At 39.1% G+C, this 287,864-nt stretch overlaps 6 protein-coding genes across 13 annotated transcripts; 3 read left to right on the top strand and 3 right to left on the bottom strand.

Annotated features, from left to right (window-relative positions):
* The first annotated feature begins 75,564 nt into the window (after nt 1-75,564).
* Nucleotides 75,565-107,705, top strand: hmbox1b (homeobox containing 1 b). 3 transcript variants are annotated; one of them, XM_042503276.2, is made up of 10 exons: nt 75,565-75,775; nt 79,362-80,030; nt 87,073-87,158; nt 89,507-89,617; nt 94,551-94,704; nt 94,965-95,047; nt 95,697-95,792; nt 97,890-97,984; nt 99,221-99,304; nt 100,948-107,705. In XM_042503276.2, the coding sequence occupies exons 2-10, from the start codon at nt 79,366-79,368 to the stop codon at nt 101,089-101,091; spliced, it is 1,518 nt and encodes a 505-aa protein (XP_042359210.1). In that variant the 5' UTR covers nt 75,565-75,775; nt 79,362-79,365; the 3' UTR covers nt 101,092-107,705. The 3 variants fall into 3 exon arrangements, with proteins under 3 accessions (XP_042359210.1, XP_042359211.1, XP_042359209.1); XM_042503277.2 differs by having other exon boundaries at nt 75,566-75,775; nt 79,359-80,030; nt 97,893-97,984; XM_042503275.2 differs by having other exon boundaries at nt 75,566-75,775; nt 79,359-80,030.
* Nucleotides 107,706-109,939: 2,234 nt separating this feature from the next.
* Nucleotides 109,940-168,196, bottom strand: LOC121955276 (kinesin-like protein KIF13B). 4 transcript variants are annotated; one of them, XM_042503146.2, is made up of 42 exons: nt 168,076-168,196; nt 167,853-167,944; nt 166,346-166,428; nt 164,214-164,307; nt 154,923-154,935; nt 153,856-153,916; nt 152,865-152,957; nt 150,925-151,105; nt 149,603-149,690; nt 149,358-149,492; nt 148,515-148,627; nt 147,983-148,094; nt 145,780-145,992; nt 144,958-145,068; nt 143,314-143,448; nt 142,561-142,691; nt 142,325-142,411; nt 141,920-142,110; nt 140,219-140,459; nt 139,961-140,123; nt 138,701-138,847; nt 137,483-137,632; nt 136,393-136,521; nt 135,072-135,245; nt 134,186-134,343; nt 131,822-131,954; nt 130,737-130,883; nt 130,510-130,539; nt 130,187-130,286; nt 128,426-128,552; nt 126,406-126,461; nt 126,181-126,299; nt 125,850-126,026; nt 124,409-124,501; nt 121,581-121,733; nt 121,084-121,161; nt 119,934-119,990; nt 118,244-118,337; nt 117,818-117,927; nt 114,069-114,134; nt 112,043-113,426; nt 109,940-111,438 (listed from the first exon to the last, which is right to left on the bottom strand). In XM_042503146.2, exons 3-42 carry the CDS (start codon nt 166,413-166,415, stop codon nt 111,188-111,190), a joined length of 6,165 nt encoding a protein of 2,054 aa, XP_042359080.2. In that variant the 5' UTR covers nt 166,416-166,428; nt 167,853-167,944; nt 168,076-168,196; the 3' UTR covers nt 109,940-111,187. The 4 variants fall into 4 exon arrangements, with proteins under 4 accessions (XP_042359080.2, XP_042359081.2, XP_042359082.2 ...); XM_042503147.2 differs by having other exon boundaries at nt 117,818-117,900; XM_042503148.2 differs by lacking the exon at nt 119,934-119,990.
* A 748-nt stretch (nt 168,197-168,944) lies between these two features.
* On the top strand, nt 168,945-198,674 carry elp3 (elongator acetyltransferase complex subunit 3). Its single transcript, XM_042504030.2, has 15 exons — nt 168,945-169,108; nt 169,462-169,561; nt 170,882-171,020; nt 171,893-171,963; nt 173,148-173,211; nt 173,522-173,590; nt 175,095-175,249; nt 182,590-182,751; nt 182,923-183,049; nt 191,144-191,337; nt 192,238-192,328; nt 193,572-193,637; nt 194,732-194,959; nt 195,203-195,284; nt 197,348-198,674. Exons 1-15 carry the CDS (start codon nt 169,087-169,089, stop codon nt 197,437-197,439), a joined length of 1,662 nt encoding a protein of 553 aa, XP_042359964.1. The 5' UTR covers nt 168,945-169,086; the 3' UTR covers nt 197,440-198,674.
* Nucleotides 198,675-205,597: 6,923 nt separating this feature from the next.
* LOC121955484 (serine/threonine-protein kinase pdik1l-B) lies at nt 205,598-218,865 on the bottom strand. 2 transcript variants are annotated; one of them, XM_042503462.2, is made up of 4 exons: nt 218,696-218,865; nt 216,836-217,595; nt 214,013-214,238; nt 205,598-208,839 (listed from the first exon to the last, which is right to left on the bottom strand). In XM_042503462.2, the coding sequence occupies exons 2-4, from the start codon at nt 217,562-217,564 to the stop codon at nt 208,595-208,597; spliced, it is 1,200 nt and encodes a 399-aa protein (XP_042359396.1). In that variant the 5' UTR covers nt 217,565-217,595; nt 218,696-218,865; the 3' UTR covers nt 205,598-208,594. The 2 variants fall into 2 exon arrangements, with proteins under 2 accessions (XP_042359396.1, XP_042359397.1); XM_042503463.2 differs by having other exon boundaries at nt 216,836-217,592.
* Nucleotides 218,866-232,567: 13,702 nt separating this feature from the next.
* On the top strand, nt 232,568-261,486 carry pnocb (prepronociceptin b). The gene is made up of 3 exons (XM_042504106.2): nt 232,568-232,696; nt 251,512-251,763; nt 260,558-261,486. Exons 2-3 carry the CDS (start codon nt 251,626-251,628, stop codon nt 261,209-261,211), a joined length of 792 nt encoding a protein of 263 aa, XP_042360040.1. The 5' UTR covers nt 232,568-232,696; nt 251,512-251,625; the 3' UTR covers nt 261,212-261,486.
* A 4,817-nt stretch (nt 261,487-266,303) lies between these two features.
* On the bottom strand, nt 266,304-287,013 carry znf395b (zinc finger protein 395b). Of its 2 annotated transcripts, none has more exons than XM_088089541.1 (10): nt 286,805-287,013; nt 282,163-282,341; nt 280,216-280,406; nt 280,014-280,126; nt 276,769-276,968; nt 275,850-275,950; nt 274,741-275,032; nt 271,330-271,425; nt 269,210-269,316; nt 266,304-267,151 (listed from the first exon to the last, which is right to left on the bottom strand). In XM_088089541.1, exons 2-10 carry the CDS (start codon nt 282,292-282,294, stop codon nt 267,040-267,042), a joined length of 1,344 nt encoding a protein of 447 aa, XP_087945667.1. In that variant the 5' UTR covers nt 282,295-282,341; nt 286,805-287,013; the 3' UTR covers nt 266,304-267,039. The 2 variants fall into 2 exon arrangements, with proteins under 2 accessions (XP_087945667.1, XP_087945666.1); XM_088089540.1 differs by having other exon boundaries at nt 274,741-275,035; nt 286,805-287,010.
* Between the last annotated feature and the right edge of the window lie 851 nt (nt 287,014-287,864).

Genomic DNA, 287,864 nt, shown 5'->3' with positions numbered 1-287,864 from the left:
GTTTGGGTTCAGCTAACCAGAGCTGAGGTCTGCCCGCATGGAGCGAAAGAAGGAACCACATCAAAGGCTGCACTGTACCAGGAAGGACGGAGGCCCCGGTGAAAGCCCAGCGGCCCCTGAGATGATTGCACACAACTCATCAAAGTGACAGGTTTAGCGGACAACAAAAAAAAAGGGGGGGTTAAAGAGGGAGGCAGAGAAGCATAGAGGAGGACAAGATGTTTCTAAACCATTCAAGGTTTTGGCATGACATGTCAAAAATAATGTTTAATGTGTCCTGGAATCATTTTTCCAAAGCTAATTCCAAATATGGGGGGTTTAGAATAATTCCATTTCATTGTGGATTTGTTAACTGAGGCAAATGTGGCACACAGAGCAGACATGCAACCCAAACAGCAAATTGCTTTTCTCTTTATGCCCGACATCAAGAGGAGGGAATAAAACCTCAACCAGCTGCAGAGAAGGAGAAATCAGGGAGGGGAAAAAAATCTCTTCACAAAAGGCGTCTTCCGTCCTGTACTTTTCAACATGATCCAACTCGCTGTGTGATTTGAAAGCACATTAACAATGATCTAATAGCAGAGCGCTAAGATGCTGGATCGTAATGTGCCGCGACACATGCGCAGGAAGGCAGCAGGTAATCCTAGAAGCCCTCGGAGAACTGCAGCTCCCCCTGCATGTGATAACGTCTGGCTAACGAGGAAGACGAGGAAGGTAAAAAAAGAAGTGAAAGTGTGCAAAAAAGATGGAATCAATAGTGCCGGAGCATCTGTGGATAACTGAGTGGAGAAAGAGAGAAAGAAAAAGGTGTGACTGTAATGAGTGACTGAATGAGAGGTTTAGGGAGAGGCACCCAGGCGCTCTCAGGCAGCGCCGCTTACATTGCGCTCTGGCTTCTGGAAGTCTGAGATGCGGAAACCGGGGAAACTTTATCCCTTCGACACCTTGGCAGTGAGGACGGACATCTCCCACCCGATCAGCACTGAGCCCCCTGACGTCTGCTCACAAGGACCCAAAGGGAGGCTGCAGCATGGCAAAAGCCCCAATGAGAGCCAAAGTCTAAGTTACCATGGATTCAAATCTACAGATAGGAAGGCCTTTAGTGTGATGAGTGAGTGATATTCAACTTACAGCCTGCAGCCAAGTCTGGCCCCTGATTGGGTCCTACCAAACCATTTTCTAATTCACAATAAAAATAAAGTAATTCACATTGGGAATTGTTTTTGTACTTTTAGTTTACATAAGGTACCAGAGTGCATAAAACAGCATCATAATAGAGCTTGTTTATCAAAAAAAGTGTCAGTGCAGGATCCCCAACACCCCCAACAGAGGTCCTAGCTAAGACACTAATGTCCTAAAATCCTAGAGACCTCCTAAATTCATAGAAACGTCCTAAAATCCAAGAGACATCCTAAAATCTTAGAAATATCCAAAAATCCTTGAAATATCCAAATATCCGAGAAATGTATTACATCCTAGAAATGTCCCAGAAATGTCCTAAAATCCTAGATTTTTTCTTAAAATCTTAGAATTGATTTAAAAACCCAAAGAATGTCCTAAAATCCTAAAAAAAAAAAAAAATCTTAAAATACTGGAACATTTAAAAAATCCTAGAAATGTGCTCAAATCCTAAAAATGTTTTAAAATACTAAAAAATGGGCTTAAATCATAGAAACATCTTAAAATCCCAGTGTGTGTCCAAAAGTCTCCTAAATCCTAAGAGAAAAATACTAGAAATGTCCTAAAATCCCCAAAATCCTAGAAATATGGTAAAAACCTTGAAACGTCTTAAAATCCTAGAAATGTCAGACATATCCTAAAATCTTAGAAACTTCCTTAAATTCTAGAAATGTCCTAAAATCCTAGAGATGTCCTAAAATCCTAGAAATGTCCTGAAATCCTGGAAAGGTCTTAAAATCCTTGAAACTTCTTAAAATCCTAGAAATGTCCCAAAATCCTAGAACGACTTGAATTCTGAATGCGATCTAAGATAATAAAACATTCTTTATTCCTAGAAATATCCTAAATCCCTATAAAAGACTTAAAATCCTAAAAATGCTCTAACAACCTAGAAATGTCCAAAAATCTTAGATCCTGTAAATGTTCCAAGACCCTAGTAACAATCTTAAATCCTACAAATATCCTAAAATCGTAGAAAGGTCTCAAAATCCTAGAAACTTCATAAGGTCCAAGAAATGTCCTTCAACTGTAGAAAAGTCTTAAATCCTATGAACTTTCTAAAATCCTAGAAATGTCCTAAAGTCTTTGAAATGTCCTAAAATCCAAGAACAGTGGTAAGGTACTAGAAATGTCCTAAAATCCTAGAAATATCCAAAGATACAACAAATGTCCTAAAATACTAGTAACATGTATGGGGCTGCTGTGACTGGCCCCTGGCCTCCTGTCATTGTGTAAAAGTGGCCCCCAAGCAAAGCAAGGTTTGTACCCCTGCTCTATATAGTTCTCTGCTGCTCTGCTGTTAACTGTAATCTGATGGAAAATCTATGTATTATATTTAAAGTGCATGACGAAAGCACTCACGAGGAGCCATATGTCTCACACATGTACACATGTTTTAGTTTGTTGTTGTTTTCTTTGTAATGTTTCCAAGTAAAGCAGCCACCGTGGGCCGCTCTGTAGCTGTGTGTGTGTCTGTGTGTGTGTGTGTGTGTGTGTGTGTGTGTGTGTGTGTGTGTGTGTGTATTCTTCTTCACATGAAGATGTACTGTGAAGACTGCATATGTAGAACTGTTTTTATGTTTAGACTTTAACATTAACATTAGCATGCCTGTGGTTTGTTTGGTGTATATTATCATGATGTTAAGTTGATTTTCGGCAGACATTGTGTTTCTGCAAACCACAACATTTCTACAAACCGTAAGTATCCCATCCGTGTGTCTAAAGTGACAGTATATGAGCTGACTTGTCAGGAGGTGGAGAGGGAGGCCGATGTTGTGACACCTTGGCGAGACAGCTACCGAGCTTCAGACCGCTGTTTAAGACCAACAAACAACAAAACTGGTCTTGTTTTAGCAACCCCAATTACTGTTTCCAGCTGCATTTTTGCCACCAAATGTGGGTGTTTTTTAGCAACCCGGAAGTTTTTCAATCAGAAATGGTGCCATGAAAAGCCTTTGTTTTCTACCAAGGTATCACAGCCATTTTCAGCCGGGTACCAAAAACAGGTACTTTGAGCCAAAACAGGATCTCTTCTTTGCGAGGAAGCAAGTGTTTTTTGCCTACGTTAACCACAGTGATGTTGGATATATCCCAGTATAGTATATATAGTAGCAGATGGGACTTAGGTAGCTTTTCTAGGTGCTCAAAAAAGCTTGAATTGAGCAGAGAAGCCATGTTGTGGCTGAGCAGAGACATGCTGTGTCCAGTGCTCTGTCTACTTCTTATCATTTCCTTTAACACACAAATGAAGAAAAAAGAAAATGACAGACACAAAAGTGGGAAAAATACAGAAAGAAGTGAAAGCAGTTGGCTGGAGCTAGAAGAGATTGGCAGAGCGGTTTAGTTGCACTTCCAGTCAACATTCTTCTCCGAGGTGTTGACTGGCGGCTCAAAGGTGTGAATGACATCACATGCACATGTGTCTGATTCTCAATGACTGGCAGGTGCAAAACCCAAAGACGATGATACTTGTTGATTTGAGGATGATGAAATGATTTCAATGCGCTGCGATTTGAAAATCATTCGAGAGAATAAACTACAGCAGAGCCAGAATGCTGTCCCTCACATCACTCAGCCGGTTTACACAGAACTGAAATGATCTGATTCAAAAGAAATCAACCAAAACATCCCAAACGCACTGCATCCCCCGACAGAGGTCTCAACTATGCCCCTAATGTCCTAATTTCATAGAAATGTTCTAAAATCCTAGCAACATCCTTAAGTCCTAGAAATGTCCTAAATAAAATAATAAAATCCTATAAATGCCCTCAAATCCTATAAATATCCTTAATTCCTAGAAAAGTTCTGAAATCTTTGAAATGACCAAAAATCCTAAAAATGTCTTAAAATCCTAGAAAGGTCCTAAAATCTTAGAAACATCCGATAAGTGTAGAAACACCCTAAATCTTAGAAACGTCTTAAAATCCTAGAGACATGCTACGATCCTAAAAATGTCCTGAAGTCATAGAAACTTAATCCTAAACTTAAACTTAATCCTACTTAAATCCTAGAGATATCATAAAATGCTAGAAAAGTTTTCTAAAATCTAGAAATGTCCTACAATCCTTGAAATATCTTAAAATCCTACGAATGTCCTGCAATCTGAGAAACATCCTAAAATCCAGGAGACGTCCTGCAATTCTAGAAAATGTCCAGAAATCTGAGGAACATCTTGAAGTCTGAGAAATGTCTCAAAATTCCTGGAAACGTGCTTGAATCTGAGAAACATCCTCAAATCCCAGAAACTTATGTGGGGCTGCTGTGACTGACCCCTGGCCTCCTGTCATTTCACAAAAGTGGCCCCCAAATAAAGCAAGTCGAGTACCCCTGACTTAGACTGTCTCTTGACTGTCCTCTCCTTATTGGCGAAGATGGAAAGCGCTTTAGTTGTGAAAAGTGGATCAGCATCTCTTGATTTGATTTGATTTGATGTAAGATAGATGAAAACAGATTCTCTATAAATTTTGCCTCGGCATTATTATTTATCTCACCATGTACCAAAGACCGAACAGTCCCATCAGGTTTTTGAACTGCAGGCAGAGTCAGTCCAGGCCAGCTGCAGTGATCTGGCACAGGAACAAGACAATGTTTAAAAATGAGAAACAGAGGCCTGTTGTTTTATCACATTAAAATATGCACACTTCTGGCACAAAGCTCAGCTCGGCCGTCTAATTAGGGCTGTTTTTGCTGAGGAGTTCTCATGGTGTTGGGGACTTTGGAGCGGTCTTTGTCGTTCCTCCACAAAGATTAGCCTGTCTTTCTTCCCCCCTCCTCTCCTGCTTTCCCTCTTCAGTTTCTTCAAGTGCCCGAGCAACTTTCTCATCTGGGAGAAGACACAGTTCCACCAAAACTCTTCTCTCTGTTGTCCCTCTGGGGGACAGGGGAGGAGAGGGTGGGACGGACCCAGAGAGAAGAAAGTAAAGAGGGGAGAGTGGTGGTATGCAAATGCAGGGCTCTTATCACATAGAAGAGAGGAGGCAGCAACAGAAGAGTCCAGCAAACAGGCAGAGTCTGCAGAGCTGCAAGCACAGAGCCCGCAGAGATCTTCATTTGTTTGAACAGTCCTGGTTTGATCTGGGACACAATCGGGGCAACAGGGAAGTTATGCAGAATGGAAAGACGGAGAGTCAGGAGGAGGGACGGATGAGAGGCAGATGGACGGAGAGACAGACGACTCACACAAAGGCCTGTTTAGGAGGAATTTGAGGACAGATGTTTGTGTGTGAATTAATAAGAGGAGAGTTCCTCTTTGAGGAGACCGGAGTTAGCGTTTGCTCAGAAGGACAGTGACAGCCTTTGAGGGACAGCACAAACACACACAAAGCCAGAGGGACCCCCCCCACCCCAACCCCTGACCACTCCACAAACACTGTGTGTGAGTGTGTGTTGCCAAACCCCTGGTAAGGGGACAGCCATATTTTCTGTATTTCTGTAATTACGTCCATTGCTTATTGCCTACCTTACTGCCTCAGCTTGCTTCGTGAGGCCAGAGCCCCATACATGTTTCTGGGAATTTAGGACATTTCTCGGATTTTAGTGCGTTTCTATAATTTGAGGATGTTTCTAGGATTTTAAGATATTTCTAGGATTTTAGGACATTTCTAAGATTTTAGGACATGTTAAAGGTTTTAGGGTATTTCTTGGATTTTAAAATTCTCTATGATTTAAGGATCTTTCTAGGATTTTAAGAGATTTCTGGGGATTTTAGGAGGTTTATAGAATATTACTTAGGGCATTTTTAATCTAAAATTTATCTTGAATATGTTTAAAAAATATATACAAATACAATAAGGATATAATATAGTTATACACAAACATATCCAAAAAGGAGTGGGAGGAAGTAAAAATGTATTAAATCCCAGAACTCCTCCATCAGTAATTAAAAAATAAAATGCTTCCATGTCATACAAAAATGACATTTCTACACAATATTCTATGTGCAACACATTTACACTGTTATTTAGAAAAAGAAAAAAGAGCAGATGCCCATGTATCTACAACAAATCATATCTTTATACATTTTTAAAAATTGTTTCATGTTTGAGCATTGCTTTAATTTTGTTTTTTAATCTATCATGTAATTTAACACCACAAATTGAAATACAAAAACCTTTCTTCGTTGGGCGTACCCTGTGAATTTTAAAGTTAGAAAGTCAGAATATAACCCCCATCTCGATCACAGAAAAACCTTTGAATAGTAGTTGGCTATGAATTATATTTGGCCCTTAACATTATTTGTGCTGTTCGTAGTTCCACAATATCCATTCATTTGATTAATCTTATGAGACACAGGACTTTATAAATAATGTGTTTTTCTGTGTAATCAATCAAGCATTAGACTATCTGGGATTTTAGGAGATTTCTATGATTATTGGACATTAGTGTCTTAGATAAGACCTCCATCGGGGGTGTGGGGGATCCTCTACTAGCACTTTTTTGATAAACAAGCTCTATTTGATGCTGTTTTATGCACTCTGGTACCTTATGTATACTAAAAGGACAAAAACAATTCCCAATGTGAATCACTTTATTTTTACTGTGAATCAGAAAATGGTTGGGGGGGTCCACCCAGCACCCTACTGGGGGCCAGATTTGGCTCCCTGGCCTTAAGTTGAGTATCACTGCTTTATACTATGTGAATTCACTGCACATTTTTTAGCATGGCCACCTAAAAGAAAAATTTAAAAAGAGCAGCTCATGTTTACAAATATTAACTGAACTATCCTTGGTTATGGAAATAACATACTGATAATCTTTATTTAGGTGGTGTTCCCCTTTAAGAAAAAATCTGTGAATTCTTACATCTGAGGGGCTGGAACTAAGAATACATTTACAATTTTTGCTTAATAAAGATGATTAATTGTCATATTGACTGATTATTCCATATATGAGATATATTTGAAAAGCACATTGAAATGTGTTATTTGGTAGTTATCATAAATGTACAGTGTACTCTATACATAAATAGCATCCCTACACCTTTAACCCTTAACTTGTCCTATGGAATTAGAAATGTTTAGAAATGTTAAGTGGATCTGAATGAAAATAACATTGAAGGCGCTTTATGGCAGCAAACAAAGGCTGGAGCACATAAAGTCTGACAATAAAAAGGTAAAGCAGAAATGGGCTAACATGGCTCTGAAGAAAAACTGTGATAAAAGTTGAAAGATTGCATCTGTGTGTCAAATTTCTCCCAGGGGCCTCTGAGGGTGGAGGGCTGGATGGCCTCAGGGAGGAAAGAGGGAAAAAAATCATGACATTTTTTGTGTGGTTGAAAATGTTGGAGGAGGTGTGAGATCACATCCTGCTGTCATAAAGCTTTTGGCGTTCTGAGATAGAGGTGGAGATGTGGGGAAGGACCAAATAAAGGAGAGTTTAAGGCAGAGATACTCAACTTACTGCCAAAAACCTGGCCCCTGATAGGGTGCTGGGTAGACCCCTAACTATTTGTTAATGTATTCTAAAAATAAAGTGATTGACACTGGGAATTGTTTTTGTACTTTTAGTATCCATAAGGTGCCAGAGTGCATAAAACAGCATCAAAATAGAGCTTGTTTGTCGAAAAAGTGCCAGTGGAGGATCACTCACACCCCCAACAGAGGTTCTTGCTAAGACCCTAATGTCCTAAAATCCTAGAAATGTCCTAACATACTCGAAGCATTCTAAAATCCTAGTAATATCCTGAAATCCTAGAAACATCCCACAATCTAAGAATAGTCCTAAAATCTTACAAATGGCAGAAAATCCTAGAAATGTGTTAAAATCCTATAAAAGTCCAAAAATCCTAGAAACATGGTAAAAACCTTGAAACGTCTTAAAATCCTAGAAATGTCACAGAATCCTAGAAAAGTCCTAAATCCTAGACATATCCTAAAATCTGAGACACTTCCTTAAATTCTAGAAATGTCCTAAAATCCTAGAAACACTTTAGATCGTAAGAAAGTTTTAAAATCCTACAAATGTCCTAAAACCCAAAAAACGTCCTGAAATCCTGGAAAGGTCTTAAAATCCTTGAAACATTCTTAAATCCTAGAACTTCCTAAGGTCCAAGAAATGTCCTTCAACTGTAGAAAAGTCTTAAATCCTATGAACTTTCTAAAATCCTGGAAACGTCCCAAAGTCTTTGAAATGTTCTAAAATCCAAGAAATGTGGTAAGATCCTAGAAATGTTCTAAGATTCTACAAAGATCTTATAATCCTAGAAACATTCCAAGATCTCAGAAATGTCCGAAAAATCTTAGAGATGTCCCAAAATCCTAGAAACACCTTAGATCGTAAGAAAGTTTCAAAATCTTACAAATGTCCTAAAACCCAAAAAACTTCCTGAAATCCTGGAAAGGTCTTAAAATCCTAGAAATGTCCCAAAATCCTAGAACGACTAGAATTCTGAATGCGATCTAAGATCCTAAAACATTCTTAAATCCTACAAACATCCTAAAATCCTACAAAGGTCTCAAAATCCTAGAAACTTCCTAAGGTCCAAGAAATGTCCTTCAACTGTAGAAAAGTCTTAAATCCTATGAACTTTCTAAAATCCTGGAAACGTCCCAAAGTCTTTGAAATGTTCTAAAATCCAAGAAATGTGGTAAGGTACTAGAAATGTAATAAAATCCTAAAAATGTTCTAAGATTCTACAAAGATCTTATAATCTTAGAAACATTCCAAGATCTCAGAAATGTCCTAAAATCCTAGAAATGCCCTAAAATCTTAGAAACATATATGGGGCTGCTGCGACTGGCCCATGGCTCCCTGTCATTTTGCAAATGTGGCCCCCAAGCAAAGCAAGTTGTGTATCCCTGGTGTATGGGAACAAGCTGTGAGAAGGATGGAGGGGGCGTCAGGGTGAGAGGGACGCCTGAGGACAAGAGAGGCGTAGATGGGGAGGAGATAAAACTCTCCTTCTCTCACAGTACTAACTGCAGGAATAAAAGAACGACTGAAGCTGAGTGTTGCTGAAGTGTCACCACAGTCAGCAGCTGGAATGCAGACGAGGCCAGCGCGGACACTTCTCCTTGACTTCCAGGCCACTTCAAAGCTCTGTCTCCATCGCCATCATCGTCGGCTCTTCCAGGATCTGCACGCTGGCAACCTTATCGCAGACACATGAGCTTTATATACGAGCTCAGCCGCACAGGGTGTCCATCACATGCTCTTTTCCTCTGTTTAGCGTGAGACTGTTTTCCATCAAGTGTTCAGATCTTATCCACTGTAGAGCTTTATAAAACCTACACAGTGTTATTTGTGTCTGACCACAATATCACTCAGGGTCACCGCAAAACACATTGACAATACTGACTGTTTTGTTTTGTTCTGGGATCTTATTCAGCCCAGCTGTAACCGCCACAGTGACTCAAGGACCTGCAGGATACAGGCGAGAGTTATTACTACTACAGTGTCACTACAAGAGCTCACACTGTCGGTCACGACTGTCTCTGAATGTCAAATCACAAACAGCACAAACAGAGCTGTTTTTGTTCGCTCTGTATCAGGAATACTCTACTTGCTTTGCATGGGGGCTACTTCTGCAAAATGACAAAAGGTCAGAGGCCAGTCAGCAACCCCATACAAGTTTTTAGGATTTTAAGACATTTCTAGGATTTCAGAACGTTTCTAGGATTTTGGGACATTTTTAGAACTTTAGGGCATATTTAGGAGTTCAGGATATTTCTGGACATTTGTAGAACTTTAGAGCATATCTAAGAATTTAGGACATTTGTAGGATTTTAAGAAGTTTCATGGATTTTAGGACATTTCAAGGATTTTAGGACATTAGGGTCTTAGCTAGGACCTGTGTTGGTGGTGTGGGGGATCCCGCATTGGCGTTTTTTTTTTTTCATAAACAAGCTTGATTCTATGTTGGTTTTTGCATTCTGGCACCTTATGTATACTAAAAGTACAAAAATAATTCCCAGTGTGAGTCACTTTATCTTTATTGTGAATTAGAAATGGTTGAGGGGCCAGCTGGTACTCTAACAGGGGCCAGATTGCTTGTATTATTGCTCCATACTGTATTTTCTACTGCATGTACCAGAAGAATTTCTCTAACAATATCAGGCCACTGCTAGCTTCTTTGATTAAAACAAACCAGCATGCAATATCTGTTAACTGCAGAGCAATATCGCAAAGACTGTCTGTGACCCTGTCAGACCCTGGAAATCCAACAAGCCATCTACATGGTGCTGCAGTTTAATAGCATTCTGTTGCTCTGAAAATAGATGTGAAGGTATTATTGAGTACTCACAAGTTACCATCTGATCTGTTATTGCCTCTCTTCTCTCAACTGGAAACGTATTTGTCTCCTTATCATTCTGCGTCCCCTCACATCCCCTGTGGACGACGGACAAAGAAAAATGTTTCCTGCCCCACTTGAGTTTGGCACACTCTGTCCTATAATGCAATTTGTTGTGCTACACAGAGGATACTTTAATTTTTATGGCCTCGTGCCTCTCAGAGAGCACTGGGCACAGCGCTCTGCTGTGAGAACATCGCCCTTGGCACATCACCACAGTGCCTGAAACAAAGCTGCCTGTGCCAAGGCAAATGGAGTGACCTCATCCTGTGTCATCTCACTGAAGGACAAGTGGGCTCTGGGAGGGCCCTCTGGGGGCCGGGGTGGGGGGGTACAGAGCCGTGTAGGAGAAGGCTGCTCCAAAGAGTAGCTGCCTGTTAGATAGTTGATGGTTTTATGCAGCATCTTGTTACGCTATTGTTTCCCTTTGGCCAACTCTTCCTGCTAATGTAACACTGTCCTTTAGGGATGTAACGATGCATCACGAGGCGGTTAAAAATTGATAAAAAGTATGTGCAATTCAAATCGGTGAAATGAAAAATAACCTGCCTAGCAGAGGGCATAACCTTAACATGCCTTTTGATTGCTAAACGTGCTACGTCAATACGTGTTCAACGTCCTAAGTCATGTCCGAGACCTCGCCAACGTAAACAAGACAAAGCAAAGGCCCCACAACAGGCGATATTGAAATAGAAGATGCTCCCTCCAGTTTCAAATCAGAAATGTGTCAGCATCTGAGCTTCCTAAAGTCAGAAAGAACTAAAGGCGAGAAGATAACAGAAAAAACAGTCAGCAATTATTGCAAGAGGATGTCGAACTACACAAATAGTAAAACGAACATGATGCAGCATTAGGAGTTAAGGTCAGCCTCGCCTACGCACATTCCTCCGTAACTACGACAACACAGCCAAACCACACTGACAAGCTGTAACCCCGCTCGCCCAAACAATTACTAGAGCCAAAGACAGAGCCCAACATATCAGCCACGAGTGGGAAACGACCAGCTTAATTCTTCAGACTCACCATCTCTGCTTTCCCCTCGAGCAGCAGAAAATCTTTCCACAACAGCCACCTCTGTTTTTTTAAAATAATTTTCAGTAAAGTTTAGGTACTTTTAACTGCTTTATTGCAAATTTTTGAGTTATTTCTCTTTCATTTCTCATTGCCTTAATCCACGTTTGCGAAAGAAATCAAGTCGCAGTTCAAAGGGTCAAACTGAAATGATGCAGAAGTTCAGAAATACTTCAATAAAGAGAAAGTAAGGGAGAAAACAAGCAGGTAATAGGGAGTATATGAGGCATATATGAATGTAACATACCGTGTGTGTGTGTGTGTGTGTGTGTGTGTACACGTATGCGTGTGTTGGGGGTGGTAAGAGGCGAGCACAGGGCAGTTGGAGCCCGTCCTGCTCCCTGCGGAGAGGTGTGCGCCAGCGAGACGGGAACCAGGGCCTCTGCAGCTGCTCTCCTCCACACACACATGCGCACGCACACACGCATGCATGCACGCACGCACGCACGCACACACACACACGCACACACACACTTGTAAGTCCAACACAATGTTCATTTCATATCTCTCACTGTCTCGTCTCTCACTTTAAATTGTCTCTCTCTCCATCTATGATAACAAGATGAAACAAATGATGGACTGAGTTACAGGTTGATTCATTATGAGACAAAAGAAAAGACTGAAAACTTGTCCTTTCTTTCCCTACCTAAGCCAAGCGGTGCACTGTTTAACCCCTTGAAACCTGAGCAAAATGGCTTGATTTGTGTCAAAAACAGGCAATGAAAAATGAATGAAGAAATGACCCAAAAATGATTAAGAAGCAATTAAGAAGTAAAAGAAAATGACCTGAAAATTTGAGGTGGAAAAAAAAGTCAAAAAGAAGAAACTGACATTGAAAAAGTGCCTGAAAATGTATTTATGTTTTAATTTGTAACATTTTTAAATATGTAATTATGATCATCATAAGTATAGTTTTAACTTTTTCATATTTCCTTAGACATTTTCCCCCGCTTCTTCAAAATCATTTAATAAATCTAGTAATTTTTTTGCAATTTGTGGAACATTTATTGTCCAGTTGCTCATAATCTTTTTCCTGTGTTCTTCAAAGAAATCATACCAAGGAGCTCGGGGTTCAAAGGTTTTAATACTTGTGAAAGGTGTCTAAAAGCAGCACAGGAAAAGTCATGTCGCTCCAGGCTTTAAAGGGTTAAAATGCTGGCACCCAGGGGTAAAGGTTATTTTTTTATTGCTAACATGCATTGATCAAAGCTGAATCCACATTTTCATATCTCTTCAGTAAACCAGCAGCCTCCAGTCTCCTTTCTCATGTAAACTCCTCCACCTGCAAAACTCCATATATTTGTAGCACATTTTACAGATGCAAACACACTGTTTCAAACGGATAGTTGAAGCTGAACTGCTCCAGAGGATAGTCACAGACAGAAAAACAAGAGAATATTTTAGCAGACAGGTGAGAGACGTGATGTCACCCGAGGACACTGTAGCAGAGCAGATGCTGGCTGGCCAGACGGCCTGAGCCGAGGCTGAGGAGCAGCTGAAGGATGCTCTCTGAGGTCATGCTTCACATTCATGATCATTTAACTGTGAATGGTAAAAATAAGCACGCTGGAATCCAGTCTCATTACTGCAACACACGGCAGGGACTGAATACAAAACAAGCCTGCGATGCATTTAGAGTCCAGACGCTGCCCACGGTGAAGCAGGGGAGAGAGGAAAAAAGGAGAAACTGACTTCAGAGCAGAACGTGGAGAATTCGTCCTGACTATCGGGGTAGCACTGTGGACCATCTCTCACTTAGCTCTGCCTCTCACACACTGGAAAAGCTAGTTCTTGTGCTCAAATGTGTGTGTGCGCACCTTTTTCTGTGCATGTGTATGTGTGTGTCGGGTCAGGTGTTGAGTGTCAAAGGGAGTACCAGCAGAGCGTAATAGAGACGTGGTGGGAAAGCAGCAGGTCTGACACCGCTGGGCTCGATGATAAATGTGTGCTTTGACAAATGGACCCATAGAAATAATCCCATATAAGTACTCCTGTCTCTCTCTCTCTCACACACACACACACACACACACACACACACACACACACACACACACACACACACACACACACACACACACTTACAGTGGGCTCTTACACAGTGGAAAATATGTGTGTGTATGCATTTGTGTTAAGTAGAAAAAGAAGAGATAGAAGATAGAGGCATATAGTTAGGACCGGCACAGGCTTGCCTTGAACCAGCCCCTAGTTGGGCTGATGAAGTCTGCCAGTGGACTTTCTTTCTTTCTCTCTCTCTCTTTCTCTCTTTCTCTCTCTCTCTCTCTCTCTCTCTCTCTCTCTCTTTCTCTCTCTCTCTATTAGCAAACATTAATGTGCTATTAATGCAAGTCAGTAACTCTGCTTCTTCCCCAGAGCCTATATGCTATACTAAGGGCTGGCTCAGATGCCTTGAACCAGCCCCTAGTTAGACTGATATAGGCCTTGTCTGCCAGGGGACTTCCTATGACACATTAAGCTCCTCTCTCCTTCTCTGTCTGCAACTGATGATCTGCTGATGTTTCTTGTTACTTTGCAATTTTAATTTCATTTAATACATTTAAGACGTGCAAACATCCATGTCCCATTGATGCATGTCACTAACTCTTCTTCCCCAGAGCCTTTGTGCTTTAGTTTGTTAGACTGATACAGGGCTAGTCTAATGGGGAACTTCTTTTGAGCTCACAATGAGCTCCTTTCTCCTTCTCTCTCCATTTGGAATCATTCATGTCCTATTACATTTCACTAACTCGGCCCTTTTCTCCAGAGCGTTTATGCTCCTTTGTCTCGTAGTTTTCTCGGATCGTGGCTGCGCCTGGATTGTGGGTTGTGGTTGAGCTAATGCCATGGTCTCCCCCGATGCAGACTACTGCTGCCATTATTATAAGTCACACTTCTGCTATTATAATACACCAAAAAATATTATTGCCACATACACTACCATATATATATATATATATAAAATATCATATTGAATATGAGAGAATATGTAAGTGGCTCATTCCTAACCCTTACTGTCTGCAATCTTTCTGTTCATCAAAGATGCCATCTTTAAAAATAAACACACTGAAACAATATCAGCGCCCCTTTCTCCTCCTGACAGCTTGTCCACTTCACACAACATCCGACTCCTCTGCGCCCACTGAGCCTCGACAACCAAAAACAAACTCTACATCAAACAGAAAACCGATACAGTACCACCAGGGCCTACAGGTGTCTGTGTGTGTACAGGTGTGAGTGACGCAGCGAGCATGGCTGAGGCTGTGTGATAATGTGCGGGCATGTACAGATGTGAGTCTGTGTAACATCCCTCAGCCCGGTCCGTCCCTGCCAATACTTGCAGAGCAGACATAAATGTGGATACATGAGGGTATATTGGCCCCCGCCGGGCATGGACACGCATACTCATTGGACCCAGAGTCTGGTTGCAATTTTTCTTTTCTCTCTTCTGTGAGAAAACAACTTGTTATTATTATGACTCAAATGGTGGGTACAGATTCTTGGCAGCAGGAAGCGGGGCGGCAAAGAGGAACAGTAATGCTCAAAAAATGAAAATAAGTGGAAAGTTGTCCAGTTTCTTTTCGCCAATGCTGACTTTATTAGCTGTCTGTATATGTCCATAAATATTTATAAACAGTGTAAAATTGCTATAAAAGCAGACGACGGGGAAAAAAACTCCACACCCTGAAAATGACGAGGCCCCAGTCTTGGTCTGGCATTCATCTCACAGTCATTAAAAATGAGGGGGAAATTATTAGTGACAGGCTTATGGAATTACATCATGCTTTGGGTCACTGGGCCTCCCCCATAAGGAATAATAATGGGAGGAGCAGGGGTACACAATGATATCTGGAACATAGGGACCAGTGCTGATCCTCCAAGTCTTGGATCGACTGTGTAGAACTGAGATTATGGCAATTTGCAGGCAAAATCAGGTCCTACATTGGGCTGCAATCACCACAGTGTGGGCAGAACAACACACTCATAGCCCTTTTTCATCTACATGGAACGGATTCTGTTCTGGTTCATGTACCTAATTTTGAATCATTCAGAGCATTTCAACCAGAAATAAGTAAGAGAGAAGTCAGAATAGGCTTCGACAGTATCAAGGTCTTACAGTATGCCAGAGTATTTAGAAATCCTGGAGGTATGTTTTCAATACCGTCATAAATACAGGTTATCATCTTTCTATAAAACTCGTGTATAGTGCACAGCATGCACCACCAGAGCTTAGTCTCTGGTCTCTACAGGTGCAACAGGCAGCTGAGCTGAAAGACATCATAACACCTATTGGTAGAGGGAGAAGTTACAGGACTGTCAACTTAGGCGGCTACATTATGGCCTTAAAATAAAATTTCCATTTTTTTCACACCAAACCTGATTAACGACTTTAATTGATTTTTTTCCTTCTTTAAAACAAACTACAATTGACAAAGAAATTACTCAAAACAAATTATGCTTTGGATTTTAGCAATAAAAATTAAAGGCAAGCTGATATATATATCGTTATATGTTATATATATAGTAAACTGAATTTACCTGTTGGGGTTGAATTGCAAGCTGCAAACTTGTCTTTAACTCTGAAGGCTGCAGTAATTTCACAAAACATATTTACATGAATTCATGTGTATCATATCTTTAGCAATACGCAACGCAACTGTATCAGTAACAGCTTTTAGTATGTCTGCATCACCTGTACTCGTCTATATTAGTTACATCGAGGGTTTAGAGAACAGCAGAACTTCTTCTACAGCTGCCAACAGCCACCTTCACTCCAAGTTAGAAATCAAAGCAAGGCAGTTGGGCTGGGGCACCAGGCCTCCAAATCACAAAATCCACTCCTGATTACAACTAAACAGCTGGATGAGAGGTCTGCCACTGCGCTGCTCTCAGTCTGCTCTGATAGATCTAAAGATCAGCTGTGTGATCAGCCAGCTGTGATCAGGCAGGTGTGATGTTTGGTTTTATTAGGCCCACTTTTTGTCAGTCTTTGAAAATAGTAAAATTAATCATTTGGGATCAGTTACTTTGGTTCGGACAGGAATGTATTGCTCAAGCTGCGCTCTACTATCCAAATGCGAGCACACACCTGACTCACGGTCTGTATTCAGGCACGTTTCCGAAAAACAAAATAGCAATTCTGATGCATTTTCAGTATTTACTCTCTCACCAACTGCTATTGGATGTTCAATCAAATGTCCCTCTTTCGTTTACTGGGGCGGTCCTGCGCAAACCTTGCTTACGTCTAGGCCTGGCGGGGGGTCTCTAGTCTCGTTAACATTGTAGGGAAAGACTGCAGATTTGCAGCGGGTCGCTGTCCTGTCATATAGGACACAGCGGGAAAATGCTTCCATTACTGACGGCTGCTTTTTAGCGGCTGTTTGTGGGCTGACGCTGTCTTGTGCATCTCAGAGTGAGACACATTGTCCCCCTCAGCTGCTGCCTCTGTTTGACATGTTGAAACAAAGTGGTTATTTCAAACATGTTTTTTCCATCTAAATTGGTGAATTAAGGATTTATTTGGACCAAACCGGAGCTGATGATTGTTGGAACAGTGGACTTACTAACTAGATCACTAGCATGAGTAACCAAGATGGTTTCCGTTAATATTTCATTATTAGTTGGTCCATGCTTGTTTTATGGGTTAAAACAAATATCTTTTAGAACAGAACAAAAGTTTGGTAAGGTAAACATGTAATTATTTATTTCTGCTGTGCACTGTGCAATGCCTTCTATTGATGAAACTTCCTTGATTAAAATAGTCCAATCAAAACTGGAGAAAACTCAGGCTGGTTTGCTAGATAGCACCGAGGTTCTGAGAATCCTGAATGGGACTGGTACAGGAATCACAGCTAATTTGGTGGAAAAGAGGTGTCGGTGCAGCACTGTCTGCTATTCGATTTGTCCTTATACATAAGAGCTCTGGGAGTATATTTCTGGTTTACCGGTTGTTTAAATTATGTCCATATTATGATAAATAAAGAGAATGTGACCCTGACGGGAATAAACTCCAGGAGGACTGGACAGCAACACATCCTCTGAATCTGATCTCTGAACGCTCAACCCTTTGCCAACAGTGTTGTTCCTGATGTTTTCCTCATTGTTCAGCTTCAGCTTCATTCACATGGTGCCAAAAACATTATACTTATTCATATGGTAACTGCAGATTTCCATTCATGCTAAATTGCAGTCAGCGGGGAGGAATGATTCTCATATGTTTTGGCCTGATTTATCATGTACTGATTCAAAAAAAGAACAATAAGGAAAGCACCTGGTCGGTACCTGAAGGACCACTCAAGTCAGCATTTGCACTCAGGACTGTTTTGACAGTTTTTTGGAAATACAACACATTCAAAATGAAAAATGTGTTGGAGCACTTACTTTTATTTTCCAGTGTGGCTTTTTCTGAGTTATTACTTCAATTACACATGCTGTATTATATTTTCATGCGAATATTAGGATACCACATTGACCTTGGACTTCTTGGACATAAAATGTCAGCACTTCATCATATCCTGCTCGAAATCTGTGTGGAATTTCAGTGTATTTATTCTTGACTTACAGCCAAAACTATGTTTTGTGAGAGTACTGACCTTTGATTATTTGGCCAACAAATTCTAATCAGTTCACTCTAAAGTCCAAGTGGACGTTTCTGCTAAATTTGAAGAAATTATCTAAAGTCGTACTTGAGATATCGCATTCACATGAATGAGACAAATACAAGGTCAAAGTAACCTTGACCTTTGACCACCAAACTCTAATCAGTTCATTCTTGAGTCCAAGGAAGCGTTTGTGCTGAATTTGAAGTAATTCCTTTAAAGGTGTTCATGAGATATCGCATTCACAAGAATGAGACAAATAAGATCACAGTGACCTTGACCTTTGACCACCAAAATCTAATCAGTTCATTCTTGAGTATGAGTGAACTTTTGTGCCAAATTTGAAGTAATTCCCTCAAGGTGTTTGTGAGATATCGCACTCACAAGAGTGAGATGGATGCAATGTTACAGCAACTTTGACATTTGACCACCAAAATATAATTCATTCATTCTTGAGTCGAATTAAACGAATTTGAGAAATTCTCACAGGGCGTTCTTGAGATATCACATTCACAAGAATGAGATTATGGACCTACATACAGATGGATAGGACGCCTGGTGGCTCAGTGGATAGAGCGGTGCCCCGTGTGCAGAGGTTGTGTCCTGCTGCAGCGGCCGCGCGTTCGAATCCGGCCTCTGCCCTTTGCTGCATGTCTCCCCCTTTCCCTCTCCCCCTTTCACACTTACCCTGTCCTGTAAATTTAAGGCAATAAACCCCACCCCACCCCCCCAAACAGATGGATGGATGGACAACCCTGAAAAAAAAATGCCTCCAGCCATGACTATCACTGGCACGGAGGAATAAAATTTTTTTTTAAAAATTAGAAATGTATATCCTCGCATAAGAAGCCAGTTTTCTGTTTCATTATCACCCCCTACTTCTGAGAAGAGAGGACTCACCACTCCTGCTGATGTAAAAGGAACGGTTACACTCCATAGATGTGTTTGCATCTGTTGGCATATTTCCACCTCTGCCTAAAATGTGCACGCACAGAAATATGAACCATACAAAAGCATCAGACTACATGTTTCCATCAAAGAGAGTTCAAACCGCAGAGTTTAAGTGGTTTCTCATAAACATGCAGTTTTCTGGCAGGCACCGGGCCAATCCCCGCCAGCCCTTCACCCCCTGCAGTTTCACACCATATCTGACATATTAGTGTCTCATTACGGATCTCCACCAAAACTCATCTCAAAGGGCCAATTAACCGAACAGAGTCAGAGCGTGCCAACAAGCTCATGTCCTTGATTTGTTTCCTTTGTAAATCCTATTGATTCACAAGCCGTGTTTTCTCATTAGCTAAGAATATGTGTGTATCACATCAAGCTTTGCCTTTCTTTCTACTGCAGATGGTGAGGCAAAGTCTTCTTGGAGGCTCAACAGCCAAAATTATGTAGCAACTGAGCCTGCCCAACATTTCTCTCTATGACCATGAGGAATGTTTAACTGCCTAATTATCACTCAAACCCCACATGTGTGGAAGCACCTGCTTCTAATACACTCTTTTAGTCATTTCAGCAGGTGTTTCCTTCACTGTATATTACACGACATTGTGTGCCATTATAGCGGATGGATTTCTGCTTCATCTCCTACAGCTGCAGAAATAATACTGAAACACTGCCGCCGAAAGACGTGTGCAGAGACACAGTCTGCGTTCTGCTGGAAATCCTACAGTGAGCAGCAGGTCCTGTTCACCATGATAGACTACAGCAGGGACCCTCAACGTGCTCTGCTTGGGGGCCAATTTTACAAATGACAAGAGGCCAGGGGCCACTCGCAGCAGCCATATGCATTTCTAGGATTTTAGGATGTTTCTCAGACATTTCCAGGATTTTAGGACATTAATTGGACTTAAAAACATCTCTAGCAATTTACTACATTTCTAGGATTTTACATATCTAGGATTTTATGACATTTCTCAGAATTTAGGATGTTTTAGGAATTATATCCTCCACTGGCACTTTTTTGATAAACAAACTCTATTTTGATGCTGTTTTATGCACTCTGGCACCTTATGTATACTAATAGTACAAAAGCAATTCCCACTGTGAATCACTTTAATTTTTTTTGGAATTAGAAAATGATTGGGACGTCAGAGGTTTGGTAGGCGTCAGATTTGGTCAACGGGCTGTAAGTCAAGTGTCACTGTAATATTACATTCAATTTGAGGTAATCAAAAGCACAATGCAATCCTCAGTCCCAAAACATTTTGTTCTTAAAGTACTGGGTTAGCACTGACTTTCAACCAAAAGTAAATCAGCAGTTTTATGTGTAAACAAACTTGTCTTGCTTTCACCAACTCCCCCAGTCTTGGCTTCAGCACTCCTTACGTGTCAGAACACAGAACCGGTCTTTATGGTGTAATATAACCACAAACTCAGGAAATGTATTACTCCAAAATAACCAGAGGCTCCATCTTAATTTCCCTGCAGCCCATCTTTAGGCCCCGGCTGACACCAGCCGTGCCTGCAGGGTTTGCATGAGCTCTGGTCAAACTCTCTTTCTCCTCTGAGCTGGCCATTGTTGTGGGGGATGATAAATATTTACTCTTCCCAGCTTGGCAGGGAAATGAATGAGAGGGGAGAGGGACCCATTGTGACAGAGGGGTCAGAGACGCTGACAAGCCAGCAGGGTCCTTCCCTCCCCACTGGCACCCAAAAACCCCAATACACGGACAGACAGTGCCAGGGATGGCTGGAGCTGGCACGACTCTGTGTGTGTGTGTGTGTGTGTGTGTGTGTGTGTGTGTGTGTGTGTGTGTGTGTGTGTGTGTGTGTGTGTGTGTGTGTGTGTGTGTGTGTGTTATGGAGGATCAGAAAGACAATCAGATGGTGAAGAAGACGACCGCAGAAAGAGACAGAGAGAGGACTGAGGGAGGAGAAGGTTTCCCTTTGAGAGCTGTTTACATGACAGACCACCAGCGGAACTCATCAGACAATAGCGCACAGAGGATCCACAACAGCAGACAATGCTGACTCAAAGAAAAGAGGCACTGGTGTTATGAATACACACGTCCCTCCAGGCTTCATCTCTCCACTTAGCCGCTGCTCCGCAGGAGAAACCCAATAGTCATTTTTCTGTGGCAGAACAGAACAGGGCTTCCCAGGGCCAGCCAAACTTCAGTTTTCTATGTCAAAGCAACAGCATTTGTTTAGTTACACTTCTTTACCAAATAAAGGAAAACAAATAGCTGCTGGTAGTGGTCTGTGGGGAATCCAGTCAGAAAGAACAGGAGAAATCCTGGCACACACGCATTACACAGTCAAGACTGTATACATGTTTATGAGCACTACAAGGTGCACCAACAGCGACACACCAAAACATATTCCCATTCACCAGCAAGATACTCAACCCGCTCTGCTTTGCTTTTGCAAAATGACAGGAGGCCAGGGGCCAGTCACAGCTGCTCTGTACACGTGTCTAGGATTTTAGGATCTTTCTGAGATTTTAGGACATTTCTTGGACATTGGGCTGTTGCAAGGACTTAATGTCATTTCTAAGATTTCAGGACATTTCTAGGATTTTAGGATGTTTCTAGGATTTTTAGTAATGTGAAGGATTTCAGAACATTTTGAGGATTTTAGGACATTTCTAGGACTTTAGTATGTTGCTAAGACATAAGGACATTTCTTAGATTTTAGGATGTTTCTAGGATTTTTAGTAATGTGGAGGATTTCAGAACATTTTGAGGATTTTAGGACATTTCTAGGACTTTAGGATGTTGTTAAGACATAAGGACATGGTTAACGGTGGTACGGTATGTTTGTGGAAACATGTCGAACATGCTTATGCATATTAGGTGACATCACCAAGACGGGCCCGGCTTCAAGTACTTACTCAAAGTAATTGAGCCTCGTTACGGTGTACTTTACCAAACCTGACCTCTGTGAATCGTTACACCCATACTAAAAGTACAAAAACAATTCACAATGTCAATCACTTTATTTTTTTGTTAATTAAAAAATGGTTCGGGTGCCATTGGCCACCCAATCAGGTCCCAGATTTGGCCCTCAGGCCATAACTTGAGTATCACTGCACACAGGCCTCAGCTTTAGGGTCAAACTTCTGGTCCTCAATGGGACCCCCCTGTCTGACCTCACTGTCCCCAACACAGCCAAGAAAGTTCCCTGGAGTCCTCCATGAGAACTTGGTGAAAAGAAACAGACTTAATTCATCCTCAGCAGAAAAAAAGTCCATGTTTGGATATCTGTTACTGAGAAAATAACCTTTCATGTCCACGCTCGCACATAGAGCGGGTCAGCCACGTGTCACACACAGATGTACACGCTGGCTTCCTACTACTGTGATGGAGGCCAGTGGAGCTCAAACAAAACCTCAGCACATACAACAATAAACAGAGCTCACATTTGCATTGATCTGCAGCCGTGTGCCTGTGCCTCTCCTTCTTCATTTATCACTTCCTCTCTTGTTGCCTGCTATAAGATCTGCTTCCTGTCTGGAAACAGCGGGAAATGAACAGAGCGTGAGTGAATTCAAATGTTTCTGTGGCCGTGGGCTGAACTATACATGAGAGTGCTAACACACAAACGGTGGATCAACGAGAGAAGACTGTGCAGCAGCTACTGAGACTGTGGGCAGGATGCTCGTTATCTGGAGAAAGCACAGCAAATGAGAAAACATGCTCTTTATCGAGATAAACTGTAGATTTTTGTTGAATTTGTCAAATTTATTTTTCACTGTACGATTCATTTTTTGTAAGAATATTGCTTATATATTATTTTGCAACTTTTTTTGTGTGTACGTACATTTTTGTTTTTGCTGATATCTGTAAAACCGGAAGATGACACACGGTTTGTATTGTGACAATGTCCTGTAATTCCATGTGGAATGGGCCAGACTGGCATCACCGAAATAAAAAACTAACAAACTAAATAACTATTTATTTGGTTTACGTCATCTCGTAACCCTTTGCGTCCTTCCGCATGGCCGAAGGGGCGTCCAGACAAAGTACGGCACAGAGAAAAAGGACAGTCTCATTTAATGAGTGGTAGTGGCGGTAGTGCGAGCACATGAGGTGTGTGTTTTCCATCTGCAGAGCTCTGATCACAACTATTTAGTCACATTTTGTGACCTTGGAGCACCAGAGCAACTTGGAAACATTTGCAATATCTGAAGTGGACAGAAGTGTTAGTTTGTTTCCAGCTCACAGTGGATGAATCCTCAAACTGCAGTTACAGTTTAACTTTCTGCTAACATCCAACTGTGACCAGAAGCTTCAAGTCCACAATTAAAACATCAACACTTCTGGCTCAAGATAAACCAGGTCCTTCAAAATAAAGGCACCATGGTTTAGGATTTGATTACTTAGAACAATGTTTTATTTAACTTTACTTTACTTTATAACAGTACTTTTTAAAACTTTATACTTTATTTAACATTATAAGAGTATTTTATTAAACTTAATTATAACAGTGGTTTATTTAACTTTATTTAATGGCAGTGGCTACTTTCTTTGTAACTGTAGTTTATTTAATAATTTTGTATGTTAGTAGTTTACAGTAGGTAAAAGGAGTAAAAGGAGAATTCAAAATATTGAGATACATATTGTGTTTTGAGATATAGCCTAAAAATATCATGATATAATTTTAATGCTATATTGTAGAAGCAATGGCCACAAGCCGAAACATATCGGTCTAATAAAGTTATTGTTTAAACTACGAGTGTTGCTGGAGCTCTCTGAACTCTTAAAAGTCACATTGTCCAGCTCTGATTTCAACAAGTCAAAAATCTCAGGAAAAGCAAGTCTGAGAATATTAAAAGCATGTGTTATTGATCACTAAACAGGAATCTTTTTTAAATGTTCCAAAATGTTTCAACATTAGCAGATTTTCATCACATTTAATGTCCCTTGATATTAATATGTAGTTTCACTAAGCAAGGTTCATCGTAAATTAAACTGGACGTATTTCCAGTAAAATTATATTTTGGCTGGAGAGCCGCCTCCATCTGAGCTTATGCACTGATGTCATTTCACTACACCTGTGTCTGGTTATACCGAGGAGTGGTGTTTTCTTAACGCCTCCCTATCACATCCAAACACAACCGATTATTAAAATCAACAAATCATAAAACTTTAATGAAGACATCATCCCGAGCAGTCGCAGCTGACGCGTCTAATGAAGCACAAAACACGAGACTGTCTGCCAACATGAACTTATTGGACATGAAACGGCTGCCAGAGGCGTCTTCACACAGACGCACTGTAGTGTAGACAAACATGCCGGGACCCTTCATTAGGCTAATAAAGCCTGCTGGATGACCTGAGGCCTTGGATGATGGAGCAGCAGTCATTTACAACTCTCCATGATCAAAGTCCACCAGGCTGTGTTTGGTGTGTGTGCTGGAGAGGAAGGCACAATGAGCTGGCAGCCCAAACGTACAGTCAGCCCAGTAATCAAAGGTTCCCATGCGGCAGACAGTCAACACAGCTGCTCACAGAGAGAGGGCAGGATCAGCTGCTGTGCACTGGCACACTCGTTTGAGTCAGCAGGCTCAGAAACATCAGGAACAATTACAGAATCCTTTAGAAAGGCTTTCGAGTTTTCTCCAGCCACCTTCATTTGTTTTTTATTAATTAATCATTTGATATGTGTTATGTATATGTGAAATATTTACCCAGTCCAATGATGGACTCTTGAGAATGGTTTGGTGACAGACTGATTCTGTATCCAGGGGAAATTCAAGTTACAGAGGAGGTTCGGTTCAATTCAACTCAATTCATAAAGCCCATTAAAGTCGTTTAGACGACATTCTAAACATTCCAAAAATTGTAAAGGGAAAGAAAAAATGCCAAAAAAATGTCAAGAAATAAATTGCCATTTTGTGTGTGTTCAAGTTATTTGACATGCCTCCCCCTTTTTGCAACCCCCAGCAAGAAATCTGTAAAATGTGCAAGAAAATAACCTAAAAAAAAGGGAAGAGATAGATAGCTATTTCAACAAAAAATCCATATATTTATATATATTTATTAGTTCATTAGACATTTTTTCTTAGCTTTTTTTAACAAATGGTCCTCAATTCAATTCAGTTCAATTCCATTTTATTTATAAAGCCCATTATCAGAAATCACAGTTTGCCTCAGAGGGCTTTACAGCGTATGACATCCCTCTGTCCTTAGACCCTCACATCGCCTTAAGAAAAACTCCCCAAAAAAACTCTGTGTAACGGGAGGAAAAAAATGGAGGAAACTTCAGGAAGAGCGACTGAGGAGGGATCCCTCTTCCAGGACGGACAAACGTGCAATAGATGTCATAAATAACAATTATATAATGTCAAAAAAGAAAGAGAAAAAAAGGGGAAGAGAGTGGGGAAGAGAGATGGAGAGAGGGGGAGATATGCTCAGCAATAACGGTAACAATAGCATGTTACATTACAATAGTGATCGGTGTAAAATTACTAAATGCACTGTATATGTGTTCCCACTGCATATTATAGTGGAGGCAGGGTGCCTCGCCTGAAATAAAACCACCCATCTCAGATTGAAGAAAATGATTGCATTGACCTTCACAATCAATGCAAAGGAGCACAGACGCTACATCAGCATGTATAACATGTGAGTGAGGCAGTGCGGGTCTTATTAACCCTAAAATTGTGCAAATTGAAATTGCAAATATAAAATGATGGAAACACGTCAATTTTGAAAAAAACTCCCATTTATTACAAAAAAGTTTTTACACTTGCAGGAGGATTTATCTCAGGCCAATATGCACCACATAAGGAGGTTATAATAAAGAACCCCAGCAATGAGTCCTAAAGCCCGGAAATGAGTTAGCATTTCAGCTCCTCTGGTTCCCTCGTCTTACAGTCAGTGGGTTTTTTGAATGTGTTTTTGGTTAGAGGCCTGAAATAAGGTCTGTGGTTAACACAAGCTGTAGATACTTTACAGCCTCATAGTGGTGGCGATGCGACCCTAGTGTCTAGCCTAACGTTAGCGATTTATCTGGCTATCGCGTTTCAGCTTTAAAAAAATCCTGAAAGTGGTGGTCATTTGTGGAGATTATTTCGCTGAACAAAACGTGTAAGTATCGTAAATGTTTGTTTACCATTGAGCTTTTTTTCTGTAATGACCAAAGATCCAGCGGAAAAATCCCATAGGCTTTTTGGTGAGGGAACCAGGACAGCGTTAGCTTGAGGGTTGGCCTACAGACAAGCATCTTCCCTGTGGAAATCCATAACACGTAAGTGAGGCATTTCAACAATCAACTGCTGTAACCTAACCAATAACGGACACACAAAACATTAGGCTGATTGATCCAGTAGTTGAACAGATACACACACTCCATCCAAACACATGACCAGAGGAAAGATCCCCGCCAGGTTCACGCTTGGCAAAGATAAAAAAGGAATGGCTAAAAGCAACAATGAGCATGTAGGGTCCAACCACTTCATGATTCAGTGTGATTCATGAGGAGCATTTTGCACTCCACTGAGGCACGTTAATTCCACTGATTCTTACTAAAATCTGTATAATTTGTTAATCACGTTTATTTTTAGCTCTTTTACCAACTACCTCAAATGACTTTCCTCACGGAGCTGCCACGTTATTCACTGTAATTTTGGTCTACTTGATTATGACCGTAATTTCCTGTAGGAAATGATGACAGTTAAAAGGGAGAACACATGCAGAGGAAACGCTGATTTAAGATGCACCAAGAGTCCAAACACAGCCAAAGAGCGCCGAGTGAATCGGCACCAAAAAATTAAAGAATTAACTATTATTATTAGCAGATTTCCACTTCGTGGCCTGGCTTAAACAGCGTTAGCCCTGGACTAATGTCCGTGTTTACTTCCTCTCAGGCTCTGAAAAGCTTTTCAAAGGCTGTGGCGTCTATCAAAGGGAGAGTCTGAGCAGCTGCAGGAGGTCAGGCCAGCAGGAGGAGCCGGGCTGGGCAGCGCTGAAGCCTCCAGTCCAGCAGAATCAACACCAGACGCTGTCCAGGTTACAAAGCAGCCACAGCTGCTCCTTTAGCTGCTCTCCAAATTCAGCGATGATTACGCACACACACACGCACACACTGATCACACACAGTCATAAATGAATCCAGTCACGCACACATTACGCAAAAATACTTTATACATGTGCATGTTTGTACGCATGACAAGGTACACCAACAGTAACAAGCGTACTCCCATTTAGGGATTTTAGGGCATATTTGGGATTTTAGGATGTTTCTAGGATTTTAGGACATTTCTATGATTTTAGGACATTTCTAGGATTTCAGAACTTTTCTAGGAATTTAAGTTGTTAATAGGATTACAAGACATATCTAGGATTTAAGGACATTTCCAGGATTTGAAGACGTTTCTAGGATTTTTGGGATGTTCCTGGCATTTCATGACATTTCTAGGATTTCAGAACTTTTCTAGGATTTCAGAACTTTTCTAGGATTTCAGAACTTTTCTAGGAATTTAAAACATTTCTATGATTACAGGATATATCTAAGATTTTAGGACATTTCTTTGATTTCCAACATTAGTGGGATTTTAGGACATTTCTGGTGTTTGAATTGTATGTAGTTTTTTAGGATGCATTTAGGATTTCAGGACATTTGTTAGATTTTAGGACATTAGAGACTTAGCTAGGACCTCTATTGGGGGGTGCGGGAGATCCTCAAATGGCACTTTTTGATGCTGTTTCATGCACTCTGCGCACCTTATGTATACTAGAAGTACAAAAACAATTCCCAGTGTGAATCTCTTTATTTTCATGTTGAGTATCACTATGATACACTGACTGAATACATCTATTCTGTCCATAGCTGCGCGTGCACACACACACACACACACACACACACACACACACACACACACACACACACACACACACACACACACACACACACACACACACACACACACATACATACATCCAGGAGTGTTCCCTACATGTTAACATGACAAGGCAGCCAATGTGAAGGAATGGGGGAGGACAGACTGGCGTCCTGCTGGAACCAGCTGAGCCTCTGAACAGAGAGAGCTGTTGGCTGACTGACACGGCCCTGAAAGGCTTTCAGCGGGTCAGCTCGCAGCCAAGCACAAAGACAGATTGAGTGAGTGTGAGAGAGAAATGTGTCTTTGTGTGTTTGTGCGTGCGTGTGTGCCTGTGATTACCTGTGCATGCAAGGCTGCTCTGCAGTCTGACTTTAGATTTATACTTCAACAAAAGTCATGTGCTGGACGAGGTAAAGGGACATGGCTCACCCTGAACTGTTGATAGTGTTTTTCTTGGTGGGGATAATTTGTGAACAGTCATACACATCAAACACGGCTATAATCACAAATCATCCAACAAGCGTGTCTGGAGAGTAAAAACAACATTCACACATCTGAGCTGGCGTTGGAACATCCACAACATATCATCATTAAAACACGGTTGAGAGATCCGTGTTTCCTGATACAACTATTACTTCCTGGAATGAGACTCCACATAAAGGTCTGTGAGGGCAGTGTGAGCTGTGAGCCGTGGGTAAACAGCTTTACCTCGCTCACTGACCCAGTTGTAGCGAGGTGAAGAACAAACATCCTCACCTTTTAGCGAAGGCTTGTCTGGACTCGCAACACAGAGGCAGAGGAGAAAGGAAGAGGACCAGGAACGGCTGCCTCACTGCTCACGTCCTAACTCTCTAACTTTCTGCCATGTTTTCGTGATTCGGCTGCTAGTGATCAAGGGCCGCTGAATAAGGGACATGTATACTTCGGTCCCTAAGTTAGTCTGCACAGTTCAGAGCAAGGGGAGGGATGGTTTAAAGTTGGTTTAGGATAAATTCTTCCTTTAGACAGAAAAAAAATGAAACTCAAAGTGAAAAAATGTCACTTTTTGGAGGACAACAGGCTTGCCCAATATCACTGTATAATGGTATACCAGGGTATTTAGAAATCCTGAAGGTACGCTTTTAATTCCTTTGAAAAATACAGGCAATCCTGTCTATTAATCCTTTGTAACTTGAGCAAATTGGCTTCATCTCTTTTTAAAACACAGGAAGGCAAAGAACAACTTAAGAATAAATCACCCAAAAAGTAACAAAACAATAAGACAAATTTGTTTTTAAAAAGTACAAGAAAACTACCTGGAAAGTAGCAAGTTACAGGACTGTAAACAGCCAGCAGCCAGCAGGCAGGAAGAGACTGTGGGGAATAATGGCATGTTTTCTACATCTAACCTGGTGAATTGAGGTTTTATTTCGATCAAACCAGACCTGGTGATTGTTGGAACAGTGGACTTACTAACTAGATTACTAGCAAGAGTAACCACGATGGTTTGGATGAGTTTCATTTTGTTTCTGTTGGATTTTTTTCTTAACATTTGGTGGGTTTCTATTGTGTATTTATTAGTCCAAGTGAGTGTGAGAGTGTGTCTGGGGTGGGGGCACCCACTGTGCTGACACCTTGTGACCCAGAGGTGCATCAGTGAGGAAGAGACCACGAACTTCATGGCTTCATTGTCAGGTGAGAGAGAGACTATGCGCTTCAGGAGGGAGAGATGGCAGTTTCAGCGCATCAGGTGCGAGAGAGACACCGCGTGCCACGGAGCTTCAGTGTAAGATGAGAGAGAGCCTGGTGTGCCCCCAACAACTTGTTAGTGGTTGTGACACCTTATGGTTTGTAAAGTTGAAAAAAAGTTTACACAATATAATAATCTGTGTCCAGTGTTTTGAATGATTCTGTTAAATTTTGTTGTGTGTCTGAAATGGTATGTGTCCTCATTCTAGAAGATACTGAATTTCTCCTGCTCTGTGCTGCAGGACAGAGCTCCACTGGGGGTGAGCTGTGGGGGGTCTCACGTGTTTGCGCTCTCGTGCTGCTCAAAGACACACTGAAATGGCTCAACTCGGTCAATAAACCCATTTATATAGGACGTTTGTAAAATCATCATTCCTGTCACTGTGTGTTTGTGTGTGTGTGTGTGTGTGTGTGTGTGTGTGTGTGTGTGTGTGTGTGTGTGTGTGTGTGTGACCGGCCCAGCGTCACAAATACTGAAATGACATTTAATCTCTGACAAAAAAAAGGAAATATCTCAGTTGAAAACCAAACCAAACCAAAACCAAACCAAATACATACCCAAATAACTAAAACCCAAATATCTGCATATTTGGGTCCAGCCCTACTGTTTATTAGCACTTGTGTCGTATTTGTGCCTCAGTTAAACAGTCGTACACAGTCCTGTAGAACCTCTATCTGTGGAAATGTTTCTACAGTCTTTGCATGCTCAAAACACAGCGTGATGCCTTGTAATCAAGAGGTATTGCTAACAGTGCCTGACCTGGCTAGAACAGGGATTGCTAACAACATCTTAGTTTTTCATCTTGTACTGAACACAGTAAACTGGTGTGACATCAGTTACAACTCTGACCTCTGAGGAAAGTGGAACTCAGCATTTCTCCTTTCAACAGCCTTCAGGAGAGCATCAGAAATGACTCTACATGGTCATTATCAGTATCAAGATCAAGACCAACACATATTTATTTATCCCAAAAGGGATAAACAGTTTACAGTCAACCAATGCACAAAACAGTAAAGACAGTATAAAAAACACACAATCAACAGCAGCATTCAAACATAGCCATGTTGGTGCGACAGATCAGCAGATGGACAACCCTAACATAGCAGCAACAACACACAGATCACTACATGGGCAAAAATGCCCAGCCATAAAGCAACCCTAAACATACAGCCACAAGAATAAAATAAATTCATAAACCATGCTGCTCCCCAGATTTACCGCACTGACCCTTATGACCATTAGTTAGGCCTACTGCTGTCAGCAGCATTTAAAAGTCTGATGGCGGAAGGAATAAAAGAATTTGAATATCTGTTAGTTTTCCTTAGAGGGGCAAGAAAGCGCCGTCCAGAGGGCATCGAAGACAATTCACAAGAAAGAACATGGTCAGACTGACTAATAATTCCCTTTCTGGACAACTCCACAAAAAAATCATCTGTCAATGCTCAGTCAAAGCCAGTGTCAGTGGTGACTATTTGCAGGATGTGGATTACATGAACAAAAGTACTGTTTAAAGAGGAAAGAGATACAGTGTGATGTGTATGAAGAAATAAAACACAAGTCTTACCTGTTGGGTGAAAAAGGACCATGCTCTGCATCTGTTCATGCAGTCAGACAGCCAAACTTCTCACAGAGACAGGTGAACCTGTAAAGGGACACAAAGACATAACTGAATCACAATGAGAAAACAAGCCTGGGCTTAAAAAAATATTCCACTGGAGTAAAAGATCAGCAGCATTCCAGTGAGTATGAAGAAAACAGAACTTCTACAATGGATGAAACTGTGCTTAAAATAGGTTTAATATAATTGCTAATTTTCCATGAAAATCCATGAAACAAGCAGTTCTAAACGTTCCAGCTCCAGAGAGCAGCCTGCAAAAGAAGTGATGGAGGAGGTTAAATCCAACCTATTTCCTAAAATCCTACCAATGTCCTGAAATCCTACCAATGTCCTAAAATCCTACAAATGTCCTAAAATCCTACAAATGTCCTAGCATTCAAGAAACATCCTAAAATCCTACAAATGTCCTGAAATTCTAGAAACATCCTAAAATCCTAGAAATTCCATAAATTCTAGAAATTCCACAAATCCTATAAAGTCCTTACAAATCCTAGAAAATGTCCTAAAATCCCAAAAACATCCTTAAATCCCAGAAATATCCTGAAATTTTAGAAACGTGCTAAAATCCTAGAAATGTCCTAAATCCGACAAACATGTTAAACTCCAGGAAACGTCTTAAAATCCTAGACATGTCCGTAAATCCTAAAAATGTCCTAAACTCCAAGAAACACTTTCAAATCCTAGAAATGTCCTAAAAGTGTTCTAAAAATCCTAGAAACGCCTAGACATTCTAGAATGCCCTAAAATTCCACAAATGACATAAAATCCTTGAAACATGTATGGGGCTGCTGTAACTGGCCCCTCGCCCCCTGTAACTTTGCAAAAGTGGCCCCAAAGCAACTCAAGTTGAGTATCCCTGCTCTATTTAAACACGCAACCCTCCAGTTGAGAGGTCACAGCCCCGCCGGGTCCCCTCAGTCCATTAATCAGGTCTGAAGAGGTCACTGCACGGTGAAGGTTACGCACTGTGACACAACAGTCGCAGGAGAGGCTACAGGTGATGCTTTGACACGTGAGGAGAAGAGGAGATGTTTGCTAAGAGGTGAAAGAACAAGGAGACAATGTGACTCTGCCTGCCACTCCAGTCCAGGAAGGTCCAGGTAGCCCAGGAACAAGGTTTTTATATGTCCTTGAGTGTGCCAAACAGCTCAACAGAAAAGAAGGCCGTTCAAACCCAACATATGGTTCACATCACCAATTAACAAGGTGTGTGTCGATAGGGAGAAGATGAAGAGAGTGGCAGCCGCAAAGGGAGTTTAAATATGGACAGATGAGGAGGGGGGGGACTATAGGCCAATTTAGACTAACAACCTCAGGTCACAGGGACCATTTCACCCAACATAACATGGCTCTGAGTTCCTCCCCGACTCTGTGTCTGACACAGTGGACGTTTGGACAAATCAATTATTCAAACTAGACAAATAAGTTATTTGCAAATGTTACTGAGGGCCTTGGGAGAAAGAACCGCTCAAATTCTTAAATGTTTGCCCACTAACATATAAAAAGCAAGAATGTAACACTATGGTAAAATAACTTTTTAATCAAGGACATGTCCCAAGTTTTTTCTTCCTTCAGATAGGACTTTCATTTTCATGATTATCAAGCATTCCCGATGTATTCACTGGCAAGGACATGCTAATGCAGTGATACTCAACTTGAGGCCCATGGGCCAAATCTGGCCCCCTAGGGTGCTGGGTGGCCCTCTAACCATATTTCAATAAAAATAAAGTGATTCATAGTAGGAATGTTTTTGTACTTTTAGTATACATAAGGTGCCAGAGTGCAAAAAACAGCATCAAAATAGAGCTTGATGATTAAAGAAAAGTGTCAGTGGAGGATCCCCCACACCGCCTGACAGAGGTCCTAGCTAAGACCCTAATGTCCTAAAACCCTAGAAACATCCTAACATCCTAGAACTGTGTTAAAATCCTAGAAAGATCCTAAAATCGTAGAAAAGTCCTAACATTCTAGAAATGTCCAAACATCCTAGAAAGGTCCAAAATTTAAGAAATGTCCTAAAATCATAGAACATCTTAAGATCCTAGAAACATCCTAAGATCCTAGAAACGTCCTTAGATCCTAGAATCATTAGAAATTCTAGAAACATCCTAAAATCTTTGAAATATCCTTAAATCATAGAATCATGCTAAATTTCCAGAAACATCCTAAAAATGTGCTGAAATCCTAAAAATATCCTAAAATCCTAGATATGTCCTAAAATCATAAACATCTTAAAATCCTAGAAACATCCTTAGATCCTAGAATCATGCATAAATTCTAAAATCCTAAAAATGTCCTAAAATCCTAGATATGTCCTAAAAACCTACAATCTTGCTAAAATCCTTGAAATGTGCTAAAATTCCAGAAAGTCTCTAAAATTTTACTAAAATTCTATGAACATCCTAAAACCCTGCAAACATCCTAAAATCTAAGAAATTTCTTTAAATCCTAGAAACAACCAAAAATTCTAGAATCACCCTAAAATGTCCTCATATGCTAAAAAATGTGCAAAAATCCTAGAAATGTGCAAAAATCCTAGAAATGCCCTAAAACCCTAGAAATGCCCCAAAATTCTAAAAAACAAAAACAAAAAAACAAAACACCTCAATTCCTAGAAACATGCATGGGGTTGCTGCGACTGGCCCCTGGCTTTCTGTCTGTTTTGTAATGCATGTGCATGTGGCCCCCAAGCAAAGCGAGCTGAGTATCCCTGGGCTACAGGCTTCAGAAGCTCAAGTGTTATGCATCCTGGTTCATGTGGACCGCCAGCACGGCTCCACGAGCAGGAGAACTCTTTTTCAGTCAAAATGTAGATTGGTGATGTAGATTCTCTCCTTTGTCTTCTTCAGTGTGTCTTGCAACCAACATGTGACAGCAGTGTGTTCAAGTGGAAAGGCCCGGGCCTCATAATGATTTAGCTCCAGGAAGACCCAGATTGACCCTAATTAATTCGCATACAACCATCTCGCAGACAATTCCCATCTACCCTGGGTCAGTGGAAGGTCCGGGCCAGGCATGTGCGCACCAATTAATCCAATGGCTCGAGTCACAGTCTGCTCTCATTTCCAAAAGAGTCAATCACATTCTGGGGATTCATGAGCAGAGTTCTCCTCCACAACGCAGATGAGACAGAGCTTTGGAAATAACACTATTCCAGGGAGGGGTCGGGGGGCTTTGGTTTCACAAGAACAGGCTAAAAGGAACTACTCCCTGAATTCCTACCTTTCCACGATTCTGAAAAAGTTCCCTTTGAGCCTGTGAAGACACAAACAATCTGTTGATTCAGTGGCAGAATCCTTTCCCCTAAGCCGCTATTTGCTTTAGCAGCGATGACACAAGGGGAGGAATTTGAGCAATGCCTGTGTATCGGAGACTCATTTCCTCTGAGCGAGAGCCGTCTCCAGACAGACAAGATAGCAGCAAAGTCTGCTTTAGTCCTGCACCTCTGGCTCTAGCTCACTGTCCTGCAGACCTGTTGTCTCAAGTTCATATTGAGGCAAATTTTACAAATCATAACTCCTCTGAAACAACCATTTATACTCCTTAGCAGTTCTTTTTCATTACTAAATAACAACTTTTGTTTTTTATTTTTAAAAATAATTAATTCAGGGGCGCCTGGTGACTCAGTGGATAGAGTGGCCCCCATGTACTCCTTGCCGCAGCGGCCGCGGGTTTGAATCCGGCCTCAGCCTTTTGCTGCTCTCTCCCTTTCACGCTCACGCGGTCCTGTCAGTTAAAGGCAATAAAAGCCCCCAAAAATTCATCTTTAAAAAAATAAATAAATAAATAATTCAGAATAGAATTAGAACTGAGTACTGTGAAACTTCAAACATAACCCTTGTCCCAATTAGTCTCTTTTTCTAGTCCAGTGTGGCGAGACATTTTGATAAATAAAGAGGCTCGGTCTGGTTACCATGCTGTTCATTTTTATACAAGGTCTTTAGATGTATGAAACCAGGTTGTTGGCTACCTGCTGGAGATAACCTTAGTTAGCTGAGTTTCGATCACATGTGCAATATGTATATATATTAAATCTTTTGCTACACACATCGTTAGCTTCTCTGCAATTTAGTCATTCAGTTAATTTTACTGAAAGTGTGAACACCGAAAAAGACATTATTACCGGCACAGTAAAGAAAGAAAGACGCAGAAAATAGATTATTTTTCTGTTTTGCAAAACGTCAGTGACACCAGCGGCCATATTCAAATGAATCCCTGGGGCCAGAGTCAAATTTAATGCTGCTGACTAAGGCTAAGTGTAGATTATGCGTCATGCCTCCACTATCAATATACACATGGGGCTCTTATCACAACTCTATCAACACCTACGATATTTGATGTAACATCACATGCTATCATAGAGTGCATTTAGTAATTTTACATCTATCTCTATTGTTATATGATATGCTACTGTTATTGTTATTGCTGTGCTTCTCTTCCGTTCTCTCTGTCTCTTTCCTCTTTGTCATTACTGTAATATAATTGTTATTTACGACATCTATTGCACGTCTATCCGTCCTGGAAAGGGATCCCTCCTCAGTCGCTCTTCCTGAGGTTTCTACCATTTTTTCCTCCTGTTACAGGTTTCTTTTGGGGAGTTTTTCCCTAGACGATGTGAGGGTCTTAAGGGCAGAGGGATGTCGTATGCTGTAAAACCCTCTGAGGCAAAATGTGTTTTGTGATAATGAGCTTTATAAATAAAACTGAACTGAATTGAATTGAATTGAATTGAATTGAATTGAATTGAATTGAATTGAATTGAAATGAATTGAATTGAAATGAATTGAATTGAGGACAATTTGTTAAAAAAAAGCTAAGAAAAAATGTCTAGTGAACTAATAAATATATATAAATATATATTTGGATTTTTTGTTGATATAGCCATCTATCTCTTCCCTTTTTTCAGGTTATTTTCTTGCACATTTTACAGATTTCTGGGGGTTGCAAAAAGGGGGAGGTATGTCAAATAACTTGAACATACACAAAATGGCAATTTATTTCTTTAAATTTTTTGGCATTTTTTCTTTCCCTTTACAATTTTTGGAATGTTTAGAATGTTGTCTAAACCCAGCAGGCCAGCGGGTCACATAAAATTTACACCATTTATCACAGTCAGATATTGCACCAACAGAAATTGTTCTTGGATTTTCAAACTTCTGACAGTCCATGAACACATCATGTGCTGTTATACAGGTTTGTGGAAGAAAATCCCATGAATTTTCCAAAACTTTCAGGGTATATTTAGTTTTCGAAAACTTTTCCAGGGCCTGGGAATTGCTCTTTTTGCAAATTCCATGACTTTTCAAGGTTTTTCATGACCATACAAACCCTGCAAGTAGCAAACATGTCACGGCACGAAGCATTCATGCAGGAAACACTTTGAAACAATATTTTCCAGTGACCTCAGGAGACTCAACATGGATGAAAGCACATCTCTCATCACTTGTTTGTTTTGTCTGAATAATCAGCGGCAGTCAATCATTGGCTATAAAGACAATAAATTCATGTGAAGACACCAACTATCTCTAATCCCAGCGCTCTTTTATTATTGAGTGTTGTATTTTGGAGAAATGACTAACTGCCTATAGGATTCCAAAGGGCTTACTGTCTCATTCTGCACCAATGGAAGTCTCTCCTAATTGTAAGGGATCAAAGTAGCCTCATAACTGCGCTGCTTTCAAGTAGAAAATGAAAAGCGTGAAAAGCCAGAACACGCTCTCCCCACGATGGGATCAACTCAAACTCAAGCAGCCTTGAGAAAACTTCGCTTGCTCAATTGGGGATCAATGCCAAGAATTATTGTGGCGCTTTGCCATCTGTGCTCGTTCTTTCTCGCCCTCCTCGATGTTTTCCACAGATAGCACTATGATATGTCATGAATTTACATGCCGGTAAAATGCTGTGTGTAGTTTAACCCTTTAAAACCTGAGCATATTGGCTTGATTTGTTTCCAAAACATTGGAAGAACACAATAAGCAAATTAAGACAAAATGACTCAAAAATTAGAGAGAAATCAGTAAAAAGTAAAATAAAATGACCTGAAAATTAGTTTAAAAGAATAAAAATAAAAACGTAAAACAAGAATAAGGCAAACAAGACTTGGTGAAAGGTACTTTAAATCATATACTGTAACATAATTTTAAATATGTTTTTATCACATCACTAGAATTTTTTCCCTAGCTTTTCTGACAATGCTGGTAAAATGCTGTGTCTAATTTCACCTCAGCAAATTGGCTCGATCTCTTTATAAACATGGGAAGAAAGTAAGGAGCAACAAAAGAAGAAATGATCCTAAAATCAGCAATTAATATTAAAAAGTACAATAAAATTCCCTGAAAATTTGTTAAAAAAAAAAAACACAAAAAAGAGAGTTACAAAAAAAAGAACAAGGCAAACAAGACTTGGTGAAAGGTACTTTAAAATTACATAATTCTGTAATATAATTTTAACTATACAATATCATCATCAGAATTATGAGTATATTTTTTCTCTAGCTGTTTTCTTTTATCCCCAGAAATTTTCCCTAGACATTTTCCCCTCGCTTTTTTAAAAAGCGCTTAAAAGTGCTGGTAAAAAGTAAGTAACATAATTTGAATATGTAATCATAACTATAAATATAGTTTTTCCCCTAGCTTTTAACTCTTTTCTCTACAAACATTTTCTATATATTCTTCTCTAGCTATTAAAAAAAATATTTTCTAAATCTACTAATTTCTTTCAATTTGCAGGACAATTGCTGATTGCCTTTTTTCCATATTTTTGAAAGAAATCACACCAATTTGCTCAGAGTTCAAAGGTTTAAATACTTGTGAAAGGCATTTGAAAGCAGCACAAGAAAATTGATGTCCCTCCAGGATTCAAAGGGTTAAAGAGCATTGAAGGATGCTCTTTTTCTCATGTGCTTTAAAGTCGATGAAAAAAAAAAAGGAAGGAAAGAAAGAAATGGAACGGGCTGTGCAAGCAGATTAGCAATCTTTGTACTTCATGGATGCCAGCCAAGAAACATCTACCCGCTCCTGTCTCCACTTGTGTCTTTTTTCAGCTGTTCGATTTAATGCCAGATATGTAAATTGCTTCTGAAAGTCACACAGGAGCTCATACGGGACCGCTTGGTTTTTAAGAGCCAAAAGAAAAAAAGACAAAGCCGTATCAGATGACACGGGGATATCAACATGGGAGATCTCCAGTGATGAAAGCAGTGGTGCATTGAGAGAGTCGCGAAAGGCAACAAGCAAGGCTCAAACAGGCTACAGTAATGTGGACTAAACAAATTAAATGATCACAGGATGAGGTAGTTGGGGTTAAAGGGGATGAATGAACTCTGGAATTAAGGCAGCCTTCAGCTTTAATCCCATTACAAAGTGTAGGAGCTGCCTGACTGAACCTAACTTTACAAGCTTTATGAATACTTTGACCAAAGTGTTAGGGGTTAAAAAACACATGAATACCCACATGCACAGGCAAGTGCACATCCACCCACACACACACCTGTCACCCCATTCTTTTGTGGCTGGATCACTCACTGCGGTGCTGCTGAAACATCAGAGACAGAGACGAGCAAGTTGGTAGAAGCAGCATTTCAGGGATCACAAAGGAGCTGGTTCTGTAGAAAGTGGGCAGCAGGTCTGCCTCAGGTTTAACCCTTTGAAACCCGCAGTGACATCACTTTTTTGTGGTACTTTCAGACGCCTTTCACAAGTATTTAAATCTTTGAACGCTGTTAAAATTGGTTGATTTCTTTTAAAACATGAGAAACAAAAAAGGCATGAGCAATAAGTTCTTTTGCTCGGTTTATTACAACAGTACGCTCTGCGCTCCGACAGTGTGGTGCAATGCATTACTGCACATAGGGCTGGGCGATAAAATGATAACAGTAAATATTTCAATATAATTTCCCTTGATAGTGATGTCATAAATGTTCCATGAGTCCTTCATATAATTAAATCACCCATATGTCCATAGAAGGGGCGGTAATGCAACCTGCAGCATCACCACTTTATTTGTGCTGCTTTTAGATGCCTTTAACAGGTATTTAAACCTTTAAACCCTGAGCGAATTAGTTGGTTTCTTCTTCCCTAACCCTAAAAAAAAAAAAGAGAGAAAACTGGCAATGAGCAACTTGGTGAGAATTTTTCCACAAACTGCAACTTATTAGAAAACTATTTTTTTAAAGCTATGTAAAAATGTGTAGGGAAAAATTATATGCATAGTTATCATGATTACATTTTCAAATTTATGTTACAAAATTATTATAATTTTAACCCCTTTTTATATATTTTTTTAAACTTATTTTCTGGTAATTTTCTTACAACTATTGAAATACATTTTTTATAGCAAATTTTTTCTCAATTTCTTGCTGATTTCTTCTCTCATTGCTCATTGACCTCTTCCCACGTTTTTGAAAGAAATCAAGCCTATTTGCTGAGGTTCCAAAGTGTTCAGCCACAAGAAATGTGCCATTCGATATTATCATTAAATCAATTATTAACGTGAAAACTATTTGCAGTTCACTCTAAAGCGCCTTACCTAAATCAGTTTTTAGACAGCAGTATTTTCTCAGTGATCACAGATTCTGTAAAGTTATAGTGTCTCAACACCTGAGGACAATCAGTCAAGGAGATTTGTCCTTTGTTTATATTTCTGGTTTTCCAGTGAGATGACGAATGGGCGTCAGAGTGGGCCGGAGCACAGACAGCAGCCTTGCAGCTGTTCCTGTGTGCCTTAGTTCCATCACTGTTTGTGTTCCCAGGAGAGGCGGACAAAGCGCTTCCAGGTCGCCCACTAACCTGCCTTCTCATTACCAAAGGTCATCCTGCTGGAACACAACGCTGACCTCTATGGCCAAAGGTTACTCAGTGAGGAGGAGGATGGGGGAGAGGAGGGGGGATTAAGAGGAAAAAGAGGAATGGGGAAGGTAAGTGAAAGTTAAGAACAACCATCCTGTCCCACCCCTCGCTTTCATTTAAGCCCACCCTAAAATAAAACACTGAAATCCGAGAAATGTCCTAACATCTCAGAAATGTCCTAAAATCCTTCAAATGTTGAAATACTAGTGATGTTCTAAAATCTGAGAAATGTCCTAAAAATCCCAGAGATGTCCTGAAATCCCACAGTGTGTCCTAGAATCCAACAAATGTCCTGAAATCCTAGAAATGCCCTGAGATCCTTGAAATATCCTAAAACCCAGGAGGTTTCCTAAAATCCCCGATATATCCTTAAATCCTGTCTTAAATCCTAAAAAGTTGCTATTCTGATTAATGTCCAACATTTCTAGAAATGTCCTAAAATGCTAACAATGTCCTAAATCCTAGAAACATGCTAAAATCCTAGAAATGTCCTTAAATTCTGGAAATGTCCCACTGTCTGAAAAATGTCCTAAAATCCTGGAAATTTCCTAACAACCTAGAGATGTCCTGAAATCCTTGAAATGTCCTTAAGTCCTTGAAATAAGCTGAGATCCTAGAAATGTCGTAAATTCCTAGATCGGTCCTAAATTCCTAGAAATTTCCTAAAATTCTAGAAAAGTCCTAAAAACCTGGACACTGGATTGTTGAGAACATTCTTGACTTCCTTGAGGCACCTCTTGATGCTAAAAGCAGCAAATAATGAGATTCATATCGTCGTGATAAGGCCCTTTTATGGTTCGGACGGAAGGTTTTTTCTGTCTTGTTTCCTGGTGGAGTGATGGGCGTTAGGCGCAGGCCGGGCTGAATGCCTATAGATGGCATTGCTCTTAGATCACAGCAAGCTCATTAGCTCTGGCCCGCTGTTGCGTTCACTCAAACCAGACCAAAGACGTGATCAGGTGGAAACTCAAAGAGGGCGGGAGGAGGGAGGGGTGCGAGAAAACGGATACGTTTCCTCAGATAAGCCAGAGCCTAATAATGACTTCCTGTATTTAGCCTGGAAAACAAAACAGAGAGGCATCGTGGACGATGGTGCGAACACAAGTGCTATCCAAGAGCGCTGTAATGCTTGGGATGCAACGTAATACATCTCTGAGGTTATGTACAGCAGGCATAAGTGTGATGGGGTTGGGTGTATGTTGTAGGGTTACAACATCTGGATCTTGTAATACATGCCTCTGGAGTTTCTGACAGTCTCTAAATTGAGCAACACCCCCCTCTTGGTCCATCCACACTGCTCAGTCCTTTTGTTTGTTTCTTCCTCCATCCTCCATTCTTCAGCGCTCTCCTTTAGGACCATGTGAAAAGTCCCAATTACCGGAAACACGAGAAAGTGCTAACGGTTGGACGTGAACTTGGAATATGCAAAACTCAGGGGGCCTTAACAAGGGCCATGCTGAAATGTGATTGAATGCGTCAGCAGGTCGTAAAAGGCCCCCTTAAGATCAATGTAATTATGAAAGCTTTACGTGGAAGACTTTCCGGACTGGGGAGTGACCGGCGACTGGAGGAGAGGGAGGAGGGTGCTGCCAGCATTATGTTCCACCAACAGAAACCCCTTTTAACCCAACAAGTGGAGAACAAGCAAGGTCTTCCAGCTGCCTTCCATCAGCAGCTATAATAAGACGAGAGGAAAGAAAGACTTGACAAAAGAAAAGAGGTTTGTAACACCTGCAGCGGGGTGCCAGCAAACATTCCTTGGTCCTCCGGCCCCTTGGTGATGCACTCTATAAATCCTTGTGATTAGCTACAGTAGCGGACCTAAGTGCCACTTAAATTAAACCCCAAAGGGGAAGTCGTTGTGACCTCCGAGCTTTTGGAAATGTGATTTAGACCTGAAGTGATTATTGCAAAAACAAAGCTGGTTCTGTTTCTCTAATACGAGAGGATGGGAGGAGGAAGGGTGTGATGGAAGTGTAGGAGAAGGAGAAGGGAGCGTGACAGCAGCTTTGCAATAGTGAACCATTATTTAAAGAATTCAGGAGAATCAGGAGAAGAAACTCTCTCTCCGTTATTAAGCTATTAGTTTAACTTCAACTAATAATACATTCATTATGCTTCAATATTCGGGGAAGAACAATAACAAGGCACATGTGCACAGGAGCTAAGCCACTGTTTACGTACATGGAATGTGGGCATAAACAGATACAAAACATCAACCCTACGTTGAAGTATTTTTCTTATTTTGCACGAGGATTAATATTAAATACACTGAAAAGCATTGTATTTTATGTCTCCATCTGCTGTTGGGCAATCACGATAAGAGTATGCAGAATATGGTGTTAAGGCCACTGCAGAGGAGACTTGAGGAGCTGATCACTAAAATTAGGTGGGGGAAAAAAAGGGATTATATCAATATTAGTTATCCGAGTTGTTTTTATATGGGCATTTCGGATATCTGCAAAAAAATCCAATACCAGCATTTTCCATTAATGACCAAGACTATGGCGGGCCACCATAATCTAATTTGCCCCGCCATAGTCGAGTGGTATTAAAATATATATATACCATTGGGTTATTTTATAGCTCAGTAGAGGCACAGATGAGCAGTAGAACATCAGGCGCATTAATAGTGAAACTAAATGTTCACTCTGCTGGGCCTTAAACTCTCTTTCACCTCCAAAAATCAGCAAATATCGCTTGTGATTCATCTATCTGATCAGCTGTGAACGTATCAACAGATCAATCATCTACATCAGTAACATAAAAAACACATCGGTAAAAGGCAATTAAAAACTTCAGAGGAAATAACCCAAATAATTAGCTAAAAATATGCTGTAAAAGAAAAAACTGAAGAATAGAAAACGACAAAAAAAAAGGAAAGAGAAAGGAAATAAAAACAAAACAAAAATTGCATGAAAATGACCTGGAAAAAATACTTTCAAATAATTATATTTCAGTAAAGATCATTTTAAATATATAATTATGATAATTACAAATGTAGTGTTTTTCCCTATTTCCTTTAAAAATAATTTTCCAAATCTACTTCTGTTTTGTAGTTTGTGTAACAGTACTTGCCAAGTTCCTCACTGGCTTTTTCCACGTGTTTTTAAAAGAGAGCAAACTAATTAGCACAGATTTCAAAGGTTTACATCCTTGTGAAGGTGTCTGAACGCAGAACATGGAAGCAAATGGATGTCGATCCAGGTTTCAGAGGGTTAAGAATTACAGTTATATTTCGATCAGGCCATTTAATTGGACTACTGTCCTTGTCCCAGTATACAAACAGCGGGGGAGAATCCATTTATTGACAGAAGTATGTCTGACTCCAGCATGTATAAAAGTCCAGTTTTACTCAGACTAACACAACAATTCTGCTTTTTCTGACATCATGTAAACATACTGACATCGTCAATCCTCGACCCCTCATCTAAAACACACAACTGAAAGAACAAAAAGTATACAAACTGCAAGAAGAGGAAAGCCAGGAACGCTTCCCAATAATGCCTGAACACAGACATACACACACAGATCTGCAGTGAAATGCACTTGAGTTGTCCTTGACAGCTGAGGACGTCCTGTGAGAGGACTCATGTCTGCGCTGGCAGCCAGGGACCATCAGGAGAATCAGGACGATCCAACGGGCTGACGTCAGACTTGCTAAGAAGAGTTGTGTGTGTTCATCTGTACATGTATGGACTCTATGCTCTCAGAGAGAGGCAACTATCTGGCTCCAAGCCCCGAGTCCTATTAGGCCTCAGTCTCATGAGAGGACAGGAAACAACTAACTGGCCTTAAGTGAAGAAAGACACAAAGGTCTTTTCAGTTTTCCTTTTCCTGGAAATGGAAAGCTGTTATTTGTTTAATTTTCTATTTTACAAAGCATTTTTGCTGATTTCTAAATCCAACTGAAAACTAGAAATACCACTATGTGGTTGTATGTCTCCACACACTAGTCAGGTTGTACTAGTGTGTGCAACAACAGTCAGCTACAATCAGCACAGTTTCAACTGGGTGCCCAAGACTAGGGTCCCCCTCTGGTCCTGAGATTTGACGTTGAGTCATGTCACGGTCCAAGTTTCTGCAGAAAATGATGATGTCACAGTTTACCTTTGACCTCTTGAATATGTCATTACTCCATCATTGCATCCTATGATACAGAACCTATTCAGTTAATTGTTGAGTCCAAGTGCACGTTCGTGTCAAGTTTGAGGAAACTCCCTCAAGATATCGTATTCACAAAAATGAGGCGGATGCAAGGTCATGGTGACCTTGACCTTTGAACACCAGATTCTAATCAGCTCATCATCAAGCTGACCTGAACATTTGTGCCAAATGTGAAAAAATTCCCTCAAGATGTTCATTAGATATTGCTTTCACAAGAATAAGACAGACAAGGTCTCAGTGTCCTTGACCTTTGACTACCAAAATCTAATCACTTCAAGTTAAGTCCATGTGGATGTTTGTGCTAAATTTGAAGAAATCCCCTTAAGGCATTTTTGCCACCCGAAAACAAAATGCATGGAGCTATAAAAAAACATGTAAATCCCATCAACGCAAATTTTATTAAAGGTATTTGATAATCTGAAAATGTTGTCTGGTAGTTCTTTGTATCGTTAAAAACAAATAATTGACATATCCCAGGCTGTGACGATCATGTAGTATATTCAAAATAACATTTTTTTTGCGTTTCTTTTTTTTTTCATCTAAAAACATAGCAGCATTATGACAAAAACCTGGCATTTAAAGGGTTAAAATTCAGAAAATGAATAAAAATTTGATATTTGTAATTAGGACTCATGAAAGTAGAAAATCATATTGATGTATGAAATTTCTTTAAAGCTTAATTTTAAAAGGCTCATTTTGTGTTACAGAGCGAGTGCATGTAATATTATAGCGGGTCCAAAGGGTTAAAAAAAATGACTCACATTCACTGGATTTTGTTTTTTTAACAAATCTGAATAATCAGTTTTGAGGTTTTGGTCACACAAAACATGATAATCAATGGAGAAAATGATTGTTAGATTAATGCGTGCAATTCGACATTAAAATATGGAATTGAGGGAAAAGAACAGGGAGGAGTAGAAAAGCAATAAAACAAATGAAGCGTACAAAGAGCAGCAAAGGAGGGTCTCAATTCCCTGACATGAGTGGCTCAGTTGTGTTTGGAGTTGAGGCCTATGTTCAAAGCAGCCTGGTACATCCTGCCTCGACCCGACACAATCACGCAGTGTGGACCGCAGAGACCAGGAGGACTGAGGTGCTGCCAGCAGCCCAGCAAGTGCCATTAGTAAATATACCCGCATACAGAAGCCAGGCGGCCAGCTCTGCCAGAGGCCTCAGCCCCCGCAGCCCTGAGCGAGCCGGAGCCTGGCCGGGGTCACGGCGAGCCGCTCACAGCCCAGCACTGTTCACCGAGCCGCTGCGTCCACACAGAATCCAGAGCAAGAGCAGCATTAGTGAAACAGTGCACTAAAAACAGGCAGCTTTGAAGTGCTGCTCCTATTCAATGTGCTCCAGCCCCCGCTCCTCAAGACACTGCCAGGCAAATGCAAGCCAAATGTTGCTGTAGTTATGTTGTCATGGACGAGTGTGCGTTTGTGTGTGTACATGTGTGTGTGCATGCATATATACGCCATATGGGACTGTTTGGATGCAGGAGTGTCCGTATAACTTGATCAAACTGGCATGCAGTGAACATGGTTTTTGTCCATTTTAACCCATTTGGAAGAAGAAAGGAAAAGTCATGAGGCTGAGAAAGAAAAATGTTTGGGTCTTCACATGTGGACTAACACACGGAGAAAACAAAAACAGACATGGAAGCTTAATTTTAACTACATTAAACACACACACAGAAAAAAATGTGAGCAATCCTTACCTCAAAAATGACAGCAATGGGGCACAAAGTAGCTCAACTGGTAGAGCAGGGAACCCACGGACAACACTATACCTGTCCGATCGAAGCCCAGTTAATAATCTTTGCTGCTTTCAGACGCCTTTCATAAATATTTAAAACTATGAAAGCCTGAGCAAACTGGTTCGGATTCCTTCAAAAAACATGGTAAAAAAGGATATACGCAACTCAGTAAGAAGTGTTTGACAAATTACAAGATATTAGTTGATTTCGAATACTATTTTTAAAAAAGTTAGAGAAAATGTACTGGGAAAGTTTGTAAGGAAAAAAGAATAAAGCTAAAAAAAAACTGCATAATTATCATAATTAAATATTTAGATTATGTCACAGAACTATATTAATTTTATTATTATTTTAATTTATTATATTATTTTTTATTTATAATATAATATTATATATTATAAATTCTATTATAATTTTATATGCACTTTTCACCAAGTCTTGTTTGCCCTGTTTTTGTTTTTTTAACTTTTTTCTTTCCTTTTTTTTAACTAATTTTCAGGTAATTTTCTTGTACTTTTTTCTAATTTCTTCTTGCTCATTTCCCTCTTCCGTTGCTCATTGCATTCTTCCCATGTTTTTAGATAGTCCAAAGTATCTTTTTTTTTATTTCTGGATGAGATAGGCAGTAGATAAGAAGGTGGGGCAGAAAGTCAGAGTGATTTAGAGGACAACAAAAAAAAAGGAGGGACGAGACTCGGAGGAGGCAGACAGGGATGAAGAAACAGGGAAAGGAAGGCATGTTAACCCTGAAGGACTGTTTGGTGCATTTTATGTGCTTTTCATTCTTCATTTTTTGGTCATTTTGTCTGTGTTCATGCACATGGCTTACATTTTTTGCAAGATTGTGCATTTTTGTTTAATCGGTGAATTTCCTGCTCAGCTCCTACAATAAGTCCAGAATAGACTGTGGAAACTAAATAGTTACATTAATGCTGTTAAGTGCAAAAAATGCTCAATTTCTGACCCCACGGCCATCAAAGCATAAAAACATACATGTATTATTTCTGGGTGTCATTCTGGGCTAGAAATTTCTCATTTTTACCATTTCCACCAGTCGAGGTCATTTTGACCATATTTGGCAGAAATATTTGGAGAAAATACAGGCTATTTCCACTAGGTGCTCTGTCACAATCAATGTAGCTGCGTATCACTGACATATCCCAGGCTGTGATATTAATGTTTTTTTATTTAAATCATATATATAATTATGATTAGGACTGATGCTGGTTTATAAATAAACTCATTGAAAGTAGAAAATCGCATTCATGTGTAATATTGTTTAAAGCTTGATTTTGACGAGCCCATTTTGTGCGCAGTGTAACTTTAAAGCGGGCCCTTAAGGGTTAAACTGAATATAGTAATATTACAGTTAGCCTTTTAGTACAATTTATGGATGGGCTGGAGCTCCACAGAGGTCTTCATCAGGAGAAACAAAAGAAATGGATTAGGCTAACCCTCCATCTCTCCGCCCGTATCCATCCATCCAGCGCTGCACTGTGACCCAAACAACAGGCTCTCCGGGGTCAGCGGCTTGGGCCGAGGCCAACACCGCGCTCTCCCTCCCTCCCTCCCCTCCCTGGGAGCACCTTCCACCCTGACTAACCCTCTCTGGTTTGTGTCAGTCTAATGAACACTCTCTTAACTGCTCTGCAGCAAAAAAAAACAGATGTTACTGTGGGACGATTTGCAGAGAGAAAATAAAGCAGGGAAGAGGGCAGCTGAGTTGAAAAGGGGAGGATGAAATGCACTCTCTGAATGTTCGTCTGGCCAGCGAGCCCAAAATATGCCTTACATTTGCACATTTTTCCAATTTATCTCTTATTGAATTAGGGTTTCAGACTCCTGGACGCCTTTCAGGAGAATATAGCAGAGGAAGAAGAGAAGGATACAGTGAGACAGAGACACACGTGTCAGAGGACGGACTGCATCTGTGTGACTGCTCCTGACACGGCTTTGTTTGTGCAGGATACATGTGATGATGATGATGCTGATGATGATGATGATGATGATGTTGCAACCTTCTCCAAAGATGCAATCACACTGAGAGATCTTACATCTGCATGTGTCATGATACAGTGATGGCCTAACTAAGCTGAACTGCAGCCAGCAGGACCTGATTCACTCTCTCTGTACATCAGCCTCAGTCTGGTCCCATCATGTCATCATCACAACATTGTAATGCAATTATTTAACCAGATCCAAGTAGCTGCAGATACATGTATATCTATGCAGGTGAAGTACAAGTACCTCAAAAACTTAATCAAGTTTCATACCAGAATAATTTCATTTTATGCTACTTGGGAGGTTTGAGGGATTGAGGACAATTCTAGGATTTTATAACATTTCTAGGATTTTTGGACATTTAATGGATTTTAGGAGGTTTCTGAGATTTTCGGACATTTTTAGGATTATAGGACATATCTAGGATTTTGGATTTTTCTAGGACTTTAGAAGTTTTAGAAGATTTTAGGGAAATCTGTAGGATTTTAGCACCTTTATAGGATTTCAGAACGTTTCCCCAAGCTTTTTAGAACAATTTGCTCAATCTACTAATTTCTTGCAATTTGCGTGAAGTTGCTCTTTGCTCCTTAATATCGAGATTTTAGGACATTTCTAGGAATTTAGTAATTTTTTTTTTTTTTTTGACATTTCTAGGATCACAGGTTGTTATAGGATTTTAGGACATTTTTGGGATTTTAGAACATTTCGAGGAATCCATGAGGTTAATAGAATTTTAGGACATTTTTAGGATTTTAAGACATTAGGGGCTTAGCCTCTGTCGGGGATGTGGGGGATCCTCCACTGGCACTTTTTTTTTGATAATTAAGCTCTATCAGTCCCCAACCAATTCACAGTGTAAATTACTTTATTTCTATTGTAAATTATTCAAATTTGTGGGGCCACCAAGCAAATTTGGCCTTTGGTCCATAAGTTGAGTTTGGAAAGCGGCAGGTGATTGGATGAACCATCTTTCTATCACTGTCCGCTACATCACTCAAAGCCAGAGAAGATGGATTTGGTTTGAAATTGGGCCAGATTTGGCCCCAGGTCTGGACTTGAAAGCAAGACAGAAAGAAAGAAAGAAAGAAAGAGGCGTTTCAGTGGCCTACCTATGGTAAATGATAGTTCCTGGAGACGTAGCATAGGAAGCATGAGGTAAAGCGAAGCTGAATGGCAAAGCACTTGCTGAATGTACCAACGATGTGGCAGCGATTAAAAGAAGCCAGAGGAGGAAAAATTTTGCTCTGGAGGGGATTGGATAAGCCAGTTCTCCATCTGTGATCATTAAGGTCCAGTTTTCCAGCTCTGTCGCAGGGCACAGGCTCAGGTATTATGGCTCTCTGCAGTGTTAGAAAATCCAACTTAAGGGACCCGGAGCAAAGGGTTCACTCCAATAATGCAGACATTGTGTGAGGAGATTGAGCAATAACAAAAGTTTGCGAGAGAAGGTCAGTCAGGACGTGACATTTTCAGAACAGAAAGACTTTGACTAGAATAAAAATGTCAAAATATCAGTTGTGGAGTTTTCCAAAACACTATGTCATACTGCCTCTGGGCCCAGTGCTTTGAAAGGGCACAGGGGACTGTCTGATCTTTCCAGCTCTTTCCTTCACTGTTTGCCAGTATGGGTGGTAACACAGGATAAGATACAGATTAGTCACACACACTCTTTCTTTCCTTCACCTGCTTTAATATCTTGGTGACCTGCCATGAGGTGAACTGCATCCACTAATAGTCTCTTTGCCAGCCATTACAGCCCAATTGTTAACCCACAAATGTTGAGTACCCCAAAGTTTTATGTTATAAATGTTTATTAGCAGCAAGAAACTGCTGGATGCTAACCACAATTTGCATAATTTGCCTAATTTGGATGCTCCATAGTCCCCATGTTGGGCTTTGGACTGGGAGTCACATGGCATGAATTTGTAAAAGAAAAGACGAAAAAAAAAGTAGAGTATGTACAAAATGTATAGCACCAAAAAGCTATCCATGTTTTCACCGTTTCAACATGAAAAGCATTTGCTGACTTGTTTGGTATGTGACGTAATAGGTCAACCAGAAGAAGGTCCAATAGCAGCTATAGCTAAAAGGGGACATATCACCACCGACCATGGCGGAGTTTGACATACTTCTGTCAATAAATGGATTCTCTCATGGAGCTTGTATACCAGGACAAGGACAGTAGTCTTAAATAGTCTAATCATGCAATAAACATAGCTCAATTTAACTGTTAACTTAAAAAGGCAGCTCTGTTCCCATACCAGCAGTTGAGCGAAAAGGATGGTCTATCTCCTACAGCATTTTATCAAACAGAAGCAGACAACTTCCAAGAGCATTTCTACGAATGCCAAAGGTTTGGCAAAGCGGCCTCATCTTGCAGGAACCGTTTTCATTAAGTGTGGTCAAACTTACCACAGTCAAGACTGAGCAGGAATTAGCTGTTGAGTTGTCATCACTGTCCAAAAGCAAGCTGTACCCTCAACCTATTGTTGGGCCAGCTGACAAGATCCACAAATATGTCCATCAATATAATGACAGACTGACTGACAGGACATGAATCCAGCTTTATTGCCTCAATTAACTCAATTCTAAATGTAACAAGTAATTCATGTCATCACTTTATTTTTCTCAAAGTTCGGGGAAGCAGCAGCCCTTTATATTGAGATATGTGGTAGATAAGATCATATATTTTTTTTGTTTTCTCTGTTTCTCCTTTTGCCAACTGGACAAGAACACAGCTCTCAAGCTTAATTATTTGCTCACTGTCTCTCCTTTGTCCACTGTAAAACTGTATAAAATCCACTGGAAAAGTAGTTTTTGTGTTGATATATTTAAAGAGACAACACACAGAAATGAGATCTGCTTAAATATCTAGTTAAATGTTCTTTTTTTTGGATGAAAATGGATCTGTTAAGTGACTAAGGCGAAGTCTGCAGGAAATCTGAGGCTAGGTGTTGAGAGCCCCCGAGACTCGGTGGCGAGTTACATATTCCATATGTCCGGCATTACTCAACATTGGCTCGCAGCAGTTCCTGTGGGGGGGAGCCCCTTGCAACCATTCAACAATGATGGGCTGACAGAGAGAAAGACTTCAGAGCACCTCTGCTATGTCCTCTGTGGGTTCCTCACTACTCATTATGCATTACACTTGTATCTAATGCACAAAAGCTATTGTTTATGGTAACCCTCTGCATCATGATTTTATTTTTGTCCATTTGCTAATTCAAGGTGAAGGTGACACTGCTCAGTCTGGCAGTTCATCAACTATCTACCTCTTTTAATCAGATCCATGGCTTTCAGTGCCAAACATGAATGACAGTGACATTACATCAAGCTGAGGTGGATGAAGGATGAAGTGATAAGCACTTCACCCTCTATAAAGTAGATTGGTCTGCTTGTCTGAGTTACAGATTCATCATGACATTACTTTTTGTAAAATTCCCTGAAAAAGGTGCACTGCAGAAAAATACCTTTCCTAATCCTTTCTTGTCAACTAGTTAAATAAGCCACATATAACTTTGTAAACAGTTATCACATATAGATGGAGACGCATAGAACTGATCCCAGTCTTAACAGGCTACTTACAGTCAAACAGGCCCAATCCCAATACTACCACTAGGTGCTACGCAAGGGGTGAGGAATATATTGAATATACCTGATGTATAATGGCTTGTTCTATGTGCAATGTATAAAATAACTTACATCATGAGCATCAAGTATTAATTGTCTTGTTGTTTTTTAGCCACCAACATGAGACTCGCTTTGGTGTTTCATTTTTCCCTGTCTCTCCTGCGGCTCTCTGCCTCCCACAAACACACACACAAAGCAGGGCTTTTGCAGAGCTCCAGACCTTGACTATTTAGTATCATCTTGAGACCATGGAGCTCTACTGCAAATACTATTAATATATTAACTGGAGAGCAGTAAATTTTTTTCCAGCTCAAAGAATACAGAGAATAAATCATCATCATTTAATGGCGCTGCAGTAGGAGCCTATTGTGTGAGGTGTGTGTTTGCATTTGCAGAGCTCTGACCGCAACTATTAGTCAATGTGTCTTGGAAATCTTAATATCTGTAATGGAGAGCTGGTATTTTGTTTCCAGCTCCCAGAGGATGACTCCTCATACCGCAGTTACAATCAAACTTTCTGCTAACGCTTACAAGCTTCAGGTCGCAGCAAAAACATCATCACTTTCTGCTTGAGACGAGGCCAGTCCGTCAAATTAAAGCACCTTAGGTTCCATTTTGATTTACTTAATTATAACAATACTTAACTGCAACAGTACTTTTTTTTAACTTAGTACTTTATTTAACATTATAACAGTATTTTATTCATTTATAACAGTAGTTCATGTAACTTTATTTTATGGCAGTAGCTTCTGTATTTGTAACTGTAGTTATTTTATTAATTTTGTATTTTAGTAGTATACTGTAGTTTAGAGGAGACTTCAAAATATATATATATATATATATATATATTGTTTATCACGATACAGCCTAAAAAAATTGGGATATTAAGGAGCAAAGAGCAACTTCACGCAAATTGCAAGAAATTAGTAGATTGAGCAAATTGTTCTAAAAAGCTTGGGGAAAATGAGAATTATACATTTGTAATTATCATAATTGTATACATTGAATTATCTTACAGAATTATTATAATTTTTTTAGGTAATTTCCTATCAGTTTTTTATTATTATTTATTTTTATTTTATTATCATTTTATATATAGTTTTTTACCTAATTGTTGTTTTTTTGATTTTGTTTTTTTTTTTTTGCTAATATTCAGATGATGTTTTATTACTTTTTACTAATTCCTTCATCATTTCTGGATGATTTCTTCTTAAATTGCTCATTGCCTTCTTCAGTTGTTTTTGAAAGAAATCAAACCAGTTTTCGGGGTTTCAAAGGGTTAAAGCCATGTTGCCCAGCCGAAACTACATGATAAATACCCAAAGTATTTATTGGCTGGTGCTAAATACCCAAAGTGCCACTTGACTCTCTGCACACTGTGCATAGTGGAGTTTGCTCTCTGAGCCATGATCACTAGAGCAAGAGAATAGCGTGTCGTATTATCTAATGTCTATACCTCGTGATGGCAGCATCAGCCATCATGTTGCCTCAACAAGCTGTCCATTTATTAAAACCTTAAGGTCCGTTTTGCATCCAGGCTTTGGCGAGGAAGAATAAGGTTGATTCAGGGGTAACTGAGCCCCTGACTGAGAACCATATGAGCCAAATATGATTCGACAAGGCCCAGAGCTCCGGGGTCAGGCCGCAGCAGTGAACGTGTCCCTAGGAGGGACGGCCCTGTTGCTCCCTCAGACGCTCTGAATTCTCCAGTTTGTGCAACAAATCCTAATGAGGCTGTTCTCTGTGGGGGGGGGCCCGAAGCCCTGTCTGTGGGGATTTGTCTGAGGAGCTAAACAACCCAGGAAAGATTCAGTGAAGCAGCTCACTTGCTTAAACCCTCACTCTCTGTCTCACACCTCACACACACAAACTAAGAGTGATGAGGTGGGGGAAGCCAAGCGGTATTCTGCGGGCCGAGGCATGGCAGGGGATTAAAAATGTGTCCACACAGAAAATCAAGGCAGAAAATATTATCTAGGCTGAGTGATAGCCGATGAAAAAATATCTGTTTGGTTAAACTACCACCAAAAGGTTAGTAAAGTTCAAGTTGACTCAAAAATTCAAGCAGCCAGCAATGAAAGCCTGTGGTTTGGGCAGTAATTTATGTCCAGTTCAGATAACTTGACTTTTACTGCTGCAACAACAAAAGTACTGAAATGTAGGAAAAATCAAACAAGTCTGAGTGCGAGGATCATTCAGAAAAATTAAAAATACCGCCACAGCTGTGTGCCTCCATGCATCAGTCAAGTTGCACTCACAGTTTACATCCATGTCTGTGAAAACATGGAAGTTTTACACACATCTTCCCCCCGGCAGCAAAGATGATCTCGACAGTCAGCAAAGTTTCACCAATTTAGTATCTGATCAAACGTTTTCCCTCCTGTTCTGGAGATATGAAGCTCAGTATTGGCCAAATTTTACATCACATTATGATGTCACAGTTGACCTTTGACCTCTTGGAGATACAATGTCATCACTTCATCATTTGATCCTATTAAACATTTGTTTGAAATTTTGTGACTATTAGTTATTATAATTTATCCTGAGGGGAACTGAATGTGTGCACCAAATTTTATGACTATTAGGCTAGAAACATGTTTTGTGAGGTCACAATCGGCTTGACCTTTGAAGTTCAACCATCAGATACTAAACTGTTCAGTCCAAGTGGACGTTCGTACCAATTTCAGGAAACTACCCCAAGACATCATTTTCACAACTATGAGGTCACAGTAACCTTGACCTTTGAATGCCAAATTCTCATCAACTCATGACTTAGCCAAAGTGAACATTTGTGTCAAATTTTGAAGAAATTCCCTAAAGCTGTTCTTGAGATATTACATTCACAGGGATGAGACAAATGCAAGGTCAGCGTGACCTTGACCTTTAACCACCAAATCTGATCACAACGTCTGTGCCATATTGGAAGAAATTCCCTTAAAATGGTCATGAGATAAATAATTTACAAGAATGAGACGGATGCAAGGTCACTGTGACCTTGAGCTTTGACCACCCAAATCGAATCAGTTTATCTTTGGATGTTTGTGCTAAATCGAAAGAAATTATGTGAATGTTTGCCTTAGATCTCACGCTTACAAAAATAGAACAGACAAATAGATGGACAGACAACCCAAAAACATAATTCCTCCTAGCGCTGTTGAAATATACATACTGTGTATACCACTTATTCATTGCACCACACTATTGGAGCACCCTGTGAACTGTTGTTACAGACGGAGCAGCTGAACAGCAGGTGCAGTGAAAGTGACATTTAATCATTCATTTTGCATGGTCAAAAAGTTTGCTTTCACTTATTCTGCAATCTGCTTCTCCTCTCATCCATCCATCTGATTTTGAATCTGTGGGACACAATGGATAGGGCTCTGTAATAATATAATTTCTGACCAAAACAAAAATGGACAACAATGTCAAAATCAACCATGGAAGTTTTCATCTGTGGTTGATATTCCATCAAACTCAATACAGACCAGAATTTACTGAGAGAAAAAAAGCAGGAGAGAAAAGGTCAACGTTCAAAGCCATTCCCATGTTTGTGATGTGTTCTCAGGTCAGTCCACATGAACCACATTAATTCATTTTCCCTCTCTGTGCCTCTTCTTCTTCCTCAGGGAAACCAGGAAGGTAATTCTTTGTAGAAAAGCTTCGTTTAAAAGTCAGATTGCCATATTTTACAATGATACACTCTGACAACTCTATCAACCACAGTCCAGAGGGGGGGTAAAATAAAAGAGTGGCACTAACACGCAACACCTGTTCCTTTTCAACATCCGTCACTATATCAAATATACAAACAGTGACAGCTGTGGTGCAGGCAGTGATATGGTGAGGCTCTGATGCAAAACACAGAGACGGGGCTTGTTTCTCCGAGCACTTATTCCCACACAAGGCCCTCTCCAGGTCAAATAGCTGAAAGCAGAGTAGTGGCCAGAGCCCGTAATATTTCACATATGCTTTTTGAGGAGCACCAGGCGCTATCAATGTCTTTAATCTAAAGCCCGGGAACCAAAAGGAAAAGGGCCTATCACGCTGCCTGCTTTCAATTACGAGCTCCATAAAGACACCGAGATAGGAGTTGATGTGATGGATGGTATGCCATGATGGGATCCATGCCTCTGTCTGCTGAGGCTCATGTTTGCCTGCTGGGATCATCCACATGCCAGAGAAGACACGCCCAGGACTTAAGTCTAGCTACAATCAAAGAAGGGCTGCAATCAAGGAGTTATTAGAAGGATCTGGCTGGAGCGTTAACTATTTTCCTATATACCGCTTCATACCTGGGTGGCATCATATCTGATCTACAAAAATCTCTGAAAGGACAGGGAGTAGAAGAAGCATTACGCCCCCAAAAATCAGTTTTTTTTAAGTGTAGATGTTTTTGTTTCTTTAGCCAAGATTTAACAATAAAAACAAAATGAACAACTAGGGTTGGGCTATAAATTGATTTTATCAGTTGGTGCAAATTTAGTAGACAAAATGAAAATCTAGATGTTCTCTTTAATTTTCTCTAACGCTCTCTTTGGGCTTCCGTAGTTCACAGTGGTGCTTACCACCCAAAGATACAAACACACAGCAATATGACAGTGAGCGTTAATGACAAGCAAGAGTATGTTCTCGTCCGTCATTTGGAACTGGTTCAGTTTTGCGGCATCAGATCACGAACAAAGCAAAGTTTGTTTAAAAGCCGTTGCAACTAAGGCCAGCGGCACAACCGATTTATTTCAACATGTCAAACAGAGGCTGCGGCCGAGTGGGAGAAATGTGTCTCACTCTGAGATGCACAAGACGGCACCGGCCCACAAACAGCCGGTAAAAAGCAGCCGACATTAGATGAATCGTTTTCCCGTTGTGTCCTGTATGACAGGAAAGAGACACACTGCAAAGCTGTGACTGACACGGTCGTGCCGCATATCACTAAAGTGTCCATATAAACAGAGGAAAAGCCTGCAGGTTTATCCACATGCTGAAAACTATCCACTCCAGCTACGTGCTACCAGCCGCCTCACCTGTACAACTGTACACATGAAAAGATCACAGAGAGCTGGAGGGGACGTCGTTTGACTCCAACACAACAGACCGATGGTCCAGTCACTTCAACACAACCAGTAACATCGTGTGTTAACATGGAACTAAGGCTGAATGACAGCTGTATGATTTCAGAACTGGTCTCAATCGCTACTGTTTCAGCTGCAAAACTGTGTAATATGCAAAACTGACTTGAAGCCCTCTACATTTTCCTATTTGTCTTTGTTAATTTTTACTGCTAAAATCAAAGCAAAACTAGTTTTGAGTATTTTCTTTGTCATTTGTAGTTTGTTTTTAAGAGTGAAAAAAAATGACTGACATCGTAAATCGAGTTTGGTGTGAAAAAAACTGGAGATTTTATCTTTAGGCCGTAGCTGGTAGCCCTATAGGCAACAAAACATCAGTATCTGTATAGGCCATATTGTTACTTTACAATATGGATGGTATGTCAGCTTGAGCCTGCACACTGGATTTCCTCCACTGTAGGCATGTGTGTGCATGTGTGTGTGTGTGTGTGTGTGTGTGTGTGTGTGTGTGTGTGTGTGTGCGTGTGTGTGTGTGTGTGTGATGGAGGAAGTCGGTAGATAAATCATTAGTGGTCAAGAGTCAAAACAACTTCAGAAAGTCATCCAGTGATTCAGGCACTAATCTTAGAAAAGAACTTCTATTTTCAGATAAAAGACCAAGTGAAATTTACTTATACATCCTATTTTTTCTCTTAGTCACTAGCTTATTTGTCCTCTCCACATCCTGGGTTTGAAGAAACGTGACATGTAAGGGCACACAAGGTGCAGCTATTTATAAGACAGGCCTTGCAACACTGCTCTTTTTCCCTTTCTTTTTTCATTGCCTGTTTTCGGCATCCTCATCTGAACTCTGCTTGTTTGTCTTTCGCTCAGAAAACTTTATTTAAAACAGGACGAGCTTCACTTTCTGTGAATTACAATACCATGACATTTTGAGTTATGATATCTTATTCTCAGTAAATTTAAGTCATGTTAAGTGGTGATTTAAATGTATGTATTACATCATAACTTCAGTCATTAACAGGCTGCATTTTAGTGAACAGATTTTTAAGGTTAACCCTTTGAAATCTGAGCAAATTTGCTTGATTTCTTTCAAGAGCACGGGAAGAAGGTAATGAGCAACAAAAAAAGAAATCGCACAAAATATTAGCAAGAAATTTTAGTACAAGAAAGTTAGGGGTGGAGGAAAAGATCAATTCACCTAAGAATCTCAGTTCTCGTTTTTAACAATTCAGAATCGAAAATCCCAAACACTGATTATTCTTAACCCTCTAAAACTGTACATAATAAAACCTCCATAATTCCATAGACACTTTGCATTCATAACATAATATGCTACGGGCAAAACAGACTGGAGTAGATCCTGAAATTACACCTCCTATATTTTGAATCAGAAATCAATTTTGAAAACTGAATTGAATCGTAAGATAATGAAAGATTCACACCCCTCAAGAAAATTACCTGCAAATTACTGTCCGGCTGGTGGTCCATCCAGCTAAACCATCAACATCCAGCAAGAATTGGTTCGGGACCACCTAAGACCATCTTCCACCAGCTAAAACCAACTAAAACCAGCTTTTAATTTGTTTTCAGCAGGGAAGTCATTGCAACCTAAAAATTAGGCTCGAATGAACTCTTGTGCATTACATTGAGAGCAATGGCTTTGAGGGCACAGAAAAAACGCAGCAAGTTTCCAGGCCCTAAAACACCAAAGAAGTTAATGCCCATCTCCGAAGGATCTTCTTACAGAACAGTTTGACTTTTTTCCCATGAAAAGACAAAAACTTTGAAATCCTAGTCCCAGGTTGGATTTCATCCCCACTGACAGCAAAATATTTATCTCACACTGATCTAAATCCATGTCCCTGACAGGCCAGATAGTGACAGGGTCTGTCTCCTCTGAGCTGGAGAACATCTCTCTCTCTCTCTCAGGGATCTCCAGTGGATCGAGCCAGCTGACCTGTCAGCACCAGAAGTCACAAATCCATTCTGTGTAGCAGTTTGAAGTCTCTGCAGAGACAGAGATTAGGCATGCTGGTGCCATGAGGTCCACCACATCCACCAGTGTCTCCATACTTCAGCTCAACATCAAAGACTGCAGTGCAACAGTTTGAATTATAGACAGCAAGTGTGCAGCCAGGCCTCCGGTGGACACCAGCTCCTTGCCCGATTAACCCCTGTACCACCCCGAGGAGAAAGAGCACAGGATACAGCTCAGGGCGAGGCTGGATAAATTACAATATCAACAACAGCACATCAGCAACAGGACAAAAGGGCCATCAGGTCACTGGAGGTTTCCAGTTTGAAGCAATTTATAACAAACGTACGAGTAGGTTTAAAATATGACTTTTTATCCGCAACATTTTCATTTTCCAACTGTAAGGCTGATCTGTATCTGACAGTACAAATACAGGTACTAACCGGTTCAGCTTTTACCTCCTTTTCCAATTCTAACAAAAAACGAATTAACGCCTCATGGTTGTATGCCTCCATAACTAAGTTAAGTTGCACAGTTGCACAGTTTACATCTTTGAAAACATGGATGCATCACAAACGCACGCACGCACCTTTCCCCCGGGCAGCACAGTGTCAAGATTACTGACACCAATTCAGTATCTGACTAAATGTCTCCCTTTCAGTTCCTGAGATATGATACTGATTAATGCCCAGAAAAGTGTCTTTGCACAACATTGAGATGTCACAGTTGACCTTTGACCTCTTGGATATAAAACATCCTCACTTTATCATTTTATCCTATTAGACATTTGTGTGACATCTTATGACTATTGGCATGTTTTGTGATGTCACAGTGACCTTGACCTTTGACCTGCAACCAAAATGTAATCAATAAATCCCTTAGTCCAGGGAAACATTTGTGCCTCATTTGAAAAGAAAAAAATCCTTGCATTCTTGAGACACTGCTTGTGTAAAATTATATTAAATATTGGCATATGATTTCATGGTTTATGTTGAAAATTATATTTGTGAGGTCACAGTGACTTTGACCTTTGACCTTTGACTAACAACTACCAAATTCTGATCATTTCATTCTTGAGTCCACATTTGTGCCAGATTTTAGGAAATTGCCTACAGGTGTTCTTGAGATATTGCATTTACAAGAATGCAACAGTAAAGTGACCTTGACCTTTGACCACTAAACTGTAATCAGTTAATCCTTGACTCAAATTGGATGTCTGTGCCAAATTTGAACAAATACTCTCATGGTATTCTTAAGATATCACATTCACATGAATGTGACAAATAAAAGGTAACAGTGACCTTGACATTTGACCTATGACCCCCAAAATCTAACTGTTTTATTGATGAGTCCAAGTGGACATTTGGACCAATTTTGAAAAACTCCCTGAAGGCATTCATGAGATATCGTGTTCACAAGAATAGGACAAATGATGGAGGGACCTACAGACACAGACGGGTGGACGGACAACCTGAAAACATAATGCCACAGCTGGCACGGAGGCTTAACAATTAAATTCAGACTGCTGGTGCATTACCTCACTTTCCTTTCCTCCCTTTGCTCAGGGAACATTTCCCGAAATCAATCACCAACGGCTACAATGGGGAGAGATCACAGCATATTATCAGCAGATGGACAAAAGACGATTCAGACGAGGCACAGAAGACACCTGGGACCGATTCTGAGATGAACACTGGTGTCCTCAGGAGAATGTAATGGCCGTGAATACAGCAAAGGAAAACAAAGAAACACTGATAACAGATGCTGATGCGGAAAATAACTATTTTGTTAAATGTTTCTGGCAAAATCCAAACATGAAAAAGGACAGTTCTTTCCAAAGAACAAATCAAGGCTACACGAGCAAATGGAGCCATGATGAACGTTTTACTGCTACCTTATGTTTTAACACAACATCAACATCATATCAAACTCTGGATTCCTGTTTCAGCATCATTTTAGCTGAATGGCACAAAGATAGAAATGAAGACTAATTTAGAAACTGAAAGGCTTGACTTACAAAAAGAAAACGGTGTGGAAAAAGCTGCCCAGATGGAGACAGGCCAAGAAGAAGTGAGAGGGCCAGCAGCTGTTAGAGCCAGCTGTCAGGGCCAGTTGTTCAGAGGGGCTGAGGGGCCCGGATGGAGGGATTCAGAGACATTTCAGAGAGCGGTGTGTGTATGTGTGTGTGTGTGTGTGTGTGCGTGTGTGTGGATATGCGGAGCAGACAGAGACGGTGAGGGTTGACGGTGTGGGGGGAAAGTGAAAAGTGAATGTTTTCAGTACAGCACGGTCAAGTAGATGTTAGAGTGTGTCACATTTATCAGAGGGGTCACACTTGGCTCCGTTTTTAAGAGTCTCTCTTTAAATTGCATATTTTACACAGATAACTGCTCTAGGGCTGCAAATATGACCTTATGCATTAGCTAATAGGGATCCTAATAAAATCATAAACAATAATTAACAATTATTTTCATTGTGGATTAACTGGTTGATTATTTACTCAACTAACTATTTGAAATCGGAGGCAACATCACTTTTATTGTGCTGCTTTCAGACGCCTTTCACAAGTATTTAAACCTTTGAACCGTGAGCAAATTGGTGTGATTTTTTTTTTCAAAAACAGGGGTAAAAAGGCAATAACCAACTCTGTAAGAAATGTAAGAAATTAAAAAATATATTTTTAAAAAGCTGGGGAAAATCTCTAGGGGTAAATCAAACAATCTAGGGAAAATAATCTAGGGAAAAAGAAAAAAGTTAGGGGAAAATTATATTTCTGTTTATCTTAATTACATATTTAAAATCATGTTAAAGGGTTATTATACATTTCTCTGGATTTTTTTCAGGACATTTCCTTGTTTGTTTGATTTTTTTCTTTGTTTTACATTTTCGGCTTATCTTCTGGTACTCATTTCTTGTTAATTTCGGGGTCATCTCTCCTTTTGTTGCTCATTGCCTTCTTCCCTTTTGTGTTGACAGAAATAAAGCCAATATGCTCAGGATTCAAAGGGTTAATCAATTACTAATTTGGTCTATAAAATCTCAAAAACTGTTTTATCAGCATTTTCCCAAAGCTCAACATGATGTCCTTAATGCGTTGTTTGGTCCAGAACGTAAAGATATACAGCCTACTGACACAGAGGAGGAAAGAAACCAGAAAACACATCAAAGTCACGTTCTAGACTTTTGACTTGAATTAATACATTTTCTACTTTTTTGTGGGATATTTCTTGGCAAGTTGCTCATTATATTTTTCCCGTGTTCCTGAAAAAAAAAAAAAACTGAACCAATTTTCATCTGAATGTGGAACAAGAGAACTGATGTCAATCCAGGCGTTAAAGGGTTAATCACCACAGCTCTAAGCTGCTCTAAAAACAAGCTACAGTTCCTTTTGTCGAACAAGCCACTGTGACATTTTCATGATGGCTATGAGACTCAAATGAATTCAAACTGAGTTCAAAATAATCATCCGGTTTCAGATATCGTCTGTTAGTACTTAATCCACTGGACACATGATGGGCATTTTCTGAGGTTACAACAGAGCTGTGACAGCCCTCATACAAGCTCTACATGCTTTACAGCAAATATGATCATTTTAATAATTATACTTTTGATAGTTAACAATCAGCTGCATTCACCAACCAACTCACAGCTGCCTACGGCATTAATATTAGTATGATCTGTTAAATTTAACACGAAGTCGAGCACAATGACTTCTGGATAGCTAATATGGGCATCTTAATTTTAATTTAATTTAAAAATGACATGTAAAATGGCATTCCCACGCATACCGCTTCTTCACTCTACAAAGATTAAGACTCGTGTTGATGAAGGAAATTATAACTCCACATGGTCTTTGTATACCAAACATACATGACATCACAGCAGGCTGAGCCACAGGACATCCACTCAGTGTGGATCACTGGGCCGATGCTGGGGATAGCAAGCATGACACTGCCCCCTAGTGGCCTTTTCTGAATCACACATGCAACTACAGGAGGATCCCAAAGAGGGAGGAAGACCCAGCTTCGGGGCCAATGAAAACCAAACACTACAAATCTCTGAAAATCAGCAGGATAATTCAGGTGTACAGCTGTAAAATTGCTTATGTGTAAACTGACAAATGCAAATGTCATTTTGAATATGTGTTGCGTTCTAATGCTCTCACTCATTTTGGAAAAAAAATGAATGGTCTGAAATATGTTGAACATGTTCTGGATCCTTACTGTAAATTCTCGAGGCGAACTCTGTTTGTGTTTCCTTGTTCCTGACAGCAGGGCGCTAACCTCACCCTGCAGCCTCCGGGAAACCCTGATAAGACAGAAGTATTACCAAATCACTGAAAACATTGAGCAAAATGCCACATCTACGGAAGCCCTGAGAGGAAAGTGAGAAACATAAATTAGTGATTCATTTTCCAAGTTTGATTTCAAATGTATTCTCTCCTATGTTTATGACTTCAGAAAGACCAGGTGAAAAAAGGTTTTGCTTGGATAATATTTCTTAGTTCAATAAAAAAGAATTTCATCAGTGAAAGAGGTGGAAAAATGTTTTGGCTTTTTTTTTTTTTGGTTAGCCATAAACAATATTTTTTCAAACAATAGCTAGCAGGTCCCAAGCATGTCCCACTTATTTCAATTCAATTTTTCTAAAGACATTTTTAAGAGTGATTTGCTTTGCGAAAAGACGCGACTCATCTGCTCCTCTTTTATAAGATAAAATATCAACTTCTATCAATGTTTAATGTAAACATACACCGACTTGAGTCTTCACGTATAAATATGCACACCTAACTGGTGACTTGCCCAGTGTTTTCCAGACTTTCTTTAACTGTTCTTCATACTTTCACTTAAATCCTCAAAGGTACTCTAAGGATGTTAATCTGCGTATAGTCAGTCTCTCCTTAACCCTTTAATTTAAGTTTAATTTCTTTCAAAATCATGACAAATAAAGGCAGTGACCAACATGGCAAGAGATGTTTCACAAATTGCGAGAAATTAGTAAAAAGTGACAAAGAAAATAAACTTAAAATTAGTTTTAGAAAAGGGGTGGAGAATTTTAAGAAAATGTTTAAAAACTAGGGAAAAATGTCCAGAAAACTATATTCATGATCATTCATAATTATATATTTAAAAATATGTTACAAAAACATATATATGACTATATTTTATAATTTTCTGCAATTTTTTGAGGGGTCCTCTTCTTGTTTGTTTTTCTTTATTTTCGGGTAATTTCTTTAACTGTTCACTCATTTCTTTCTATTTTTTGGCCATGTCTTGTTAAGCTGCTCACTGCTTTCTTCACCTGTTTTTAAGAGAAATCAAACCAATTTGCTCAGGTTTAAGGGTTAATCGATATTCACTGGAAAACAGAGGACTCACAATAATCTAATAATTTGCAGAGACTCATAGCACTTTGATTCATTTGTGATGTATTTCAGCTTGTACATACCAACTTTTGGTCATTTGTACATTTTTTATCAATTTTGTATTGCTGCTTAGTCTTGAAATTTTGATCAATTGTACAATCTTTGTCTTTATCTTTTGTCTTTTTATGCATGATTGTAGGTATGGAATAGGGGAAGTATCTCCATAAGCCATTTTTGACTTTTAACCTCTCCTGCACAATGTTTAAACGTCTATCTCTACCATACACATGTATGTGCAAATAAAACGAAACTAAATGCTATTATTCTTATTTAGAAGATGGAGTGGCAGTGCGCTTCAGTGCCTTGTGGCCAAAATGAGTATTACAACAACAAACTCTTTTTTTCAATCTTTTTTTGCCAGAACTTTTTTTTCTGTTTTCACATTAAAAAAGAAAAAAAAATTTAACTTAGAAATATGATCCTGGCAAAACTTTTTTAAAGTCATAAACACTGAAGAAAGAAATTGATTATCAAGGATTTTTTTTCCCTCATTTGCCTCTCAGGGCAGATATACCTCTCCAACAAAACGGTGCATGCACAGAAACTGACATTTATCACAAACAAGGCAGAGTTAGTACCTGAGCTGACAAAGCATTTCACAATAAAACTTTCTGGAATGCCCTTAATGAAACTCCACACTTTCAGGAGACTGATGCTAACAAGTAAGTCGCTTCACCTGCACTGATGGAGGGTGTGTGGACATCACACTGTCAGATTAGCATCTTTTTCAAGGACAGTGAGTCAGACACAGGAGCACACACACATTACCCATGATGACAACTCTGATACTGAGCTGTTTGGAAATGTAAAATTAGCTCATTTGTACCCAGTACTTATACAAATGTCCTGTTAAGCCATTTAAAACCTGCAGCAACATGACTTTTCTTTTGCTGCTTTCACACACCTTTCACAAGTATTCAAATCTTTGAGCAAATTGGTGCAATTTCTTGCAAAAACATGAGTAAGACGGTAATAAGCAGCATGAGAAGAAATCTTCCACAAATTACAAGAAATTTCCCTAACTTTTCAAATGCTAGGGAAAATACCAAGGGAAAAAAAGTTAGGCGGAAAAAATAGATTTATCATAATTATAACTATAACTAAAAATACGTATAGAATTACAGAAGCATTTCTGAGAAATGTCCTAAAATCCTAAAAACCTCCTCAAGTCCTAGAAACCTTCTCAAATCCTAAAAACCTCTTTAAATCCTAAAAACCTCTTTAAATCCTAGAAACCTCCTAAAATCCAATAAATGTCCTAAAGGAACATTCTAAAATCCAAGAAACGTCATAATATCCTATAAATGTCCCAAAAAATCCTAGAAACATCCTGAAGTCCTGGGAACGTCCTAAAATCCAAATCAGCAAAATTGTAATCATCCTAAAATGATTACAGCATTTTTCCTATTCATTTCTTTTTTTTATTTTTCAGGTATTTTTCTTATACTTTGTAGTTATTTATTGCTAATTTGAGTTAAGTTGTTTCTTCTTCCATTGCTCACTGCTTTCTTCCCATGTTTTTGAAAGACAGCAAGCCTGTTTGCTCAGGTTTCAAAGGGTTAAATAAGGTTATACCATCTGTGAAAAACAAGCCCAAGTAGGGGGGAGATACACTTCAATGTTGGTTTGCAAAAAGACTGAAGATCAGAGGGCTTCCCTCAGACCCAATCTATTCTGCAATTTGAATTTAATAGAAGATGCTCATGAAAAAAATCCTTAATCACAAGATTGAGTTTGACTTTGAGAGTTATTGGATTCTGGACGTCTCCCCTTTCTTTATAAATCAAATAAAATAGAAAACAGATAAAAAGTAAGCATTGGAGGTTAATAAAGACTGGATGATAATCGTGACAGAAGAGCACTCCTAAAGGGTCAGCACTGACACTGGGCTGAAGCCAAATACTTTCCTCCAGTCCAACCCACTGACCAGGGCTCTTTGCATTTCATTCTCCACCTCTATTTCTAAACAGTTATGCAGCTCAACGGCTGCTGGTCACGTTCATATGATGTTGAGAAGCTATAAGAGCGGAATTAGTTTGCTAATGCTCGTGAGAGAAACACTCACAACAAACTAATGACTCAGAGCTTAGTAACCAGCCCATACGCACACGGGATTAAACATCTTTTCACTTATTCCACTCACAAGTCATTCCTCCTCTTTTGACTGATGTCTGAAGCTAACTTCACTGTTTTACTGTTATTAACCCTTTGAAAACTGGAGAAACATCTACTTTTTTGCGCCAATCTCAGACGCCTTTCATAAGTATTTAAACCCTAGAACCCTGAGCAAATTGGTGTGATTTCTTTCAAAAACATCGATAATAAGGGGATAAGCAACTTGGTAGGAAATAGTCGACAAATTGCAAGAAATTGGTAGATTTAGAAAATCAATTTTAAAAAGCTGGGGAAATCTGTCTAGGAAAACGATAGTAAGCTACAATAGTTATTATCATAATTACATTTTTAAAAGTATGTTACAGAATTATAAAGATTTTAAGCATTTAATTAATGCTTAAGATTAATTTTCAGGTAATTTTCTTACCCATGATGACAACTCTGATACTCAGCTGTTTGGAAATGTAAAATTAGCTCATTTGTACCCAGTACTTATACAAATGTCCTGTTAAGCCATTTAAAACCTGCAGCAACATGACTTTTCTTTTGCTGCTTTCACACACCTTTCACAAGTATTCAAACCTTTGAGCAAATTGGTGCAATTTCTTGCAAAAACATGAGTAAGAGGGTAATAAGCAGCATGAGAAGAAATCTTCCACAAATTACAAGAAATTTCCCTAACTTTTCAAATGCTAGGGAAAATACCAAGGGAAAAAAAGTTAGGCGGAAAAAATAGATTTATCATAATTATAACTCCATGTTTATACGTTATATAATACGTTAAAAAATTACAGAAGCATTTCTGAGAAATGTCCTAAAATCCTAAAAACCTCCTCAAGTCCTAGAAACCTTCTCAAATCCTAAAAACCTCTTTAAATCCTAGAAACCTCCTAAAATCCAATAAATGTCCTAAAGGAACATTCTAAAATCCAAGAAACGTTTTTTTAGTAATTTCTTGGTCATTTTATGAGTCATTTCTTCTTCTGTGACTTATTGCCCTTTTCCCATGTTTTTGCAAGTAAGCCTTGAGAAATTTGGTAGGACATATTCCACAAATTACAAGAACTAGTATATTTAGGAATTATTATTATTATTATTATTTTTTATTTTTTTTGAAGCAGAAGAAAAAAGAAAAAAGCTTGAAAAAAAACTAAACTACAGAATTATAATAATTTTTCAGCAATTTTTCAAGTCTTGTTTGTCCTGTCTTGTTTTTAACTTTCTTTTTCTTTTTTGTTTCAGTCTGGGGGTTGTTTTAACAAATTTAAAATGATGATTTCTTGTACTTTTTACTAATTTCTTGCTAATTTTGGTGTCATTTCTTCTCTCTTTGCTCATTGTCTTCTTCAAATGTTGATCCACTATCCGAGCATCAAAGCATGTTGGCTGGGCAGCTGCGCTATCAATACAATACTGCCACATAAAAATATTGTGAAAGTATGCTGTACCGATTTTTTCCCCTACCCTCCTATTTTTTTCAGAGAATGAGAAGACACTAAGAAATATGAAGAAAATCATAGCCTAAGGGTTTATTAAGCTGTTATAGATGGAGAAACTAAGCTGTGATACTCAATTTATAGCCCGTAGGTCAAATCTGGTCCGAAAGAGTGCCGACTGCCCCCCGATCATTTTCTAAATTCACATTAAAACTAAACTGATTCTCATTGGAAACAGTTTGTGACTCTGAGTATACATAAAAGGCTAGAGTGCATTACACAGCATCAAAATAGACCTTGTTTATCAAAAAGTGCCACCAGGGGATTCCCCACACCCCCTAGCTAACCCTTTGATATTCTTAATTCCTATAAAAATCTCCTAAAATCTTAGGGATGTCCTAAAATCCTAGAAATTTCATTAAATCAAAGAAATGTCCTAAAATCTTACAAACACTCTGAAATTCCAGAAATGTATTAAAATCCCAGAAACATCCTAAAATCCTAGCCATGTCCTAAAACCTAGAAACTTTTAAAATCTTAGCAAATGCTCTCAAACCCTAGAAATTTGCTGAGATCCTAGAAATGTCCTAAAATCCTAGAAACTTGCCAAAATTCAACGAATGTTCTAAAATCTGACAATTGTTCTAAAATCCTAGAAACATCCTAAAATCATAGAAGTGTGCTAGAATCCTAAAATCCTAGAAATGTGCTAAAAACCAACAAATGTCTTAAAATATTAGAAATGTCCTAAAATCCTACAAACATGCCAAAATCCTAGAAATGTGCTTAAGTCCTGGAAATGTCCTAAAATCCTAGAAACGGGCAAAAATCCAACGGATGCCCTACAATGTCATCAAATCTGACAAAAGTAGCTTGCCAAATCCTTAAAGACATCCAAAAATCCTAAAAATGTGCTATAATCCAGGAAATGTCCTAATATCCTAAAGACATCCTCAAATCCTTGACACATCCCAAAATCCTACAAGCGTCCCCTAAAATAGCATGTAGCCTATGTGGCTGCTGTGACTGGCCCCTGGCCTCCTGTCATTTTGCAAAAGTGGTCCCAAAGCAAAGCAACCTGTGTATCCCGGAGCTAAGGGGTTAATAAATGTGAATTGGACAGATGATTGCAAAAGTTACATGAAGTTGACTGACACTGAAAGTGGACTTCCCTTCACTGCAAACACAAGCAGGTGTTCAAATAAAGGAGTTGAGCAACTCCTCTTGCAAACGGCGAGCTGGACCTGAGTCTGTCTCAGTGAGCTAAAATGTTGTGGAACAGAGAACAGGAAGGCTCCTCACAATATTCTACATTTCACACTGGAATAGCTCCGATATCTACAAAATGCTGTTTTAGACACGCTTTAGCCAATTAATAAGGCGCAAGTGACACACAAACAACATGTTATTTACACTTTTGTTCGCACTAGAAAACATAGAAACAGCTGAAACCGACCACACGCTAGCAAACAAGAAAGCCAAAGTGCTGCTTTTGAGTGCAGAAGCTAAGTTTTAGTCTGGAAGCTGTTCTTGTGTCATTTCAGATGACGTTATCATCAGAGCTTCGGCCTGAACGTCATGTCAAATCACAGCAGCTTAGCTCTCACCTTAAACACCAAAGCTTCACTGAGAGAAGCCCAAACACTCACACACCGAGTGCCCCAAACTCTGCAGACTTAGCTCAGTTTAAGCACCAGAAGAGCCCGACGCCGCTTCGCTCTCTGCGGGCTAGCTAAGTTGATGTTAGCTGAGCGGCTGCTAGCCTCTGGCAGCTAACGCTCACCTCTCTGACCAAAACAGCTGGCTGCACACACTCTGCTCTCACACACAGCCGGGCTGCACGCTCACACGCACGCTCACCTGGTCTGAGAGGAACACACGCCGAGCTTAATCTAGGAGAAGAAAAGTATTCCCGGTGCTCCGGTTGAGTTGTTGCCGGATGCTGATGGATCCACTATCCGAGCATCAAAGCATGTTGGCCGGGCAGCTGCGCACTGAGGGCTGTTTGCTCTCCACTCAGCAGGAGGCTTCTGGGAACATGTAGGGAACTTAGAAGGGCGCTAGGAGGAAGCAATGTGCCGTAGCTTATTACCGCCTAGCTTTGTGGTGGTTAAGTATCTTTATATTATTCTAGCAGATTTTCCTCATATTTGTATTGCTATCATTCTGTACTTTTATTCTATATAAAACTATATTATTAATTCTAAACTATATTAACGATAAACATTGACTGAATGAATGCAATTTCTTTCAGAAACATGAGAAACGATGCGATGATCAACTTTGTAATAAATGTTTCATAAATTGTAAGACATGAGTAGATTTAGAAAATCATTTTGAAAAAGCTAGGGGAAAATGTTGAAACAAGAAAGGGTAGGGGTGGGGGGAACTATAGGCTATTTATAATAATCCTAATTACATATTTAAAATTATGTTACAAAATTATTATATTTCTTTAAGCACTTTTACCAGGTCATTTTCATGTTTGTTTGGTTTTTGGTTTCTTTTGTTTGGTTTTTTTTTGGGGGGGGTTTTTTGTTGTTTTTTGTTTTTGTCTTTTTACTTTTTAATATTTTTCTGGTAATTTTCATGTACTTTTTACTCATTTCTTGCCAAGTCTTGGGTCTTTTCTTCTTTCACCACTCATTGCCTTCTTCTTGTGTTTTTGGAAAAATAAAGAGAATTTTATTAGGTGTTTAAGGGTCTGAATAAGTTAGTAAAATGTAAAGAAAGGGATTGGCTACATTTGTGGCCAGGTGTGAATAAGCTTTAAAGGGGAACTATGCCATTTTCAAAATGCATACGTTATATGCTATTCAATAGTTTCCATGCTTTCTGCCATTTCTGCTGCCCTGCAACATCACACAAACATCACAGCTTGGCAACTTAGGTATCATCAAAATTTCCCAATTTCCCGCTTTCAATTACCACTTTCAAAGGCCATTCATGTGCGCGTAACTCGTAAATACAGCAAATACAGTATTTCAGAGGAGCATGTGAAGGCAGCAATAAATGCATAAACATGGTGGGCAAAAAATCTAAATCTCTTATTAATTCAGGTATTAGATATGATTTTTTTTTAAATCGCATTTTAAGTTTAATATGGTGTTAATGTCAAGTGCTGTCCATGTAGAGTTTTGACATAATAAGTCAGGCAAAGCTATACTTTGAAATACATATCTCTTCATATATATTTGGTAACCACAGTTCTAGCAGTCATGACAGGCTGTTTGCCACCTATAATACACAAGCAGAAGACTGAGAAAGAAAAAATAAGAAGAAAGAAGATGGAAGTCAAGAGAAATGGTTAATAGCAAAATAAAAGTACTCTAAGAAGTTACAAGTGATGAAGGCAGTTGAAGTTTCCTTCTGCTGTTGAAAAGTGCATTACATCATTACATCACAGAACATCAGGGTCCACTCATGAATACCTTTCCCTCTCACTGCTGTGTGATGCTTTGACTCAACTCTAATTAGATTTGCTCCAACAACTGATGCCCTGTTCAGATTGTGTTCCACAGCTGTGTCTGAATTATTATTCAACATTATCACAGAGATCATCATCTCAGATAACAAGAGTTTTTCTTATAACAGAGAGATGAATTTGACACAGGGATGTCTCATGCCATGTGGAGAAACAGTAAGTGTGATACAACAAGAACATTACAACCTTCATAAAGCATTTGGACAGTGCACTCTTAGAAATAAAAGTACTAACAAGAACCATATAGTGTTCTTTGGCTTGTTCCCATAGGACATTTTTTGGTTCCTAGTAGAACCTTTTATTAAGGTTCCAACACTAATCCTTTAAGAGGGATCTACCTAGAACCTAACAAAAAGGATAATACAAAGAACCATCAGTGAAAGTTTCCACCTAGAACCCCCTATGAGAGGCTCTGCAGAGAAACCTTCTATGGTTTAATCGTGGTTCCACCCACTCTCTCTATGGGCTCTATCCAGAACCTTTCCACCCTCTAAGGGTGCCAAAAAAAACCCACCTGGGAAGTTCTACCAATAATAAATTTATATTCCAATGGTTTAATTGAGAGTGCTCCCAGGAGGTTCTACCGAAAACCCTTTTATATTCCAAGATTTGATCTAGAACCCATTCAGGGGTAGTCTGAAAATAGTGCCACATTACCCATAGATCTCTCTCCCAAACACCATGGTTTTAGTTCTTAATGGAACTGTCAGTCTTAAAAAGAACCCTTTCTTCAAATAAAGGGTTCTTCAGAAGCAAATGGTTCTGGGTAGAACCTTAGCCTTTAAGGATGAACCCTTTTGGAACCTTTATTTCTAAGCGTGTATATGTGATAATACAGTTTACTTAAGCACATAATGTCTATAAAAAAAACATTCCCTTACCCATTGTGACAAAACACAGTGTAGCCCAGATGGAAGCCAGCTGGGAGAAGCACCGTGGCAGGTAGCAGTGGCACGGGACATGGATACCGCCCCGGAGCGCTCTACTGCGTGGATAAAACAGCGCCAGCATCTGTATTTCGAAACTGTTAATCACGCAAAGGTGGTCTGGGACAGTGCATTTAAACCCAAAGGCATGCTGGATGGTCACCTAAACATCAGAAGTATTCTGCCCAAAATAGACAAAACACAAAACCTGCTTGTGGACTCAAACCTGGAGTTCTTATGTCTTATTGAGAGCTGGCTAAACTTTGACATACCATCTAATAAACTCATAAACATTTCAGGATACACTTGTTTTAGGAAAGACAGAGTGACAGGGAGAGTCAATGCTGTCTTTATAGATTCAGTTTAGGAACTACCTGAAACCTTCAAACCCCCTGAGTTAAAACCAAACACACCTAACCAGAAATCTCCAAATTTATTTAACATTAAAGAGGTAAACACTGAAAAAGTTAGTAAAATCATGAGTAACCTTAGCAATTCTAAGTGCAAGGATATTCATAATCTAGATTGCAAACTGATAAAGAAGCATAGAACTAAACTACTTCAGCCAATAAAACATCTGATAAATATGTCAGTTAAAACAAAAACTTTCCCTGACAGCTGGAAAAAAAGCCATAATTAGTACAGTTTACAAATCTGGTGAGTCTGACCTGACATGCAACTACAGACCCATTGCCATTCTCCCTGCTGTATCTAAGATATTGGAAAAGTTGTGGTACAGCAACTCACATCTTGAGATAAACCACTTACTACATCAACAACAGTTCAGCTTCAGATCGAAATATTCCACTGAGGCTGCAAATTGGCCTTTTTTTGTACCTTATGATGGCAAATTTGTACTCTGTACAACACCAAGAAAGTGGAGTAAAAGTATAAAGTGACATAAATAGAAAACACTAAAGTAAAGTACAGGTGCTTCTAAATGACTTGAGCAAATGTGCTTAGTAACATTCCACCAATGATACAGACAGAGAGAACAGCTCACAATGCCAAGCACAAACTAACTCATTTATTCTGCAGGAATATTTTGGGCAGTAGTTGTCACATGGGGGCAGTATGATTACCACACTGTAGATTCTGCATAGCAGCATTCACACCTCATTTTTAAATGTCTTTCTGCTCTGTTCTAAGCAAAAGCTCTAATGTGTCTCATATAGCTGACTGTAAATAAGGCATGAAAAGCATCTTATATGAGCACTATGAGTCCATTATGCATTATTCATGCCTGTTAGGTCATAGACAACTGCTTTAACGGCATTAATATTCATTAGATTCTATTGTGCGATGCAAATGTTTGAAAAAGCATGGGACTACTTAACACCTCCACTGTGGCACATCAGGTCTGACTGTCTCCTTCAGAAGCACTGTGACTGTTGCAGAAGAGCATTTGCCCTGCTTGGATTTTCACAGCATGACCTCTGGATCAAAGTACCCATGAGACGAATACCTTTCACAGGGTTTTACGTGACACCAAGCATGTTCTCCTCCTGATCAGCTCTGAACATTCTTTCCAGAGTAAGCATTTCTTTGACTGGAACTCCAAATAACATCGTGTCACCAGCTTTTTCTGAAGAGAAAGACGGAATAATAACTGTAACAGCTCTGCAGAGGCAAAGCAGGTGCAGGCTCAAATGAAGCAGAAACAGCACAGTAAAAGAAAAAATAATAATGGTGAACTTAAATGGGCTGTGTTTTTTTTTCAGTGGAAATGTCTAATTAATGTGCATGCTAAGTTAGCCACCTGGATCCATTTCCTCTCCAGAATTAAGCCTCTTTAAATTTCTCCTCATTGCTGACCTTCTTCCTCCTAAAGCAGCTGAATAAACACATCGGCCGCCCGCATCTGAAACATTAAGCGCTAAAAATATGGAAATAGGTCTGCAAGTTTTGTTACTCAATCTTAGCCTTGTTGTAAGAATAAAATTTAAGGTGGTTCTGCTTTTGGAGATGATACTATCATTATTATTATTATTATCATTATTATTGTTATTATTATTATTATATTTGTAATTTTACTTTTTATTATGTATTAAGTATCATGTATTGATTATTGTAAGTATAAAAAAACAAAAAGGGTGTTCTGTTTTTGGAGATGATATAGTATAAAATTTAAGGTGGTCATGCTTTTAGAGATGATACTACAATTAGTAATAATAATAATAATAATTGTATCATTAATTAATTATTAATATCCAGGGCCAGATAAGGTCTAGTCTCAGATATCCTCTATGCACATGTTGGTAAGTGGTTGTTAATGTCTATGACTTCTTTTTACTGTTTCTTACAATTAGTAGGGGAGAGCGGGGTCAGTGAGGACAGTGTCTTCTTGGAAAGTTTGAAAGCACCTATGCTATTCACCATGCTCAGCTACACCCTCTTGAGTTTCAACCCCAAAGTGGAAATCTTTTTGCTAAACATTTGAAAAACATTCTAAATCCTAGAAATGTCCTGAAGAAATATCCTTAAATCCTAAAAACTTCCTAAAATCCTAAAAACGTGGTAAAATCTGAAAACATCCTGAAATCCTGCCATATTCTAAAATCCTCAAAATGTCCTAAAAAAACATCTTTAAATTGTAGATTTGTCCTAAAATTCCAGAAATGCCTGAAATCCTAGAGACGTCCTCAATCCCTAAAGATGTCCTGAAATTGGTAAAATTACCCCAAATCCTAGAATTGTCCTAAAATCTTTGAAATGTCCTAAAGTCCATGTCCTAAAATCCCATAAATGTCCTGAATTCCTAGACATGTCCTATATAAAATTCTAGAAATGTCCTAAAATCCTATAAATGTGCTAAAATCTGAAAAATGTCCCAAAATCCTAGAAACGTCCTGAAACCCTAAATGTTCTCAAGATATGTCCTAAAATCCTGGGAACATCCAAAAATCCTAGAAATGTCCTAAAAGCCTATATGTATGGGACTGCTGGGACTGTGGCCCCTGGTCTCCTGTAACTCTGCAAAAGCGGCCCCTAAGCAAAGCAAGTCGAGTATAGTGTGTTTTCACCAAAGCTACTCAGTTCTCCTCATCCGTTGGTTGATAACTAATCTTTTTCATTTCTAAGAACAAAATGGCCTGTACATTGTTTTAAAAATTAACATAACATTAATTTATTTTTCCCCCCGAACTATAGCTACATTTTTGTGAAATGTCTGTTGAGATTTAGAAATGTAACGCAGTTCCACATGTAATCAGTTACTTGTGTCTGCCAGCTGGTGGCTGCTGAGGCGGTGCCGGTGTCCGTGGAGGCAGCCCCGGAGCAGCAGCAGCTGGCCGGCTGAGAGAGCCGCCGCTGTGGTCACATTAAAAACTGCAGCGCCTTTTGTGACAACTGGAGATCAGTGAGCCATCAGCTCGTCCTCGCTCTCCTCTCAGGGAGTTGTAGTTTTTAGTGTCAAGAACGCCACCGCACGACAGAGGCCTTTGTGGGAGCAAAACTACAGTTCCCTCAGAGCTACTCGGAGGTGTTAGTTGTCAATATGGCTGTTGTCAGACAGACAAAGCAGAGAGGCAAATAATTCGCCTCTGATTAGAAATCCTTGGGAAGGGGTCGGATAGGGCACTGGAATCAGAGTGCATTACTGTTCAGCTGCGGGAAAAGGCACAGCGGGTCTTTGCTCAAGTTACAAAGTTAAATGGTTAAGCGGACGATTTGAAGCGAGGTAAGTCATGTTCTTAGCTCTCTCCAACACTCAAAGTGATGTTATTAATATCAAACGCTCGCTAGCAAGCGACAGCGGCTAACGTCAGCTAGTATCAGCGCTGGCATGGTTAGCATGTTATGCTAATCACTCCCGTGCTACCAAAATAGCGTATGTGAAGTTGTTAGCCGTGCTGTGTGATGCCTGAGGACTGCTGTCAGGAGACATTAAGCGGCAGCGCTGCTGGAAATGACTGAAATCGTTGCGGGTTAGCGGTTTTTTGAGTAGGCTAATGTAACATTTCAGTGGGCATTGTCCGTGTGCCACACAAACATTTGCTAACGTTAGCTTTTGGGCAAAGGGCGTGAGAGCTGGCATCGGCAGCTGTCCGCCCGCAGCGAGGAGCCGAGCGGCGGATCAGCGCTGTCCCCGCAGGCCCCGCAGACTGCAAAACAAACACATGGAGCAAAAAGACATACCACCAACTGCGCTCGGTGGTGGGACACTTTAGAAAAGTCTACTGCCAGAGAAAAGAGTCTGGTGCATCATGCATGCAAGCTGGTTTTAGGTAAGAAAGCTGCTGTTTTGTTTTGCGTGTTGCAAAACTGATTTTTCGGCTCTCTGCGAACATGTGATTTTTTTTTTTTGTTTTTAAATTTGAAGAGACTTGGAAGTGATTATCAGATTATTTAGGGATGTGCAGGAGAGGAAGTTTTGCTTGCCATGTGTCAAAGACAGGCCAATTTTAGTTTCTCTTCTCTTTTAATTAGAAGGTAGACGTAGGATCAGACACAAACTTTTTGATCTGTCTCTGGGTTACACACCTGTCTAGTCTGACCTACAGTAAACCACTGCAGGACATTGAATCTATGCTTCCCTGCAGAGGCTGAGTGTGGTTTAACCAGTAAACCATTTGAAACCTGAGCAAATTGACTTGATTTCTTTAAAAAGCATAAGAAGTAGGTTCTGAGCAATGAAAAAAATACCAGAAAATGACCTAAGACAAAATAGTAAAAATACCTAAAAAATAGTTTAAAATGAGAGATAAAGTAAAAACAACAAAGAAATTACCTAGAAAAAGTGCTCACAAATTATTATGATCCGGTTACATCATAAATAGAGTTTTTACCCAGCCACCCCATCCCTACCCCCCAGACATTTTCCCTAGCTGTTTAACATCATTTTCTAAATCTACTAATTTCTTGCAATATTTGAACTTTTATTACCAAGTTGGGTAAGGTTTATCCTTTGTTTTTAAAAGAAACCAGTGTAAGACAGTGATCAGGTGGAATCTGTGCTACTATTCGAAACCTGAGCAAATTGGCTAGATTAAAAAGAACAAGAAACAACAAGAAATAAAAAAACACATTACCTGGAAAAAATGCCTACAAATTATGATAATTCTGTTTCATCATAAATATTGTTGTTCTCTAACTTTTTTCTTTCATTTGTTTAGAGTTCAAAGGTTTCGATACGTGTGAACGGTGCTGAAAACAGAACAAGAAAAGTGAGGTTTCAAAGGGTTGAACCAGTTTGAGCTGAAGTGAAAACTTAACTTTGTTAATACTCCACCAGAATGGCTAATGATTTCAAATGCTTAGCTTTGTTAGAAACACAGATTGTGCATCTGTGAAAGAATTCAAAATCTATTACTTAAAAACTCGAGTCAACCTTTTGAAACCCAGAGCGACATCATTTTTTAAAGCAAATTGGTGTTATTTCTTTCAGAAACATGTGAAAAAAGGCAAAAAGGAACTTGGTAAAAATGTTCCCCAAATTGCAAGAACTTAGTGAATTTAGAGAATTATTTTATAAAAAAGCTGGGGCAAAATGTCTAGGGAAAAAAAAAGCTTCCCATTATGGTAATTACATGTTTAAAATGACGTGACAGAATTACAGAAATGTTTGTGAAGTCTGAGAATCATCCTGATATCCTAGAAACCTGCTCAAGTCCAAGAGACCTCCTAAAATCCTGGAAAGATGGTAACATCCAAGAAGCTTGTTAAAATCCCAGAAATGTCCAAAAATCTGAGCAATACCCTAAAACCCAAGAAATGTCCTGAAATCCCTGAATCATCCAAAAATCCTAAAAAACCTCCTAAAATTCAGGAAATTTCCTAAAATCCTTGAAATATCCTAAAATCCTTGAAATATCCTAAAATCCTAAAAACATCCTAAAATCCTAGAAATGTTTTAGAAAAATATTTCTTTTGAAAAAGTTAGGGAAAATTGTCTAGGGAAAAAAGCAAAAAGCGAGGGAATAAAATTATTCATAACGGTCATTATTACATATTTAATTTTTTTTTACATCATTGTATAATTTTTGAATTTACTTTTCCCATGTCTTGTTTTCCATATTTTGTTGTTGTTTTTTTTAAACTAATTATCAGGTAATCGATTGTCTTGTACCTTCTAATTTCTTGCTAGTCTTTGGGTCATTTCTTCCACCATGCTTATTGCCTTCTTTCCATGTTATTGTGCAGCTCGCCACTCCCGGGTGTGACATTGTTTTGCAGTGTAACTGTGCTTGACAATGATTTACAGCTTTAGTAGCCCTCCTCATGAATTCTTAATGATAACTCAAGAAACTAGTTACTGTTCTCCAGTGCTGCTGAGCTATCCTGTGGTACAGGAGTAATGTATTTCAGAGCCCACTCAAAGTGACTTTCCCCTGTATGTGTCTGAAATGTTGCCGCTTGTTCTTTCCCTTTTTAAAGCTCGGTGTTAAGGACCTCTAAAGGCTTATAACCACCGAGGTCACATCAGTTCCCCTCACAGTAACTTCAAAACGCCGCAGACACTCTCGAGTCATTTAGTTTTTCCCTCCTGTCCTCTGCGCAGCTTAGACTAACACAGATGTAGAAAAAAATGCCAGTGACCCCTTTTAAACCGTTTATCATATCAGCATAGGTCGGGCTGGCACCAAAGATGGAAAATCTGCCGCAGTCTGATTCCAGTTGCATTGATTTTGAGCACAGCAAATTGCTTATGAAAAACATAGAGCGTGGGTGGTGTGCAGAGCCGGGGATATATTGTAGCTCTTAAAGAATGGCAGTCAGAATGTTAAGATAGCATCAGCTGTCAAGGTGACTCTGGCACTCTGCGTGTGTTGCCTGCTGGTTCCCAAAAATAGCTGATTTTTATGCCCTGCCCCTCCCTCCCTTTTTCTTTCACACTCTATCTCTCGCTCTTGTCTTCCTTTTCTTATTTGCTGCCTCTTTATTTTCTTCTTGCAGCTTTTTCTCCTTTCCCACCCCTCTCTTCCTACTTTCCCCCTCTAACTCTCCTCCTCTACCTTTCTCTGCCTCACTCCTCCTTTCCAATCATTCTCATTTTTTCTCCCCATCTGCAACTGCGTTCCTTTTTTTTTCACTCTTTCCTACTTAATCCTCTCATTGCCTCCACCATCCCTTCATCTGTCTCATTCTGCCTGACTTTCCTCCCTGCGCCTCCTTCTCTCTTTCTCTTCTTGTTTCTCCCCACCTAGATCTTGAACATCCACTTGCTCGCCTTTCCTTAACTTCCCCCCCACATTTCCTCTTTCCTCTCCCCTCCTCTTCTGTCTCCTCTGTCTCACAACCTGTCTGTCTTGTCTCTTGTCCAGCAGCAGGATGTCTGAGTTCAGCGAGGAGCCGCGCTTCACTATTGAGCAGATAGATCTGCTGCAGCGGCTGCGACGCACCGGCATGAACAAGCAGGAGATCCTGCACGCGCTTGACACTCTGGACCGGCTGGACCGGGAGCACGGCGACAAGTTCGGCCGCCGCACCTCTTCCTCCTCCTCCTCCTCGTCCTGCTACGGAGTAGGCGGGGCAAACAGCTGCACCAACAACTCTGCCTCTAATACTACTACATCATTCAACAATAACAACACTGCCTCGGCAACCACCACCTCTTCCGTGACATGCAACGGCAACAACAGTGCCGAGGGCGGCACCGGCGATCATTCGGCGGCAGCCGCCTCTTCCACGACCTCCAAAATCTCCACTGCCACGCAGACGCAGTTTGGCAGCGGAGGGGGACTTTCGCCATCTCCTAGCAATAGCTACGACACCTCCCCGCCTCCAGGCCCACCGCCGCCTTCCGCCATCTTGCCCTCACCGGTCTCACTGGTTGCTCTGTCACAGAACGGTCGGGATAGTCTAGCTGCCACGCCCAACGGGAAGCTGTCTCCACCAAGATACCCAGTGAACAGTGCAGCCGCAGCACGAGCGTTTGGGTTTGAAGCTACAGATGAGGACCTGGATATCGACGACAAGGTGGAGGAGCTGATGAGGTCAGTAGTGACGGAGGTGAAGTGAGCCCTGAAACTTTGTTTGAGAAACTTTCCGTCAGGGCCGGGCGATATGGCCTATAAATAACAATAACAATATTTAGGCTACGTTGCGATGCACGATAGGAATCTTAATATTTTGAAATCCTACCCTAAATTACAGTAAAGTACTCAACAAAATAAACGATTTTATAATAAAGTTTAATGAAGTACTGTTATAATTAGGTTAAACAATGTACTGTCATAGCAAAGTTAAATGAAGTACTGTTATAATAAAGTTAAATAAAGTATTGTTATAGTAAAGTTAAAGTTCTGTTACAATAAGGTTTAATAAAGCACTGTTAGAATAAAGTTAAAGTGCTGTCAAATAAGGTTTCATAAAGTGCTGTAATAGTAATGTTAAATGAAATACAGTTACAATAAGGTAAAATAAAGTACTTTAATAGTTAAGTTAAATAAAATACAGTTACAATCAGGTAAAATAAAGTACTTTTAAAGTAAAGTTAAATAAAGCTCTATTACGGTAAGGTTAAATAAAGTACGGTTACAATAACATTAAGCACTGTTATTCTGTTAATGTATTGTTTTAATAAAGTTACATTTCTAAATATAATGCCGGGACAATTTATGCGTAATTTTCACAATATATTTATTTTATCCATCCCCAGTGGAATCAGCCACGATACTTTGAGTGTAATTGATATATTGCCCACCTCTACTTTACTGTAATGCATCCTTTAAAATTGTTCACCTTTAGGTAGGTGCCTTTTGAGCTGGACAGTATATAACACAGAGCACTGAGGTGATGCTATCAAGCACTATCACACGAGAGGCAGTGCTGTTGTACTGTATGTCATAACGACTGTGATTCGGTCGTAGGCATGACGCCGCAGCCCGATTGCCGAAGTTGATCAACAGTTCCACAAGCGCCAGTGATTAGTTAACGGTAATAAGTTAGCAGATTACGGTCTGTCTGTTTATTAAATTATTTTTTTGGGCATTGCCAACACAAATGACTGCTGGAACTGACACCTTTACTTAGCAACACAAATATCTTCCTGCACGCGAGCTCGCTACTTTGTGTAAAATAGAGCTACCTGTTATATGCAGACCAGCTGCTTAGTAACACAAACATTTATCTGTGAGTTTCAAGTGAAATAAAAGAGTTTTATCAGACAGTTCGTCACTCCAGCGTGTGTCCACTCACTGCCCATGATTTCCGTCACCTTTGAATTTTTTGAGGCATGCTACTGGTCGCAACAAATTTCCTACCCCCTCAAACAGTGATACAGTCTACAGTGACAGTTATTAATGTATGACGAATGAATGGTTCAGACCGCCTGCAAAGTAGAGTAATGCATGCAGAGTTATCAGTCCCAGTGATGTTGTACTGTATATCAGCCCTCATGAAATGCCTCTCAACCAATCAAATTGCTTGGTTGGAACCAGCTGTTGCGTAAGCTCACGTATCGTCTGTGATTGTAGTGGTCTTCTTATAGAGACATGCTGCAGTGTGTTGTATTAAGCTGCTTTGAATGGCTCTATTCACCGAGGTGTAAACTCAGTGGAATGCTGTTTCTCCACGAAGTGAGCAGTGAATGAGAGAAAGAGCACTTTCCCATCACACCTGCAGTACTGATGATCCTTTCACAGCATCTTCTTGTGTATACAGCACTCAAAAAAGCACTAAAGATGCTTCTAAAAGTAACCTTGAGGGCGATTATCCTTCTCTCTCACTGGTGGATTTTCATTTTCTCGGCATGTGTGACAGTGGCCACTTGATCGGAGTCAGGAGTTTGTCTTTATTGGAAGTAATATCTGTAACCATGAGGCAAGAAACGGGTTATTAAACGGCACTGACTGGAAACTTCACTGAAGGTGGATTGCTCAACTTGCTTTGCTTGGGGGCCACTTTTGTAAAACGTCAGGAGGCCAGGGGCCAGACACCATAGCCCAACACATGTTCCTAGCCTTCAAAGGTGTTTCTATGATTTCATGATGTGTTTAGGATGTTTCTCTGATTTTTAGGACCTCTCTAGGATTTTTGGATATTTATCGGATTGTTGGATGTTTCTGGGATTTTGGGATGTTTGCAGGATTTTAGGACATTAGGGGCTCAGGTTTGGGGATGCGAGGGATCCTCCACGTTTTTTGATTTACAGGCTCTATTTTGATGCTGTTTTATCCACTCTGGCACCTTATGGATTCTAAAAGTACAGAAATAATTCCCAGTTTGAATCACTTTATTTTTATTGTGAATTAGGAAATGGTTAACTACTGCGGGCCACAAATTGAGTATCACTGCTCTATTGTGTGCAGCTGCTGCTTGAAGTAGGCCTGGGCAATATATTGTTACTTACTGATATTGTGATATGAGGCTAGATATCAACATACATATTAGATATTGTTCTATCTTAAGTGTGGTCTTTTCCTGGTTTTAAAGGCTGCATTACAGTAAAGCAATGTCATTTTCTAAATTTGTTAGACTGTTCTAGTTCTAACTCTAGCTCTACAAAGTTTATTTCGTTTTGGAGCTTTTGATCACATCACATGATCATCAGGAGATGGCCCCATTTAAAACAGATTTTTTTTTTATGTTAAAAGGCCATTTTTTCCTCTCCTTCTCGTTCATTCGGGCAGAAGAGCTTCGGTTCAAAGAGAAACAGAGGTTGAGCATTGCTGAACTGGCTTTTTACACAATACTACAGGTGCAAAATATTAATTATTAAACCAAACTGTCTTAGTGAAAAAATGGAATAGTTTTGTTTTCCAGTTGTCTCTCTGTAATTTGACTACTTGATTAATCAGCTAATCATTTTAGCTTTACTTAACATAGAAGCTGAATGAAGCATTTACTGCTATTCACTTGTGAGTTTATTAACCATACGGATGAGTGATAAGCACTTGTTCATTGTTTGGATTGTATAGACAATACATAAGATAAATGACAACTTATATTGCCCAGTTGAACAAATCAAAAGAAGCAGACCAGCTGAAGCGTCCCCAGACATGTTCTTTTCAAGAATTCTGGCTACTCTGCCATTTTTGAAGCAGAGCAGGAACACATGTGCACTTGTGTTGCATACATAAGTCTTGTACAGCATGTACTACATAAAGATGCACATCCTGTGATGGCGTATCAAACTTACAGAGACAGGCATACAGGCTACTTGTTGAGATTATGCATCATTATGTGTTATTGAATAATAAGGGCAGTGTTCTGTGGCTAATGTTGTAAAAGCCTTCAGGGTTCAAGATGACATTATTTAAGGAGGTGGGAAGAGAAGCCTTTACAAACAGACACCTCTAGAAACATTACATAAAGTCACATACAGTAACATAAATCAATCAGTGCAACTGTTTTTTCAAACATGGGTAAATCTGCTAAAAATAGGCTATGAATTCCTTTCCCTTTGGCAGCAGAGCAGAGCTGTGTACACGTTTCTGCAGCAGATGAGTCTTTCTGCATGTGTGTGTGGGTTGTTTAGGTGTGTCCGTCTGACGTCACGGACAGTCCGGAGATCAGGTTAGCAAACAGTAGAAAGCAGCATGAAGGCACGTGAAAACTCATCGATGTTTGAGCGCTGCTTGGATGGTATTTAGTGGTGGTGGCTAATTGCATCTTGTTAATTAAGAAACTAAACGTGCCTGTTCACTGAGTTGTTACGCTTCTGTCAATACCGATCGGAGCTCGCGCCGATAAATACCTGTGACTACTGAGTCATTTGACCTGGGTGTGAATGCCGATTGTAACCTTTCACATTACATTAAAATGTCAGATGTCAGCGGATGTTGGGGGGTTTTAGCAGTTAGCAGTGATAAAAAAAGTAGCTATAGTAGGGGTGGAAATCATCCCCATGATACAATATTATCACAATACTTATATGTTTCTACAATATTGTGGCAGTTTTAAACATTTAAAGTATTTAAATGCAATATATTGCAATTTATTGATTTTTCAATTTTGTCTAATAAGATAACGTTGTCAGTGTGTTCATCAAACCTCAGTCTTTTATATTGCAATATTAATAATTGATATCACAGGTTCTGGCTGTGATAAATGGTGTCATTTATTTTATTTTATTTATTATTTTAATTAAAACATGTCTTCCAAGGGCCCCCGGGTTATTTTCATAAATAAAAAGAATTAACCTCCCCCCCAAAAAAAATCACCAAAATGTTTTCTTTAAAAATTGCCACAATTTTTAAAGAAAAAAGGCATATTTTCATCAAAAATTGGTGGTAAAAAAATAAATACAGCCATTTAAAGTTGCACGTCCCTCTCCTTTTTGCACCACCCCTCCCCTTTTCTAAATAATGAACTTATTCAAAAAAGCTTTTATATAGTAATGAAAAAGAAGTGATAAAGAGTATTGATGGTCATTTCAGAGAATGTTTTATCTTTAAATTGTACTCAAAGTCCTGGGAAAGTCCTGGAAATGTATGAGTAAAAATCTGTATGCACCTGCCTGTCATTGAAGTGTATCAAGATACAATCAACAATATCTAACATAAAATTTAATTCTGAGGCCGTACATGTTCTACAGCCCGTTACTAGTGCGGGTCAGTGTTGATAATGTATCCCAGTGAACGTGTAAGCCTCCTCCTGTCTTCTTCTCTGCTGTCTCCTGAGTGGTCCTCTGCTGCTGCCCTGTATGAACAGTCAGAATAAGAATAGACGTTTAGAGCTGCGGCTCTGCCCTCAGCACTGTACGAGCTGTCCCGTTGCTCATTCACGCTGCCTCTGCATTAAATTACATGTCCTGTTTAGACAGCCCCAAGAAGTTAAGTAGTGTTCAAAAGCCCTCGTCCTCTGCGCCTGTAGGACTCTCCAGCGTCTCGCTCGGCAGGGCTGCAGGGGCGTGACACGCCGCTTCAGCTTGTCAACAATCCCACGGTGCCCTTCTCATTTCTCTCTCTTCTAAGTGCACATTTCCGTCTCTGCAGGGGTTCGGCCTTTGAGTTGGCATCCAACAACACCCCCCCCCCTCCCTCCACCCTCCTCCACTTCCCACTCTTCCTCAGTCTTGTACAGCAGCTTGTGCTACATTGATTCGCCGGTGTCGATACAAGCAGCGTTTTTTGAGCTCTAATTTTAGCTGCGCTGCGAGAGGCTGCTGTGGAGGATATTGATGCTGGATGTCAAGAGTCGTGACGCATTTTCATTTCAGAAATATGCTAACAGAGCACTCAGGACTTTGATGCGCTCTCCATTTTCGACGGTGTGGGATACTGGCGGGGTTCAGAGGATGCTGTGATTGTACTGTGATTGCTGTTAAAGTTGGGGGGGGCGTGTGACAGTGCCCACTGTAAATGCAAAAGTCTGCATTATTAGTATGGATAAATGCAGCAGGCAGTTTACACATTGACAGGTGTTCATAGTCTGGAGCGGGATGAGGAATTAAGCCAAGACAGTCCTAAGCTTGTGGCTGCGTGGGTGTATGTATGTTATTGTGTATGTATAGGGGAGGGGACTGGGCTGAACGCCAGAAAGCAGGGTGGGTACACTGTGTGATGGCACGGCTCCATTCCTGCAAGTCTGTGCATGTTTTATTTTTTCCCCCGCTGAGGACTCAGGCAGTGCAAACATGCAAAATGTCTGCCAGATACATTTAGAAAATATAGATTATTCCATTGTGCCTCAGTTGATTTGAATATGCAGTCCTTATAGTGCTTTGTGTTCCTGTGAAATGCATTGATTATGTGCGAGCCATGAAAGAAAAGAACAGTGCATCAATAACGCTGTCAAAATGCACCTGAATGGAGCCTCATTATGGTCGTTTTCTGAGGTTTGATTGTGTGACATGTGAATCGGTTATTGTACAATACTCTAACCAACGCTCTGAGTCTGATGGAGAGAGGGAGGAGCAGTTTCAACACAGCGTACAACAGGAAGCTTTCAGGGTTCCCACAGTCATGGAAACCCTGGAAAAGTCACAATCACATTTTCCAGGCCTGAAAAAGTCATGGAACTAGTAAAAATCATCGAAAGTTTTGGGAAAATGTGTCGTGTGTCATGCATTGCACGACATTAATGTCACATAACAGTGAATTTATTTTCTGTAGCTGACAACGTAATGTGAGTTTAATATGCGTCGACAAGTGACGTTTTGTTTGTTTTTGTTTATCTGTCCATCACGTATGTTTGCCAACTATGCATGTCAAATCATTTTCAAGCACCTTTGGCTTAGTGTAAGGGCATACAACTTTAAAGAGCTGTATTTTGAATTTATTTATTTTTCTTTAAAAAATCTCTGGCGATTTTCAAAGGAAAAATATTGCATGTAAAAAGCAAGAAGACATGATTTCTTGAAACATTTGATTTTCTTTTTCTTCTCTTTTTGAATTTTACTGTATTCTTATAGTAAACTTAAACAGTCTTTGAGATTATTCTTGTCTTATTTTTTTTTAAGAAAACGGGTTCTGAAGGATGTTTTCTTTAAAAAGTTTGATTTTTTTTCTTTTCTACATCTTTACATCTTTTTTCCCTTTAAAAGTTTTGGTGGTTTTTTTAAATAGAAAAATAAAAAAATCGGGATATTATTTTTGTTTTTCTTTCTTCAGTTTTCAAAAGGTATATTTTTGAGTTTGAATCTTACATGTTTAAAAGAAAATGCTGGGCTGGTGGGGCAAGAAAAATAATTATTTTGGGTCCTTGAAAAGTCATAGAAAAGTTTTGAAATTTTGTCCATGACAGTGTGTGGGAACCCTGGATTTATCATTGCTGCAGGGGGAATAATAATACAGCAGCTGCAACACAGCTGAACATGTGTAAATCATGAAAAATGAAATGTGAAATTTTGGCCATACAGAAGTCATCCAGGCATTTTGTCTTCACTTCCTGTCTGTCTGACATCGAGGGGTTTGAGCTCAGCTTACTGAGTGTCGAAATAATGTGTGTGGAACTATGAAATGCTGTGTGATGTCTCTCTGCATGTTCCTTAAATGTGCTGCTGTTGGTGTATTCTTGCTGTGTTCTGACTGTGTGTGTGTGTGTGTGTGTGTGTGTGTGTGTGTGTGTGTGTGTGTGTGTGTGTGCGTGCAGGAGGGACAGCAGCATGGTGAAGGAGGAGATCAAGGCATTCCTGGGGAACAGGAGGATCTCTCAGGCAGTGGTGGCGCAAGTTACCGGTTAGTGGCAGGAGCGACACACTCAAACTTTGTGCTTCTTTGGAGGGCTTTTCTGTTGCAACATACTGTTATTTTACTACATCGTCTTGTTAGTAAATGTGCTTCTCTCCACTTGAAGTCTTGGCCCTACATGTTAAACTATACAAGGAAGACTAGAGGGGGGCTTCTTACACGGAAAAGTGAGAAAATGTCATCTATACATGCACATAAGGTTTGGGTTTAAACGGCTCCCTTCCTTTTTTCACTGTGGTGCTACTGACTTGTTTAGGAAACAGCATTATGACACTAGAATACAGTACAAATCTGTGAAGTTACTGTCACTGCGTTTACATAATGTTAGAAAATGCTGAATAATTGTGTTACTCTAACTAAAACTCGACTTTTAAAATACATGTTAACATGTCAAATTTCTCAAAGTCGGACAAACACACCCAGATAGATATGATATGTAGACACCTCAGCTAGACTTTATCTGGACTCCGCATTCTCTGTGTGCTCCTAGCTGCCGTGCCGGCCTCCCTCTGTGATTAGAGATAGGGACTGTTCGTTATTTATGAGGGAAAAGACAGGTCAGACATTTTTTTTAAATGCACTGAGGAGGAACTTGTGTTTTTAATTTTTGCTTAGCTGAGGAACATACAAAATTAAAATGTAGTATTTTGTATTTATTTTTAAATAACAAAGTCACACCCCAGCCAGCCCCCTCCTCTGATAAATAAAGTACAGTTCCACAACACCGACACAGAAGCGAAGCGATGTCCTGCTGTGGACGAGGCCGCAGCAAAACATACTTTAACCCCCTAGAAAAAAAAAATCTGTTTAAATGTTCACTATATGTGAATATTTTCTCCTCTTTACCTTCCACAACAGCTGAGCTACAACCTTAGCTCCACTAAACTGTGCATGGAAATGTGTTTAAGTCAAATCCAGTTCAAGACACAGATTTTGTGACATCACAGCGAGGAGCTTTGGAGGCCACACTAGTCATGAATGGACTTGTCGGTGAAGTAGGGGACATCTAATTCTAATAGTTAAACTGCTGAAATAAACTATGGACTGTGGGTTTTTCAGAGAGGGAGTAAAGTCAATGTGTTGTTTTGGGCTCCATACTAACTGTTTACACTGGTTACACTGGTGTCTCTAACTTTTTTCCATTTTGGTACAACAGCACATAATGTAAGTGCACCCAATTTTTTTTCTCTGTACGTTTTGACGCTGCAATAATGTTTTTTATTTGATGACATTGGTATTTTCTTAACCAGGGTTGTCCGGTCACCCAGAAGTCACAGTTGGGTGAAAGTTCAGTACAACGGGAAAAAAACCCCAGATGCATTAGGATATATTTGTTTTCAGATATTTCAAACAAACAGTAGTGCAAATGTCAGAGACTGACACAGTCCTCTTGCTGGGCAACTATGTAGCATTGGCCCACTAGCAACTTTTCTAAACTATTATCATTATAAAAATAAGGAACAGTTGTGTATTACACATCAGTATGATCACTGAACAATCACTTTTTCAAAAGAGAGCAGGTCTACAGACTATAAAACTGAAAAGCATCTCTTATGATATGAAAATGAAAATACAAACATAAAACAATAACACGTAAAAGGTGTGTATGAGGAGGAGGTTTTCAGTTAATCCCACCTTGGCTTTATGCCAATTTCCTGTTGTTTTTTGTTTAAATTCTGTTGTACTTTTGTGTCTAAAGGCTGCATGAAAGCAGCAGGGATAAGGAGTTGGATTAAAGCTTGTTTTTTCCGTGTTGCGTTGATTGGCATGGCATGGTAAAAATTTGTAAAAAAAACTAACTAAATAAAATAATTAAAAAAAAAAAAAATTTACTTTTAAAATTTTTTTAAAAGTGAAGAAAAAAAGACAAAGAGATAAATATATTTTCCCCAGCTTTTTTCTTTTTTTTTATTCCCAAGAAATTTTCCCCTAGCTTTTAAAAATAATTTTCTAAATTTACTCATTTCTTGCAATTTGTGTAAATTTTCTTACTAATGAAAGAAATGGCACCACTGTGCTCAGGGTCCAAAGGTTCAAATACTTGTGAAAAGTGTCTAAGAGCAGCAGAAGAAAAGGAATGTCGCTCCAGGTTTCAGGGCTGTAAGCATCCAGTAGAGAGGAGCTGGAGTGTCCAGCAGTATTTCTGTGGCCGCAGCTTGTGTGAGAGACAAGTGATAGGAGAAGAAATGAATTCAGAGCTCAGCAGAGAGAAAAGACTTCCCCCCCTTTAGTATTCCCTTCTGTCTCTCTTGAATTCTTCCAAGTGTTGTCGACAAAATGTGCCGGGGCCTGATGCAAAACACTGTGTTGTAATTCGATGTCTGGCTGCTTTCCAGGCATCAGCCAGAGCAGGATCTCCCATTGGCTACTGCAGCACGGCTCCGACCTGAGCGAGCAGAAGAAGAGGGCCTTCTACCGCTGGTACACGCTGGAGAAAACCACACCAGGTACACTGCTCACCTGTCCTTCACCTCCTGCACACACTCACTCCTCACTATGTGTGTGTGTGGGGGGGGGGGGTGGTTAGGTTTTTGTCTAGCTTATTGAAGAGCTTTGGTAAACATTGAGAGGAATAATGTAGCATACAGAGCAGTGATACTCAGCTTATGGCCCACAGGTCAAATCTGGTCCCCCATTGGGTGCTGGGTGGCTCCCCAAGCATTTTTTAATTCACAATAAAAATAAAGTGATTCACACTGGGAATTGCTTTTGTATGTATATTGCTTTTAGTATACATAAGGTGCATCAAAACAGAGCGTGTTTATCAAAAAAAGTGCCAGTGGAGGACACCCTCCAACAGACATCCTAGCAAGACCCCTAGTGTCCAAAAATCCTAGAAACGTCCTCAAACCCTTGAAATGTCTTGAAATCGGTGAAACGCCCTAAAATTCTAGAAATGTCCTTAAATAAGGAGTCGACCGATATTGTTTTTTCAGGGCTGATACCAATGCTGTTATTAGTAATTAATGAGCCCAAGAAACTATATTTGAAACCGATATGCATTTACAATAAAAATTAACATTTTTCTATCAATATTTAGAATATAACAAACTACAACACAAAACTTTGTTTAAATACCTTTAGCAAATGTTTAATCAAAAGTGAAACTTTTAACATCAAATGCAGAAAGTTCCCAGGACCTCTTTTTTCTTATAAAATAAACTGAAAATTTTTATTAAAAATAAATAAATAAAAAATAGTGGATGAAGTGGCCGGGGAGAGGGAAGTCTGGGCTTCCCTGCTTAGGCTGCTGCCCCCACAACCCCACCCCAGATAAGCGGAAGAAAATGAATGGATGGATGGATAGTTCCCTAAAGGTTTTTCAAAGTAAAAGTTCCTCCCATGCTGACACTTTCTTTGCACTTTTAAATTAATACATTTTATCTGCAATCATGAAAATAAAACACTGATAGAGATAATCTGCAAAATGCCAAATATCAGCCTCGATAATCAGCCTGGTAGATAATCTGTCGACCCCTCCCTAAAATCCTAGAAATGTCCTAAAATCCTAGAAATGTCCTAAAATCCTAGAAGCGTCCTAAAATCCTTGAAAGGTCCTAAAATCCTTAAAATATTCTAAAATTCTTGTAACATGTATGTGGCTGCTGTGACTGGCCCCTGGCCTCCTGTCATTTTTTCAGAAGTGGCCCCCAAGCTAATCAAGTTGAGTGTCCCCGCTCCAAACAGTACATGCAGCTCATTGGAATTGGCTCTCTAACAGTCAAGATAAAGAAAACTGAGCATTTTTTTAATCTTGTGCCTAACTTAGTAGTAGAACATAACATATCGGGTATGGAATTAATCTGAAAATACCTCAGTCCAAAGTGAGACCAGACCTTAAATGGATCTCAGTTTTTGAGCCTCGATGAAGGCCAAGATGTGTCCTGCAACAGATGGAGGGGCTTATTGTTTTTGAGGGGAGCCAATTTCTGGATAACTCACGCCAGTTAGCAGCCACTTAACAGGAGTGAGGCGCCAGCAGTCAATAATGGTATAAAAAAAGGTTTCTTTAGATCCTTGCGCATAGTGTCATAAATGTGCACACAAAATATGAGGCTGATTGGTCCAGTAGTTTGCGAGATTAGCTGCAAACAAAAAGTTACATATGACCAAACGCATGACCCCTTCCAGCTTTACACCTGGCTGAGATAATAACCACACTGTGAGCGTCTGAATCTGGCACAGACACACATTGCCAACTCTGTCATATTAGTCAATAAGAGTACAATAGAGAGCACTTTATTTTCCCTCTGAATAGTTGGCAAAGCTGTGGTTGAAGAAAAGTTTTATTGTTGGATGTAAAGATAGCAGAGTTTGCCTCACTAATCGCTGCAGGGTGCAGCTCTAAACAAAGGAAGCACAGCAGGATAACACTCTGCTGCCAGCAGTTTCTTGATAGACTGTTAATGAGATAAGTAGAGGTAGACAGCGTCCTGTGGAATATGTGCTGCAGTGAGATGTGTGTGTGTGTATATGATGCCTCAGTTCCATGTAATGTCTTATAGTGGAAGCTTCTTGAAGTATGATATGACTTGGGGGCTGGCAGAGACTGAGGTCTAACAGCAGCAGCTGGTAGGAGCTGAACTTTAGTTTATTGTCTTCAGTATTGAATTTAGCACTGTTTAGTTTGATTTAATATTAGCCTCAGTTTTTGAGTAAAACATTTATTAATTTTAGTCACATTTCAATCATTTTTCTTTGTGTTCATTTTAGCCATAGACTGTATATATCCATCAATCGGACTAAAGTAAAGCACTTCTCATACAAAAGAACTGTAGCACAAAGTGCTTCATACAATAAAAAATAAAACCAAAATCAACACCCCCCAAAAAACACATGCACGCGCACACACACACACACACACACACACACACACACACACACACACACACAAAAAAAAACTAAAGAAATTGAGCAAGAACTGAGAAAATGCTACCGTAAGTGAGGAAACACCAGAGGCAGAAACCAATGAACAGAAAGATAAACAAGTAAATAAATAAGTTAACAACAAATAGAACAGCAATAATAAAAATAAATAAATATATAAATAAAGAGATGAGTAAAATACGCAAGCAAGTAGCACAGGAAGGTATGAAGATATGGAAAATTAGATACTGCTCAGGCCTACTTGAGAGGAAGTCAAGATTACTTAACTTGAGAAATCATTTAAACAGTATATGTGTTAGTTCAGCTGTAGGGCCTAATTACTGATTATACTTGGCCTGGCTGTCCCCGTGTTCTTTTTTATTTTTTTTAGGATTTACCAGGTTAGTAAGTCTCACAGCAGTCAGGTAACACTTCCTCATTCTTGAGACTTAAATCCAACTCAAGGCTAGGTCTCGTGTCTTGAGTCTACTATTCTGAGAGTTTGTAAGCACCTCCTTCCAGCCTTTTTAAAACAGCTGTGAAAACTCACATGAAAGCTCACATGTGCCTGGATCAAAATGAACCTCAGTTTTGTTTTGATCAAAGAGTTTAAATGTTAATTTTTTGCTCTGCGGAAAAAGACACATAGTCAGAAGAGGGTTCCGTTGTCTTACATAAACTTATATTCACACTTAACTGCAAAAACAACCAGCCTCATGCTGGCTTCCGATCCCAACTGTGCATATGCGCATGCACGTTTCCGTGCACTGTGTCAACCTATAGCCAGGCAGCAGACATCCCACGCCTCGTCCTCTGCGGCATGTTCCTTGGTGGAGCCCTGCCAACACCGACAGCAGTGGAAACTGCTCTATGCTATTTATGGCCAGACTAAGGCTGGCCCTGCTCAGCCCAGCCCCACACACGCCTCCATCACTGCTGCAGAGGAAACTGATGCCCCATTCATGCTGGTCTGATAACCTGGACTGTCGCTGGGCGACCCAGTTAGGCCTTGTTCCCCATGTCAGTGTCAGCTGAGGTTATGATACTGACGGTGAGTCTCTGACCCCATAATGTATCCAAACTGTTAGCTCTGATGTGGCTGCATTAATGAGTTTAAGTGCAAATTAAACCTTTTGTGTTATCTTCTTTTCTGCTTGGGTCATGATTTGAGACGAAGTAGCACCGTCTTTGTCAGCACTATTCAGTGGAGTTTAAAAATCACAGTATATTGTGAGATTTGCAAAAGGCGACGTGCACTCTAACATACATTTTCATGAAGGGATGGAAATTTTAGGTGTGCCGTGCTCAGTTTGTCTGTCAAAACAGCCACTACACCCATTATTTCATTTCTTTAGACTTTTTCTAGACAGCTTCAATTAATGTTTCAGAGCCACAAACACACCTGCAGACCATATGTTCCCATGGCTGATTGTGGCTAGACTCTATCCGACAGACCTACAGTTATAACTTACCAGTAGGGTTGGGCCAGTGTGAACATTTTCAAACTGGTATGATATTTGGCCAAACATCAGACTTGACTAGTTTTTCAGCAGGTGTCCCACATGATTCAGTTGTCAGTCCAAAGAGGAACATAATGACACCATGTCTCAACAGAGAGCAAGTGTCTTAACTATCATATAGCGTCACATAACGCTGGAGCTCTCTATCCACACTGAATTGATTAAATATGCACCTCTGTTATTTCATGTAAACAAACCGTGTAGCTAACAGCTATGCACTCGAGATCAGACCAGAGATGTAAACACTTAAAAGATGGATGAGTTGCTTACTTGCTGTCTTCCTGTGTTTTTAAATCAGAAAGCACACATTTTATGTTGTGATATTTACTGTAAATTACATACAATACAGCCAACAATAAGTAACGTAGCTTAGTTTGTTTTTAGTTATGGTCATTTACCTCAGCAGAAACTTGCAGCTTCCAGGCAGTCTCCCTCCAGCCAGCTGAGCAGTAAAATATGGTTTTGTGTAAATAATTTCTCATTTAATCAGACGCTCCTCGTCCACTGCGGCACTTTCAAAGTGAGCATCAGATATAAATAGAAACAGCGTCTGACGAAAGTTCCGCGTAGTTCCTGCAGCCAGTAAGGACAGCTCTTTCGTGGATTTCAAATACAAAATGTTGCCATATTGTTTGAGAGAATAACTGCTGTCTCCTCTCCTCACCCAAAAAAGCAAACAAACATGGCGCTTGTTGCTCTCCCCCCTCCCCCTCTGCTAAAATTTGATCTCGGCTTGGCAGTAAATTACACATGACCAGTATGACACTAGTTGATACATTTTTAAGTTATATTGCTTATTACTAACGCAGTTTGTCTTGGATTTAGTGCTGTGACTTTGGCTGATTTTAGAATTGCTAGGACATGACATAATGACAAATGCTGGTTTAGCTGGTTTGCATAAATCAAACCAGTTTAGGTTTGAACACTGTACCAGAAGGGCAAATCCGAAAATCCGCCCAACTCCACTTACTTTGGTTCTGCTGCTTCCCCCCAGGTGCCACTCTAAACATGCGGCCAGCTCCGTTACCTCTGGAGGAAATGGAGTGGAGGCAAACCCCACCCCCCATCACCACTGCCCCCGGAACCTTCCGGCTGCGTCGAGGAAGTCGCTTCACATGGAGGAAAGAGTGCCTGGCTGTAATGGAAAGGTGAGCGGGGGCACGGAGGGAAAAAACAAACAGTATATTGAAGACGATAAATGGGAGTTTGTCTCATCACTCTCCTTTATTTCCACATGGGTTTCAAAAAATATTGCAACCTGTGCAAGAAAACAACCTGCGAATCCTGACACGCAGTCTTACTATTGTCTCGGCTGCACCACATTTATCGCAAACAGCAGGAAGTTTGTTGACATCGTCCTTGTGTAATGAAATTAATTTAATCAGTGTGACTCTTCTGCTATATATAGCTACTTCAACGACAACCAGTACCCAGATGAGGCCAAACGGGAGGAGATAGCAAACGCCTGCAATGCTGTTATCCAGAAGCCAGGTAAAGCACAGAAACCAGCCATGTGTGTACCACCTCGTAAGAATAACTCAGTGTTAATATTTTGCTACATTTAGTGGATAATAGCTTCATTTGCTGGAGACAAATATTCCTGTATGTTCTGTTAATATTGTGAATTTACCATGAAAATAGTCCCTGTTTATACAATCTTAATCACCCATGCATCTTTACATGGCATCTTTGTACATTTGATATGTAATAGTTCAACAGAAACTGTATCTGCAATACTTTAGCAAAATGCCAAAAATTCTCTCATTACAGTTTCTCAAATGTGAATATATGCCGGTGTACTTTTGTGTCCAGGGAATTTTGGAAAGACTTTTTTCTTGGATTTGATAGGGATTTTATAGACCAAACATCTGTATCACATCTGCTTCATGATCAGCCCTTATGCAATCAAATAAAGTTATTTCCATTCAGCAGATATTTAACCACCGTCAGTTATGAAATAGTGGTGTTTATAAAAGCACAAATAAAAGTGGAATTCACAGCTTGAGGGAGCAGATGGATAAAAAATCACAGCCCAAAACCAAATAAAAAAGATTAGAACTGACTGAAGAAGAAATAATTCAAACAAGACATTGTCACTGTTGTGCATTGAGTGATCAGATTGTCATGTTATTTGTTTCAGGGAAGAAGCTGTCTGATCTGGAGAGAGTCACCTCCCTGAAAGTTTACAACTGGTTCGCCAACCGTCGCAAAGAGATCAAGAGACGTGCTAACATTGGTAATGTAGCTTTGGAGAGGGACCATAATTGTTCCTTGAGACATTTGACTGCTGAGCACTGCACATTGGATTAGATCCATTGGTGTTAACAGGACTATTTGATATTTAATAACAGCAATTATACAGCTTTTCTCAGGCATTGAATAGCTCAGCATTAATTTACTCATTCCATCGCTATAATTGGGCAGGTTGATGCTTGTTGATCAGTCACCTGATATCTGTAATGACCTCTGGCAAAGTATTCCCACACCTGCTGTGGGATTTTAGAAGAAATCCCTCTTGCTGCCTGCATTAGCCTAACTGTCAGTTAGATTTTGAAAATAGAACCTCCATTACTTGCTAGTCAAAGGACTCAGTAGAGTTTCAAACATTTATCAATTAATTTATTTTTTTCCATATTTGTGTTTGGGTTACTACTGAAAACTGTTTGTCCATTACTTTCATCTTTTTGCCACTTGCCTTTAATACGTCTTAACATCTTATCCATTACTTTAAACTCAATTTCAACCATATTCAGACTCAAAGATTTTTCACCATTTTCCTTTAAGCTGCCTTAACTTTTTATGAATTCCTTTCAGCTACCAATGTCAACCATTTAGTTTAAGCTTACGGTTACGAATGTTCTTTTAGCCATCAATTTCAAACATTTGTCCATGACTTTTAGCTATTTTAATGATTTAGCCATTACTATAAGCTAACAATTACAACTATTTATCCATAAAGCTAACTATGTCAACCATTCATCCATTACTTTCAGTTAATTTTCTAAACTGTTTATCCGTGAAGCTGACAATATCAACCATATATCCATTACTTTAAGTAAATTCAGCTATTCCTATCATTCATCCATAAAATTAACAGTTTCAAGAATGTATGCATTACTTTAAGCTTACTGTTCCAACTGTTAACCATGACTTTAAGCTAATGTTTTCAACTGTTTATCCATAAAGCTATCTGTCAACCATTTATACATTACTTTGAGCTAATTACTGTTTATCCATAAAGCTAACAATTTAAAAAAAATATATCCATTACTTTAAGCTAATTATTCAAAGTATTGATCTCTATTGATCTATGTTTACCATTTAATCACTTCTATTAGCTAGTTATTTCAACTATTTATCTATAAAGCTTAAAAGGTCAACAATTTCTCCATGACTTTAAGCTAACTTTTCCAGCTGTTTATCCATTAAGCTAACTATGTCAACCATTTATCAACTACTTTAATCTCACTATTCCAACAATTTATCCATTAAGCTAACTATGTTAACCATTTATCCATCACTTTAAGCTAACTATTCCAACTATCCAACTGTTTATCCATGAAGCCAATATGTCAACAATTTATCCATTAATTGAAAGTATTCCAACTGTTTAGCCATTAGGCTAACCAGTCAGCCATTTATCCATCGCATTAAGCTAACTTTTCTAACTGTTTATCCATAAAGCTATGTTTACCATTTATCGACTACTTCTAGCTAATTATTTCTTATCTGATTATCTATTAAGCTAAGCTAAGCTAAGTATGTCAACCATTTTTGCATTACTTTAAGCTAACTATTCCAGCTGTTTCCATCAAGCTAACCAGTCCAACTGTTTATCCATTACTTTAAGCTACATCTATCTAACTGCTTGCACTTTTAGTATTCTATAGTAAGAAGTTTAAAATACACTCTAAATTCCAACATGTAGTTTTCAGTTGTTAAAGCTCAATCAATATGGCCTCTGTGGTCACATTATTAGGTACACATACAATCTTGTGCAGTTCAACACAAATGTGCTGCAATGAAGTGTGCTTTCGTGATACCTCCGTTTTTTGACACTAATGGAGGTGATTATTCATATTCAGAGATGTCGAGGTAGAATAAATGGCAGAGCTATAGAATTGCAGTAGATTTCATTGGTGTACCTAATAATTTGGCCACTGATTGTATATTTTAAAATCACATTATAATTTCTGTTTTTTCCAGATAAGTTCAGCTACTACACAGTCTTTCAATGTATCCCTGCTTTAGAGAATCACTGCTTTACAGTTTGTGATGAGGGACATTATCAGTGATTTATCATAAATCTAATAATCCATCCTCTTCCTCCAAGAAGCCACAATCCTGGAGAGTCATGGGATAGATGTCCAGAGTCCAGGGGGACACTCCAACAGTGACGACATCGATGGGAACGACTTCTCAGAGCAGGTAGAGAGTGATTAAGGTTCCCAAAAGACACATAAAGTCAGATTTATGTTCCAGACAGAACTGTAAACGACTGGTCCGATCAAAGAGAAACAAGTCTTTCCTATCCGTGGTGCAGCTTCTTGTTGTCATTTTGTATAGTACTGCGTCTAATTTTCATTTGTTAATTTCTGTTTTTTCCATTTTGTTTTTTTTTAAATCAACATCTTGCCAACCATTCACATTCATCCCTCCACATCCAAGGCTCACTCTTTTCTTGGACAGCACTCAGTATTCCTGTCATTAATCAGTGTATTTTACATGTCTTTTCATTCCAACTAAACAATGCATCAGTTGACCTAACCCTTTGAAACTAACGGGTGTGATTTTTTTTTTTTCATAAACATGGTGAAGAAGTCACGAGAAATGTTCCACAAATTGCAAGACATTAGTAGATTTAGAAAATCTTTTTTTTTTTTTCGACTTTATTCTTTTCTTTTTTCTTTTTTTAAACAAATTTTTAGGAGAAAATCTTGTAATTCCTTGCTAATTTTTGGATCATTTCATCTTTCCTGACTGCTTTTTCTTTTTATGTTAACGAATCAAGCCATTTTGCTCAGGTTTCAAAGGGTTAGCTAATTAGTTTCACTTTCTGTTGGTAAAGTTGTGTAAATACGCGAAATAAGCTGCTTGCTTGGAGTTAAAACCTATGGCCTTAATGCCACATTACTGTGCCGCTGAGACAAATTACAAGAACATTCGGACTGCTGTTTTCCTTCTGATGAACTTTGAGTCTACCCTTCTCCAAATATAGAAGGCACATAAAGTTCTTTATTTTTATGTAGAATTGTTGCTAAAAACTATTCCCCGAGGCACATTAATTAACAAAAGCTTGCTCTCTTCTCCTTTTTCCTGTTACCAATGGAAACTGAGCTGGAGCAATGGAAAGTAGCAAGGCTCTGTATTATTGCAGAAACCTACAATTGAAGATAGTGTTTCAGTTTAAGCCTTGGAGCTTTACTCTTGATTGCACAACATGCAAACGCTTCCTGTCAAGTCAAGGCTGCTCAAAGTGAAAAGAGCCAGTTGATCATTCCACAGTAATGAACACAGGGCGTATTCGATCTGTCAAGCAGTGTTGAAACTAGTGAAGTGTAAAAAAACAACAATTAATTCTGAATGTTGTGAGTAATTTCTCCAGTTAAACTTGATTTTCTTTTGTATTGAATGTAGAAATGCTTATTTTTTTATGTCCTCTAGGCGTGTGACCTGCCCTATTTTGACAAGAGACCTCTCAGCCGACCTTTTGGCCTTTACCGACTGGAGCCCACCTCGCCAACACAGGTACATCCACACGCATCCATGCCACTATGATTACCACAACACTGCCTATACATTTTGGGGAAAATGACATCTGGCTCCCCTAAACCTCACTCATATTTTCACAGTTTTTAACATTATGCCACACATTTGCATTCAGCAGTGAGCAGTTGTGTTTTAGCATATCTCGGTGGCTGTGGGTACAGGGTGCACAGCTCTCTCGTGCAGTCCAGAAAGAGGGGAAGGAAACCTCACAATCAAATCGCACAGAGTTTAAGAGCAGTCCCTTCAACACAATTATACCCTGATTGCATGTGTTTAAAGAGCTGTCAGAATACAGTAATCAGGTGGCACGTCACTTAAAAGTTGATTTGATGCCATTACTCACCCATTTTCTGGCTCTTTTGACCTCAAATTTTAACAAGCAGAATAATTTACTTTCACAAATTCAAACTCAGTCATAAAAAAACACACTGCAGCAGATATTGTAAGGCTGGTTTGCCATATTGATTTGCGTTACCTCACAGGATTATTATTTTTTCAAAACTGCCTATTTACAGGATAATGTATCGTTATTAGAATAAGGCTTGTGGGGTATATAATATTTCAGACTCTCCAGACTAATAAATACACAACAGACAGCAACAAAATGTAAAGAACCAGGTGTAAGAAAGTAACATTCTCACACCTGTTTTCTTTTAAAATTTCCATTAAAAAGAGAAATGAATCCTGAAACAATTAAAAAGAGCACAGGAACAGCCAGGCCAAGCCTATCCAGTACTTTGGCCCTAGAGCTGAACTAACACATATACTGTTTAGATGATTTATGTTTGTAAATGAAGTAATCTTACTTGACTCCCTCTCAAGTAGGCTTAGGCAGTTACTAGTTGTTCATACCTTTCTAATAAATACACAATAGAAACCCACAGAATGTTAAGAAAAGTCATATTCTCACATTTATGAGAAATACAGCTGTACACCTTTGAGCATAACTTTCTCTCAGTCACAGAAGACTGACATGGTTTAACTGTCTTGTTAACTCATCATAGAACACACAACATTTAAACTGAACCAAAACAAAATATAACTGTCTTGGTTACTCTTGTTAGTAATCTAGTTAGTTGGTCCACTGTTCCAACAATCACCAGGCCTGGTTTGTTCCAAATAAATCCTTAATTCACCAAGTTAGATGTGAAAAACATGGCGTTGGTCTCTCTCTGCCTGCTGGTCGCCTGCTGTTTACAGTCGTGTAACTTCTAGGTGTGACATCGTCTTTCAGCTCAGCTGCCTATTCCACCTGTACAGACCAGAGACTGAGCTCTGGTGGTGCGTGCTGTGCACTACATACAGTGAGTTGTATAGAAAGACGAGCACCTGTATTTATGATAGTATTGAAAACATACCTTTTAGATTTGTAAATAACCTGGTATATCATGATACTGCCCAAACCTTTAGATTAATGTACAGCATTACAATGTGCTTTCGTGGCCCTGAAGAATCATTTAAAACAGGATTTAAAGAGCAGTTGTTATTGCACTGAGATATACACACACATACACACACTACCTATCTATCTATATATCTATCTACCTATCTATATATTTTCATATATATTCACATTAGTAGTAGTAGATGATTGATGTCTGGTTCCTCTCTTTTTGTGTCAGGACGACAGCGCAGCGCACAGCGAGCACCAGGACCCCATCTCTCTGGCTGTGGAGATGGCTGCTGTCAACCACACCATACTGGCCCTGTCCAGAACCGGAGGGGTCCCCAACGACATCAAGACGGAGTCCCTGGAGGACGAATGAACTGCACAGGAAACAGGACGGAGGAAGAGAGGAACAACGGAGCAGAGAGAGGAAAGGGAAGGAGGAGAGAAACAGGGAGCTAACAAAAAAAAAAGAGACCAAAACAACGCTACTTAGTAAACCTTCAGAATCTGTCCATCAGCCAGCCCCCTGCCAGCTGCTCCTCCTCTCCAGGCCTCCCTCCTCCTCTCCCCTCGTCCTCCCTCACAGTCCATGTAAACAGTAATCACCCACCACCCCCGCTCCTCCCTTACCCATTTTATTGACACAGCTAGTGGAAACGGGTCACTACATGAAAATGTTCTACGGAAAGAAGAAAAGGGGGCAATCAAGGCCTCTAACCCCCAAATCTGTGGCCCTCAACTGGGATCTGTGTCTCTGGGGAACTCCCCTTTCTCTCTCCTCACAGGATACCTCTTCTTCCCCCTCTCCTCCTCCTTACTTCCCCTCTCCTCCAGCCTGGTTGTCTGAGCCGATCCTCAGTCTTTCTCACCTCAGCGTCAACCTCAGAAAAATAACGTGTACTGTATATATAATATATATATGGTTCTTATGGTTCTCAGTCACACTCTACCTACCTACCCTCAGAATGCACCCTCCTCATCGTGCACCTCATCTGAAGAGCCTCCAGCCTTTGTGCGGGTAGTGATGGATGTGTCCGTCTCCCCCCACTCCGTGGCATCGAGGCGCTCCGTAAGGATAATATCGGCGGACAGGAAGTGTCCCGTCACTGTCTCATATCCTCTGTAGTTGCCTCTCCTCAGCGGAGCGGCTTTTTTTGCTTTCCCACCTGCTGTTGGATGAAAACCTCGAGAAAGACGTAGCCTTAATTTCATACGGACAACTCCACCTTTTACTTTTTTGCAGCAGGTTTTCACGTTTTTTCCTCACGACAAGGAACGACCAGGAACTTTTTAGCGCGCTTAAAAAAAAATGCCAAACTCAATGTGAAGGTTTCTGTCCAACAGCAGCATCAGTTCTCTCACCTCCGTTTTTTAGCCACACGGCGACTGGATATACAATCATTTTTTGCCTCTAGCTTCCCAGTGACACTATTGTTAAGTACTCAAGGCTATGAGAATCAATTTAGGGTCAATGTGATAATCAAACTTAAGCTATCTAATAATAAGGGGAATCGTGCTTTGTTTTCAATGTCATCCATGCCAAAGGAAAAGATGCTAGGAGTTACAAGCTAAGAGGCGAAGCTAATCTTAAAGTGGCGTCCATCCAAAGCGATTTCTACTAACCAACTCCTTTGGTAGGTTGTTTGGCTCCTGAGCCAGCATGGCGCCGTGTGCGAGCTGGACACTACAGCAGGCCTGTGTCAGTGCAGATAGGTATTAGCAGCCACACGTATAATAACGGTAAAATACCCCGAAGCTATTTACTACTTGTTCTGTGACGCTGCCTCTTTATAATCGCCTAAAGAATGTGCTTTCACCAGATTTTTTTTTTTGAGATATCAGTGGTATCAGATGAATCCACACTGGAAATGGTTCAGAACTTTTCAGAACTGGGGCCATCTCTGTTTTTATTTCCTCTATATAGTCTCAAAGCTAAAAGCACCACTCTGAAGGGAATCAGAGACATTTTAAGTGGTGGTATTAGAAATAAATTTCCACTTTTATTCGCCCGGGGTGGAACTTCTCCAAAACCATCTCTGACCAGACATCATGGTGATGTCATAGGCAGGGATGAAGTGCCGCAGGGTTCCTTAAAGGTCTCTGGAGGCTCAGTCGTCATCAAGAAGTAGTGCTTTTTCAATCGGACATAGTACAGTTAGAGAGAAGTTACGTGATTGACTGCACTCATGTCTGTATTCTTAACTCATGAAACGTGGCGCAACAAAATTTTTCTTGTGCTGTTTTCAGATGCCTTTCACAAGTATTTAAACCTTTGAACCCAGAGCAAAATGACGTGATTATACAAAAAAACTGGGGAAAAAGGCATTGAGCATTTCGGTAAGAACTGTTCCATGAACTGCAAGAAATAAATGCATGTAGGATTTTTCTTTTTTTGAGCTAGGGATAATGTCAAAATTTCTAGAGAAAAAAACATATCTATAATTATCATTATTACATAATTAAAATTACGGTTACTCAATTGATCAAATTTGTATTTCTTTTTACAGTTTTTTTCTTTCATTTTATTATGTTACATTGAAAAAAATTTTTTTTGCTTATTTTTGGACCAATTTTCCTTTTAGTGCTTATTGCACTAATGTTTTTTTTTTTTTTTTAAAGAAATTAAGCTAATTTGCTTAGCTGTCAAAAATGAAGCTAAAACCAGGACGCGGTTAGCTTTGCTTAGCGCGAGAGTGGAAACAGCTAGCCTGGCTCTGTCCAAAGGTCAAAAGTCTGCCTCCTTAAACCTCTCAAGCTCATAAATGAACCCTTTACATTTCATTTTATCAAAGCCACGCTAAGAATTAAGTTTCAAAAACACAGGTTGTTTTACAGATGTTACATGCTGGAGCTAATTTTCGGCCAGGCTCAGTGACTTCCTGTGCGCACTTTTATACTTTTACACGGGCTATTGTGTTGTGAGAGAGCTTTTGAGGTCATGGTAGAAAGCTGTTTTCACTTTTGGACAGAGCTGGGCTGGCTGTTTTCACCTGCTCTCGCTCTCTGTGGGCTCAGACACACCGAGCCGACACCAAAGACCTATAGGCGATGATAACATGCTGAGTCAGCCGAAAAAAACCCGATAAGGGCCAAAACTAGGGCTGTACCCGACTCGTAATTCTGCCAGTGGAATCAGATTTGGTTTTTCAGTATGAACATTCGAAGATTCTTTGTTTCCATATAAAGTTTTGAAGTTTGAACGGGCTCAGAGTGACAGTGATTTAAGTTATATAGCAAACAAGCTAACGGCGCTAACGACAGATTGCAAACGCGCAACTACATTTTTTGGAGACATTAGATGACAAACAAAAGCCAGGGACTGTATTGAATTAAGTTAAGTACACTGCACAGCACATTGACAAACAAAAAAACACAGCACGACTTGAAACAATCTCATTTGACTGTCTCTGACTGATGACTTAAATCTCCGACTTTCAAGTGGCAGTCAAGCCTAAACCAACCATAAACAAAGGTGTCAGACGCACAGATGCGGCCTGGTGTGTCAGGGCCCTTATGCTAAGCTAAGCTAACTCTCTCTTCCGTGTAGCTTCATATTAAGCGTACAGACATAAGAGTGCTGTCCATGTCATCTAACTTTAAGAAGGGAAAAAAGCAAATATATTTCTTGAAAAGTCAAATTAAAGTGTTATTTTCACTGTGATATACGACACGGCTCGACTCAGCTGGACTCTTTTGGTTTTTCCATTAGCGAAAGTTGTGGATAATACTCTGCAGACCACTGATTGGTCAGAGAGAATGGTCACTAGCGCGACACGGGACGTCCTACACAAACCCACCATTTTTAGGTAGCCCAGCTCTGTCAGCAGAACAGCCTGCTGTTCTGCAGATGTTCTGCCGTTTAGCTGCTGATAAAAGAACGCAGAGCCAAGCTGTTTCAAAAACATGGGTAAAAGGTAATGAGCACTTCGGTAAGAAACATTTAGAAATTGCAAGAATTTATTATATTTAGATTTTTTTTTTTTAAAGCTATGGTTTTTGATATACTTTTTTGTGACTGTTGTTTTTGTTGTTGTTTGTTAAAGGATAATTCTTGAAAATAATAAAGACATAATTAAAAGAAGAAAAAAGCGAGGGAAGAATTTCCAAAGAACGCAAAAAATTTAAATTCTAATCATTTTAAGCAGTTCAGGTCCCCCTTTTGTATGTTTTTTCTGTGTACTTTTTTCTCATTTCTGGGTCATTCCTTTTTAAGTTGCTCATTTTTTTTGTCCCATGTTTTTGAAACAAAGTCAATTTGCTCAAGTTTCAAAGGGTTGAGATGATGTCATAGTAGTATGAAGTGGAGCCACCATGGCGACCAGCCTACATTAATGGGTACTACGTGCAGTGGAAATGAAATAGAGAAAAGTTTAAAAAAGTGTAGAGAGGAACCGTATCCTGACGTAGAAATGAGGCATCAGTGATGGTTTTGGAGAACTACGGAAATATTCCTGGAAGCAGGATTAAACCAAACAGTTAGCCAGGAACTCTCATGTCATTCCTTATGTTTTAAAAAGTCAAATATGAGCATGAATGATGTTTGAAATCATGTTGAATGTGGATCCTGCTTGTGGAATAGCTCCCAGCCCCAGGCTCTAATCTAGTAAAGCTCTATTTAAATCTGTGTGTGTATGAAGCTGCAGATCCAGTCGCGCCGTACTGGGAGCTGCGTTTCAAAAAGAAAGGGTTGAAAGATAAAAACAATATGTATTTATACTCATTTTTTATGGTAATGTACAAAAAAAATAATGACATATGTTTTGAAACGAAAACATGCTTTTATTGTTAAATTAATCATGCTTTTAATTTCTCCTCACTTGCTTTTCTATCATCATTTAACCTGTTTTATTTTGTGTCGTCCCTGATTTGACTGAACAGCAGTCTCCCCCTGTTCCTGTCTGAGGCAGTAAGCTATTTTGTGAAAGATGACAACCGATGCACCTTATTTTAAATAAGAATCGCTGTTAAAGTGTGACCTCCCCTCCCCTGAGCCCGCCTGTGAAATGGCAAACATCCAGCAGAGTGGTATGGGGCCGCTGTGAAGAAACATTTCAGTACAGCTGCTTCACACACACCGTATCATGTTTGATCACAGCCCCAGTGTGTGCTGGTGTCTCCTTAAAATAATGCCACACCAAACTCCCCAGAAAAGATTTCAATGCTGACCGAGTCCTTTAAGATCTTACAATCAAAGATCTAAAGCGTTTCATATGGAGGCAGATTGTGTCTATATAATCTGTGCGAAAAGTGAATTTGTTTTCTGTAGCTGATGATGACACAGAGCTCTAATATGCATCAATGTGTGACTTTTTTTATTTCTTTAGATTTTTTTTTTAGTATTTTTTATGGAAAACTTTTGGGAAAAGTTTTGGGCTTTTTTATTTTTATTTTTTTTTTATTTTTTTTTTTTTTAGAAAACATGTCTCAAAGGCATGTTTTTGTTTTAACAAAGTTAGATGATTTTCTTTTTATATTGATATTTTTTTCTTTTTTCAATTTCCAATTTCTTTTTTTTTTCTTTCCTTAAAATTTTAAAAGGCGTGTTTTCCTTAAAAATACCCCAAATGACACTGCTTATCATAGCCATGAATTGTAAAAACAGACATCGTTGGATTTTCACATTTCCAACGATCTTCACATCATTGTAGGATGCTGAAATTATGTTTGAATCCTGGATTTGAATATTTTTGAAAAAAAGGCTGAGCAAGTGGGGCAACAAAATAATCTGTTTGGGTTCTTGAAAGGTCATGGAAAGGTTTTGAAATTTTGTCTGTGAAAATGTTTTGGAAAGCCTAAAATCCAAAAAAAACTCACAAAAAGACCATCTGGAACTACAAAAATTGCACAAATTAAAAAACATTCTTGAACACATTAATTTAATTAACAGATAAATAAAAATCGTAAATATATCCCCAACATTTACAGCTCTCGAACAGATATTTGTGAATCCAGCTTGTTTGTATCAATTTTATGGTAGTCAATTTGCATTTTACACATGTCTATTTTTCTTAATTTACGTGTTTAATTTTTAGAATTTGTGTATTTTCAGATGTTTCCAACCTGAAAAAAAGTGAGTTTACAAATCTTTTTTTTGTATTTGTGAATCTTTTTTTTTTTTTACTGATTACACATTCATGCATGGATCGCTGTTTTCCCCGTACAAATAATATTGACACAAATCTGTCTCCATAGAAACACAAACTAATTTTTAGAACTGATTTGCACTAATCACTTGTATATGCAGATAATTTGTTGGTAAAACTGCAAAGTGTTTCTTGGATTTGAGGGATTTTTTCTGTGGAGTTTGGTGCGACGTTCGGTCCCCGATCAAAGAATATTGTATGTTTGAAATGTGCATGGAAGGGAAAGAGTGCATTTAGAGATTATTCTCTCACTGTAAGACACTTTGAAATGAATTGCCTTAGTGTTCAAGAGATGCCATGGCCCAATTAGCAAGTACAAGTTTCAATCCAGCAGTATTTTCTGTTAGCGACGAAGCTCGACAGAAATGTTTATGGGATGGAAAGAGAACCCTCAGGTGCTCACAGAGATTCTGTATGTTCCAGGAGAAAACTGGAAACAGATCGATCTTTGGGACACGCTGAAATGTGAAATCCTCCACCCAGTGTCCAGTGCGTGCTCCAGTGGTAGTGCTTACTCTGAAGGGGTGTCCTCTCGTGGTGTGTCAGGGTCAACATGTCTACATGTCCGTCTGTGTCCCCAGTGAAAACACCATCCACTTCATCCCAGTATAGCTCCGAAAAAGAGGACTGAATGCTGTTGTATCAATCTCAAATCTAGTTATGTTCAAAATTACTGTATTGCCCATTTCAGAATTTAGTGCCTTTTTTGGACAGTAGACTGTTCTGTAATTAAGATGTAGTATATATACATTTTTTTGTACAGTTTCTTTGTTCATTTTTTTAACTTGTGTTTATTTTAGTATGATATATATATAATGTACAAGAGAATAAAGCTATATCAATGACACCTTTTGTGGGTTTACTGTCGTGTTGTTAGGCCTCTGTGCCAGCGATGGCAGCTGCAGGAGATATTATTTTAGGTTTCCAGATTGCACATACGTTCCTCTGTCCCCTCAGCCGTTAGAGAATTTGGCGTACAAAATACCATTAAAAATTCATAGTATACTATGTCTTTCAAAAAATCATGAAAAAGTCATAATGTAGCATGTCATTCACGATATCATATAGATGTGTCGTCATAGTATAGTATATTGTTCAAAAAATCAAAAGAACATCATATCGTATATCGCTCAAAATATAAAAGGGTTATAGTATAGTATGTTGTAAAAAATACTATAAAAACATCATAGTAAGGTAGGTTGTTAAAAATATCATTAAAACATTGCAGTATACTATGTCGCTTAATAGTGTCATAGTGGAATATGTTGCTCAAAAAATCATTAAAAAAGGCAAAATATAGTTTGTCCTTCAAGGAATCATGAAAATATTGTCATATTGTAATATATCGCTCATTATGAAATGCCATTAAACTTAAAAATGATATAGTATGCCGTTCAAAAATCATTAAAAAAGTCTTGCTTTGGTATGGCCCTAAAAAAAAGAGGTTAAAAACCTCATAGTATAGTATGTCACTCAAAATATAGAAAAAAGTAATACTGTAGTATTTTGCTCAAAATATCATAAATGTCATAGTATTTTGCTCAAAATTTCAGGAAAAGTTTATAATATAGTATATTGTTCAACATATCATAAAATAATCATATTATAATATTTTGCTAAAATATGAAAACATAGGATAGTATGTCACTCAAAAATAACATGAACATTTTATAGTTTACAATATTGCTCGTAATATCGTAAAAACATCATACCGTAGTATGCCCCTCAAAATATCATAAAAACCTCATAGTATCGTGTTTCACTCAAAATGTTGCAGATTATGCACATTTTTGAGCGACATACTATAGTATGAAGTTTTCATGACTTTTTGAGAGACATACTAAAGTATTACGTTTTTATGACTTTTCTATGAGTGTCATGCTATATTATGATGCTTTTATGATATTTTGAGCAACATACTTTATTATGACGTTTTTATGTTTTTTTGAGCAACATACCATATTAAATTTGTATTGTTTTTTTGAGCGACAAACAAGTATGACGTTTTTATGGTTTTTTGAGCGACATACTTTATCATGACATTTTTATGTTTTTTTGAGCGACATACTATAGTATGACCTTTTTATGACATATAAGCAACATACTTTACTATGACAATGTCATAGTAAAGTATGTCACTCAAAAATCATCTCTCAAAATATATACATTTTTATATATACTTTTTTTTGAGCGACATACTATACTATGATGTTTTTGTTAAATTTTGAGAGACATACTTTATTGTGAGTTTTTTTGTGATTTTCTGACAACATTCTATAGTAGGACGTTTTTATGATTATTTAAAAACAATATTCTACTCTATGTCTTTTTTATATTTTGAGTGTTACAAATTTGGCACAAACATCCAGTTTGACTCAAGTATGATCTGATGAATTTTTGTTGGTCAAAAGTACCTCTGACCTCACATTTGGTCAACGTGACATCTCAAGAGCACCTTCAAAGAAATCTGCAAATTTAGCACAAATGTTTAGATTGATTCAAGGATGAGATTTTGGTAGTTGTAGGTTAAGGTCATGGTGACCTTGTCCATGTCATTCTTGTGAATGTGATATCTTAACTACAACCCTGAGGTAATTTCTGCAAACTTGGCTCAAACAGTAAACAACAACAATAAACTGATTAGATTTCTGTGGTCAAAGGTCACCTTGACCTCACAAAACATGTTTTTGGCTAAAAAATTGAAGTGAGGTGTCTGCACAGAGCTCAAAAGATACTGAAAGACAGCAGCCACCCCGCCACAGTCTGTTCACCCTGCTGCTTTCTGAAAAAAGATACTTAAGTATCTGCTGCAGAACCACCAGACTACAGAGCAGCTTCTCTCAGACTCCTCAACTCCTCCTTCAACTCCAAAGATGGAGCAGGATTTAGCATCAACATAAAATTTAATTTCTTCATAAACCACGTTTAGGAAAAAAAGGAAAATAAATCTACCTTGTACCTTGAAATGTCTAATAAATACATATCCAAAAAAAGTCAAAGGTTGACTTTACTGACAGAAAAATGTTCAGCAAAAAACACTTTTATGGCTCTTAACAGCATAATGATTGATAACACATCAAATGAGCAGAATGACATTTATTTATTTATTAACAATATAAAAAGTTGATTTTGCGTCTCATTATCAATACATGTCTCCATCTTAAAATAAATATGCATTGAGGCATAGTATAAAATATCTTATTTACCTGACAAAAATTAATACTACAGTACATGTGCTCCAACCAACAAAATCCCCAAAGATTCCCATTCACACAGTATAATTTAAAAGTTCCCCAAAATGTGCCACACATCATCTCTATTTAAAATGAAGTTCCTTCCAATCAATCTTGACACACATGCTTGAAGTTGATTAATAAATGTTGAAAATTTTTCAGTAGAATTTGTCTGAAAAAAAAGAGTGCAAGTTCTTCCTTTTAACAGTAGAAACACACATTCAAGAGCTCTAATAAGCTCCGGTTCTCAGCAGCACAGAATTTAGTGGAACATCACTAAGGCACATCTGTCGAATAATAGTCAGAATATTTCAAGGCAAAAATTTAAAATAAACCATTGCAGGAAAAAAAATTGCAATACTTGGACATCTATTGAAACATGCAGCTGCATTACACAGTCTGAACAGCAGATATCTGAGCTCATGAAGGTGTTTGATCTTTGGAGTCTCGCTGTGTTGTACAGCGAACTTTAGATACTACTAACATTTAACTCTACAAGTAAATACACTCTTGCAAGTGGCAGAACACTGAAAGGAAAATGTGCTGATTTTGAGACAGTCCTTTGATTATGATATTAATCCATTACAGACTACAACATCTACTATTTTAAAATTGATAGGGTAAGGGTAATTTGGATTTATATACCAAAAATAATTCACATTTTCTGTTAAAATTATATTGTCTTTGTAGTTTGATTACTGACTACATTAAGTAGGATGCAGTTGCGGGGCAGGGAGGTGCTGTGGATCAAGAGGTTGCACGACTGGGTTACTGGGTGTGTCTTAGCTCTCCTCTAAGCCCTGCCCATTTTTGACTTTTTTTCACATTCCAGGGAGGAGGCACTTGCACCAAAAGCGGGGGGCATTTAGTTACTCTTTAATGGATGAGGGTTGAGAGGGTTCCCTCTCCAAACAATCGAGTGTGAACTCAACCATGTGTCGCCCAAACTTACAGTAAAGGATCACGTACAGTGGAGGCTGGAGTCCATCTGCCCTAACACAACACTGTATTGCCACTCTTTTTGAAAGCTTACCCTTTAATCACATCAACCAGCTGCTGCATAAAGGTGTCCACAAATAAGTCGATACCGAGCCTCTCAAGTGTTCCACGACTTGCGGTTCTCTCCTCTGCTGCGGCCCATTGATGCCCCACCACCTTCACCTTTGGCAAGAGCGGTAAGGGCTGCCAGGTTGGGACTGGATCCAGACAGGTTGGCACTGCGACGCTTCTGCTGTTGGCGCCGGCGCTTGTTGCCGCCCCGGCTCACCCTGTCTGGCCTCACCAGCAAGCCGTAACCAGGGTTACAGTGGAAGTAGTGCTTCCCACCCACTGAACCGTCGTTCTTTCCTGGAGAAACACAAAGGAAAGTTTGGATGAGATTTTGAGTGGTGACAGAACTTAGTATAATGAATGTGTGGCCCCAAACCCTTATCTAATACACAATAAAAATGAAGTGATTCACACTGGGAATTGTTTTTGTACTTTCAGTATGCATAAGGTGCATAAAACAGCTTCAGAATAGACCTTGTTCCAAAAGGAAAGTTCTGAAATCCAGGAAATGTCCTAAAATACTAGAAATATGCTAAAATCCTTGGTATGCTCTGAATTCCAAGAAACATCCTAAAATCCTAGAATGTCCCAAAATAACAGAAAAGTCCAACAGTCCAACAGAAATGTGCTAAAACCCTGAAAATGTCCTAAATTCCTAGAAATGTGCTAAAATCATAGAAATATGCTAAAATCATAGAAATATGCTAAAATCATAGAAATGTCCTAAAAATCCAAGTGAATACTAAAATCTGAGAAACATCTTTACTTCTTAGAAATGTCCTAAAATCCTCGAAACATGTATTGGCCTGCTGTGACTGGCCCCTGGCCTCCTGTCATTTTGCAAAAGTGGCCCTCAAGCAAAGCGAGTTGAGAATATTGTACAGAGCACTGCTCGACTCACCAGCTGGTACCTCCAGTTCCACTCCCACCCAGGTACCCTCTGCAAAGTCTGTGGGTCCGATATAACGGACGGTGCCGCTCTTATTGTTCCCCACAGTCACAAACTCCCCCTCCTTCAACCAATCAGGCAGAACTGCAGTTGCGTCTCCGTCCTCGGAGTCGGAGATAATTTCCAGGCTCTCCATAGGCACAGTGAGGTTCAGTCCTTTCCCGAGACTGCTGGCCCGATCCACCTGCGCAGGCTTATCCTCCTCGCTCACAATAGGCTGAAAGGACTTGAGGTCTGAAGACTTCACCCTCTGGATCTTGAAGGGGTTTGCACCAGTGGAACTAGGTTTGAAAGGCTCAACAGTGGACAGAGATGGGGTGGGGGCTGAGGGGGTTTTTTGGGAAGCTTCCTGTTGGACTTCATCTGTGGTTGAAGATGAAGTCAGGATTGAGGTCCCACTTGTGTCTGAGGCCTCAGAAGTGGCTTGCTCTCCGGATGAAGCCGGAGGAACCAAATCTCCAGATGGAGCAGGAGTTGGAGCCAAAACTTCAGACATGTCTGGGGCCGGGCTTGGAGCTGGATCTTGAGCACTGTCGAAGGTTGTTTGGTCTTGTTTTGGCTGCTGTGTCTGTAGGATGACTGTCTCAGATTGACTTTGACCTTCTTGTGCAGGTTGTGTTTGGCAGTGGAGTGACAGTTCAGTTTCTGTCTTGTCTGTGGCAGTAAGCTCCAGTTCTTCTGTCAGATGGGATTCTGGTTTTAAGTGGTCTGTTTGTGAAAACTCTGTCTGTTTGGGTTCTTTCTCTTGTACTAAAAATACACCTGTAAGCGTCTCCGAACTATCGGATGGTTCTGATTCGATATGTGCAGTTGCTGAGTCTTGCATGTGTCTTTTCTGGCAGAGTAAGTCTGATTCTGCGACTGAACCAGGCTCTTCTTGCTCCTCCAACTGGACTGATGGGGACTGATTTGGTTCTTGGTGACTCAGGTTTGAATCTGATAGAGTGTGGTCTGGGTTGGACTGCGGTGAGTCAGTCCTCTCTTCAGCTGCCTTATCGTCCAATACCAACAATGACTCCCGAGGCCCTGATTGGTCCACAACAAAAGGCTCAGGGGCAGTATCAGATTGTGTCACTTTTTTGTCCTCCTCCTCTTCGTCTGGCACCGCCTCGAAGCCGTCTGCTCTGTTTCCGGATGACGGAGGCAGGTCCCAGCTCAGGGTGTAGACGTCTGACAGTGTTGCTGTAGATATGCTGGTTGACATGTATCCGCTGGAGTCTTCGCTCAGTGGGCTGGGGGTGGAGTCTTCTGTGTCTGGGATGATTGGCGGGGGGAGGGGCACTGATCTGGGGCTCTCTGATTGGAGGTCTGGAGGAATGATTTCGTCAATGGGAACCTAAGAGGGAAACAATATCGATGAAGGTATTTGAGCCTAAAAATGCAGCAAAAGACTGTGTGATGAATCCTACCCAAAAACCGACCCTGAACATTCTTCATTGTGTAGATTCTGTCATGAGGAAGACCTGTTGCATTTGTTTTTCTCCTGCCTACATGTTGCAGAGTTGTGCACTGATATCCCAGGTTGATTTCTTTTTAATTTACGCCTTTAACAATGAAATTGTGGGTCTTGGATGAAAACTATCCTCACATAAAAAACAACAATTATTCTGCTGGGTAAAATATTTATATCTAATAATAACACTGTCATATATACTTCAGTTATTTTAATGCCCTAGCACTATCAAATTAATGATTTGAACTACTGAAGTGATCCTGCTATTTTTAATTTTGTTTTTTTTTCTTTTAAAAATGTATTCCTTATTCTCCTTTTTGTGTGAACATATATTTAGTGTATTTATTTGTTTTTAATCCTTTAAAATCATTCTCAGATAATTTTCTAATTTCCAATTTGTTTAGGTTTCAGAGGATCAATGCACACAATGGCCACACCCACCAAGATAGTGAAGGACACACCATATCTCAAAACCAGTTTTTGTCCCTTGCAGTCCTGCCACATACAGACACACACAGAACTCACCGGCTGCTGCTGTTTGCTGATGCCTTCTTCAACGCTGGCTGACTGCACCATGATGCGAGGCAAACTCTGCAACAGGAGGGGAATGTAAGAGATGTTCAGTTAATGGCATTTTAAAAGAAAACAATCTTCAATCTGTAAATTAGCGCTTAGGGCTTGTCAAGCAGATTTCAAGATGTAATCACAAGCAAGTTGTTGCCATTTCAGTGTGGTTCCACCTGGACATTAGATATTAATATAAGCTTGTAGTTTTCCAAAGCGGCTCATTATACAGTGGGCATGAAGCGGTGATTAGCTGCTGTGAGGGAACTATGAAGCTCAGGCTTCGGCATGACGGGGAGACATAAACGGAGCCTGTGGGGAAAAAGTTAATCTAGCATTGTAGAGAGATGACAGATACTGTAGGCTGAACATCATGCCATACTGCTTCCTCTGGCAGCCTCGCAGAATACTAAACCAGGAGAACAAACTAGGCCAGTTGGCCATCTGTCATTATTTATTAAGACTCACAGACACGATATTATTGCTTAAAATCAGTTTAGCACATCAATATATTAGAAAAGAGAAATATTTCATTTATTGAGGTGATCAACAGCCAGGATGTTGACATGAGATGCAGAAAGTGCAATCCAAATATTTGTTCATCAGATCACTCAGACAGATAATCAGGATAAACTAGTAAAACAATCAGCATAATTGCATCGTAATTATAATTGCACCCAGAATCATTTATCTCTTTTCACCATTCTAATTCCCTCTTTGACACTCGATATGATCCGTCAGCTGATTCAATTTTGAGTGTGATTGGCTTCTCTATATTTTCTCTAGTTTTTCAAGAGGGTCTTATCCTTGAGATGTTTTAAGATGCTGAGTAAATCAGGACAATTGTTTCACAGTGTGCTTAACAGACACAGTCACAGGATATTAATCAGGATGATTGTCTGACTCTCGTGCACTCCTGACATCACACTCTGAGGGAATTAACACTTCTTCAGACTCTGGTGAAAATGAAGCGGTTACATTCTGGTGTCTATGCTTTTGCTCTGAGCAGAACGACAACCTATGTGTACAATATGTCTACGATCAGAGAGCAGGTCAAACACATCTATCCTGTCCCTCTCTGGCTCTGGACAGAAAAACTGCAAGACAACACTACACATCAGTGGCATGAGAGCACACAGATGCACACTATGTTTTCATTTCAAAGAGAAACTAGAATTACACCCAAAATTAGTGCCAGTTATTCAGCATCTGACCAAATGTCTCCCCTTCTGATCCTAAGATATGACGTTGATTAATGGCCAGAAAAGTATTTTTGAACATTATATTGTCATTGTGAAGTGGACCTTTGGGATGTAAAAAGTCATTACTTCATCATTCCTATTAGACATTTGTGTACATTTCTGTTAAAATTGGAAATTTGACAACCAAACTCAAATCAGCTGATCCTTGACTCAAAGGGGACTTTTGTGCCAAATATGAAGAAATCCCTTCAATCTGTTCTTGAGATATCACGTCTATTAGAATGAGACGGACGTAAGGTCGCAATGACCTTGACCATACACCTCCAAAATCGAATTAATTAATTAGTCCAAGTTTATGTTTGTGTCAAATCTGAGGATAGCCACCGAGGCTTTTTTGAGTTGTTGTGTTTAAGACGATGAGATGGGTGCAAGGTCACAGTGATATTGACCGATGACCACCAAAAGCTAATCAGTTCATCCTGGACTCCAAGTGGACATTTGTGCCAAATTTGAAAAGAAAAAAAATGTCCTCAAGGTATTCTTGAGATCACGTTCACAAGAATTTGACATATAAAGTCACAGTGACCCTGAGCTTTGACCACCAAAATCCAATCAATAAATCATTCAGTCCAATTGAACATTTGTGCTAAATCTGAGGACAGTCCCTTAAGACCTTCTTGAGATATGGTGTTCATGAGAATAAGACAGATGCAGGGTCACAGTGAGATTGACCTATGACAGGGGTCGGCAACCTTTACTATCAAAAGAGCCATTTCTGGCCCAAAACAAAAAAAAAAAATCTGTCTGGAGCCGCAGGTAACACAACACATATAGTCAAACTAGCCTAGTTAGTATTTGCTAAGTTTCAGCCTTTTATTTCTTGTTGACCATTTTAAACATCTGTGGCAGGCATGGTGGGAGTGACGCACTAATTAGTGTGATAGCTTCAAACAATGCACCACAGAGGCCTGACGTGCCTCCATTCCAGCCGAACACCAGAGCACAAGATTTCCATGATTAGCTCCCCTCTGCAGCTCGATGTGCTAATCAGCTGAATTAGATGCTGTAGTGGTGAGCTGCCGTGAAAAGCTGCAGATTCCCGGGTCTCCATGGCACATGATTGGAGATCAGTGGCTGTGGAGATGGCGGAGGGGCGGGAGCGATGCGTCAGGGCGACAAGGTTCACCTGCTCCTAATTAACCCTCCTCTACACCCAGTGTGCTCCTGTCCCAGCAGGGGCTGTTTGTGGAGCTTCTGCTCTGATCACAAACATTATACAGCACGTCAGTCAACAACGAAGACGCAAACTACACTTGTACTCAGTGTGCTCATAATTTCAGTGGTAACCAGGTACTCAGGATACCTGCTTGTGATTCAGCCAACATCTTGACATTAGAGCCTGAAGAATTTCGGTTTGAAGTTCACTGAAGCAGTTTATCTGTTCTTCTGGGTAGCTTCTAGGAGGCTTGGTCGTTACCATGGTAATGGACATCCAAACCAGTATATGCAAGGTGATGTCAACAAAAGCATGTGTGGTAGGATGACAAGGCATGGTCCCTATGTCACGATGGTCAGGTTTAGGCAAAAGAGGCACATGTTAAGGTGTAGAAAACACACACACACACACACACACACACACACACAGGAAACAAACTCTGGACTTCCGCACGAAATTATGTTATTATGTTATCAAAAAAGTATCAATTTGGTTTGCTTTAAAAAAGGTTGTCAATATTTCATTGGATGTGGTAAATGCACGTCGATGCTTTGCTGTTTCCTCTATCTGCTGTGTGACATTAAATTCGGTCAGTTTTAAAAATCGATATTACCAATTATTTTGAGATTTCAAACTACAGTGTCAGAAAAAAGGATTGACAATATACTGTTTCCAGTGTCTGAGCATTTTTAAGTCTTTTGAAAGATTGACCTAAGACATTTAGTACCAGTTAAGGCCTTATTTATAGATAAATAAATTTAAAGCCTTTTAAGACTTTTTAAAGATCAACAGGAACCCTGGATTAGACTGACATAGTTCTGAATTGGGTTGAGCCCTAAAACTGGTGAATAGACTGTATATAAGACACCACCCCGATGAACGCAACATGAAGAGGTTTGGTGAATATATTAATGTGTACTTCAGAAGAGTTCTGCCTCAAAACCTTCACAATGTGATATGAGGTGACACAAAAGCACACCTCTTTATTCTTTGTTTATGATGAAATATATCAGCTTTTTTTTTTTTTTTTGCAAACTTCTGAAAACCGCTCACCTTGAGCACTGGTGCATCATCACACTTTTATCTGTTTATTATTTGTGTTTCCATCTACATAAGCTCTGTTTCCATGGCAACAGAAGAAAAGGGGACTAGCTGGTGATGAGTGGGGGGTGGGTGGGGGGATATTTAGATTCAGGCTGCGGTGATGCACATAAACTTTAAATCCCTGATAAGACAGAAAGCGGAATACAAGCTTAAATCCAGAGCGCTGTGAGCGGGCTGAATGAGTGTACCTGCTGATGGACAGCTGTCTGCTCTCTGCTATCTTCCTTCCCACCAGGAAGCAGTGACTTCAGCAGCTTGGGTACGGCCTTCACTGGAGAGAGATAAGACGCAGCAAAGCCTGAATGCATTGAAGGAGGAAAGAGAAGAAGAAGAGGAGGTTGCAGGAGCAGGGATGGAGAAAACAAGGACAGGAGGAAGAGGGACAGCAAGGAACAATTAAGTTTTTTTTTAAGGCAGGGAGGAGGGAAACTGAGATTTATTGGCAAAGAAGAAAACAAGTGCCAAATTAAGATTCAGAGCAAAAGGACAGATATAGTTTTCCACCGGCTAGAGACAAAACAGAGCTGATGACATCAAAGGCAGCAAAAAAAGGGAGAGATAATTCAAAGCCACAGAAGGAATCCATTAGGAGATAAAGGTTTTATCAATCGTACCTGTCTCTGGGTTCAGGTTCTGGGATATGGAGCTGGGCAGTGTGCGTCTGGATGGGGGAGGCACAAAAGAAAGGTCCTGGTGGCTCTCCCAGCCCTGCACACACACAAGAAGATGATACACATGTGCCTTAAAGAAGCATCTTGCTAATCTGTGACTGTTAGCAGCATCTATTGGGGGCAGCCAGAACTGCATCAACACTGTCCTATAAAGCACTTATTTCAACCATGTATCCATTACTTTTAGCAATCTATTAAAAGAATCATATGTATCTACATTAAGCAAAAAATTTAAAATGGCTCTGCTCAAAATTTTAGGTCCCTTTATTACCGTTCTACCCTCTTTGGATTTAACCAAACACAGGAATGCAACTCTTCCTGCCCTACCAATCTTTCAGTATGTTGTCATACGTGTTCATGTCTCCTTGTGTGCACTTTGTATGGGTACATGCATATATGTGTGTCTGTACATGTATGCATGGATGTGTGTGAAGACTTCATAATTATATAAATGACAAAAAAATGAAGAGCCATACAGGAGGAGGTGGGGGGTTGATGCTGTACAGCTTCTTGTTTTCCTGTCTCAACTCTGATCATTTCTGATCCGTTCGTTAGTTTATACAGTACATATATGTTAGTGCCTCCAAATGTCCCTAAAGTTAGTATTTTTGTTTTGTTTTGGCCTGTTTTCTTATGTTTTTGGCATCATGTTTGGTTACTTTTTGGGCTGATGAGACGAACAGAGTTATTCTTGTTAAAAGACTAAAACTGCACCAATATGGCAATATTTTGGATTTGCAGCCAGCGAAAGAGTTGTCCTTACTGACTGAAGGTGCTGTTGTGAGCTAAACTTTCATTGGACTGCATTTCTATGTATATCTGGTGCTTGCTTTGAAAGCACCGCAGTGGACGAGGAGAGACTGATTCAGGAGGTTGAAATGAATTATTTAGTCATCCTTATTTCACTACAAAAATTCAAACACTGTGTCAGCTTGCTGGAGGGAGATTGCTGTGAAGCTGAAAGTTTCCTTTAAGGCAAATGAGCATCACTAAACACAAGCCTGGCTAAGGTTACTTGGTGGTTGTGATCTTATGTGTAATTTTCACATAATATTACAATATAAAACATGTGTCTTCTGATAGTAGGCTACTCAACTAACTTTTAAGTGTTCACATCTCTGGTCTGATCCCCAGCGCACAGCTGATAGCTATGTGGTTTGTTTATATGAAGTGTAGATTTACAGGTGTAGATTTCATGAATTCAGTGTGGCTAGAGAGCTATGGCGTTATGCGATACTATGTGAAAGTTAGACACTCGTTTTCTGCTGGGACGCGATGTCATTATTTTCCACTTAGGACTGACTGCTGAATCATGTAGAACACCTGGTAAAATCCAGTAAACTTGTTTAGTCTGGTGTACGGCTCAAAATCAAACCGGTTTGAAAATGTTCACACTGGCCCAGCCCTAATATTTATCTGCGGAGATGCTGCAATCTATACAAAATGCTGAAAAATAGTTAGTGCATCATTTATGGAGGCTGACTCCACTCTGTCTACATTATGGAGACAATCTTACAAATTATGAATAGAAAACAACAAAAACCCAAAATTCATATGAATAATAGAGCTGAAAGACGCGATACATAAATGGTTAGAGATGAGAGGATTAGTAGACAGGATTTATGTTTCTCACCTTGAAGTCATTGAGTCTATGAGTGGAGGAGTAGAGGTCCAGACTGCTGGCTGACAGCTGGTTAACAGGTTAGAGAGTTAGAGCCAGGGTGGAAGGGAGACAGGTTAATACCAAGGAGACATGAATGGACAAAACATGAACCCCAGAAAATAAAAAGCCAAATATAATCCAGTTTTGCGGTTAGCAGGAGTAAAAAAGTTGTGAGCACACACCGCTTCAGTGTAGTTAGAAAATGCAGAGTTAAGTTCCTGTTAGTGATGTAAGAAGACGTAAAACAACACAACCTGGCAATGTTCCATTAAACAAACAAATGACTAAAGATGGTGATCCTAGATGAGGATGGGGACAGGATCTATAGCTTGAGCCACTTCCTGATGTGGTCATAACCAGGGGCTATGACCACTACTTTAGTAAAAGTACTAATACCACACTGGAAAAATACTCTGCTACAAGTAAAAGTCCTGCATTGAAGATTTTTTTTCAGTCAAAGTAAGTGAGTATATTCAGAAGAAAAGTACTTAATGTATTAAAAGTATCCAAACAAAGCACCCTGAAAACTCAAAATTGTAAAGAAGCACCCTAAATCTCAAAGTTGTTAGATAAATTGAAAAAAAAACCCCACACAACACCAAGAAAAAATAATAGAAAATAATAATAGAACAGAATAATAATAGAAAACAATAGCAACCCCCCGACACATACAGAAAGAAACAGAAATAAATAATAATGATAATTAAAAAACACCTACATCAGTTCAAATAATTAAAAAAATGTTTATCAAAATAGTTGGTGATTAATTTTCTGTCTGATTAATCAAACAGTCACAGAAGCTGTACTTGTATAAATTTGGTCATTTAATTTATAACACACTGTATTTTATAAACCCCTTTTAAGTTTTTTATGCAAAAATCTTAATCTGTAAAGAAACTGAAGGATTCAGATAAATGTGATGAAGTAAAAAGTACAATATTTCCTTCTGAAATAAGGTGGAGTATAGGTTTTAAGTGACATGAAGTACAAGTACCTTAAATTTGCACTAAAGTACAGTACTTGAGTAAATGTTCTTATATTACACATGTTACATTTCACCACAAAGTGATGAATGTTTAGGTCATTATAGGAAAAAAAAGTCAAAGATGAACTCTCTTACCCGGTTAATGTTTGGAGAGCTCAGGCAGCGCCTGGTAGCTTTCCCTCTGACGGCCAGCTGTTCCCTCACAGCCACCTCCTACACACACACACACACACACACACACACACACACACACACACACACACACACACACACACACACACATTTTGTAAGCATTAAAGTGTCATTTATGGAAACACTATCGTTCTGTTTGAAAGCTTTGTTTTATGTGGATTAATTAGATGCATTTGTTTCTGTTTTTGGCGGATTCCAATTCTGGCTCGGGATGACATTTTCTAAAAATTGCATATAGAGCGAAAAAGACAATGAGGATTTAATGGGCTCATGCCTCAGAGGAATATCAGTCAGAGGAACGCTGTTAAATGAGAGACTGGTCAGAAATTCTGAGTGAAGAAAAAGATACTGAATACCAAGTGATTTCATGTTGGCGCTTCACATCAAATCTACAAAGACCAGAATCACAGCTCAGGTGTTGATGAAGTATGCCTGCTGACCTGTCGGAGTCTGTCCAGAGTGAGGATGTTCTCCACAGCCAGGACGCTGCGCAGGTATTTCTCTATGGCCGCCTCGCTGTCAGCTGACTGTTCGTCCTCGGCGCTTGCAGCCAGCCTGGCCAACATCTCCCTGTCCTCTGGACCGTGGATGTCCTGTGGGAGCAGGGAGACACGTTGTGAGGGGCAAAGTACAACTTAACACCAGCTCCTTTATCACCCTGCTGGGGTTTCATTTATTTACAGCAGGGATAGTTCACTTGCTTTGCTTGGGGGCCACATTCGCAAAATGACAAGAGGCCAGGGGCCAGCCCCATACATGTTTCTAGAATTTTAGGACGTTGTTTCTATGATTTCAGGACATTTGTAAGATTTAGGCCATTTCTAGGACTTTGGGATGTTTTCATGAAATCAGGACATTTCTTAGATTTTAGGACGTTTCTAGGATTATAGGATGTTTCTAGGATTTTAGGACATTAGGGGCTTAGGTAGGACTGATCAGGAAGGCAGAGTCTGTTGTTGGCTCTAAGCTTGTCTCCCTGGAGGAGGTGGCTGAGGACAGAACGCTGGCAAAACTGCTGGCAATAACGGACAATGTCACCCATCCCCTCCATAAGACACTGGACAAGCTGAAGAGTAGCTTCAGCAACAGACTCCTCCAACCCCGCTGTCTGAGGGAGCGATACAGGAAATCATTCCTGCCTGCTGCCATCAGACTGTTCAACACATCCACCTCTGTCAGACCTGTGGTCACTGTCACTGAACTGGACTAAACTCCGTCACTCCACATCCAAACAGTAGACTGCAGTATGTGTGTATGCATATCATGTATATATATGTACAAATATATAACATCGGATCGTCCCCTGCATTGTATTATAAATATTACATTATACATCATTATATATATAAATATATATATATATATATATATATATATATATATATATATATATATATATCATTATTATTATTCTATCATTATTTTTATATTATATTATACATAGCATCGGTTATCAGACATAAAAATGTCAAGTGCTAATGTCATGATGCTGATACTATTATTAATATTAATATTATGGACATTATTACTACTATTATTACTATTATTACTACTATTATTAATACTATTACTACTATTATGTGTGCGATGTCTTCAAACTGATGTTATTACCATTATTAGCATTATATGTACACCTCTACATATTCCCCTTATTCTGCTGTCATCATTACCATGCTCATGTGTATCCTTACCATCATCAGATTGCACCTTACCACTGCATTTGCACTACCTCAGTATTGTTTTGCACTACCTCAGTATTGTTTTGCACTACCTCAGTATTCTATTTATTCTATTTTTATATATTTATGTCTATTTTTATCTTCTATTATTCTTCTTATTTTCCTATGTATGTCTCTGTATGTCTTACGTGCCAAGCTGGTGTGACAACTAAATTTCCCTCCGGGGATCAATAAAGTCGTCTAAGTCTAAGTCTGTTGGCAGGTGCAGGGGATTTGGCACTTTTTTTTGATAAACAAGCTCTATTTTGATGCTGCTTTATGCACTCAATTTCATGTAAATCACATTATTTTGTCATTCATTTCATTTTTATTGTGAATTAGAAAATGGCACGGAGTCCTGGGGTTGAGTATCACTAACATTCTTCACAAAATGATGATGTTCAGCACAAAGGTTTTATTACAGGCTAGACTTATTCAGAAAGCACAGACCATAGAACGTAGCCAATCAGCATTAAGTATTCAACAATGCAGTGTAAAAACACCTACATTCATAAAACATGCTAGTGTGGTTGGGTTGTACCACAGGCACTTCTGTGGCAACATCCACTCTGTCTGATCCTTTGCATCTCTTTGCATGTTACAGTTCCGTGGATGCACAATTAACACATCCTGCTTTTGGGAGGTGGTGGTCAATTTCTAGAACTAGATTTACTGCAAACCAGTCAAGTTGCAGTTACAGCTACATTTACATTTGTGAAATTTTGTCCTAATTTCCGAGTTCTTGAGTTAGCGCAAAAACATGTTTTCTGAGGTCACATTGATGTTTTAGCATCAAATTCTAATCAGATCATTCTTGAGTCCAGGTGGACATTTGTGCTACATTTGAAACAATTCCCTCAATTCCCTTCTTGAGGTATCTTGTTTCCAAGAATCAGATGGACCAGGTCAGAGTGACCTTGACATTTGACCTCCAAAATCTAATTAATTCAGTGGACATTTGTGCCACATTTGAGCAAATTGGTGATTTTGTGTTGATGAGAATGAGACTGATGTGAGGTCACAGTGACTTTTGACCACTAAAATCTAGTTCATCATTGAGTCCAACTGGATGTTTTGCCAAATCTGAAGAAACTCCGTCAAGGTGTTCTACAGATATTGTGTTTATGTGAATTAGATGGATGCAAGGTCACTGGGACCCTTGAACATCTAAATCATATCAGTTTCTCCTTGAATCCAAGAGGATGTTTGGGCAAAAAAATCTTCAAAGTGTTTTTGAGATATCTTGTTTCAATAATGACATGGACCAAGTCACAGTCACCCTTGACCACCAAAATTGAGTTAGTTTATCATTGAGTCCAAGTGGATGTTTGTGCCAAATTTGAAGAGATTCCCTCAAGGTGTCCTTGAGATATCGCGTTAAAACTGAGTAGCAGGTGGCACCCTGCACGGTTGCCTCTGCCACCAGTGTGTGAATGGGTGAATGTGACTCCTAGTGTGAAAGTGATTTGAGTGGTCGAACGACTTGTAAAGTGCTACACAAGTGTAGGTTCATTTTTTGCTGTCAGATAACTTTGTGGTCTGGTACTTACTCCTGGGATGTTAGAAACGATTTCAAAGGTGACTCCGCAGCCAGGGATGGTGCTGCGCTGAGACATCCTCTTCAGCAGGCTCTGAGCAAAACCCTGCAGCACAAACACAAAACCACATTTTCTAAAATGAACAAGTCTCTGTATTAGTGGACATGTGGTATCACTTCTCCAGATGACATGGCCCTGGCCTCCAGCACCACTATAAGGATCCTGGGAGTAATATTCAATCAAGATTTGTCTTTTTTCTTTCATACAAAACAAACTTCAAGAACTGCACTTTTACCTGTGTAATATTGCAAACATTAGGCATATCCTGTCGTAAAAAGATGCAGGAAAATTAGTCTACTCATTTGCTAACTCTAGCCTGGATAATTGTAATTCCTTATCATCAGGTTGGTCTGACAAGACTATAATACTCGAATGCTGCGGAACGTGTATTAATGGAAACCAAGAAAACGAGATCATATTAGCTTCTCTGCACTGGCTCCCTGTGTAATCCAGAACTGAATTTCAAATACTTCTCACTTACAAATCTCAGGCCAGGCTCCATCTTATCTTTCAGAGCTAATAGTTCCCTATTATCCTACTAGAGCACTGCACTCTGAAAATGCAGGATTACCTGTGGTTCCTTAGGTCTCCAAAAGTAGAAAGGGAGTCAGAGCCTTAAACTATCTTGCTCCTTTTCTGTGGAACCATCTTCCAGTTTCGGTACAGGAGGCAGACACCAACTCCATTTTTAAGAGTAGACTTAAAACTTTCATCTTTGGTAAAGCTTATTATTAGGGCTGGCTCAGGCTCACCTTGAACCAGCCCCTAGTTAGGCTGACATAGGCCTAGTCTGCCAGGGGACTTCCTGTGATACACTGAGCTCCTCTCTTCTTTTCTCTCTCTCTTCATTTGCAAACATCCATGTCTTATTACTGCACATCACTAACTTGGCTGCTTCTCCGGAGCGTTTGTGCTCCCTTGTGTTGTAAGTTTCTCAGACCATGGCTGCACCTGGATCGTGGGTCGTGGTTGCACTAATGCCGTGGTCCTGCCTGATGCAGACTACTACTGCTATTATTATCATCATACTTTCACTATTATTACTAGGGATGAGTATCGTTAGGACTTTATCAATACCGATACCAGTACTGCTTATTGGTACTTATCAATACTCTGATCAATACTATTATAAGTTGGTACCAAAACTAAACACATGACATGTAAAGCTGTGAAAAAATCAAGTTATTTTGTTTTTTTGGGTGAGTTTTTTCCACAGCCGCTGTGAATGTCCAGGACAGAGGGATGTCGCTTAGTGTAAAGCCCTCTGAGGCAAATTGTGATTTGTGATATCTGGCTTTATGAAATTAACAGAATAGAATTGAACTGAAGTGAAATGAAAGCAAACATGACACTGTATCAGCTTACTCATACCTGTCGTGCTTAGTTCACCTACCTGTCTCCCGGTGACATTGACGCAAATGCGTTTCCTAAGTACCAGCTGCATGTGTGCGGGGTGGCTCAGCTGAACCACTGTGCTAACAGTCAGGTAGACCCTCTGGTCAGCTGACGTCACGCGGCTAAGCTGGGGGCACTCGTGGACTGTGGAGTCCCAGGAGGCCTCCACCTTCACCTGGACCACATTAAAAAGCAAAGAAAAAATGTAAAGAAAAAATCCCTCCATGTGTTATCTAAGTGGAGCATTTGGAATTTGCAAAAGAAAACGAGAGAACATAAAAGAGGTAAACTTACAAAATCCACACTCTGAATATCAATCATCACCTTACCTCTGGATCGTAGTTTTTAACAATATGAAGGTCAAAGAAGTCATCGTCGTCCTCCCCGCCGAGCAGCGCGTCCAGCCCCCCGGCCAGCGGGGCTGAGAGACTGGACTGGAAATCATCCGCTGCACGAGCAAAAAAGACAGAAAAGGAAAGAGGGCTCAACTGTTATTAAGACAGCAGAGGATTCTGCCAAAATACAAGCACAAAACACGGTGTGCAACAACATACCACTGAGATCCAGGAAGAGGACAGGAATGTGTGTTTCCATTCCAGGGACTGGAACCCTGCAGAGAAACAGCAGCGTCAGCACAGTGACTAAAAAGCTGTCTTCAAGGATTTGTTGATGAGATGGGTGGGACACAGTGGTAGTTTGAGATACAACATGAGAAAATCTAGCTTTTCTTTAACCTCCAAACATTTCTGAACAGGGCTCAACACATAAGAGCGCGAGAGGTTAGACTTTAAATCTCTCATAATTGAGTGACTGATTGAACAAAAAATGAAAGTCATCCTCAACAGCTTCAACATCACACAAAACACACATATGTTGCTCTTCAGGAATACCTTTATACCTACCGACTTCTATCGCCAGAGGCAAGGTACCAGATTTTAACTGAGCACACAGGGACCTCTGTCCCCTCCTTAAGTTTTTGTAACTCAGAAAAAGAAAATATTGCAGAAATGTCTCTGGACCAAGGGTAACTGTGTGCTCGATCCCACTTAAACATCATTTTGGTCAGCCTTTCATGAGTCCCCATCTACAACACACTTTGCAGTGTACTTACGTACTCTGAGCAGCATTACTTTCTGGGGAATCTCTAAAACCCCATACTCCAGCAGCATAAAATAAAACCGAACCAATCACTGCCTCATAAAGCTTGGTGAATGTTGAAAAACCAAGGTCAGGACACACTTTCACTTAATTCATGACATACCCTAATGCTCTCCCTGCTGACTCTGCCGGTGCCTTCCTTCCCTCTGAAAAACTCATATTTTTACTTCAAATAAAACCAAGGTACGAGTTAGTATACTTCAGAAGTGTCGATCCAAACTGAAAAACATGGCTGCTTTGTTGCACATGATTATTTCTGAAGTGTATAATTTGTGTTGTTTCACTGTTAATAGCAAGACGCCATTTACAGCACCATGACCTTAAAATATTCAACATACCTACATACATAATTAATCGCTTTCTCAGCAACTAACAAAATATCATCAGCATATAATAAAATATTTAAATTCAACAATTAAATAATATAACTGCGCAAATTAATGGTTGACAGCTAATTATTAGCAAATTCAGGAAAGACTTCATGAAGCTGCCAAACTCAGTTCAGCAAAGGTATAAAAGAGATATTAATGATGAGGTAGCATTTCATTATTTGGATTATGATCAGCTAACAAAATTGAGATGGGAAAACAACTTAGTTGATGTGGATGCGAAGGGCAGAAGCTGATTAGAAGGCGTTTACAGTCCTTTTAAGTAGGGTCTCCAGAAAATCACTGTTTTTTTTAGGGATAGTCCCCGTTTTTGGTGGCCTGTCCTCAGAAAGGTCAGAAATATTAGAACTACACACCAGCATTGATGAGTTTCATCACACTACAGTCAGATCACGCAGTTTATAGCTCAAAAAACAAGTGTGAAAAAACCTCTTTAAAGTATCTTAAATGTAGATTGCATGGGGTGGCCCCTCTAAGAGCACCATATATATATATATATATATATATATATATATATATATATATATATATATATATATATATATATATATATATATATATATATATATATATATATATATATATATATTTATATATATATTTATATATATATTTTTTTTTATCGTATATACTGTGTGTAGTTGCATTTTAATGATAGGACCGGTCAAAGTGGAGAACTATTTTTTTTGTTTATATTCTTTTTGGCACTTTGATCCTGATCCATACATCTTATCTTCGAAGTCTTTATGAAAGTTTTACCTTGAAAGTCACTTTAGCTGACATGTTTTACTGTGGTGGAGTAAAAAGTATATTAGAAACATATCAAATAGCATAAACAGAAATAAAGTACAAGTATCTTTGCAGTTTAAATATATTTAATCACCACTGCAGAGATTTTTTAAAGGGAAGTTCCAATGTGTAAAACTGTAAAATAAATGTTAAAATAAACACAATAAAAAGTATACTGTGACTAAAAATGTTTCCTTCACGCACACACTCACACACACACACACACACACACACACACCTCTCCACAGGTGCTCCAGGGATGCCACTGCCAGCTGACGGCACCAGGACAGCGTTGCGCTCTTCGGTAAGCGTCAGGCGACACTCCAGCAGCTGGGACTCCCTCTCTACATCGTCCTCTGACTTATCTACAGGAACACGCTCGTGCACACACACACACACACACACACACACACACACACACACACACACACACACACACACACACACACACACACACACACACACACACACACGGACACACGGACACGCGCATATTAGGAAAGACCTCAGAAACACAATTCATGTGCAAAAAAATCTAATTTCAAACAATGACTTGGTCCCACTCTGGTTTGTAGGACACTGTGAGAACCTGCAGCTCTGAGCAATCTAAACCAGGAAAAGCTTCCAGCGACTGTAAGTGAAGGAGTCACTGTTCCTCTGCAGAAGTCAGTAACTCGACATGTATGATCACTGTCAGTTAAACCCTAATCAATCTGTCATCACTGAGTAACCTCGACACTTCAGCCGTGCTGCTGAATAAGAAGCATCAGAGAGAGGCTATATTTGCTTCACTTTATATCAATGCTGACTTAAACTGTGCATCACTGCCACCCGGCTCTGACAAATGAATGAAGAAAAGTAGCACTTGTGCTGTAAAATTATACAGTGGCAAACACATTTTAACACAGTGAATATGAGGAGAGAAAATTAAGCACCAGTTGATCTTTCAGAGCTGAATGACACTGTGGGAGGAAATGACACGTTCCCATAAAAAGTCGATTCTGACAAGAAAATAGATGAGTGGAAATATTGCCGCCATCAATCATTTGTGTCCATATCAGAGCTGCGTTAAGAAAAGGCTCTTTGATTTTTTTTTTTTTAGGCTGCCTGTGTTTCAGGGTTTATACACATTTTCTACCAGATTTGCAGGACTTTTCCATGACTCTGAGGCAAATTTTAAAGACCATACATTCTCTGAAACCACCATCCATGCTCATTATCAAATTTTTCTGTTACTATTTAATAGCTCTTTAAAATATATATTCTTTCTAAAGAATAATGAAATTAGAACAGGGTTAGAACTGAATATTAAAAAATAACTTAGGGAATCTTTGTTATTTATAAGAGGGGGGTGGGGCTGGTTTTGTCTTTTGAGGGAGGGCATGCCTTCAAAGGCATGTTTTCTTTAAAAAAACTTGGGCCAGTTTTTTTCTTGTTGTCTTTTCTTCTTTTTTCTCATGATTTAGGTTGCCTGGTGGCTCAGTATATAGAGGCTTTGTCCTCACTGCAGCAGCCACAGATTCGAGTCCGGCCTCAGCCCTTTGCTGCATGTCTCCCCTCTCTCTCTGCCCTTTTCACTCTCACACTGTCCTGTCAATTAAAGGCAATAAAAGCCCCAAAAAATATCTTAAAAAAAAGTGTTTTTTTTCCTTATTTTTCTTTATAATTTTTGGCTAATTTTTAAATGAAAAATATTGGAGAGGTTTTTTTCCCCCATGTATTTTTTTTGCATCTTTCTTAAAAGAACAGGTTGTAAATGAATTGTTTTTTTTCTTTTTGTTCTTGTCATGCCTCTCAAATTGTCTTTCAGCGTTAACAACAAAATTCACACTATTTATCAAAGTCAGAAACTTAAAAATACATCATGTGTTATTACTAAGTTTTGTGACATGAAATCCCATGACTTTTTCAGAACTTTGGGAGTATATTTAGGACAGGAAATCCATGACTTTTGCAAGTTTTTCATGACCGTACGATCCCCGGCATCCCACGGATATACCTGGTTTGCAAACTATCTTCTGAAGCTGCTGGTCCAGATATTCCTGTCTCTGTGTGAGTGTGACCAGCCACTGTTCCCTCATCCTCTCCAGGTCCACCTCCTACACACACACACACACACACACACACACACACACACACACACACACACACACACACACACACACACACACACACACACACACACACACACATCAGCTGTACAGAAGCGTTAAAAATACTCTGTTCGCCTAAGAGAAACACTCACAGAGTTAAGCTATAAGACTTACAGGCCATAATAAAGACCCATCATGCATCTTGCTTTTTTAGAACCGATGTACTTACTTGGTAGCTGTCCATTTCTTCATCTCCACCCTGAAATTGCAATTGAAAGGAAAACAGTTTTCAAAAAGTAGATAAAAATGGAGCTAATAAAGTCAGAATGGGAGATCATTCATTCTCTCATGTGCAAATTCAGCATGAAAACCAAATATCCAGGTCAATTTATTTCCAGAAAATCCCTCCTCCAACATATTTTTCCATTATAATAGCTGGTTATATTTCTGGCTCACCCATTGTGATTCGCTGCCTTTGGAGAGACGCATCTGTTGGACCTTGACGTCTCCGATGGACACATTGAGGATGGAGGCGACGATGAGGGGCATGGTGCCTGAATCTGGGACCGATCGCACCTCCACCTTGACCCGACGGGACTGACCCTGCAGGGACACATTGACATGGCAGGACATATTCACATCTTTGACTTCAATCCTGATCATGAAGCCAGACACAAAGCAACCAGTAGGTGCATCAGTTCACTGAGCAGCAGCTTCTTAAAACGCAGAAAAAGAAAAAGGAGCCGGAAAACTGCAAAATATAACTGTCTGACTAGAGGTCGACCGATATTTGTTTTTCAGGGCTGATACTGATACCGATTATCAGAAGTTAATGAGAGCGATAACCGATATTTGCATCAATATGCATTTATAACAGAAATGAAAATCTTTGTGTCAATGTTTGGAATTTGGAATATATCAAACTCCAACACAAAACTTTCTTTGAATGCCTTTAGCCAATGTTCAAATCAAAACTGAAACTTTAAACATCATCATATACAGAAAGTTTTTTTTTTTATAAAGTTAAGTGAAAATATAAATTTAAAAAATGAATAAATAAAAATAGCTCCCTGAGGTTTTACAAAGTACATGATCCTCCCATGCTGACACTTTCTCTGCACCTTTTAATAACTTACCTTCATCAGCAATCATTAAAATACAAAATGCCAATTATCTGGCCCGATAATCCGCCAGGCTGATAATCTGTCAGCCCCTAATTATGACCTAACTTGATTCATCATATTGCACATATTTGCGAACGTTGGGGGGGATGGGAGGGGGGCAAACTGGTTTGAAGATGTGGCAATGACTGTTAATAATTTTATAGCTGCAATTTTGCACAGCTTTGAGATTTTTCTTTATTAGGTGGGATGGGATATGGGGATAATAATGTTGTAAATGTTTATGACCTGATGTTTTGTATTTTATTTAATTAAATTCTGTCATATATTTTTTTTATTAGTTCTACCTTCATTGCATCACATCAGTATAAGAATAAGTTACAAATGATCTCCACGTCTACAAACACAGATGCATGCTACCTGTCGCAGCTGGAACACGCCTCCTGTGCGCACGTCTTTAGCAGGAAGAACCTCGACAGCTGTGAACTCTCCCGCCTCGTTCAGCTCCATCAGCTGCACCCACAGCTCCAGGCGACGTGTCACCTCGCTCCACCTGCACACACAGCACCCCAAAACACACTTAAGGCTTAGCAAATTTTCGTAGATATTGATATTTTTGTGAATAGGGATATCGGTCAGTTTATTAGAGGCTGAAACAGGTGCAAACTCATGTTAAAAAAAATTGTGCAAATTGGTTTTATTTCTTTCAAAAACACGGGAATAAGACAATGAGCAACAAGAGATGAGATGATCCAAAAATTTGCAAGAAATTAGTGAAAAGTACAAAGTAATTATGATCATTAGAAAATATAGGCTTTCCCGAGCTTTCTTTTCTTTTATTATTTTGTAGCGGACCTCTGTCTTTTCTGTCTTTCTCTTTCTTTTTAGCTAAATTTCAAGTCATTTTCTTGTAACTGTTTGAATTGTTGATTGCCTTTATGCCCCCGTTTTTGAGAGAAATCAAAGGTTTTGAGAGTGTTTAAAGGTTTACATGTTTTTGAGAGTCTGAATGCAGCACAAGAAAACTCATGTCATCCAGGATTCAAGTGAGTTTGCGCAATGACTTTTTAAAATTTTTTTTGCAGAGTGCGGATTAGACTAATGCAGTTCACATAATCCAGTTAAATTAATCCAATTTTTTGGAATGCTTGAGGATCCACTCATAACTAAAAGTGTCTGTCAACCAAGAGAGACAATAAAAACAAACAAAGTGGTCAAAGTTGTCATATTGAAATTTAAGGTGTAGTGTTTTTACCTCATGCATTGAGTAACATTACAGGTTATCGTTCCACCTTAAAAGTTACCAGCCTTAAAAGTTTTTTTAAAAAATTGTATTTACACTTATTGGGTCGGCACAGTGGCGTCGTGGTTACCACTGATGCCTTACAACAGGTCCCTGGTTCAAAACCCAGTTGGAACGGGGTTCGGTCTGTAGGCGGGGGCCCTTCTGTGTGGAGTTTGCATGTTCTCCCGTGTCTGCGTGGGTTCTCTCCGGGGTCTCCGGCTTCCTCCCACAGTCCAAAGACATGCAGCTCAGGTTGATTGGTGACTCTAAATTGTCCTTAGGTGTGACTGTGAGCCTGTATGGTTGTTTGTCTATATGTGTGTCGGCCCTGCGATAGTCTGGCGAACTGTCCAGGGTGTACCCCGCCTTCTGCCCAATGACAGCTGGGATTGGCTCCAGCCCCCCCGCAGCCCTTACGAGGACAAGCGGTTACAGAAAATGACTGACTGACTGACTGACTGACTGACTTACAATTATGTCTTTTGTATTCAATTATTTTTATTTGTTCATTTATTTATTATTTTTTCTTGGTCTCCAGCTGCTGCTAAAGGCTGCGAAACAGCCTTTCATTTTATAGTTACAGTTTACTTACGGATGATAAACTTGTGTATGAACAGTGGTTAAAGCAGCTACAGCTCAGCCCTGAGCCCCCAGTCTGCTCACCAGTCAGCAGACTGCAGTGTTTCTTCCACCTTTTAGTACCTCATCTGAGTGCTCGGTACTCCAACAGAGGGGGGACCAAAAATGGGGACAGTTCCGAAGGTAGCAAAAATATACCATCCACAACTATTTACAGTGGAAACACAAAAAATGTGTATTGAACTGAACTGAGTTGAACCGACTTGCTGGTGGAAACGCAGCTTTAGTGCAAAATGTGCTGCACATCCATATTTATAATGTCTTACAAACTAACTGACAAAATATTTCAATATAGAGTACACATTACTTTCAAGCCCTATACCAGATAAACAGAGGTACCGTAAAACTTCATTTAACAGCAAAATAGGGCTAATAGGGCTATTACTTGCTTAAATCATTGAACTCAGCAGGCTTTTATTTAGGACAGATGTCTATATGGGATGGGCTTTTATTTCCATTTACACAAAACTGTTACTCAGCTAAGATGGGAAATTAAATCTAATTTTCTTTGAAAATTACCTGAAAATTGAAGAAAAAAAAGAGAAATGCTAAAAATAAATAAATAAATAAAATAAATAAAAATAAGAAAAGGGTGAGAAATGACCTAAAAAAACTTTTAAACAAAAACTTTTAAAAAAAAATATTGATTCTGTAAAAAATTTTTTAATATATAATTATGCTCATTACAAATATCATTAACTGGACATTTTTCCCTAGCTTTCTTGAAAATAGTCTTTTAAATCTCTTTTTTTTTAAAATCTTTCTTGTTTGCTATGCTGGTAATACTGTCTTTGGTGCTCATGGTGTCACTAAAATGAATTGAATGATTGAATTGGGTGTGTGTGTGTGTGTCACTGCACCTCTCTCTGAGGGTCCTGGTCTTGGCTTGGATCACTCCCAGGTCCCACAGAGCCAGATTCCTGCGGTGGTTGGCTTGCTTGTGGCCGTACACTTCGATGGCCACCGCCCCCTCCGCCAAAAACTCCACAAAGTCCTCCGACACTGGCACAGAGAACTCCTAAAAAGTTACAAAAACATGAAAGGAATTTACATCTACTCATTTTGACAACCATCTGGCCACCGTGGTTTCATCATTTATTTTACTCGATTTTTTCATCACTTAAATGTGACCAAACAAAAATGTGACCAATGTGGACAAATGTGACAAGTGGAGAACACAACATACAGATATCGAGACTAAACTATTTCAGACATACTTTCACTCTACTGATAGAGGGAAGGTTGGGGACCGATTTGGTCATGTGTTTGTTTGACCCTTTAACATCTGCATCAACATCACTTTTCTTGTGCTGCGTTCAGACGCCTTTCATGAGCAGTCATAACTATAAAACCTCAGAAAATTGGTTTCAGCAATTTTTTCAAAAATTGTAAAAGTGACAAAATATGACCTGAAATATTAGCTGGGGGCAATTATTCAGTTTTATCAAAAAATAGGGAAAAATGTCCAGAAAGCTAAATTTATAATTGTTATAATTGGACAGACGGACGGATGGATGGATGGATGGATAGATCATCTTCTTTTCCATCCTTTTTAATATTTTTTTTTTTTTGGGGGGGGGTTGTTCTTTTTACGTATTTCTTGCCAATTTTAAAACACTTTCTTCCCATATTTTTTAAAAGAAATCAAGGCTCAGGTTTCAAAGGGTTAAGAGGGTAAATAATTGTTAGTGATACTGAGTGTGTGTGTGTGTGTGTGTGTGTGTGTGTGTGTGTGTGCGCGCGCACCTTGGCGCTGTCGAACACCACGGTGCACTGAGGGTCTCTGGAGGTGGAGGACGAGTTGGACGGCTCCATCTCTGGAGCGACAAACACCGACTCCTCCTGTCCCCAGAAGTGGTACTGACAGAAGACAAAGTTGGACAGGTGGCGAGGCAGCCCATTGGCATGGAGGACTCTCACCTGAGAGAGAGAGGAGAGGACGAAAAGCGCTCACATACACACAAAACCACAAACAAACACTGTCAATGATTCTGTTTCTGATGGTGTGAATCTCACAGCTCAGGGAGATTTAGATGAACTTCACTGGATGTTCAGGTTCATTTCGAAACGTGTTGGTTCATTCAGTTTGCCTCTTTTTTAAAGTCAAGAACTATTTTTTATGCGTAGTGACAAATGCCTCAGGTCACAGTGGAAGGATTCATAGCAAAAATCTCCTGACTTTTATCCCATCAGGAGACAAGCGGAGGCAACAGACAAAAAACCCTGTGCAAATGAGGTGCGATTTCTTTCAAAAACAAGGGTAAGAAATGTTTTAAATTTCTTTTTTTTAAAAAACACTTATTATCAGGTAATTTCCCTGTACTGCACATTTAATTTTTTTGTGCTGTTTTTTTCTTTCGTTGCTCATCGCCTTCCTCTCATGTTTTTAAAAGAAAAAAAGCCAATTTGCTAAGGTTTCAAAGGGTTAAACTGCTGATTACTGAAGTTTCTGAAGGGCAGTGGTGGAGAAAGTATTCAGATCTGTTACTTGAGTGAAAGTACTTATACAACACTGCGGGAATACTCTGTTAAAAGTTACAGCCCTGCTTTATAAAGAAAAGTAAGTAAAATAAGTCTAATCAGGAAAATGCACTCAGAGTATGACAAGTAAAATAACACAATTATTTTTTTTAAAGCAAAAACAAAAACCCCAAATTAAAAAAAATTAAAAGAAGAAAAAAAATGTTTATTAACTTAAATGTTTGTAACATATTAAAAATAATTGCCAAAGTACCCATTTCAGAAACATTTAAAAAAAGACCCCCCAATTTAAAACTATTAAAAAAAAAAAAAAGAAGGGTTAAGATAAATATTTAAGGTTGATTTACTGCCTGATCACGTTGCATTGTATAATACTTTTCCAATAATGCAAAAAAGTATTAAATTATTTTATTTTTTACACTGAATTAAATATTGGTACCGTGATTACATTATTGGGTTTCATTGCATTTTTTAATCAAGTTAACTGCAACATTTATTTGATTTTCAGGCGTAACTAGATTTGGATGAAGTCGTTACATTGTTGGGTGCTGTGAGGCGTGTTGATGAAGCGTGTGCACGTTCTCACCACACAGTCCAGTCTGCGCTCCTGCAGCTCTCCATCTGTGATGCTCTGCTCACTGTCACACTGCCCGGGACCCTCCTCCTCTGAACCCTCTGTGCCCCGCCACACCTCCACATGCAGCCGACCTGCCACCTACACACACACGCACACACACACAGAGCAGAACAATATCATTTCTGTAAGTCACTATGTCACTGTGTCTTTTATTCCCAAGAACTTAAAGTTAAAGTCCAGATGAAACGGCTTTTGGAGAGTATCTAGCGTCAGTGTTGTGATATATTTCAAAGTGAAACAGGATAGGCAGGCAAGACATTTCCACGCTGGCATACGCCTGCAGTGCACCGAGTAAGCCGAGTCTGCACACCATTTGACAGGTATCAGGCAGATACGCTGGATCCCCCCCTAAATTTTTAGCGGCAAGAGCAGTGTGAACATCACCACGACCACATGTCCACTACAAACACACAAACAAGTCAAACTTGGTCTTATTTTCAACCACTGATTTTACATTTTTCTGTGTTGTATTTTTTTTGCTTTTCTACCATTTTTCCTGTGTTGTTTATTATATTTTTTTCTTTTGTGTTGTGTTTTACATTTTTTTTCCTGCTTGTACAGCACTTTGTAACGTTGGTTTTGATAAGTGCTTTATAAATAAACTTTATTATTATTATAAGTCAAGAGACTGATAAAACAGCAAACTGTTGAATGTTGCTCTGGTTTGAATAAAATCACATTTTATTTCCCCCCGTACATCAGCAGTGTTGCTTTTTTTTATGTCTGACAGTTATGTGGTAACTGCTGCTGGCTGACAGATTTTACTCCATTCCAATAGCTCGTGTTGAGCGGTGCACCGGCGCGCTGAAATGGAGACAGCAGTATCTGTCACTCAGAGTCAAACACCGTGTGGATAACCTGCAGGTGTCACAGATACCACTTTCCTTACAGTGAATAAATCCTGGCCTGTAAAAACAGTATTATGGGATACAAAGACACACTGGCGTAGCATACTGTCCCTTGCTTCCTTCCTTGCTAAACTGTTCATGTGTGTTACCATCACAGTTTAAGAGCTCCAGTGCTCCCAGTGGACTCCTACCTCTCCTTTCTGGTTGATGATGGGCACTGCGTACTGCAGTTTGACATCGTGGAACAGGCAGGCCAGGAAGACGTTGGCCACACCAATCAGACTGTGGTTCTCCTGCTCGTCGAAGAACGGGTCGGCACGTTTGAAATAGGAGCGCATCACCTGCATCAGAGAGAGAGAATAAGTCTCTGGTTTGACCTCCTGAACTCCTCCGGCTTTGTGCAAATGTTAACCTGGATGGTTGCAAAATGATCCATCAATATTTTTGGGTGTACAGCTCCTTGATGCATTTTCTTTCAAAAACAAAGCTTGGAAAATATGTCTAGGATAAAAGATAAAAAGTTGGCGAAAAAAAAAGAAAAAAGGTAGGGAAAAACATCTAAGGTAAAAGATAAATTTAGTGAAAAATGTTTTGGGAAAAAAGTAAAAAGGTAGGGAAAAGTGTCAAAGGAAAAAAAAACATAAAAAATTGGGAAATTGTCTAAGGAAAACAGAAAAAATAGGGAAAAATGTCAAGGGAAAAAAAAAGTTATGGAAATGTGTCCAGGGAAAAAATACAAGCAAGGGAAAAAGTCATGGAAAAAAAGATAAAAAGTTAATGAACAATGTCTAGGGTAAAAAATACAAAGTCAGCAAAAAATGTCAAGGGAAAAAAAGATAAAAAGTTAACAAAAAATGTTTAAGTTAAAAAAAAGGAAAAAGCTAAGAAAAATGCAAAGGGACAAAAGAAAAAAGTTAGTGAAAAATGTTTAGGGAAACAAAAAGAAAAAAGAAAAATGTCTAGGGAAAAAGCTAGAGAAATAATCATCATCATTAATAATTGCATGTTACAAAATTATTATAATTCGGATAGGTCATTTCCTTGTTTTTTTTTTTTAACTTTCTTCTTTTTTTGCTAGTTTTCAGGTAATTTTCTTGTACTTTTCACTAATTTCTTGCAAATTTTTGGGGTCATTATTTGTTTTGTGTTGCTCATTGTAATCTTATAATGTTTTGACAGAAATCAAGCCAATTAATCAGGAATGCAAAATGGCACAAATGGAGGGACAGATTCATTCTGACAGAACTCTACACATACAAAAGTGAACAACTCACTTATGTTTTACAAATTACACTGATTAATTTATAGTATATATATATCACACACACACACACACACACACACACACACACATATATACAGTATATAATTAAGTTTTAGTCTGTGCGTCAAACATGCTCTTCACTTACAGCGTTGTCTTCATCAAAATCCTTCCACTCCTGGTAGAGCTCCCTCATGTCCACCAGCCTGTTCTCCATCTTCTCCAGAGCCCAAATCTGCTTCCCTTTACCTTTACGGCGAACCTGGATCGCCGGCTCACTCAATACTGCATCACGCTACGGAGAGCGGGAGAGAAGAGACAGAGTTTAATCATGTTGGCCTGAAGATTCAAGCAGAACGACAGTTTATTTTGCATATCATATCAGTCATATCACAGCCACCCATTGTCTAAACTAGGGATACTCAACTTGCTTTGCTTGGGGGCCAGCAGGTTTGGATGGCATGTTATCTTAAAGAAAAATGTGTCCTTTTCTTGTCTTTTTTTTTTTTGTTGATTTTCAAAGAAAACATGTTTTTTTGTAAAAATCAGCAAGATTTACAGAACTTATAACATTTAGTTACTGTAAAAACAGAAATTATTGTTGGATTTTCAAATTTCCAATGGTTATGAACACATCATGGGTTATTACACATTCAGTGACTTTTCATGTTAGTTATCTAATTTATTACAACAACACACAATGTTAAAATGTCAAAAAATGTTAGCCATCAGGCTAATTTTCAACGGATGTAAAATGATGAACACTTTGCAACAGCAGCAGGACACCATAAAGACAGCAGCAGCTACAACAAACAGGAACTCCCGAGACAGAGCAAAAGCCATGTGAAGCAACAAGGAGCAGCAGAACGACCGTACAAAACAATAGCACAGCAACAATATCTAGCATTTTAGCACAGCAGACAGACGCAGAGATAAAAAAAGACTTATAACGTAGATCCTTAATAAAATATTAAACGATGTAAAACGTTATTGACAATTCCATGAATTTTCCATTTTTTTTTTATGACCGTACAAACCCTGAACATGAGATTTTAAACTTGCTTCTCACAAGTACCTCAACTTTTAAGAACAATTTGTCAATCAAAGAGAATGTTAGGTACTCTAAACTGTTATTGGGCTGCTCTGCTGAATAACTTTAAATTTTGCTTTTGCTTTCTTTCTTATTTTGACACACACCAGGGTTGGACATCAGCACCAGCCATCAGTCAAATGCTGGTAAAATATGCAAGTGGCTGCTGGATTTGCTTCATTTGACAGTCATAAAAACAATGGTAATCTATTGAGTGGCTGGTAGACTTTGGGATTTGCTGGCTATAGTGGCAGAACATGGAATTTCCAACCCTGACACCCACACAACCACAAACCCCCCGACACACACACTCCCTACCTTCCTGTTGGCATCGAGGTTGGCGGCAGGGATCTGCAGGGTGACCAGGTACTCTGTCCTCTTGCTGAGCTCCTCGGCTATGAAGCCCGCCTCCTGTGCCAGCAGGTTGGCCCGAACTATCTGCTCCCTGAGGCGCCGCAGGCTGCGAGTCATCATCGCTTCTCTGAACCACAAACACAAGTTTTACATCTTTGGAGTCTTTTGTCTCCTTAAAAGACCAACAGGGGTCAGTAAAGGTGTGGTCCCGTTGGGTCTCACCTGTCCTCGCTCCAGCGCCGCATGCGTTTGTGGGAGCTGGGTGATGTCACAGCGGCGGTGGCGGCAGCAGCACTGGGCGGCAGGCCCGACGGGTCCAGCAGGTGGGAGGGTTTCTCAGGAGTGAGCCGGCGGCGGAGCTGCTGCAGCTCCTGTTCATACATCTGCCTCTGCCGCTCCAGGGCGCAGCGCTTCTCCTCCTCATGCTGCCTCTCCAGGGTCTGTAACACCGACTGCAAAGGGTCTGAGCAGCAGCAGCAGGAGGAGGAGGAGGAGGAGCATGAGGATAGATGGAAAGAGGAAGAGGAGAGTGAGGAGGAGTGAGTGTGAAGAAGTTTCTAACTTCTTATTCTTTCTTATCAAGTCAGGGTTCCTTCAGTTTAAGGCAAGTGAAATTAAGACTTTTTAAGACCTCCTCAATGCCACTCGGAATTAATTTATGACTAATTTTACAATACCCAAAACAGAAAAAAAAGAAAAAAGAAAAAAAATGAACCAACACAAAGTATTAATATTTAAGGAGAATCTTGGTCAAATATTTATATTTAGATTTTGCACTTGAATATGAAAGAATAAATAAATAAAATCCTAATTTCCACATTTTAGCAAGATTAAGACATTTGAAAGATTAATCTGAGACATTTTAATACAGTCTAAGGCCTTATTTTTAGATGAATAGATTCAATGTAAGACTTTTTAAGTGAATATTAGCATCTAGAAGAAGTGCTTATGCTGAAATCAAAATCCTGTCATTGTTTAGTCAACCTCAATCAGTTGGAATAGCTTCACAGTCTGACTCACTGCTGGTCCAAAAATTCAATATTTACCTCATTATCTCTGTTTGGCAGCAGAAATATAGATTATCGGGTAAATATTGAGCCTATGTTCCCTCAGTGGAATCATTTGGAGCTAAATATTTGGATTCTACTGCACACAAGCTGTTTGGAGGAACTTGGTGGACATCCTGTGCTTCTGATAAAGCTGCAGAAAGTGGACGAGTTCACTGAAAAACCTGGAGCGACATCACTCTTTTTCTGCTGCGCCTTTTTCAAGTATTTTAACATTTGAACACGGAGCGAATTGCTGCAATTTCTCTAAAGAACATTAAAAAAAATAATAATGAGCAACTTAGTAATAAATATTTTTAAACTTTCTTCTTCTTCTCCTTGGTCCTCTTGGTTTGTTTTTATTCTTTAAATTTTAAGTTTATTTATTAATTAATTAATTTTTTAAACTTTTTACTAATTTCTTGCAAATCTTTAAACATCTTCTTCCCATGTTTTTGAATGCAATCAAACTGATCTGCTCAGGTTTCAAAGGGTTTTTTTTTCTTCTATAAAGCACAAAAGAAGCTAGAGAAATGAAAAATAAAAGCATTTTGTCCAGGTCATTTACCTATTGCTGTTGTTTTTTTTAAACTTTCTTCTATTTTCTTTTCAATTTTCAGGTAATTCTTTTGTAATTTTGACTAATTTCCTACTACTTTTTAATTGCCTTTTTCCGATGTTTCTGAAAGAGATCAAGCTAATTTGCTCAGGTTTCAAAGGGTTAACAGTAAAATGACGAGTAATGCACTGTCACTATTCACCGCTGCTGACACTCATACACTCTGAGGAAGTTCCTGACTGAACCACACCAGCATGTATTTTACGATGCCGTGTAAATAAACATGTTGTGAAATCCTCTTGTGTCATTCTGACTCACCGTTGTTGCCCATGCCTTTCATCATGACCTCGGCCTGAGCAAACTCGTAGCCGAAGCTCAGCTCGCTCGACACGTCGCTGGACGCGTCAAAGTCCACCTCCAGCTGGTCGGTGCTCAAGCACGTCTTCATCACAGCGCCGCCCTCCTCATCCTCAGCTCCTGCGTGGACCATGTGCCTGGGCAGGTTGATCCTGTGTGTGTGTGTGTGCATGAGCAGGGGGTGGTGGTGTTAGGTTGGATGTGAGAAAATGAGAGACAGAAAGAGGAAGTGTGATGTGGTGAAAAAAAAGGAAGAGACACGATGAAGGGTTTGTGATCACGTGGAAATAAATGTCAACTACACACGTTAGGAATCAAACGTCATGCAGACGCAACTTCAGAGTGGACGCTGTGGGTGAAACACACCTGAAGAAGTGGTTGTTTCCCCACAGGATTCTGTCTCCGTGATGCAGCTGCACCGGACTGGTGACCACAGCACCGTTCACGCATGTTCTACAGGGGGACAAGACGGATCTGAGATGAGAGGAGATCATACTGGAAGTATAACCGGTTAGAATTACCGCCATGTGGTTGTGTGTCTGTTTCACGGTCACTGTGCGATCACTCAAACACGGGTAGCAGATTTCAGGTTAAACACATACCTAGCATTGCGGTGAGGACTGAGCACCACGCCGTTGTTCTCGGTGATGTCGATGACGCAGTGCTCAGCCTGAATGGCCATCCCACACAGCTGGATGTCCTGGGAGTTAGCTGAGCCCACACGCGTGTGCTCCTGGACACGGGACACAGAAGAGACAGCGTCACAAAATCACTCCCGCCTGGATTCCGCACACTGTTTTTGTGTATGTCGCGGACATGCCTGATTAATGTGTTGTATTCCTTCTTTTGATATTAAATTTGAAATCCAAAATCAGAAAATTAAAAAACAATTTGTTATTTTATTTTTTGTTTATGAATCGGACACTTAAAAAACGTTTGTTTATTCGTACTTTAGATTTTATGCTCAGGTCAAAAAAATTAAATAAAATTTAAAAAAAGGGCCACAGACTGGTCCCTGTATCAGCTGTTCATTCAATTATTCAATTTCTTCTGGAAAACCAAAAAAACTAAAAATGACTTGTTTTTCTCAAAACACCAAATACTGAAAAAAGACATTTGTTTTCTCATTTTCTGGGGAAAGTCAAATAAACAAGGAAACAAAAACAAAATAAGTCAAATTAACATTGTTCTTCATTTTAATTGAATCAATCTTATTTACCATGTAAATCATGGTACCATGTGTCATTCTGCTGCGACTCCACTCCTGTACATGTACAGTAAGCAGCACTGGACTGTGTGTGTGTGTGTGTGTGTGTGTGTGTGCGTGCGCGTGCGCGTGCGCGTGCACACTGTACCTTCAGGTAGTAGACCAGCAGCTCGTTGAGGGCGGGGTCAGCATTAAGGTTGACCAGAAAACACTTGTCATCCACCACTCTGATTCCTGATGACTGCAGAGAAATGCCCAAATTCTCCAGCTGCCTCTGACGCTCCTGCAGAGAACACATTACAAAACATTATTCTATACTGACAGAAACACTACCTGAATCTGGATGTTGCTCTTTGATAAATGAACAAAGTCATCCAGTCATGTTATTTCCATCTGAGGAACAACACTAAAATACAAACTATTCTGAGTTTTACTGACCCCCAAACCCTCATTCATACTTTTATTTCATCAAGACTGGATCACTGCAATGGTCTTTAACAGGTGTAAAGCAGAGGTCAATTCATTGATCCCAAATTGTGCAAAATGCAGCAGCAAGACGTCCAACTAAAATTAATGACAGGGAACACATTACTCCTATTTCAATGAATTTACACTGGCTGTCCATTTGTTTTAGGACAGATTTCAAGATTTTACTAATTATTTTTAAAGCCCTTCATGGCCACATGCCAGAATATAAATCAAAACTGCTGTCTCCATACCAACCAGCCCGCAACCTGAGATCCTAAGACAGGAACTTGCTGGCTGTTCCCACCTCAGGCTTAAAGACTGAAGGCAACCTAGCATTTGCAGTCAGGGCTCCTCAGTTGCAGAATGACCTGCCTGAGAAACTCTGGCTTGCAACATCACTTCCTTATTTTAAAGCACATTTGAAGACTTATTTTCATCAAAAGGCATTCCTGTAATTTCTCTATAAAGGATGATTAACATTATTATTTTATTGTAGCTTACTCCTGACACTACATTTAAGCCTTGCACTGTATCTCCACATACTACCCACATTGGTAGTAACATATATTTAAATAGCAACCAGTGACAACAAAAAATACCCTCAAACTAAAAAAAAGAGGGAAAAACCTCAAACAAGCACAGCACATCTGGAACAGCAGCCATAGTCATGACACTGAATACAAAGCCACTCTTAAAGTATATAAATAAATATGTGTATATACATATAAAATAAGCCAAAAAAAGAGATGTACACAGCAAGCTATTAACATCTCCGACACATCATATTATTATTTTCCCTGAAGGTGTTTAATTACAGGGTTCCATATCTTATTAAACACGTCTCCCCGTCTTCATTATAAAATCTCAGTCTCTCCAGATGTGTTACCCATCTCCCTCAGCCACAAGTCATACCTCGGTAATGTCTGCTAACCAAATTATTTTGATACAAAGCTGGTTAAAAAATAGGCGACGTATCCCTTTAATTACTAAATGAAGGGAATGTGAAAGTGAAAGAAAAAAAAAGCTGAGCTGAAACAGCCTCCATGCTGATTAAAAACTCAGTGGACAACTTGCGTTAAACTTAAATCAAGTCAAAATGGTTGAACAGAAAATAAATCAACTGGCATGACTCACATTTTAATTTGATCTCATCAGTTTGATTAAATGTTGCGCTTATATGAGTGCAAGAAATCGACAGAAATGTTAATGAAGTTGAGGTTGAGCATAACAAGAATACGATTTTTAACTACTGATCTCCACAAGGGCAAACTGTGTGTGTGTGTGTGTGTGTGTGTGTGTGTGTGTGTATGTGTGTGTGTGTTACCTGTGCTATAGCTTCAGTCTTCCTGAGTTTCTCCTCCCAGGTGACGGTCATTTCTTGGATCAGTTTCTCAGACTCCTCCAGCCTGTCCTTCAGCTCAGGGGCCTTCATAGACTGACAGAGACACACGCTGCGTTACTCTCTTCACATACCCGTCTTCATGAACGTTATTCATTCAGTATTAACCCTCAGGGACTGTTTGGTGCATTTTACGCACTTTTTATTTATTTATTTATTTTTTATAATTGTTGCTGTGTTCATGCATGTGGTATAAATTTTGGCAAGACTGTGTATTTTTGTTTAATCAGTGAATTTCCAGCTCAGCTCCTACAATAAGTCCAGAATACACTGTGGAAACCAAATTGTTACATTAAGACTGTTAAGGTCAAAAAATGCTCCATTCAAACTGCCATGTTTGATCCCACAGCCATCAAAAAGCATAAAAACATGCACTGTATTATTTCTGGGTGTCATTCTGGGCTTTTGCCAATTTTACTATTTTCCACCACTTTGCATGTAGAATATTGAAAATAATTATTTTTTTGTGATTTTTTATCTAAAAACACAGTGGCATCATGACAAAAACCTGGCATTTAAAAGGTAAAAATTCTGACAATTAATGAATATTTGATATTTATGATTAGGACTGATGTTGGTTAAAAAATAATTCAATGAAAATAGAAAATAATAATAACATATAACACTTTTTAAAGCTTGATTTTAAAAAGCACATTTTGTGCACAGAGCAATATGAGTGTTCATAATATTAAAACGGGTCCTGAGGGTTAAACATACAGAATACTAATGCAGGCTGGCACTGTGTACCTCCGCCTCTGTGAGCTGCTCCTTCAGTTTCTCCACTTCCTCTCGGAGCTCTCTGATGATCCTAGCGTTGGGGTCTTCATTGACCACAGCGTGGTTGATGATGCTCTTGGCCCTGTCGGCATAGCGCAGGGTGGACAGTGTCTCGTCATAGTTGTCTGCAGCCGGGCTGATGGTGGCGACCATGGCTGTGCGGCTGTTCCCTCCCAGGCTATCCTGCAGATATTAAAAAGAAACCCAAACCTCTAAGTGTCAGACTGAAAAAAGAAAGAAAGGCGACTGTTTTGGTGCAGAAAAAGAATGACTAAATGTGTGAAAAGCGTATGATTTATGAGCCTGCTGTGTTTGGAGGGGATCAGGCCTCATGCATGTTTTAAAAAAAAACATTTAACACAATTACAATTCTACAAGGAGCTGAATTAAAGACTAATTTAAAAACCCCAAATTAAAGACTCAGAACTGGCAAAGAGAGCCTTTTCCAACTGAGCAGCGCTAATGAAAACAACCAGCAGAGCCTTGAAACTCAATGGGCAGCATAACAAAAAGCACACCAGAAAATTAATTGCTGTACTTAGACCCTTTAAAGTCTAGTATCTTTAGATTTTGTATGCCTCCGTGCACCAGCTAACTTTGTCTGACAGTTTACATCCTTGTCTGTGAAAATGGATGCATCACACGCATCTTACCCCCGGCAGCACAGAAGATCTCTACAATCAGCAGTTACAAGATTAGTGTAACCAGTTGAGTATCTGACCAAATGTCTCCCCTTCTGTTCCTGAGAAATGACGCTGAGTAATGGCCAGAAATCTTTTTGGAGAAGATTATGATGTCACAGCTGACCTTGACCTTTTGGATGTAACATGTCACAACTTCATCATTATATCCTGATAGATGTTTGTGTGAAATCTGAGCGCATAAGTTCTTGAGTTATTGCCAAAAACATGTTTTATGTGGTCACCGCGAACTTTACAATTGACATTTAACCCTGTGATTCTAATAAGTTTATTCTTGAGTCCAACTGGATGTTTGTGCCAAATTAGAACAAATCCCCTCAAGTTGTTCTTTAGATATCACTTTCGCAAGAATAAGATGAATACAAGGTCACCGTGACTTTGACCTTTGACCATTAAAATGAAATGTATTCCTCCTTGAGTGCATGTGAATGTTTGTGACAAATTTGAAAAAAGTAACCCCAAGATGTTCTTGAGATAACGCTTTCACAAGAATGAAATAAATGCAAGGTTACTGTGAATTTGACCTTTCACCTCCAAATGTAATCAGTTCATCTTTGAATTGTTGCCTAGTATGAAAGAAATCCATCAAGGTGTTCTTGAGATATTTCTCAATAATGAGACAGACAAGGTTACAATGACCTTGACCTTTGACCACCAAAATCTATCCTTTAGTCAAAGTGTACGTTTGTGTTGAATTTGAAGAAATTCCCTCAAGGTGTTCTTGAGATATTGCTTCTACAAGAATGAGATGAATACAATGTGACTGTAACCTTGATCTTTGCCCTCCAAAATGTAATGCCTTATTCTTGATCCCACTCAAATGTTGCTTGATTTGAAGAAAATTGCTCAAGGTGTTCTTAAAATATCGCATTCACAAGTGTCAAGGTCTCACTGACCTTGATCTTTGAAAACCAAAATCTAATCACTTCATTCTTGAGTCCAGGTGAACGTCTGCGTCGAATTTGCAGAAATTCCCTCAAAGTCTTCAAGAGATGTTGTATTTACAAGACTAAAACAGATGAGGTGACAGTGACCTTGACCTTTCACCTATGACCACCAAAATCTAATCAGTTCACCCTTAAGTCCAAGTGAATGTTTCGGAATGTGTGGATGTACATATACACGGACGGACAACCCGAAAGCGTAATCCCTCCAGCCTCGGCCATCTCTGGCACAGGGGCATAAAAACCCCAAATTAAAGACTCAAAGCTGGCAAAGAGATTATTTTCAAACTAAGCAACACTAATGAAAACAACCAGCTGGGCCTTGAAACTTAATGGGCAACAAGACAGAAAGCACACCAGAAAATTAATTGCTGTGCTCAGACACTTTAAAGTCTAATATTTTTAGATTGTAAAAATGAATTTTTTGTGTTAACCCCCTGTTGAGTATTAAAATGAATATGAAGTGCGAAAGGAACTAAAGTGTTTGAAATGGAATTAACAAGGTGTAATGTTTTTTTCTCGGAGTACCTTGAGCAGCCAGGTGAGCACGGAGTCTCTGTAGGGAACAAACTTGCTTTTGTTCTTCCCCGCTCCCTGGTCGGCCAAAGCAGAGATAACTAACCCCAGAGTACTGAGGGACCTGGAGGGACAGACACAGAGACAGAGGAGGACAGGGGGAGTCAAGAAGAGAGGTAAGAACAGAGAACAGAGAGGAACAAAAAAGACCAAACCCCATCAAGATAATCTTGGCCAAAAAAAGGGTGAAAGATTTCAGTCAAGCTTACAGGGTTGCAGTATAAATATGTGAAATACTTGTTACATTGTGGCAGTACTAAATAAGGGAAATAGCCTCCTGTCAAGCAAAAAGACAAACCAATAAGATCAGCATGCTTCCAAAAAGACCAAAATCAAAAGTGAGTGTACGCAGACAGAAAACAAACATAATTCCAGCCAGCAATCTCCTCTGAGGAATACAGCTCGGCCACTTAATTTAGTTTTTGGAAGAGCAGTTTTCGCAGTCTTTAGTGTCGAGCCACGTATCTATTTTCTGTTGACTCACTTATTGATGTTGCTGCCTTCTTTCAGACGCTCCCCCGCTGCTCCGGTCTTCGCTGCCCGCTCACTGCCGGCCAGATCCACCAGACTCAGCTTGCTCACCTTCTCTCCGCTCGTCTGAAGCCGACACAACACAGACGGACGTGATGTTAAGACTTTATTTCTAAAATGCCTTCATTTTTACCAGTCAGTGCAGAGAGAAACTTCATTAAGCCTTTGAAACCTAAGCAAACTGGTTCAAATACTTTCGGAAAACATGGAAAAAAAGGCAACGAGCAACTTGGTAAGAAACGTCTTGCAAATTGCAAGAGATTAGAAAAAGCTGACAAGAAAATGAACCTAAAATTAGATTAAAGAGATTTTTAAAAAAGAGAGAGACGAGAGAAATAATTAGAAAATAAATACTTAATTATAATAATATATTTAAAGTTGATTACATTTACATTTTTAGCACTCTTTTCAAGCCAGTTCCTTTTTTTTGTTTGTTTTATTTATTTTTTAACCAGTTTTCTTTTCTTTGTGTGCTAATTTTTGTATAACTTTGTACTGATTCCTTACTAATTTTGGGGTAATTTCTTGTGACGTTGCTTATTGCCTTCCTTTAGCCAGTTTGCTCAGGTTTCAAGGGGTTAAATTAGCTGTTTAGAACAAATAATAACAAGCAACATATAATCTTATTATAAAGGTATATTGATAATGTAGGTTGTCAGAGGAGAATAGATGCAAAATGTTTTTTTTAAAAAAAGTAAAAGTATTGTTATAATCCTGTAGGGTGTCAATAGTTGATACTGAGTGTGTGTGTGTGTGTGTGTGTGTGTGTGTGTGTGTGTGTGTGAGGTCGTCTCACCTCAGACTTGAGGTCCATGAGTGTGTGTGTGAGGATGATGTTGAACACAGCGTGGGACCTGCTGCTCTCTTCGTTCATATTTGTAGCCGCCACTGTGCGAGATTTATTTCCCTCTGACATCAGAGACTCGATGTCCTGTCAGAGACACAAACACACCCGCGCTTTATGAAATGACTCGTTTCCCTTGGCAACGCAGTGTCAGGAAAGCAAAAGAAAATGAGGGCAGAAATTAGCTCATAAGGTACCTTGTAGCAGGCCACAGCCAGGCGGGACAGACCATCCACGTAAGGCCCCAAAACTTTGTGCTCTCTCACTCTCAGAGCTTGTCGGTTTCTGCAGAGAAGAGACGGATATTAATCCTGTGTTTGTCTTTAATCCTGTTCTGTCTCATCCAACTGCAAACCTGAGGAATTAAACTGGACAGCTGTCTTTCTCCACTCCTAAATAAACTGTTAAAGAAACAACCAGCCTTAAGACACTGGCGTCATTACGCCTGGGCGTCCGAGGCTTCAGCATCACTTGCTGTTTAATGTCAAATATATGAATAGTCCTACGGGACTGTTCTTTATTTATAAGAGAAGTGGGGTGGCTGCTTTTCTTACCCTTCCCAAAGCTACAAATATTTTTCCTTGAGCCTGAGTGCCTTGTGGAAAATGCATGAAGTGATGATGTGAAAATCCAACAATAATTTCTGTTTTTACAGTTTCTGGCTATAATACATGGAGTAATATTGAAGATTCTTTATTTTGGCGAGCTCGTGAGTTTGGAAGGCATGTTTTCAATTTAAAGGGGGGAAAAAAACAGCAGCTTTTGTTAAAATCACCAAAAATTTTCAAAGAAGAAAAAAATCACAAAAAGATTCAAATAAAAAAATGCCCCAAAAAGTTTTAAAGGAGAAAATAAATACATTTTTAAGATAAAAAGAAATTGCTGTTTCACAATGCCATCAAATGCAAGGTTTCTCTAAAAAAAAAAACCCTACTCTCTCATAAATAGCAAACTAAAAATGATAAAATGCCCTGGATCTAATAATCTGTCATTCTGTCCATACTTGTACTTGACTAAATGTACTTAGTTTGATTCTGCCACTTAAAAAAAATACCTCAGTCAACTTTGAACTTTACTCAATATATTTTTCATGATAGCATTTCTCAAGTATTATGTTTATACTCAGTACTACTAATACGTTTAACATCGGAATTCATAATTTGAGTTTAAAAAAATGTTTTCAGGGTAAATAAGGTGCCAGAGTGCATAAAAAAGCAATAAAATAGCGTTTATCTATCCAAAAGGATGATTACCCTAGACCCCCCCTTCAGAGGTCCAGGCTGAGCCCCCAGTGTCCTCAAATCCTAAAATGAATCCACTCCTGGATAAAAATTCACAGCCATTGAATGTCAGACTGAAATATGAAGGCTCATATGACTGCAGGTTCACCATTTTAAGTTTCACGGCATAGAATCCCAAATCTTTGGTATTTTCTTTAAGACTGCAGGGTCATGCAAATGAAATACGCACTGCCTCTGACTCCCTGTTTCAAAGTCATCCAGCACAAACAGCTCCTCACCCTTTGGGGTCAAGCAGGTCTCGGACCTTCTCGTTGTAAATCTCCATGTAGGAGACCTCCACGGTGAAGCTCTCTCCCTCCTGGGCCTCCTGCACAGTCCTGCTGAACAGGGAGCTGCAGAGCCGCGGGATCAGACCGGGCTGCTCCACTGAGCCCATCATGGTGTACGACTTCCCAGAGCCTGCAGACACACAGCTAAAGGTTACTCATCCTAATGTGAAGCTGAAAAAGACCCAAAGCAGCGTTACAGAGGGAAGAGGAAGGAAGGTGAAAATAAAGTCAGATTCAGTTGAACTGGTTAGAAAAGTCCCTACAACAGTGTTACTCAACTTACGGCTTGCAGGCCAAATCTCGCCCTCGATAAGGTGCCAGGTGGCCCCCCAACCATTTTTTAATTCACAATAAAAATAAAGTGATTCACTCTGGGAATTGTTTTTGTAGTTTTAGTAAAAATAAGGTGTCAGAGTGTATAAAACAGCATCAAAATAGAGCTTGTTTATTAAAAAAAGTGGCAGTGGAGGATCCCCCACACCCCCAACAAAGGTCCTAGCAAAGACCCCAATGTCCCAAAATCCTAGAAACGTCCTAAAATCCTTAAAAAGTCCTAAATCCTTAAAAAGTCCTAAAATCCTAGAAATGTCCTAAAATCCTTAAAAAGTCCTAAAATCCTTAAAAAGTCCTAAAATCCTAGAAATATCCTAAAATTCTAGAATCGTCTTTAAGTCTTAAAAATGTCCTAAAATGTGACAAACATCCTAAAATCCTAGAAACATGTATGGGGCTGCTGCCATGGGCCCCTGGTCCCCTGTCCATTTGCAAAAGTGGCCCCAAAGTGAAGCAGGTTGCAAATCACTGCAGTACAATGACTAGAGCCTCTTAAACTGCTCACATTGGTCCCATTAACAATAAAGTGTGACACTTTTTTTTTTTAAATTACATAACTTAGAAAAATGGTCTTTATGTTTAGGTTTTGAGACATGACAGATTTCAGTGATTTGGAGCTGTGGAGGCAAGTGAGAGATAAAAAAAAATGCTCAATTGTAGAGTAAATTACTGCAGATCTGCAGAGTACTGCTAATGATTCTGGGGGAAAAAAAAGCTGTATGCATGACTCTGAATAAACAGATGTACCACAGCACCTCTTAAGCTTTCATGCAAATTCAATATGGATGAACAAGCACTCCAGGATGAGATGGAATATATGTGTCTGACAGACAGATTCTGGTGAGTCCGCACCGCAGAATGAGACACCCTTGAATAAAACACTCATTGAACAGCTTGTTGAGACAGTCTGAGAATGTGATGACATTCAGATTTGCAGCCTCCTGGTGAACGGCACAGCGATTTGTTAGCGAGCAAAGGTGACCCAAACTGAAGTCGTAAAATGATCGCAGAAGCTCCGATAAAGTTTATGGATAACAGACAGGAGATACTTGTGCTCAGAGAGCCACGTCTAACAGCACGAATCAACAGCGTGCATTTACTCTTACATGACGGCAAAGAGGGAAATCATTAGAATGTAATTGTTTCTATCAGCTACAGCTCAGGTGGTGGAGGAACTCCAACATTGACTGAACTGTCCCTTAACAAGACACTGAACCCCAAATTGCTTCTGATGTGTGTTCTTGTACATGCTACATAGTGAGGACCAAAAAAAGTAGTTTTGGGAAGTGAGGACATTTTGACTGGTCCTCACTTCTTAGTAGAAGTACAAGGAACTGGGAAGTGTGTGTGTGGGTGTCTGGGAAGTGTGTGTGTGTGTGTGTGTCTGTGTGTGTGTCTATTTGCTGATTGCTGACATTTTCTCAAGTTTCTTCACAGAGTTTTTGCCACTTTTTAAAAAAGAAATACAGCCAATTTTATAATAATATTATTTAATATTAATAATATTAATTTTACCAAGGGCCCAGAGTTGAGATGTTTGCAGGTGTGAATGTTACCTGTCTGTCCGTAAGCGAAGATGCATGCGTTGTAGCCCATGAAGGCGTTGTCCAGCAGACTCTCCCCAAGGCACTGGAACACTACATCCTGACCTGCACACACATCAAACAGCACACGCTGCAACATGGGCTAGACTTTATTTTTACAAATTAACCCTTCAAACATATGCTAATTGGCTCGATTTCATCAAAACATGGAGAGATGCAATTAGCACTGAAAGAAAAAATTTGCAAGAAATTTGGAAAAAAAGAAAAAAGAAAATTACCTGAAAATTAGTTAAAATAAAAAAATAAATAAAGAAAAAAATAAATAAGAAAACTGCCAACAACAGCTTTTCGCCTTTTTTTCCCCAAAGATATATTTTCCCTTGTTTTAAAAAAATAAACATCTACTTGTTTTTTGCAATTTGTGGAACAATTCTTACAACTGCCTTTTCTTTTTCAAAGAAATGGCAACTATTTGAACAGGGTTCACAGGTTTTAATACTTGTAAAAGGTGTCAGAAAGAAGCACAAAAAAATCATGCCAAGTTTTGAAAGGGTTATCTTTTGGAACAAAGCAGAGTGGAGGAGGGGCTGAAAAAACATTTTCTTCATATTAAGACATGACTTGCTGTTTTCTCTCTGTCTCTACACAAGACTCACAGCCCAGAAAAGACATGCTGGGCATTTTGTTCACATTCAATACATCTGACATAAGCTGCTGAATTATCAATAGCCCCCACATTGTTAGGAAACCCCCTGGCAATGAGTTTGTTCCACCCCTTTTTAACACACAGCACCGCAGAGCTCATCTAGAGGTAAACAAAGTGGAACTCTTATCCCGAACTTCTCAACAGTCCCTTTCTGCCACTCCACAAATAGTTCAGAATATCAGGAAACATTCTGTCAGGAGATAAGTTTTAGAAATGAGTCATGGAGCCGTGAAGTTACACAGGAGCTAAAAACAGAATGAAGTTCATAACCCAGAGTCTCTGAGGGGATAAACCGACCTGCAAACTTGTCTTTGTCATTCTCTTCCATTGACCAGAAGCAGTGGTCGTAGGCGAAAACCTGAAGAACACACACAAGCATGGAATCACATTTTTAACAACTAATGCATGAATGAGCATTCAGTTTCCAAAAGTTTTAAATGATAAGATAACAGTCACAGAGAGAATTTGTGCATTGCAAAAAAAAAACTGATATTGTATTAACTTAATATAAAGCCCAGTGGAAACCTCTTGCAGTGTTAACATCTGTCCTGGACAAATTCATCACAATAAGATGACAATTTTTATCAGCAATAAAACTGACAGCTTCGCTACGAGGGGCCTGCTCAAGGGGGCGTTATCAACTTAGAGATGGATCGATTTCTGGTTTTGCCAGTCTGGTTTGGTATATGAGCTTAAACCGGTTTGGTTTTAGGCAAACTGTCAATTTTAAAAGCAGCCAAAGTCATGAAAAAAATAAAAAAGTTCAATTTTTTTAACATGTGTTGTATGAAGCGTGCTACTTGAATACTGTAAGCTAATTATTTAATCCTTTGAAACCTGGATCTGCATCAGTTTTCTTGTGCCTCTATCGGACACCTTTAAGAAGCATTTCAATCTTTGAAACCAGAGAAAAATGATTTGATTTCTTTCCAAAAGACTGTGGTAAACAAGCAATAAATCACTTAACAAAAAATGCAGGGCTAGTTGCAATAAATTAGGAGAAGATGATGAGAAACTGACCCTGAAAACTATCTTTAAAAAAAAAGGGGGGGGGGGGTAACTAGAAAGTTACCAAATAAAAAAGGAAAAATGTCCACAGGATCTAATAATTATAATTATGTTTTTATAGAAAAAAAAACAAGTGTATTTTTTGTTTTTCTTGTTTCTTTTCTTTGTCATTTCAATTTTATTTTCTTTCCTTTTTTTGTTGCTTATTTTCAGGTAATTTAAAGTATTTTTTATTGGTATAATTGTGTCTGTCCAAAGCTTGTTGATCAAAATAAGCAGGTTGATCAATGAAACTCTGATCACTATAAGCAATTTCCACTGTATACCGTAATTGAGAGATGAATTTTAATACTCACCTTTGGCTGATTTCTGAGGACGACAGAGATAAGAAATAAAAATATCAGTTAAAATGTGGTGTTAAAATAAACATGAACATGTCAATCAACCTAAAACTATTTCAAATCTAAAATCATTCACATTTTTCATTCTCTTGATAACACCATCAACACTGAAAAAAATGAATTAATTTGACATTTTGGTTTTTAAAAGAGGCATTATTCAAAATTAAAAACAAAGTAGCATTTGCAGGGAAAGCAAACCAGAGCCTTTGAAGCCTTTAAAATATTAAATTAAAGCCAGCTAAGTCCAGCCACCCAGGTCGGCCTATGACCAAAAACATCTGATCACTTCATCCATGAGTTGACGAGGATATTTGTGCAAAATTTGAGGACATTTGCTCAAGACATTCCTAAGATATCGTGTTCATGAGAATGAGATGAAGACAAGGTCACAGTGACCTCGACCTTTTACCTTTAAAATCGAATCAGTTCCTCATTTAGTTCAAGTGGTCGTTTGTGCCAAATTTAAAGAAATGTTTTCACAATGTATTCTTGAACTATTGTGTTCATGAACGAGATGGTTGTTTGGATAACCCGAAAAGGTACTGGCTCAGACCACGGATATCACTCAGTACATTTACATGTTGGAAAAAGTCACATTTTTGTGTTAGTCTGATTAAAACTGGACTTTTAAAATACATGCAAACATGTTAGTCTGACTGAAATTGTGCTAAATTGAATTCCTCAAAGTCAGGCTAAAACACTTAGATTATGCGGTTGTGGTCGATTTACTCTTTTTACGTAAATGCGTTAAAAGGACCTGAACTGGCCTAGGTGTTCTGCGCATGCTCCATAGTCCCCGCACCGGGCTTTGAGCCAGGAGTCTAATGGCATAAATCCATAGAAGAAAGCCAGGAAAAAAACAGAAGAAGAAGAAAAAGAAGGGAGGAAAACAAAACAAGACCAAGGTAAAAAGTAAAGCATAGATAACATACTAAATGTACAGCGCTTAAATGTTATCCATGTTGTCACCATTCAACATGCAACCCGTTTACCTCTTGTTAACTTGTTTGGTTTGGGACGTAACAGGTCAACAGGAAGAAGGTCTTATAGCACCTAACTGAAATAGGGTATATTTCCACCTGCCGTGGAGGAGTCAAACATAACTCTGTCAGTAAATAAATTCTCCCACAGTGCTTGTGTACTGGGACGAGGACAGTAGTCCAATTAAATGGCCAAATTGAGCTATGACTGTAACTCCACTTAACTGTGCATGTAAATGTATTGTCTGGCATAGAGGTAAAAATGAATAAAGTTAACGCCTGGCTTGAAGTGTGCAGAAAAATGTGTTCTTAGCTGCATGGAAGCATTAACCAACAGTCCTAATATGATGTGTTTTCCATAGATACAAACTCCCGTACGTCTCCCTGGATGAGCACTGACTCATTTAAATAAATGCTAGGTCAATGCTGTGACCTGTTGTGTCTTCACAGATACTTGACGTTCACTAACTGTTCTGTGGCAGTTCAGAGAAGTACAGCAAACAACAGCAGAGCAGAAACAGCAGAGCAAGCAAATACTGAAAATCTGACAAAACCCAGGGTCAAAGTCAGCGGAGTAGGAAGGGACGGTTTCCAGAATAAAAGGTCAAAGGTGTTTTAATCGGAGCAAAGCTTAAAACTCTGTTAAGGTGACTAATCCTCTTTGGCTCATTGTGAATCAAGTGGAGAACGTGACAAGGCTCTAAGAACATTTGAGCCTTCCAGCGTCCCTGAGACACAGGCCGAGCCACGATCTCTCCATTCTGACCAGAGCACTTTCAAACACACTCACTGCATTTTCAGTTCATCCCAGCACAGCCAACAACAGCATCCCATGCATCAGTCAGCAAGCACATCACCACATTCCAGCAGGCAAACGTCAAATTTAATTATCAGACATGTTCTAAGCTCCAGGGCCATGATGCTGTCTGCCAGCAATGTGGCATTCATGCACCAGTCATACCGTGTCCGTAAAAATCTGATTCTGTTAAATTTTAAGTGTATGAAACAGTGACAATTAATATGTCTACAATAACGACGGATTACATGACCATCTGTATGTGGAAAGGATCCTTTTTGGCGATTGACCTAAAGAAAATCCTCTGCAGTTTCCCTCTGCTCTATGACGCCGTTTGGCATCTTTAACCACATTGTTTTGGTTTTCAGGCCCACCACTTTCCTGTTTTGGTTCATCCAAACCACTCTTAATTAGGGCTGTCCTGAATACCATTTTCTGGGATCCGGAGCTTTGCCATTAATCAACAGCAAATAATTGGAGCCTCTGTTGGCGCGGGGGGATGACAGAAACTGTGCCGACACCTTAGGCCCAAGAGCTTCACCGTCAGGTGAGTGAGGGAGAGATCTTGCACTTCACTGCTTCACTGTATGGTGAGAAGAGACCGTGTGCTTCACGGATGAGAGAGGTGAGAGACAGATGGCATCCCGACCACCCAACAGCTTCCACGCCTCAGGTGAGAGAGAGACACCATGCGCCACGCAGCTTCAGTGTTAGGTGAGAGAGAGCCTGGTGTGCCTCTGACTGCTTGACAGCTTTGTGACAAACTATATTTTGTAAAGTTAAAAAAAACTCCCACAGTTATAAGTATAACAATCAGTTCAATGTTCTAAATTAGTCTGTTAAATCTTGTTGTGAAATGGTAAGTGTCCTCGTGGAAGACATTGAAATTCCATTTGGGGGGGGGCTGTGGGAGGGGGTTCCAAAGCTGCTCACATGGACACCGAAATGGCTCGACTCAGTCAATAAACCCATAAATAACTTCAGCTGAAATGATCATTCCTGTCACTGTGTATATGACAGGCGCAGCGGCAGGATCACAAACACTGAAATGGCATTCGTCCTCTGCAAAAAGAAAAAAAAAGAATTTCCGAATGCCTATCCCAGACCAAAAAAAACAAAACTGTCCAGCACCGTACCACACTACAAAAGTTAAGACAAAGTTAGCAACTAGCTAAGTTGGCCTGTGAATGTAATGGAGCATTTCACAGTTATTTTAACCCAAAAACCAAGCAATTCATCATTTGGCAAGAAATGAAGCAAAAACCACCAGGGCTGAAAAATGAAGCCGATGCAGAAGCACCAAAAACTGAAGAGCTGAACAACTAAGAGGAAATGAGCCCCAAATTAGCAGAAATTAGAAAAAAGTATAAGAAAATTAACTGAAAATTTTAAGAAAATAAATAAATAAATGATTAAACACAGAAATGAGCTGGAAAAAGTTGCATAAAAGATTGAAATAATTTTGTAAAATAATTCTAAATAAGTAATTGTTATGGTTATAAATACAGGTTTTCACTGGCTTTCTTCATTTTTCATATTCATATTTTTCCCTAGCTTTTTTAAAAATCATTTTCTAAATCTACTAATTTCTTGCAATGTGTGAAACATTTATTTCCATGTTGCTCGTTGCCATTTTCTAATGTTTGTTTTTAAAGACCAATTGGCACACGATTGAAAGATTTAAGCAACCCAAGGAAAATGATGTTGCTACAGGTTCAAAGGGTTAAGCTGGCCACCGAAAATGTAAGATGTAAAATGTGAGAAACACAGATAGTTATATTTGTTAAGATCTATCATAGTTACATACAGGCAGCCAGTCTCCAGGGAAGCCACCCTTTGAGGTGACGTACCACATATAACTGACAACACACAGCCTTCACTCAGGCAGAAATATCAGTTTGGGGTTTAAAAAAGGCAGCAAATTTAGTCACGGCCACACACGGGGGGGTGTAATGAAACAAGGTGTCCCTATGTGAGACTTGGCTGGTCCATGAAAGAGCAACATTAAGTCCTGTCCTCTCCTGGGCTGGCAAGGACATTCCTGAGATAACTGGCAGAGCCTCGCAGCTCCAAGGAGTCACTGAGGGAGAGGGAGGAGGAAGGGGGGTCCCAAAGTCTATGACTGAAAACATACAGGCAACTCCAGTCTTCCAGATTTAAGTACTTTGATAACACACAGCCTTCTGGGTAGATTCTGTATTACAGATTCTGTGCTCAGAAGTTCTCAAGGATATAAAACAAGGAAACATTGGTGATGTCATAAACAGATAAAAAAAACTCTTCAAAGTGGAGCTCTTATCAAAGCTGAGCACAGATAAGAAAGGCTTACAATTTCCCTTTCATTTTCTAAACATTATTCTGCAGGGGGCTGATAAATATTCCTGCAACAATTCAAAGTCTGTTTACAGCCAGTGCAGTAAAAATGAGATCCATGAAACTATTGTTTTACATGCCTACTGACGAGTGGTGGGCTCCAAAGTTATGAAAGCAGACCCGAGGCTTTATTAATCTCCACCATCCCGCAGGTCTGGCGGCCCCTGGTTGCAGCTACCAAGGGGGCCGTAACTTATTAACAGCCCCTGAGGCTCATGCAGCACTTCAGTTAAACCTGTCAGGCAGTGAGCTGACTAAGCACAAAGCCAGTGGAACTGGCTGCTGAGTGACTCCCAACAAACAAAGCTGCTCTGTAACACACACATTATGCTCATAACAGAATGCACTCTGCTGGGAAACCAATCAAGAGCTCCTTGATGCAGAAACTGATGCTTTCCTGTTGAAAATACTTGCTGCTCAAAATCTGTTTACCTTCCCCTCCTTAAGTGCAAATCTGAGGTACTTGTGCTTTACTTAAGTATTTTCTTTTCATGTTACTTTATACTTTTACTCCATTACATTTCAGAGGGAACTGTTGCACTTTTTACTTCACTGCATTTATCTGAAAGCTTTTGTTACTTTACAGATTAAGATTTTTGCATGCAAAACATAAGAGATTAAAAAGTTTGCCATTTGTTATGAATTACCGAACAGTTTATACAAGTACAGCTGCAATGATTAGTTGATTAAGAAATCAGTCAATTGCCAGAATTAATTAACACCTCTTTTTATAAACATTCTTTGAATTATTTTTACTCATGCTGGTGTTTTGGGTTTTTTTTTTGTGGTGTTTTTTTATACAAATAGTTCTTAGTTGTGGTGTGTTTTTTCTATTATTTTAATTTTATCTTTTCTACTAATGTTGAGTTTTAAGTTTCATTTTCATATTTTTAAGGATATTTTGGGGATTTTTTTCTATGTGTCAAGTTTGTTTCTTCAATAAGTTTCCATGGTTGTTTTTTTTAGATATACTTTTTTGTTTTGTGGTGTTTTTCCTGTTGTGTTAAATTAGTTTTAAGGGTTGTTTTTCTTTTAATTTTTCTATTAATTTTGAGTTTTTTTGAGAACTTTTTCATCATCATTTTGAAGGTTTTGGGTGTTTTTTTTTTTTTTTTTTTCAATTCAAGTTGTTTTTTTTTTTTAACAATTAGGAGCCTCTGTAGTGTTTTGCTTTTTTTTTTTTAAACTGTTTTTAGTTTGAATGTATTTTTTTCTACCGTTTTGATTAATGTTCTAGGTTTTTATTTAGTTTTGTTTCAATTTTCTACTAATTTTGAGTTTTTAGGATTTTTTCAAAATATTTTTTATAATTTTGAGAGTTGTGTTTGTTTTATTTTTGTTTGTTTTTTCAACATTTTCAAGTTTATTTTTATTTTAATAATTTGGAGTTTCAGTGGTGGGTTTTATTTTTCAAGTAATTATTAGTTTGGGGTGTTTTTTCTATTGTTTATATTAATTTTAAGCTTTGTATTGTTTTGTTCTGCTTTCAAATTTTCTGCTAATTTTGAGTTTTTTTGGATGTATAATGCTTTAAATACTTTTTCCTGTATATACTTACTTAGTTTTACTTAATTAAAATTTGTAATACAGGACTAATACATGTAAAAAGTATTTATACAGTGAGGTATTAATACTTTTACCGAAGTATCTGAATACTTCTTTCACCACTGCTTGTGCTTCTATGACCCTCAGGCAGCTCTGTGATCACAGAAGGCTGAGTTGCACTGAGCCTGTAAAACCTGTTCACATTGAGCCCCAAAGGGGAAGCATACTACAGCTGTAGCATGTCGGGGCAGAAAAGGCACACACAGACACATACGCACACAAAAATTCAGAACATATGCATGAAATATGAGACGCCCTCCTTCTGCAAAGAAAGACATTTATACTCTGTCATACTGCAGGGAATCGCCCTAAGGCATATTTACTGAACAAGGTAACCTGAGAAGGGGACAAACCCTCCAGGGAGCAGCTACCTGCTCTGCTGTTACTCTCTGCCTGGCTGACCGTGAGGAGAAGAGAAGAGGACTGAACTGCTTTGTTAACAGAAAACACTGGCAACATACAACACATGTCCAATGGCCATGCGGCACCTCCAGGGCAAGAAAATGAAGTGAAAGTGCCTAAAACTGCAGTTCCTCTAATGGCCACTTGAGGCTGGCTCCAAGCGTGAGTCGACGCCCATGTTAAAATGCCAAAATTAACAGCAGAAATAAATGTGTTTACAGCCTGGCACAAAAACAGTTTTGGTCTTTATAGCAAATCCCCCAGTTCGTGATAATTGTACAACTGTATAAATCACTTCTCTAAACCTTATTAAGTTTTAAAATTATGCATAATTAAGGGCACAGGCACTTTGAGTGACAGATGGGTGCCATCTGTTTTGGTCTCTATAGTAGGATTGGGTGGTATTATGGTATTACAGTAGGTATGTTTTTCAATGCCGTCATAAATACAGGCACTTCTCTTTTCATTTAACCAATATGTAGTGCACAGCACGCACCACCAGAGCTCAGTCTCCGGTTTCTACAGGTGGAACAGGCAGCTGAGCTGAATGAATTTCAACATTCATGACAACTGTATGTGGGTAATTTTTTATATCTCCCTTGTTTAAATTTTATTAAGACCCTAATATATGCATACTTAAGTTAATTTAGCTAAATTCAACATTCATGACAGCTATTAAAGGGGTGAAACTTTTTATCTGACCCTTTCAAAGGTTATTGTGGCTTACAGCTATGCATAATTATCGGTTTGGCTAAGTAAAAGGTGAATGACTTCTGTTGAGAGGTTACTACCACAGCGGGTCAAAGAAGCTGAATATTAAGATTTCATGTTAAGTACATTTGTTATAATGGTTTTAAGCCTTATTTTTTGATCGGGAAAATTTGCATTAGTATTATCAAGGTTAACAACAGCTGTGAATGGACCATGATAACCAAGCTAGCAGCTAGCATTGGGTTTCGCGATGGTCAAAATCTCAAACTGCAGGCTTTAAAAACAGGGATCCATAAACCCATGGGTGATGCCAGGGTGGCTACATCAATTATTTCATACAATCTATGCCAGTGACACGTTTTCAACTGAACACAATCAATGCTCATTTTACACCCACATCCGTCGTTTTGTCACTATTCTGATGCATTAAACTGATGGGACTTCAAGACACTGGCGTGACTTGAATTGAGTCTCAAGTCTTGACATTGTCTCTTTTGTTGTTATTCCTTTAAATCTAGGCTTGTCTACCTGAGCAGCACTGAGCTGGAACAGACACACCCTTTGTAAAGAGAGCAGCAAAGCAGGAAGGACACAGAGGGAGGAGGAAAAAAGTGAAAAGAGTAATAGAAGGAGAATGGGTGGGGTGACGGTTGGATCTGAACTTCTTCCAAGTAACTGGATTCTAACCAGGCAGGCTGGTTAGATTCGGTATAAAGTCTTCTGCCAGCAATACTCAGTGAATCAAATTAGTAGAGCTCCAATACTGTACTTGCTGTACATGATTTCCCACAAATTAATTAATTTGTGGCTAGGCGATGGACATGATAAGATATTCAATTTTTGGAGGTGGACTGGTTATTAGGAGTGTTACAAGGATATGTATACCATTCGATTAAGCATTGCACTACACTCTCGGAGTGCAGAATGTACTCTGGGCACAGATGGACCAGACGCTCCAGGTGCAGTGAAAGTGAAACTGTACAGTTTCTTGCACTGAGTCTGAAAGTTTGCATTCACTGCCTCTCCATAGATCTGATCAGCTTTGATCGGATACACAGATCAGTTATCCATCCCATGACTCAAAATCCACAAACTGCTGCTGAGGCTGCTGGGGAAAAAAATAACTGGGATTAGAGTTAGGGGCTCACGACAAAACCCCAAATTTAGAGAGGGGACACAGAATAGAGAACCCCAGAAATGAGTTCTAAAATACGGAAATTAGTTAGCATTCCAGCACCTCTGGTTCTCTCATCTCGAAGTCAATGGGTTTTTTGAATGAGTTTTTGGTATACCCCACTGTGAACTTCGAAGCTTCTATGTGTCTTAAAAAAAGCAGTTGCCAAGAAGTGGCTAAGTGGGACTGCAGAACATCATCACGTCGAACTGCTTTACAGCCTCGTGGTGGTGGCAATGCGACTATAGTGCAGTTCGTCTGTAGCCTAGCATTTAACTTTTTATAGCTGGAAATTGCATTTAGGCCTCAAAAACCCTAAAAGTGGTGTTCATTTGTGAAGATTATCTTGCTCAACAAAACTTGTAAGTATCATAGGGTTAGTTGTTTGTTTATCAAAGAGCTTATTTTCAAATAAAAATATTTTGTATGAGGTCACCGTGACCTTGACTTTTGACCACCAGTTTCAAATCAGTTAATTCTTGATTACGAGTGGGCATTTTTGCCATATAAGGAAACTCCCTCAAGGCAATCTTCAGCTATCCCTTTCACAAGAATGAAACAAATGTAAGGTAACAGTAACCTTGACCTTTGACAACCATCCTTGAGTCTATTCGAACATTTGTACTAAATTTGAAGTAATTCTCTCAAGGTACTTTTGAGTTATCAATGTCACAGTGACCTTGACCTTGGACCATTAAAATCTAATCAGATAATTGATTCCAAGTGAACACAATTTGAAGAAAAAAAAATCCTCAAGGTGTTCATGAGATATTACATCCACAAGAATAAGACAGATGTGTGACCTTGACCTTTGACAACTAAAACCTAATTAGTTCATCCTTAAGTCTAAGTAGATGTTTGTGCAAAGACATCCTTGATATATTGTTTATTTAAGAATGGACTGACAAACAGACAGCAGAAAGGACAAACGGATGGATGGACAGAATGAGGGACGGGCAACCTGAAAACATACTGTCTCCGGTCGAGACGATTGCTGGCATGGAGGCATAAAACTGGGAAAACTGCAAAATGACCCAGAATTTTTATAGCAGCTGGTGTTTTTAATCAACTCATCCTTCAACTCAATGTAGCAGGATTAAGGACAAATTTTAATTTCATTTTTTAAACTGTGTTTAAAAAAATTACTAAGAAACATACTTTGTACCATATAATGTGTGTGACCTGTGTGTGAAGGTGCAGCTCACCGAGGGTCTCCTTTGTTCATGCTGGCGATGGCCGGATGTAGAATTGTCTGGTTCCCCTCCATCTCCACCACACATTTTGTCTTCAGCTCTTTTTCTGAATGTAAACATAAGTCAGTGATCAAAGAGGTGCATGTTTCATGATAATATGAATAAATTGCATTTCCCTGCAGTACTATCAGTGCCAGACTTTTGACAGTTGAATGGACCTAATGTAGTCATCTTTGAATCTACAGAAAAAGGTGGAAATGTAAAGTGGACACAGTTTCTTTTGTAAAAGGGCTCTTCAACTTTAAAATGTCCGACTGGAACAGTTTGAAGTGCATGTACTGTATGCACTGGTCATCATAACTCTCCTTAGTAGTCACTGACAAAACTGTCACCGCAGAGTAACAGGTGGCATACACTCTGTGTGTGTGTGTGTGTGTGTGTGTGTGTGTGTGTATGTGTGTGTGTGCCAGTTCCTCGTGATCGTAACAGCACAATAAGGAGAGGCAGGATATTGTTTTATTGATGGTGATTCATCCAGGACTTGCCTGTGCAAACATTACAACCACTTCACTATTCCCTGAGCAGACGCTACGGAAAAGCAGGGTCACAGCTACTCTTCCTCATTCCTACCTGGAACTTCCCGTCAGAGCAAAAGTTAGGGCACGTGCATTGTGAGATTTTCCGCGGTTACTCCTCATTAGGAATGTGTGTAGTTTACAAAACCTTTTTGGAAACCCAATTTGACAGTTGATATATAGTATAAATGTTAAATTCAAGGATGTTCCCACTGTTCAGCAACAAAAATATTTTACAGGAGCATGTCAGTCCTTTTCAGTGTTATCCCTCTGAGACCTGAGCAAAGCCTTGGCTTTCTTTAAAAAAAAATCAGAAGAAAGCAATTAGCAACAAAAGAAGAAATGGCCCATAAAATCCTGTTTTTGAAAGATAATTTTCTAATATAAAGTTAACTTTAACCAACTGAGTTTTGAACCAGGGACCCTCTTACTGTGAGGCAACAGTGCTAACCACAACGCCACTGTGCTGCTCTTGTTTTTGAAGTGGTTTTTTCAAATCTAAACATTTCTTGCTATTTGTGGAACATTTATTACCAAGTTGCTCCTCACCTTCATTCCCAAATCTAAAAAAATAAGAATAATTTTGTAACATAATTTTAAAAGTAACAACTCATATGGTTATTTTCCCTACACATTTTTCCCTAGGGCAGCACAGTGGCTTTGTGGTTAGCCCTGTTGCCTCACAGCAAGAGGGTCCCAGGTTCAAATCCCAGTTGGATCCGGTTTGGTCTAGGCAGGGGCCCTTCTGTGTGGAGTTTGATGTTCTCCCCATGTCTGCATGGGTTGTCTCTGGGGTCTCCAGCTCCAGCTTCCTCCCACAGTGCAAAGACATGCAGCTCAGGTTGACTGGTGACTCTAAATTGTCCTTATGTGTGACTGTGAGCATGTATGGTTGTTTGTCTATGTGTGTCGGCCCTGCAATAGTTTGGCGACCTGTCCAGGGTGTACCTTACAAGGACAAGCGGTTACAGAAAATGACTGACTGACATTTTTCCCTAGCTTTTTTTTAAAAAGTTTTTTCTAAATCTACTAATTTCTTGTTATTTGTGAAACATTACTTTCCAAGTTTCTCATTGTTTTTCCCCATGTTTTAGAAAGAAATCACACTAATTTGCTCAGGGCTCAAGGGTTTAATTACTTGCAGAAGGCGTCTGCAAGCAGCTCAAAAATTGATGTTGCTCCAGGTTACAAAGGGTTAAATGTTACCACTGTACATGTATTACAGTCCCCTTTTGCATCAGGATGTGATGTCATTGTCCCCTTCATATTTTTCCATTTCTACTCCCCATGCACTCCAGCCAAAACTTTCCCTGAGCGGGGCAGAATAGACCTTTTCAGAGTCTGACTGAAAGAAACAAACTGTGTAAAAGACAGGAAAGAAGCTTCTATTGTTGGTGGAAAACTGCAAATGAACCCTGGTTTCACAAACTAAAGGAGCCCGTTTGGAGCTGGCAGAGGTGTTGAATATAACTTTGTTTGACCCGAGAAAAACAGACTGTGCAGTGGCTGCATAGTCCAGCTCCTAACTGCTAAAGTGTCACAAGCTCCTCTGACATTTAATACACTCACCTCTCCTGTTCATTGGTCGCACACGAACAGCGACCTTTACATTAGAGTCATTGGGGTTGTTTTCATCCATGGTGCCACCTGACCTGTACCAAAATGAATGAATGGACACCAGTAAGACCAGTTATCATCTGCATGTTCTTTAAAGGGATAGTTCCAAAGTTTTTGAAGTGAGGCTGTATGGGATACGCATCAGTAGACAGTATATTACAAACACTATATGTCAGTAAAAACACCCCCACAGGAAGAAGCAGGCACACATTTAAGCCACATAAAAAAGTGGTTAAAATTTTTTTAAAAAAGTAAAAAAAGTAAAATTAAAATCAGTTAACCCTTTTTTAATTTGGAATTGATGATCAAATTGGTAAGAAACACACTTTTACTAAGTTTTGTTTGCTTTGTTTTTATTTATATTTCTTAAATTTTATTTAATTTCACTAATTTTAAGGTAACAATTACCTGAACATTAGTAAGTAGGGCTCATTTTTATATCACTGCAAAAAGTTGTTTGCCTTGTTTCTTTTGTAAAAAAAACAAAAAAAAAAACGTTCTTTAAAAACTAATTTTCAGATCGTTTTCCAGTACTTTTTTACTAATTTCTTACTAAATTTTGGGTCTTTTTTTTTGTACCGCTCATTGCCCTGTTTCAATGTTTTTGGAAGAATTTAAGACAATTCGCTCAGGCTTCAAATGGTGCAATATTGAGAGTATTTTCACTGCTTTACCATAATGTCAGATGTTGGTTTCAAAATAAAAATGAAGTTATTACATCTCTCTCTTCAAAGCCAGACTTAACATCGCTGATGTTGCTGCTCTACCACTGCCTTGGTCAACTGGTTAGTTTGTGTTAGTGTGTGACTTTGGCATTTAAAAGTTAGCTCAGATCCACCAGAGTCAAAAGACACAAACTAACCAGCTGACCAAAAAAGCAGCAAAGCAGCAGCTCCTGTGTTCAGTGAGCTAAAATCACTGTTTTTCTCAATGCAATCTGGTGGCTTTGACGAGAACAGAAGCTGTTCACAACTTTTGGTTCAAAACAGACGTTCTGACAGAAAAGTAAAGCGACAAAAATACGCTTGAAAAAGCATACACTTTAGTGGATATGTTGGGGGTTTTTTTTTTTGCTATGGGACTTTTTCAAGGTGGCTTAAACAGGTTTTGTTGCTGGCCCCCATTCACATTAGTAGCTTCTGTGTCAGACTCCAGCCTGCTTCTCCAAACGGGGGCTGTGCGGACTGACATCTACTGCATGTAATAAACTGATTATGACTTAGTATCCCATACAATCCTTTTTCAAAAATATCCGAACTATCCCTTTAAAACTAAATCTTACATACACCTGAACAGCCTCATGGCGTGAGATATCTATAAATACACTCAGTCAGCGACTGACTCCTGCGTGTTAAAACATTAGTTATACTAAAACCCAACTTCAAACAGCTTATGAAAACGTCCATGAAGACAAAACATGCTAAAGTATAACGCATATTGTGAAAAGAAGTGAACAAACCGTGTGAAAGAGTGCGCAGTTGTTTCTCTGTCCGACTTTTCCCACAGGCACCTTCAAGTAACACAGCAGCTAGCCCAGGACGCTAACGAGAGCTGGACAGCAGCAAACACACACACACACACACACACAGAGGGCTCAAACCTTATGTTTTCATCATGACAAATGTAAGTGAACCCGGTGCGGTGTGCTGTCAAACCCCGGGTACTATTTTCAAGTCACTTACGACAGTACACAGTTCATTCCCTCGGCTCCTCCACCTGCTGCATTTCCTGAAACTTCCCTTTAGAGAGCAGTCAAACCATGTCGGCTCGCAGCTAAAGGGATTTACGGTGAGATTTAGCGAGCTGCAACTTCCACAGCTCTGCTCCGCTCACACAGAGGCGGTTTGACAGGGACCTCAGCGCCACACTGTGGATCCACATGTTCTACAAGTCTGCGCTTTTCCTTCAAGGAGTTTTGTCCAAAACACGTTAAGAAACACGAGTAAAACTAACGAGTAACTAAACCTACACAACAGGGATAAAACTGCGCTACTGTTTCAGCCTCGGAACCGTTTAGCAGCGGTGGAATGTAACTAAAGGTTTATTTATTCAGTTATTACAGTATTATTCATTTAACTCAAAATTAGAGAGAAACTAGTAAAAAGGAGAAGAAAAATACCTGAAATTAGTAAAGGAATAAAAAGGAAAGAACGAAATAGAAAGTTAAAAAAAAAAAAAATAGAAAAAGTGAGCAATAATAATAATAAAGGGAGAAATGAAACTTTCAAGAAATTAGTTAAAAGTACAAGAACATTACCTGAAAATGAATTTTAAAGATTACATTTTTAAAAAACGACGAAAAACAACAACGGACCAAGAAAATGTGGAATTATAATAATTATTTAACATAGTTATAACTATGTAATTATAATAATTACAACCATCCTTTTTTCTTTTTCTTTTACCAAGACATTTCCCTTTGCTTGTTTGAAAATATTTTTTCTGAATCCACTAAAAATTCTTGCAATTTGTGGGACATTTCTTGCCAAGTAAGGCGTCTGAACGCAGCGCAAGACGTAAAGCGCGTTTACGCTGTTTTACAACAGTTTCAACTGCCGTACGACGGAAGCCGTGTTCTGACGCAACGTGGAGTTGTTTACTACTTCTGACAGTCCTCTCGGCTTAAAAACGGATGTAATTCCCAAACCCAGCATCTTCCCTTTGGTATTTGGACTGTGTGCCCAGAAGGAGAAATGGGGAAGCCAAAGAAAAAGAGTGAGTGTGTGGAAAGGTGTTAAATATATCTGAAACGGCTCTGTAAAGTGGCTAGGCTTGCTTCAGCTTGTTGCTAATGCTTACTGGATGTCTCATAACACGACGAGGCTCCATACAATTACCTTAAACTTTAAACTTTAAAGCGACTCTTACATTTAGTGAAAAATACTCCGTGCTAAAGCCTGAATTTATCCAGTTGTTGACAGTAGCCTTTTATAAACTGTACTGTGGCTCAGTATGATAGGTAGCTAGCGTTAGCTTTAGCTGGAGCTGAGAGATTGAGCTGTTTGAGCTGCACCACAGTAACGTTACTAAAGTAATAGTAATCTCATTGTACCGGTTATCTTTGTCAGGTGATCTGAGCCGAGCTGAGCTGATGATGATGACCATCGCTGATGTCATCAAGCAGCTGGTTGAAGCCCATGAGGAGGGCAAAGACATCAACCTCAACAAGTAAGTTCTGGTTGGTGCCAGTGGTAAAAAAAAAAAAAAGTACTCAGATCCTTTACTTTAGTAAAAGTACTAAAACCAAATTGTGAAGACACTCATTTACAAGTTACCCTACAGTGAACATTCTATTCTATAAATTCTATAAAAGTAAGTAAATATATTAAGGAAAAAGTACACATGGTATTAAATATTAAAGTACCAAGTGAAGAAAAACAAAAAACAAAAACAACTCAGTATTGGTTAAAATAAATAGATAAACACCCAAAAACTCAAAATTATTTAAATTAATGTTTTTTAAAAATCTTAAACACTTGAAGTTAGTGGGAAGGAAAAAAAAAATGATTAAAAGAAAAAAAACAAAAGTAAAAATCCAAACAAACAAAACACCACAAAATACTCAATAATAAAAAATAAAAACAGATATAGAAATACAGAAAAAAATCTTATAAACTCAAAATTATAAGAGATCATAAAAAACACCTAAACAAACTTAAAATTATGAATAATAAAAAAAAATAGAAAAAAACACCCCTGAAACAAAGAATTACAGCAAAAAAATAAAATATATATAAATAAAATATAATATATATATATATATATATATATATATATATATATATATATAAACCACATAACTTGAAGTAATAAAAAAAGGTTGTCAAAATAGTCAGTAATTTTCTGTCAGTTGACTCATTGATTAATCAACCAGTTATAGCTCCTGTGCTGTTTGGTCAATTAATTTATAATAAAACATCATATTTTATGAACTCATGTTTTTTATTGCAAAAATCTCAATCTGTAAAGTAACTGAAGTGTTACGAGAAATGCAGTCAAGTAAAAAGTACAACATTTCCCTCTGAAATGTAGTGGAGAAAAGTATGAAGTGACATAGAAGAATATACTCACATGAAGTACAAATACCTCAAATTTGTACTTAAGTACAGTACTTGACTAAATGTACTTAGTTATAGTCCACCACTGGTTAGTGCACAGACACAGCCAGTGGTAATCTGTATAATTAAGCTTTGGTATTTAACGATGGTGCATTTTAATATCAAACAAAGTCTGAAGAAGAGCATAAGCTTGTAAAGACACTTGTGGATGTGTCATAAAAATGCACATAAGGGAGCTACAGTCTGCGGACTTTATTAATGTTGTTAACTGCTACTCTTTAGTCCAGCACTGCCTCACACAGTTTTTACATGTGTGTGATTTGAACTGTACTTGTATGTCTCTGTATAAATGGGAGGATTCAGAATGATTAAAGTCATGCTCTCCTCCTTCTGTGTGAACTAGACTTTTTTCTGATTCTGTTTCCAAAAGAGTGAAGACTAAGACTTCAGCTAAATATGGACTGGAAGCTCAGCCTCGACTGGTAGACATCATCGCTGCTGTTCCACCACAGTACCGCCGAGCTCTGGTGCCCAAACTGAAGGCCAAACCCATCCGCACTGCCAGTGGAGTATGTAGCCCTCATATCTGTCTGTTACTCTGAGCTGGAGTCAGCAGGTTCATGCTGAGCTCTGTGAGGCTCGACCCAAACTGTTGAAAGTGATTACCATTTAGTCCAAGTGTTTGAAATAACTTGTGACTAAATAATATAAGTGACTTGTCATAAACAGACAGTCGGATTTTAGCCAATTTCTATGATTTTAGAACGTTTCTAGGATTTGAGGTCATTTCTAGCATTTAAACACATTTCTGTGATTTTAGGACATTTCTATGATTTTAGGACATTTCTAGGACTTCACGATATTTGTAGGATTTTACGACATTTGGATTGTGGGACATTAGGGGCTCAGCAAGGACCTCTGTCGGGGGTGTGAGGGATCCTTCACTGGCCCTTTTTTGATAAATGAGCTCTATTTTGATGCTTTTTTGGTGCACCCTGGCACCTTATGTATACTAAAAGTACAAAAACAATTCACAGTGTGAATCACTTTATTTTTATCGTGAATCAGCACCCTATCAGGGGCCAGATTGGACCCGCAGACTGTAGTTTGGGTATCACCGTCATAAACAATGTGACATCTCTGCAGTGTATTGTGTGATTGGCTTATGTGTCTGATGTTAAACTTCAGAGTTTATTTTGGGTCATTTGACATTTTTGACTAATAACTACCTAACAGAACGAGACTCTACAGATGTTTATGCAGTCAGCTCAGGTGATGCAGCTCAGCTCTACAGGAAGGTGCTTTCATGTGAGAATGTGAAACAGAGTAAAGAAAGTCATGACCTTACAGCATACTCACACTGACAGTGATTATCGTGATTGTTTTCATACATGTTATATTCAGGGAATCATTGGGGTCAATACTTGTGTCTTCTGTCCAGATTGCAGTGGTAGCTGTGATGTGCAAACCACATCGATGTCCACACATCACCTTCACAGGAAATATCTGTGTGTAAGTGAACGGTTTCCTCTGTCCTAAAATCTTGCAGCTTTTAGGTTTACTTACTTTTTTTCTGCAGAAAATGAGCTAAAATTTTTAATTAAAATGTGTGCACTGAAGACATGAGCAGAACATAATTATGTTACTGATGTTAGCAGAATCAGTGACTTCTTTGAAATCACTTCTTAAAACCTATTTTTATAGACTTGCTTTTATGTGATGTCATCTTCTTTTATTTGTCTTTTAATTTATCTATGTTTTTTTTCAACGTATGTTTTTATTTTATTCTTGGCCCTCCAATGATGATAATGATGATAATAATAATAGTAATAATAATAATAATAATGATATTTTCTGTTTACTGCCTTTACTTTGTATTGTAGTTTGTTAACATGTTTCTGTCACTAATGTGTTTTTTAATTTTACCATTACCCTTTGAAACTTGATCTGACATCAGTTTTTTGTGCTGGCTCTAGACGTTTAGACGTCCTTTACAAGCATTATACCTCAGTAACTTGACATGAACTACACCACAACCAAAAAAAAAATGAAAAAAGTGACCTTAAAGTTATCCCAAAAAATACAGGGGGAGAGAGAGAATTATTAGAAAATGATCAAAAATATCAAGAAAACTACATTTATTACTATATATTTACAAAACATATATTTATTATAATTTACTGTTTGTTTTATTTTAGCACTTTTTCATGTCGTTTCAACTTTTTGCTCATTTACAATTTTTTTTTCCAATTTCAGGTTATTTTCTGATAACTTTACTAATTTCTTTCTAATTTTTGGGTCCCTTCTTTTCATGTTTTTGAAAGAAATCAAGCTTAATTGCTCAAGTTTCAAGGGGTTAATTCTTGTCTGGCCTTTGTTTGGTTTTTATTGCTATTGTCTTTGGGTTTTCTTTTGTTTTTTCTTTGTCTGTGCTTTGCTTTGTTTGTCAAAGCAATGTGTAAAAACTGCTTTTAAAGGTGCTATATTAATGAATAAGTTATTTTATTTGATTTCATATATTTTAAAATTTCATATTAATTACTATATGTACAGGCTCAGGTCAAAGGACAGATGAAACTAGTAAGAGGGGTTACACATGTTATTGCTTTAGAGAATTTTGTTTTTTTTTAATTATCACAAGCCTATTAATTTGTTGTTCCAATATGTAAAGCAACTCTCCATACTTTCTCTGGCAGCTACTGTCCTGGTGGACCTGACTCTGACTTTGAGTACTCCACACAGTCCTACACTGGCTATGAGGTAAGGCGGTCTCATTTTGCCTCCTTCCTGAAAGTGTACATCCACACAGAACTCTCCTGAAAGTCATGTCTGGTTTGTCTTTAGAAAAAATGCCTTACTTTTCTGTAAATTCCCTTTTTTTACTGTGATGCTGTCTATAACCTTGATGTGTTACTTATTATAAATATAGTGACTTTTTTTTCATTGTGTCACAAAGGGAGAAATATTTTCCCTTCGTTAGTAATCGGGTTGATTTTTTGGGGTGAGCTTTGACTTTAAGATCTGAATTTTTTTACCTCTCATGATTTTTCTCTTGCTTCCTTTCTATTAGCCAACGTCCATGAGAGCAATCCGAGCGCGTTATGACCCCTACCTTCAGACCAGACATCGGGTGGAGCAGGTCAGTCTGGTGCACCCTCTGTGTATACTCTCATTTATTGTGTTTTTTAATGGCTCTTTAATTTTAGGCGTGGCTCAGAATCTCACAAAAATCCATTGAATGTAGTTGCTTGACACATATACCTCTGTTTAGTAGCTGTGGGAACTGTCCTCTTTATTGTGTTTGTAATATTTTAAAATTGCCTGCCTGTTCCACCAGTAGAGACCAGAGACTGAGCTCTGGTGGTGCATGCTGTGCACTACATACAATGAGTATAATAGAACGAGGAGTGCCGTATTTAGGTACTGAAAAACACACTAGTATACTGTTATACCACCCAAGCCTAGAATAAGGGCAAACATTTAAAACAGTGCCGTTTGAATGATTCATACTCTGCTGTGCTGCTAATCAGCACTGATGTGTACTTTTACTTAATTCTGCAACATCAATGCTAGAAAAAAAAAAGATCTAAAAACCTAATCAATGCTGCAGTTTGATATTTTAAGTTGCCACAAGGTGCTTAAACTGCTGTTTCCCCAAATCATCTTCTGTGCAGTGATTGTCTTTGGCTGCATACATGTATAAATCATAACCTTTGATCACATATTTATAACACAGTAATGGGTGTCACGGCTTTTACCCGCCTGCAGAGACCTGACCCCAATTATGCCATTATTTAAATTTATGGCCACCATTAGTATGATGCAGAGGAGCAACTCAGTCCATTAAAGCAACAGTTTGTGTGGGAAAATGGGCCATCTGAGTCTCACTCTGCAGCTTTCCTCATCTGATTCACTGAGTTTAGGCTGTATGAAGTCTGTTAACCCTTTCAAACTTGAGCTAATTGGCTTGATTTCTTTCAAAAACAGTATTAAAAGGCAAAGAGCAACAAGTACCTGAAAAGAGGTAAAATTCTAAAATAAACATAATAATAATGGTCATTTACAAAAACCTGCAAACAATTACTGAAACATTAAACAAATTCTGACATAATTTTAAATAATGTTATCATGAAAACTAGCTTTAAATATAGTTTTTTTCTCGAGATTTTTTCCCCCTGAAAGTAGAACAAAAGGAAAACAAACAAACTAGTAAATGAACTGAAAAAAGGGCTTAAGAAATTCCAATTATTGTGTAACATAATTTTAAACAGGTAGTTATGATTATTATAAATATAAGGTTTGTTTGTTTTTTTCCAAGCGTTTTCCCTAGACATTTTCCCCTAACTTTTTAAAAAATGATTTTCTAAATCTACCAATATCTTGCAATTTGTGGAACATTTCTTATCAAGTTGCTCGTTGCCTTTTTTGCCAGGTTGTTGTTATTGAAAGCAGCACAGAAAAGTGATGTTGCTCCAGGAGTCAAAGGTTTCATGTGCAGATGCTGTTTAAAGTTTAAATTGATATTATTATCATTATAATAACTGTTTTCAGAGAACATTATTTTACTGTACTTCAGCCTATAAATGTCTCAGTATTGTCTAATAGCAGTGTTACCAGCTTTGTGTTTTGTGTGTGCTGCGCAGCTGAAGCAGCTGGGTCACAGCGTGGATAAAGTGGAGTTCATAGTGATGGGCGGGACCTTCATGGCGCTACCTGAGGAGTACAGAGACTACTTTATCAGGAACCTGCACGACGCCCTGTCAGGACACACCTCCAACAATGTGGCCGAGGCCGTCAGGTAAAATACACGCTTTTTCCACTAGGTGCACTGTCACAATCAATGTTGCTGCAAATCCCTGACATATCCCAGGCTGTCATCATCCAAAAAAAAATCGACTTAGCGTTTAGGATATCGAAAATAACAAATTGTATGTGTTTTTTCTTTTTTTTTTTTAATCTAAAAACATAATGGCATCATGAAAAAAACCCGGCATTCAAAAGGTTAAAATACTGAATATGAATGAATATTTGATATTTATAGTTAGGACTGACATTGGTTTAAAAAAAAACAAAACAATAAAAGTAGAAAATCACATTGATGTATATTATTTTGAGAAGCACATTTTTTGCACAGAGCGAGTGTGTAATATTAAAGCGGTTAAAGGGTTAATAGATGCAATGCAATATGACAGGTGATGGTTAACACAACAGAACACATGGAGTTACAGTTAAAATGATACAGTTCTGGAGCAACGTGACAGACATTTTGGCATTATTTTTGAGTATTTGTATGTGTTGTGCGTTTCAGCTGCCCAGTGCCACATGTGAGAATAGTCCACAATAACATCCACCAGAGGGAGATATTGTACCATCTGTAGAACTGTCTTTACATTCACACATGTTGCCTTCCTTTACTGCTGGAGATTTTCCTCATATCAAGATGTACTTTCAGAAAATTAAAAAAAAAGGTCTCATTTTGTAAAGCTAATTGTATGGCAGCAAATAACTATAGTGGTAATTGTTATTTAATAATTATTTTTATCATCAATTCGCCAGTGGGGTATTTTTTATATTTATCAATATAATCTTAATGATCAAAAATCTTTAAAAAAGAGGAAAAAAGAGAAATGCCATCTATATTTCAAATATCTTGTTTTTTTTCAAGGACAGAAGAACCGACAGCACTCATATTTAGATTCTGCCTGTCACTGTACCTTTAGTGCAAATGAAAAAAAAAGCTTTAAAACCAAGATTTAACTGCATGGCTGAAAACGGTGAAAGGCAGTGTATATGAGGCTTTGTGTATTTTATGAAAATGTTTTTTTTTACCATTTGAAACCTGGGACAACATCAATTTACTGAATTATTATAATTTTTTAAATCACTTTTTCCAAGTCTTATTTTCCTTTTTTTAACTTTCTTTTTCTTTTCTATTTTTTGGGTCATTTGTTATTCATAATTACATGTTTAAATTATGTCACAGAATTATTCATTTCCTTTTTTCCCTTATTTTCTGGCAATTTTTTATTCATTTTTTACAGGTTTCTTGCTAATTTTGGGGTCATTTCTTCTTTTGTTGCTCATTGCCTCCTACCCATGTATTTTATTAAATCAAGCCAGGTTTCAAAGGGTTAAACTTGGCACAATGGAGTCAAAGCAGTGAAATCCGATATGCAGCATGAGGCACACAAAATTCAACAAAAAACTCAACAAAAAAATAGCTTTCATTTCCCTCTTCTGTTCTACCTTCGTCTCCACCACAAGACAAAAAAAAACATGTTTTGTGCTTCAATAAAGAATTGGCCAAAATTCTCTGTTATGCTTATTCTAAAATTGGTCTGAAATGTCATTCCGGCATTAAAAAGTCTTTCATTTTAACTCGCCGTTAAGCTGCAGGAAAGCTGTCACATTCGACAAGCTGGAACCAGAGAATTGTTTTTGGATTTTCATTAATAAATGACTTAATTACCTAATTACAAAAACTCTCAGTTAATGTTTTTGTCTTTCAACTATAATTTATAATTTGACTCCTGGCTTCAGCCCTGTGAAGCTGATGCCTCCTGACATTTTTTAAACATCAATAAAAAACAGAGACTATAATTAAGCATTACATCCCTGTCCTCTCTGCGCTCATCCTCCCAACCATTCGCGTGCCAAAAACACACCTTCTCTCTGTGGACTCTGCAACATGGGGAGTGCTGGACTGTATTCTGAGCACTTACATTATGTTGTGTTTACATCCGCTGGACCTCACCCCTTTGTCTATTCAAGCGATAATTTGGGATTTTATAGTATGGGGTACTCAAAGTCTGTGTATTGCATACCGTAGATGTCAGTTGGCACACTCCTAGTAGGAAGACGCAGACTGGAGTTTGACACGAAAGCTTTACAATCTACTGCTGTGAAGGGGTCGGCAACAAAATGTGTTTTAGCCACTAACCGTGTTAGACAGCCCGCTCTGACAGGGAAGCAGTTTTAACTTCCGTACAGCTTCCGTACTCCATCTATGCTCTCATCAAAGCCACCAGACTCCACTGAGAAAAACAGTCATTTTAACTCGCTAAACATGGTTTCAATCATCGACTGTATAAAAAGATGGACAGCACCCCCCCTCTTACCCCCACTATGCTGAAGTGAGGTTAAAATATCTGAGATCTGGCCGTGCCATCTTGCAAGGGTGATGCCATTGAGAGCCCACATCTGTGCAGTAGCAATATCCGCAATTGTGGAGTTCCCGCCCAAACACCCATCTGACTAATTGTGAGCAGCTCCATTAAGTGCACAGATTGGCAGTCACGGCTGTCAATCATGGCAGAAAAGCCCCCTTTTATAAAATTAAATAACTGATTAAACTGAACTTACCATCAAAAACAAACATTTGAACAAACATCAGGGTGATGAGAACAACCTTCAGTGACAGAAACCATCTTTGGAAAAAATATATTTGGTGTGTATTTTGAGTTTTTAGTTTGGCTTGTGTCCATGCACTAACATGGAGGGGAGGGCTTTATGACCTATACTGCAGTCAGACACCAGGGGGCGATCCAGATTGAATAGCCTCACTTTGGGGTAGCTGTCAAGTCGTCCATCATTCAGTTTATGGTTTTGGGTGTGCCTCTGCTTTGATCAGTTAGTTCGTTAGATATTGTGTGTCTTTGGTGAATTCAAACTAACCCTTTTAATTGGCAAAGTCACCCATTGACATGAAAAAAGCTAACTGATCGGGGCAAGGCCAGCAGCTCCTGTTTTCAGCAACGTTAAATAACTGTTTTTTCTCAGTAGAGTCTGGCTTTGAACAGAGCGATATAACAGCTTAATTTTAGCACATTTCTAGGTTCTTAAGATTTTTCTAGGGTTATAAGACATCTTTTGGATTTTAGGACATTTAAAGGATTTTGGGACATTTCAAGGATTTTAGAACATTTCTAGGAATTTAGGACGTTTGTCGATCTTTACGCCATTTCCAGGATTTGAGGATGTTTTGGGGGATTTTAGGAGCTTTCTATGATTTTCTAATGTTTCTAGTATTTTAGGACATTTGAAAGATTTTAGGATGTTTGTAGGATTTTAGGATGTTTGTAGGATTTATGATGTCTCTTGGATTTTAGGACATTAAAGTCTTGGCTAGGACCTCTGTTGGGGGGTGTGGGGGATCCTCCACTGGCTTTTTTTGACAAACAAGCTGCATTTTGATGCTTTTTTGTGAACTCTGGCAACTTGTGGATATTGAAAGTATAAAAACATTTCCCAGTGTGAATCACTTTATTTTTTATTGTCAATTAAAAAAATGATTGGGGTGCCACCTGGCTCCCAATAAGGTCCCAGATTTGGTCCACAGACCGTAAAATAAGTATCACTGTCCTACACACTTGGCACCTGAAAAAAAAATTTTCAGTTCTTCAACCTCACCGCTAGATGCCAATAAATCCTCCACACTGGACCTTTAAGTTCTGGTGATTATCTCCACAGATTAAACCGCTGAATGAACCATTCAGAATTCAGGTGGAAAATGAGTGAGGACGCTCTCTGTGAGTCCTCCTCAGTTACTTTCATTGATTCTCACTTACCCAGCTTTGAATGAATTTAGCCGCACATCTGCTCAGTATGGACGTGTGGCAACTTTTCAGATGACTTGGAGACGGTTCAAAGTCAAAGCAGAAATACCCATTTGTTGAAGAGATGAAGACGTCATACAGACCATTTGACCAAATAATGGCTTTTTCACTGTTTGTTTGTCAGCGGGGGCCGTTTAATTCCCTAAAGTCCGATAAGACCAGAGAGGACAATTTGTGTGAGTGTGTGTCTCTACTTGTATGTGTCTGTCACTGTGTGTGTGTGTGTGTGTGTGTGTGTGTGTGTGTGTGTGTGTGTGTGTGTGTGTGTGTAGGCCTGTAGGTGTGAGTTTGCGCTGCTCTGCTATCAGCTTTCTTCGTTAAGATGCTGTGATTGTGGTAATTGTGGTGGCTGCTGCTCAGTTTGTGAAGGAGGGGGCACTTGGTTCGGCTGGGTACAGCCCTTATCTCTGCCTCTATGTGTGTGTTGGTGTGTGTGTGAGACGTGTTTTTGTTCCTGGAAGAAAGTGGTGCGCGCAGGGTGAGCGTGTTTGTCACCATGCTCAGCTCGCTCCCGATCTGATCACAGCAGCAAGATACCTCGAGATAATCGCCTGAGATAATAGACTTTTTATTGATTCATCTTATACAATGTGATCGTCCTCTCTGAAGCATAAACTCCTGTAATTGGTGTAAATCAGCCAGCAGACTGTAAAAGATGGACATTTATTGCCAGCAGATACAGAATCAGAGGGAGCATGTGCTGGCATGAGGGGCGCTAATGGTCATTGGAGCAGCTGGAGTGGAGAAAATGACAGCTTGCTGGTGTGCTGGAGATGAGATGTGTTTTTTTTCTTCGCCTCTGTTGTTTTTGCGATTTCAAACAGTGACTCAAATAAGTTTAGAAGTAGCAGTTGAGTCAGGCGGATGGAGTTCAGAAAATACTGGTCTCGAGATTAAAAGAATAATAAAGGATTGTACTGTGTCTACTACAGACATTTTGTCAAGTCATGTCTTTTCCTATTACTGTTTTTTTTAGCCATTGAAACTTGGATTGACATCACTTTTCCTGTGCTGCGTTCAGATGCCTTCTACAAGTATTTAAGCCTTTAAATCCCGAGCAAATTGGTGTGATGTCTTCCATAATCATGGCAAAAAGGCAATGAGCAACTTTGTGAGAAATGTTCCAAATGGAAATTTATAAATTAAAAAATAAAAATAAAAAGCAAGGGTGAAATGTGTAGGGAGAAGAAAAACTAGGTAAAAATATATATTTATAATTGCCATAACTACCTGTTTGAAGTTGTGACATTGTTATTAAAACTAGAAGAACTTTTTTCAGATCTGTTATATGTATTTGTAATTACATTTTTTTTGCGGCACTGCTGCAGAGCTGCCTGCTGTTATAACAACTGTATTTCCACAGCTTAAAGCACATATCAGCTACTGCACGCTGATACCATCATATACCGTATACCCCTGTAAAATTCCAGGAAGGTATGAAGGTGAAGTATTAATACCACTAAAGCCTAATATGTGTAGCGAGAGGCATTATGTTTTCAGAGTGTCGTATGTACATTCTCATTTATGTCTGTTCCATTCTTGTGAATGTGACATCTCAAGAAAACCGTGAGTGAATTTCTTCAAATTTGGCACAAACATCCCCTTTCACTCAAAAATGAACTGATTCGATTTTGGTGGTCAAAGGTCAAGTTCACTGTGACCTTGCATCCGTCTTAGTTTTGTTAATGCAATATCTCACTAATGCCTTGAGGGAATTTCTTCAGATTTGACAAAAACGTCCACTTGGACTCAGCAATGAGGTGATCAGATATTGATGGTCAAATGTCAAAGGTCAAGGTCACTGCGACTTTGTCTGTCTCATTCTCATGAACACAATATCTCACTAATGCCTTGAGGGAATTTCTTCAACTTTGGCACAAACTTCCACTTGGACTGAAAAATAAACTGATTAGAATTTGGTGGTCAAAGGTCAAGGTCAGTGTGACCTGACAAATCATATTCTTGACCATAAATCAAGGATACATATGATGATTATGACAAAATTTCTCTGTGACATCACAAGGCATGAGGCATGCAACCATATGGTGGTAATTGTAGTTTCCTATTTGGGTTTTTGGTAACATGGTGGAAACACAGAACATATTACCAGCTCATGTAGTCAATATGGTTAGCATGTGAACAAACAGTTGCTGACTCCAATGAGCTGTAAGACACGTTCCAGAGCTGAGGGGAACTGCAGAGTTAAGTTATCTGTGGCTCCATCACAAGACAGTTTTTTTTACCATTAGACACAGTTATTTAATCCATTGTTATTTTAGAAATATTGATCATGGCCACCTTGACCCCTTGAAACCTTGGCTGACATCACTTTCCTTGGGTTTCCTCCTGAAATTTTTTCTAAGTATTTAAACCTTTGAACCCTAAGCAAATTGGGGCAGATTCTTTAAAAAGAATGTCTTAATCTTTTTTTAAAATTGTAGATTAAGCTGATTATTATTTTTTTAAATTAAAGGAAGTAAGCCAAGGGGAGAAATGAAAAAAAAAAACAATATTTAAAATTATAATAATTTCATATTAAAAATTACCTTACAGAATTTAGTTTTCTAAGCACCTTTTCCAGGTCATTTCACTGTTTTTTCCCTTTCTTTTACTTGTGTGTGTGTTTTTTGTTTGTTTTTTAAACAATATAATTTACAAGGAATTTCACAGATTACTGTGATTGCTCGAAACATGGCAAATAAAGGCAACAAGCAACTTGGTAAGAAATGTTCCACTAATTACAAGAAATACATAGGTTTAGAAAATTATTTTTAAATAAGCTAGGAAAAAAAATCTAATAAAAGAAAAAAATGTCAAGGGAACTTTACTTCTAATAATCATATTATATTTCATATCATATTTAAAATTATGTTACAGAATTATTACATTTACAAGTATTACATTTACATTTTTAAAACTAATTTTCTAGTCATTTTCTCCACTTTTTACTATTTTCTTGCAAAATTTTGGGTCAATTCTTCTTTTGTTGTCCATTGCCTTCTTCCCACATTTTTGAAAGAAATTAGTTCAATTTGCTCAGGAATTTAAGAACTATAAAGTATGTACTAATGTTAATCTATTAATACAGCAAAAGTATGACTTAATATCCTGTCAGGTGCCGTAATGTCTTTCTCCTAACATTGAGGACCTCTGAATGACAGCATAATTCAGTATTTACCTTGCTGCTTTGTCACAAAGCAAACACTCATTAATGTCTCATTTCACATTTTTTTGCTTTGCAAACATTTTTTCGCTCTTCTCTGTTTCCTTTCTTGCATTAGTGTGTCCTTAATGTGAGGTTAGTGTGTGGATAATGAGCCGTACAAACTCCCAGCATGTAAATTGATGTTGCTTAATGATCCCAGCATATATAACACTCCAGCATGGTCAATGAGACTAAATAGTCAAATAAAAAAAATAAAAAGTTATTTTGTTGAAGCCAGAATTATATTATGAGGTATAGCAACACATTATGAGCCGAAATAACATGTACCTAAATGACAGAGATGTTTTTGTCCTGCAGGTACTCTGAGCGCAGTAACACCAAGTGTGTGGGAATCACCATCGAGACGCGGCCGGACTACTGCCTGAAGCGACACCTCAGCGACATGCTGGGCTACGGCTGCACCCGGCTGGAGATAGGAGTCCAGAGCGTGTATGAAGACGTGGCCCGAGACACCAACAGGTCAGTAGGTCGGGGGCAAGAACGAACGGACGGATATAGATAAGGAAGCAGACACGGTGTGATAGCAGCTGGTCTGATGGTTTGTGATGGATAGATTATGTTTTTAATTTTTTTTTGTACCTCCAGGCTTTGTAATTTGACAGCGTACCTGTATATATGTCTTTTTTCCAGAGGCCACACGGTGCGAGCTGTGTGCGAGTCTTTCCACCTCTCAAAGGACGCCGGGTTCAAAGTAGTGGCCCACATGATGCCAGATCTGCCTAATGTGGGCATGGAGAGGGACGTGGAGCAGTTCATTGTAAGCATCACTTGTTGTTATTTTTTGACAGATTATTTGTACATTATTATAACTTTAGCAGTAAGTGAGGTTTGGGAAGTCTGTTTTTTTGCCTCTGTGCTGGTGACAGCCAAGGCCGGAGGTATTATGTTTACAGGTTGTCCATCTGTCCCATTCTCGTAAGCGCTATATCTCATGAACACCTTCAGGGAATTTCCCTTAAATTTAGCACAAACAACCACTTGGACTCAGTGATGAGCTAATTTGAATTTGTTGTTCAAAGATAAAGGTCACTGTGACCTTGCACCCCTTCTCATTCCTGAAGAACGCAATATCTGCAGATGGCCTTAAGAGAATTTCTTCAAATTTGACACAAACGTTTAAGTGGACCCAAGGATGAAATGATTTAAGTTTGGTGGTCAAAGGTCACAGTGACCTTTCCTTTGTCTCATTCTTGGCAAAGTAATATCTCAAAAACACCTTATGGGAATTTCTTAAAATTTGACACAATCACTTGAACACAATGATGAGGTGATTTGAAATTGGTTTTTAAAGGCCAAGGTCACTGTGACCTTCTGTCCATCTAATTTTTGTTAACACTAAATTTGAAGATAGCCGTGAGAAATTGTTCTCAAATTTGGCACAAATGATCACTTGGACTTAAGAATGAAAAAATTATAATCTCGTGTTTGAAGGTCAAAGGTCAAGGTCATGGAGACCTCATTAAACATGTTTTTGGCCATAACTCAAGAACTCACACTGAAATTTCACACAAATGTCTCAAAGATATAAGGAAAAAGGTCTGAAATTTCATATCCAAGAGGTCAATCCGTGACTTCATAATGATCTTCAGAAGCACTTCTCTGGCCATTACTCAAGGTCATCTCTCAGAAACAGACAGGGAGAACCATACAACCTCGTGGCGGTATCTCTAGTTATGCCTCTGCATTGGCAACAGCCAAGGCCCTGAAATGTTTCTGGTTTTGTGTTCCACCATCTTTTCTGGGTTTGAACCTTTGCCTCCAGGCTTGAATCAGTTTAGACGGACTTGATGTCTTAATGGATGTGCTGTGCTGTTTGTCCAGCTTTTTCATATGGACCGACTGGATAGAGACTCAGGCCACAATGTCACAGTGTCTTCATTGTAGTTTTTCTTTCAGGGCACATTCTGTTCTTCTTAAACAATTTTCTTTTTGGACATTTTTTGACCCACTTGGACAGTTTAATAGTGTAGATATAGACAAGAAATATGGGGAGAGAGAGTGAAAAGTATGACATGCATTAAAAAACCCTGGCAGGAAACCAACCACGGCCATGCATACTGTAATACGTGGCTGAACCACTACATCACCGAGACGCCCAACATTCTTCAGACTTAAAAACAAATTTTGAGCTGATAGATGTTTATTACGTTGGCAACCGCTATCAGTCTATTTACCACTGCATTGTCTGTATCCTGCTCACAGTAGGCGTAGCAAATGGTCAGGGGCCGCCCGGCACGCCATCGGGGTCCAGATTTGGCCCGTAGGCTGTAAGTTGAGTATCACTGCAGTAGAGTCGTGCACCAAGTGCATCATTAAGGTTATTGTTTGTGACATTTGCAATCATGTCTTGTTCTTTTGCTTGACATCAGGGTGTGTCATCGCTACTAAATTCACAGTGGTATAGTACCAAGTAAGTCCTACATGTAGCATCTTAAAATAGAAACGGGAAAGCTTGTGACAGTTGACGCACAGTGTCGACTGTGATGTGACTCAAAAGAAAATGGTGTCAGATGTCTCTCAACAGCAGGCTCACTTTACTGCTCTGATTGGAGACACAGCTGTAATTTGAATGAGCAGAATCAGACAGTTGCCTCCCAACATGCCTGACTGTAGGATGTAAATGAAGACTCAGTTTGAGGCTGTGCGCAGTATCGGCTCATTGGGTTTATTTTTACATTGGAAAAGGAATCGAATGATGAACAACACAATGAAAAGATTTTTACTAATTAGTGCAGGTAACGCTCTCATGCACCTCTGTCACTCTTACCAAAGAAATGTCACTCTGTGTCAGATCCAACAATAATAATGATTTCTCTCTGCCTGCCAATTGAACTGGTTTTGTTCATGTTTTTGAATTATTGGCAGTGTGGTGATTCATAGGGGTTTGCACTACAATGGAGTCGTCTTCAGAGGTGAAAAAGTTCAACTCCTTGATTTTTCTGTTTAATGAGCTACAAATGAAACAAGAAAAGAAAGAGATGGAATAGTCAGGTGTGATGTGGACACAGTTTAGTCCTGCTCAGAGAGACTGACTGATGAGACATAATGTATACTATAAGCAGGCTGAATTTCAAATAGTGGCGGATACATCTTGACCATTGATGTGATTTCTTTCAAAAACATGGGAAAAGGGCAATGAGCAACTTGCTAGGGTATGTTCAAAAAACTGCAAGAAATTAGTAGATTTAGTATATTATTTTTAAAACGCTTGGAAAAATGTCTAGGGAAAAAAAAGATTAAAAAGTAAAGGAAAAATGTCTAGGGGAGAAAAGAAAAAAGCTTGTGAAAAATGTCAAGGGAAAAAGGATCAAAAGTCAGGGAAAAATGTCAAGAGAAAAAAGATAAAAAGTTAGTGAAAATGTCTAGGGAAAAAGGAAAAAAGCTAGGGAAAAATGTCGAGGGAAAAAAGATGACAAAAAAATGTGGGAAAAGGGTCTAGGGAAAAAAAAACAGCCACTTCGCACAAAGTAATATCTTGTAATTTTTAGTCTAAAATGTTTGTATTAGGGAAGGAATTTTGTATTTAGAAACACATGCTGAATGTTTATTGTGTGAGTCTGTTTTGTGCTTTACAAAGTTTTCTGAATCTGAAAAAGCTAGAGAAATAACTATGTTACAAAATTATTATAATTTTTAAGCATCTTTTCCACATGACTTTGTTGTTGCTGTGTTTTTAGAACTTTGTTTTTTCAAGATAATTTTCTTTTTTTTCTTTTGCGTTGGTTATTGCCTTGTTCCTATGCTTTTGAAAGAAAGCAGTTCCATTTGCTCAGGTTTGAAAGGGTTAATCATGGAAAGAGGATGAAAAAGAAGAGATTGAACGATTGTCTTTTTGATTTTTTTTCTAGAAAACATTGTATTGGACGTTGGAGGGTTTTTTTTTTTTTTTTAGAGTTTTGTTGTGTTGAGTTTTTAGAGTGGAAGTGAGTCTGTGTCTTCCCATAGTCTCCATACAGTACCTGTGTGTGTGTGTGTGTGTGTGAGAGAGAGAGAAACAGAGAGAGAGTGTATGTGTGTGTGGGCATGCGTACCAAAAACAGTATTTTAGCAGCGTGAGGACATTTTTGAAAAGTGAGGGCATTTTACCCCTGTTTTAGGGTTAAAACTTGGTTTTAGGGTTGAGGTTGCAGTTAGGGTCAGGTTGGGGTCAGTGTTAGGCATTTAGTTGTGATGGTTAAGGCACTCGGGAATGCATAATTTTAATAATGATAATAATAATGATAAAGTTTAATTATATAGCACTTATCACACCAATGTTACAGAGTAAGTCTGTACACTTAAAATCACAAAGCACACACAGGATTTTTTTAAAAACACAACACAAAAGAAAAAATAAAAGAAACAACACAGGAAAAATGTTAGAAAAGCAAAAAATACAACACAAAAGAAAAATTTAAAATGCAAGACTTACGTGCAGTTTCAGGTACTATATATTAATAAAACAATCCATTAAAAAGAGATTATAGGAATGCCTTTCAATAAAAGTAAAAGTGATGTAAAAGAAGATATTGATGACGAAGATCCTCAGGCAGATAATTCCACAGCTGAGGAGCCCTAACTGCAAACGCAGATTGGTTATTTTAGTGAAGGTCCTCACAAAAAAGTAAGTGCAAGAATGTGTGTGTTTTACTGGGGGCAGCAGCAGGCCAGCAAAGTGAGAGGAAGCAGATAAAATGTGTTTTTGGCCCTCAGTGTCTTTCTTTGCTTTCCTGTACCACTTCCTCTGTCACTCCTCCTCCCACTGGACATAATTTCGTCCTTTGTCCCTGCCGTGTTTTTGTCTCCCAGTGTGCAGTCTCAGTATTTTCTCTCTCCTGTCTCCTTATTTGTCTCTTTCTCCCCTATGCTTTTCTCTAATCTCCATTATCTTTCGCTTTATCTTTTTCTCCTATCCAGCCGTAACTTTTCACTTGACACTTTTCTCTTCTCTTCTGTCAGACGCTCTGCCTTCTTCCCTCCTCTTCCAATCACACAATCTCCCCCTCTCTGCCTCCCCTCCCTCCCTCCTCTTTTATCACATTGACACTCTCAGATTGTACAGCTCGTGTGTAGCTCCCCTTCGCTCTTCCTCGTCGTATTTAATCTTCCATGACACGCTTCATGCCAGTGAGCGGGGAATATGCAAGTTCCTAAACATCCTGACTCCAGGATCCAAACTAAGTATCTCTGGATTTTTCCTTGGATCCATAAAATCTGTGCTTCCTTTCGAACACAGGATACATCTAGAAATAGTCAAAAGTGGAAAACATTTAAAGAGATGGGAAAAATAAGTTAGAGATGAGTATAAGGCTTTTCATTTTTAGATTTACTTTGTACTCACACCAAAACTCCCATTGAGATCAAAAACCTTTTTTTTGGCAAATTGCTGACTTGCCAAGCCATGGTCTGGGAACAGTCAAAAGGACAACTTGCTTAATTACCTCAGAGACCAGGACCATGTCTTGCCTCATTGTCATCACTGCAATGGTTTCTGGGAATTTGAGCCGTTTCCCCAGGTCGACCTCCAGCTACCAGTCCCCTGCTGTTACCGGTCTTAAGCATTGTTGTGGCTCCTCCCGGGCCTTGACAAAGGCAATGGAGTGTCTTGCTGCTAGTAGTAGTAGTAACAATTGGGTAACAGCTCAAGACATGGTCCAGTGATCCTCTGCTCTGACACAGCTGGCATGCAGTCGTTTCTGCCAGGCCCCATTAGAAGTGGTTGGACGGGCTAGGGAGGACATCATAGACCAACTGATTCAGGAACTTTGTCCTGTGTGGTCCTGCCCACCAGAGCTCTGACCCACAAGCTCTTTCGATTCACTGCTTGTTTACCACTGTGTCCATGCCCCCTGTTTCTGCAGCTCCGCAATCTGACTGAAGCGGGCTTCCTCCACCCAGCTCAGATCTCTGTCAGTGTTAGAGTGATTACAGCCCCAGTTTGTAGGATGTGTAAATTCAATCATTCATTGCCCGTAACGGCTTGTCCTCGTAAGGGTCAGGGTGGAGCTGGAGCCTATTCCAGCTGACATTGGGTGAGAGGCTGGGTACACCCTAGACAAGTTAGCCAGACTATCGCAGGACTGAAACATAGAGACAGACAAGCATTCACGCTCTCACTGTAGGATGTTTCTCAGATTTTAGGACATTTCTTGGATGTCAGGACATTTCTTAGATGTCAGGACATTTCCTGGATTTTAGGACATTTCTTAGATGTCAGGACATTTCCTGGATTTTAGGACATTTCTTGGATGTCAGGACATTGCTAGGACTAGAAACTAGGATGTTTGTGGGATTTTAGAATGTTTCTGCTGATTGTGGCACATTTTCAGGATTTTAGGACATTAGGGGCTTAGCTAGGACCTCTGTCTGGGTGGCGGGGGATCCTCCGCTGACACTTCTTTTGATAAACAAGCTCTATTTTGATGCTGTTTTATGCACTCTGACTCCTTATGTAAACTAAAACTACAAAATAATCTCCAGTGTGAACTATTTTTCTTGTAAATCAGAAAATGGCTGGAAGGGCTTCTTGGCACCCTTACGGGGTTCAGATGTGACGTGCACGTGAGCCGCAAGTTCAGTACCATTGACATATACTGTACCAGCTTTTGCCAAATTGTGTGTGTTACTACAAACCATTTTAAAGAAGCTGTTATCACCACATCACTCCTCTGTGTTTTAGGAAATAAAACAATTAAGTTAAGTAGATACAATAGTCGGGATGAGTATTTGTTATCTCAAGTGATAATTCGAGCCATAATTGAATAGCCCGTCCTCCAGCTGCCCCGTGACCCCTTAAAGGATTAAGCAGGAACATACAATGAATGGACGGCATGACTGAAAACTCCAGCTCGTAGGTTGTTTGTCTGCAGTATCTAATTTGATGAGAATGGGAACCAGATGCTGCAAACATGATGCAAATAGCAGCTGAGATTTCAGTGTAGAGATGTTTATTTGAATATAAAACAGCCTCCATGAAAAATTGCTAGTAATTCCATTCAAGCCTTCTTGGCTCGGAGCTCTCTAGCACTGGTTGTTCTCTTAATTTTCTTTTCTGTTTGCATCAGTCACATTCATTCTTGCATGCTTCCTTTTGAACCATACTTGTGTGTATTGTGATCATATCCTGGTAAATTCCTGATGTCAGCCTGGATCAGGAGCAGTTTAGCAGCTGCAGTAGACAGAGGGCAGCAGCAGGAGAGCTTAGCATCCTCCTTGCGTCTATCATAGCTGTGCTGATAATGAAATTCGATTACAACTCCCTCCCAGCCTGAGATCCTCTCTCACTTATCTCCCGTATACAGATGCTCCCTGTCCCGGGGGACGCATCCTTAACAGGGTTCCTTTCCAGGAGCTCTTATATGGGGTCCAAAATGTTAGCAGCTGCAGAATCCCCAAAATAGTGTCTGGTCTCCTTTTTTGGTATCAAAGCATTGTTATGTGTCAGATTTCCTCCCGCTTCCCTCCCTTTAGGTTTACTGCAGAGTCATGTGGGACATGTTCTCATGTGATTATGAGCTGTGACGAGTGAGATTATGAGACACTGATAATGTGGCTCATTTTGGAGAGTGTGCCTGGATTCCAGATCTTCACGGTTGTGATCATGATATGAGCAGAGAGGGGAGGAGAATGACTGGAAATCACACGGATTCCCCTCACTGCACTGACCCACACACCAACATTCCCTGCAATTGAATAACTTGCAGTGCTGTCTCTTTCATATCTGCTTCCTACGAGCTCAATGGACGCCTCTGCTGCATTTAGGAGTCAGTGTCTTTGCAAATTGACTTCTTTTTTTATGCCTCCATGCCGGCGATAGCCATGCCTGGAGGCATTACATTTATGGGTTGTCAGTCCGTCCCGTTCTCATGAACGCAAATTTGCGAAAAGATGAACTAAAAAAAGTCAAGGTCTCTGTGACCTTGCATCTGTGTCATTCTTGTGAATGCAATATCTCACAAACTTGAGGGAATTTCTTGCATAAACTGGCATTCACTTGGAACCAACGATAAACTGATTAGATTAAGTTGGTCATTTGTGAAAGGTCAAGGTCACTTTGACTTTTGTCTGTTTCATTCTCATGAACGCAGTATCTCAAGAACACCTTGAGGGAATTCCTTCAGATTTGGTACAAACATTCACATGGACTCCAAGATTAACTGGTTAGATTTTAGTTTGATGCTCCATATTCAAATAAATTTCAAACCTAACCTAACATAATGTTCTGCAGAGACACTTTTCTGGCCATTACTCAACATCATATCTCAGGAACAGAAAAGAAGATATTTGGTTAGATACTGAATTGGTGACACTAATCTTAAAACTGAGATCTTCTGTGCTGCCGGGGGACAAGATGTGTGTGAAGCTACTATATTTTCACAGACATGGATGCAAACTGTAAGAGAAACTTGACAGGTGTGCGGAGGCAATTAACCATGTGGTGGTAATTCTAGATTATTGACACTTGAAGCTGTCAGTTAAAGAAGAAAATAAACTCTGTAGGCGTTTCTCTCTAATTGCCTTTATGTCCTTTCTCTTAATTCTTTTTTCCTTTTGTCATTTTAAAGTAGCTCCGTGTCTGTCTGCTGGCATGACAGTCAAGTCCATTTAGCGCTGCAGATATGGCTGTAAATGTCAGCTCATTAAGTGTGGTGAAACAGATAATGTCACATAAATGGATTCATTTGGTCTTTCCTCATGTTGAAACATGAAGTGTATTAAATTCATTTCAGATTGTGTCAGAAAGTCCATCTCAGGAGACTAATGAGAAACAAACTGAAATGGTGGCTGTGACTTTGAGTCCAAGCATGTGTGCTGAGAGCTGTTGTGTGATTAACACCTTGATCTATTATGTTTGTCTGCGTGTTTGTTGCAGGAATTTTTTGAGAATCCAGCGTTCAGGCCCGATGGTTTGAAGCTGTACCCGACTCTGGTGATCCGAGGTACGGGTCTGTATGAGCTGTGGAAGACGGGCCGGTACAAGAGCTACACACCCAGCGCCCTGGTGGACCTGGTGGCCCGAATTCTAGCGCTGGTGCCACCATGGACACGAGTCTACCGGGTGCAGAGGTGAGACAGTGAACGAGAAACATGGTGATGGTTGGACACCTGTGACTGTAGATCAATAAAGAGGAACTCTACAGGAGTTGGTCTTAGAGACAGGAGTCCTCTGGACTGCCTGTAACTAGTCTTAGATTTAGGAGCTATTTTAAAGGGTCAGTTTACCCCAAAATAAAGGCACTAAGATGTTTTGTGAATTACTCTAAGTATATACACTTAAAGTCAGGACTGACATGGTATTTCTTTCTTAAATCCACCAGTTAAGAGCTATTTTTGGAACAGTGATACTCATCTTATGGCCTGTGGGCCAAATCTGGCCCCTAATAGGTAACCAGGTGGCCCTCCAACTATTTTCTAATTCACAATTAAAGTAGGGGGCCAGATTGCATAAAACAACATCAGATAAGAGCTTATTGATCAAAAAAAGGGCCAGAGAAGGATACCCCACACTGCCTGACAGAGGTCCTGGCTAAAAACCCTACAAACATCCACAAGTCCTAACGATGTCCTAAAATCCAAGAAACATCCTGACATCCAAGAAATGTCCTAAAATCCTAGAAATCTCCTAAATTTCTAGAAATGTGCTAAAATCGTTGAAGCATCCTAAAATCCTAAATGTACTCAAATTCTAGAAACATCCTAAAAACCCTTGAAGCGGCCTAAAATCTTATAAAAAATGATGGCGTTGCTGGGGCTGGCCCCTGGCCAAACATCATTTTACATAAGTTGCCCCCAAGCAAAGCAAGTTGATGATAAAATATAGAATCTGTAAATGGGTCCCCAGGTAAAAATATATTTTTATGTGGTTCCATCTGTAAAACCCCACTGAAAGCTATCCCTCCATCATCTTCTCTCATTTTACATGTCATCTGTCACGTCTCTGCTTCCTGCTCTGGCACCGCCTATCAGGGACATCCCCATGCCGCTGGTGAGCTCCGGAGTGGAACACGGCAACCTGAGAGAGTTGGCACTGGCCCGGATGAAAGACATGGGCACTGAGGTGAGACTCTTCTATTAGACGAAAGACTCTGCATCAGCTTATTTTGAGCGGAGAGGCTAATAGACTTCCCCAGCTGGGCCGCCATCGAAACAGGTACCAGCGAAATTGGCTGGTGGCAGCTGCCAGCTGACCAGCGCTGACTGACTGTCAGAGTCATTTGCATATGTAGCTGTAATAGAGAAAGATGACAGATTAAAAAGCTGTCAAGTATAGTCCAGAAGCGTTGGAGCGTAGAATTAGAGCCCTTGCACGCCCTTCACACAATTTATTGAATTTATGTTGGAAAGTAGATGACAAAAGTTCATTCAGGTTGAAAGCACCAGGAGAGGGTGCACCCAACCAACCCTCAAAGACCCCTCACCATCCTCCATCAGGATAAAAGCAAGTGTTCATCAGAAAACTCGTGCGGGGTAAAGAGGCTCCTGTAAGCTTCTGTTAGAAAAACGCCAGGATGGTATTGACTGAAACAGTGCTCGCACCACTAAAACTCTTTACTCGGCTCTACTTTCTCCTCAGTCATTTTTAAAATCTCATTCATTATTCAAGACAACATTCATGATCACTTGCAAATTCTCTTTTTTCAACCTGACTCTTTGTCTTAGCAGAGTTGGTGGCAGCTGCCTCAGAGATCAGGTTCATTTGATGTCACATATTGATCTTTTTTTTGACCAATTTGTTGAGTTCAAATTAATCAAACTACTTTCCCACAGAGTTTTCAAAACTTTCCAACTTGCCTCTCGCATTCTCATAAAGGCGATAGCTGAAAATTGCCTTAAGGGAATTTCTTCAAATTTGGCACAGACTTCTCCTTGGACTCAACAATGAACTGATTATATATCAGTAAAGGCAAAGGTCAAGGTCACCGTGACCTTTTATTTGTCTCATTTTCATGAACATGATTTGATGCTGTGCAAATCAGGATAGAGGAACCAACAACTCGCGTTTGTCAAGGCAAACCAAATGTATGCATCAATAACATAAAATGTCTCTTTCCCCCCATGTGTTCCACTCCAGAATTTCTTCAAATTTTTGTTGCTAATTGCGCTCTTCCCATGTTTTTTTTTTCAAGAAATCGATTTTCATAATTTTCTCAGGGGTCAAAGGGTTAATGCATGCTTGTTTCATATACCAAGGTTCCAAGATCCTGACTTTCTAAACTGCTTTGACTCATGTGCATGTTTGTGTGTGTGTGTGTGTGTGTGTGTGTGTGTGTGTGTGTGTGTTTGTGTGCGTGTGCGTGCAGTGTCGGGATGTGAGGACCCGAGAAGTGGGCATTCAGGAGATCCACCACAAAGTCAGACCTTACCAGGTAACGAACAACAGCCTGGAGATGAAGTGTTAATTTTAGTAGAGTCAGAAACCAAGGGGTGAAATGTGTTGGTGTTGTTTTGTTCTATATTAACCCTTAATGACCCGCTTTAATATTGCACACACTCTCACTCTTGCTTTTCAGAATAAAGCTTATAAAGCTAATAAAGTTTTCCGCTTTCATTGAATTTACTTTTTTAAACCAACATCAGTCCTAGTCATAAACATCAAATATTAATAAAATTTCATAATTTTAACCCTTTAATACCAGGTTTTTGTCATGATGCAGCTATGTTTCTAGATGAAAAAAAAACACACAAAAGATTAATTATTTTTAATGTACTACATGCTAAGTAGATTTTTTTTATTATCACAGCCTGAGATATGTTAATCATTAGCAGCAACATTGATTTTTATACATTATTAAATGTATAAAATTAGGCTTAAAAAGATATTACACATTAATATGATTTTCTACTCTCACTGAGTTTAGTTTTTTAACCAACATCAGTCCTAATCATGAATATTAAATATTTATTAATTTTCAGAATTTTAATAATGCCACTATGGCTTTAGATGAAACAGAAAAAAAATGTCAGTGATTAGCAGCAACATTGATTGTGACAGTGCATCTAGTGGAAATAGCATGTATTTTCTCCATATGCAAAATATAAAAAATGACATTCTTAGGTTGAAAATAGTAAAAAAAAAAAGAAAAAAAAAGACAAATTCCAAGGCAAAAGCCCAGAATGACACCCAGAAATAATAATGCATGTTTTTATGCTTTGAAGGCTGGCGGGTCAAAAATGTCAGTTTGAATGGGTTTCAATGGCGCATTTTTTGCACTGAACAGTCTGAATGTAACAGTATAGTTTCCACAGTGTGTTTATTGCAGGAGCTGAGCTGGAAATTCAGTGATTACACAAAAATACAGAAAATTTATACCATATGCATGACCACAGCCAAAATTATCCAAAGATTGAAGAATGAAAAGCTCCGTAAAATGCAGCAAGCAGTCCTGAAGAATTAAAAGAGCTTCTATTTACCACATTGATCTTTTTTTCGTACAAATCTAACAAAGCAGCTTGTGTTCAGGTGGAGCTGGTGCGGAGGGACTATGTGGCCAACGGTGGCTGGGAGACCTTCCTGTCTTACGAGGATCCAGAGCAGGACATCCTGATTGGCCTGCTGCGTCTGCGTCGCTGCTCCCCGCAGTCCTTCCGTGCGGAGCTGAAAGGAGGCGTTTCCATCGTCCGCGAGCTGCATGTTTACGGCAGTGTCGTCCCCGTCAGCAGCCGAGACCCCAGCAAGTTCCAGCATCAGGTGGCTGGACCATCACACATACACACACTTTATATATAAAGTAGATGCGCAAACACTCTGATTTCATTGCCAGCTGTGAATCTGATTGTTTTTGTCTGACGCTGTAAGACATGACTGCTGTATTTTCTTTGGCCCACATGAGACTAATATTAACAACAAAGTCACACAAAAGGAGCTCAAAGCGTTTTGAACGATTGATTTTACAGCGTGTTTGTCTGTTTCCATCCTCCTCTTCTTATTCAGGGTTTCGGCATGATGCTGATGGAGGAGGCAGAGAGAATTGCCAGAGATGAACATGGCTCCAGCAAACTGGCCGTTATCTCAGGTAAGAAACAAAAGAGCAGAGCAAAGCATCATTTCACTCTCCTGTTGTCTCGATGGAGGCACCACGTGAACACACGGCACCACAAAACTGCACTCAGAGGAAGCAGAGAGGCAGCAGAGAGACAGCAGAGAGGCAGCAGAGAGGCAGCAGAGAGGCAGCAGAGAGACAGCAGAGAGGCAGCAGAGAGGCAGCAGTGAGGCAGCAGAGAGGCAGCAGAGAGGCAGCAGAGAGGCAGCAGAGAGGCAGCAGAGAGGCAGCAGAGAGACAGCAGAGAGGCAGCAGAGAGGCAGCAGTGAGGCAGCAGAGAGGCAGCAGAGAGGCAGCAGAGAGGCAGCAGAGAGGCAGCAGAGAGGCAGCAGAGAGGCAGCAGAGAGACAGCAGAGAGGCAGCAGAGAGGCAGCAGAGAGGCAGCAGAGAGGCAGCAGAGAGACAGCAGAGAGGCAGCAGAGAGGCAGCAGTGAGGCAGCAGAGGGCAGCAGAGGGCAGCAGAGAGGCAGCAGAGAGACAGCAGAGAGGCAGCAGAGAGGCAGCAGAGAGGCAGCAGAGGGCAGCAGAGGCAGCAGACAGCAGAGAGGCAGCAGAGGGGGCAGCAGAGAGGCAGCAGAGGGCAGCAGAGAGACAGCAGAGAGGCAGCAGAGGGCAGCAGAGGAGGCAGCAGAGGGGCAGCAGTGAGGCAGCAGAGGGCAGCAGAGAGGCAGCAGAGAGACAGCAGAGGGCAGCAGAGAGGCAGCAGAGAGTCAGCAGAGGGGCAGCAGAGAGGAAGAAGAGAGGCAGCAGAGAGGAAGTAGAGAGACAGCAGAGAGGCAGCAGAGAGACAGCAGTGAGGCAGCAGAGAGACAGCAGAGAGACAGCAGAGAAGCAGCAGAGAGGCAGCAGAGAGGCAGCAGAGAGACAGCAGAGAGGCAGCAGAGAGACAGCAGAGAGGCAGCAGAGAGACAGCAGAGAGGCAGCAGAGAGACAGCAGAGAGGCAGCAGAGAGGCAGAAGAGAGACAGCAAAGAGGAAGTAGAGAGACAGCAGAGAGACAGCAGAGAGGAAGTAGAGAGACAGCAGAGAGGAAGTAGAGAGACAGCAGAGAGACAGCAGAGAGGCAGCAGAGAGACAGCAGTGAGGCAGCATAGAGACAGCAGAGAGGAAGTAGAGAGACAGCAGAGAGACAGCAGAGAGACAGCAAAGAGGAAGTAGAGAGACAGCAGAGAGACAGCAGAGAGGAAGTAGAGAGACAGCAGAGAGACAGCAGAGAGACAGCAGAGAGGAAGTAGAGAGACAGCAGAGAGACAGCAGAGAGGAAGTAGAGAGACAGCAGAGAGGAAGTAGAGAGACAGCAGAGAGACAGCAGAGAGGAAGTAGAGAGACAGCAGAGAGGAAGTAGAGAGACAGCAGAGAGACAGCAGAGAGGAAGTAGAGAGACAGCAGAGAGACAGCAGAGAGGCAGCAGAGAGGCAGCAGAGAGACAGCAGAGAGGAAGTAGAGAGACAGCAGAGAGGAAGTAGAGAGACAGCAGAGAGGAAGTAGAGAGACAGCATACCACATCATTTGGTTTTTCACTGTACATTTGTCCCTAATCTTTTACATACAAGTCAGTCCACGGGCTGCTATAGCCAGTGGTCGAAGAAGTATCCATATCCTTTACTAAAATAAAAGTACTAATAACACACTTAAAAAATACTCTTTTACAAGTTAAAGTCCTGCATTCAATTTTTTTTCCCAAGTAAAAGCATATTCTAGAAAAAAGTTCTAAAAATATTAGTAAGTAAAAGTGCAGAAATATCTTTTTTTTTAAATATTCAACTCAATATTAAGAATACAAACTTGTTCAATAAATAAATAAAAAATATATACATTATCAATTTTTAGAACCCCCCCAAGGAAAAACCCAAAACTTCATCTTACACATACATATATAGACTTACATATTTACACACACAGACTTGCATACTCACACACACACATATATACTGTGTATATACATACACATTCATACTGCATATGATGGCACATGACACCAGCTGTGGTACATTTGGCTGTTTCATGTGTGTGCTTCTCCTCTGCGTGTTTTTGCAGGTGTAGGAACGAGGAACTACTACAGGAAGATGGGATATGAGCTGGAGGGCCCGTACATGGTGAAGGACCTGTATGGACCTGAAATAGACTGAAGCTGGACAATGGGTTGTTGTTTTTTTTTGGACATCGGACACAGAAACACACAGTATTGTAATTATCGAGACAATATTCTGAGGACATGATGGGCGCAGTATATGTAGTGGAACTTTTCTCAGCATCAGAGGAGATAGTGGTTTGGTTTTTCTGGCTGTCCCTGTTTTTTTTTTTTTTTTTAAATCTGCGACACACCAGGGAACGCTGCTGCACCTCCACTCTCTGTAGATAAGAAGACGCTGTTAGGAGAGAGTGTAAGGAGTAAAGTTTTGGAGGGTGAAGCCAGAGCATCTTGTGAGTTAAGATGCAAACATTCTTTACTGCAGTAAAATAAGAAGGCATTTCAACCTGCTACTTTCCCTTAACCAGCACTGAAAAATCACACACACACACACACACACACACACACACACACACACACACACACACTCTGTTATATCCTTGTACTTAAATCTTTGTGAGGACCCTGATTGAAATAATGCATCCCCTAGCCCCTTACCCTTACCTTAACCATCATTACTAAATGCCTAACCCCAACCCACATTGCAACCTGAACCCAAAAAAAAAATGTTAACCCTCAAACAATCATTTGAAGAAGTGAGGACCAGTCAAAATGTCCTTTCCAAAGATGTCCCCACTTTGCTGCGAAAATACTTTTTATGGTCCTCACTATGTAGAATGTACAGGAAAGCACACACACACACACACACACAGAAAGAATAGCAAGTTTGTATTTTTAGCTCGCCACATTAAAACAATTAGCACCAGCAGTGCCTTGTCACTGAGCGAGCAGTACTGATTCTAAGAAATGAGAACAGTCCTGCAGAGACTCAGATGTGTCTGGTAAAGAAGCATCTGAACGTCTGAGGACCCTTGAAATGGTTTGCGTGTGTTCGCGGAGGATTAGAAACGTGTTTAGCACCACGCTTTGAGTTAATCGTGTTTATGTTGCAATTAAACGGAAAAGCCATTCTGAGTCAAGCGTTCATTACAGCTTGGCAGTGGATGAATGAACCATGGGAAGCGTCCTTGCTGGGCAGCCATCATGTAATTGCACAATTTTGATTTATAGGGCAGGAAATTGAATATTAGTGTTACATAAATTGCTTTTTAAAGCCCTGTAGTTAATCCCATTTCTTGTTTTTCTGTCATGCATTCTTGGCCTGTTTATGTTTTGTGGTGAATTCCAGATGTTGGACACGTCACTTGACCAGTAAAGTCTATTTCAGATGCTGCTGGTGTCCTGTTTTATGAGAGAAGTCTCAGATGTTGCAGAAATCTTTGCAAGACAATTTAATTATTATATCTAAATAAAATATTTGAGTCTCTAGAGCAGGGACACTCAATTTGCTTCGCTTCGGGCAACTTTTGCAAAAAGGCAGGGGTCCAGGGGCCATTCACAGCAGCCCCATACATTTCTGGAGTACATTTCAAGGATTTAAGGAGAATTTAATGATTTACGGATATTTCTAGGATTTAAGGACATTTTTAAAATTTGAGAGCTTTTCCAGGACTTTAGGATGTTTCTAGGTTTTTAGGAAAATTTTTGGACATTTATATGATTTTACAACAATTCCATGATTTGAGAATATCTCTAGGATTCTAGGACATTTATGGGATTTTAGGGCTTTTGGGGGGATTTTAGGGCATTTCTAAGATTTTAGAACATTTCGAGTTTAGGACGTCTAGGATTTTAGAACGTTTCCAGGGTTTATGGACGTTTCTTGGATTTAAGGACATTTTTAGAATTGTAGGACATTTGGAGGGGTTAAGGGCATTTCTAGGATTTAGAACATTTCTTTGGATTTTTGGATGTTTATAGGATTTTAGAACATTCCTTGACATTTAGGACGTTCATGGGATTTTTGGACATTTATGGGATTTTTGGATGATTAAAGGATCTTAGGACATTTGTAGCATTTTAGGACATCAACAAGTTCTATTTTGAAGCTCTTTTATGCCCTCTGGCACTTTATGTATACTAAAAGTACAAAAACAATTCCCAGTGTGAATCACTTTATTTTGATTGTGAATTAGAAAATGGCTTTGGTGGGGGGGGAATATATCGGGGGTCTGATTCAGCCCACAGTCCATAAGTTGAGTATCACTGCTCGCGAGAAAGGTCACATGATCGGAGTGGCTGCTATAATGTGGTCCCCAATGTCAAGGTGCTGGCCCCTGCAGCAGACCCCTGGTGATTGCCCCATGAGAGTGTTTTACTGGCTCATTTGACACAGCCTTTCCAATTACATCTCCATCACTAAGCTGTCTGTCCAGCACTGACTGAATGCTGTGTGCAGCCACACTCTTACTGGAAAGGCTTTGTCATTTGAAAAATAGCTAGCAATAAAGCACCGAGGGCTCCTGCAGCGACCTGTGTCTCGTATAGATTCCAGCAGCATGCGGGGACTGAAGCTGAACAGCCATGCGTAATTTCCTGGATGCGACGCTGTGTCGTGACTGGGCTCTGCTGTGTTGCTGTTGCAGTCCTGACGCAGTGAGGAATAGGCCACATTCGGGCTTTCTCTCTACGCTTGCTCACTCCTGCTATCAGCTGTGAAATGTGAAAGGACTCCCCCCGCCGCCCCACCTCCCTGCTCAGACTCGCTGAGTGTGTGCCCGAGCTGATTTGTGCCGTAGAGTAGGCAGCTCAGGCTAATCTTCACTGCAACATGAGCAGCAGGAGAACAGGTTCACTGACACTCAGCTGGAGTGAAGGTTACAGGACGAGCCGACACAAAGAGGACAGACCATCTCTGTGTGATGATGCTCAACATATTCTGCCTCTCGCCAAATGGATGCACCACTTCATTTCACGCCGGTGTAGCGAAACAGTGGTGAAATGTGACTAATTACATTTACTCAAGTACTGTACCGAAGTTTAAATTTGAGGTACTTGTACTTTACTCAAGTATTTTCTTTTTATGTCTCTATACTTTTACTCCATTACATTTCAGAGGGAAATGTACTTTTTACTTAACTTATGTTTATGCTTGAAACATTTCAATTTTTTTGACTTTTCCTTAATGTTTTCTGAATTGCTCTTTACTGTAAAGCTAAATGTCACATTTTTTGCAGGATCATCTACAGACATTGATGATGTATGTCGATCAAAACATCATAACAACTTCATTATGTAGTATGTCACTGAAAATATCACAAAAATGTCAAAGTATGGTATATCCTTCAAAAACCATATAAACTTCATAGTACAGTATGTTGTCTAAAATATAATGAAAGATCATAATATAGTATGTTCATGAAAAATCATGAAAATGGGATAGTATCTCATGTCAGGAAAAAAATAAAAACTTCATAGTATAGTACGTCACTCATGATATAGAAAAGTCATAGTATGGTCACCTAAATTGAAATGAAAATGTCATAGTAAAGAATGTAGTTCAAAATAATAACAACATCATTGTACAGTATGTTGGTCAAACATTAATAAAAAGATTATAGTATACTATGTCCCTCAAAAAATCCCAAAAAACTCATACTATAGTATGTTGCTCAGAAAATCAGAAAAACGTAATAGTATAGTATGTTGCTTAAAACATAAAAAACCCCATCAAACTACAGTATGTCGCTCAAAAATTTTACAAAGACGTAATATTATAGTAAGTAGCTCACAAGATTATAAAAATGTCATACTATGTCATGTCGCTCAAAAACCATGAAAACATCATACTATAATATGTCACTCAAAAAATTATATAAACATAGTATTAGTATAGTATATCGCTCAAAAACTCACAAAAAGGTCAGAATATAGTATGTCGTTAAAAAAATTATACAAATATCATACTATAGTATGCTGCTGAAGAAATCATTAAAATGTCATAATATATCACTCAAAAAATTATACAAATGTCATACTATAGCATGTCTCTCGAATAATCATAGAAAGGTCATACTAAAGCATGTCGCTGAAATAATCAGAAAAACATCATACTGTAGTATGTTGTTCAAAAAATTAATAAATACATCATAGTATAGTAGTCGTTCAAAAATTGATGGAAACGTTATACTATAGTATGTCCCTCAGAAAACTAGATAAGAACGTCATATGTATGTTGCTCAAAAAAATCGTTATACTATAGCATGTTGCTTAAAAAATCATAAAACGTTATAGTATAGTATGTCGCTCAAGAAATTATAAAAATGTCATAGTTGTTTGCTTAAAAAATTAGGTACATGAATCTTTTTTGAAGTTATGTATTTTGAAACATTTGCCTTTAATTTCTCTCAAATACTCAAAAATGGCAAAGGCAATTATGACCAAACTTTGTGCAGATGTGTGTTTGCTTTTTCTGAGCTTCGCTAAGAGGTACCACAAAGTTTATATCTCATAACCAGCTAAAGGGATTCATGTGAAACTCGATCTGAACCATCAAGAGTCGTGATTCTTATTCATAAAATATGGTAGTGGCTGCTGAAAGTGGGTGTGACTCATTACAATAAATCTACATTTGTAAACATTTTCTTTCAAAACTTCAAAAAATCACAATAAATCACCAGTACGTCCTACAGAGCTGACAATCTTATCAGCACTTTCACTGAATTATGACAAACTTGTGCTTCACTGCAACCTATGGTCGACGCAGAAGTCCGTCACTCTGTATTTTTAAGAATACAAAGTAAAATCACTTACAATCTACATTTCCACAAGTCTTCATTCAAATGTCAAAACTGACACAGACATTGTTTGGAAAGGAGATATCACACGTTTTAAATGGCATTCAGATCGGTTTAATGGTGAGCCTTCAGCGATATTCAATATCTTGTTGTAATTCATTTGTTTTCTGTTTCCCCTAATTTATAAGCTAAAATGTCACCAAAATATTTGATGCACCTGAAACTAAGTAGAATGGTGTAAGATATTTATTCAGATTTTATCACTTATTCTTTCATTGTTGTTGTTGCTTTAAGCATAAAAATACAAAAAAAATGCTCAATGCCCTTCTTCCATTTTTTTATCGGAATAATTCAAGCCAAAATACCCAGGTATTAAAGGGTTAAAGAACAGGTTCTATGCCTTCTGCCCATATGTGCCGTGAAAGAGTTAGTCACTGTAATCAGTCCTCCTGTCCCCGCTGGCTGTTAACTAATCCCAGTCTAATGTGATTCCAGTGGTGTGAGGGGGGCAGGATCTTCAGTCCTCTGGTGTCGTGCAGAAGAGTCTAAGGTAGGGGCGACGTCCTTGAGATTAGATTCCAGGTGCTGCTGTAACAGATAAAGGGTTAATGTAGAACAGGGATATTAAACTTGCTTTGCCCTGTGGCCACTTGTGCAAAATGCCTGCTGCAACAGAAATGTTTCTGGGATTTCAGGACATTTCTAGGATTGTGTTAGGATTTTAGGAAGTTTCTTGGATTTTGGGATGTTTGTAAGATCTTAGCATGTTTCATGGATTTTAGCACATTTCTAGGATTTTAGCACGTTACTAGGATTTTAGCACGTTACTAGGATCTTAGCACGTTACTAGGATTTTAGCACATTTCTAAGATCTCAGCATGTTTCATGGATTTTAGTACGTTTGTAGGATCTTAGCATGTTTCATGGATTTTAGCACACTTCTAGGATCTTGGCACATTTCAAGGATTTTAAGGGGTTACTAGTGTTTTAGAAAGTTTCTCAGATTTTATGACATTTGTCTGATTTTAGGAAATTTGTAGGATTTTAGGATGTTTGTAGGATTTTAGGACATAGGGTTTCAGGACATTTCTGGGATTTCAGGAAGTTTTTCAGGTTTTATAACATTTCTCTGATTTTAGGAAATTTCTAGGATTTGGAGATTTCTCTAGAATTTTAAGACATTTCAAAAATTTTAGGAAATTTCTCAGACTTTAGGATGTTATTAGGGCTTTAGGAAGTTTTATGACATTTCTCAGATTTTAGGATGCTCTGGGCCTTTCTAGGATTTGAGTAAATTTTCAAGATTTTAGAGCATTTCTAGGATTTTTGTACATTTCTAGAATTTCAATACATTTCTTGGGTTTTAGGGCGTTACTAGGATTTCAGGACATTTCCAAGATTTTAGAGGATTTCTAGGACTTTGGGACATTTCTCGGATTTCGGGACATTTCTAGGATTTCTAGGATTTTAGGTCATTTCTAGGAGTTTAGGATGTTTAAAGGATTTTTTATTAGAATTTCAGGACATTAGGAGCTTAGCTAGGAACTCGTTGGGGGATGTGAAGTATCCCCCCTCGGCACTTTTTTTTTTTTGATAAACAAGCTCTATTTTGATGCTGTTTTGTGTGAGCCAGTTGAGTATCCCTGCTCTAAACTCTGTGCAGCAGCAGGGAAGTTAAAGGTGGTGTGAGGAGGCTACTGGCTGACCAGCAGAGTGTGAGGAGTCACTCTCACGCATACCTGCAAACTTGTCGCTTTTCGGCGAAATTCGCCGTTTTGTTACAAAATATATCATCCACGTGATTGTTGTCAGTTGCCAGCCGCCGTTTCCCAGACTGGATGGAGTGAGACAAGGAGCACCTATATATATATACTGCACCTGGCACCTTATACAGTGGGTACGGAAAGTATTCAGACCCCCTTAAATTTTTCACTCTTTGTTATATTGCAGCCATTTGCTAAAATCATTTAAGTTCATTTTTTCCTCATTAATGTACACACAGCACCCCATATTGCCCGAAAAACACAGAATTGTTGACATTTTTGCAGATTTATTAAAAAAGAAACACTGAAATATCACATGGTCATAAGTATTCAGACCCTTTGCTGTGACACTCACATATTAAACTCAGGTGCTGTCCGTTTACTCTGATCATCCTTGAGATGGTTCTACACCGTCATTGGAGTCCAGCTGTGTTTTATTATACTGATTGGACTTGATCAGGAAAGCCACACACCTGTCTATAAAAGACCTCACAGCTCACAGTGCATGTCAGAGCAAATGAGAATCATGAGGTCGAAGGACCTGCCTGAAGAGCTCAGAGACAGAAAAGTGGCAAGGCACAGATCTGGCCAAGGTTACAAAAAAAATTCTGCTGCATTAAGGTTCATAAGAGCACAGTGGCCTCCATAATCCTTAAATGGAAGACGTTTGGGACGACCAGAACCCTTCCTAGAGCTGGCCGTCCGGCCAAACTGAGCAATCAGGGGAGAAGAGCCTTGGTGAGGGAGGTAAAGAGGAACCCAAAGATCACTGTGGCTGAGCTCCAGAGATGCAGCCGGGAGATGTGAGAAAGCTGTAGAAAGTCAACCATCACTGCAGCTCTCCACCAGCCGGGGATTTATGGCAGAGTGGCCCAACGGAAGCCTCTCCTCAGTGCAAGACACATGAAAGCCCGCATGGAGTTTGCTAAAAAACACCTGATGGACTCCAAGATGGTGAGAAATAAGATTCTCTGGTCTGATGAGACCAAGGTAGAACTTTTTGGCCTTAATTCTAAGCGGTATGTGGAAAACACCAGGCACTGCTCATCACCTGTCCAGCACAGTCCCAACAGTGAAGCATGGTGGTGGCAGCATCATGCTGTGGGGTGTTTTTCAGCTGCAGGGACAGGACGACTGGTTGCAATCGAAGGAAAGATGAATGCGGCCAAGTACAGGGATATCCTGGACAAAAACCTTCTCCAGAGTGCTCAGGACCTCAGACTGGGCCGAAGGTTCACCTTCCAACAAGACAATGACCATAAGCACACAGCTAAAATAACGAAGGAGTGGCTTCACAACAACTCTGTGACTGTTCTTGAATGGCCCAGCCAGAGCCCTGACTTAAACCCAACTGAGCATCTCTGGAGAGACCTGAAAATGGCCGTCCACCAACGTTCACCATCCAACCTGACAGAACTGGAGAGGATCTGCAAGGAGGAATGGCAGAGGATCCCCAAATCCAGGTGTGAAAAACCTCTAGCTCAAAAGGGTGCTTCTACTAAATACTAAGCAAAGGGTCTGAATACATATGACCATGTGATATTTCAGTGTTTCTTTTTTAATAAATCTTCAAAAATGTCAACAATTCTGTGTGTTTCTGTCATTATGGGGTGCTGTGTGTACATTAATGAGGAAAAAAATGAACTTAAATGATTTTAGCAAATGGCTGCAATATAACAGAGTGAAAAATTTAAGGGGGTCTGAATACTTTCCGTACCCACTGTATATACTAAAAGTACAAAAACAATTCCCAGTGTGACCCACTTTTTCTACTTTTATTGTGAATTAGAAAATGGGTGACCAGATTTGGCCCACTGTCAGCATTTCCCAACAGGTGAGTTCTACTTTTACTGGATAACACATTGTGTTATCTGTTAACTCTGCTGCAGGACTTCACTAACTTAGAAAAAACAGATACATGGACTTGGATTTTCTTTGAAGTCTGTGTTGAAATAAAGACCCTAACAATTCAAATTTAAGACTTATGATTTTTAAGGCCTAATATTTCTAACATGGAATTTCCGACTTTTTTCAAGGACCTGCAGAAACCCTGTCCTCACTTCCACAAAGCAAAGCAAATATTAAGTTTTACAATTTCAGGTTTATTTAAGAATATGGAATTTAAAAAAAGGGTTTCTGTGTTGTATTACAATAGATTTTTCAGCAATGTGAGCAAAAACCCTGTAAAATAAGTAGCCATCTAAAACATGGACTGTCAGCAACTGAGACTGATGACCAGTAATAAATGCTGTGGACTCAGCATGGATACGATCAGCAACCGCCCTAATGGTTGGCTTTAATTTCCTGTTCATGAGGGGGTGATGTATACGTGATCATTAGTCATTGCTAAACCAAACACAGTGAGCCTGCTTCGTTTTCAGTGCAGAGACCACAAAAACATTTCACACAGTCACATACAGTAGTTTGACTTAACTTTCCAAATCCTCTTTACTTTAAGAAAGCAACAAAATCATCACTGATTACATGCACACTACCAAAATGAGGAAAAAAAATCAAAGTGAGACAGCTTATAAAAAACCCGTAATATTTTCAAGTCGTATTTAAAACTCCATGTAAAGCTTCAAGTTTTAAAAGCAGTGTTAGCAGTGTTTTTTGACAGACAGTTGTTTTTTGTATGTTGAAACCATCCCATTGCACAGCTGTATCGGCTGTATTCCACCTTATTTACACATAATGTGCTATTAGGAATAGAAGGCCACAATCCGAGACCTCTAAAATTACCACAGCCTTGAATCAACAACTGGTGCAGAAACAGTGATCACATTTACATGCACGAAATATTCAAGTTTTTGTCAAGTATTCAGTATTCAAGTCTCAATACCGGACACCCCCCCAGTATTGCTACTAAGCTGTTTACATGACTGATGAAAATGAATCTTCAGCCATTTCTCCAATGCACAAAACAACCACTCACATCTGTCTTTTTAATACAGTGGGAAAAACTATACTTGGCATTCACACCTGGGTCAAATGACTCTGCAGTAGTTACGTGTATGTAGCGCCCGATCTTTGATTGCAGCATTTAGGGAAAAACAATACCCAAGTGAACGTGATAATTTTCTCCATTGGCAAGATGCAATGACTGGGCAACTGGGCTTAATCGGAAAATGCTTAGTTTAGTCTAATTTGGAATATCTACAAATTAACAATACTGTCATATTCAGAATAGTGGAATATTAGTGTGCATGTAAATGTAGCCAGTGTCAGCAACAATTAAGATTAGGCTTGGGCAGTATCATGGTATATCAGGATATTTAAAAATACAGAATGTATGTTTTTTAATAGCGCAAAACAAGTAGTAGCCAGTAAGGCTGCAAAATAAAATCCTTTAATGGGAGCTTCCTGGTGTGCGGATCTCTGTCTCTTTACACTTGTTAATCATGGATCCAGCACCCACTAAGGAATGAGCCTGTCCGTTTTTGAATTTTTCATGTTTTTCAATACTGTTATAAATACAGGCAGTATTGTATGCAGTGAACAGCATGCACCACCAGAGTTTGGTCTCCGGTCTCTACTGGTGGAACAGGTAGCCACCTAGTGGTGGAGGGAGAAGATACAGGACTGTAAACAGCCGGCAGCCAACAGACAAAGAGACTGTGAGGGATAACAGCATGTTTTTACAGCTAACTTGGTGAATTAAGGATTTATTTCAACCAAACCAGAGCTGGTGATTGTTGGCACAGTGGACTTAGTCAGTAGGTAACTAGCAAGAGTAACCAAGATGGTTTGGGCAAGTTTTATTTTGTGTCTGTCAAATTTGAATGAAGTGTGTTTTATGATGAGCTAATGTGGCAATTAAGACTCCACAGCCAAGATGAACTTAACATTTTGTTGGTTCCTATTATTAGGGATGCACATTATTGGATTTTTTTTTTGGCCAATATCCAATATGCCGATATAAAAACAGTCCAATTATTATACATTATTATATGTATTTCTCTGAAGTGATATAAGTAGTGCATTTGCCGTCACTGCACACTTGCACCATCATATACCCTATACCCCGGTGAAATTTAAGGAAGGTATGAAGAATTAGATATCGCCCAAGTCTTTTTACTTTACTACTGCACTGGAATGTACAATGAATGCTATTTTTTAATGACTCACTTCACAAATCCGAGACATGTGGACATGCTGTGAAAATGCTACATAGAAGTGTGGTGGAAATATTTAGTCAAGATAAAAAAAAATCACAAAATATTTACATGTTAGCTACATTTCTTAAGGAGTAAAAAGCTCAGTGTTGGCAAATCAAGTCAAAATTAACACCCAAGTGAGCAGAACAGTGCTGACCCAGACAGAAAGCAGCAGCAACAGCAGCAGCAATCCCTTCTATTTCAGTTCAGCCATATGTACACACTAAAATTGATTTTCTATGTCAAGCATTCAAATAACAGCATGGTGCTTACATCAAACGCAGCCTGAGCACGTCCCTGTAGATCTCTATATGGTATTAGTCTGAATATTATTACATGTTTGGTCTGCAGTACAGACAGGCTTCAACTGGCCTCTTTGTTCCCAATCTGTGGGAACACAGTTTAGCTTCTGTCTCAGTGACAACAAAACAATCCCTTATAATCATACATATTTGTGATGCCCACTTTTCTGTGGCAACAAAGTGCTTATTTCTTACACATCTAGGAAGCACTGCAGTTGGGGGGGCTGTCAATACAATATTTCCGTGTAGTGGCTGTGCTGGTTATAGCCATTACGGTCCCTTAAGTGCACTTTATCAGTGGGAGTCCTCCTTCAGAGCGGAGCACACTCTGGCCTCCAGCTGCTCCGCCGGGGGCCGAGCATCCGGGTTTGAGGAGAGCATGTTTAAGAGCAGGGTGCACATGGCTGGGCCGGGAGGGGGTGGCAGCGGGGGCGCTCTCTTAAACTTCATCGGGATGCACAGCTGGAGGTCGGCGTTCTCCCACAAAGCTTCCCCCAGCGGCATCAGCCAGCCCGAGCGACCCTTAGACACGTACGCACCTACAGGAGGAAAGACACTGTTAAGTCATGATGCAGGACGCTGCGGGCCGACGGCAGCAACACGCGCTGCAGGGGGCCACTTGATGTCAGTGATTGTGGGCCACACTTGGATTTGTAAACAGTCAAGCAGTTACTGATGTGACATAATTCTAGGAACTGCCAACAGAGCCAAAGTGCTCTGACGACTGCAGGAGTGTGGAAGATCCTGAGAACACGCAGGACGCTCGAGCTTTGAGCGCAGTTATTTAAGCTTCTGTTTCTGCTTCTGTTCTGTCCAGAACATTCATATAGCAGCAAGATATACAGTGCCTCACAAAAGTTTTTTTTTTTTTTACATAATTCATACAAATTTTATTGGGAATTTTTTGCAACGAACCTTCAAACAATATTGTCATAAATTTGTGAAGTGAAATGAAAAAACAAAACTACTCTTAAAAAAATTAAAAGTGGTGTGTACATATGAGACAGAAATGATAACAAAGATGTGCCATCAGGATTTCAAAATAAAGGCGTATCTTAACCTTTTGGGACCTAAGTCTGCATCACTTTTCCTGTGCTGTGTTTAAACGCCCTCTCAAAAATAAAAAAGCTTCGAAATTTGAGGAAAATGCTTTGATTTCTTTTGAAAACACCGGGAAAAAAATCAATGTGCAACTTGGCAAGAATTGTTTTGCAAAAATTAAGAAACCAGTGAAATTAGAAATAAAAAAGCTAGTGAAAAATATCCCCCAAAATATATTTATAATTATAATAATTATATTTTTAAAATAATGTCCCAGAATTATGATTTTTAAGCCCTTATCTTCAAGACATTTCATTGTTTGTTTTAAACCTTTTTTTTGTCTTTTTTTTGTTTCCTCCTTACCTTTTAGATGATTTGCTTGTATTTCTAAAAAATTTTTTTTTACATTTTTGGGTCATTTCTTCTCAAGTTGCTCATTTGCCTTTTTCATAAAAAAGCCAATTTGCTCAAGTCTCAGAGGGTTAAAGAGGGGTATGTATTAATGTTTTCACTTTGCATCAATAATCCCGGATCATTGAATTGATCTATGGATCCGGATTGATGTGCTGTTACATCGCGACTGATTAGACCTCAGAAGTTGGGCAAAGTTCTTTCTGTCAGACTATTATGAAATTAATACCCGAGGGTTTTGGCTGCTGATCAGAGTGATTAAGAAAGATAAAACTGGGCTCTAACTCAAACTCGTCATTTGTCTTCTTTGACATTTTCTAGACTAAATGATTAATTGAAAAAAAAAAAAGACTAATGAGGAGAAAAAAATCATTAGTTGCACCTCCCCAAAAAATTAAATAGGATAATCTGTGACAGTAATTACAGTCCTCTAAGGGAATATATATATATGAATTCTACTTTATTCCATTTAGATATATTTTTTAGTGGTAAAAACACGTCTGTTATGCAAAAGCAAGTCATCCCTTTGTCTTTGACATTTTCTTGTCAGAGTGGACAGATTATCGACCTGGCCGATTTTTGGGGCCGTTATTTGGCATTTTGCCAATTATCTGTATCTGTACTTTATTTTAATGATCACTGATAAAATGTATTAATTAAAATGTGCAAAAAAAACATCAGCATGGGAGGAAGTTTTACTCCGTAAAACCTCAGGGAGCTATTTTTTATTTTTTTTTATTCATTAATTTTCACTTAATAAAAAAAATCCTGGGAACTTGCTGTTTATAATGTTGAAAGTTTCAGTTTTCATGAAACATCTGCTAAAGGCATTTAAACAAAGTTTTGTGTTTGAGTTTGTTATATTCAAAATTCTAAATATTGACAGAAAGATTTTCACTTTTATTGTATATGGGATCGGTTCCAAATATCTGTTATCGATCTCATTAACCACTTAGAATTGGTATCTGCCCTGAAAAGCAAGTATTGGTCGACCCCTATTTTCTCGACTAAATGATAAATCTTTTTTTTTATTTGAGTGATAAGGAGAAAAAAAAATCATTATTTGCAACTCCCCAAATTTAAATAGGATAATCTGTGAAAGTAAGTACAGTCTTCTCTAGAGTATACACACATTTTATTTATAGATATAATTTTTTTAATGTTAAAATGTTACGATGCTCTACTGAACCGTGACCCAAACACTTGAGGTCAGTCAGGTGGCACAGAGCCAACAAGTGCTGGGCTTTGAGAAGGACAAACACACGAGGCTATGCGCTGCTCCTTGACTCTGCACTGTGTGCTCGTCTTCCTCGTCACATAACTGTGTGGGTGTGTGGGTCCTGAGAGAGGATAAAGTAAAATAATGGAGCGTTTTATCTGTCTGTGAAAAGCCTCCTGCTGCCTCTCCCCATTTTCTCGCTGACAAAAAGGTTTGTGATCTGGACTGCTAAATTCCATTTGGGCTGTTTTTTTTTTTTATTTGAATCCACTGAAACCCCTCTCTTCCTACAATCATAACCGTTTCATGCCGCCTAATGGAGTATCAATGACTCAAGGAGGTTCTCAGCCACTAAACCTGGAGATAATGGTTCATATCTCTGCCTTCGAGTCAGCCCATTTTTTGTCAATAAAACGAGACATCTGTGTAAGAGCTATTCCGCTGCTCTCTGACAGTGGAGCGCAGAGCACAACAGAGCCCAGCGTCCATTAAGACGCCTCCTTATCCTGTGGTCACATGGGACAGGACAGGAAAATAGGACATTAAAAGAGTGATTAAAGTCTCAGTGCTGGTCCACACAGCTGCACTGAATGCTCCGTGCTTGTACAGGATTGGCGAGAGTTTTGCAGACTCACTTCATCAAAGTTCTATGCAGTGACAAGCTGACCAGAACACAGCTGCATCTGTGCATCCCCATCAAAATCTAATTGATCCTCACTGACTGGAAAAAGCACAGAGTCAGGACCCAAAGGTGGGTAAGAAGATGAAATTATAAATAGATTAAGATGAAAGGAACTCTCACAAGCTGCTAACATCAGCACGTTTGTGGCCCACCAGGCTGTCTTGGCTTGACTCGGGGGATTTGGATCTCCGTAGAACAGGGAATGGAACGGTTGTCTTTCATTAGGCAGGTTTCCATTAATGCTCAAATTGCACTAATTGAAATTGTGAAGAATAAATATTCCTAATGGAAACATGTCGATTTTAAGAAAATGTATCACAACACATTTTTAATGCTACATGAGGTCAGGTTATTCTAAAAAAGCCATATTTTGCAAAACTGCAACGGAAACACTTTCTGTCTTTTCTAAGTCGTGATGCTATGGTTATGTGCTTTCAGAGGGAACTGGCTCCCTCATGATGCAGCAGGAGCTGCAAGAGATGTTACTGAACTGCATAACTCCTCAAAAGTTGAGCGGATCATCCAGATGTTTTGAATCCACAATTCCTCTGTGAAATCGCAGACTATCACCTCTCAGAAATCTCTCATACATGGCCACATGAGGGGCTCGGCTTTACATTACGGCTCCATAACACACCTGCGTCACCTTGGATTGGAGAGAGTGGCGGCTAGTGTGGTGGCTGCAACAGAGATAAAGCTGCTAATGTGTTGAACATCCATCACCATGCTTCTCACCAGAGGAGAGGTTGCAAAACATCACTCAATGGAAACGCAGTCATTCTGTTTCATCAATATTTCGCTTACGTTTTGCACAAATCTGTAATGGAAACCCACCTACTTGCAATGTGCTTGTCTTTAATCAATGACAAATTAAAGCAGTGCACACTTCAGTGCTGTTTACTGTTCAGGCTCCTCTGTTATGGAACCATCTTCCAGTTTCCAGGAGGCAGACGCTGTCTCCACATTTCAGAGTAGACTTAAGACCTTGCTCTTTTATGAAGCTTGTAGTCAGGGCTGGCTCAGGCTCTCATTGAACCAGCCCCTAGTTAGGCTCATACAGGCCTAGTCTGCTGGGGGACTTCCTGTGATAAACTGAGTTCCTCTCTCCTTCTCTCTCTTCATTTGCAAACATCCATGTCTTATTACTGCATATCTCTAACTTCTCCACAGCATTTGTGCTCCCTTGTCTCGTAAAATTTTGTTGATCGCAGCTACGCCTGGATCATGGGTCACGGTTGCAGTGACTACTACAGCTATTATTATTAGTCATACCTCCACTATTACTATTACTGATACTTATTATCATTATTGTATTACTATTACTGCACTCCCAGACATCAGGAGAGCTCTATTGTGAAGTATGCGGACGACACCACTGTCATTGGCCGTATTACAAACACCGACAAGACTTACGTCACACATCACACATCAGCACCCAGGTTAAAAAAGCACAGAAAAGGCTCTGCTTCCTATGGAAACTTAAGAAGGCTAAATTCCAGAGCAAGATCCTGGTTAACTTCTACTGTCTCCTCTGTCTCTCTCTCTTTGTATCTTTTTTATATGAATTTCTGTAATTTTTTATGTTGATCTGCATCTATTGCACGTCTGTCTGTCCTGGAGGAGGGATCCCTTCTCAGCTGCTCTTCTTGAGGTTTCTACCTTTTTTTTCTGTTTATGTTTTTTTGGGGGAAGTTTTTCCTTCTTCACTGTGAGGGTCGACGGACAGAGGGATGTTGTGTGCTGTAAAGTCCTCTGAGGCAAATTATGATTTGTGTTATCGGGCTTCATGAATAAAATTGAATCAATGCAGCATGGTTTGACACGTTACAGCCTTATTTGCCCCTGCAAAACTCCAGCTGGAGTAGCAAAGGGCTAAATTCCCCACTGTCTGCTTGTATTATTTGAATTAGCTCTGGTTCTAATCCATATAAGAATGTAAATAGCATGAATCATCCATCTCTTTGCCATTTAGATTAATGATTGTACGCTTCGTGGTTGATGAATGTATGATGTATGGTATGTGACATTTTTAATATGTGCCAGTTAATTAAGTCAAACTGGATTCAGTGCGATGCGTCATCAACCTGACCACACACTCAACCCCTTCAACCTTTCTGTGAGGGCCCTGACTGGTGAGGGGGGATACAATATGACATGACGGTGCTGATGTGTCACTTGACATGTTAACACTGTATACATGGAGGTACTGACAAAATCTGCATTCACATATTTGCATGTTGATGTGTAATGTAAGTTTATATCTCAACAGCTGGAGAGTTGCACAGTTGCTCACACTGTTTGGTTTGAGACATCAGGAATTCTCTTTCTCTGTGGTTATTTCTTTTGCCTCTCCACTCACCCAGTTGCTCCTGCGTAGTCCCTTCTTCCAGAAAGGTGATTCTCTCCAGGACGGCCCAGAACATCACACCCAGGGAGAAGATGTCTGCCTGGGCCGTGTAGGTCAGCCCCCCCCACACCTCTGGAGCCATGTAGAAGTCAGAGCCACAGGTGGAGGAGAAGTGCTGCCGGGTCAGATCCCCGTCCACCGAGCCTCCGCTCATCTTGCTCAGACCAAAGTCTGCCACCTAAAGGATGGACGGGCAGATTAGCTGAGACAAAGATGCAGGAGGCTTTGTAATGGCATTAAAGGTTTTTTTCTCCACAAATGTATAACTCTTGAGCAGGGATCCTCAACTTGCTTTGGGGCCACATTTGCAAAATGACAGGTGGCCAGGGACCAGTCACAGCAGCTCCATACAGCTCTCCAGGGTTTTAGGACATTTCTAGGATTTTGGGACATTTCTCAGATTTGCGGACGCTTGTCAGATTTAAGGACGTTTCTAGGATTATTAGAACAATTTTAGGATTCAGAACATTTTAGCATCGTTCCAGGATTTTCGGACATTTCTCAGACTTTAGGGCCTTTCTAGGATTTTAGGATGTTTCCCTAGGAGCCAGATTTGGCTTGCGGGCCATAAGTTGAGTATCACTACTCTAAAACCATTTCTTTTCTTTCGGCCTGTGCCTTTTGTAAAACAGTGATGTCCTGATACCATGCTTTATTTTTCACTATGAAAAAAGATTTATCAAATGTGTAGGGGATGACCGAGATATGAAATCCCTACATTGCAATCTGAACAAAATGTTCACTCAGTCAAACTGACAAATAAAATTATTTGCATTTTTGCTAAAAAAAACAACAAAAAAAAAACATAAATATAGTTGCTGATTAACTATGTTATCTCTTTTATCTCTTTAATAATTTTAAGTAAAATGCAAATTATATTCAGATTAGAGCTTGTCAAATGTGAATAGTTACAGGTGTTCTTTGTCTTCTGTTTTAGTAAACTGTATCTCTTGGTTCTGAACAGCTGGTCTAACAAAACAACACATTTGAATAGGATACATATATTTTCTGCACTATTACCAAAATTACATTTGGATAGGAAAGTAGGAAAGGGGAAGGACCAAATGTGATTTAAATGTAAAATTTTCAAGTTAAAGAAATACTGCACCCACAAAATGACCATTTGTATATAAATGAGTCGTGCTGTGTTACTTTGAAATTGTGAAAAAAAAACTATTTTTTTCTTGCATGCCTCTGCAGTTAATGATGAACATATTGATTTATTGATTAAGGACCACTTTACATGAGCAAAACTAATTCAAAACATCTGTTTATTAACTCTCACATGAGTCCTGCAGTGTAATCTGTAATCTCATTTATTGCGGTATGCTCGGTGCTTCCCAAACACTTCTCTAAAGCTAAGGTTTTAGGGAAAAGCCATGTGTTTGGGAAGCACTGAGCAAACAACTGCATCTATGAGACTGTTTGCTTGTTTGTTAAACATGGTTCCCAATCACTCAATATGGAGGCATTCGAGAAAAACTAACTTTTCTTCACAAATTAAAGTCAACACAGCATGACTGATTTACTGGGTAAAGTATTCCTTTAAAGGCACCTGAAGAATATTTTCAATCAGCCCTCACAAGCCTTCAGCAGGATGTCTGAGATAAAACCTTGTGAGAGCAGTTATGGTGTATTTTAGTATTTAATTTAGCCCTTTAAATAATTTACTCCACAAAACAACTGCATCAGTGCCTGGACTTTGAATTTTGCTTCCTGACTATACCGTTATGCCATTTATTTCCCATAATTTATCTGTTTATCATACTCCAAATTTTAAAGCATCTCTGGTATAATGATAAAATGTCTGAAATGCAACTGATACAGATTTTTTCAGAGTTTTGTATTTTAATCATTTTGTTACATAGGGATAAGATCAGCATATTTGGTGAAATTTTTCTTTTATTTTGCTTTTAACCCATTGAAACCTTAGCAAATTGTCTCGATTTCTTTCAGAAACATGGGAAGAAGGTGATTAGCAAAAAAACAAGAAATTGCCCCAAAAAAAGCAAGAAACAGGAAGATTACTTTAAAATTTGTAAAGATAACTAAATAAATACATACATACATAAAAGACAGTTTAAATAAACAAACAAGGGAAAAGGTGCTTTAAATATTCTAATAATTTTGTAACATTATTATGTAATTATGACCATTATAAATAGCTTTTTTCTTTTATTCCCTAGGACATCTTATTTCCCATGTTTCTTTCAAAACATGTGAAGAGATAGGATGAGTGACAAAAGAAAAATGAAAAATTAGGAAGAAATCAGGAAAAAAACACACACAAGCAAAAACAAACAAACAAACAACTAAGGGATGACCTGGAAAAATGTGCTTAAAAAATTATGATTTTGTAACAACTTTAATATAATCATGAGAATTATAAATATAGTTTTTTCCCTAGCTATTTCCTTTTTTCCATAGACATTTTGCCCTAGCCTTTTTGAAAATAATGTTCTAAAGCTGCTAATTTCTTGCAGTTTGTGGAACATTTCTTACCTTTTTCTCCATGTTTTTAAAAGAAATCACAATAATTTAAAGGTTAAAATAATGAAGGTTAAAATTTCGTAAAAGGCATCTGAAAGCAGAACAAGGAAAATGTTGTTGCACCAGGTTTTAGATGGTTAATTCTAATTAGATTATTATGTCTCAAGTTCATTGCTACTGTGAAAACAAAAAAACCCTCTGACAGACAACGACACTTTCAAATTTTCCAACAAGTTGTGTAACTTTGAGATAATGTCACTTGATCTACTCTGTCACTGTGCCTACCTTGATCACAGGGCCTCCTGGTTTCACACAGACCAGCACGTTATCAGGCTTCAGGTCTCGGTGCGTGATACCCAGGCTGTGCAGGAAGGCCACGGCGTTGCAAAGCTGTCGCACCACGCTGTGGTTACGCTGGGAGTCTGGTGGCCTGGAGAGCAGGTAGTTATTCAAGTCGCCCCCGTCACAGTACTCCATCACCAGCCACAGGGCCAAGCAGCGCAGGGGCCCCGACTCCTCGGCCTCCCTGTGGGCCGGTCTCTTCCTGGCTCTGTTCTGAGGTCTTTGTGGTGTTGTAGAATCACATGCATTTGGTTTGGTCTTGTCCTGAAGGTTGGGCCTGGCCTGAACAGTGTTGGTCCTGTCCTGAAGTCTTGAGGCAGAGCTAGTCCTCCGCTGGGTGTTATTCCTCTCCTCAGTTTGTGGCGCTCTGACTACACTGCCTTTCAGCACGCTTTCAACCAGCCGTGGAGGCAGTTTGCCTGGTTTCAGGGGCTTCAGGCTCCTTGGGCCGGTCTGCAGGAGGCAGCTGTGGAGTGCGATGACATTGACGTGGTTCTTGGCGGTGGCTCTCATGGCCCACAGCTCCTGCAGGTAGAGTTCAATGCACTCTGGGTTTTTGCAGGGCAGCCGCTTGATCGCCACCCTCTGTCCTGTTTTGGCCACATGGCCCTCAAAGACCACACCGTAGCTGCCTCGTCCCACCTCCCTCTCTAAAGTGTACAGCTCCTCCATCTCTCACAGGTGCTGCAGCCGAACGTCACTGCTGACAAAGAGAATAGAAATGATTTTAGCATGAGAAAAATCACAAAACACATCAAATGAGTGTCTAACAACAGCACTGACAACACTGTAGCTGTACAATAACATTAGCTGGCAAACATTTACTACTTGACTTAATGAGAATGGGTTTTGTTTTCACAGGGTTCCAACACATTGTCATGGACAAAATTTAAAAACCTTTTGCAAAGACAGTTTTTTTCTTGCCCCACAGCTTTTTTCAAACATATAAGATTCAAACTCTATGTTTTTTTTTGTTATTGTTTTTTTTTCTGATTATGAGAAGCTGTGTAATTAGAGGGATTTTTGAAGTGAACATACCTTTAATAAATCTAAGAAAAAAAATCTATAAAAATATAATCAAAAGGAAAAAGAAAAGCCAAACTGTTTAAGGAAACATGCCTTCCAAATTTATTTTCTTTGAAAAAAAAAAAAGAAAAAGTCCGGTTTTAAATATTTTCTATAAATATCGCCAAAAACAAAAGAAAACAAATATCTTTATTTATTTATATTTTTTTAAGAAGAAAAAAAAATAGTCGGCGGTAAAACAAATACAAAATACAGCCGATCAAAAATGTATACCTCTAACCTTTGACTGAAGTCGATAGTGTTTCAAAATGATTTGTGATTCATACATGAAGTACATGTATTAGTATTGTACATGATGAACACATCAACAAAAACAACCAGCACGTTATCACACGTCGACGCAAATTAAAGCCGCGTCGTCAGATGACGTCGTCAGCCACAAAATAAATAAATGAATAAATTAACCGTTATCTTACATGGATGTAGTTTATTGTATTACACACGTTTCCACGACATTTCCAAAACTTTCAGTGATTTCCATGACTTTTCCCAGTATTGCATGATGTCTACTACACAACCGATGTTAATGTTGCTCTAACGTAAAGTTTTATTACGTAAACAAATGATTACGTCACACTATCTATTGACATTTTCAGCGTGAAGTTAGTTACTGAGTACATGTTACATGACGCTGTCTGAAGTTACTACACCATTATTATTAACGTTTTAAAGAGAAGCATCACAGCTGTACTCTCCTGATTCTCATCTCAAACTTACCCACAATGCTTCCGCTCACATTACCAGCTGAGAATCGACGTGAATCTGCACTCTACTCTTTAAGAAGCCGTCTCGCACCATTTTCAGAGAAATCCGTTTGTTTTATTATTCAAAACGCTCAGATAAAATGGCACAACAACAAATGAACCACCGAAAAAATGCGACGGACTTCCGTGTCTACATTTAGAGCGTCCCGCTCTGTGCGTTCCTGCATTGTCATTGGCTCCGGAAATTCGGCCCCGTGTTGTGATTGGTCGGCAGCGGCCGTGGAGGGCGGGTCAAACCGTTCGAATTGTCCAAGCATGAAGAGCAGCGCACGAGAATAAACAGAGTAATGGCGTCACGTGACTCACGGAGGCTTCAAATAGTTCCCGGAAGTGTCTGGCGGGCCATTTGAATACATTATAAGGAGAGACAAAACTCCGATTTTCGCTAAATAGCAGTCAATAACCGCATTGATTTACAATATACACAGAGCGCACTGTCTCTAGTTTCATTATTATATTGTTTTTTAAAGTAAACCGTGCTAATATTTGAAGATCAATGTAAATAAATAAACAGCTAGAGTGAGAAGAGAGAGAACATTTCACCCAAACAAAGAGCACACCATTGAGAGGCCTTGTGTATGGTTTCATAAAAACAAGAAACAGGAAAAGGCTTGCAGAGGACAGGGAGCTGACACTCAGGATGAGGGTACGGTCTTAGTGCAGGAGTCTCCAGGCGCCACTGAATCCTGTGTAGCTCTTTTGCTGAAAGAGGGAGGGAGAAAAGGACAGGAGAGAGGGTTAGACATACTTTTATAGGCCTGGGTGGGAAACCACCACACATGAGACGGGTTTGGTCCCCAACTTCAGTTATGAAACTTTGTTAGTTGTATTAAGTTTGTTCTTATCATAGTGAATTACTCGCTTGGAAATTAGCTTTTGCTGTGCTAACCTCAGCATTTCTTTATAGTGTTTCATATGAAAGGCCTTGATCCTTTTTTAAATAATTTATCAGACTTCGATCCTTTGTCAGCCTGCCCGTCCCCGTGTCCAAGCTTTATCCTTTGATTAAAAAGGTCTAGCTACTTTATTGTTCTATGCCGTCACACTACTGTTAATATAAGAGAGTGATTTTAATACAAAGCGTAAACCACTGCATGTGAATGCATGAATTAGTCAGATCTGCGCTGCAGAGGAGAGCCTTCATCAGGCTGTGTAATATTGCCCTCTGCTGGATTTATACATTAATGAACTGCATTAAACTAGAGCCTTCTGCGTTTTTATAACCCGCTTCGAAATAGTCCCTCCAGCACCCAGTGCTCCTAATGTAAGTTACCAATATATAATAACAAGATTACATATATAACAACATAATATAATATAATATAATATAATATAATATAATATAATATAATATAATATAATATAATATAATATAATATAATATAATATAATATAATATAATATAATACAATACAATACAATACAATATAATATAATACAATACAATATAATAATATAATATAATATAATATGATATAATACAGTAGTGTAACAATTTCGGTATTAGGAATAATTCCCCATTAAGCCTAGCGTGTTTCATTGTCTAAATGACTTACATTCAGGTCTCAGCTTCTCTCCCTTTGCCATCAATGGAAAATCAGCTCAGCTGTAACATTATAAAGACAAATGGAGTCAACAGAATCACAAAGCTAAAAACACTTACCTTTGAATTACATTTCTGTTTATAGTAATGTTTTTTTTACATTCGTTTAAATGTCTCAAATATATCACAAAATAGCACTCTGCTATCAAGCACCATGTTATCTTTAACAAAGCTGACACGTAACTCTGAGCTGTAAAATAAATCACACAAGCCTTTTCTCCCCTTTGACTCCCCAATCTTAGATGAAATTACTCAAGAGCAGGGCATTTGAAATTAACAGGCTGTATGCGGCTAACAAAATGTGTTTAGTATATACAGTACAGTGTACTTACATTAGCTTACTCTGTTAGCATGTCTGTTATTGCTTCGTAAATCTACTAATTTAGCGTCAGATAATCCAATATCATGCTTTAATGCACACGTTAACTTATTTAATTCAATACATGTTGAGTGGAAAGGGAGGTGACACTAAATACTGACAAGTTAAGCCTGTTGAAGTTGTTTTATTTTTTAAATAATTGTGTTTTTAATACTGTATACATATTTTCTGTATGTTCTGGTTGTATTTTAGTCAAGAGACTACTGAGAAATCGATATATATGATCATTATGACCTTGTATATATATATATATATATGTATGTGTGTGTGTGTGTGTGTGTGTGTGTGTGTATATACAGTTTCTAAACAGCATACACACACACACATATATACATGCACATATATGTATATAAACATACATTTACATATATATGATTACAATTAAAATGGCATGATTCAGTGCTTTGAGGCAGGCAGTCAGTTACATCACAACATTAGTCTTATCATAGTGTCCACATAAATATCGAATTTAGATGCACTGCAGTTATTAATAATGACGTTAATGTGTCTCATATTATTTGGACCTAAAATGCATATTACAAAAGATTCAAATTTTGCCATATTCTGAAAAAACTGTCAGGCACATTAACAGAATTTGTTCAGACTGAAATATATGCTTCAGTGGGTGCTCAATTTCAGAAGGGACAAGCATTTTGTAAAAGAGAACAAAAAAACAAGCTGCTGTGCTGAGAAAGTGAAGTGATGAATCTGAACAGGCAGTCTATTCTGAGCTGGGACACTTTTGTAATCAAGCCATTTCATTTAGCAAAAAAGCACTGGGAGTGCAAAAAGTTCCCTCATTGCTGCAGTTCCATTTAATCACAAAAGACCTTCACAGCAAAACACACACCTATACACACACGCACAATGAGTGGGTGCTGCATCAGTATCGACTGCTTTTTGGTGGAGGAGCGGCAACCGTGGTGATGACAGATAACAGCACCGGTGTGTGTGTGTGTGTTTGTTCTTCTGAGAGAATATAATAGGAAACATGGTGATTCATTGCACTGAAGCCCACTGAAAGAAAAAAAACAGCTTTGAAGTGTATGTGTGTGTGTGTGCGCGTGCGCACGTGTGTGCAATGTGATCCATAGCTTTTATCAGCAATGCCAATCATGAATACTCTTCATTACTTGAGGAAGATGGAGTCAGTCACACTTGACTTGTTTTTATCTTGACGCAAATGTCCTCTGTTCTATTATCATATCTCACTTGCTTTGACGGATAACTGGATGCAGACATTGGGTATAATATAGCGTGCGTTCTGGCTGGAGAGTTTATGAGGAAATATGTTGTGGGGAACCACTCAAAGGTGCCAGAATTGGATTTCCCCCACAAATTTAATAAAGCATTCCAGGCACCCCAAAAAGATGTTAATGAGTCCAATAAGAATTATAGTTTTAATCACCTCTGTTTTCAGACTCATTGTGTTTCTGCGGGAGCTTTGCTTGCTAATTAAGGAGTCCACCAACAGGAGGGGCAACAGTAATTATTTCCTTGATTGAGGTCAGAACCCTTGCATTTAATCCTGAGGTCTCTCCCGCACTCCCCACACACAAAGAGTAAACATCTTCCCAGCAGCCCGTACTCAATTTCACAGCAGTCACTCTTATAAATGATGATTTTCTTCCTCAGTAAGCCCGCTTTTCATGGGAACGCCACTATCCTTGTGTCTTTATTGTGAAAACCAGTGATACTCAGCTTACAGACCATGGGTCAAATCTGGCCCCTCATAGGGTGCTGAGTAGCCACCAAAATATTTAACTAATTCTTAATAAAAATAAAGTGATTCATACTGGGAATTGTTTTTGTGTTTTCAGTATACATAAGGTGCCAGAGTGAGCTTGTTTATCAAAAAAAAGTGCCAGTGGAGGATCCCCCACACCTCCTGACAGAGTCCCTTAACCCCATTATGTCCTGATATCCTAGAAACATCTTAAATTCTTTAAAACATCCTGTAATTCTAGAATTGTCTTAAACTCAGAGGAATATTATAAATTCCAAGAAATGTCCAATCTAAAATGCTAGAAACGTCCTAAAATCCTAGAACTAAAACCCATGAAACAAGCTCAAATCCTAAAAATGTTCTAAAATCCTAGACATGTGCTTTGTTAACATATAGAAATGTTCTAACGTTGTAGAATCCTAAAAATGTGCTAAAAACTAAGAAATGCAATGTTAAAATCCGAAAAACATCCTTAAAATCCTAGAAATTTTCTTAAATCATAGACACATGCTAAAACCCTAATGTAATGTAAAACCCTAGAAATGTGCTAAAGCAACAGAAATGTCTTAAAGTCCTGGAAATGTCCTAAACTCCTAGAAACTTAAACACTTCAAATGTCCTAAAATCCTCGAAATGCGCAAAATCCCTAGAAACATCCTGAAGTTCTAGAAATGTCCCTAAAATCCTAGAAATGTCCTAAAATCCTAGAAACGTCCTTAAATCCTAAAAATGTAGTAAAATCTTGGAGACATCCTTAAATCCTAGAAATGTCCTAAAATCTTCGAGACAAACTTAAATCCTAGAAATGTGCTAAAACCCAGAAATATCCTAAAATCCCAGTAATGTCCTTAAATCCTTAAAATGTCCTAAAATCCTAGAAACATCCTAAAATTGTGAAAATGACCCAAAGTCCGAAAAACACCCTAAAATCTCAGATTGTTCTAAAATCCTAGAAACATCCAAAAATCTGAGAAATGTCCTAAGATCCTAGAAATGTTCTGAAGTCTGGAAATGTCCTATAATCCTACAAACATGTAAGGGACTGCTGCGACTGGCCCCTGGCCCCTGGCCCCTGGCCCCTGGCCCCTGGCCCCTGGCCGCCTGTCATTTTGCAAAAAGTGGCAGGTAAAGTCGGCCTATCCTGGTGTAAACCCACCGTCTTTACATTTCATCATTTTCAGTGCCTCTCTGCTTTCAGACGCTCCTGTGTAACCACAGCTGGCAGAGCAAAGGAAATATCTGAAAGGTGTTATGCAACGAGATCGATGTCACAAACACATGAAATACCGCTGTGTATCTCAGCGAATGCTTACGCTTACGAATGCTAACTTTCCAGAGTTTTTCTGTGGTTGACGCTGCAGATTTTCCGAACAGAAGTGTAATTCTTCTTCCATACAAAATTATGGCGACTATTGGGATGAAAATGCATTTTTTTTCCCTATTCATTTTGGGCCCTGCTGTTAATAACAGTCAACTGTGTCTTGACAGGTGAGAGCCCAGAGCCGCCATAAACCTCTGCAGAGACCCCCCTCCTCCCCCGCCCCCCTGCTTTCACATGCTTGTGTTTCATTGTGAGGGAGGACGGTTAAACACCTCAGCAGAGATGGAGAGGGGATCTGAACAGCGGATATGATTAAAATAACGGTCAGTTTTGGCATGCAGCCCACCAGCTATCAGTTTGTATTTTTGATCCTTAAAAGCACCCTGGGCTTTTTACCCCTTCACAACCTCATTATATTCTAACCCAAAATTATTGAAAGGGTCATCTCTAAATGCACTCATAAATCATTAGCGAGAAATGTTTGGATTTGGATACTTAATTATGTGATATTTAATTAACATAAAGGATATTTTATTATGTCATATTTTCATATAATATTTTTGAGCAGGTATGAGTAATATAACATCCCATGTTTAATTAAACACAGTTTAATCACAAATTCACAAATTATGTACTTCTACAACATGATTATTAGACTAGGGCTGCACCTATTGTCTAACGATTATTTGTTCAAATATACAGCTAATCTAATAACTAATTAATAGATTATTCAAAAGATTATTTTATTTATCACTCAATTAAAATAACAATTAATTTACCCATATATATATATATATATATATATATATATATATATATATATATATATATATATATTTATACCTCAATATTCACCTCATCAATATTTAAATATATTTATTCAACTATTTTCTCTAAAGAGCAACTTTTTTTTTTAATTTTAATTTTTTTTTTTTTTACATTTGGTGAACATTTCTTGCCAAGTTGCTCATTATGTAATTTTTCCAAAGAAATTTCTAAAGAAATAAAGCGAATTTTCTCAGGTTTTACAATTTAATGCGCAATTTAATGCACATGCACATCACCGGCACTGCTGCTGGTCATGCGGCACATCCACACCATAAAATTGCACTCAGACCTGTATAAATGTGAACTACAATGTAAATATCAATATATATCTTGCACTCCAACCATTCTTGTATATACTTTAATTCCATGGTTCTGTTTCTTGCACTGTTACACTGTTACTTGTGTTACTTGTTTTGTTTTGCACTGTAAGACTCATACTTTTTATATTTTATATTTGTATCTTCTATCTTATCTGTTTTCTTTTTCTTTATTTATGTTGCACCAACCCACCAGAACAAATCCCTCGTATTGTGTTAACTATACCTGGCAATAAATCTTTTTCTGATTCTGATTCTGATTCTGATTAAATGCTTGTGAAAAGTGTCTGAAAACAGCACAAGAAAACAGCTGTTGATCCAGAGGGTAAAAGAATCTCCTAGATCTTGTTGTTTGTGCAGGAAGTAAAAGTATAACTTTGTGTCTGAGCCATTAAGCCACAAAAGTGGAGTGCAGTGTATATGCAAATATATGTATATGCAGATTTATGTACATGCAAATTTAGGGGAATAATGCCAAGAGCTTATTTCTCTTTATTGGAAAACAGAGTTCATTATAGGAAACTGTCGTGGGACAGATAATACATTTATTCTGATTGCAAAAGAGGTTCTGATTTTATGTCAGTTATCATTCTCTCATGTTTTTAAATGGGTCATTCAAAACACAATGCAAAACCGAGTAAAGTTGTTGTTTTCTGTCTTTTTAAGCTTTTTGGCATCATCCTCTGATTCACGGTCAAGGGATAACTGATTGAAGTGCTAATAACAATAATAATTTACCATTTTTCCATTGACACAAATCAATACATTTTTATTATGAAGCGTTAATGTTATGATATTGCTGTTTGGAAACCAATTACACATTTCTATAGAGGCGTATATGCGCTTCTAATCCTCGTGGAGAATTAGTGAATGATGAAAGCTTCAGGCTCAAACAACACCCATTTGTTTTAGCTGGCTGGGCTCAACTCCATGCCAAAAATAAGTATTTTTGGGGATGAAGAATAAAGGACAGGGTTAATGTAGAAAAGGGATACTGAACTTGCTTTGCTTGGGGGCCAAAATGACAGGAGGCTGCCAGGGGCCAGTCACAGGTGCCCCGTACACGTTTCTAGGAATTTATTATTTCTAGAATTTTAAGGCATTTCTAGGATTTTGGGACATTTCTAGGATTTAAGGACTTGTCTAGGATTTTAAGACATTTTTAAGATTTTAGGATGTTTCTAGGCGTTTCTAATATCTAAGAACATTTTTTAGGATTTTAGGACGACATTTCTAAGATTTTAGGACGTTTCTACGATTTAAGGACATATCTACAATTTCAGGACATTTCTGGGACTTTGGGATATTTCAAGGTTTTCAGGACATTTGGGGCTTTTCAGTGTGATGTGGCACAAGGTTAAGCCTGACCTTCTCCGTCATCAAGGCAATCACTGCCTCCTGGCCACCAGAGGAAGCGTTTATGTACACTGGACAGCCAGTGGAAAACAGCGATATCAATGACAGACAGGCCTCGCACCGGCTGCTTGTTCTTCTGGGCTCCTTATCTCCGGCGCACCGAGGGCTCTGTCTATGTGCCCAATTCATCCATCACTATCAGACCTCACACAGGTCCAGGGCCAGCATTCACACTTTCACTGGGAGCTGGGGCTAATGGCCGCTCACGTTCACCAGGGAGCTGGATTTGATGTGTGACTTCAAGAGCAAACAGTGGGTTTTTGCTGTTGTTTTTGTTATTATCAAGCATAATCTTCATGATATTTCCATCACATGCACTAACAATCATTTACTGAACCCAAAGCCACACTAGTGGAACACCTCTGATTGCAGTTTGTGTTGGTCAGTCCAGGAATGAAGTGACTGTGGGGCTGTCAAACCCTCTGAAACCTGGAGCGACATCACTTTTCCTATGCGGCTTTTACAAATCTGTCATAAGTATTTAACAGCAGAACCCAGAGCAAATGGTGCAAATTCCATCAAAAACATCGGAAAAAGGCAGTAAGTAACTTGTTAAGAAATGTTCATCATATTGCAAGAAATTTTCAGAATTTTAAAAGCACTTTTTCCCAGGTCTTGTTTGCCATGTTTTGTGTTGTTGTTGTTTTAGTTTCTTACAGTTTCAAGGGTGCATTTAAAGAGCATATTTTGATTTAAAAAAATAAAGTCTAAGGATGTGACCATTAGCCTCAGAAAGGCCAAATATCAAAAACATAAAGCTACTGTTTCAAAATCTCTCTCTCTCTCTCTCGATGACTATCCCTTTACTTCCCTGTTGTTTCATCTCTCCCTAATGGTTGATAAAATGGGGAAAAATGAAATTAGTGCTTTAAGTTCTATTAACAACCATGAAAAGAAAGCAGGATCGTGCTAAATGACAATGTTCTGTCTCCGTTTTTAAATTGGGGGCCACATAATATATAATGTGAAAACCAGCTGCTTTTTGCATCATGTGGATGTTTTAAAAGTTACCAGTATAGTTTTAGGACCCCTTGTGGCACTGAGCAGGGCCTTAAATAACTCTACAATTATATGATAAATTGCTATGGCATGTTGTACAGGCATTGATGGTCCCCTGAGGATGAACCCAAACTGCTCTATTAGATAGACTGGCACAAAAATTTGCACAGACATTCATGACACTGAGCCAATGTATCCTAATGACTTTGATGATGCTCTGACTTTTTCTCTAGCACTGAAGGAAATAAAGAATTTCAATAAATAGCCCAGGCTAATATTTGCTTAAACAACCGAACAGGTGTCTTTATTGGAGGGGCTCAGCAAAGATGGAAATACAGGCAGATTAGCTGTGTCCCAATTCAGGGTCTGCATACTTTGGAGGCTGCATTTGAAAGCGTCAAAATACAGCGTCACAACGTGTCGCGAACGCTGTCCCAATTCGAAGGCTCCTTCAAATGCAGCCCACAAATGTGGCCTTCTATTCCCTCTTTTTGGAGGATACATCGCCACTGTCCTTTGCTGCCTTCCATTTCCCAAGATTCCTTGCATGCCTGTGATCTTCAAAAAAATAATTGTGAGCAGAGATCGGAGCGCTGAATTCACTTTTAATGTGGGTTTTTCCTGATTTGCAAATCAAACGCCAGATATGTTTAACTTAGAGGGACATTAAAACTTCATCATTTCCTTTATAATATGTGACCGAGATAAATCAGCTGCCAACGCTCTCTCTCTCTCTCTCTCTGTGTCTCTCTCTCTCTGTCTCTCTCTCTCTCTCTCTCTCTCTGTCTCTCTCTCTCTCTCTCTGTGTCTCTCTCTCTCTCTCTCTGTGTCTCTCTCTCTCTCTGTGTCTCTCTATCTCTCTCTCTGTGTCTCTCTATCTGGCGAGCCTTAACAGCAGAAATCAATTGTGAGGGCGGCATCATCTGGTGACGCAACCAGGAAATCCTCCAAAGGCTAGACTGTCCTGTTTAAGAACTGTTGATGTGGCCTTCAGAGGTACCTCTGAAGGAGTGACCTCCTTAGACCGCGTAGGCTGCGTCCTCCGAACGATGCAGACCCTGAATTGGGACACAGCTACTTTTTCAGTAAAACTCTTTTGTGTGCCTCTTGTTTACTCTGCAGGTATTACTTCTTCTTTGGTGCTAACTGTGTGTAGCATATCCATATTGACAAAAGTTTAAACATTTATATTTGTATGCATTATCTAAGCAGAACATTATCTCCAACAAGCAGCTAACAACCCGCTTCTATACATCTACAGAACTTCTATAAAAATGGACTGCATGTTCTGCGGGTCTCCAATTGAGACAGGCCTTTATTTGTCAAATGTTTAGCCACACTGCGCTAGTAAAAGGGACTGGGCGTCTGATTGGAACTAGGCTTATATTTTACATTTTTCGGTATGTGGTTTTTATTCAAATGATGACAAGTTTTTGATGGTTTGCTACGATATATAACAATCAAGGTTTTAACACTAAGGTTTTTCCCATTACCAAGAAAAATGCCATTTTGGACTAGTAAATCTAACAACTCACTTGCCTGATCACAATTGGCAAAAATCTCACTTTTTTGTAAGTAGAAAATCTTATCCTTATGGTTTCTCTCTTTATTTGGATGAATAATAGAATAAACTCGAGTAACAGTTAATCTTACTTGAATAAATATTTAATACAACACAAATCTGACAGCAGAGAAGTTGTTGATACAACATGTATGCATGGACACTGCCATACCAAAAACCTGAAGAAAAAGAACAATGACTCAGCCTCTAAGCCTATTTCACCCGTCATACAGATGCATGTGTAACATTTGGCCCAATCTGTTTAACACTGGAGTCTGAACATCTACAAGGTCTTCATCTTACAGAATCAGCCGCTCCAGAGCCTCCACACATGCCCGCATGCAGACAGTGAAAGACTCTTAAAATAGAGCTTGTTAAAATATACCATGACCATAAAAATAATCCATGACCATGGTTGAATCAGACATTTATACAATTACTGTTATACCTGATGACATTTACATTAGTTTCATAAAGAATATTTTTTTCCACAACATTTTTCATCTCTGTTGAGAGCTGCATGTGTACAGAACCGATCGGACACTCAGAGAAAATGGCAGTGGTTAAAAACGAAGTTTATGAGCTGTAGCGCAAGTGAGCATTTCAATTATCCTTGAAAAAGAAGTTGAAGTGAGCCGTGTAAGAGGATGTGGGTGAATCTCCAACTATATATTGTGCAGTTTGCTTCAAGTTTGAAAGCAAGGCAGATAACACTGGTTAGTTTTTCAAAGGCATGACAAGATTCTGAAAAATAACTCTAGAGTGTCATAACAACAACCCAAAGCATCTTGCTTGCATGGCAGCTATGGGGGCTCCCCATGATGTTATTTGATAACTGCTAAATAAAACTATAAGGGCAAGGGAAATTGATTATAGACACATGAAAGAAGAGACACATGACACATGAACCCAGCATCCATGTCTCTTTTGGGAAAACCTTCAATAACTTTGATGATCCCTTAAACAAAGTTTTTCACTGATCTAAAGAAAGCCCTCACATAAAACTACGCTGTCTATGCAACAAAAAGACTGGTGCTTCATGACCAGAGAAAACTGAGAAAAAGGACTGTGGAATTTGCTCTTGCTTAAAAGATAGAGAACCTACAACTACCAGAATGCACTGTGCTTCACCACGCCAATAAACCACCACTAGTGGGTTACATAATGTATAATGGTCCATGGTCTGGATCTTGTGTTCGCTTACATATAAACAGTAAGCTACATGTTGCTGAACACATTTGAGGTGAAAAAATAGACTCAGTAACAGAATCCTGGTTTATAATTGATCAGCGCTGCTTAGTTTTTCTGTTTGATCTCTGTTTTTTTGCCCGCAATTTCACTGTGTAGGAAGCAGTTTCGCACCTACTTCCTATTCACAAATGTAAGCAAATACAGCTGAACACGGCACTCAAAAAACATACTTCCTAAATCATATTAGGAGAGAAATAGGCAGCGCAGTAACATAATCTTGATATATATTCGATCAGTATTTCCTAGGTTTACCGTTTGATCGAATTTTAAGTTTCGATCATTCAGTTTCTTAGAGCAAGAGAGAGACAGAGAGAAAGAACTCGGTGTCTTGAACAGCTGTAGTCTCTTTGTGTCTATAGTGGCGGGCCATACGAATTGGAGATTGATCCAGAATTCCTATGTCTAAGGTGTCCATAAAACCCACAACGCTTGATGCCAACCTGTTGTCAAGGTCAACAAACCCAACAAACCCCCCCCCCCCCCCCACCTGGTTGCTATTGGACCTTCTTCCAGTTACCAATTACGTCACATACCAAACAAGTTTGGCAAGCGGCAAACGAGTCACATTTCAAATGGTGACAACATGGATACGTTTTTAAAGCTGAACATTTCATATATACACTATGCTTTATTGTTTACATCACTTTTTTTGTCTTTTCCCTTCTTCTTCTTATTTTGTTTTTCCCAGCGTTTGTCTATGAATTTATGCTGTTCAGCTTCGGGGTCGACCATGGAGCATGTGCAGAACGCCTAGAACAGTTCAAGTCCAGTTGAGGTGCTAAGAGTAAACTAACCCCCCACCGCATTTTCTAGGTCTGTTAGTCTATGAGAAATTCATTTTAGTAAGATTTTTACGTGTATTTTAAAAGTGCAGTTTTAGTGGAGCACAATAATTCGACTTGTCTAACGTACTGAAGTACAAAAAGAGTTAAGGATTTTAATAAAAGAGAGGCGGTTAAGGTTAGGGCCAGGGAAATGGTTAGACTACATCTTGTGACTTTTGCTAAGGCAAAGTAGTTATTGTCATGTCAAGGAAATTGTGTTGTTTTTTTGTCTTGTGTCCATGTTGTCTTGTGATTTCCTATTTTATTTTGAAATCCTAACTCTACTCTCGTTTCAGGTCACCTTACTTCCTCCCTTTGTGTGTTTTCCCGCCAGTGTGATTGTCGGCCCCGCCCTGATTGTCTCCACCTGTTCCCCCTTACCTTGTGTCTATATAGTCTGCGTCTTCCTTTGTCCTGTGCTGGTTCCTCTTGTCTCTTCAGCCAGTGAACCAGCGCCGTATTCATGCCCATGTCAAGTCTTGTTGTTGCTCATGTCTTTGTGTTGTTCAGGTTTGAAACCTATTTTTATTTTGATACATTGTTGGACTCAAGTTTTCCTGCAACCTCGTTTGAGTGAATTTTTGTTGATACTTTTTCCTTATCAGAGAGAATTTTTGTTGCTACTTTTTTTCTTCGGAGTGATTTTGAGTTTTGCATCTGTTTTTGGAAATGATTTTATTGCTGCCTTTTATAATAAAGTGTTTTTGACTTTTGATATCTGGTGTCGTGCATTTGAGTTCATTCCAGTTCAGTCTTGTCAGTTATGAAGTATTACCTTAAAAGAGAGATGGTTCAGGGTAGGGTAAGGGTAATGTGAAGGCCACATCTCATAATGTACTGATTGTTTTTTATAAAATCAACAATGTGTCTGTCTTCCCTGTTTTATTTCCTTTTTATTCTTCTGGTTAACGTTACTTAAACCAAACAACACGTATCATAGACCGTACAGTCCCTCCAAGAGGAAGCTCACGGGACGATGGGACAGATCGTGTTTTCCGTCCCTGAATCTCCTGCATGACTCATTCTCCCCTCTTGTCTGCAGACCCAGGCTGGCTGCTCCTCCGTCCATTGACTGCCCTGTTCTACATTGTTCATTCTCTCATTCAGAATAAAGTCTCCATTCAGGTGTGCCATCACCACCACCAAAAAAAAGGGACTTGTTGTTTTTCTCTGGCCCAGCACAGACAACCTTATCGACCCATGATCATCTCCATGGCATCTGCTTCTCTCACTTGTACTCAACTTGAATTTCTGGGCTGAACATCCGATTTGATGCGCTATTGTTTCCCTGACCTTGGCAGCGGGTTGGCGTCAAGCGTCGTGGGTTTTATGGACACCTTAGACATAGGAATTCTGGATCAATCTCACGGTGGATGATGCGTATTTTTAGAGCCCCATTAGTTGGCTCGGTGAAGACGAAACGGGTGGCGTAGGCGAAGGTTCCTACGTCAGCGCGGGTCACGGGTTGTGTGTCTGTCTGGAGGTTTGTGCGTAACAGAATGGGGGAATCCACCCCTCTCTCTATGATGTGAATGTGTGAAGGGAGGAGGGGGGAGAGAACTGGAGGGTTGAGCCAGGAGGGAAGGGGTGTGCCATTATAAGAAGCCTCAGAGGAGGCATGCGTTCAGTTGTTGAAACCCTTAGCCTAAGGATACGAGCTGAGCCAAAAAACTCTCCTGCAGCCGCAGACAGAGGACGCTGAGAGAAGATCTTTACGTCACAGACGCAGGTAAGAAAGTGTGACTTTGTTTCATACCTGTGTGTGTGGAGATTAAATGAATAATTTCTGAGTCTGGAGATGAGAAAACAGTTAATTAGGAAAGGACTTGTTGTGTGGTGTATGCACAAACCACTGGCTAATAGATCCCGTGGGAATAACGTTGTTTAAGGGCAACCACTGTTTGGATTCTGCCTCTTTCATTCCCTTTTTATTTTCCTCTCTGCTTTGTCTGTGTCTGGCTCTGCAATCTGGGACTTTGACCTCGGAGATGATTCTGTAAATAACCCTCGTCACCTGCAGTAATCTTTTTTTTTCCATTACTCTGTCTCCCTGTGGCTGGAAAGGTACCACAGTCACCATCAGCAGTGCCCACATCGCACCTGATTATTACTTAATTAGCATGTGAGAAAGTCCCAGAGCGTGCCGAGGAAGCAGTTAGTCACTCAGTTGCACTTTGTTTTTGGCTGACTTTAATCCAACACAAGTAGAGTGTAAAAAAAGACATATATAACATACAAAAATCATTATAAAATCAAGATTAATGAAACAAAAAAACTAAATATAAAAATGCATTTTAGAAACATTCTCATACAGTTCCAAGTTTTCACTAATATTGAGGCTAAATTCATCAAAATAGCACCAGTAGAGTGAATGCAACTCCAAAAGCTGCTTATTTATGCTTTTCTCCTCTGATCGAATCGATTGATCACAGAGTATCATATGCCAGATTAAATGCATCACACAAAAGCTTCAAAGAAACATTGACAAAAGCCATTTCATTCTTCCCCCCGGAGCAACTCCAAGTGTCAACCCCGAACAAGTGAAGGGAAAATAAAAGAAGAAGCCAGAGAAGTGAATCAGTTGAACGCTGTTATTATGCTAAGCGCATGATAATGATGATTTTAATGATAATGGTAATGAATGTGCATAATCTTTTCCCATTATCAGTAAAGAGGATACCGGCACAGACAGGGGAGAAAACGGCTGGTTAATGTGCCATTCACAGTTAAATGACTCCACACTGGGCAAGTGTTTTATGAAGACTGGATCGTGTTTACAGGACTGAGGCACAGACTCAGAGGCTTTTACTGTTGAAAACACCCCCCAAAATCCATATTTAGGGACTGTTTGTTACTTATAAGAGGTTGGAAAGGGGTGGTGCGAAATGGCGGAGGCATGTCAAATATTTTTTAAGCACAGATGAGGGTTGTTTTTTTTATTTTGGCTTATAGGAACTGACATACAACTTTAAATGGGTTTATTCTGTATTTATTTCAAATACCCCCTAAACCCGCCTGTGGGTTTTAATGGTGTGTTTTCTTTAAAAATCGACAAAATCACACTATTTATCCTTGCCAGAAATAGTTAAAATGAAAACTGTCATTAAATCATGCTTGAACTCAACATTTTTAAATAGGTTAAAAGCAGAAGAATAAATTAGTTGTTTTTATGGTGATAAATCCCATGCTGTTTGCTCATTGCAATAGCTCAGATATCATCTGTATTTAGTTTAAATATATATATTTTTAGAATAGCTATTTATGGTGGAGGGAGGGTTATACAATCAGGGAGGGTCAAGATAGAAATAATTTTTTTTTAAAAAGTAAATTAATAAAATACAGTCCCTTACTTGATAGTGTTCACAATATTTGGTTGCTTTGTAAATTTAAACTAGATCATGCAAGGATCCATAAAAAATATCTTTTTAAAATCCTTCTCTAATAAATGAAGTACAGTCCCTGACTTAAGAGTTTTCTCAATATTTGGTTGGTTTAGTAATTAAAAGTACATCATGCAAGGATCCAATAAAATAAAACAAAAAATCATCCTCTGATAAATAAATAATAAATAAAGTACAATCCCTTAATTGAGAGGCTTCTTGATATCCATAAATACTCATCAAATCTTTGTAAATCAGATTTTATATTCCTTATGAATCTAAAATAGTTTTAATCTCATTTTACCTCACATTGTTGAGAATGTCATGATCTCATTTGTGCTGTTTCTTCCGTGGTTGTTGCTTTGCTGGTACATCATGAGCCTCTTCTCTCTGATCAGCTAATAAAAGCTATTAGGATTTCTGCTGCCTGCACTCAGATTGAACTGATTACACTGTTTACAGGATTTTTTGGCCTCTCTGTCAATATTGCTGAAGACTGCTTGCAGTGTTTTACACGCACAAATGCTCTCCGTGATCACAGGATGATTTACTGAGGAATATAAAGTTAGCAGATATTCCCCCGATCTGTTGCCCTCCCACACAGCAGCGTTTTGCAGCTCATCACTTTTTGCGGCTCCACTGTCCTCACCTTGATAAAAGTAGGGAGCTTGTCTGGACCGTGCTAGATTGCTTTCCCCTGTCTCCGTGTCCAATGGATTAGTGCAGGTGTCAACGCAGCTTAACAGCAACCAGATCAATGATGACACCATGTCAGCTGCCTAACACTCTGCAGAGATTTTAGCTATACAGTGTGGGGCTGCTGGGAAACAACACTGCAGGACTGAGGGCACCGCTAAAGCTGCAACATCCCTATTGTGTTGAAACCTTTGTTTCCCAAAAGTCAAAAGCTGATTGACAATGACATTTTCAATTAATGTTTTAGAATTTAGAGGTCTTTTTTGTTGCTTTAGCTCAATTTCAGTATCATAAGACATTTTCTCCCTCTGTCAATGTATGAAAATCCATTTCCTGGTCTTACAGAAGTAAAAATATAGCTAAATAACCCACCACAACTTTGGGGAATGGCATGCAGTGGTGCAGCTATAGATCAGTGATACTCAATTTATGACCTGCAGCCAAAATCTGGCCCCTTATAGAGTGCTGGGTGGCCCCCCAGCCATCTTATAATTCACAATAAAAATAAAGTAATTCACAGTGGGAATTGTTTTTGTACTTTTAGTGTACATAAGGTGCCAGAGTGAAAAAAACAGCATCAAAATAGATCATGTCTATCAAAAAAAGTCCCATTGGATGATCCCTCACACTCCTTGAGGTCACCCTCATGTTCTAACATCCTAGAAACATCCTACAATCCTATGTCCTAAAATCCTACAGATGTCCTAAAATTCAAGGAATGTCCCAAAACCCTAGAAATTGCATGAAATCCTAGAAACATCCAAAAATTCTCCTGATGTCCTAAAATTCTCGAAATGTCCTAAAATCCTTGAAATGTCCCAAAATCCTAGAAACACCCTAAAATCCGTTGTAGGCTACTAAAATCCAAGAAATGACCCAAAAACATGGAAAAATGCTTACATTCCAGAAATGTCCTATCCTAGAAACGTCTTGGAATCCTAGAACTGTTCTGAAAAAAACATGCTAAAATCCTATCCTAAAAAATCTGCGATTTTACCATAGTTAGCCAATTGCTAATCTAGCTTTAGCATGTTATTTGATGTAGCCTTCCCATTAGCCTTACCCTAACTGTAACCGCCTCTCTTTTAATGTCATTCTTCTAATTCTACGATTTTAATGTAGTAGCTATTCGATGATTTAGCATTAGCATATGTAATAAGATGTAGCCTTCCCATTACCTTGTCCCTTAACTTCCTCTCTTTAAACACAATACCTTATAGCTAGCTCATTGCTAACTTCGCATTTACATGGCCGTCTCTTTACTCTTTCCCCAACCTTAACCTCCTCTCTTTTATTAAAACCTATGGTTTTAATGTAATTAGCTCATCGCTAATTAAGCAGTTTGCCAAGACTTTAGCTTCTGGGCCAATGAGCTTAGTGGGCAGATCGTGAACTGATGCGTAGGTATGGTGGGCGAGTCATGTAGGGCCAGGCTAGGCAGAGGGCGGCTCATATAGTTGCTGCAGTTAAACCCACTCGCAGCTAACGGCTCACAGGGGTCACATTCCATTAATATGTGATACTTCTGAGCTTTAGCAAAAACAAGTACTGTGCAAAGGTAAATTATAATGTTCTCATGATGTGTTCAATGTAATCTTTTGGCAAGAAAGTTGAATAAATACTGCTTTTTAAAGGAGACATTTGTTGATTTTTCACAGCAAAGCTTTCTCTGGGCACTAAATGTGCTAGAACTGCCACTGATGATATGGAAATAAAGAGTCAAAGGCGTAAATCGAAAAGCACTGTGCCCCCCCCCCCCTCAGTTTGCCATCATCCCAGAGTATTATTTTGGGGCTATTAAGGCAGCTTCGTGGGGACCAAATGAGATGATTGCTGGTGTAAACTCTAATGCTAGGAATGATTTTCCCTTAGGTGCAAATATGTTTCCAATTAAAAGAAACCCTGCGAGTACAACTGATGGAAATGGTAGTGATGATATGCCCAATTGATTTGATATTAACATAATAAGTATCTCTCCATTATATATCTCTACTTAATATCTGTACAAATGTGTATGCGAGAGTGTTATAATCTGTGCGGAATATGGGGAAAAAAATCACATGCAGTTTGTTATTTCCACACAGTTTGTACTCGACGCTCTACATGAGATAAGATTTCCCAAAGTATAAAAGCAATGCACGATAAAGGAAGTGTGATTCTTTGTGTAGATATGACTATAAGACTAAGAGAATATGAGATTAAAAAGTGTCTCTAATTGAACATTATCACCGTCTTCTTTATATGCTGTCATTTAGCTGCATATACAGCATCATCATGACCTATTTTCTCCTTCTCAGTGATACTAAACTTATGGCCTGTGGGCCAAATCTGAATCCCGATAGGGTACTGAGTGGCCCCCCAACAATTTTTTAATTCACAATAAAAATAAACAGCTTGAATTTGTTTGTACTTTTGTGCATAAAATGGCATAAAAAAGTGCCTCCGACAGAGGTCCTAGCTATGCCTCTAAAGTCCTAAAATCCTAGGAATGTCCTAAATTCCGATAAACATGCTAACATTCTAGAAATATCCTGATATCCTGATCCTGATATCCTAGAAATGTCCTAATATCCCAGAAGTGTACTTAAATCATAGAAACATCCTAAGTCCTAGAAATGCTTGAAAATCCTAGAGATGTCTGAAAATTCTGTTTCCTAAAATCCTAGAAATCTTTTGAAATCCTAGAAACATTTTTAAATCCTAGAAATTTCCTTTAATCCAAGAAACATGTATGGGGCTGCTGTAACTGGCCCCTAGCCTCCTGTTATTTTTGCAAAAGTGGCCCCTAAGCAAAGCAAATTGAGTATCCCTGACCTTTACGATCTTTGCAATCTGTCAATTCTGCCTCTCTGTGACAGTAACTCGATTGGACTGCAGGTAACAGGTACAATCATGAGATCTGGTGCAGCCATGGCAGACACGTCCAAATTGGATTAAGCGCATTCTCTCAGATGAGTCATTTTGGGATCTGTCCTGCGAGGAAGGGCACAACTGCGAGAGCACCTTCTCCTGCTGCTGCTGCTCTAAACTGTCCACTGAGTCACACGCTGTTTATCTGTGGCTGTGCAGGCTGGATTTACACCGCAGTGGGAGAGATGATCCCACGGCTGTGTATGTAAATCCTCCTCAAACTGAAGGTTTTTGAAAGAGTCACTTGTTATCTGTGTTTGGACAGGACAATGGCGGTCAGGTTTGGTGTTGATTTCAGCGGCGCCGTGTGATTCCTGTGGTTTTCTCTGCGGCTCTGTGTGGTTTTAGAGTCCAGGGAGGAATCAAGGTAATGTCAAGGAACATTGGAAGGTCAGAGGTTTGATTTCAGCGGGGAGGGGGACACAGCCCTTTGCAATGTTGATTCTGTAACTGCTGCAGTAAAAGAGGCAGTACAAGTACTTTAAATTCTTGTTCCTGTGCGCAGTTGTGCATCCTTTCATTTTTTAATCCTGTTTTTTTGTTAAAGGGTACAAGAAGATAAAGCTTTTTTGCTTGTTATTTATTTATTCCGCATGTTGTCGAGAATCCTCTCTCACTTTGAGGTCTCCAGGTTGGCAAGTAAACAGGCTACTAAAGATCCTAAAGACTAGAGCACCTGGGAATGAAAACAGGCTGATAATCTCTAGGAGACGGGATTAAACCTGCATTCAAATGTTATATCGGGTGAAAGAGGGTCAGTAAACCCAGATGAGGACGTGACATATTTGGTACACAGCAATGCAGGTAGTTCTGCTTTTATTTGCTCCGGTTTTGAGATGTGGTCTGTGAAAGCGAAATGTTTTTCTCCTGTCTTAGTAAGAGTGCTCTCCACCACTCCGAAACATTGGTAAGTCCCAAAAACACAATTGATAGTAACAAAATAAGAACAAATCGTGGATACGGGCAAAAATAAGAGAAAATATATTCATATATTACTTCTTGCACGAGGCCCATGGTCCCTCTAAAGCTGGACAATCCACAGATCTCTGTGTCAACTGTTTTCAGTTTTCTTGGTGCCAAAGAAACGGTCCTGATGAGAGCGGTGTGTGGATTATCTACAGAGAATGGGCCAGCGGTGATGGAAAAAGATCACCTCTCTTCTTACTCCTGATTGTTTTTTCTTAAGGTTTTTTTAAGAACTCACGGACGAAATTCCATTTACCTGCATTGTATGAGAACTGTGGGAGACACTTCAGAAACTGTTATTTGAAAAAAAACAAAACTATTTTGAAATCACTGGAGGTTTTTTTTTCCAGCCAATTGAGTAAGCTAACCCTTTAGGAGAATATCGATTTCATACTCTGAGGCGTCCAGAGAAATGTATCAGACTGGAGAAACTATGAATTTTGAATCGGCATTATGAGGCCTGTCTTTGTCTTTCTCCGCTCTCCATTCACACACTGAACCGCACTTTACTGGCCCATTATCTCACATCAGCGCATTCTCAACAAGCGATTACGAGCGAGTGTAAGATGATAAAACACTCATGAATCTCCTCAGGTTAGAAAGAATTAATCAAGTGCCATTAATGGCCCATGAGATGTAATAGGTAGAGCAGGAATTTTAATCATCCTCCCTCCTACAAAGTGACCACATCTTCATGCCATCCATCTTTGGTGGCTCCTGGCTCCAGCTCGGCCTTTAATGAAGGGGAGTTAACATCTACACTCCGCTGCAAGAGACAATATGTCATTTACAGATAAAAGATCTGAGCTGTGTGTGGAGACGTAGGAGTGACGCTGGGACATGAGTGCAGGAAGAAAGGGGGTGTTAAGCAATAACAGACCAATAGGAGCAGGAAAGTGAATGCAAAAGTGAGAGGAAACAGAGAGACCCACAGGTTATCTATGCATTAGCAGGCTCTTTTGTATTTCCCAGCTTCATGCTGACGACTAATGGATGAGATAGAGTGCATCAGAGCTTTGTCAGAGACGAGCACCAAGCCTTTTCTTCTCCCCCACTCGCATTCATGACACCTTGGCCCCCTCTCCACCCTTCATTAAAGCCGCTATTCCTAATTTATCCCTCCAATAGCTTTATTAATACACTTTGCAACTTTGTACACTGTGCACAGGCTGCTGCATCTCGCTCTGAGCTATTTTTGTGTTCTTGTTTTTGCTAGAAACACTAAAAGGGATTCTATGAGAAGGACTGGTGTGAGATGGGGACTGAGTCTAGTGTGTCATTTTATTAAAAGCATTAACCCTTTGAAACTTAAGAAAATAGTCTTAATTTCTTAAAAAAAAAAAAAAAAACATGGGAGGAAGCCAATGAGCAAGAAATGAGGAAATGCCCCAAAAATTAACAAAAAATTAACAAGAAAAAAGTACAAAATTAGCTGAATTAAAAAAAAAGACAAACAAAACAATGAAAGAAAATAAAAAGTCCTTATTATTTAATTTATGTAACAGAATTTTAATCATGATAATTCTGTTTTTTTCCCTAGCTTTATTTTCTTTTTCTAAATCTAAGTCCTCAGTCTTCAAAACCATGGAAAGAAGGCGATGAGCAACGAAAAAAGAATTTAGCAAGAAATTATTAAAAAGTACAGAAAAAGTAGCTGAAAATTAGTAAATTAAATAAACAAATAAAAGACAAAACACACAAAAAGGTACTTTAACAATTATGTAATTTCTGTAACATGATTCTAATTATGCAATTATGATTTTAGTTTTTCCCTAGCTTTTTTCTTTTTTCCCTAGACATTTTTCCTTAGCTTTTATTTTTTTTTTCTTAATCTAAAAATCAAGTCTACAAAAAGATGAAAAGAAGGCAATGAGCAACAAAAGAAGATATGACCAAAACTTGGCAAGAAATTAGTACGAAGTACAAAAAAATTATCTGGAAATTAAAAAAACATACAAACAAAACAAAACAATGAAACAAACAAAAAAAGAAAAGAGAGCAAAAAAGTATTTTAACAATTATGTAAATTATGTGACAAAATTATTAATATGTAACCAATAATTATAACTTTTCCCAGATTTTTTTTCTTTTTTTCCCTAGTGTTTTTTTTCTTTAATTCTTTTAGTCTACATCTTCAATCAAAAACCAAGTGGCTGAGAGATTTCCCTCCCCGTGTTTTTGAAAGAAATCACAGAGTTCAAAGGTTTAAATAGTTGTGAAAGGCCTCAGTGAGATGGCTCTAGGTTTCAAATAATTATTATTTTCTTTGTACCCTCTTCTAGATTTGAGGGGTTAAAATCCAGTTATGCAGCATGAACCCACATTTCCCTGCTCTCATGTCTTTCAGACCCGCACAAAAAAGGACTCAGTAAACAAAACTAAATGCATGAGTCAGTTTATGAATGCTGTGATTGCTTCCTGTGTGACTGAAATGGAAAAAACATTTTATCCTGAAACCCCATAACATTTTCAGGGTCTTAGTTAACTCTAATGGAAGTATAAAACAGTAGATTTGTTTTGGAAAGAACTGGGTAAAAGCATTCATTTGTGCAAGATGGAATGAGCTGTCTGAAAGTAGGGGGACATCAGTCCCTTCGTTATAGTCCATTTTTCGTTTTGCTTTTAATGCCAGCATTCATTTGGGAGGGCAAGGCTGTTTATATATGTGAATGACGAAGATCAAATGCAGCTCTGACTGTAATGAGCTCCTCCTGGACATATTCGGTGTTCTTGGTTCTGTGGGGGGGCCTGCTGTGTGACCTCCCTCTCCCAGTGACCATTTTATCCATGTACAGTACACCATACATCAGCCCCCTGCACCCAGTCAACTGCCAGCTTTGTCAGATAGATTATGCAAATGATATGAAATGTTAAAGATAGCTGAAATAGTATGCAAATTTATAGGCAAGGGCGGTTAAAATGGACCGGTGGAAATATGGAGACCAAGAAGTGTGTCATTACTGGAATAGAGCAGAGAGAGGAGTGTGCAGGTTCATGGCTCAAAGTGTCACAGATGTGAAGGGCACACTTTCCATTTGACATTATTGAGATATGGAGAAGTTAGGACTCTTTCTAGCCCCCCGGTTGATAAAAAGTTCCTCGGCACAATAATCCATGCATGCCAAGGAAAGTGTGATAACCAAGACATGAGGGTGCATCTAAAAATGTTGATTATTACACATCAGTGGTTATCTACATCAACATAATGACTCCAGAATCATGTTCTTAGTCACTAGATCAGTAATATAGCCTTTTCTACCATAATTAGTGCATGTATGGTAAAAATAGACTATATGCTGTTTTCTTATTGCCAAAAGAGCAGAGCTATGTACACGGCTCTGCAGCAGATGAGTGTGCCTTTCTGTGCGTGTGGTAGAGTTTAGCTTTGAACACAACATCTACGAGTCACACATTTGTTTGATCATTTTGCCCATTTGTTTGAATGTAAAATTTTTAATTTCCTTGATCTGAATAAAATCCGAAGATATATATATATATATATATATATATATATATATATATATATATATATACATATACATATATATATATATATATATATATATATATATATATATATATACAAACACACACACACACATGTTTGACAAGGTAAAGTCACGAACAGTCAGTTTTAACAGGAACATAATGCTGATGGTATGAACAGTGGAGACATTACCTCTCTCATCTCCATCATGTCTCTTTCTCGTCCCCTGTTCTTCTGAGTTTTCCCTCTCTTCATTTTTGTCTGTCTTATGCCATGATGGATGGCCGCTTTTTAACAGAGCATGTATAAACACAATTGCGGCACAGACGTTTTAATAATTCTCAACAAATTTTGATGAGAATGATTATAGCTTAATTGATTTCTGACTGGGGATGAATAACACTCAACTACAAACAGTTCATAAATAAAATGATGTCGTTACGTCACCTCATCTGTGCGATGGATTTCATGACATTCCTCACATAATACCACCCACAGGGGGCACCCAAAAACCACCGCATCTACCAAAGATTGCATGCTGATGACATAAGCATTCACTTCATCACCCACCCACACACCCGCAATCAATGACTGTTATTAGAGGAGCAAGTCATTCTTGGCGTCTTTACAATTGTCTTTACAATTGTAAACACACACACACACACACACACACACACACACAGAGTAACTTTATATCTGACAAAGCGACTTGTTTGGACTTGTTGCTTGCTGCTAATTCCGCAAACTCCATCTCTCTCTGTAGCACGGTGCATGCCCACTATACGTGACCAGTTCACCTCAATTCGCTTCCACCCTGCCCCACCGGCTGCTTGTATTCATCCACAATCCTCCACCCCCTTCTCCACCTGACAAAGTTTTACTTTAGTATTTCCTGGATTTATACATAGTTGCTTAGAAAGTCACTGGAGCTGCAGATTGAGTGGCTGTGTTGATCACAAGCACTGTCTGAAGTTTTGAAATTGTCACTCCCTCTCATCGCGCCATTGCGGTATCTCAGCATGCCTTGTTCAGAGAATCAGTCGCTTCCAATATAAAATTAATGGGAGCACGTGCTTATGGTGAGCCTGAACCCTGTGTGTGTGGGGGAGGCTTCTGCGAGCTCTCGTTGGTCTCTCGCGTGCGCATGGGTGAACGCGGCTCCCACACTGGGCTAAAAACATGACGCTAGAGATGTTTTTCAAAATAACTTGGCACGTCTGGGCTTCAGGACTCTTGGAATACTTGGGACGAGCAGTATGGAGACATTTTGTGGTTTTGTTTAAATGCCTTTAGCAAATGTCTTATCAAAACTGAAATGTTCAGCATCATGTACAGCGAGTTCCCAGCAACTTTCTTTATAAAGTGAAGTGAAAATTTAGATCAAAGAAAGCATAAATAAAAATAGTTCCCTGAGGCTTTACAAAGTAAAAATTCCTCCCATGCTGACACTTTCTTTGCAATTTTTAATTTATTAATTTTAACAGCGATCATTAAAATAAAAGGCCAATACAGATAAATGGCAAAATGCCAAATATCGGCCCCAGTAATCAGCCAGGCTGATAATCTGTATTTGTATGATTATTTTGCAGAAGAGAAACACTTATTCATAATGAATGCCAGTGTTAAAGGAGTGCTTCAGTGCATGATATATGAGCTCTGCCTTATTCACTTTCCAACATGTTGATTTATTCTCTGTGGAAAAAAAGACAGCTGCTCACATTGACACCAGCAGATCATTGCTTTGCTCTATATGCTTTTCCAATTGGCTGCACTGAATCTGTAGTATTAACTGAAGCACACTGAAGATTTGATCCCAGAACTGAGGCAGATGAATTGAAACTTGCTTTATGCACTGCATTATAGGAAAAAACTATGTCTGCAGTGAGACCTCAAAGATACACAGCCTGGAAGTGGCTGTCAATACTACTATCCAAATCAAATCCTATAGATGGTGGTAAAGCTCAAAAGTAACTAACATAACCACATTCAAGTAATCTCTGGAGCAGCTTACACAAAGAGTATCTCAGACTTCATACTAGGGGTCGACCGATATTGGATTTCAGGGCTGATACCGATAATTAGTGGCTAATAAGACCAACAACTGGTATTTGGAACCGTTGGCATTTACAACAAGAATGAAAAAAGAATTTGGAATATAACAAACACAAAACTTTGTTTGTATGCCTTTAGCAAATGTAGAATTAAAGCTGAAAAAACTGAAACGTTCAACATTGTTAGTATGTATTTTTATGATTATGCGTCCTCCATAGTGAGTTCGAGACTCTATGTCTACCTCAAGTAACGAGCTACCTATATATGTTGCTAAATTTAGCAAGAGAAATACATGCCTCATTCCTCAAAAGAAGTCTAGTACCTGACATGTTAGTAATTGATACCAACCATCTATGTTACAGCATTGTATAAATACTACTGTCGTTCTTTGTGATCGGTGTCAGCCAGCTTTCTATGTTGTGTGTCATTTAGTCTGCGTTTCATCTTGTCTCTGTCTGGACTGACCCGAGCGCTCGTCTTTGTTGTACTTGTCCTCATTTGTAGTCTTCATTTTAGTTCATCTTTGTACTCATCTTCATTTATGTTGTACTCATTTATTGTTGTACATGTTTGTTGTAATTGTAATTTTAATTGTATACTTTTACTCATATTAAACGTGTGCTGATTGAATCTTCAACAGGTGTCTCAGTCCTTCAGAAGTCTTGACAGAAAACTCATACTATCAAACATCTTACACAGCAAGTTTTTATAAAATCAACATTTTAATTTAAAAAATGTACATAAAAAATAGTTCCCTGAGGTTTTACAAAGTAAAACTTCCTCCCATGCTGACACTTTGCACATATTAATGAATAAATTTTATCTGCAATCATTAAAATAAAATGCTAATATGGATAATTGGCAAAATGTCAAATATTGGCCCCAATAATCAGCCAGGGTGATAATCTGTCGACCCCTACTTCATACAAAAGCCAGAATATGAGTTGTCATTTCAGCACTTCCTCTTCATTCGTCTCAGAGTTTTTTTTAATGTGTTTTAGGTTAAAAGCCTGAAATAAGGTCTGCGGTTAGCATTTCATTTTGAGAATTTCACATTTTGTTATATGACATAAAATACGTCAGTAAATACCCCACTGTTAACTTTGAAGCTTTTATGTGTCCGCTTGTGCTAACAAGTGGCTTAATGAGAGTACAGAATGCTGAATGCAAAATAAGACATGACATTAAAAGTAACAAGAAATGATTAAAAAAAGTACAAGATAATTACCTGAAAAAAAATGAATAATAATGATAAAATATGGGGGAAAAGGTAAAAAAAAACCCCCAAACAAACAAAAAACAAACAAGGCAAACAACACTTTGCAAAATAGTGCTAAAAATTATATAATTTGTAACATAATCTTAAATATGTAAGCATGATAATTATAAATATAGTTTTTCCCAAGAATTTTTCTTTTTCCCCTGGACATTTTTCCCTTGCTTTTTAAAACATAACTTTCTACATCTACAAATTTCTTGCAATTTGATGAACATTTCTTACCAAGTTGACTTTAACATTTTATTCTATAACATGAAATACCTCGCTGTGACCTCTGAAGCTTTTATGTGTCTTAAAAAGGCAGTTGCTAAGAAGTGGCTAAAGTAGACTACAGAAAGTCATCATCCTGAACACGGCTTTACTGCCTCGTAGAGGTGGTGACATTTAAATCAGGTGACTGTAGTGTAGTTTGTTTTAGCCTTTTTACTTTTTTCTTCTGGTGTTTGCGCTAAGGCATGGGGATTATTTTCTGCATTTAACAAAAAATCCAATGGAAAAATTCAATTTGCTTTTTCTTGTTGTTTTTTTTAAGTGCCCCTTCAGTCAGTATACTATGTTTCTGGAGACACATGCAAAAAATAAACCTTTCAAATGACCTCCGTCTGATTGTGAATCCATGTCGATTGAATTTATCCAGGAAATGTAACTAAACTTTACCATATTTCCTCAATGAGTTAAGCTGCATTTATTCCTTCATTTTAATGAGCCTACAGATTTGTTTATTTTTCCGCTTGTGGCTTTTGGTGAATTGGCAGGAGTGTAATTTGTATCTTTCTAAAGGCTGAGGAAATGAGTAACCATGCTGTGTCTTGTTGTTGTGAGAAACAACTGACCATGATATTAAGTGTTAATGGGCTACACTGTCATCAGTCTGTGGCCTTGACGTGTTTGGCTGTCATTGTGAGCTGGTTGCAATGATTTGTATCGGTCAACTCATTGACACAGAATGGGTTAAAGTGACTGTTCTTGCTCAGTGTTTAGTTATGACTCTGATGTGTTTGCACACCTCTTGTTCTAGATTTGAGGGGTTAAAATCCAGTTATGCAGCATGAACCCACATTTCCCTGCTCTCATGTCTTTCAGACCCGCACAAAAAAGGACTCAGTAAACTTGTGCACACTTACACATCCCACTAACAGGAGAGCGCCCTGTGCTGGTGCTGTCACACTGAACATGTTTTAACCCTAAGCAACTTGGCTTGATGTCTTTCACAAACATGGGAAAAAGTCAATAAGCGATGAAAAAGGGAATGCCCCAAAAATTAGCAAATGGCCTTTTAGCCATGTATTTCAAAAACATGGCGAAAAGGCAATAAATAAAAGCAATATTTTCTGGACATTTTTCTGTAGTTAACTGATAATTTGTCATAATTGGTACCCCTTTCTCTTTTCCCTTAAACTAATTTCTAGGTCATTTTTAAGTCATTTTCTTTGTCACCTCTGACTAATTTCTTGCAGTTTGCATTCTTGCACAGACATTCCTTGCCAAGTTTCATTACAGTTTTCCCCATGATTTCAAAAAAATCAAGTTTCAAAGGGTTAAAAAGCCTGTGAAAGACATCTTAAGGCAGCACAAGAAAAGTGATGTCAAACTAGGTTTCAGGCCAGTAGTGTTTCCATAATCCTAACATATAGTACGGAAAACATAACCTCTTAAGCTGAGGTAAAAATACTTCCAAAACAAATGTTAGAAAATACATACAAACAGTTTTGTTTGATGGGAATAAAAGTTCTAAAGCTTTATGAGATATATGGATTTCTGCAGGACACTGATAATGTGTTTTAGTACCTGCGATGATCTAATGCTGTCCACGTATTGTTTAGCTAAAAGCTTAAATCACAGTATTCTAACATGAATGTGTGAAGGCAAACAAATGGACATCCATTGGCTAATTATAAAGCTTCTGACACACACTGCACGACATCTCATCAGTAAAAGTGTTTGCGAAAAGCTCACCGCTCCTCTTATTAATAGAATATTATTAATGTGAGAGGCACATCTTTGTGATGCCGCGGCGTACATCCGGGGCCTGCAGCATCACTTAACGCTGCACTGCTCTACTCATTTGTTCAACTTAGTTAGTGGGGGTCACTTAAGGGAGAACATAACATCAAATGGGCTTAGTCAGCAGGCTAGCAAATGATCATTGCACAAAACATCCAAGCAAGGCAAACAAACAGGTCCCTCTAATGATTTCCCATACAGCCATTTATATATTTCTAAATGGGCCAGAGTCACACTCCACCTGTTTCATATGCTATTGACTACGAGTGGTAATGTGCAACAGTGGAAATGGTCACGCCGTACTGGTTCCCACTCATTTATTTGTTTTTACATCAGTGTAGCCATCAATACAACACCCACTCTGTGTATTGTCAAAGATTTTCATTCAACATCATCAATATGATGTCTTCACTGAGGGGCTGTGTCCCCACCAGCTGTCCCTTTGACCATGTTGTCTTCATCTGACCAGTGAAAACATTACCGGTGTGAATTCTGTTTGACCGTATGTGTGGGTCAACAGAAAAACTGGAAGCATTTCTCATCCTGAATAACATTGTTCTTATTCCTATAAATGTAGATTTCAGTTCAAATATTAAAATTGCTTTGAGGTAACTATTTCTTGCTGTTTAAATTCACAAAATACATCCTCAATTATGTTGCAGTACTTTAAAAAAAGAAGAGCCAGGGACCCAAGGAAACCACTAGCACAGTATCTACTGTAACATGACTTTCTGGAGGCCATGTTGAGTCCCTTTTTCGGGGCCTTCCTCCATTGGTTCAGCCCCATTAACCCCCTCCACAAAAATGGTCCAACAACATCTTTTTCTGTCATTTTAAAATATTTTAAAAAATGGATTCACAATATTAGATGAGTAAAGTTTCATTTTTAATTGTTTAATGTTTTTAATTAGAAAATTAATTAACAGAAAATTACTAAAATGCAAATGTTGCCTTGAAACATTAAGCATTTTTTGGTATTATGTCTTTAGGTTTGTGGCATCATTGGTTTTAAAGAAGCTTTTTTTAGAGCCACTGTGGACAAATCAACCAGAAAATACCACACGCACCTTCAGTAGTTCAGTGAGAGTCATGATAAATAAGGTAAACGATATTCTGTCTCAGATTTTATGTATCACTGATAAACTGCAGGCTCCTGTGCGGGGAAAAAAGCGTTGTAATGCATAGAGCAATATTGTAACTGCAGAACTTTTCAGAGGCATTTATGTAACATTACGGCTCAACAAGTTGTATCAAACATTTTCGGCTCTTCCGCTGACATTGGTTATAGAGTGATGCTCCTAAAACTCAGAACATAACCTGCTCCCATCAAGGTTAAATGGTGGCGATCTAGCCAGGTTAACAGAGAGCCAGCTTCGTAGTACAGGAAACTGTGGCTTTAAACTCAACAGACCTCGCTAAGGCACTTGTCTGGCTTCGTAGTACAGCCTTCATAAGTAACTAAAAACAGGGAAAACAAAAACAGAAAACACCTCAAACAAAGACCACAATATCACACAAAACCACAAATCATGACATTCCCATGTTTTTGAAAGAAATCAAGCCAGTTTACCCAGGTTTCAAAGGAGTAAAGTCTTCTCATCTTTTAGTTTTGTTGGATATGTACAAATCCACTTTGCATGATGTCGCATATGTTCAATCCCGCTGATGCTCCACTGTTTTCATTCAGAATAAGTACTCACCATGGCCTTTTGGACAGCCACTGCTATTACTACTGGTAACCTGCATTAACAATTTTGGCCACATGGAGGCAGCGCGAACACTTCACTGATATCATCTTTTAACTTGATATGGCACACTTGTTAGCCAACAGCTGCTAATTCAACACATTAAGCACATACGGAGCAACATTAGCACTCATTTGGAGTCGTGTTTGTGTCCACCTGGCGAATTTTCTTCTCTTGGCTCTTTGTTTAGTGACCAGCTCCTGGGGGAATTACAAGGCTTTTTACCTGCTAAATGCTTCACTATGTTTCACCAGCTGGTTGATAAATCTGTCAGTCTGTTGTTTTGTGATGGAAAGGTAGAGCTTACTGGATTCATTCAGCCTTTTTATGTATGTATATAAATATATATATTACTCATAGATAAACAACACCAAAGCATGACTAGAAGTCTAAAACTCTACAGGGAACCTTAAAGTTACTGAAGTGTTTATGAAATGAATTAATATTTCATAATTTCCTATAGCTGAGTGGGAATGGCATAGAGGACAGGAATAGGTTGGGTCATCTGGGCATGACCTTGGTTCATAAACATGCAGAGGCCACATGTGAAGGCAGCAGTCTCGGGCTAAAAGCAATCTCTGATGTTGTGAGAGGCTGTTTTTTCTTTGCAATCTTGGTGTTATTGGGCAATATAGTGGTGAGTAACAAAATAGATGGGGGTCAGGGAGTGGAGGTTACGCAACAAACAGTGTGCACCTGGTTCACAGCCCCTGATGTCTGCAAACACAGATCAACTTGTACAAAATCTCCAACTTGTGCTGTGTGATCTCTTTCAGTGACTCACCCCTGCAGCCGATAGGGATACTCAACTCACTTTGCTTGGGGGCCACTTTTGCAAAATGACAGGAGGCCAGGGACCAATTTAGCAGCCCCATACATGTTTTTCCATTTCTCAGATTTTAGGACATTTCTTGGATTTTACGATGTTTATTGTTTTTAGGATTTTTAGAATGTTTCCAGGATTATAAGATGTTGCTCGGATTTTAGGACGTTTCTGGGATTTTATGACATCTTGTGGATTTTAGCACGTTTCTGGGATTTTAGGACATTTCAAGGATTTTAGGACATTTCTATGGTTGTAGGACATTTCTGGGATTTAAAGGATGTTTTAAGGATTTTGGGACATTCCTAGGATTTTAGAACATTTGTAGGGTTTAAGAATGTTTCTAGGATTTCAGGACGTTTCCAAGATTTTATAGCATTTTTAGGGCTTGAGGAGGTTTCTAGGATTTTAGGACATAATTAGGATTTTAGGACATTTCTGTGATTTTAAGACGTTGCTCGGATTTTAGGAAGATTCTAGGATTTTAGGACATTTCTGGGATTTAAAGGACATTTCAAGGATTTTTTTCGACATTCCTAGGATTTTAGCACATTTTTGCGTTTTTAGGACATTAGTAGGGTTTTAGAATGTTTCTAGGATTTTAGGACGGCTCTAAGATTTTAGAAAAAATTGTAGGGTTTGAGGACATTTCTAGGATTTTAGGACGGCTCTAAGATTTTAGAACAAAATTGTAGGGTTTGAGGACATTTCTAAGATTTTAGAACATTTACAGGGTTTTAGGATTTTTCTAAGATTTTAGGACATTTCTAGGCTTTAGCTTGTAGGGTTTTAGGATGTTTCTAGGATTTTACGACGTTTACAAGATTTTAGAACATTTGTAGGGTTTTAGAACATTTCTAGGATTTCATGCAGTGGCCATTCCAAAGTCTGTTGGGGCCCGAGGCAAAGATTCACAGGGGGGCCCCTCCAACCAGCATTCTTCACTATTATTAATTTGGCCCACGGACCATAAATTGAGCATCCCTGCTATAGTGGCCGCTTCCTGCCCACAGGAAAATACCCATTTTTTCATTTACTGCCTCAGGTTGTGCTCTCTCTCCATCCCACCCACACTGTCCATCTCTGGGTGTTGGCTGAGCACTCTCCCACCACCAACGCTTCCACTGACCGCCCAAATCCAGCTAATGATTCCTATAAACTGGAATTGACGCAATGTTCCTGTAACTGCTTTCTCCCTGCAGACTGGACCCACAGCCCACAGGCTTCAGCTCCCAGCTGCTGACCCTCGTTTCGGACTTGTGTCTCGTACCTACTGGGCTCCTGTGTGTCCCTGCCTGTGTTGGCTGTCCTGAGAGATGAAGATCCCTCTGTGGTACCTGCTGGTGCTGCTGGCATGTCTCTTCACCCCTGGACGCAGTGACTGCCAGGAGGAGTGTGTGGCCTGCGGTCTGCTCCTGCAGCAGCAACAGCTGCAGCAAGCCTTCAACACCATGGTGAGTGTTTGTGTGTGTGTGTGTGTGTGTGTGTGTGTGTGTGTGTGTGTGTGTCACTGTTTGTAGTTGTGAGTCACTGTTGATAAGAACAAATGCCTTGTCAACACTGGGGTGTGTGTGTGTGTGTGTGTGTGTGTGTGTGTGTGTGTGTGTGTCAGCGTGGGCATGGCAGCACTAAGCCTTCAGCACACTGACAGAGGTGTGTTTGTGTTTGTCTGAGCAAGTTATTTTCAATAATGATAAGAGCTCCTGCGTAATGCCTTGTTTGATAATAATCTTTACACTTTGTCCGCCTGTATATATGAGTTCACATGTAGGCAGATTTTTTTTTTTCAAGCAGTGGCCCAAAGTATATATATATATATATTAAGTTGTAAACTACAAAAGTGGAAAAAGAAGACAAAAACAAGATAAAATTTACTAAAATAAAAAATGAAAAAAGAAGAAAAAGGACATAAATAAGAAATATAGTGGGGTAAAAAATAAGAAATTCCTTGCTGTATAGGGAAAGTTCTATCAGAAGCGCCATCTAGTGTCTAAAAAGGCACTGTGTCACATTATGCATGTTGTTAACACATACTTAGACTTACACATTATAATTTCAGGATTTTTGGATGTTCAAGACATTTCTTACTGTATAGGGATATTTCTCACAGTAGCACCCTCTAGTGTCTAAAAAGACACTGTACTTATACAACATAATCTCATAGAAATACATGAACTGATTACAAACTCATAACACCACATTGTGGAACATAATTGGTTAAAAATACGTAATTACATCATAGAGTGCAAAAAAATAGTTTTTTTTAAGAATTATGGTACAGTATTGTTTGCCATTTTTTAAATTTTATTTTTATTAATTGTTTTTTTAAACAAATTTTAGGCAATTTCCTCATACTTTTTTTTTTCTAATTTCTCACAAAATTTTGGGTCCTTTCTTTTTTCATCGCTCGTTGTCTTCTTCACAATTTTTTTTTTTTTTTAAAGAAATTAAGCCAGTTTGTTCAGGTTTTAAAGAGTAAAAGGGAGTTGAAAGAAAAAAAAACACACTGTTTTTTTGTTTGTTTGTTTTTTAGTTCTCAAGAGTTTTTTTGGAGATTCATTTCAAACAGACAAAATTGATATTATTTCTGTTTTTACTGTAGAGGGGGATTATTTGCATGTGTGAGGATCTACAGCACTTGTGCAGTGCTTCGTGACCACTATAAAGACAGCAGCCTCTGCACTGACAGAATATGACTGCACTCCAGATTCAAACCAAAACTTCAGTGCAGAACACAATCTCATCTCCAAACAGTGCGAGGCACGTCAGCGGGTAAAAATAGTCTGTGGGCGTCCATGAATAGCTGTAGGACGGCTAATTTAGCTGATAATGATGCAGAGAAAGACAGCTGGGACCTTTTTGGGAGTTGTAATGGAACTCTGTAATTGACTGCTGCTCAGTATCATGAGCCCAGGCTTACATCGGTGACTGACACATTTTATCAGCTTCTCATTGTGTTAGCCGCCTTCCTATCGAGCCACAGATGGAATCCACTGAGAAATCCCATTGTTTCCCACTCCAGACTGAAAGAGTGTGTGTGAAGCCAGCGGTGTTTGTTATAATGTCAGGACCCAGTGATTTAGTAGCGCACGCACCTACACATTCATGAAGACGTGCATACACACACATCAGGCATTTCATGGTATCATCCCCTCCGCTTACTGCTCACTGCATAATGCTCATCTTAAAGGTCAATGCCAGCATTTGTTTATCCTTCTGCCAATCATCTCTTCGCAGATCTCTATTACAGATTTGCACAAAACTTGCGACATTTTCGAAATGTTGATAAAAGACAATTGCGAGATGGCCTGTTATGCGACTTCTCCTCTGGCAATAGCATTCCAAGAAGCATGGCACCGGATATTCAAAACATTAGCAGCTTTATTTCTATGTCAGCCGCCACACTAGCCGTCATTACTTTCAATCCAAGGCCATGTAGGCATGTTATGGAGCCATAAAGGAAAGGCAAGCCCCTAATACGTGGGAGCGGCCACGTACGAGGGATTCCTGGGAGGTGATAGTCCATAATTTCACAGAGGTATTGTGGATTCAAAACTTCCGGGTGATTCGCTCAACTTTTGAAGAGTTATGTGATGCAATAACACCTCTTGTAGCTCTTGCTGCATCATGAGGGATTCAAGTCAAGTCAAGCTTATTGATAGAGCTCATTATCACAAAACATGGTTTGCCTCAGAGGTCTTTACAGTGACGACATCCCTCTGTCCTTAGACCCTCACATCACCCAAGACAAACTCCCGAAAAAGAACCCCTGAAACAGGGAAAAAAAAGGACGAAACTTTAGGAAGAGTGGTAGAGTCAGTTCCTATTGACAAGCACATAGCCATAGCATCTAGAAAAGCCAAAAAAAGTGTTTCCATGGAATATTGCTGTTGTTGTCTAAACATAACCACATGCAGCATCATCCCACTATATGCTTGTGTTGACATCATGGTAGTGCCATCCCTGAATGTCAACAGCAGATCCAGAAGGATACCTAAAACTTAATATGCAGACATAAAAGTCCACTACAAAGCTGCAACATGTGACGACTTGGGATGAGAACATGTTGCATTTACCATCTGCTTAAAAATACATCATGTTTCCTTTTGGTTTACATGTGTGATGCAGTCAGTCAGTGTGACTGGACATCCTTTTTGTTAAAGTCACATCAGGATCCCAGATGCTCTTGTGAGATAACGTGCCAGTTTAATGATTGCAGCATTAACATGTGTAGCATGTACAGCCACCAGCAGGAGCTCAGTTAGATTTCCAGGGTGACCCTGACCACTCCTGATTTGTCCATCCCATTGCAGGAGCCCCAAAAGTGAGGACTCTCTTCACCTTAACCCAACTACAGTGGTATCATAATTGTGTTTCAATGATTTTATTTGACAGAGGGCAGAACATGTGACAAATATAACCAGCCAGAGTAATGTAAGGAGTCTAACCTTGACATATTTAAAGTGATAAGTAGCTGCACTGGTCCAAAGAATGGATGACCATGCTTCATTCTGAGGTTTTCTGTTGATTTATTCGCTCTCATCTTGGTTTCCTCAGACACTGCAAACACTGTGAAAACGACAACAAAAATAAAAGGCATACATTTTTGAAAAACATACAACTCCACACTATAGGCAACAATAAGGCTAAAAAAACATGATGCCAGTGACATTTATCAAAACAACCTGGCATGTCAGGGCTTTAGCACAGTTGGATTACTTCAGACGAGCAGTATGTAGACATCTTGTGGTTTTATTATGTATTCTCTAATGTTTGAATTCTGGTCCCCATTTGCTTTAATTGTTCGGAAAATTACTGCAACGCCTTTTCCCTGTGAAACTCTGGCAGTGTTTTATGGACTAAAAAACTTCACCCGACTTGAGGAGGAGTAGATAATGACTGAATTTTCATTTTTGGGTGAACTGTCCCTTTAAGTATCAACACTTAACCATACTCTGACAAAATACAGCCTTACTATGGAGGGATCTCACAACTTTTCATCCTTGGCCCTCACAAGTATATAAACACATGACTGCGTGCATGCGCGCGCGCACACACACACACACGCACACACACACACACACACACACACACACACACACACACACACACACACACACACACACACACACACACACACACACACACACACACACACACACACACACACACACACACGCACACACACACACACACACGTCCTCTCACTTATAAACTCCTTTAGATTGCTCCATTGATCTGACGTGGAGAATCCCCTGGTGTGCTCATTTCATTTAAGACGGATAATTAATTTCCGTTGATAGATTCACAGCGGAACTCCCTCTCCTCTCATCCCTTTGATGTGAGCAGGTTTTCCGATAACAATGCAAGTTATCTCATTTGTGCCAGATTTGACGAGTAAATGGGATTTGCCTTTTACCTCAAACTGAAATTTAACTCAGAGGGCTCCAGGGTTTAAGGAACGAGAGAGGAAAGGGATGTCTGTACATAAGTCTCTGCAGTGTGGCAGCAGTAGTCTTTTTACCCTTGGGAGAAAAAGTAATACACTCAGGTTTTCAGTGTTTAAGGGTATAAATGATGTATTCAGTCTTATTTTAACCCTTTAAAAGCTGAAGCAGCATCACTTTTCTTCTTTCTGATGCCAAGTAATCCCAAGTAATTAAACCTTTGAACTCTGAGCAAATTGATATAATTTCTTTTTAAAAAACGTGAAAAAAGGCAATGAGAAACTTGGTAAGAAATGTTCCACAGACTGCAAGAAATTAATAGATTTAGAAAATTATTTTTAAAAAGCTAGGGAAAATTGTGAAGGGAAGAAAGAAAATAATAGGAAAGACTATATTTTTATTGATTATTACATATTCAAGATGTTACAAGGTATTTCAAAATGTTTAATCACTTTTAACAAATCATTTCCCTGATTTCTTTTTCTTTCTTACTTTTTTCATTTAGTTTTCTTGTACTTTTTTCATGATATTTTGAAAATCTTTTTTTCTTTATTTTGGTTGCAAACTAGTCAATTATGTTTGTATTTTTTTTTACAACATGTTAACAGAACAGAACTCACAGATATAACTTCATCATTAGTCAAATCCTCTTTGTGATGATAAAGTTAAGTCAGACTAACTTGGTTTACTGAAGTTGCTAACAAGGTCATTTAACTTGTCATTTTTAAGTTGCAACAACTTTACAAAATTAAGTTAAATTAAATAGATTTAAGTAGAAAAAAGATATAAAGTCAATATGAATGAAGATTAATAGTTCTATTTTACATACATTTTTCAAGGCAATTGTTTTCCGAGATTATGTCAAGTAAGATCAACTTGACAGATTTAAGTTCAAATTAGCCAACTTGGCTAAACCGGCATATTTACAGTGATGTTCATTAATGTGCATTGTCTCTGTATTTTAAACCCATAAATAAACAAATAAATGTTGCAGTGTATTTATAATTATCAGAATTACAACACTTTAAAAATAACAACTTTAATTCAATCAGTCTTTCTGAGTTTTAGTAACTTAAGTGAGCCAAGTTTACTGTGCTATTTATCTGTATTTTGCTGGTTGCAAACTAGTCATATTTGTATTTTTTACATATGTAAATATAACAGAACGCATAGATCTCCTCACTTCATCATTAGTCAAATCCTCTTTGTGACAATCAAGTTATGTCAGAAAGAACAAGGTCATTTAACTTGTCATTTTTAAGTTGCAACAACTTCACAAAGTTAAGTAAATACAGATAAATATCAAGTAAATTTAACAATTAGACATTGATTTGTAGTTATATATACTTTTCCTTTCAAAGTCAATCAGTTTCTGAGATTATTTCAAGTTAGATCAACATGTCAGATTTTACAGTGTACATAAACAGGTATCTGTTTAAAGAGATAACCTTAAATTAAACTCATTGTGCAGTTCAAAGTTTTTTGACCGAAGACAATGAAAAAAACCAAGCAAAAACACATATAACATTGAGCAAATACACAAACTTCAAATGTTCTTTATTTGTCCTTACCTCTGCGTATGGCACTGTTAGCATTGAGGCGTAAAGCCCAACTGTCAGGTGTGATGAAAACGAGACGGGAAGGTCATTAAAGCTGCACAGAGAGTCAGCGATTCAGCTCTGACAAAATTCATTCCATATAAAAAGTTCAATTCCAAAATGCCACATATATCATTTTAAGAGCAAATATGTCATTACCAGAAGTTGAAGAGCCAATCTGAAAAAAATTGGCCTTAATTTACCTGCTGTCCTTCAAACTGATTTGTAATTTCCTCCAATTTTGTGCTGTCAATCATTTTTACAGAAGTAGATGTCACATTTATCAAGTGATGGACATCTCATATTGGCACAGAAACTTTCCATTTACGCTGAACACAGCAGGAACAACACCCATTAACTCCCACCACACACAAGCCATCCAGGTCAAGAGACTGCTCTGTCAGCCTGGCAACACTCGTCAGCTTCAAACACCATCGATGATATGCTGACCTTAGACAATATTTTTTTATAAACTTTGCACTCAAGTTGCAGAGATCTTTTATTGGCATAATCAGCCCACTTCCAAGGTAAAAAGTACATTTTTACTTCTGGAACTACAGTGTTTCCTTTTTTTGCTATAAGTATGACCCTAGGTACAAAAAAGTACTCTGAACTAGGCTTAATCAAATGTATACTTACTATATACTATATAAAATTTGCTTAAAGTGTGGTATTTGCAATGTTCTAGCAATGTATGTACATATCAAATAAAATCAAACTTTATTTATGAAGCACTTTTCATACATATAATGTAAAACAAACAAACAAACAAACAAACTTTTCCCTAATTATTTTTCCCTAGCTTTAAAAAAAAAAGAAAAATTCTACTGATTTCTTGCAATTTGATGAACATTTCTTACCAAGTTGCTGATTGCCTTTTTACCATGTTTTTCCAATGAAATTGTACCATTTTGCTTAGGGTTCAAAGGTCATGTGACTGTAGTATAGTTCATTTATGGCCTAACGCAAGATTTTTACCTCTGGTGATAGCATTTAATCTTCAAAAATCCTAAAAGTGGTGTATATATGTGAAGATTCTCTCACTGAGCAAAACATGCAAGTTTCACCACAGAGCTTATTTTCTGCAATGATCCAAAATCCAATGGAAAAATCCCATAGGCTTTTTGACGAGGAAACCAGGGCAAAGCTAACTTTCACATCAGCCTACAGAAAAACTTCATCCCTGCAGTGCTCTATAGTACACGGATCTAGACGTCAGTCACCATTCAATGCATTTTTGTAGCCTGTTGGGTTCCTTGGTGGTTAATGTCCTTGCATGGCTTTACAAGCGATTGCACTTCGCCACAGTTGTGTTTCCATACAGTGTGCATGCTCAGGTACATCAGCACTGCAAAATGGTGTATTGGTTAGTCATATTAACTTAATAAGGCTGTAGGTCAAACATATTGTATTCACATCGTTAATGAGTTTTCCCCCCAGGTGGCCATAAAAAAAACTGATTACTGCAGCTTTAAGCATCTACATTAAACTAACTGACTTATCGAAACCCTGGTGATCAAATTTGATGGATAATTAACTGATCACACACAGCGCTCCGCTGCCATGGTGTGCAACACGTTATCCTGGTAAATTGTAAAGTATAAAACAACATAATCAAGATGTCAGTGGGAATATTTCAATTTCAATCAAAACCAGCATTTCTCTAAATCCTCACTGTTGGGAGTCTGCTTTTTGCTGTGTATGCTCTGTGTCCAATATCCTGTGTCATGACTGTTTTAGGGATTCTGTCACGGATTTATGCTTCTGAGGAATATTAAAAAAATGATATGTTTTTGGCAAGTGGGAAATTTAAAACCTCACTAACTAGCAGCACTTACATGGCCACCATGTGTGTCCTGAAGCCCTCATGTTGCAGCCTTTGGGCATTTAACTTTTTAAATGACGTGTTCGTGTCTTTCTTGATGTTGCCAAAAGGAGAAAGCATCAATACTCTTATATTAACCCCCAGAGGCTCAGCAGCCTCATTAAATAGCAAGTAAATCCACAGCTTCTTGTTTCTCAGGATTTAGAACTGGTTGCCACTTAAAGTGATAAGTGCAAAAGTGAGATACTGTTTCAAAATACCAGAGTGAAGATATATTTGGGGATTTTTGAAGAATTTTGAAAGTTTTGATTAGTCTTTGGCTAGCATGTATTACTGAACAGACCCAAAGGGTCAGCGGTCCCCCTGGCCTTCACTTGCAAATCATTAAATGTCAAGTTAACATGTAGCAACCAAGAGGAGACTCAAAATTACCACAAAGAGATGCAAAAAGACCACAAAAATATGCAAAGCAACAGAAGAGAGACTCAAAATAACTACAAAGATGCACAAAACAACAAGAAGACAAAAAGTAACCACAAAGATACCACAAAAGACCACAAAAAGATGCAAAGGAATTGCAAATAGACTCGAAATAAATAAAGAAACAAAACAACCACAAAGAGGCACAAAAGCAACAACAAAGTGACACAAAAAACTACATGGAGAAACAAAACAACAAGAGAGAGACACAAAACCACTACAGAGTGACAAAACAACCACAAAGAGACACAAAACAACTGAAAGGAGACACAAAATAATCACAAGGAGACACAAAACAACAAGAGAGAGACACAAAACCACTACAGAGTGACAAAACAACCACAAAGAGGCACAAAACAACTGAAAGGAGACACAAAATAATCACAAGGAGACACAAAACAACAAACAATGAGATACAAAAACAACTGTAAAGAGACAAAACAGAACCATAAAGAGACACAAAGCAACTACAATAAGACACAAAACAACTACAATGAGACACAAACTAACTACGAAAACTGGCTGACAACTACAAAGAGACTCAAAACAACACAAAAAGACACAAAACAATTATAAACAAACAACCTCAAGGAGACACAAAACCACCACAAGTTGGCACTAACTACAAAAAAACACAAAAACTAAAATGAGACCCAACTAACTTTAAAAAACTGGCTAACAACTGCAAAGAGACACAAAACAACACAAAAAGACAATAAATAACTACAAAAAATGGCAAAACAACAACAGGGAGACACTAAATAACTACAATGCAACACAAAATGACTGCAAGGAGACTGCAAGGAGACTGCAAGGGGCACAGCCCGTGGTCTTTGGATGAATACATTAGTCCAAGTAAACTCTTAAATCTGAACACATCCCTGTTTCCTCTCTGCAGGTGTGTTTGTTGGAGTGCAAAGGTCACGTCTCCTCCTCACTCACGTGGGAGGTGTGTAAACATGCCGTCAAGTTATCGCAGCATCCCGCGCTCTCTGAGGGAGGCGCTCTGTTCAAGAGAACAGGAGAGGAGCTGGAGCTGACCTCTCTGGACCTGAACTCTGACAGTCAGCTGCTGCAGTCTGCAGCCGCCGACCGCTTCCAGGAGGGGGAGCGAGAGGAGACACCCTTTGAGCAGCGCAGCGTCCAGTATGACTCATCACTGCTGGAATCCTCCGAGGAGGGGGAGGGCCTGCGGGATCTGGATCTCAGCCTGGTGGACGAGGAGAGGAAGCCGAGAGAGGAGAGGAATGCGGACAGCGACAGCCAGCTAGAGGGGGACGAGGACGGCGGCTCAGAGGGCGTCACCATAACCAAACGGTTTGGCGGCTTTCAGAGAGGCCGCCACGGATACAGAAAGCTGATTGGCTCTTCCATGAGGCCCCTACAAAAGCGCTATGGCGGCTTCATAGGCGTCCGGAAATCTGCCCGCAAGTGGAACAGTCAGAAACGAGTGAACCAGCTGCTCAGGCATTACCTGGGCATGAGGAGCAGCCGCAGCGGCAGGTTCAACAGCATCCCCGTAACTCGGGTGTGGAGGCAAAACAAACTGTGACGTGTTTCCGTCGCTCTCACAGAGTCCTGCCCCAGTTACCTCAACCAATCATGTTTTCAGCCGCTCACTCAGATTTCAAGCGTCGCCATCGTCATGAGAAGAACAGACTGTGCCGTGTCGCTGCACCTCTCTTTGTGTCTCTAAGTAACCAGGAATGTTTTGACTGTGATGTCCTTCTTATTAAGCTCATGCCATTCTGTGAAATAAAAGAATTAGAGAAGTGCAATTGAATATATTTTTGTGTGTCAGTATAATAAAAAAGGGGCCAAATGAGATTGAAAGACTGGTTCACTGCGAGCTTTTCAAATCATATTGAATGCACTTTGACGCGTGTGTGGATGAAGTCACGGCTTTTTGCACTCTGTAGTTTGCGCTGAAAGACTGATTTGTTACTACACAGCTTTCCCCTATTAAAATTGCATTTTGGGACTAAACATATCACATATAAATATTATTATTATTATGATTAAGAATCAGATTGGAGGAGGACCTGCACTGTGCTTTCAAGATGGTGGGACACTAACAACTATTAACTTCCCATATAAGGATCTGATTTTCAGCTTAACCCTTTAGAATCTGGAATGACATCAGTTTTCTTCTGCTGCTACCTTTGAATCCAGAGCAAATTTGCTGTGGTTTCTTTCAAAAACATGGGTAATAAAACAAATCGCAACTCCGTTAGATATTTTCCACAAATTGCAGGAAATTTAAAAATCGTTTGTTTTAAAAGCTAGGGAAAATTTTTGAGGGTAAAAAACTATATTTATAATAATCATATTTACATATTTTAAATCATGTTACGGTCTTGTTATCCTTGTTTGTTTATTTATTTATTCTTTGAAACTAATTTTCAGGTGATTTTCTTGTACTTTTTACTAATTCTTAGCAAAATTTTTGGTTGTTTCTTTTTTCGTTACATATAACCCTTAAAAAAAAAAGAGAGAGATCAAGCCATTTTGCTCAGGTGTTATTTTGGAGATTAATTTAATTAAAAAGCTAGGGGAAAAAAAGCTGGGTTAAAACTGAAAAAAAACCTAATCACCATAATTAGATGTTTAAAATTATGTTAAAATTTTTTAACTTTCTTTTTTTCCCTTTTTCCTTTTTTTTGGTCTCATTTCTTTTTTTCACTGCTCATTGCTTTCTTCCTGTGTTTTCTTTTTACAGATGCCAATTTGCTCAGGTTTCAAAGGATTAAGGAACTTAATTACTTAAACACAATGGGTGTAAAATTGGTTTTCTGGACTTTCAGACTTACCAAAACTCCTCATCCCTCCTAAAACCCTTGTTCCTATTGCTTCATTTTGAGTATTGGCAAAAGAAAAAAAAGTCTTTTTCCTTTCTATTGTATTCTATTTGCGGCCATTCACAGCAAGGGTGTTAACCTTGCATAGTATGAGTCTCGATTAGAGGAAGGAGCAGCAGCAGGTCAACAGGCTCCCTGGACTCCTTTTAGTGGAACAATACTGTCCTCTAGTGTTTGAGGAACAGCCTTGATACAGACTTGGGATCAGTTTTGTCATGTCCTCACAAATATTGGATGTCATTCTTTGGATCTTTCTTCAGTTAAAGTGCAATTATAAGAAACACAAGATGTCAAATAAACAAATAACCTTAAGTTATGACATAAACTGGCATGTCCTTCACAGTCAAATGGAAAAATCAGAAAATTCCTCAAAACAGGGACACCAAGTGTCTATTGTCCGTCATTCTCACAGAATTATTAAGGTCTGCATGACATAATCTATCATGTTTGCCAACCATCTAAGGAACTGTACAAAAATGATTATTACCTAATATTTCACTTTTTTAGAAAAGCAAAGCCCTCTGCAGCATTATTCATATCTTCTCTGGACTCTTCCAAACTGTAATACCCTCACTTCAGTATCTCAAAAGATCAGTAAATACAATCATTTCTGTTTTTAAAGCTAAAGAAAAGCAAAGTGTAGAGAATTGGAGCAAAGTTCAGTAAACACAAACTGAACCCACAACCACAGTACCCCACAGTAATATCATATTTTACTATAGCCATGAATGTGAACATTAGAGGGAGAATTAAAGAATTATATAAATTAGACATTGACTTTTCTTTTTTTAAATCAAACAACACAACTTAAAAGAACCCTATTTTTCCATGTTTTTGTGTCTAATGGAAACAATTTTTGTATTTGTATTGACCACAAAGGCTGCAGCAGCGAAACAGGCTTCAATGTACAACCCCAACACTGTGTAAAATGTAAATAAAAACAGAATGCAATGATTTGCCAATCTTTTTTGACCTTTATTCTATTGAATACTGCACCAAAACAAGCTATTTAATGTTCAAACTGATAACTAGTGTTTTTGCAAAATAAGCCCTAATACTAAATTTGATGACAGCAACATGTTCCTAAAGGTTTAGAAAGGAGGATGTTTACCATTGTGTGACATCACCTTTTCCTTTAGCAACACTCACTGAGCATTTGGGAACTGAGGAAAGTGAAATTCTTTTTAATTCTTGCTTGATGTATGACTTCAGTTGTTCAACAGTCCGGGGTCTCTGTTGTCATATTTTGTGTTCATAATGCTCAACACATGTTCAGTGGGAAAAAGATGTCGTCTGGATGGCAGCATATGTTGCTCCAAAACCTGTATCTTCTAGGTGGAGCTTGGAGCAGAGACACTATTATATTTGTAAATATACACTTATTGTGAATTTGATGCCAGCAACTTGTTCCAAAAAAAAAAAATTATACAGGGGCAACAAATGACTGGGAAAGCTGTGAAATGCTCAAAAAAAACCAAAAACAAAAACAGCTGTTAGGAACATTCAGTAGATAAACTGGTTGACTGGTAAAAGATTAAAGTATCATTATTGATTATAAAGGGGCATCCTTTAAGGCTCAGTCATTCACAAACAAGGACAGTCACTTTATGAAAAACTGTGCAGATAAACAGTTTAAGAACAAATCAAGTTAAGTTAACTTTATTTATAAAGCCCATGATCTTAAATCACAATTTGCCTCAGAGGGCTTTACAGCATATGACATCCCTCTGTCCTTAGACCCTCACAACGACAAAGGAAAAATTAGCCCTAAAAAACCCTATAACAGGGAAAAATGGTAGAAACCTCAAAAAGGGCGACTTAGTAGGGATCCCTCTTTCAGGACGGACAGACATGCAGTAGATGCAGTAAAAAAGTTAATTAACGTACAGTTGTCTAGAATTTAGGGATTTCAGCATCTACAATTCATAATATCATCAAAAAATTGAGAGAATCCAGAGAAATCTCTGCACATAAGGGGCAAGGCTTAAAACAAAAATTGAACGACTTTGACCTTTGACCCCTCAAGCAGCCCTGCATTACAAACTGACTCGATTTCATAAAGGGTTAGTACCCTTTATCCATGGACTCTCTTTGGAAAACCATTGTCAGTAAACACAGTTCATCACTGCATCTTCAAATGTAAGTTCAGACTCTACCATGCAAAGTGAAATCCAGAGATCATCAACATCCAGAAACACGACCATCCTCTCTGTACCTGAGCTCATCTGAGATGGACTGACACAAGGAGGAGAAGTGTGCTGTGGTCTGATGAGTCCACATTTCAGATTGTTGTTGGAAATCATGAACATCATGTCCTCCAGGCTGAAGAGGCGAAGGACCATCCAGACTGATATCAGCTCAAAGTTCAAAGCATAGCTCTGAGCTCCACCTGGAACATACAAAATACGACAACAGAGACCCCGGACTGTTGGACAACTGAAGTCAGACATCAAGCAAGAATAAAATAGAATTTCACTTTAAAAACTTCAACAATTAGTGTCCTCAGCTCCCAAATGCTTAGTGAGTGTTGCTACAGAAAAAGGTGATGTCATGCGATGGTGAACATGGTCCTGTCCAAAATTTTAGGAACATTTTGCAGGCATCAAATTTAGTATTAGTGCTTATTTTACAAAAAAAAAAACTGCTACGTATATTCAATGAGACTATAGGTCATAAAAGATTTGCAAGTCATTGTATTTTCTTTATATTTGTGCTTTACATAGCCTCCCAGTTTTGTTGGAACAGAGTATTCACTCAGTGTCTTAGAAGTAGTCACAGAATGAATACACAGACAGCAGAGACAGCAGACAGACCTGAGCCGCATCACCACATTAAATATTAGAACTGTTAACCCTTTCAGACGCCCTTCACAAGTATTGAACCTTTAAAACCTAAGCAAAATTGATGTCTTTGAAAAACCTGGGCACACATTGCAAGAAATTAGTGGATGTAAAAATCATTTTCTTTAAAAAGCTGGGGAAAATGAACTATATATTTATAAATATCTTTAGTATTTTGCTTTTTTTTAAACTTTTTTTTCAGGTCACTTCTTCTCTTTTTAAATTTCCTGGTTTTTTGTGTAGCTAATTTTCAGATACATTGCCTTCTATCCATGCTTTTAAAAAGAAATCAAGCCAATTTGCCCAGATTTTAAAGGGTTAAGTAATTTTCAAACAGTCCATAACTTAGCCTGCAATTTCTGAAATGAATGAGCGATCATTTACAGCATTGCTAAAGCAGGAACTGGGAGTAAGCAGGAACTAATCCCCAGTCTGATGTCAGCGATGATTCCACCTGGAGGTCGAAGTGACACCAACCTGAAAAACCATCTTCATATATGGTTTCAGAGCAGAGGGATGAGATGAACTGCGCATGTCAACTGTGGTCATTATTATACACAGTAAGATGTTTCTGCTTGGTTGAAAAAACAGTCATTTGTTTTGCCATCATATTTTCCTGCACTTGCACGCCACATCCATTCTCTGCATCTTAATAGTGCTAAAATGTTTGTTACTGTTTGATTACGAGGTCTGTTAACGTGTGCATATGTGTGTGTGTGTGATTGCACAGAGTGCTACTGTACACGTGCATGTGTGTGTGTGTGTGTTTCTCTGTCAGTCCAACACAAAAAAATGAAATTTGTGAATACAGTGTACATTTCAGATTGCATTTCTGACATCATAGCATTGTCTTCATACAAAATGTGTATAGAGAAAACTACAATAAAATAGTTTGCTATTTGTTTTGTGGACTGTTGTTCAAAAGGGAAAAGAAGAAAAAAAAAGGTTTCAAATTCTCAGTGCTTTTTAATTTGTGTTTGACAATATATTTCCTTTTTTTTTTATTGCTATTACAAACTCACTGCCCTAATGTCCCATTACCGTGACTCCATAGCTTCACGTTTAAAACCATTAACACTGGTCGTACGCCCACATGCGGGCAGGAAGGAACTTGGTTGATTTGAACCAAATGTAGCTTATTCATGTGAGTTTATATTCCAACAAAGTGCCATAAAACATGAAAATTCCCCCCAAAAATTATCTGCCCAGCACACGGGCGGAAGGAGACAATAAAAAAAAGGTATAAAATACTCGTACATAACTCAAAGCACACAATATAATGTACACCATAATCACTGTGTAAGCACTGGAGGAGAGGGTTGGAAGAAAGGAAACAGCCAAGCAGCAGTCTAATACAGTGGAGCTACAGGGGCAGTAATATGACCTTTGGATAGAGAAGGAGAGTATTGGAGGCTTAGCACATCACATGGTCAAAGTCAGTCAACAGTTAGCACCATCGCAGACTTCAGTTTTCAGGATGAAGATACAAAGATACATAAAAGTCCATATGCATGTCTTTAGGAAAGAGACAAAAAGGTTGAAAGTAAAAAAAAAACACAAGAATTGTTTTCCTTGGTGGCTCCCGGGCCCTGATTTATATCCTCTGTTTGATAAAAGTCTTATTCATCACTCATCCATCCATCCACGTCTCGGTCTCACACGCGCTCTCTCTCCATCAGTCTTTAGTCGGGGAAGCGCTGGCAGGCTTTTTTCCAGCGGCAGGCGGTGCACCACTGATCCTTGCGCTCCACTCCGTACACCTTGCGGCACTTTTTGGCCTCCCCGCGACCCTTCCTGCAGACAGAAAGACACAAATCATGCGGATGAGAAACGGTGCTAAATGGCGGGAAGGAAAAGGCGCCACCACACACACTTGATGCGATCAAGCTCTATAAAAATGACGCTGAGGGAGAAGAGACTGATGACAAATGAAGAGTAGATTGGATCTGTTTTATCTTTACCAGCCGAGCCGTGGAAATGTGATTTTACAGACAGCAGCAAATGGGGCCATAAAATGACACCCTGGAGATAAAAGAAAGAAGGATAGATGCTGGAATCAAACCAAAAAAAAAAAAGTAAGGATATGAGGACCCACGTAGGTGTTTAAAAGCTACAATCCACACTGGTACTGTCAAATGTTTAAAAGCACAGTTAACAGCAACACTAAACTGGTCAGGTGTTTGAATTAGAACTGAATAAATGTGTCAATCCTTAGAAATCAAATAAGCAACTAATCTGATTATTGTGTAACACGTAAAGGATTTTTTAAAGGTCCAGTGTGTTGGATTTAGTGCCATCTAGTGGTGAGGTTGCACATTGCAACTGACACTTCTTCCATCTGCCAAGCATGTGATAAGTAACCAAAATAGCATAAAAAATCCTAGAACACTATGTATTCCAAAATAGTATAAAAGGTTATAGTATAGTATGTCATCCAAACTAGCACAGAAACGTCATGGTATACAATGACACGTTGATGCTATTTTTGTCAATATACTGCAGAGTGAAGTTTTTTTTTTATTTTGGTCGACCTACTGTACTATGACATTTTTGGTCGACATAATATAGTATTATTTTTCAGTTGTTCAACATACTCCACTATGACGTTTTCATGCCATTTTGGATGACATACTACATACTATCAAGTTTTAATGCTATTAATGCGTTTTGTACTATGACATTTTTATGATATTGTGAACAACAAACTATGACTTTTATTGTTCCACTTTGGATGAAATCATATACTAAGATGTAATTATGCTATTTTGGATGACATACTGCTATAACTTCCATTTTGGATGTTTCCATGTGCTATAATATTGATAAATGTGATTTTTGAGGGCATACTACACTATGACATTTTTATGTTATTTTGTCTGTCATATGAGGTTTTTATGCTGGTTTGGATGAAATACTGAAGTACTAAGTAGTAGTAGTATCCAAAATAGCATTAAAAAATCAAAGTGCAGTATGTTGACCAAAACAGCATATAAATGTCATAGTATACTATGTCACTCCATATAGCATATAAAATGTCATATTATAATATGTCGACAAAAATTGAGGAGGTGGACTTAGGAACGGGGCAAACAAGACTAAAACAGAAACGGGTGTGCAGGGAAGACTAACAAGGAGGGACACACAAGACTAATACAAGAGATGGTGAAATGAATCAGGGAAACACACAAAGACAGGTTGGTGATTTATACAATGACCTTTATTGTTGTTTGGATGATATAATGTACTATAATGTTTTTATGTGATTTTTGAGGAAGTAGTATACTATGACATTTTTATATGATTTTGGATGACATCCTATAATAGAAAGTTTGATGTTATTTTGGTCCACATACTGTAATATGAGTTTTTTTTTTAATGCTGGTTTGGACAATATACAAAAGTATGTTGTCCCTAATAGCATAAAAAAAGTAAAAGAAAAGATATCAACAAAAGTAGAGCAATAAAGTCATAGTATATTATGTCGTCCAAAATTGCATTAAACGTCATAATACAGAATGTCGACCAAAATAGCATCAAAACACCATAGTATAGTATGTTGTGCAAAATAACATAAAAACGTCATAGTATCATATTTCGTTCAAAATGGAATAATAAAAATCACATTATATAACATCATCTGAAATAGTCTAAAATCTTCATAGCACAGCATGTTGCTGAATTGGCATTAAAAAGTCCTTGTACAGAATATTGTGTGAAATAGCATTAACAGTCACAGTATAGCATGTAGTCCAAAATAGTCCAAAAAAAAGTCACAGTAAGATGTCTTCCTTAAATATGAAAGGCTGGTAAAAATGTCAGAGGTCAGACCTGAACAGGAAGTTGGCGACTCACCTGAAGGAGCAGTGATTACGGGACGGCGACGCGCTCATAGGCTGTAGCCGGTTCTGTTGGAGCCACTGTTCCCCGACGCTGACGGACCGACAGCGAGGCTTCACCACCTGCACAGGCACACCACCACACATTAAAGGGGAAGCTGGGTATTTTTCAACCTAAACCATATTTTCACGTTTTTGTGTCTACCCGTATGTATTTGACCATTTCTTTTGCTTTACGTTTGTCACTGTCTTTAATTATTACTTTTTTTGTCTGTCTGTTTTTGTATAGTAATTTCTTCATTTCCTTTTTTGCATGTTTTCAATTAATAAATAAATCAAATCAATCAAATTCAATCAAGTGACTAATGGAAACAACACCCAGGCCATGTCTTCACCGTCAGTATTAATTCACTTAAAGTGTTTATTTTTCCCAATGAAATGTTTTTAACTGTTATCTTATCTACAGAGTGTCATGTCATGCGGAAATTGTGTTAAGTTGTTTTTTTGTCTTGTGTCAATGTTGTCTTGTGATTTCCTGTTTTATTTTGAAGTCCTGAGTCTCCTCTCGTTTCAGGTCACTTACTTCCTCCCTTTGTGTGTTTTCCCTCCAGTGTGATTGTCGGCCCCGCCCTGATTGTCTCCACCTGTTTCCCGTTACCTTGTGTATATATAGTCTGTGTCTCCCTTTGTCCTCTGTCAGTTCGTCTTGTCTCGTCTGTCAGTGAACCAGTGCCATTTCCATGCTCAAGTCACATTTTGTTGTTGCTCATTCATTCGTATTGTTCAGATTTGAAACCTATTTTTATTTGATACTTTGACTGGACTCTTGTTTTCTTGCTACCTCGTAAGAGTGATATTTTGTTGTTACTTTCTTTCCTCATCTGAGAGTTTTGTTGGTACTTTTCCTCTTCGTAGTGATTTTGATTTTGCACCTGCCTATGTAAAGACTTTTCTGCTGCCATTAAAAAAAAAAAAAGTGTTTTTGACTTTTTGAAACCTGGTGTCGTGCATTTGGGTTCAATTCCAGTTCAGTCTTGTCAAAGAGATACCTAAAGATCTCAGAAACAGCCCAGAAATCTCCACCACTAAACCCACCAGACCCCATTTCAATAAACATCATTTTTTCAATTTTTTTTTCTTTTTTACATCTAGTTGGGTGAGTTAGGGGTTTATTTCAACCAAACAAGAGTTGGTGATTGTTGGAACAGTGGAAAAAATGATCAGGTTATCGTGGTGGCATCACAGTTAACTGAATCTAAGTCAATCAGGATTGTGTTGTAGGTAATGTTCTGTAGATCAGTTTGGGGTTCATACCAATTTTTACCAAAAAACATGTCTAGTTTTATGACTTTTCCACGATTTTGAGGTAAATGATCTTTTTGTTTTGAAAGAAGGTTTTGAAAGAAAAATTTGAGTGATTTTTCTTTTTTTTTCAATTGCTGGTGATTTTCCTTCTTTAATACATTTTTGTAAGTAAAAAATTGCCTTTTTAAAAATCTTGGTGATTTAAAAAAAATGAAGAACAAAATATTTTCTTCTTCTTTAATTTTTTGTTGATTTTTTTTGTTTGTTTTTGTAAAAATGTTGGCAATTTTCTTCCATAAAACATTGACTTTTAAAGAAAAAATGTAATTGATTTTTTATCGCTATTTAAAAAGAAAAAAAGGCAATTGTTTTTTCTTTAATAATTTTTGGTGTTTTTTTTAATATGTCATGGATTCTTCATTTAGCCGACGCATGTAGAAAAAAGCTTTCTTGATGAATTAAACACAGCACAGGGGGAGTAACTGCAATATGAATGGCAGTGTAGAAAAAGTCATGGAGAATTTTGAATCCTGCAGCCCTGTGGGTTTGGAAGACATGTTTTCTTTAAAAATCACTAAAAATTACACCATTCATCTCTGCCAGAAACTGTAAAAACTGAAATTATTGTTGGATTTTCAAATTTCCAACAGTCATTGAACACATTAATTCTTGTCGGACAGGTTTGTGAAACAAAATTCCATGACTTTTCCAGGTTTTTCATGACTGAATGAGCCCTGTCAGTTCATTGATGAAATGTGGGAGAGACCGATTGATAAGGAGACAGGTAATTAAAGAGACACATATAAAGACAGAACAGGACAGAAGACCCACTGGAGTGTTATTGTGACCAGAGACGGAGGCAGAGGGGGTCCAACCCTGGCAGCCGGGGCTTCTAGGGGCCACAGATACCTGGACGGGGCCGCAGGCCTGGAGAGAGCAGGAAAGAGGAGGCAACACATGAATAATCAGATCTGTAGGACCTTCATATAACTAACGACCTGCTCCATAGAAAAAGGAAATTACAATACAACAATTTCCTGATACTGGACTAAAAATATTTAAACCTACTTGACTTATTTTTTATCTACTTGGGGGAGGCAGAAACGGGCTCTTATCACCAAAATTATATGGCTTATTTACCAAGCAGCAACCTCCAGGGCTGAAGTGCACATAACTGCAGTTCCCCTAATGGCCACTGGAGGCTAGGAACTTTACAGCACAAATATACATGTTTACAGCCTGCAAAAAACAAAAAAAAAACAAAAGTTTTGTTTCACTATAGCTAATTTCAACATTTATGACAAATTTATGGGCACAAATTTCTACTTAACACACCCATTGACATGTTATTAAGGCCTAAAGTTATGCATAATTACAGTGACAGATGGGTGCTGTCTGAAAACATGTCTGTAACCATGGCAACAATATTGGTTAGGTAACCATAGCACCAGATTTACAGACTTAGTAAAGATCAAGTCAGTGTGACATTGCGGTAACAACAGAGGTCACTTTCAGGTAGAAAACTGACTACTGTCTCGGCAAACTTGTTTATATCTGTTCATCTTTTCAGTTGTAACTGTAATATTTAAAGATACAAAGTTAAACATGGTGGTCCAACCTTGTCAAGACCCGATATGAGTGCCTATGTCATACGAGGTGCGCACGTGCAGAAACGTCAGCCATCTTTGACAGCTAGCTATAGCTACACCACTTGAACAAACTACATAGTAACAGATGCAGTTGGAGGCTTACATAAGCAAAAATGTCAGCCAGTTTGAACAGCTAGCTGTGTTGCTACCATAGAAACGGTGATGCTGCATTCTAGATTTAACGTAATAGTTACGTATTTTACGTAGAAAACTGAACATGATACTGGATACTTGGTTTGACTAAATTCAGTTAAAGGGCAGATCTAATCATCTTTATGGATACAAAAATTATCTATAAACACAAATTCCCAAGTCTGATGAGGATTGTATTCATTTTACAGTTGTCTTTTCAGTATAGAGTATCTATCTATCTATCTATCTATCTATCTATCTATCTATCTATCTATCTATCTATCTATCTCTCTATCTATCTCTCTATCTATCTCTCTCTATATATAGATAGATAGATAGATAGACAGAAAGATATACATACACATATATATGCCAGTGTGAGTTCAGTGCTGTGGTCAGGCATCTCAAGCTACAAGCCTGGACACTCAACACCCATGCACATGCACACATACACACACACACACACACACACACTGACCCACAATTGATCCCATGCTCTTGCTTAGGCAGGACTCCACGGGGACTCCACGGGGAAATTAATGACAAATGTGGTACAAAATGGACACACATCATGTTAGAAATGAAAAAAAGCTTATTTCTGAGTGTGCTAGGGACATGTTTTTAGAGTGACGATATTGAATCAGTCCAAAGTGGTCCTGGACATGTAGACATTGCTACAACCACTGTACAACGACACTGGAAGAATACGTTGGGTGTTTTTCTGCCGTTTACAGGCTGGTGAGAGTCTGGCCTGCTCGGGGGAGCGAGCGAGCCGACAGCTTCCTCTCTCACTGTCACAAAGCATCCATTTACAGGCTCAGTGGTACAGGGGAAATGCAGGTCACCAGTGAAATGTGCTGCTTTGTGATGCATAAACAAAAGTTGGAGCTCATTGGCTCGTTGGAGGGGGATCTGCATGGGTAAGGAGGACCTCTGAAACAACGCAACATGAAACCCCTGCACACACACTCCATTAAAACAAAGAAAAGGTCCTCTCAGATATGTAGAATATAAATGAATGTAAATATATTCATTCCTGTTTTCACCTGCAGCCTGACTTCATGGAAATTACGGCTGAATTTGGGCAACAGTGTGATGTTTGGAGCATAAATCCCTCAGTTCACACACTAAATCTACGCCTGCCATTTAATAATTCATACTAACAAACGCCGTGCTGTCTCCTTGCATCGCTCTCAAACTATTTCAGCCCACAAAAACACTGTCTGCTTGCAGATAAGAGCTGCAAAATCAACAATTATTTATTAAAATTAGGGATCATAAATTGCAATTGTGAAACAGGTATTTTGTGCCAAAACTCAATACAGCCTCTCAAAATCTCACATATTTTACAGACTGTGTGGAATATATTTCAATCTGCAAACAGCATTTGGAAATCATTAAAAACATCTCCATTCAAATGAAGACTAACGACATTATCTTAGGTGGGTGAGTGTCATTCTAGGTTTTATCGCTGGTTAAGCACACACACATCCACATACACTGCACTAATTCACCATCTGGTTGGTCATATGAAAATAAGAGTGATAATAAAAACAGTTATGGTCGGGAAGGAATATGAGCTGTGATGTAACACATTTCAAAGTGTCATAATATTACGATATTTTACCATTCTGTGAAAACAAATCCACACAATGGTCTGTTTCAAAGAAAGAAAAACCATAAATACCGCCATGCAGTTGTATAAGTTGCAGTTGTATATTTTACAGAACATTATGATGTCACAGTTGACCTTTGACCTTTCAGATAAAAAAGTCAGAACTTCATCATTATGTCCTACTGAACATTTGAGTGAAATCTAAGCAAAGCAGTCATTGAGCCATAGCCAAAAACATGTTGTATGAGGTCTCCAAGACCTTGACCTTTGACCACCAGATTCTAATCAGTTTATTCTTGAATCCAAGTGGACGTCCTCAGATATTGTGTTAATGAAAATGACACAAATGCAAGGTCACAGTGAGTTTGATCTTTAGACACCAAATTCTAATCAGCTCATTGCTGATGGATGATCAAAGTGGATGTTCGTGCTAAATTTGAAGAAATTTCCTCCATCCTTCCTTCCTTTAAAAGATAAAAAGCAAAGCATCTTAAAGAAAAAAATAATCTTTTTTTTTCTTTAAAAGGAAAAAAAATCATTTTTTTTAAAAGAAAACAAATTTCAACTTTTTTCTTTAACCCCCCCCCCAAAAAATTGTTTGTTTCTTTAAAATTGCAAATAAGGAGCAAAAAATGCCAAAAATGATAAGGAAAAAAATTCAACAAAGTGTTTCCTTAAAAATCACCAATAATTTTGAAAGAAAGAAAAAAAAATCTTTTAAAAAAAATCTGCAATGAAAAAGAACCAATAAGGAGTAACAGTGGTCACTGTCACTGCCAGTCCCTGTCAGCGGGACAAAACTCCTCAAAGACCAGAGACCCCAGAGAGCGACACGGCTGCACCGACCTGATAGAGATGCTCTGAGTGGATCTGCCAGAAGCTGCTGGGGGCCGACTGGCTGAGCGGACTGGGCCTGTTCGGGCCGGGCCCCGAGCTGGAGTTGGACCTGGGTCTGTGAGCTGGGGGGACCTGGAGCCCTGAGGCCGGAGGCGAACCGCAGGAGGCCCAGCTGAGATGAGAGGACGCGGCCTGGCCCAGAGCCTGCTGGGAAGGAGCCGGAGTAGAGCTGGCGTCCACGCTTTCACAGGAGATCTTAGTGTAGTAGAAGTCCTCTTCTCTCTGGGACTGATCTGACCCACTGCTGTGTGTGTGGTAAATGAGTGTGTGTTTGTGTGTGTTTGGCAGATGGAGGGGACCGAGCAGAGGACACAGGGAAGAAAGAGTGAGTTGTTTGTTTGGAGCGTTACTGAATGCAGCACTCAGTGTGGCCCAGATATAAGATCTCAAAAAATGTTTCATCGCTTCCCGCAACTAAGTCAGAGCTCTTCCCCAACCTGAAAATTTCATCCCCTCTTGTTTTTTTAATGTTGTTTTGCAGCTCAGAAATGTTCTAAAGGGCTAAACTGTCTGCTTTTCACCACACCTCAGTCTACTTTGGAGGAGTGGCACCACAGAGGAAAACTTATTGGGCCATTTTTGAATGTTGAGAAATAGAAAGTAGTAAAAGTTATTTTATGATGATTTTGAAGCATGATTTACCTGGACATTTTTTGCTAGCTTAAAAAAAAAACCTTTTTTTTTACTAAATTTACTATTTCTACAAATTTCTTGCAGTTTGTGGATTATTTCTTGCTCATATGCAATAAAACTCCCTTACTTTTTAAATCAATTTTTAGATTTAAAAAAAAGAGGCAATTTGTGGGAAATTTCCCACGAAAGCAGCACAAGAAAAGTGATGTCGCTGCAGGTTTCAAAGGGTTAACTACAGTGAGGAACCCCTTATGAAAAGCTGAAACATAAGGTTCAGCCCCCTCTCCATTACATTTTCTTTTAATACAGTCCCTAAGCTATAAAAAAGGTATCGTTCAGGTATCTGTCCCTAAACTCAAGTACTGTATCAGCACCAGTGTTGAAAGATTTCAGTCAACATCCATCACTAATAACCTACAACTCACCCCAGATGCAGCACACGGATGTGTCTTTTTATTCCGACGGAAGACGTGAGCACCTTGCCACAGCTGGGCCACAGACACTTATACACACCTCTGAGCGAGCTCTGTGAGAGACAGACACAGCACAGCTAAAGGACAGGAGACAAGCTGGAAACAAAGAGAAATACAAAAAGACAGAAAGTACACAGAGTACACAGAGAGAGATAACATAGTTCCTTTGCTGATTCAGGGATACTTAACTTGCTTTGCTTGGGGGCCACTTTTGCAAAATAACAGGAGGCCAGGGGCCAGTCTCTGCAGACCCATATATGTTTCTAGGATTGTAGAATTTTTGTAGGACTTTAGGACATCTCAATGGTTTCTAGGATTATGGGATGCTTCTAGGATTATGGGAACATTTCTAGGATTTCAGGATGTTTGCAGGATTATGGGATGTTTCTAGGCTCTTAGGACATTTATGGGATTTTAGGACATTTCTAGGATTAAAGGAGGTTTCTAGGATCTTAGGACATTCCTAGGATTTTAGAACATTTCTAGGATTACAGGATGTTTTGAGGATGTTCGGACATTTCTAGGATTGTGGGATGTTTCTATGATTTTAGGACATTAGGGGCTTAGCTAGGACCTCTGTCTGGGGGTGTGGGGGATCCTCCACTGGCACTTTTTTTGATTGACAAGCTCTATTTTGATGCTGTTTTATGCACTCTGACACCTTATGCATACTAAAAGTACAAAAACAATTCCCAGAGTGAATCACTTTATTTTTTATTGTGAATTAGAAAATGGTTGGTTGGCCAGCTGTTACCCAGATTTGACCTGCGGGCCTTAACTTGAGTATCATCGTTCTAGAGTCTTGTAAAACAGTCGTCGTTCCCATCATATGGTGCTAAACGTTGAGCAGAGAACACATTCAGATATGCACCTTTGGCTTTTTGGCATTCAGCTTCTCTCCCTGCTCCAGTTCCATGTGTAGGCCTTCATCCGGGCTGCTGTCCATCTCAGTAATGGATGTGGAGGGGGCGGGACTCACGTTGCCGTGGTCCCAGCTCCAGTAGCCGCTGCTGCCGCTGTCAGAGAGCTCGCCACCGCCACACTCCATGTCAGCTGACGATGATGAGCCACCTGGAAAACAGAAAGTTAGTTTTCAAAAACTACCTCGTCCTTTTAACCCAAACTTACAAATGACCTATTTTCTCTCAATACCGTGAGTATGCCACCATGGTTATTTTGCCCTGGTTGTGAGTTGATGAAATATCTCACAGTAAAAATATAGCTTATGGTTTAGATATCAAATATTCTCTGTTCCAGGACTAAAATAGACAGTGTGCATTTGGGAGAGCTTCTCTCGGCCCATTCTACAGAGAACAGCAGGGGTCTCAGTGCTGCCAGACTGGTGACGTGTATGTTTTCTAACATCACTGCTCTGCTCCCTGTTGCTGTTTAATTTTCACTTCGCCAAAAAGTTTAAAAGAACAAAAAAATCTATTTCCATTTTTTTGAGGGTTAAACAGGGACAGTTAGTCTATTAGTAGCAACTATTCGATCCTGCGAGTGGCTTTATTTGTCTTCCGTGTTGTATTTCCATCATTATTTTAACTCTACTGTAAGTCAGACCGTAGATTATATAGAGCAGAGATACTCAATTTGTTCTGCCAGGGGGCCACTTTTGCAGAATGACAGGAGGCCAGGGGCCAGTCACAGCAGCCCCATATGTGTTTCCAGGATTTTAAGATGTTTCTAGGATTTCAGGACATTTCAAGTGTTTTAGGATTCTAGGATTTTAAGATATTTCTAGGATTTTAGGATATTTCTATATTTGTAGGACGTTTCTAGGATTTCAAGACATTTTGAGGATTTTATGATGTCTCAAGGGTTTTAGAATGTTCCTTTGATAATAGGATGCTTTTAGGATTAAAGGACATTTCTTGAATTATAGGACCTTTGTAGGCTTTGAGGACATTTCTAGGATTTTAGGACATTTCTTGGATTAAAGGAAGTTTCTAGAATAATAGGAGGTTTCTTGAAATTTAACACAGTTCTAGGATTATAGCATGTTTAAAGCTGCATTCATATGGAATCTGACAGTAGGCAGACAAAAACAAAAAAAAAAAACAATATGTATGACCATATGTTGCTGTGGCAATGTGTAAAAAAAGGAATAAATGTATTAAATAAAATGATTTTGTGTCTATTATTTTATGTAATTATTATAGCAATTTACTTAGCTTTCTATTTATATTCTATTGCAAACTTAAAATTACATTTAAATTCCCTCCAAAATGTAAAGAAAGTTAAATTCCCTCCAAAATAAAATTTTCACTCATTTTTCATGCTTCATATCCACTTTACTAGTAACATCTTTGTGCGATTTCAATTTTTGATCATATAATTGACCTATTGCTAAGCCCTGACCTTGAACGCCTCGAGCCAATCGCATTTTATGCAGCTACACAATGCACTTGGACATCCTGCTCGAAGACCTCCATGGAAAAGTGTCAGAAATATAGATTTTTTTGCGGGTTTATTTGAATTTATGCAGTTCTAACTTATAAAACGGTCAAACGATGTGTATGTGGTAAATACAACACATCGAGGTATCCTGAGAGGCTAGCAAATGGAGCATGTTTTATCCCGTTCCCTAAACCTCACATAAACAGAGAAAAGTATGTCCTTCAGATTGAGCAGCTCAACGTAAAGAAGATAAACAAGAATGTCCACATATTTTTTAAGGTAAGACATCATAGTGTAAACAAAATTTACTGCAAAGTGAAAAAATATATATAACCTCGTACATAATGTAGGCAACATGTTGTTTATTGTCACCTTGCAGCAAACTTTGCTAGGTAACGTTAGCGTACGTTAGCTATTAGCCGCTAACGTTGTGGCTAACATCAGCTTTGTAACGTTAGCTCATCATGTTATTTGTTCAACTTAGCATTTTTGTTCCTTGACAAGCGAATAACAGTGTTAACTGTAGCAAAGGTTGTAGTTAAAGCTCACCCAACTAAAAACCATTTATGTTAGCTAAGCTGTAACATTACAGAGAAGGCAAAGGCTAGCTAACGCTAACAGCACGGCATAGTGAAGACCCTTTTGATGGTTTCTGTGTTTAAAAAAGGAGCTTCTGACCCCAAAAGTTAATATTCATAGTTTTCACTTGACGTCATGTCCGTATATTAGAAGAAAATAATGCCTTCTGCCGCTGCCCGTGTTGTGTTTGTGGTTAGCTTTGCTAAAACGGTCAGACAGTTGTTTTTAAATCGAGTGCACAAACTGATAAAGAGACAATCCAGGGTTGTGCATTAACAGAATCCCACCTGCGACTAAAAACCCCCAAAAAGGAAGAGATTGTGGATTTGTACTATTACATAGCCCTGGCTTCAGGGAGAGTAAAGAATGGCCGCCATCAGAGTACACATGTTTTTGCAGAGAACATTTCCTCAAAGTGAGTATTTTAATTATTGTAGTTTTAGTCTTTGTAGCTTCTCGCAATTGTTCTGACAAGGTTCATTTTTGTGGACCAAAAACAACTCCAGTGGCCTTGAGTTAACGTTACGCAAGCTAACGTTAACTAGTTAGTGCTCACCTTTTCTTTGACAACACAGTTTCTTGTCTTTCACCTCCTAAATTGCATTAGTGTAAGAAATACTGCGGCGGTTGCTGTAACTGGATAGCAAGTGCCCAAAACTTGCAGTTTGTTCACACATCTTTGTTTTTTTTTTTGAAGGTATGATCCAAATATTTATGGTCGCAGTTTCCACTGTTGGCTGCCGTGTTGGAACATTGTTTTGCGCTCCAGGGCTCTGTGCCAGTCACATGACTGAAAACTACGAAAAGCATCTTTGGATACGTATGTCTTTGACACTGACATTCAACACTGATAGTATAGGCAGCGATCCAATGAGGGCCATGTTTTCTCCTTTTTTGTGAGCTGTGCCATATCCCATTGAAAATCCCATCCCAATCTGTAGGACTGCAAAAAGTTAATTTTTTAAAACTTTGACAAGCAATGTTGTCTACTATTGCCGGTATTCTCCGTGGGCCTCAGCTAATTTTACCATCCTGCTCTCCTTCACTAAAATGACATCCAGTTTGCCTTCTACCATCTGCCGGGTTCCATGTGAATGCAACATAAGAAGTACTGTGTGTTGGTGTGGTGAGACAGACCTGGTCCAGGATCTGTCTGCGGAGGGCTCTGGACCACGGGGCTGCAGGACAGACTGGTCAGAACCATGGCTGCCATGATCTCGTCCATCTCCACCGACTCTGGGCTGCGGAAACTGTAAGCAGCAGACCAGAAATATCTTTAGACTCTATTAAGACAAAGTCCACACCCTCTCACACTCACACACTCTTACTCCTCCCTCACCTGTGTTGTGCCTCTCCAGCTGTTGACACATTTCTGAAGTGCATAGTGGGTCCTGTAGTTTGCAATGGAGCAGCCATGTTGCTCCAGCCTCGCTCAGCTTCCATCTGCGGCAGGTGAACTGATGACTCGTTCTTGTGATGTCCAACCTCCACAAACGCTTTTTCCGCCTGAACCCACGTCTGTGCACACACCTGTGGGAGGAAGTGGTGAATTAATGAGTTGCTGGCTCAAATTTGCAACAGTTATAGCCTTTGTACATTATCCTTTCAAAACATGGATTGACATCAGTTTTCTTGCGCTGCGTGGAGACGCTTTTCTCAAGGTATTTAACCCTTAAAAACCTGAGCAGTTGGTTTCATTTCTTTTGAAAACAAGTGGAGAAAAGGCATAAGCAACTTGGCAAGAATGTCCAGCAAATTGCAAGGAATTAGTAAAAGTTGACAAGAATAAAAAGACCTGAATATTAATTTAAAAAGAGGGAAAATGTAAAAAATCTTAAAGAAATTTACAAAAAGTATATTATATATCATTTTGTAATTATAGTTTATTATTTTCGTATGATTTTTTATTCATTTCTTATTGCTTTTATTATTAGTAGTAGTAGTAGTTGTAGTAGAAGCATCATCATTATTATTATTATTATTATTATTATTATTATTATTATTATTACATATTTGAAATTATGTTATAGGAAAAAAATATACTTTATTTAATCTTCATCTTTGTTTTTTTTTTTACTTTTTTAAAAATTATTATTTTCAGGCAGTTTTCTTAACCCCACTCTGTTTATGATTTATTTGGGTTGGGCAGTTTACATGAGCCTTTGTTACCCTAAAACTGCATCGTCTGGTTATTTCCTTGAATAAAGCAGTTGAAAGAATATTTCCTTTCCATCTGTGGCGTCCTGCGTGCAGACAGCAGATCTGCCAGTGTAACAGTGTGAGGAGGATGTGGGTGCCAGCCCCTGAGCAGGCACTACTTTTGCTGCCTTCACATGCTCCTTGGAAATATCGTACTTCCCAGTTGAAATTACGAAATTATAGTTGAAATTATGCACGCATCCAAGTGCTCTGGTCAGAAAAAAAGCAACAAGCATGGATGCTAGACATAAAAAGGTTGTTTCTTCATGGCTGATGTTTTACCAAAAGCAGGTAGCACAGAGCTCCTTTATGCTTTAGCAGAAAACGAAGCACACAAAATGCACATCAGGTATGAAGTTGATGTTTTAAATCTTTTACAAGAATAAGTAACATTATATTTAGCTAATATTTGCTTAGCCTCCTCGCTTTATGTTCCTGTTGTCTCAGTGAATAAGGGCTTAAGGTGTTGCAGAAATAATGTTACTGTGATTGAGCTTGAGATATGGAGATCCATAACACACCAGATAGACGCACCTAATAGATGCATATACAAAATATGCAACTACTAAAAGTCAAGGATAGATACCAGGAACAAATAACAAAATATATAATTTTTTACCGTTGGTTGTTGACACTGGTTTCATGCCCTATGCCGTTTCTGCTGCTCTGAAACATCATGCGAACATCACACCTCGGCTTCTGGGATATCATCACAATTTCCCACTCGTAATTACAACTTTGGAGGGCCATTCATGTGCTTGTAACTCGTAATACGATATTTCCGAGGAGAACATGAAGGCAGCATTTACCTCTAACACAGAGGGAGGAAATAATGACCCCTTTGTGGGAGCTCTTGCTCTTTCTAAGTAAGGACAAACTTTGGAGAGTGTAGCCTTTATCTTACTGTAAAGTCCGTCCTCCAATCATCAAAATGTAAATTAAAACCAGCATACTGCATCCTGGTGACCGCTCATGGCTGTATTTACATGTGTTTACCCAAAATGCAAATGAATTGGATGATTGACAAAACAAAATAACGTCATACAATATCTCAGTTAACACGCATGGCAGTCTTATCCCCACTCACTAGAGTCTGCTGTGTGTCAGGCCCGTTGCTGCTGTGTGTCGACGCAGAGGTGCAGGCCTGTAGTCCTGACGGGCACGCCGCCGCTCCGCCTGGCCCTGCTCCAGCTCTGTCCTCAGGTCCCATAGCTGCCATGGTGCTGCTGCACACAATGAGGGGACTCAGCACAGCGTCACACCTCCCTGCAGACAAGACACCAGGGACAACATGAGAGCTGAACCAATCAAAATATCTGACTGCGTTTTTAAATGTTTCTGCAGCAACGCAATATTCATAAAATGGCTTATTAAAGGGGAATGCCAGCGATTTAGTATTGCACATCTATTAACTTCGGGTACCAACGAGAGACAAAAGAATGAGTCTCTGGTGGTGTCAGATTTAGATATCATAAAATGTAACAACTCAATGATATTTCACTAAAAATATTCTGCTTAATCTACTTAAGAAAATTAAGGCAACCTTTGCATAATGTTTTTATGTAGATCAAGAAAGAATGGTCTTTGTATGATTTACTTAATTTCCTGTATGTAAGAAATACACTTTGCAGGTAAGGTCAGCTTAATTTAACCAGTAAAATAACTTCATTGTTCAATTAAAATCAACTTAAGTTTGCAAAGTCAACTTAATTTAACCAGTAACATAACATAATAAAACACATAAAAAGTACAGTCAACTTAATTTTGCAAGTAAATCAACTTAATTTTGCAAGTAAAGTCAACTTAATTTTAGAAGTAAATTTAAGTTAACTTTACTTGAAAAATTAAGGTAACTTTACTTGGATTTTATTTGACTTTAATTGGAAAATCAAACTGACTTGGAAAATGTATTTCTTTCATACAAAAAAATAAGTAGATCAAACAAACACCAGTCTTGCTTGATCTCCATAATAATCTTATGCCAAAATGTGCCAATTATTTTAAGTAGATCAAGCAGAATATTTTTAACAGTCAGGGGTCTAACTTCAGAAACGATCCTACATTTTCCACATAGCAACTCAATAGCAAATTTCATTTGAACCTCCCTGCCTCCTAAAGGCTGGTTTAGAGAGAACTAGGACAGCCCCTTAAAAGTCAGAGATTCAAATCATTAGTCAGAGACCACTCAGTCGACTGAGATAACTTCAAGTTTAGGAGTATTTTTTTTTGTTTTTTCTTTCTAGTTGCTAGTCTGCGTGTTCTGCAGTGTACGTCTGAGTATAGTTTGGTCCCCAGATTTTGCTGTAGAGTGAGTGCTCTTGACTTTCATGCTACTCTTTGGCACAGGGAACTACGGACATGCCGGCAGCAGCCAGAGGAGGAGAGAGGATAGTAATTCTGCTTAGAGGTGGTGAATTTACAGCTCACATAAACTTAATACGATACAATCTCTGGCTTTTGTTTAATATCAAGTGTCTGCAAAAATGTTTGTTGCACAATGGCTCAGAGGTAGAGCAGGTTGTTCATTAATCTGAAGATCAGCGGTTCGATCTCCAGCTCTTCTAGTCAACATGTTGAAGCAAGATACTGAACCCAAAATTGCTCCTGCAACATCGGTCTGTGAGTGTGTGTGATTGGGTACTGAGTAGCAGGTGGTACCATGTATGGTAGCCCAGGCCACCAGTGTGTGAATGTGTGTGTTAATGTGTGAATGTGACATGTAGTGTTAAAATGCTTTGAGTGGTCGGAAAACTAGAAAAGCACAATACAAGTGTGGTCCATTTAGCATTAAGGTAAGTGTAAGAGTGCCTAAAAAAAGCATCAGACTAGGGCTTGTATATCATATAGTGCCAGTGGAGGATCCACCAAACCCCCCAACAGAAGTCCTAGCTAGGCCCCTAATGTACTAAAATCCCAAAACAACTTAAATCTTAGAGATGTTATAATATCCTAGAAATGTCCTGAAATCCTTGAGATATCCTACAATCCTAGGATTGTCCTTAAATCCGAGAAACATCCTAAAATCCTAGAAATGTCCTAAAATCATAGAGACTTGCTTAAATCCTAGAATTGTCCTAAAATCCAAGAATCATCTTAAAATCCGAAATGTTCTAAAATCTAAAAAAGTGTCCTAAAATACACGAAACACCCTAAAATCCTAGAAATTTGCTAAAATCCTTGAAATGTGCTAAATCCTAGAAATGTCTTAAAATCTTAGAAACGTCCTAAATCTTAAAAACATCCTAAAATCCGAGAAACATCCTAAAATCATAAAAACTGTCCTCACATCCTTTATATATAAAATCTCTGAAGTGCCCTGCTAAATCACCTTGATGTTGTATAATGTTCCCCATACATTTCTTTAAGTAAGTTTTGTAGTAATATTTGAATCTTTCTTAAAGCATTACGAATGAAGGTTAAAGGTTATGTCCAATTAGACGAATATGTGTGGACTAAACCGTGGCATTAAATGATGAATATTAGGCTTTCTCTAATAAATAAATATGTTGATCCAAACAGAAGGCAGCTTTGCAGAGCAGTAAATGCTGGCGCACGCTCGTGCACTCATTCCATCTTGTCTCAGTGCCTGACAGCACAGAGCAAAAACACCACCGGGGGATTTGAAAATGATTGCAGGAAGCTGAAGTAAACACAGACTTGTGTGGATTTATATAGGGAATGAAACTCAATCTTGCTGTAGTTTTATTGTTCATAAAGAATGTGACTGATAACGCGCTGACGTCTGGATGCATTCACTGTGGCCTGCCGCCCAAAGAGGTAAAATGGGGCAATGCTGCATTCAGGGCACGTGGGAATAATGCTGATGAAATGCCTGAGTGTCTCAAAGCAGTGTTTTTGCAGCATTCATCATCCATGATGTACAATATTTCAAGTAGTGTGACAACTGTAGAAAAACTGAATGAGCAGAGTTTTCTGAAGGGTCTGTACTCAAACCATGAAATGATTGACATTAACTAAATGAGCACATTTGAGCTCACATAGTAGTAAATACATAATAATAGTACAATAAGAACTTAAAGAACTTCAATTAATTAATCAATTAAGTGGCAAAAAGGCAGAATATTTTCTGTTAAATGATTCACGGGTGTGATTTCATCTTATTTTTTCCAGTTTTATAAATGAAAACGAACCCTTTAAAACCTGAGCAAATTGGCACGATTCCTCTCAAAAACATGGGAGAAAGGCAATGTGCAACAAAACAAAACATAAAATAACAACAAAACAAGGAAAATTACATGAAGATTAGAATAAAGAAATTAACAAAATGAAAAAACAAAATCAGATTAAAAAAAAACACAAAAGAGAAACTAAACACCCTGCCTTTCAAAATAAAATTTAAACAATCAAAAAAAAAAAGAAATAGCAAAAGACCCAGAAAAGTGCTTAAAAATGTTAATAGTTTTGTAACATTATTTTAAAACTGTAATCACGATAATTATACATAAAGTTTTCCCCTAGATATTTTTCCCCAGCTTTTCTTCTTTCTTGCAATCTGTGGAACGTTTCTTACCAACTTGCTCATTGCCTTTTTCCTTATATATATATATATATATATAGCCTACACACACATATATATAGCAGTACTTTTACTCCAGTACAGCTTCCAGGTACTTCATCCATTACTGGTTACAGCAAGTTATTATGATTTTTAAGCACTTTTTTCAGTTTATGATCTTTTTTAAAACTTCTTTTTCTTTTTTTATTTGCCTATTACAGTTTATTTTTTGTATGTTCTTCTACTGATTTGTGATTCCTTTTGGGGTAATTTTTTGTTAAGTTGCTCACTGCATTCTTCCCATGTTTTTGTAAGGAAATCAAACCACAATTTGCTCGGGTGTCAAGTAGTTAAAAACCTTTCTATGACAGCATTTTCAACGACAAAACCTAACACTCCCACTCTCTCCCGTGCGCCCGAACGCATCATAAAACCCGATTTCCCCATCCTCTGCACCAATCAGCGCGCGGCTCCAGTAGTAAACAAGTGGCACAGTGTGGGCGGGGAACGGCCGCTGATTTGCTGAGCGCCGCTTTTCAGGTACACACCTCCTTTCTGACAACGTGTTCGGACACGAGTTTGGCCGGGGGACCGAGCGGACTGCTGAGGGAATACCGCCGAAGAGAAGCTGTCTGATCGCCACCAAATATTAAAAAAGTCAAATTATACACATGAGCCGTCATGCAAAAAGAAGGAGAGGATGAAAACAGGGAGGGAAACGCAGTGTGCGTAAAAAGTGTGGTCACAAAATAATAACGTCATCCCCTCAGCGATGTAGTAGATGCAAATGCATTGAACACATTTATTATGAACGCATAAAAAAAGCTCACACATATTTTTATAGCTTACGTGATGGTAAAATCCCTTATATCCCTTAAGTCCTTATAAATCAGCAATTTAGCTGCACGCGATGATATACATTTAAATAAAGCAATCAGCACATCTCCGTGCAAATGTATCATTAAGATTGTTCATGATGGGGGTTATAATGTGCTTCAAGATAATAATAGATTATAGTAATAATAAGTAGTTCATCATTCTGCAACTCTAACACTGATCTCCACCCGGCGACGCAGACAGATCAGGAGAAACTCCCCCCGCCTCCCTCCCTCCCTCCCCCAGCTCAAAGCAAAACAACATTTTTTCTGTGTCCTCTGCAACACAAAAAACCCGCATCCGATAAGAAAAATCTGAAATATTTTGTGGTACTCACTGGTTAGGTGGAGACCTCCGTCCCGTCCGTCCTGTCGTAGCTGCAGCAGCGGGTCGAGGCTGCCTGGCTGTCCCGCCGCTCGCCGGCTCTCCACTCGGCCGGGGGGAAAAAGGGGGTTGGTCGGTCGGATATGCGCGTCTACGTGTGTCTGTTGGGTGAACCAATGCCGGCCGGCGGTGGCAGCTGGGCACAGCTCAGAGAGCGAGCTCCAGCGCCGTGCACAAAAGGATGATCTAGGTGAGGGGTTACCAGAGCAGCAGCATCCTTACTCTCTGTCTGTCTCTCTGTCTGTCTCTCTGTCTGTCTCAAGCATAGATCACTGCTCAGTCCAATCACGAGCATTAGAAATGTCTATGGTTTGATTTATATTTTTAATGACTATGCAGAAAAAAAACCTTTTCAAAGTTTTTTTTTATTTTAACATGAAATGCATTGCATTGAAATTACAAGGTTTCATTTGAAGGGCACATTTCACTGAAATGCAACAAATAGATTTAAACCAGGTGTGGAGTGACAGGTAATGTTTGTTGAAAAGCAATTTAAAGTACGAAAATGCTACAAATAGCAATACAGTGGTGAAGTAATGAGTCCTAAAACGCAGAGGTCCATTAGCCTTTTTTGTACCTCCGGTTCCCTTGTCTTAAAGTCTCTGGGTTTTTTTTTAACGTGTTTTTGGAAAAATGCCTTAAATAAGGTCTGTGGTTAACACGAGCTAAAGATATTTAGACATTTTTTCTGCAACATAAAATACGTATGTAAAAACCCAATTTTTGAAATTTTAAGGTTTCACTCCTCTGAAAAAAGGCGGTTGCAAACAAGTGGCTAAATGGTACTACAGTGTTTGTTGGGGACGTTTAAATCGTGCGACCGTGATGTACTTGGTTTTCAGCCTAACAATAGCTTTTTGCTTCTGGAGATATCATTTATGCTTCAAAACACACAAAAGTGGGGTTTATTTGTGAAGATTATCATGCTGAACAAAATGTGTAAGTATCATAAACTCATGTTCGTCACAGAGCTTATTTTTGGTGATAATTGAAAATGCCATTCAAAAATCCCA

This window comes from Plectropomus leopardus, chromosome 16, assembly GCF_026936395.1.
Source record: "Plectropomus leopardus strain MGB_pleo_1.0 chromosome 16, ASM2693639v1, whole genome shotgun sequence".
NCBI lineage: Eukaryota > Metazoa > Chordata > Actinopteri > Perciformes > Serranidae > Plectropomus > Plectropomus leopardus.
The sequence above is the reverse complement of the archived record's forward strand: the minus strand, read 5'-3'. Positions and strand labels throughout refer to the sequence as shown.

What these genes read in the sequence shown, in the direction of transcription:
- hmbox1b (XM_042503276.2), top strand. Translation starts at nt 79,366, where the DNA reads ATGTCTGAGTTCAGCGAGGAGCCGCGCTTCACTATTGAGCAGATAGAT. An exon ending in AAGGTGGAGGAGCTGATGAG is followed by an intron (nt 80,031 to 87,072) that starts GTCAGTAGTGAC and finishes GTGTGCGTGCAG; the next exon opens with GAGGGACAGCAGCATGGTGA. An exon ending in GGAACGACTTCTCAGAGCAG is followed by an intron (nt 97,985 to 99,220) that starts GTAGAGAGTGAT and finishes TATGTCCTCTAG; the next exon opens with GCGTGTGACCTGCCCTATTT.
- LOC121955276 (XM_042503146.2), bottom strand. Translation starts at nt 166,415, where the DNA reads ATGGATGAAAACAACCCCAATGACTCTAATGTAAAGGTCGCTGTTCGT. An exon ending in AGCAGCTCACAGAGGCGGAG is followed by an intron (nt 145,069 to 145,779) that starts GTACACAGTGCC and finishes TGTCTCTGTCAG; the next exon opens with TCTATGAAGGCCCCTGAGCT. An exon ending in TGCTGGTCTACTACCTGAAG is followed by an intron (nt 142,692 to 143,313) that starts GTACAGTGTGCA and finishes TCCCGTGTCCAG; the next exon opens with GAGCACACGCGTGTGGGCTC.
- elp3 (XM_042504030.2), top strand. Translation starts at nt 169,087, where the DNA reads ATGGGGAAGCCAAAGAAAAAGA. An exon ending in AATGTGGCCGAGGCCGTCAG is followed by an intron (nt 175,250 to 182,589) that starts GTAAAATACACG and finishes TTTGTCCTGCAG; the next exon opens with GTACTCTGAGCGCAGTAACA. An exon ending in GGGACGTGGAGCAGTTCATT is followed by an intron (nt 183,050 to 191,143) that starts GTAAGCATCACT and finishes TGTTTGTTGCAG; the next exon opens with GAATTTTTTGAGAATCCAGC.
- LOC121955484 (XM_042503462.2), bottom strand. Translation starts at nt 217,564, where the DNA reads ATGGAGGAGCTGTACACTTTAGAGAGGGAGGTGGGACGAGGCAGCTAC. An exon ending in CAGGAGGCCCTGTGATCAAG is followed by an intron (nt 214,239 to 216,835) that starts GTAGGCACAGTG and finishes TCCATCCTTTAG; the next exon opens with GTGGCAGACTTTGGTCTGAG. An exon ending in GACTACGCAGGAGCAACTGG is followed by an intron (nt 208,840 to 214,012) that starts GTGAGTGGAGAG and finishes TTCCTCCTGTAG; the next exon opens with GTGCGTACGTGTCTAAGGGT.
- pnocb (XM_042504106.2), top strand. Translation starts at nt 251,626, where the DNA reads ATGAAGATCCCTCTGTGGTACCTGCTGGTGCTGCTGGCATGTCTCTTC. An exon ending in AGCAAGCCTTCAACACCATG is followed by an intron (nt 251,764 to 260,557) that starts GTGAGTGTTTGT and finishes TCCTCTCTGCAG; the next exon opens with GTGTGTTTGTTGGAGTGCAA.
- znf395b (XM_088089540.1), bottom strand. Translation starts at nt 282,294, where the DNA reads ATGGCAGCTATGGGACCTGAGGACAGAGCTGGAGCAGGGCCAGGCGGA. An exon ending in GCAGACAGATCCTGGACCAG is followed by an intron (nt 276,969 to 280,013) that starts GTCTGTCTCACC and finishes TCTGTTTTCCAG; the next exon opens with GTGGCTCATCATCGTCAGCT. An exon ending in ATCCGTGTGCTGCATCTGGG is followed by an intron (nt 275,036 to 275,849) that starts GTGAGTTGTAGG and finishes CCACACACACAG; the next exon opens with CAGTGGGTCAGATCAGTCCC.